The 262,471-nt window shown below is 42.9% G+C and overlaps 2 protein-coding genes and 1 long non-coding RNA gene across 8 annotated transcripts; 2 read left to right on the top strand and 1 right to left on the bottom strand.

The window, feature by feature from the left end:
• Positions 1-60,709: 60,709 nt before the first annotated feature.
• FYN (FYN proto-oncogene, Src family tyrosine kinase) lies at positions 60,710-203,815 on the top strand. 4 transcript variants are annotated; one of them, XM_057413259.1, is made up of 14 exons: positions 60,710-60,904; positions 122,310-122,379; positions 147,483-147,617; positions 162,614-162,871; positions 163,461-163,557; positions 167,569-167,667; positions 168,762-168,865; positions 173,452-173,601; positions 177,482-177,637; positions 181,236-181,415; positions 183,218-183,294; positions 183,398-183,551; positions 191,852-191,983; positions 202,194-203,815. In XM_057413259.1, exons 4-14 carry the CDS (start codon positions 162,625-162,627, stop codon positions 202,400-202,402), a joined length of 1,605 nt encoding a protein of 534 aa, XP_057269242.1. In that variant the 5' UTR covers positions 60,710-60,904; positions 122,310-122,379; positions 147,483-147,617; positions 162,614-162,624; the 3' UTR covers positions 202,403-203,815. The 4 variants fall into 4 exon arrangements, with proteins under 4 accessions (XP_057269242.1, XP_057269239.1, XP_057269241.1 ...); XM_057413256.1 differs by lacking the exon at positions 177,482-177,637 and adding an exon at positions 176,847-177,011; XM_057413258.1 differs by lacking the exons at positions 147,483-147,617; positions 177,482-177,637 and adding an exon at positions 176,847-177,011.
• LOC130601297 (uncharacterized) lies at positions 203,727-224,250 on the bottom strand. Its single transcript, XR_008972635.1, has 4 exons — positions 224,111-224,250; positions 223,960-224,011; positions 208,333-208,394; positions 203,727-204,001 (listed from the first exon to the last, which is right to left on the bottom strand). It is a non-coding gene; the product is annotated as an uncharacterized LOC130601297 (long non-coding RNA).
• TRAF3IP2 (TRAF3 interacting protein 2) lies at positions 211,891-238,960 on the top strand. Of its 3 annotated transcripts, none has more exons than XM_057413253.1 (10): positions 211,891-212,126; positions 219,809-219,895; positions 220,159-220,911; positions 224,094-224,283; positions 226,525-226,700; positions 228,090-228,178; positions 229,926-229,994; positions 232,286-232,402; positions 233,579-233,653; positions 238,359-238,960. In XM_057413253.1, the coding sequence occupies exons 2-10, from the start codon at positions 219,880-219,882 to the stop codon at positions 238,503-238,505; spliced, it is 1,632 nt and encodes a 543-aa protein (XP_057269236.1). In that variant the 5' UTR covers positions 211,891-212,126; positions 219,809-219,879; the 3' UTR covers positions 238,506-238,960. The 3 variants fall into 3 exon arrangements, with proteins under 3 accessions (XP_057269236.1, XP_057269237.1, XP_057269238.1); XM_057413254.1 differs by lacking the exon at positions 211,891-212,126 and adding an exon at positions 218,268-218,837; XM_057413255.1 differs by lacking the exons at positions 211,891-212,126; positions 219,809-219,895; positions 220,159-220,911 and adding an exon at positions 222,229-223,808.
• The last annotated feature ends 23,511 nt before the right edge of the window (positions 238,961-262,471 follow it).

Genomic DNA, 262,471 nt, shown 5'->3' with positions numbered 1-262,471 from the left:
AGTTTCTGGATTGTTTCTGTGAACATTCGGCCTCAGAGATGTCACCTCACTATTTTTTTTTTTTTTGCCATGTTAGAATTCTGGCTCCCCACACAGTGGGAGCCATGGTGCTCACTGCTGGTGGGACGATGCAGCGGCAGAAAGCAAAACCAGGGAAATTTCAATGGGGAAAGGGAGACAAACAAAACATTTAGTGCTGATGGAGCCAGACCATTCACGGGACTAGCTTTAGAACTGGTGTCCTCTCATCACTGCTCTGGTCTCCTGCCCCAGTGTCCTGGGTTTGGCTATAACAGTCATTTTTCCCCTTCTTAGTAGCTGGTGCACTGCTGTGGTTTTGACTTTCAGCCTGGGAACAGCACTGATAACACCAATGTTTTTAGTTGCTGCTCAGTAATGTTTACTCTGACCAAGGACTTTGTGAGTCTCATGCTCTGCCAGGGAGGAGGGGAAGCTGGGAGGAAGCAGAGACAGGACACCTGACCCAAATTAGCCAAAGAGGTATTCCATACCACAGCACGTCATGCCCAGTGTATAAACTGGGGTCAGTTACCCCTAAGGGCAGATCGTTGCTTTGGTCAGGCCAGGTATTGGTCTGTGCATGGTGAGCAATTGTATTGTGCACATTTGTGTTTATTGTTTTCTTTTCCCCTTTTAGTTTTATATTCTCTCCCCTTGTTATTTCCCTTGTCATTATTATTATTGGTGGCAGCAGCAGTGATTTGTGTTACACCTTAGCTACTGGGCTGTTATTATGTCAACTCGCGGGAGTTACATTCTTTTGATTCTCCTCCCCATCCTTCCTGGAGGCAGGGAGGAAGAGGAGAGTGAGCGGGTGGCTGCATGGTCCTGAGTTACCTGTTGGGCTTATACCACAACACCCAGCTAGGGCTGAGGGGCACATTCACTGCACCTGGCATCTTGTCTTGCATCTGCTGCTGACCACTTGTCAGAGCAAGAATACCTCTGAGGTACCTGGGCAGATACCCAGGAGGCCTCTGGATAAATGAGTCATGGTCCCACACTGCAAAGCTAAGAAGAAATTAGGAAAAGAGAAGAAAACTTTTTCAATATCATTAAAAGCAAGAAAGATATTAGGGGGTCTTTTACATAACCTCAATAATGCAGAGACCCTTCAATCCTTGTACTTTAAACTCTCATGCAGACCACCTTAAATTCACCAAAGTGCACAGTCTTGCTTTAAGTATGGCCCTGCCATCTGTTGGATCGTTTTTAAATTTAATGCTTGTTTAATATCAGAAGAAGAAAACAAACCTGACAGCAGTTGCTTGGGTTTTTCTTTCAGTCAAATATGTGTTTGCTTTCCTAAAGGAGCTCAGAAACCAGCAGTGACCCTCCTATCTGGGGAGTCCAGTTAATCTGAGGCCCCATCCAGACAGCCTGGGCCCACGGTTGCTCTCCTGCTTCAGATCCTGTCTCACCAAATGTCTAAACCAGGTTCAGTGATGGCAAACCACTTCTAGATGGAAGGATCCCACCTTCCCATATGAAAAGGTTTTTTAAGGGAGAAAGATGGTTTTTGGTTTTTTTTTGTCTAAGGCTAACAGATCATCTGTCACATATGTTTGTCCAGGCTCCAGAGAGATCTTTCAGTAGAAGACCAGAGTACTAGAAAACCAGCAGTGGAAGACCCTTTAACCTAACAAAGACAGAGATAAGAAGACACAGCAATGGGCATCTCAAGCCATAAAAATTCTTATTAGACACAAATATTTAACAGAGGATGAACTGTAACACAATATATGGAGGGAAGTGGCAAGTCTGCCTTTTTGGTGTGAGATTCCGCTACATGTCCTCCAACTGGGACAGCTACATGTCAGCCAGGAACCCCTTCTGTCTCTGGAGAGCAACAGATGCTTCTATGGTGCAGTTTATTTCTTCAGATGGATACTTCATTCTCAGGAGGAGATGAATCATATCCTTGGAGTACCTCTGTACCTTTTTCTCTCTGGTGACCAGTGAGAGAGTTTGTGATGACATCTGGTCAGAGAAGTATGCCTTTTGTGTATAGGCATCTCTCTGGCAGAACCAGAAAGAATGAAACATAAACAGTGATGTCCGAAGCTCAGGTGACCAGATGCAGTGTAAAACTTCATGCTTACACATCCTCAGTTGATTTCACAGTCCCTTCTGGCCTTTGTTTCTGGGGCTGGTGCCACAGCAGAGCCATAGGCATGGTGCAGACTGTCATGGGGTTGGCATAGGCAGTCGCGTGAGCCCATGATCTGGGTGACATTGAGAAGTCCTTTTGGATCCTTGCTCCACGTCAGGGGCAATGGGAGCAGATGCCCCTTTGGCAGTGCTCAGTGTCGATTCACAGGAGAAACCAGCCACAGCTCCCCAACAAGCACTCACTCCACAGCTGTGCCCAGCACACCAGCCACCACCATCTCCTTCCTTTTAATATGAAGAAGGCTTCAGTAAAGAAATGAAGGGGCTTACCAGAGAGCCTCTGAGCATGGAGGGTATTCATTGCCATCATTCTGATTCAAGCCTCTGGTGATTTTGTATATGCTCATGACTCATTCACTCTGAATAAAAAACCAAGCACTCTGGCTTCTGTTTTTGTATACTTAAGCTACGTTTAACAAGGAAGCCCCAAGTGGTTTTGTTGAGGGACCCAGGTAAGTTTAGTTAAACTGAATCTTTTTTCTTATGAAAATATGAAAGGCAGCATCTAGAAACAGCTTATTCAAGATGCTGTTTTGACAGCAGACAATGGCTGAAGATGCTCCCTGAAGTATGCTGTTGGAAGTAGAATTTTTATAACAGTGCGTTTACAGAGGAGAGATCGCAGTGTTCTTCCAAGAGTTTTGTCCAGTTTCACGCTGCAGCTCCTATTGCTGTATGAAAACACTGGCAAATTTCCTCTCTGAAAGCCAGCAAGCAGCTAAAGGAAATCACTGTAAATAATGTTATGGGTTTTCTACACTATAAGAGAAACAACAGGAAAAAGCTCATATCCTAGTCTACACTTCAGAGGTTTTCACACCCCCCAGAAGTTTATCCCCACAACAGACTCATTCAAAACCTCTCAGAGAACTTGATCCTGTTCCAGCTGCAGATGGAGCCTGACAAAAATAATGGGTAACCCAGGCAAAAAATGTTTCCCTGAGTCATGTATCTGATTCAGGGCAAGGTCGCAATGTGCCAGGAGACAGCCTGAGGCAAACGTGTGAATAAGCAATGTTGCCTGATGTCCAGCCTGAGTTATAACAGTAGTGAGAAGGTGACATTGAGTGAACCACAGACCATGCACTCCAGACCATCGCCATGAGCAAATACACTCTCATAGATGTAGCTCAGCGGAGGTAAACACACTAGTATGGAGGGGTTAAAGCTCAACTGTCAATTAAAATCTCAGCAAAGTCTCAATTAGCATCCACATTGCTCATACTCATGTATGGGCAGCATGAACTTTGCTGAGCCATAGAGGAGGCTGGAGGGGAGGATAAAAAGACACACCAGTTCAGGCAGGGTGGCCACACCATCTGAGTTACACAGGTCATGTATGGATCATAAACACCTCAACTCTGTGCACAACCCACATAGTCTCCAGGCATCTTCAAAGCATTGGGCCAATCTGGACCCTTCCTCAGTGATCTGCATCTCAAGCCACTCATGCTCTCCCAGAGAGAGTTTGGGGTCAGTGAGGATCTGGCACCCTTCACAGTAGTGAGGATGGAGTCACTATTCCAGTTTTGGGGGTAAATGAATTTAGTTGTACAGATATGAGCTGTGCTGTACCTGCTGGCCTCAGGGCCAGATAATGGTCTCTGGTCTGTTATATTATAGTGGAGAGGCAGCCTCCAGGTCTAAAATGTACCTGATCATTTTCCATGTACCTTCTCTAAGAGGATCTAGAGTAGAGTCTCCTACTATGCAATAAATTGTTAAAATGCTATCATTAAAAATCTCTTTATTCTATGTTTTACAATCTTCAGGCAGTTACCAGCTTTTGTCTCCTAGTGCACACTGAAAGTGAAAAGTTTGCCTACATGACTGTCGGCTCTTTTTAGGTCTCATGGAAATCCCAAGTACACCTTTAAAACGTTTACCTGGGGTCGTGCAGAGTTGCCATGGCAGCACTGAAATTTGGCCCAGCAGGACATTCTTGCTTGTCTTTCCAAAGGTGACAAACCATTCAGAGCATCTAATGGATACTTCTTCAAAACATCTGGGCTCGAAAACCTGGCTTTTCACTCTCTCTTAAAGAATCAGCCTGAGCCTGTGGCATGAGAGGCCTCTTGGGATCAGAGACCTGTGTAAGCCTGATATGAAATCAGAGCAAGCCCCAGAAATAAGGACGCGGTTGTGCTGCTGCCAGTGGCTGGAGCAGTTCTCGGCACAGCAGTGCTGCAGTTCTCACCTTGCCTTCCATGGATGGCTTTTGAACTAGTAATCACTGCTATTGAAACTACCTGCCTTTATGCTCCTTCATTATGTTCCTTCTGACAGAAGGAATTACTGCACTTTGGAAGTAAACAGCTTTTGTTGCAGTTCTCCTGAATATCAGCGCTGCTATAAAAAGTTTAGAAAAAAAACACACAATGCAGGCAAAAAGCCAATACTGAACACAAGTTGCTAGTATTTTCATCATGCCATAGGAGTGACTAATGTTTGACTGGAATTACAAAGACAGCTGAGAGCGTCTTCCCTCCAGGGCCTTTGACCTCAGTTCTTCAAAGACTTCAGGACATCCTTTCATCTGCCCAGCGCAGTTGTGAAGAGATGCTGTTTGACGTCCATAAAGGATTGTGCCTAAGTATTTGCAGGGCTGGAGCCTGACCTGGTGAGCACAGAAAATTAGAGAAAGATAGTAAGAGTAGCAGAGGAGTTCAATCTTGATTAGACAATATCAAAGCTGAGGCACTCAGCAGCATTGAAAGCCATTTATGACCAGTAACTTCTGTCACTATGGGAAAGGAATGCAGGAGCTCTTCTTAAATGCTCGGACCAAGTCCCATCAAGACCTGATGATCCAGAGGGATGCAAACACCCTTGGCTCCATCAAGTTGCTCACGCTATATGTATCCAGCTGTACAATGATGAAAACAGGGAAGGATCAAGGGAATTCCTCTCAATTTATTACCTGATGCTTGACTCATAACTTAAAATCTCTGAAACTCCTACATCCTTATGCTCAACCTCACCTAGAGTTTTATTTTGAGCAAGATAGATACAGAGCTGAGTGCAGAAGCCTCCTGTTGACCTACAGCATTTCTACCTGCAGTGTCCAGTCTGGATTTGAGGCTACAGAACTGATGGACAGGGGTGGAGCAGTTGATGTCATCTACCTGGACCTGTGCAAAGCGTTCGACACTGTCCCACACGACATCCTTGTCTCTAAATTGGAGAGATATCAATTTGATAGGTGGACCACTCGGTGGATAAAGAACTGGCTGGATGGCAGCACAGAAAGAGTTGTGGTCAATGGCTCAATGTCCGGCTGGAGACCAGTAACGAGTGGTGTCCCTCAGGGATCGGTGTTGGGACCGGTCTTGTTCAACATCTTTGTCGGTGACATGGACAGTGGGATTGAGTGCGCCCTCAGCAAGTTTGCCGATGACACCAAGCTGTGTGGTTCGGTTGATACCCTGGAGGGAAGGAATGCCATCCAGAGGGACCTTGACACACTTGTGAGGTGGGCTGATGCCAGCCTCATGAAGTTTAACCATGCCAAGTGCAAGGTCCTACACCTGGGTCGGAGCAATCCAAGGTACAGCTACAGGTTGGGCAGAGAAGAGATTCAGAGCAGCCCTGTGGAGAAGGACTTGGGGGTGTTGGTTGATGAGAAAATGAACATGAGCCGGCTTCAGTGTGCCCTTGCAGCCCAGAAAGCAAACCATATCCTGGGCTGCACCAAAGGGAGCATGACCAGCAGGTCAAAGGAGGTGATCCTGCCCCTCTACTCTGCTCTCAGGAGACCTCACCTGGAGTATTGTGTGCAGTTCTGGTGTCCTCAACATAAAAAGGACATGGAACTGTTGGAACAAGTCCAGAGGAGGGCCACGAGGATGATCAGGGGACTGGAGCACCTCCCGTATGAAGACAGGCTGAGGAAGTTGGAGCTGTTCAGCCTGGAGAAGAGAAGGCTGCGTGGAGACCTCATAGCAGCCTTCCAGTATCTGAAGGGGGGCTATAGGGATGCTGGAGAGGGACTCTTCGTTAGAGACTGTAGTAACAGGACAAAGGGTAACGGGTTAAAACTTAAAAAAGGGAAGTTTAGGTTGGATATAAGAAGGAAATTCTTTCCTGTTAGGGCGGTTAGGCACTGGAATAGGTTGCCCAGGGAGGTTGTGAATGCTCACGAGGACGAGGCCTTGGGTGATATGATTTAGCGTAGGGTGTCCCTGCCCATGGCAGGGGGTTGGATCTAGATGATCTTAAGGTCCTTTCCAACCCTAACAATTCTATGATTCTATAATCCTTTTCCCCTGTGTAAACAAGTCTAACATATATCCCCTGCCTGCCTGAATATGAAGTTCAACCACTTGACTATCTTGCATCCTGGGGGATGGCCCATCTGCCTCCGAACCCATCATCACCCCAGTGAGCCCTGACATGGGCTGGCCAAGGCCAGAGACAGCACTTGCAAAGGAGCTGGTCACTGCTTCCTAGATCAGGATTTTTCAGAATGACAGTTTTTAAGGTAAACCAGAGGGCATGTTTCACTGTCCCCTTTGTGTCCTGCCAGGATCTTTCGCATTGCAGAAATTGTTACTTCTGCAGAAAGTGGGCTAGCTGGCAGGAGACAGGAGAGAGTCATTACCCCACACTCAGCAGCAAGCCCAGCAGCTCCAACATTTCTCACTGCTTGGATTATCAATGCCATTTTGGAAGTGCCAAAGAGGGCACATTGGAGGAGATTAAATTCTGATGATCAGGAAAAACCCACAGGAAACATGAAAGTGGCTTTGTTGTGATCTTCTTGGATGGCTACAGCTCAGAGAAGCAACCACTGAAGATTCTTTTTTATAGTGTCACCTAATGGAGGCTGAGAATTTGGGTCATGACAAGGGGAAGCTTTTGAAAAGAGACTTTTCTGCAAAGAGACTTTGACTCTGCTCTGCATGGTGCTGCACAATGACCATCAGCAGGCAGGAGACTAAAAAGCAGCACTGGTGCACCTGGGTAAACACTGCCCTTCCCACCGTAACACATCATGGCTTGGTTTTCAGAACTCCCAGAGGGACATGTTTCCCATTGCCCCGTAAGGCTGGGTTGTGCATCACATGGGCAGTATTAATCCATTTTCCATGGCTTGGCCAGGAAAGTTTGCAGTAGGATTTGCAGGCAGACTGCTACTTGCCTTGCCTCACGAAGGACAGGACAGCTGACATGGACAGTGCACTCCTGCATTCCCTGCAGTGGAAGAAACCTTTTTTTGAATACTTTGTTCCTAAGCTGTTTAGCTGCTGCCTAAGCAACTGTCAGTTCATACTGTCAAGCATGAAGGGTGAAAATGTGCTTTTTTGAAGAGTAATTGGTGGGAGTGTAACAGCACAGAGACTTTTACCACTGTATGATGGGTTGTCCTTTCTGTGCCTGTCTCCAGCCAGCCTACAGCTGTGTCTCACACTGGGAAAAGGCAGAGCTGCAGTGACAGAGGAGAGCAGAGTCTGGGACAGGCAGGACGTGGTGGGGTGGCCATGCAGAGGATGCCTGTGACACAAGTCAGGGCCTCAGGCAGCCAGTGGGAAGCAAGCAACTGGGCAATTTATAGAAGAGAAGTGCATGCTGCCCTTGATTTATCAGCCTACTTTGTACTGTCAGAGGGAAGCAGGGAATTATTATGATATTTGCCCCAGAGATATTTCAGAAGCTGAGCAAGTAAAGAAGAAGGTATAAGCTCCAAATTTGTTGGGAGATAAAAAATATTAGTAACGAATGGATGCTTTTCAGAGTGGAAAGAGGTTAGTAAAACAGGCTGTTCATCTGACCACAGCAGTCTGGGAAAAGGTATAGACAACAATGTGTTAATCTGGCTAAGAACAGAAATGCATATAATCTAAATGCAGCTGTAAAGTGCCACTGAAGCTACAGAGTTGTCTATACTGTGACTATCACCGGTTTCAAAAAAAAAAAACACACCAGTTTTAAGTCTTAGGAGATATTTCTGGTATACATACAATACCTAGCCATGCTTTCTGCCTTTTCTCCCTCTGCCTTTACTCTTATATCAGATCCTATAAATACTGAAAAGCCCCAGTAATACAACTTCTTTTATCTAGTATATGTTCAAACTTGGTGGTGCAGGTAAAGACCATGCTCTGGCTTTATCAGACCTCTACTGCCAGCAGTGTTACCCTCTCCCGTGCCAGGCAGAGCGAACAGGGCTCTCCTCCATGCCTGATGACAGGGCAGTGTGCCGTGGTTTAAACCCTAGCCGGACAGCTTGTCCGCTCACTCCCAGTGAGTGGTGCCGGGCTGACAGCAATCAAGGCCCCCCCCCCCTTCCCTGCTCCCGGGGGAACGGGAAGGAGGATTGAAAGAGTGCAACTCCCACGGGTTGAGACAAGAACAGTCCAGCAACCAATGTACAACACAAATCACCACCGCTACCACCAACGACAACAATGATAAGGGAAAATAACAAGGGAAGAGAATACGATACCACTGGCCAAGAAACAAGACCCACCCCGAAGCCTGTGTCCTTCCAGGTAACTCCCAGTTACCCCCCACCCCGGGCATGACGTGCTGTGGTATGGAATACCTCTTTGGCTAGCCTGGGTCAGGCGCCCCATCTCTGCTTCCTCACAGCTTCCCCTCCTCCCTGGCAGAGCATGAGCCTCACAAAGTCCTTGGTCAGGGTAAACATCACTTAGCAACAACCGAAAACATCGGTATCACCAGCACTGTTCCCAGGCTGGAAGTCAAAACACAGCACCGCACCAGCTACCACGGAGGAGAAATATGACTGCTACTGCTGAATCCAGGACACAGTGTCTGGTGAAGTCCCAGGAAAACCCAAACCCCCAGATTTCTCTTGGACCTGAAAGCAGCTCCAGCACTGGTTCCTGGTTATCTCTGCAGGTGTTTTAGGGAGGGCTCTCTGTCAGTCTTATCCCCAAGGGCCAGACAGCAAGGGTGTCTGCATGTCAGAAATTACACCAAACAGCAAAATGTTGCAGGAAAATACACAGAAAAAATATATAAATTTACATTTGAAAAACTGGCCAAAATTCAGTCCATGACAACACTGGGCCAAGAGATGACCCGTGTTCAAAATGAAGGGGCAGCCGGGTTAGATGCCCCAACCCAGCTTTTCATCTGGGGTAGCAGCACACTAGCTCTCTACCACTAAAGGACAATAAAATTCCACAACCTGCCTGGAAAACCTACAGGTTTAGGCCACAAGGCCACGATTCTTTGGAGTATCACCTCCGTAATTCGTCCCCAGCAGAAGGAGCAGTCCCACATTGGCAGGCAGTGAAGGAAATGCAGCATCCTCCTAAACATGGATCAATACTGCCAAATTAACATCCTCAGCAATCATGCCAGAAACCTCAAAACTCATAAAGTTGTCTAGAAAAGCACATGATTTAAAAAAAAATGAGCATGTTTTATTATTTTTCTGTTTACTCAGTCTCTAGACTTCTGGTCCCTGAGGTCGGCTCTGCAGCCAAAGGGCTACAGACTTTTTCCAAAAATGAAAGCCAAGCTTGTCAAGGAATTATTTAGTCATACAAACCCAGACATTAAGAAAAAACCACCAAGGATCACAAGACTCCTGATAATTTTCTGGACTTGGCATCACACATGATTTTTCATACAAGCCTGTGGAGAAACATGGTTTCAAAATCCTTGGAAATGCTCTCTGGTTTTATGAAAACTCCTGAAGAACCAAGTGCTGGATTCCTTTCCTCCTCTGTTCCTCTCCTCTTCTCCTCTCCTTCCCATTAGTGTGGTGTCTGAAGTACTTTACGTATTTATATACTTAGCATTTCAGAATTTGACTATATCAGGGAACACTCACAATGAGGCAATTTTCTGTCTATCCAGCTGGAGTCAACTGGGAAACTTTCACTCCTGTCTTTATAAAAGTAGAGTAAATACTAAGTTGCCTTGTTTTATTGTGCAACTGGACAGAAGACAGAAAATGGAAATAAATGCATGGTACAGGAAAAATGAGTTTGTAAAATAGGTAAAAACTTTCATGAAATTGCCTTTACATGCCCTGACATCTCCAACTGCCACTAGTGCCATTGCCCTGTACCTTCAGTAAAGCCATGCTCACACCAGGTCCCTCCCTTTCTGTTCTCCCCCAGTTTAGTCAGTAAACTTCTTGCATTTGATAAGCTACAGACAAATATGCTTTTCAGAAACATGACCATGAAAGCTGCAATTCCTCTTCCATTCACCAGGACATGTGTAAGGACACTCGATTAATGTGCCTAGTCTTAGCAATAAAATGAAATTCTGATTTTATCATAATATTCTAGCTTGCCAATCTCTTTCATTAAAAGAAATGAAAAGCTCCACAATACCTGTCCTCCCCACAGCCCATGCCACTTCCTCAAGGTTAAATAGCTCACACTTCACTGCTGTCTCTGCTACTTGCATGTAATTATATTTTCTGTGTAAGTCTGCGTGTTCCGCATCTTACAGCAATTCATAGGGACATACTCTGGTGGCATACTCTTGTGCCAGCCTTTTGAAATTGTCTGTTTTCTGTGAGATTAAGTTCTTCCCTTCTAATTAAAAGAATTGCTCAAATTTGGCAAAATTAATTGAATATACTATTAGCTAATTTATTTTTAGTTAGACCTAAGGGAAAATCCAATTTTAGACAATGAAGTTCTACAGCACATCTCCATCTTCTCCCTTCCCCTCAAGAATCTATTTCTGATGAGCCGAATCCTCCCAACATTCCCTACCTCCAGTACACCACTAACACTGCAGGCTGACTGGAAAGCTGCATGTGACCAGTCTACAAACCACGTTGAGCCCAAGGACCTGAAGTCTGCGAGGTGCAGGCTCTGAGTGACCACAGCTCCCTTTGCTAGCTTCTATTTTGTAGAAACCAAGGCAGAACCCCCTTACCATAGCTGCAGTGTCTGCCCCTATTGGTGCTCATATGTGAATTTCAAAGAATTCCCTGATGGCTAAATTGAATATTTGCTTAGGAAAAACGTCTTTGAAGGTAAACATTTCCTTGGAGACTGGAGGATATTGCATTTCTCCAGCATAATGCTTGATAGCTACCCACCTTAATGGATTTTAGATGCCCTGGTATTTCTCTGCTGAAGTTCTCCTGATGGTGCAGTGAGAGTTTCCCCAGTCACAGCTTTTGTCTTTGTAAAAAATGAGCAATATTGGAGTACTATCTGCAAGGCTCTGCTGGGAGAGTTGTAAGGAACACTGTGCACAGTCTGCATGCACACATACTGAAATTGCCCCAGAAATGAACCCTGCTAAAAGGTTAAAGACTACAACAGCTCCATTTTACAGCCAGCAGCTGACAAACAAGGACATTATTCTTCCCTCATAAAGAAGATTAAGGTAAAATAAATAAGGAGTGCTGCAGTAGCACTCACCTGAGAGGCATCTATCACTCAGGGCCACTGAGTATGTGGACATTGGCTTTAGTATCACCCTAGCAGCAGCACATTCCTTCCCAAGCACAGGACATTTTATACAGCAGCAGCCAAAAGGGCAATGCTTCCCTCCTGAACGTGACTGATATCAGACATTTCAGCATTATGGAAACCTGAGTCACAGGGATGTGGAGATAAGAAATGCGCTTCAACTTGAGGCTCCTTCCCCTGCCTGAATTTACCTTGGATTGCCAGCAATGCAGATGCTCCTGCTGTTGAGCCTCTTGTCAGATTCAGTGTATGTAGAGGGAAAGAAAGAGGTTTGAGTGTCACTGCTTTCATGCACAGCTAAAAACTAGCTGTTAACGGTAAAAGATGCATTTCAAAAGAAAGGTAACTGTACCAGAAAGAGAAGATTTCCATGTGTATACATATACACAGCACAACTATGGATGTGTTGCACAGTAGATCTAACCTGTTAGTACCTATTGTTCAGGTGAACAAAGAAAAGAAAGAAGAAAAAAACAAACAAACAAAAAAAAAAAACAAAAACACCAAACCCCAAAATGAAAAGAAGAGAATGCTATCACAAATGTACACAATAATTGCATAGTTGGTTGCTGGGGTCTCCTTCTACAGCCCCAAGGCCAAACTCAGTGCCTGTCCAGAGGCAGAAAGTGATAATGGCTATCAGGAAGGTTGCATTTTTGCTACATGAAGTTTTCCTGTTCAAACTAAAATTCTTGATGCAATAGCCTCTGTGAAAACTGAATGATGCTGCTCTTATCTGGCCATCCTCAGCACCCAGCTTTCAGACCACTTTTGCATTTCTCTCACTGCAGGGCAAACCAGACCCTCCAGTCATCCTCAGCATAAAAAGCAAATGATCTCAGGGCTGTCCAAATCCCACCTGTCCAGGGCTGGTGAGAGCAACCCAGGTCCCCTGAGGATGGCACCAGCAGCCACCACCACCACCTGCAACCGGTCCCTCTGTGCACTGAGGCTGTGGAAGAGGAAGCCAGAGCCTAGCCCCAGGGACATCACCATCTGTCCTTCACAATGCTATGAGGAGACCGCTTAAAGAAGCTCTTGAAAATGTCCCTTCAAGAGGCTAGGCTCCTCTCACAGAGGCATCAGCACTGCCAGGAACCCTGGGTTTCAGGTACCTGTGGTGCCAGCAGCCAGGTCTCTCATGCCAGGCAGAAAGAGGGCTCAATGGCTGTGCTTCATTGGAAATGGCCCTCCAAAGCATGGCAGGGTGAGGTCTGGTGCATTTCAGAGGATCACCTGTTGATTGGGAGCAGCATGGGCTGCTGCAGGCACAGCTTTTGTCAAGCAGCTCCCCACAGCCAGCTCACCAGCACACAGCTGAGTGCAGCCAGCCACTGCCCAGAGGCCTGAGAGCAAAGCTCCTCAAAGACTTAGTGATGCTCTCAGCAATGATGCCAAGCTGCTAAGTGTCTGGTAATGGGGAGAAATGGTTTGTAGCTAAATGCTCTGCTGATGTCTGTGTGGCAGCAGTGACCCACAGCAGCAGCTGCTGAACGCTTCCCTCTGTCCCTGCTGTGGGGTTTTATCAGCATGTACTGCAGTGACCACCAGCTGCTGCCTGCTATGGCTTTACTTCACCAGGAAGGCTCGGGGATGTAATTTACTGGATCAGAAGCAGCTGTTTGCAGGTTTTTATTTGCAAACGAGGCAGATGTCTGCTCCAAAAACACATCTAGGATATCTACCCTCTTTGTACTCAGGGGAAAATAAGTACCTTTTGGGTAGCAGTCTAAGCAAGCCAGATGATTCACATACAAGAAGTGTCTACTGCCCTTCAGCTGGAAGAGGAACATGAGGTGCCTAGGGCAGCAGTAGGCACCAGCATTGTGGGGTCCAATGCAAACAGCACAGGTGCTCCCCAATCCCCCTCTTAGTGATCTCACCTTGGAGCTGCACAGAGATCTGCTTTTTAGCATGGTGCAGATCTCCCTCTTGTGAGCATCCTCACCAAGGCCAGGTCAGAATAACCATTTGAAATGTCATGGGTTTAAGTGTGCAAATCCTATGCTGTCTGCCTTTTCTTTCTTTTTTTTCTTTTTTTCCCAAATGCTGAAATATTTGGGCTGTGGTCCTAGTGAGGTGCTAGAAGTTAGACACATGAAACCAGTCACACCTCATCCAAAGACAAAGCCTAACCACATGATAATTTATTTCCTTGGGTTTACATCTCCTTAGTCATAAATTTGCTTTTTGCTGCTGTTTCTCAACCTGTTGCAGTATCTTAGTCTACCCACTGACCACCAAGATCTTAGATTGCTTATTAACAAACTATGTTAATAAGTAAATTAGTCAACAGGCCACTTGTGACTTCATGTAACTTGTTGATAACCCTTTGTTACAGAAAATTACAGATTTCTTTAAAGGACTGAGATCATATTCTGGGAGGGTAACACCCAAAGCTGCATTAGAGACCAGAAAATCTTGTCTATCAAATTGTCATTGATTTCTGGTAAGTGAAAATGTCTGTCAAACTGTCCACCAAATACATCTACCTCAGAGACAACCACCTATTTTAACATGTCTTACTGACAGATGGCTGATTAGATAGATTAGCATCAAGATTTTTTTCAACCCATACAGAAAGTTATCTCATTTCAGTCACCTCTATGAGCACCTTAACTTACACTCTTCAAGAAAGACTATAGACAGAAAGCAGAGGCTCTGCACAGATACTCCTACTTATGCAATTTAAATTTCATCAAATAGAAAGTGGTAAAATACACTTGTTTACATTACTTATCCAAAGGTCAGTAGCAGGAGCAGGGAAATACGTAGCTAAACATGATGAGTACTTGGTATAAATATGAGCCTACCAGTCTGACGTCCTCAGCTTATTGTAGGACAGGCTCTCTCCCCATTGAGGAGGTTGAGCTAGTGATGTACTTCAAAAGTTTAGCTTGCTAGTGGTGAAGCAGAGGGCCAGTAGGCATAGTGGTATCATTGTTCTCTGTGTTTATGTTTTCATTCAACTCCTGCCCAACTCGTCTCCCAAGCTCAAAATGCTCAACAGTAAGCAGACTTTCTATTTTCAGAGTGAACAATTCAATCTAAAAAACAAGCACAGAGAATCCTGATTGTAGAACCAAAAATGAATATTTTTGTGATAAACTCAGTGTATATAGTAACTACATGCATCGCCTCTTTATGCATATCTCTCTCCCGGCAGTTCTTCATCAAATACAATGTCTGCCTGGGTGAGATGCTGTCTCTTCTGTACTGCATCTCTCACCATCTGAGTTCTCCTTTTCCCTGCATGCCCAAAAGATCTTGCATGACATGGAGAATAGCCAGACATCTGTGCTATGTGCAGAGTAGCAAGTGTCCTCTGTTTTCTCCCATAACAACAATAAGGCTTTCTCTGTGCGTACTCAGAAAGAACAAACCTCTTGCTCTGCTATCAGATGTTCTCCCTTATGGAAAATGCAAGCCCCAGGAAGTAGTTAAGGCTCTAAGTCATTTCAGAGAGGGCCTGGCCAGAGCCAGGTTTTCAGATCCCTGTTAAAAACAGGTTTTCACTTCCAATTTCATTTTCTAACCAGTTTTCTTTCAGTAATGGACCACACCCACATTGCTTCTTAAACTGAAATGCTTCCCACCACTGCTTCCTTTCAACACCCCTTGCAAGGCTTGTCATTTATTGTACATCTGCATTCTGCAAGCCACAGCCAGCAACCAAAAGGTCTGAGCTTTTCATGTTTTGCTTAGCACTGGAGGGGAAGAAAGTGGCATTTTAAAAGGAGACCCCAGCAGCTGACAAGCCACCCCAAAATGGGTGTGAGGCTGAAGGAGGGGTGTGGGAATACTCTAGTGACTGTAATACTTCAGCACAGAAGACTGGGGCAGTCTGACACATGAAGACTATGTAGGGCTAAGAGCCCTTCTTGAGGTAAACATTCCACTGCAATCATCAGAGAGGACAACTTTTGAAGTCAAGACAGTATTGCAATGAGTGGAGATGATGAGATGGGCCTAGATGGATCTTATAAAAGCCTCAAGTTCATCTCTACTCAATCCTTCATACAATCTGAAAGTAGCATATGAAAATGTATACGGTGGAGTCTCTTGGTGATAGAAAATTGAGTAGTGATTTGGAGGAATTAAAATAAAGCATGGACTGGAAAATTTCAGAAATAGAGTGCATCCTAACTAAGATTTAGAAAGACAAATGTGAAATGCTTCCTGTCTAAGGGAAGCATCAGATGCCTTCACACAGAAAGTAGAGATGTTGCTTTTGCACAGCACAGCCTAAAAGGAAAATGTATCTTGGGATGTACAGGATGGATTGGCACAAAGGCAAGTGCATTCCAAGCAAGAACATTGCTGAAGTGAAACCAAGTTGGAGCTTTTCCTGAGCTAGACTGGCAATGGTAGGTCTTGGTGTGAACACAGCATTCATCTAGGGGCATCCTTCTGTCAGAACTGACAAGAAAAATGGTGGAGGAAATTGAAAAAGGAAATTAAAAGGTTTTTTAAGTCTGAAATTGAAAAAGTTGAAACTAAGAATATTAAAGAGGGGTAGGAAGATGTCCAAAGAGGTCAGCGAGAGTATTTCTACAATAGCACAAACCACTGCCCTATCCATTTATTGAGGACAAAAGAACAAGCAGGGGGAAAGAAGAGAAATCACAGATACTCTCTATGTATTTTTAAGAAAATGTGAAGAATTGCCATAATTGGTGGAAATAGATGGGGACACACTGCGTAGTCGAAGCAGGTTGGTGCTAGTGGTTGAATCTAGCATGGGCAAATATCCATGCTGGTTACATACAGTAGTGCAGCCCTGCCAGCTCCTGCAGCCACAGGGAGCCTGTCACCAGCTGGTGTTAGCCAGGCACTCCAAGCTCCCATCCCCTTGTACCTGCTGGAGCCTAGCCCCATTGCCCCTCTGATAACACTTCCCACATAATGTTCAGTGTAATTATTTTAACCAGGGTTTTTAACTCAGCTGTCTTCAGTGAGATTTACTTATTTCTGATAGCCATTTTAAAATGTTATTCATCTTGATTACAGAAGCTTTAATTTTATCTTTGGTTTATATCACAAATATTATACTGAAAATAATGTGAATTTCTTTTGAGTGGAGATCCAAAGCAGTTCATCAGTCAGCACAAAGAGGTGCAGAGGGACTTTCTGATAATGTGACACCCCCAGTGGGCCCCTCTGCCTGCTGTTGGAGCTAGAACCCATTTCTTGCAGAAACAGTGGGTTGCTGTTTCAAAATGCTGAGGAGAAATTTTTAATCCTTTTCCTAACTTCAAGGCTTATTTATTCCCCAAAAAAAATGTTGTAATGTGAATTTTATGTAAATTTCTTTAAAATTATTCAGAGGGAAGGTTATGCTATTCAGTAGCCTCCTCCCACAGCTCCCTTTTGCAAAGGCTGGGGAGCAGGAAGCCCCTTGGAAACCCCCAATGCTCTGCAGCTCCCTGAAGCTGCTGGGCTTGCATGACAAAAGCAGATGGGTTCATTCATCGCAAAGCAAAAGGTCTGCAGGGAAACATCTTACAGGCTCAGTGAGCAAGGACACAGGAGGATTAGATTGTATATGGCTTTGGCTGTCAAATTCTATATCTGCTTCTCTATAGTGAAGGTCATGCTGCTCTTGTCTTTCATCTTTCTGTTTAGATTTCATATTTAGACAGTACCTTGCATATTAGAAACCAGACGTGCACATATGTACATGTTTAGGTTATCTCACTTGAAGACAGAGGATACTGTGGCAAGGCATGACAAACGCCCATCAGATTTTAAATGTCTGGCTGTACCAATGCATAAAAGACCCTTCATCTGTACAGTGATAATGAGAGGACTGCATGTACATTGTGGCAGCAGGAGATGTCTCAGAACCCAAATGGATTCTCTTCAACATCTGCACAATAACAGATTTTTCTTTTCCTTTTTAAAAATTTTTCTTCATTTTGAAAAAAAGAAAACAAAGCCACAGGGCACAGTAAACTGCACAGAAGGGCAATGATCTGAAGTTGAAGAAATCATCACAGTGCAGTGTTAGGATGCTGGGAATTCAAAATGTTCGACAATAAAAGACAGCTTGCACTTAAAGGTGACATTCAATGCAATTCAAAAGGCATAATAAAGCAGCATGTAATTAGGTACACAGTTCGTATCGAAGGTCCCCTTATTACAGAGTTGCTGGGTGTGTTATGCAAAAGGATTTAAAATAGACATTTCTGGTTAAACAAGGTCTCATTTCTAACGTATCATTCCTCTTAGACTTGCTCCTGCAGCCAGGGAAGTCATATCAGAAGGCTAAATTTATGACGACATAACTGTTTCCATGGTAGCAAACTATTGTCATAAACACTGAGCTTCATGATTTCACAGCTGGATTAAGAAAAAAAAGAGAATCAGGCTGGAGAGAGAGGAAGTTTTTTATTCCAATGAGAGTTAGGGGAATACAGAAGATGGCAGGCAAAGAAAATTGCTTTTTGCGTAAATGTTCTTTTTTAAGTTTACCCCAGTGTGGAAGTCCCTTTTAAGGGATATAATTTGGGTAACGATCCCTCTCCTATTTAAATGCTCATAAGGCTAATGAGCAAGCTTGTCTATTTTTGGAACACTTCAGCTGTAAGGCTGGATGTTTTGCAGCAGGAAGCCAACTGTCTTGAAATGTGTTTACTTCACTTTCCTTTGCTCCATGAATTTCTGTAACTTCACCTACTAGAAAGCCACTTACAAGCGAGGTTAGCTTATTTATAACAGTGCATAGACCCAACCAGCCACCATTCACCTCCTCAGATGGATTATGGTTTCTTTTTACCAATTATGTTGAAACATGTGTGACTATTGAATGGAAATACCTGTTAACACGGGCAGACTGTACTACAGTAATTATTTTTTATTTATTTTTCTTGATATGGTCATTTATGTTGTTAAGCTAAATTAGTAGTGATAATTATCAGCAGCCCTTGAATATGAAATGCAATCAGGGAAATTTAGCTGTAGGAGGCCAGAGGTGTCCTGCTGTATCACCAGAAGCTGTGATATACCATCACACCTTGATGATGGGACCCCACTTTCAGGGGCAAATCCTTGGCTGGCTTTGTGGGCATGAAAGCCACATGGCTACACACCTACTCCCATGGCCAAAGCCCTGTATTCCATCCCTGCTATGGCTAAGAGAGAGGCCTGGAGAGATCTCTGAGGCCTATCACTTGCCATTGGCAAGCTCCTCTCCAAGCACCATCCAGTTCTGCCAGCAGGGGAGATTACAATACGATGGCTACAGGTCTTCTGGGTGATCTAGGTAGAGGGGGTAAAGATCCTGCTCTCTGGGAGCCCTCAGTGGTCCATGGAAGGAGACCTCAGAGCCAAATCTCTGAACTGCCCCTCTGCACTGGCAGGTAACTAGCCTCCCTTCAGGCAGCTACTGTGTGTGACACCTCCCTTCAGGCAGCTACTGTAGGATAGGACAACCTCCATCCTCACTGACTTGGAAAGTAGTATCAAGAAGCATCACATGATGAAACCACAATATTCCTACAGGAATACAAATGGTGAAATGTCCTGTATTGGCCTCTATCAAAGAGAGCTCAGAGCTACAGAAGGATAGTTACTGTGTCTCCTAGTAATTCCCCTGGAATTTCTACAGCAGAAACAAATTAAACATAGCTCATCTTACAAGTAATTAGCACATTTCATTTGAAGAAATCCCAGTTGACTTTACCTACTAGGCACTAGATTAGTATGTCCTGCACTAAAATGTGCCTGACATTTAGCTTTCTAACAAAGATTTATTCATTTGAAAATAATAAACCTTGTCAAAATATAAAATGACAGTGCAGGCAGTGCTGCAGGCTGCAAAATTCCTCCGTGTGCCCCACCAAAATGAGAATGCTTTAGAGCAGCACAAAGGCTGTTGGCCACAGGTCCAACACATTGCTGCTGCTCTCCTATTGACTATCAAAGTCTTAAGAGAGCATTTTAATTCTCTTTGAAAGGAATCCAAGATAAACATAAAGGTCATTTTGTAAGGCTACTTCCTTCCCATAAGATGGAACATGGCCTTGCTCTGTAAACTGGAAATGCCAGGTCTGGATATTGAGAGCTGTACACTAGAGGTCACTGCTATAATAAAGGAAAGAGCTCGCTAGCAGGTAAGGCAGGGTTTGTTCGCCGCCTTATTATAAGGTGACTCATGATGAAAAACACAGCTAACTGAATTATACTGTACTTCATCAAGGGTAAAGAATCACTGAATAAAGACTGTTCAGCTATAGATGAAAATTGAGAGATCTTCAGATGTTTGGAGAGGCAGAGGTGAGGGACCCTTTATTTTGAAACGCCAGTTCACTTTCATTAGTTTCAGTTAGCTTAATCGCAACTGGAAAATTATGTCAGCCTGTGGCATTCCTGACACACTGGTCCTCTTGCCAACCACACATCCTACTCTCCTTTTTTTTCCCTTTTGTTTTTTTTTCTGCAGGAGGTACTACTGAGTTGGCTCATCTTGACCAAGAGCCCATGCTGCCTTTATCTCCCACATCCAAGTTCTGCTAAACAGTGCCAGTAATAAATGGACACAGGTCACTCCAATACAAATCAGAGATGCAAACCGGTGTGTAATTAGTTGAGGATTACAGGTGCGATGCCGATGAAATAGCTGCCTGTAGAGAATTCGTCACTGCTCACCGTATGCCAAGCAACTTATCCTGAGGCTTCCTAAGTCTCCAAGCATGCTCACATTTTGTATCTGTTTCTGTATACTCTTAATTAGTGTCTGGGACTCTTTATTTAATGAGGCATCCCACGCTCTGGCTGTGCTAACTTCTCTCTCTCGCATGTTACTGCTGAGCAGACGTGATAAGCCTGAATTTTCAGCCTGTCTTCTCTAAGCTTGTGTCACAATGTGATGATGCTATTTAAATATCTTCTTCCCAACCCCGGTAAATTATTAATTTCATTCAGGATCAAGCCATGTAATCTGTCCAGGGCCTGCTTGCTGATGATTCGTGACATGTTTCCTGTTTTCTTTCCTTTATCAGAATCATGATTCCTGATGATTTTGCACATCTGCATGTGGCATATCCTGTCCAGGGAATTTTTTTGTCACAGCGGTCAACAATATATTTTGTCAGCTGTTTCTCCTTATTCAGCCTTATTTCCAGTATTTCATGCCCTTCTGGCATTATTTTATCCCATTTACTTCATTTTCACAATTTCTTTCATTTTCTTGTGTCAAATGCACACCAAGCGGGGACATGATAGGGGAAGGTATTTTTGTGGTGCGCAGGTATGACATCAGCTCACCCCATGTCACAATCCTGGCCCATCTCCATGCTAACTTCTTATATGTTCTCCCATGTTTCATCTTGGTCAGATATCACACAGTAAGAGACCAGTCCATCACCACTACCGAAGCCACTTAATGTCTAATCAGTTTCCACAAAGATCACCTCATCCCAGTACAGATTTCTGTCAAAACATTCTCCATGACACCCAGCTTCATATATTTCTTTTGTAGCTTCTATCTTTCTTACCCCTAAGTAGTCGTCTTCCTTTTTTTTTTTTTTTTTTTTTGCCTATTTCCCCCAGCTAAGAGAATTTCTTTACATCTCCAGTGGCAACACTGTTCAAAACGATTTTTTCCTTCTGATATTCAGTTGGCTTTTAGACCTTTTAGGCTTTACATTTGTAACTGAAACTTATGGTCAGCTTTTCAAAGCTACTTCACATTACAGTTTCGGGTTCCGTTCAACCTTTGCCTGAGTGTTATTTCTCCCACAGCTTTTTCAGCATTTCATTTCCTGGGTTTCCTACCTCTACTTGAGTATCCATTTCCAATTTTTATACACCAGAAACTGTAAGTCAAGACTGTTTCCAACATTAATCTTGTTGCTATGAGTCTCTCTCTGCCCAAGAAAAATTAATTTGAAAATATTATATTTTCTTTCAGTCTAATAATTTTTATTTAAAACATCATTTGTTATATAAAGTCTGCAGTGTGCTAGGGCAAATTTGGGGAAGAAGCAATCTGGAACTATGAGTTCTGGGAGTGTTTTCTGTGTAGTAGTAAGATTGATTACTACCAAAATGTCTCTGGTCATATCCATCACCTTCCTGACACTTTTTTGTAATTGAAAACAACCTTGTTGTGATGCCATTAAAACACAGAGAGGTGCAAAAGAAAAGTCGACCAACCTTTTTCCAGGCCTTGCACAAAGTAAGCAGACTGTAATATGTTGCTCATTCAGAGGAATACCTGTCATAGCGTAGTTCCCCCAGTGTTGCACAATAATTGCAAAGATTTTCTAGCAAATACGTAAGTGCTTCCTGCCCTGCTGTACATCTTCTGTGAAAGGAAGTCTTCACAACAGTCCCATCAGTAAGCCAGCATTGCCCTCTCTGATGTTCCCACAAACACCCCCCTGCAGCACTGTCTACCCAAGCCTCGTGATTGTGAGCCAGCTGGCCGCTGCAGCCAGTGTGCCACATCCCTCCCACTTTGTCATCGACTGCCAGGCACCCTGCTGGTACCTAATCCTCCAGCATCCCTCCAGGCCTCCCCATGATACAAATAAATAATAAGCAAAGGGGTTGCCTCAGAGCTGCTGGCCAGACGGTATTTCTAGGTCAGTGGTTCCCTCTCTTTGGGAGGGAACGGGCTTGGAAGCACTCATGCCAGCGGCACCGCCACTTGAGGCCACGAGAAAACAAGGTCACAAGGAGAAGTTTCAAAATCAGTGTTTCAGACTGTAAATTATTCTCAAAAGGGGCTTTCTTTCAAGTGCTTTTATAAATTATGGCTTACACTGACCTTTCTAATGTGACATCATAAGAAGTAGTGAAGGCAAGATTAAGGTTGGGTATTGATGCTGTTACATGCAATAAATCCAGAAACTGACTCAATTTCTAAGCTGGGCTGCTATACATGCTCCAAATCTACACACGCTACTCATTCTTCCTTCTGCGGTCTAAACTTGTGTGCATACACGTATTCAGCATATGCCCCTATTCCCGTTCTTTATTGGAAGGTACCCGGGACCCTGAGATCTGTAGCAGATTTTGCATACTGTTCTCTGGAAAGCTTTTTGGCAACATGCACGTGACACCTGGGGAGGGCAGAGCATTTGTCAGAAGACCACAATAGGAATGTTTAAGTTTAATCATAAAACAAAGGCAGGCTAAGTAGTTGGTACCTTCATTCATTTTTCTAATTCATAAAAATTCACCCTGCACAGGAATGGTTTGGAATCCCCAAAGCCAGATACATTGTATTTCAACTCTGCATTTTATATTATACTGTTGTTGGGCACCTATCTGCCATTTGCATTTACAGAAATTTTAAGCTTATGTATGAAAGAATAAATGAGTCATAACGTGTTGCTTCATCTTGAATTTACCAGTATTGCATGAAGATACGTGGGTGTGAATGTAAGCAATAATTTTAATGTCAGATTTAAACCAGAATGGAGGAAGTACAAACCTCCTAGTTAGCTTTAAGATAGAGCTGGGTTGAAACTTGTGGCATGGCTTCCTGCAAGCATACAGGCCTGACCTTAACAACCCCTGAGGTCCTTTTCAGGCCAGGATTTCTGCTTTATCCAAGTTCTCCAGTTAAGTCTGATCATGCTGCACTTCTCCCCAGGAGAGGTCATGCTCTCACATGGTATTTGTATGGATGAAGGTTTTTGTTGCTTTCAAGTGATGTCAAGGAGTAGGATCAGAACTGTACACATGAAATTTCATCATGTCACTTGGCTGAATGCTCCTTGGGGCTGGGATGGAGGAGTATGATGAATTTTTGGATGCTAAACAGATCACTATAAACATTTAGCATGATGTATTGGTGATTGTGGAGATTTGAGTGCAGAACTCCATTTTTGAATGGTTTGAGCTTTTTTTTTTTTCCCCAGGAAGACTTTTGAGAAAGTTAAAGCCTCCTTATAACCCTTTCCTAGTTGTTTTCCAAGGGTAATTTTGGAAAGTTCTTGGAGACTAATACCAGACTGCACAGACAGATCCAGAAACCACAGATCTAATTCTCAGTCATTTGGAACATTCTTATGTTTTTGGGACAGGAAGCTCTAACCCACTTTTGATTCCACCATGATATAGGGCTGTTCAGGGGACTGATCTGTCTCCATGGTATAAAAATAGCCAAGAGGTTCATGTGGTCCCAATGTGCTGCCCCTTTAAGCAGTATGTGCTGACCACCATTCTAATGAGAGATCTTCACAGGATATGGAAAAGATGGCTAGTACAAAGCCCTTGGAAAGATCCGAGATGACTAAAGAGGTCCTTTGAGCATAAAGTTTTCTCAGAGGGACGTATATAAACCATTTTCAAATCTCTTCATATTCAATGACTGGTAGTTATCACACACTGAGGCTGTGGAAGCTCCCAAGCCTCTGAGACTCCAAAGGGAAGGTTTCCCAACTATTTGTGAAGAATTGGAGGTATGGAGATGACCCACATTACATAGGAAACATCACTCATCCTCCTAAAGCTTTTAATCTGGTTCTCACCTGCTATTCCTCCTTTCTCGTCCTATTTGTCCCTGACTAAATGAAAGTGTATTGATTGTAAGCATATTGCTGTATTTCGCATATGGAAAACATGTCAAAACAACCACAAGCTATCTGCAAAGGGTGATATTAATGAAGTCTCTCTGCCTCAGAGGATAGCAGAGAAGTTTGTTAATTTATTTGCAAGATGTTCTGACTGGAGTAACGATCTTGTAATTAGCTTCTACTTTGGCATTCTCAATGCCTTTATGTGCTCATAGTAGAAAACAAAGGAAAACATAAATATGCAAAGGTGATGCAGGATTTATGGGGGCAGCACCCGCTGTGCCATACCACGCTGGCAGGACATTGTCTCACCCTCTGTCCACAGCCAGACATTCATGCCACAGAGGAGCTTCATTATGCCCCATCTCACTCTGGTAGACCCTTAGCCCTCTGGCACACATGTGCCTCCCCCCTCCTGTGCTGCCCACTTTTGTGGGCTCTGTCACAGCACTGTGACACTGCTGGCACCAATAACTGGAGTTACTCTTTATTGTATTATAAAAAGTGCTTAAGATTGTAAATGTGTTTGAAAAAGTCTAGCTGGCACTAAAGCCTGGTGTCACACTCAGATATAAAAAGTCACCTCTTGAAAGAAAAGAAGGGCTCTCATCATAGTTAGAATATCACCAAGAAATTCGCAGAGGCTTGGGTAGGGTGAGCATACCCCCCATTTCAAGGCTGACAATAAGTATGACACAAGGAAGGGAAATGATATTACATGTTTGGAATGAGCCCTCTGCCCTGCCAGGCAATATGGACAGAGAAGGGAAGCCTGACAGCAGTGTCCCAGGACTACCTCCCCCTCCTGCCGCTGGCTGCATGCACTGGCAGGGGATGTGTTCTTTGCCCACGAGTATATTGCAAGTATTAGGGGCAACAAGGGAGTACTAAGTACCAAGTACAGAGGATAAAGAAAAACAAAATGTAATGGGTCACCCAAGTTTCCCAATAGGATGGTGGGAGTTAACCCAATAGCTCCAAAGCTTGTATCTAATCTAACAGTATCACCATTCTCTGTGTATGTGACTTAAGGACAACTGGTTGATCAAGCCATTTAAGAGATACGCAGGGTAGAAGGTATGATATTTTGGTCACTACTCTGAAGTGCTTCTATTTTAGCTGAGCTGTTGAAGGCAAGGTCTTGAGAAGTTTGTTAATGAAAAGCATTACCCAGTACCACTGACCCCTGTGTGAATCTGCATTTCCGTGAAGTCTGAATCAAGACAACTTTTCATATCAGAGAAAGAAATTTATTTGCTTCTGCTTTCACACAGAACAGTGCAAGAAATGTTACGTACTGACTTTAAATGGGAATCTCTAGAGAAATGAGCGCAATGGAAGGAGCTAATGGGGCTGATCTTTATAGCACCTAAAGGAAATAAACAGTCTGCAATCTAAAATTAAACTAATCTAAATCTAAACTCTTTTTCTGAAATGCTTTGGGTAAAAAGGTGAAGAAACCCCCCACAAAGTACAGATCTGTCATGACAAGTCCAGAGAAGCACAGAGCTTGAACTACTTTGATTCATTTGTTTCTCCGGAAAACACTTCTGCAGAAAAACTCTTCCTCAGCAGCTGCATACTGAATATTACTGTACCCACCACTGCTATTCAGACTGGCCAAGGAGTTGACAGACAACTGTTTTCCGGTTTGGTTTGAAAGATGTCATCTCTAAAGAATATTCTTTGTCCTAACAGCTGTGCAAGGAAAATGTATATGCCAAAATAGAGGAACAGAGGGGAGTGACATCATCAGCCCTGGTAAGTTTAAGAAAGAAAGGGCTTTAGAAAGAAGTACAAGGCAAACTATTAGTGCTACTCACAGGCAATAGGAAGTGTAACATAAAACCAGGGCACAACAAACTGCGCAAGTACATATGCAGCATAGGGACATTTGTGGGACACAGAGGCACCAGACACAATCCAGATAAAACAAAGTACTTTAAAGCATCATTTCCCTCTCAACAAATTATTAAAAAAACATAATAAGGTGGATCACCTATAAAGATTTTAACACGATAATCAGAAATAACAGCGGCTCAGAAGAGCAGAGAAGGGAATGAGGACTGACTCTGCGGTGGACGCCAGGGTAAGAGCTTGCAATGCATAAGGGACACCATCACTTTCAAAGATGAACTGTAATATTGCCATGTCACCGTATTCCCAGAAGAGGTTGCTCAAGTGGCAATTGGAGCACCAGTATTACTGGAGAGCACTCTGTTTGAATAAGGACCTAAAGAGACAAAACTGTGCTCAAACGGGACAAAAAGAAAGATTTGCCATAGCTGCAGGCTATAAAAGTGTTTGGCAGAAGCACACTGCACACCTAGCAAGAATATTGTTTATCTCTAATCTGTGTGCAACCAAGACCAAAATGAAGATTTTCAAGATGCCAGTGCAGGATCTTAAAGATCAATTTGAAAATTCAGCATATGCCCAGACAAAAAATTTGTCTACCAAATATTATTTTGAGGTGGACAAAGTGCAAGAGGAATATAACTTGAAGAACTTGATGCAGTTGATAGTAACATGTCCACCAGCAGCTACAGTATTTGCTCATAAAGTGCTTGTATTTCTTTTTTCTTTCTTCATTAAGTTTTAGGCCACAAGAAGTAGCCTTTAGGTAACCAGCAGCACCTGTTCTGAAACCACAAGTAATGTAACCATTTACTACCAGTCAAGGAACATGACCCTTAGGAAATAAATACAGCAATAAGAGAAGCAAATTAATCATTTTTTGAAGATGCAATAAAGTACCATGCCTTTGATAACAGAATCTTTAACTAAAAAATATTTAGATTCCAAAGACTAGTAATAATATTATAAAATATTATTGGAGAAGGCTGAGGTTCTTAATGACTTCTTTGCCCCAGTCTTCACTGGCAAAGGCTCTGACCACACCACCCAAGTCTTGGAAGGCAGATGCAGGGACTGTGAGAACAAAGACCTTGTGCCCACTGTAGGAGAGGATCTGGTTCGAGACCATTTTAAGAACCTGAACGTGCACAAGTCCATGGGACCTGATGAAATCCATCCGCGGGTCCTGAAGGAGCTGGCGAATGAAGTTGCTAAGCCACTGTCCACCATATTTGAAAAATCATGGTAGTCAGGTGAAGTTCCCGATGACTGGAAAAAGGGAAATATAACCCCCATTTTCAGGAAGGGGAAAATGGATGACGCGGGGAATTACAGACCAGTCAGTCTCACCTCTGTGCCTGGCAAAATCTTGGAGCAGATTCTCCTGGAAGGCATCCTAAGGCACATGAAAAACAACAAAAGTGCTTGGTGACAGCCAGCATGGCTTCACTAAGGGGAAATCCTGCCTGACCAATTTGGTGGCCTTCTATGATGGACAGGGCTAGAGCAGTTGACGTCATCTACCTGGACTTGTGCAAAGTGTTCAACACTGTCCCACACGACACCCTTGTCTCTAAATTGGAGAGACATCAATTTGATGGATGGACCACTCGGTGGATAAAGAACTGGCTGGATGGCCGCACACAGAGAGTTGTGGTCAATGGCTCAATGTCCTGCTGGAGACCAGTAACGAGTGGTGTCCCTCAGGGATCGGTGTTGGGACCGGTCTTGTTCAACATCTTTGTCCTGACATGGACAGTGGGATTGAGTGCGCCTTCAGCAAGTTTGCCGATGACACCAAGCTGTGTGGTTCGGTTGATACCCTGGAGGGAAGGAATGCCATCCAGAGGGACCTTGACACACTTGTGAGGTGGGCTGATGCCAGCCTCACAAAGTTTAACCATGCCAAGTGCAAGGTCCTACACCTGGGTCGGAGCAATCCCAGGCACAGCTGCAGGTTGGGCAGAGAAGAGATTCAGAGCAGCCCTGCGGAGAAGGACTTGGGGGTGCTGGTCAATGAGAAAATGAACATGAGCCAGCTTCAGTGTGCGCTCGCAGCCCAGAAAGCAAACCATATCCTGGGCTGCATCAAAGGGAGCATGACCAGCAGGTCTAAGGACGTGATCCTGCCCCTCTACTCTGCTCTTGTGAGACCTCACCTGGAGTACTGTGTACAGTTTTGGTGTCCTCAACATAAAAAGGACATGGAACTGTTGAAGCAAGTCCAGAGGAGGGTCATGAGGATGATCAGGGGACTGGAGCACGTCCTGTATGAAGAGAGGCTGGGAAAGTTGGGGCTGTTCAGTCTGGAGAAGAGAAGGATGTGTGAAAACCTCATAGCAGCTTTCCAGTATCTGAAGGGGGCCTACATGGATGCTGGAGAGGGACTCTTCATTAGGGACTGTAGTGATAGAACAAGGGGTAATGGGTTAAAACTTAAACAGGGGAAGTTTAGATTGGATATAAGGAGGAAGTTTTTTACTGTAAGGGTGGTGAGGCACTGGAATGGGTTGCCTAAAGAAGTTGTGAATACTCCATCCCTGGTGGTGTTCAAGGCCAGGTTGGACAGAGCCTTGGGTGGCATGGTTTAGTGTAAGATGTCCCTGCCCATGGCAGGGGGGTTGGAACTGGATGATCTTAAGGTCCTTTCCAACCCTAACTATTCTTTGATTCTATGATTCTAAAAGAGAAATGAGTGCTCAAAAAAAATAAGCCCAGAGATTTCCAATGAAGACTTGCGAAACACAGACAAGTGTACTTCCATGCCTAAACTCCCTTGTCTCCAAGTACAAAAGGAGGAAATAGCAGTAGTATTTGTGTGCAGACTTGCTATGAATTGAAGATGATTCATGATATCCCATAAAGGGTTTAACAGCAATAGGCAAGGGATCTGCTTGAAGAGAGGAAGTCAGCTACCTTCTGACACAGAGTATCCACTAAGGCAGTGCCAGTGAGTATCAGGGGACTTATCATCCCAAGATCACACTTACAATGAACTTCTGGACAATAAGCTACAACATAAGTCTGAGAAATTTTGAAGGTTAGAGGGCAGCATTCCATTTTAGTTTTTCATTTAGTTTTGGTTCAAAAGGAAACGCAACAGAAGGGCTCAGAGGGATACCCCCAGAGCAGTGCAGGTTGGGTGCCCATGAGGAACACCAGCCTACAAGCAAGGGCCTAAAGATTGCTCTTACTAGTGTAGAGTAACACTGAAGGCACCTTCTGAGATGCTGCCATTGAGGTAAGAGACCACCAGATGTTCTTCTGATGGGCCTCACGACCATGGAGAAAACCAAACACAAAGCTACAGCCAAGAAGCACAGTCAGCAGATGCTACTTGCAAGGGCGACGGTAGTACTTTGACCAAACACAGAAAAAGATTCAAGCTCAGAGGCCTAAAACATCATCTGGCCTAGTGGTCTTGCCTGACAAGAATGTCAGTCATTGTATCCTAAACCTTCTGCTTTGTCTGCTTTAAAAAAAAAGGATTTGATCATTCGTTCTCCCTTCTCAACTGCACAAATTTACAACCTCATGGCTGCTCTGCATGTGTGTATATGCTGGGCCATGGAGAGGAACATGAGTTTGGAAGCCAAATGAATGAAATATTATTAAATTTACCATACCCAGTGTGGAAGAGGGACTCAGCTGGTTCTTTATTTCTTATGCAACCTTTCCCACTGAACACTACCTCACAGGTCAGATATCTCCTTTCCAAACATAATATTGCCTCATAATAAAACTTACAAAAACATACTGAAAGGTCGAAATAACTGTAAGAAGTTATAAAGTCTTTTACTTATTCAAGGTCTCTATTTCCCATAATCTTTCTTTAATCTTTCAGTATTTGCATAAACTTTTGCAGACTTTATTAGGCTAGCATTTTGAGTTTGGGTGGACAGTGTTAAAGTGTTAATCCCTGCATGCATTTAAACACCCCAACCAGACTGTGTAACTCTAAAATATTTAATGTCTCTAGGGCTCTGTCTCTCCTTTCTTATGAGCAGTTTTCCTGTGCTAGTTGAGGGGATTGGATAGTGTTGGGCAGGGCTCTGTATTTTATCTTTATCACAGCGAGGCTAAGCTGGAGTTGATCTAGATGATGGAGAACTGAGTGGAGCAAACACTCTCTCCCTTCCAACCTGAAGGATTCCTTCTGATAAAAAACAGATCATGGGGAACAAAAAGGGAATTACCAGTGTCCAGACGTTGCTCTGATTAGGTTAGGAAGCTCTCCCAAGTCTCACCGTCAAACACAAGTTAAAATACCTTCTCACAGACCAGCTTCTAGGAGTTAATTCACAGATACTCATAGAAGCTGTAAAAAAAGGAAGTTTGCAATGCATTTTTCTGAAAAATGTGCTTTTACGAATTCTTCCAAAAGCATACAAGAGGCAGAGGTAAAGCTAGAACTGAGAGTTCTGTCTTCTAAAGGCAGGCATATAAACCACCAGATTTCAGCTTTTCAGCATCACTCACTCACTTTTCTGGGACTCAGGGCATGGGCACATGGTTGAGCATGAATCCAGAAGTAGTGACTTTAGGAGCTGCTGCAGATCTGCTGGGATGCTGCACCTGCTGTGTGCAATATTCACAAAGCACATGTGCTTATCAAAATGTTTATCATCTGTTTCCACACTGTTTATCATCACCTCTCTGATGCTGGCTACCACCTGTCATTGCAACACAAGCAAAGTAGGACATACATAGGCATACATCTTTCAGTGCCCAGCTCCCATGTTAGTTCACACCATCTGCAGCAGTTCAGGCTTCATCGCTTGGCCATGGCATTGACAGAGGTCAGGTCTGCCCCAGAGGTCATTGGCCTACTTGTGGAGCTAATTGCTCCTAACAAAGGGTAGATAGCACATGGCTTGGGTGAGACGGTTGGAGGGAAATGGCAATAAAAACTTACGTTTCCATATGGTTTTGCTAGACAAATATTTGAGGTGTGGGGGCAGATTAAGCTCTCAGACTTGTTCAAAGTCAGGGTAAACCTGCCTTGGGTTAATCCACCCTCACTGAAGCTTAGTACAGCAATGTTACATTGTGCTGGGGAGCACTGTGAATATTGGTATCTTGGCTGACAAGCAGGTACAAAATTAATTTGCCCTAACATGATTATGTGCTGTCTGTTCCTTCACACCTGAACAATGAGCTACTTATTTCTTATGGTATCATGTGAAATAATGGTGTTTTAATTGAAACCTAAAAGCTGAGTCCTTGATAGATCCTGATGCTTCTATGACAACAAAATCAAGTAATGAGTCAGATATGAATGAAATCACCAGTCAAATATTAGAGCTTCTACTACAGTTTCTCAGCTCTTATCTGGCTCTCTCACACCAGTTAAAACTCTGAGAGGGATGCAAAACCTCATGGCATTTTTGTTGCAGTCTCCAAATTCATGTGGCTATTGTAAAGCAAAAGTGCTTGTTGGTAAGAACTGTCCATTTGCCTAGCACTCAATCAGCTGATGTGTGGGGATATACCTGAGCTAAAGTGGAGTTACACAAATTCTCTGGATGTGGCTCCTGCATCTTCAATAAAACAAGTAATACTTTCAATTATGCACATTTCGGAAGCAAATCAGGTAACTTGAGAATACTTCTTTTGAATACAAGCTTAACCACAGCCACGTTACTAGAGGAAACTTTCACACCTTTGCAAATGGGGTGTTACTTTCATTTACACAAATAAAGCAAGTTATAGTTTCCCTTGGACGCCCACTACACTTTATCTGTTCTGCATAGCACTTTAATACAAAAACCACAGTACGTTATTTTCATCAGAGAGGCAGCAAGTCTGGGTTTAGGCATTACTGCAGGTGCTCGTGCTGCACCACAGCACTGGGAGAAAATGGCAGGCCGAGACGAGAGGAGGAGGAGGATGCTGATGGCTTCCAGGGGCACTGGGGAGGCCGCAGGCAGCAGAGGGAGCTCACACAGCACGGCAGGCCGGCTCGCCAGCACCAGGAGCACCTGTAGGTACCCGCAACCGCCTGGCTTTCCCAAACTTTATCCCTCGTGTCGTATTAGCACGTACAGGATCCTGTCGTGCGTGTTAGGAAGAAGGAAGACAAGTCGGGAGGAGATGGAGCCTGTCAGACAGCTCTCCAGAGACATGGCGGGGCCTGCAACCTTTGCTTCACCTCAGCCACTGCTGGAGCAGCATGAGCTGCATGTTTCAGGCTTGATGAATGGAGAGACCAGTGCTCTGGCGGCTGGATGAATCATATGTTCCATGCCCACTTGTAATCTGTGTAATTTCTTTATCACAGGGCAAAATGCATTAAAGCCCAAGCTGCTGCAAGGTAGCAGCACTCTGTGGGCTGCGTTCTGGTTTTCTTCACCATCACGAAAAAATACCAGCCAGGCTGCCCCCTCCTTGTGCACCTCATGCATCCTCGAGGCACTCACCTCTTGGCAGCTACCTTCTTTCTTTCCCTTCGGTGCTGCAGGGCTCAAGGGTGCTGAGAGATGATAACTCCTGCTCGGCTGCTCACCCTTATGCCCTGTAAACATGGACCAGCCTGGAAAAGACCACAGGGAGCATGTGGAAAGCACTTCGTTCATATACAGCCCCAGAGGGTGTTTGGCTCCTCCTTGTCTTGCCAAATCTCTGGGGGATTTGGTTCTTCCTCCTGAACATTGCTCCAGGCAGAAGGAGAAGGACCATGCAGATGGGGCTGCTCTGTGTGATGTTCCCAGCTCGGCTGCTCCTACCTGTTTTAGCTGTGGAGGCAAGAAGTGCTCCTGAGCATATTGCCAGGAAATGGTGGGTCTGGCTGTTAGCCTCAGCAGGCCCAGAATAGCTGTGTTCTGTGTGTGCCCCAGATCTCACTGCCCATGTGGGTTTTCCTTTATAACTCTGTCACAGCCCTCTCTCAGAACGCTGCCCAACTTAGAGCAAATTTCTTAGTCATTTCCTTATCAACCAGACATAATGTCACACCAGTCGCTGTGCCTTTCCGTGTAACGCGGTCCTGTTTTCTGCGCCCTGGCTACACCTCCACCAGTAAACTAAGCAATGCTGTGTCATGGCTCCTCTCCCGGGGTTTTTCCACACTCTCAAACCATCAATGGGGTAGCACAATCCAGACCCACACCCCACAGAGCTGTCCTGGCCAGTGCCCACAGCCAGTCTAGCCGACTGAATAGGCTAGCCCTGGGCAGGGGCCATCTCTAATAGAGTGGGTGTATCTGGAGGGTGAAATGTGTAACTATCCAAACACCACCCATGCTGCACCTCAGGGATGATAAACACATGCTACCCCTTTTTATGGATGGGGAGAACAACTAGAGAGCCAAACTTCCTCTTTCTCTGTAGTTCTGGCCTTCTGACCTTCACTGGATGTATATCTCGGGGAGGGCTTCACCTCACCAGCCTTTGGCTCTTTAAATTTAAAGTGCAATCATTCATTAGTCTTCCTCCTTAATAATGGGACAGAAACAGGAATCTCTAATGGGCAACCTAAAATAGATGAAGTGAGTCACCAAGAGGAGACATCTGTTACTATCTACTAATTAAAGATGGAGCCTAGAGGACTAACTCAGACAACTATCTTCACCCAGCTAAACTTGGGTGATATGAATCTTGCTTTGCATGTTTTTGTCTCTGAGTTTACTGGGTCCTAGGACAAGACATCTCAATATGCATGCTGTCAGACAAACTAGTACACCACTGGTACAAACATTCCAGTGCAGAGTTTCCTGTGCCTTTTTGAACTGATCATTCCTGATTTCCAAATGATTATTTGTGCAGAAGTAGCATTCTGAACATTTGCTTTCCAGAGGAATATATGTCATGCCATACGATCTGTGATGTGCAAGATTTTAGATTCACATCATAAATGGACTTCAGATATATTTTTTTAACCAACATGCATGTTCCTTGAGTTATACCACATGGCTGAAGGAGAATATACACTTCTGCCCAGTTCATGAGATCTCACAGCTCAAGCAGAAATGGATCAGTAGTAGTGACTCTATTCAGCACATATAAGAATGTGTTAGCAGCAACATTATTTTATACTCACTGATGGTGGCATTTGTGACAGCATGGAATAGATGAGAAGCTGGAAAGATGCTCTGCCAGACTCCTGTTCCTTTCCACTGTTTGAAGGCTTCCATTGTCACAGTAGGGATGAGGAAGGAGGGTCAGATGAATGCACGTTTGCTTCTCCACAGGCCATAAAATACTGATATGACAATTGTCTTTGAAATAGCCAATAAAACCTCATTTTCTTCTTGCCTCCATGTGCTCATGAGTGTGAATAAATATAAGCTGACACTGGGTTTGTATGTGTGCAGTGGTGTGAGGTACCATTTTACTTTGCACCGCCAAGCTTTTGGCATAACTGCATGTCTCATGAGGAAAGGAACAGTTCACAAACCATGCAAGTCTTAAAACACACATCATAAAATCTGTGGTGTGCTCCAAGCCACTGTGCATGCTGTTAGTTCCACTTATTCCCTTCCAGTGTTAGTCTGTGCCTGTCATATTCCTCTGATTTCCCCCATCTCATTGAAGCACATCAGTTACTATGGAAACAGATCTATGGGTACCAAACTTGGTGATATCCACACTGAAGGGATGCTTCCCAGGAACCTCAGTATTGAATGGATGGTTCATCAACACTGCATATGGCTTGGATTTTATAAAAACCTGCAGGAAGCTGCTGAGGGAGAAGAGGTGTCAGCTGAGGTTATGAAGAAGGAAACCCCAAATCCAACCACTGGTATGTTCTGCAGTCCCATGACCTTCCCAGTGACACAGCCCTGTGACTCAGAGAGAGAGAAACCAGAGATGGGCTGGGCTGAGCCACGGGACTGTGGATCCCTCTCAGGAGCAGCTCTATCGAGAGAATCACACAAGGTTACTACAGCTTTCCTGGTGAGCTTTAATGACGCTTTCCAGAGAACTGTTAGCATAAGTTAAAACTAATTAAAGCAAAAAAACACCACACACAGAGCACACCAAAAATGACTGTGAATTAGTTATTTCACAGAGGCCATCTCTTGTAAGATAGAAGGTCATCCATTGCAGAAAATCCTTTGTGAAGATGCACTTGGCTGGGTGGTACTTTGTTGTGTCACTAGGAGGAGAAAAAATCTTTTAGGGATCAAATCCACCTGAAAACAATCACAAAAAAAAGGTAACCCTTTTTTGTGCTCTTGAGGAGGAAGCCCGCAGCAGAGGAGTAAGACTAGGTAGCAGCAGGAACCAGCCCTTTCGCTGGTGTCAGCCCACATCACGGCTCCCTGCGGCCCCTGGAAGTCACCAGCCACACCTGGCCATGTGGGGATGCCTCTTGGTCTCATTGCTCATTATATGTTGTTTTCTGTTCTCATTAAATAAACTTACTAGATACCAGCTCACTTGGCACTGTCAGGAGCCTAGGCAAAGGGGTGTGAGACAGACAACCCCCCTCCACCCCAGGCAGAGGGGAACGGTGGGGCAGGTGGGAGTGGGGTGGCACCTCAGGCAACAGGGCAGAAAGCAGGGGCAAGGGGACCAGACGCAGCATGGTCTCAGCCTAGATTTATGGATTCCCAGCACTTTTTTTGATAAAAGTATGAGTTGCTTTCCAGAAGAGAAGCACACATGCTGAGTTGGTGCAACATGTTTTGGAGCAGCAGTTGTTCATATAGGGCTTTTTCCAGACGTTTTTACAATGGAAGAGAAAACATCTCAGAGCATCACAGAAGAGAGCTTTGCATCATTTAACAGACCTCACAAAAAGAGGCAAGGAGTCACCAAGGGAGAAAGGCAGGCAGACAGGCAGGGCCAGAGCTGCCCATTCTGTTCCCTGCCCAGTACCACATTGTTAAAGGGTCTCTCCCAGTGTGTACCAGTACAAGTCACCACCAGGGCAACTGCTGCCAAGTAAGTTTCCCATTATAGAGAGCTAAGACTAGAGGAGCTTTTGATTTAGATTGGGTTGGGGTTTTCCTTGATACGAAAAAGCCTGTGGTATTTTGGTTCACCCACAAACCAGGCCAGTTGGCTGCCTTAAAGTCATGACAACCCTGTTTCTTTACGTGGATGCATAAGGAGCAGATGAGGGGGGCAGTCTCCCTCCTCACACTTTGCTGCTCACCCCACAGCCCTGAGTGGGGAATGCTCAGTCTGCCCTTCCTCCCATTGAGTAGCCCAAGTGGAAAAAGGATGTAGTACATTTAGAGATCAGTGGCTGAGAATGAAATCTGATCCAATTTCAAGCTCCTCTTGAAAGATTAAAAGAGAAAAGTTCAGTACTTTTTGGTGGCTGGGACGGTTACACCAGTAGCAGACCTAGTATGGGCAGTAATGTGAAGAGGTATAGGCTGCATTTTTTAAATGGGACTATCCTCAATGACAACTGAGTAATTTAACACCTTGCACTGTGTTGTCACATTTTCATTTAGCAACTACGTGAAAAGTCATCATATCCCATTTTTAGATGGCCACCTCCCTGTTCACACTGATCTTTATAACAAGCATGCAAATGCCCTTCTATATTTAAAGTGGGCTCTTCACAGAACCCTAGAAATTTCCACAAGACAGACAGTTGAGGCCGAATATGGACAAGCACATGAAGTCCCAGTTTCTGTAAAGTTTGCCTAAACTTTCAGGACCCACTCTTTGTCCCCAGGCTTCCCCCACTCTGCTGGCACTGTCCCCATCCTCCCCTTCCCTGCTCTCTACCCCAGCAAGACGGGGGTGGCTCGAGCACACTCACCCTTTCATTTCCCAGTGCATCAATTGTAGGGATTTTCCAGAGGTCTTTTTTTAGATACACCTGTTGTTTGTTCAGCCAGCCCCACAAAAACATATAAACCTGTTTTACTTGAAAGGGGAAAGTAGGCTAACCTCTCTGTCCAATTAAATTGAGCTGCCTGTCTGCTTTCAGCCAAGAAAAAGATGCCAGCCAGATTGAAGGAATCATTTATCTGACTGAGATCTGAAGAGAAACAGAGTGAATCCCCTAAATGAAACTTTCTCTGCAGCCACAGGGCAAAAGATCTATCCTGTTCCCATGGTTTTGGCTGTTCCACTCTTGAGTCTGTGTGAGGAATGGTGGCTCTGATCTGTTCTTAACTTTAAATAAATTGGCTGGTGCATCCCTAACCAAAATCAGTGTTTAAAATGTGACAGAGAAGCAGCTGTCCAAAAATTAACAATGAGCTGATGACCCAGATGTGGAAAGTAACTGCCAAAATCTCAGGCTATAAAATACATGTATTCAAAATTAACATTACATAAATATTGCTAGATACCAATAAAGAAGCTACAGAAATAGGCTGGGAAATTGTACTGATTATTTTACAGATTTTATATGTGCTAAATACTCTTTAAACAAATAAGAAAAAAAAAAGAAATGAAGCAATAGCAAAAATTGCACTTGATGGGAAATCAACTGGCTGGAATCCATGCTGGTCAGAAAGAGAATGATTGCATGTTATAATGAGTTGTGCTGAGCAATAATTGAGTGGAGGAATGGAAGGAAAATTGAACAGCAACATCTTTCTGTCTTTCCTAACAAGACAATGTCTCAAAATTTAGCAACACTTTTGAGATGGTAAAAAGTAGCTTCAAAGCAATCAGCAGGAGAGGTGACACCCCAGAGCTGCAGAGTCCAGACAGAGTGGAAAAAATTCCTGAATTTGGTTACTAACATATTCTGTCCCTATACAATGGATGCCACAGAAAAAGAAAGTCGTAAGTCCAGAGTCAAGACTTGCAATAAGGTCAAAAATGAAATCCAAGACAGAAAATAGATGAGCAGAAGGGCAACACCATCCTCTGATCACCTGTGTCAGCCAGCAAGACCTCTCCCATGTTTGCATTTGGTTTTGCATATTGATATGAGCTCTAGACTTGGAGCCGAGGGACTGAATTTTTTATTAGACACAGTCTGTCAAAGTGTAGATGACAGTAGAGTAGCAAGGTTTGTACAGCCTCTGTCTAGCTCAGCAGGATTGTGACTGCTCTCTATAAATACACACTGGGTGGGGGTAACTGTCAGAGAGTGGGGAGAGCTATTTCAGCTAAAAGAGATTTCACAAGAAGAACAAATGGCTGTGAAGCAGCCAGGGATGAATGCAGGCAAAGCCTCAGCCTGCAGAGGGGATAGGCTGTGCTGTCCCTGGTTTGGCAACAGTGGCTGCCTCACCAGGCACAGTCTGGCTTTGCCCTGGTCCAGCGGGAACAGTGGGTGGGCTTGAATGTGCCATGATGCAAAGGATGGGTGTGAGAAGTGATTCAAAGCCTGCAGGCTTTGCCAAGGTGTGTTTGGGCACCTCTGCGCTCCCAGGAGGATGAGGGCTGAGGGCAGCATCCATCTGCATGCTGGGGACACCAAAGTTCCCAGCACAGAGCCAGTGGTACACACTGTCACCCTGGTCCCATGTGCCTCTCTAGCAGCATCAGCGTCTCGGGTCCATGCAGAACAGCTGCACATTGAGTAAAGCTTTCCCAAATACCTTGATTGGAGAGCCCAGATAGCAAACCAGGGGATGGGGCATCCCCACGAGGAAGCTGCCAGCAGCAGTGACATTGAAATAAATACTAAAAATTAAATAAATATTAAAAATTCTCAGGGAAGTACTATAGTGTACTTATTCACTTCTGGTGTACAGAAACTCTCAGTACACAGCTGGACAAAGTTTTTCCACTTGAACACTGAATTATCTGGCTTGAATATGCTCCACATTGCTCTCCTCAGAACAGAGCAGAAAAGTGGAAGAGGGAAGAGGGAAAGCTCCACCATGAAGGATGGCAAAGAAGGTCGTAAATGTGGCATATGACAGGGGAGGAGATCCTAATGTACCAGCAGCCCAGGGCTCTGCCACCAGTCTGAGGGAAGCCAATGTACTGCCCTGATGGGGGACTACACACCCCTTCTGCTCCATCAGCATGTCCCCAGTGTGCAGGGGGTGCTGGGCACAGGCACAGCCGGTCCATCATGCTCCCAGCCCTGCTGCCAATTCACAGCAGGAGGGCAAAGCTCATGCACCCACAGCCCTCATGTGGGTTAGTCCCTAAGTGTCTGCCTGCAGTACAAGTTTTCCTCTCACCAGTAAAGTACTTTTAGCAATTAGCTGGACCGTTACCATTACATTTAAAAAGCTACTGTCAGCTTTTTTTCTTTTCTTTTTCTTTTTTTTTTTAACCAGAACTTGAAATAAATAAGAATGTTTTGAAAGGTTTGTTGGAGAGGGGGGGGTCTGTTCCAGTAAAAGCAGCTGGGTTTAGGTGAATAAATATTACGTTACCATGCAATAGCCACAGCACAAACAAGGCAGCACTAGGAACCTAAATCAGAACCACCCAAACTAAAAAACTGCATTTCAGTCCCCAGCTGAGAAACAAACACAGAATGTAAAGGGAGATTTTTTTTTAACTCATCTCAAGTCTAATAATTTCAGGTATAGCTGGTAGTGCTAGTAAAGAAGCATTTAAAATAAATAGAAATTTTCAGTACTGAAAGCAAGAACATAGACTTCAAGGTATAAAAGTTTCCGAAAGTAAACCTCTTCATTTCCAAAACCAAAAGATAGCAGAAGAAATCTGAGAAACATTGGACTCTTGGGTTTACACAGGCTTAGTCTGAAGTACGTGTGCAGACCAGGAAAGCAATTCATCCTTAAGAAACAGTGATCTCTAAATTGAATCCTTTTGTTGGTGTCCATCTAAATTCATTTCATTCTAAGTTAGCAAGATCACACCAGAAAGCAGACCTTTGGTTTACAGTCATGGCTTAGCAGCATCACAGCACAATGTAAAATAAAGCTGTCACCAGACCTATACCATCTTCCACTGCAATTTCAGAGGTTCACCTTAATGGTTTAAACTTATTCTGACTGAACAATTCTAGCACTGTTGGATTTTGGAGCCCCCTCAGAGTGGTGATCTGGAGACTTCCAGTGCTGGATTTACTCAAACAAGCAAATAAACAGTTCTTGTTGTGGATTTGTTTACATCTAGTATCTGCCTGCCTTTTTGGCAAGACATTATGGCATAATTTGTAAAATGAGTAGTTTTATTACACCTGTTTGAAAATCTCACCTAAACAGACTATTTCAACTGATTAGTTTTCACCATAGTAGTACACAGTACGTAGTAACCAGTAAAATACTTTTCTTCAGACATGTAATCTACAGAAAACCAAGAGTTTATCAGCCTCCCCATCTGACTTCCTACATTTTGTATCAAAGCCCTTCACTTCTCTGGTGATGCTTTCAAATAAACATAAGTGGCTTTTCCTAAATGTGAGATTTATATATAAATGATCTCATTCATAAGAGAAATTATGCTGTGAGAAGGATGGCAAAGAGAGAATAGCTGAACAGTGTGCCAGCTGGGGTATGTGATGATACAATTTAAGAGGATGGTGCTGCACTGAAGGAAGGCTTGATACGTACCAGCCCAGATCACCCAGGACAACCCATCTGCTTGAGCTAGGCACCCCATACAACTGGCTGGGAATATGGGAGTTCTGCTGCAACTCACAACAGAAATCATCTATTCCCTACAAATTTCAGTTATCTCACAAATTCCTTCTTGACACACTATCTTTTGAAGCTCCGCCTACCAGAGTTCTGTGGAAAAGCCTTCTTATCTGGAGCAGGCTCCTCACTGCACTTCAAGCAGAATCAGCTTTGGCCAGGATTATCTGAAAAGCTAACCTAAACTGCTGGCTTTCCATGCTTCCTAGCCACTTATCTCCTCTCTTACCCCTCAGAACAGTGATGTTTATTATCACAGCCTATTGATGGCAGTGCTGGGATTTGTTTTCTTTCCTTTCAGCTGGCGGGGTCCTGCTGAGAGCAGCAAACATCCTCATCCATTCACAGGGATCAAAATCCACCCTGAAGTGATATTTTGGGAGTGGAAACAATCAGCTTCAAAGGAAAACTGACCATAAAAACTGTTTCTGAGCAGCACTGCTGATTCCAAAGCTGTAGAGAGCAATTTAGCCTAATAAGACACCCAAGGGGAAGAGAAGCCCCACATCCCTCACATGTGCCTCAGTGTTCAGAGCCTGGCATTGATGTGCCACCTGTGTCCATGTCTTAAAACCAGTCCAGGCTTATCTGCTCTCAGGAGGGAACTTTTAGGTGCCAAACAGCACTTTTAGCTCAATTCTGCCTTTTAATAACTTCTTCAAAACTTGCAACAAGAGGTATGGCGTTACAGCAGTAAATAACTTTAGAAGTATATTATTGTATGCTAATACAATGCATTCTCTCATAGGAGAATGGCAGCCCCTTAATTGAATAGGAGGGAAATATTCCCATCCCTGTACATAGAGTATTGGGTCTCTCCCAGTGACAGTTCATACCACGTGGCCTAAAATTCCTGTTTTCCTCTCTCCAAGCTTGCAGCAAATGGAAGCACTTGTTTAGGTGGGAGCCTGTCTAGAAAGATGCTATTCTGAATAGCAGTCCCATAGAGAAGGAGGAAGAAAACATGGCTTAGGTAGGAGAGATGGAAAACTGAAAGGTTGAGTCCGATCTTTTGCAAGAAGGTATGAATATGAAAAGAAGTAGATAGCCCTGGAAAAAGCTAAGCAGCTCCTTTCAGCTCCATTATGGGAGGCCCCCTTCTAGCTCACTTCTTGCCCTTCTACCCATGGCCACCAGCAATCCAAGTGTAAATCCCAGGTACGGCTACATGAGGCGTATGCTGCCAATTTTTTGCCACCCCCAAGTGTGCATTGGTTGTATGCAAGCCTAGAGAAAGAGTAAGAGGCAGGGGAAATCACACCTGTCTGTGTGATGGAGTGGAACAGCAAGATGAGCAGCACAAGGAAGAGACATGACTCCACTGGGGTCACCAGGGCTCCTGATTGCTGCTGTTGGCTCCAGCTTCAGACCTGGAAGCACCGTGGAGGATCTGGGCACACAAAAATAGTGTGTGGAAGAGACTATATCTTATCAGCTGCTTTCCTGTTTTACATTTGCTGCTGGGTTGCTTTAAACCACATCCCAGGGTCTGAGTAAGGTTAATGCAGAGCTGTTGTGCCAATTCCTGCTTCCATGGAAAGGAAATCCCTCCCTCATCTTTCATAGCACCCAAACACTGCCAAGGGATCATCACGGGGCTTAGCACAGAGCTCCTGTTAATGCTGTCTGTTGATTGTCCTTTGTTGTTATTCATGCACTTTTCTGCCTAAGCAACAACTGCAGTAACTTTCCACCTCCAGGTTAAATCACCACCAAATCCAAACCAGGATTTCCATGAGGTCGCACACACCTGTTTCTGGTAGTATTTTGCTTTGTTTGTCTCAGTTAAGAGATGCGAAAATCTGGCCAGTGAGTAAATCTGCCCTAAACTTTGACTATCGGCTGGCAGATGGACAGACAGAAACCAGGCATGGAAGGAACGTGCCCAGATGTGTCACTGCCAAACTGCCTGGTGCTGGAGAAATATCCCTTGTCATATCAGGCTTTTTTTACTTCTCTCCACAGACCAAAAGCCCTGTAGACAAACCAATGTTGTTTGGCTCAGAACCATTTCTGTCAGAGGAAAGAAGAGAGTACCTGCTTGGGGACATCTGCTCTACATAGCCACTTCAGGCAGAAAAAAGGGAGCAGAGAACAGAGGAGCCTGCATCCTGACAGGGGCAACCAGAGTAACAAGCCACAACTTTCCCAAGCAATTTTTGCCTTTCTCTCCTTGGTCAGGAGGGCTCTTTGGTCACAGCTGTCTATACAACCATTCAGAAAGGGGAGAAGGAAGCTGGTATTTTACACCATTTGGTCCTAGCCCTGAAAGAAGTCCCCAGCTACTGCTACTTCCCTCTCTCATCATCAACTAAAGAGCCTCATCAGATTTACAGTTTTTTAGGGACTCTCACTGCCAGTACAGCAACTACAATAATCTTTTTTGTTTAGGGGTGCCATGGGATTTACACAAAACTGCTAAAGCCTGGCTGCCCACAGAGGTAGTGGGGAAAAGTAACTAAAGCCCACCAAAAGCCACCCTGAAAAGGCCCTGGGCAACATGAAAGACAAAATGGTGGAAAGCAGCAGGACAGGGAATGGTAGCATTGACCAGTTCTGCTTTCTTTTTTGGGCGTGATCCAGCTGCAGCATGAGCCTGGGTGATCCTCCCAAGGAAGGAGGGATCTCCCCGAGGATGAGTTTCTAAAAGAAGCTCAGTTTCTGCAGCCAGTTACTACACAAAACTTGGCAACTTGCAGCACTAAGCCTTTTGAAGGTGTTTTCTTCCCTCCTCTGTCTGCCCCTACCACTGAATGCACACCATGCCTGGGACCCCAGAGAGGAATCAGGGCAGGAAAACAGTTTGACTAGGAAATCTTTCCAATGTCAACATCCTCCATCCTGGAGCCTTGCTTTCCGGGAAAAGATGGACTTTGTATACACATGTTTGAGTGGACTGGGCTTAAAGGCAAAGACCCTTCTTGTGGGTTGAAAAAAAAAGATGAAAGGTATTCTACAGACTAAACAGGTAGGGCTCCCTGAGTAATCCAGTGATGTGTTTAGCAGCATTTAGCAATATATTTATTTAGACTGAGCAAAGCCTTGCGCATTTCAATGCGAAGGGAAGCCCTGGAGCCACAGGATCTCGCAGCTTCATCAACACTGTGAGCTGCTGATCCAGTCCTCAGAGAAAGCTATGGCGAGTGATTAGGGATACACAGGCTATTCAAACTCTCAGGACCTGGGCTAGGGCGCCCATGGCTGTGCAGATTCCTAAGGCTTTTGTGTCCCCACCCTAAATTCCTACCGGAGCAGCAGAAAGCTGGCTTGATAAACTGCTCTAACTTCTCCATGTAGCCAGTCCAGCTAGGGCAGAGACAAGAAAGTGAACCAGTACCTTAAGCCTGAAAGTCAGACTGGTAGTGGCTGGTCCTGAAGAACGACCAAGCAGGATCTGCTGAACTGCACCGGTTAGTTGAACCAGTGGTTAGGAATTGCCACAGCATCATTGTCTCTCTACTATGCCCCATCACTCCTCAATCTTAAGGCTGATGAAAGGAAATTCTTGAAGCAAAGTTACCCAAACTAAGCTTCCCTTAGGGACAGATATCTCTGCCCCAAAAAGAATTTATGAAACAGGGACATTCATGACTGCCATGCTGAAATACTGCCATTTCAACAGACATGCTGTTAATTCTGCAAGGCAGGAAGGCATGAGCATTTCAAGGGTACACAACACCAATAAGCAGGTTACGTCACAAGAGTGAGATGCGTATTATTTTGAAGGAAGTTCTGTCCATAACTAAAAATAGATGTTGTTTCCCTGTTTGAACTTCCTGTGGATCTTTAGAAAATACAGAGACACAACCAAGTCATTCTGTTTGAAGGAAACATTCAAGATCATTAGCAACTTGCCTGCTGGGAGGTTCTCAGATCCAGATGTCTTTGTGGTATATTTGCACAGAGCATTTGATATCCTATTTATCACCTCATTTACAAACCATCTGCAACTTGTAAAGTCAGCACAGCACTAAGAGAGGCATGACTGGTGGTAGCTCTGCTTAAATAGACAAGCATTGGATTAAAATGAGGTTTCATTGTTAACTGAAAAGTTAACTTCCAGACACAGTTCCTAATTTAAAACATCTGAAAAATTAATATTCTCATTTGGGCATTTTTCCAGACCAGATGGTAATGCCTGGATGCTCTCTGGACAAACTATCTCATCTACAGTAAGTGGCTAAATGTTTGGCTCACATTACACACGTACTGCTGTAACGTACGTAAGTGAAGAATGATGTTGTGTTTATTAATCAACCCAGAATTAGTTCAGCATCCTGCATCATAGGTTTTCATTCCACTGTTGCTCCTGGCTTGCTAAAACCAGAGCACTTGTGTCACACTTTCTGACACTCCCCACATACTTTGGCAGTTTCAGACTTGGATGACTCTTAATTGCTTTCGTTTTGGAGAACTTCTTGAATCCCTTCAGTAAATTGTCGAATTTACATCTTAAATATGCTATTAGTCTGACGTCCTTTTTTTTCCTAGAATGAGTGAAGATCTCCTAACTTATTTGTATTCCATGAACATAAACAGACTGAAAACACAGAGAGATGGCATGCACAGTGCTTCCTGCTCCTGGGACCTTCCTTCCAGTGGGTCTTCGCTCCTTTGGTTTGGTTTTCAGGCTTTCCTTATGACACCTTCAAATAGTGCCTCTGTTCATAGTCATTGAGAGCTTGAGCAGTCCATGGAAGGAAGTCACTTGCACCTCATCTTGACAGAAACTTGTGCTTATGAGGCTGATGGGCTGATGGGCTCCAATGGACTCCAGGAAGCCATGCAGAATTTTTATTAACATATATTAAATGATCGTACTGTCCTATATGATGCTGACAATGTCTCTGCTGGAGAATATCAGCCTGTTTGGGGCACAGAGCTTCAAAAAGGTGTAATCAGACAGAAACAAAAATGTGAGAGTGTAAGAAACATGACCTGCTAGGAAAGGTTGAAGCTTTATCAGTCTAGCAAAAAAACCTCCAAAACACTAAGGAGAGATATTAAGAGCCTTTAAGGCCAAAAGAGATGCAAAAAGTGAGAAAATAAATTAGTCGTATGTTCTTTGGAGATAGGACAAGAGTAATTAATTTTGATTGCAGCAAGAGAGACTGAGGGTTAGTGCTAGAGACTGGTTCTTCTAGCAATAAGGACAGTAAACACTGGAAATGGTTGCCTAGGGGGGTTGTGGAATATCCATTACTCTTGGTTTCTATGAGTGATTTGACAGATGCAAGCTGGGAATCATTCTGGTATAGGTGGACCTGCCTTTGGGCAAGGAGTGAGGACAAGTTTATTCCTCAAGGCACCATCCAGAGCTATTTATTTAACACTTGGTGATAATATGCCTGGTAGACTGAGAGGATTAAATACTACAAACAAAAATATCTGAAGAGTGGGGAAAATAGCCTTGGACATTGCCAAGTGTTGGGGAGGTAAATGTGTGCTTTAGTCTTCAAAGAGTCATCTCTTCTGCTTTTGGTTTGTATAAAGTTGCTATAAATGACAACTTTGGAGGCAGCATTAAGAATCTTGTTGACTTCAGAAAGGTCACTTAAGGGGAATAAGCTAGGTGGGTGCTGCAGTAATTTCAGATACCTTACGGAGTTTCTTATATCTGTCCCAGTGGTGGGCCTCGTGAGAGGAAGTGCATCTATTGCCTGGCAGAGCAAAGGGTTGTGCTGTAAAATGTTCAGAATATTTTTTAAAACATTGAAAGCTTGAAGTAAAAGATTCTGGGGTTTTGTTTGTTTGCTTGATTTAACAAAAAAAAATCCCAAAACAAAATACACACAAAAACCAAAAGCAAACCGAACAAAAATACAACCAAAAAACAACAAAGAATAAAATAGGCACACAAAAATCCCAGCTCCAGGAAGCAGAACTGAAATTTAAGGACCATGTACAGAAATGAAGAGAGACTTAAGCTATCCATAAATGTCTATGCTAAAAATATTAGAGATGTGATCACAGTTCAGGTCATGGAGTTTCAATTTATCATGTCTCATACCACACAGAAGGATTTCAGAGTATTCAGTAGGTGGGGAGATAGATGGGTTATCCCACCGCACACAGGGGAAGAGTGTCTGTCATGCAAGGCTGAAGGACCATCTTTCAGAATTCCACCTGAATGGAATTCAGAACTTTTTTTCTATGTCTTAATTTTTCCAGTACTTTTTGCATAAGCCTCCTAAATCTTCTTCACTGTTACTTCAGTAAAATCCAGTACCACATCCATCATCTTAAGGTGCCTTCCCCAATAGCAGCTCATTAACAGATTTTCCAAATTCTGACTTCACTGGTGTACAGGATTTAATGAACTGTTGAGATTCAAAGCAGAATTCAGATGATGGGAAAATTGAGGTCTAAACCAGCAAAGACATAAGATGACATATTTCTAAGGGCTTCACAGCCTTTATTTCTGTGAATATTCTCATCTGCACTAGTACAAACTGGGAGCAACTCCACTAAATATAGCAAGTGCACATCAGTGTAGTCCCACTGTGACATTGTGATCGGTCCTGAAAGTGCTCTCATCAATTATCATTTAGATGCTACCTTTTTGAAAGCCTCTATCAATAACTGGTAACTTAAAGAAAGGCACTTCACAGTTCTTCTCACTACAGAATGACACTTTTTAAAAAGAGATTACCTATATTTTTTCATTTATGAAGCTGGCATGCTTTGCAAATGCCTAGAGCAAAGTCAAAGTCCTTAATAAAGCATTTACAAGATCAATATTGCTAGCATGGGCATATTGTATGAAAAGTGTCTAAGCAGATGAAAAAAATGGAATTTGAGACCTTTTGGGTAGTCTGGAGATAAAGAAGCAAAGGACTGCTTAAAATGACACACAGGCTGTTTTAACAGTCAGGATTTTCAAACCATGGGAAGTGGACTTCTAATAGCAATTAATGCTTCCCTTTTCTTTCCAATATGCTCAACCTGTTATAAATAGCAATGTTTATTCAGAAGCAAACAAAACCTTAGAGAAATCCCCCTGTATTTTGGTACTAGTGTAAGCCTTAAACTCAGGTCTGACCAATGGAATGGTATCTTATTTTAAGATAACTTTAAATTGAGAAACTTTTCTATCAAGCTTTATATATGCGTGTGTATATATATGTATATATAGATATATAAAAGTGTCTCATAAACCACATGCAACTTAGTAATTTGTTTTTCCAAATGGAAAGTTTAACAGGCCTGAGTGCAGTTTTAAGTTTTTAGGGTTTTTAGGTTTTTTTCTTGAAACAGAAAAGTAGGGGTTTAGTCCATTCAGTATAAAGTGAAAGCATAAATAGCAAACAGATCTAAATCACAGCCTAAGTCTCCCAAGTTAGTGTAACAAAAAATTGGAGGGGAAGGGGAAAAAAATAAAGGGAATGGCTTTGTGTCTAAATGACAGCAGTAGGGGAAGATGAATAAAGAAAAGTGAATGCTGTATGTTTGTATTATGTAGAATAATTTACAGAGTTTTAAAGTCATTGAACACTCTTACCATTGATATATGAATACTTCTGATAGAGGAAAAGACCCTTGGTGAAGAGTAAAGAAATTACTAGATACCAGTACTCAAAAAGTGTGTATGAAAAACCCATGTTGCATAAAAATAAAGATCACAGATCATTATAAATGAGTACAATTAGTCATAGTTATATAAATGTAAGTATATATTCAATTTGTGTGTACATATTAAAGGGAAATACATTAAGAGAGAAAACTGTTTTTCAGAGTAAGATGTAGCACACTGAGAGAAATTACAGCACAAATAGGATACGTCTTTCACAGGAGAAAGCCTGAATACCTGAATTGCAATAGAGGACCTGGGAGCTGCCAGCATGAACTGTATTGGACTGAGGACTCACCACAGTGCATGTTTCTCCTTCTTGGTCATCAGTGAGGGTCCCATACTCTTAGTGGCAGTTTCACTTCCGTAGAAGTGCAGATGGCTGATTCTGTGTACAGTAACTATTGGAGTCAGAGTCAAACACAGTAATTTACCTTTTTTTCTTTTTCCCCTGCTTCATTTGGTCCAGTGAAGCACTTCCAACATCCTGCTGCACAGTTCAGGCACCCAGGCCATCTTGCTCATATGTTTTTAACACTAAACTGGGGCTGTTCAGGTGAGTGTGAAGAGGTATCTATATGGCAAGGGTCTTCTTGGTCCCCTACTTTTTTTATTAGCTCTGTCAGGTATCCTGAAGTCCCCTGAATTTGTGCCTGAGCCTTGAGTCATGGGTTGGTTAAGCTCTTCACAGCTACGTTCACCACTCCCTTTATTCTTATGTGAATGCTTAAATATGAAACATGAATGTTGTTGTTACTATATATGAGATACATCCTCAGTGGTATTTATTGGATGTTTTGAGCATCTCACCCAGCTTTTGACTGACCAAGCAGACCAGCAAAATAGTTCTCAAGAGCTGTTTCTTGTATTTAATTTGTACCTTCATACAGCTACTAATTAAAAAAAAAACAACAAACAAACTTACTACAACATGCTTTCTTCCTTCCTTGCAACTTTGAAACTCTTCCATAATTGTCCTAGCACAGATTGTATCACTGTCAATAACTAATCCCTAGACTGGATGATGACAATTGTAGACAGGCAACGTAATACCAGCTACCGCATTTCCTGACTGTAGTTCCAAGATAACTTTGCTCTTTGGTGTCAAGTTGGTGCAACCACTGGGAAAGCTGGCTGGGTTTGTAATTCTGCAAAGGCCCCTCTACACTTGCAGTGTAAGTATATCTCACGTAAGCCCAGTGAGCATGCCAGAGTCAGGGCTACCATAGAAACAGCAACCAGCTCTGGAAGCGTGAGAGAACAGTGGAAGAATGGTGGGTACCTCCTGTGCTCCTTCCCCACACAGGAAGAGAGGGCTCAGATCTGAGCCCTCTGTGCAATGGTGACAAGGACCAAAAGCTTTTCAGAGGGCTCTTTTTTCAACAGCCAGGCTCACTGCAAATTGGGATGTGTATTATGAATAAGCAAGGCACTATTCAAACACTGTTTTTCTAGGTCTGTCCAGGCATAGCACCTCCTACAGACATCCTTTCATCTCAGGCCATAAGCTCATAATGCTCTCCAGTCAGTAAAAGAAAGAGGGACCTTTCATGCTTTCTGTAAGGATGCTGAAGAAGGAGCAGCTCTGCCTCTCCTCATTGCCCAGGGTGTGAGCAACAGCTGGATCAGATGTGCTTCTTATTCCCAGACTTTTACACAAACAGCATAGCAGACCTCCACAAAGAACTCCAGCTAGCAAAGAATATACTTGTCACCACAGCCGCTGACTTCCAAACTAATATTAAGGAGAACAGGAATTAAATTCTGTTAATGGTATGGACAAAATAATGATTATGGGCAAGTTTCAGCTTCTGCGTAGGCAAGCCCTTCATTCTTAGTGTCTGCCATTCTTTTCCAAGAGAAACTTACATTTAGCAGCTCTAGTTGCTTTTACAGTTAGATCTACTCCAAAGAGCATAGCATTAAGATGCCTGAACCCACCAGATGCCAAAAGTCTTGATCTGAATTGCTGGTTCATGGCATGAGGCATACGAAGCACCCAGCAGAAAGCTTTGTCTGGGTCCCTGAAGCAGCATAGCTTCACCCAAGTAGCGGGTTTGTTCAAAAAAAGCAGCAGGATGATACAGCTTTCCCATTGCAGAAGAGTTAATGGGATCCTCACTGGTGAAGCTCTGCAGTGTGCTGCACTGCAGTGTTAAGTGGCAATATCCTCAGCTTCCTAGTGCCATCAATACTGATGAGATCTTGTGTCTCTGCACTTAGAAGAGATGTGGGACACAGCACAAGTACTGTGCCAGCAACAGCTCAAAAGTATAGCCCAGATCAAAACAAGGGGAAGAAGACATAGATTGCCAGTTTTCTGGACATTGGGGATTGTTTATGGAGGGTTTCCCAGCTCTAGTATTTCAGTGATAGTATTTGGGAATGCGTGTTTTGCAGAGAAAACCATCCACAGAGATTCAGAAGACTGTAAGTAAAGGGCACGCCACACATGGTGTGATAATATACTAGTTTTACCTAACTGATCCTATTCCTCTGCATCTGTGAGATGTTCATAGTCAAATTCCTTTTTTTCTCTTTGTGCTGAACCTAGGAATTCCCTTTTCCCTACAGAAACTGACTCAGTGGGCAATTAACATGGCTTTTTGCTCTTTTTGTAGGACTGAGAATCTGGTCCATTTTACTCCCAGCATCTGTGAGGTGCTGAAATACAAGCCTCTGAAAATTAGATTGCTTTCTTAAAAAATCAGCTTTCACTTAAAATATTCCAAAACCAAGGATGTCCAAGTAACTTTTGCATGCCTCAAAGCACAACAATATAACAGGCCTCACAGAGAAAAGGGAGACTCTTGGCTTGAGATTTAAATTTTCCTTTCTTTAAATTTAAATAATAAAAATATTTCTCAAAGTATAAATCTCTTGGGCACCATCAGGTTATGTCAGCAAATAATTCATTAAAGAACGTTAGCTCTACTGCTGCTGTTTGAAGTGTCAGAGGTTTCTGTGACTGAAATGGCCTGTTATTCCCAAGGATAGAGAAAAGAAGAGTACGATGCTGTTTCAGAGCACAGTGGATTAAAACCAAACCAAATCAAACAGTCCTTAATAAGGAGATAACAGTGAGGGAACTCATTCTAACAGATTCTAGAGCACTGTAATAGCATATCACCATCCATAGAAGGTTAAGGCTCTGCTCCCTTCCTATGCACAAATGGCTTGATTGCACTTACTGCCACAGTTTGTTTCCTAATATTCAGCATGACATTTCCTGTTTCTAGCCTTGGGCTTAAGTGAGTTTGATACAGCCTGTCCTGAAATTAATGGAAAGACTACATTCATTTCAGTGTCCCCTTTTTCCTCTTGCTGCAGCCTGTTGGCTGCTCCAGTGATTTCTCTCACTTTCATTTTGGCTGGCCTTCAAGTCCTTCCAAAACATCATGCCTCTTGTTCTGTACACAAGCACAGGCAGAAAGAGGGAGAGACAAGATAATAAACTGTTCAGCTCAATCCCTTTGCCGTGTGAACTGGCCAAGGGGCACAGAGTGGTTCATGTGGCAGCAATGGAGGGAATGAACTAGGCCCCCCTTTCCAGGCAGCCCTCAGCAGTCACCCCAGCCTCCTTCACTACTCCCACTCTGCTGCAGTTGCTAGTACCAGCATAGTGCTACACTGCAGCTCTCAGCATTTAGTGTAGTCAAACACTACACAATGTGTAGTCAAACACTACACGTTGAGTTTTTGAGGTCCCTAAGTGCGATTCCACATCCAGTCCTGATACAATGCCCCCTAGTTTGGTGATTTTCGCTGAAACATTTGATTTTGTCCCCCCAAAATGAGATAAGAGTGTGAATACTGTTCCTTGTTTACATTATAGTATTTCCCTACTACCTACAGAGATAATAGCACTTTTGGTGACCTGTTTGCTTGGCTGCAACCTCCCTGGGTTTTTGAGGTATTGTAAAAAGTCAGGTGTACACTTTCCAAGTATGCTATACTGAAATATGTATCAGGTTTTTCTCCCATTGACAGTCAATGGCCTTGAACTTCTGGTACTGTGGTATTTAGTTATTATGGGCTGATACATTTTGCCTGGCTTTATCAATTTAACATACATTCTCAGAGGACTATAGCTTGTCCACAGTGCAGGCTTTAGCCCATAGGTGCTTCCCTTTTGTTGTATTTCTTGCTATCACTATTGCTGCTGTTTTCTGGAGCTGAGTACCAAAACTATATATTCATCTTGACAGCAAGCATTTTTACCAGACTGCTGTTAACACTTTCTGCAGGGAATGTTTCTCCATTCAGAAATGGCTTGACATATGTTTTCTTTTTAGCAGCTTTCCTTAATGGGGCTACAGCAATTTTAGGCAGTGATTGAGCTTTGTCATTGTAACATGATGGTGACAAAGAAGTCCTCTTCTAAGGTAAATCATCTGAACAGAGTGGCCTGAGTCAGGGCCATTATCTGAAGGCAGTGAGGGTACTAGGCCTGATGAAATGATTCCTGCTGTGGTCAGTACAGTGTCTGACAGTTGATTGCTCCCCAGCAGCCCAAAAGGCAGGCCAATGTGTGCACAGACAGGGAGGGACGAGCAGCCAAGGCAGTTTCAGGGCCTCAGTTAGGTCAGCTTTGTCAGGCAGTAGTGGAAAGCATCTGCAGTGTGGATGGGTGGGAATGAGCAGAAGCTGAATTTTGTCTGAGGCACTTTACACAGGGATTGACTCCTGGTCCCAATTTCCAAGTGGAACAAACTAGATCATGTTCATTCCTCTGTGGGGTAGGCACCTACCCAGAAGATTGTTCTGAAGAAAGCTACATTTGAGTCATCCAAGAGAAGCCGGGAGTGACAATTGAACAGTGTGGACAGTGTGCTCAAGTTCATTCCCACTCTATCCCGTATTTAGAGCACAGACAACCTAAATGCTATGTCCATTTCATCAGCTTTGGGTTGGTTTTCATATTCCCATGTGATACAAAACTGTTTACCAGGTCTTTGATATCCCTGGTCATGTCTGCCAAACAGGGACATCTCCAGGTTTTTGGGGACACACTTCAGTTTCAGAAGGCACTCTGAGGAAGTTTCTGTAATCCAAGCACTGGGAGCCAACTGTCTTTAACTATGATGCTATCTTGTATGTTCAGACTGCCTTGATAATTCAAGTATTCTATGCATGTGGGTGGGAGTTCCCCTTTGGCATGTGCCCAGCTCTACAAAATGATAGATATGAGCACTTGTTTCATATGGTTTGGTCTCAGATTCCTTTCAGATGCTTCTCTGACAATGGTAAATAATTGGCTTGATTGCTTTCTGTGCCTTTCTGTTACACGTTTTTTCTAGCAATTTGAGGATCACATATTTTGGTTCATTTGCTGTACTTTCATGACCAGGAAATGAAATGAGCTATGCATATCTAAGTCCCTCTTTTCATTGTGTACTTCAAAAATGTAGCATTGCAGTTTCAGCATCACAGACAGACACTAGCAATAACACCTTTAAAATGCTCTCTAGCAATTCAATGTCGTTTTCTACTTCGATTGCTTTACATCCCCAAACTTCATGATGAAACAACTCATGGTGAACACAGTAGCTAGACCTTTTTTTTCAGTATGGGTGCCTCTTGGTTCTGTGGTGATAATGAACTCAGTCCAAAAGCTGCCAGCTGTCTCTGCTGTAAGAATTGGTGCTCCAAAATACAACTCACTAGCATCACATCATGTGGTTGCCTTTTCTTTTACACTGCTGTGTTTGGGGACAGGATAAATGATCACCTGTCCTTGGTAATATGTAATAGCTGTATGTGTTAACCACATTTCTGTCATCTTCTTTAACTTCAGAGGTCAGCAGCTGTCTGGTGGTGGGGAAACAGCAGAAATAAAGTCTGCTAGTTTAAAAGCTTAATATTAAATCCCTTCAGAAAGAATATTTAGATGCAGCTCTGTTGCTTTTACCTCTTTGGCACATAATCCTTGGGAGGTCAGCAAATGCCTGTGAAGGACAGGACAGAAAAGTGCATTCTACTGTGTCTTCAGCAAAATTTTAATCCATTTCCTGAACTCTTTCAAAACAGGTTGTGGCCATAATCAGCTCCAGTTGCTGCCATGTGATTTCCTTGCTGGTGCAGCAGAAGGTTGTGTCTACTCCCACAGACACAGTTAGTTGTAGATCCAACTAATCCCACTCCTATTGTTGATGTGCATTACTGCTTCTGCAGGTGGAATCCTAAATGCCATTCTCAGCTTTATCAAGATGAGGCTCATAATCTTGCAGGGGAGCCATGTGACTTACCTGAGTGCTCTTGCCATTACCACTGTTTGCCACGAAGCACTGGGAATTGTTCTGCTTCTTCAAAGTAGATAAGCCTCCTCCAGGAAGGTATAGTCATGAACTCCAGTTGTCTGTAAATGTGCAGCTTATCTGGCTATGGTGTTTGCCCAGTTTTTCCTCACAGAGTTATAGCATGGGGAAAGTGGCAGCACACTCAGGGAAGTGCTCATGGACCCCTGAAAAGGCACTTTTGGGCACAGTTTGTTTGATTACCAGCCAGTTCTCATAAGCTCTCAAATGAAAGAAGCACTGAAGAGAAGCAGAGCATAGGCATCTGAAAAGAAAGAGCATCCTGTTGGGTAGGAAAAGTGCACAAGAGAAGGGTGCAGCAAAACACTCATGCACAGAGAGTTATCATGATCTGTGTAACAAAAGAGGCCCGAGTTGATACACAGTCATTCACATGGTGACACCCACAACAGCCCTGTTAACCTCACCCTCAAGGGACTCAATTATGATGGCAGCTTGAATTTTATACCATCCTAGCACCATTAAGGTACTCTAGCTGGCTCTGGTTGACTGAGTTGTCTCTCAAACAGGGCTGAGGAAGTCTTTATCACTTCACATATTTACTATTGCCCTGCTATTTGTTTTGCATTTGGTTTCCTGAGGGTTTTTTTGTTTGTGTCACAGGGTTTAATTTGTGACAGGGCTTTTTTATGCCGTTTTGTATTTGTGTCTTGAAGTTGCCTGAGGTTTCCAGCAGTATTTCTTTTTCCACACCTTTGCAGTGCGTTAATATTATGTACCTGCAAAATTTCACTCTTGGTCTCACTTCCTGCCTCCTTGACAATGTTGTTTTATATTTTTTTCTTTTCTCAGTACATTTGAGCTCAATGACCTCACTTTCCATGATTATTTTATTCAAAGCCTTTATGCAGGGCACCCTTTATTAACCATCAGATTATTCACATTTCCCTTTTAATTTCATTTGTCTATTTTTTTACCTTTACGCATTTGGTTTTTGCATTCATATGGGTACATGTTATCTCTCTTCTACTTAGTGGATTAACAGTTCTAGGTCTGGCCCATGTTGGATTTTGCAACTGTGTGCAACTGTGTGTTACCCTTACATACAGCTCCAGCTTTTGGAGGTTTGTTGAGGAATCTTCTTTCAAGTCTTTAAAAAATCTTATACTCTTATACTTCAGATTTGATAGTCACATGAATCTTGAACTGTCAGCAAGATGATTATCTGTTCCACCCTTTTGGTTGCATGTGCAGAGCAGATACTCTTTCTTGGTGGAAACAGTCTCAGAAAGTGTTTAGACCTTCACTTAGGTACTCATCAGCTTAGTGCTGATGCATCTGTTCAACATGTGGCTGCATGTCTATCTCAGAAAGCAGTGTAGTTGCATTTATTTTGTTTCTCCTTCTGCCTGGCTTCACTACATCCTATATCTGTTTTCCACTGCAAGTTAAGGTATGTCCAAATGATGAGCCTGGTCTATTCATACAGGCAGCTATGGCACAGTGCAATGATTATTGTTTTTCTTCAGCTGAAGGATCTAGAATTCATCCTTAACGATGGACACAATTACAATTCCCAAGCTGAAAAGGCTCCCAATTAGAAATTAAGCCGATGAGGGTGCACTTTGGCATTGTCAACTAAATAGTCAATTTAAATACAAGAGGTGAGAATGAGGCAAAATGAGGGCGGTGGCATTCAAACCTGCAGCTCCACAACAGCAGCCCCTGGTGCTGCCAATGCGATGACAGCCAAGGGGATGGCTGCTTCGTGGGAGATTCACACTGAATCACATCCGTTTGCAGGTGCCAGCAGACACATTGTGGGCAAAGAGCACTGCTGGCTTGGATGTATTTTCCTTGGAGATAACAGCAGTGGAAAAGGCTCTGATTAATATGCCGAAAACAAATATGAATCATATTAATCTTTACTTGGAATTCTGTCCAGAAGTCATTACATCATTAGAAATAGGGTTAGTATCAATAAAGCAGTACTTCAAGGCCCTAGGTATGTGACAGTGATGAATGGATGAGGCAATAGAGTGAAGACAGCCTCTATGAGCATGAGCAGAAATGGGCAGTTTTGGGAAAGAAGGCAAGACAATCTATGTGAAGTTGGGGTCCTGCCCCAAACTGTGGGACCACCCACCAGCACTCCATTGTCAGCAGGTAGCTGGAAACCTGCCTGTAAGATATACACTTTGTACCTTCCTAGTTGTTGTCCCAGACTGATGGTCATAGCTACTGCTTCTGGGTGGTAACTCAGCAGCCTCCAGGAGGAGGAGTGCAGGCGGCCAAACAACTCTCCCAACTCTCTAATAAGCTCATTAGCATATGTCTTTGCTAATGATACATATGGAACCAGGCTACTCCCATATGACAGATCTCTGGGTTATTTTACCATTAAAAAACCTCAAACTGGGAAATGACATCCAAAAATAGATCAAAAGAATATGAGAAGTGAAAGGTCAAGAGTTCAACAGTTGAGTAGTGCCAGAACTGGGGGAGGTTTACATAACCTTGCCATATCCTCCCCGAGTGGATGCAGTAGTTAGTCACAGGATCATGGGTCTTTTTTTTTCCAGAGAATCCTGACTCATTTGGTGATGTAATAGCCAAAAGGATTAAAGGAAAAAAATAGAAATATTGCTTTTTTTTTCACATTCAGGAGGTGGCACTGTGCAGAAATCCAGCCCCACAGTGGAAACAGAATTATTAGTTTTCTTTATGGGCTTCTGCCTGCCCAGAATATCTTTAATTAATATGTAAAAAAAGTAATAATCTTCATGTTGCACAAGTAAGAAGACATTGTTATCTTCATTTTATATGTTGGGGACAGAAGCATTAAAGTCAAAGTTTTCTCTTGGGTAATATGAGGTATCTTTATGGGGTAAGTTATTTCTTAGCACCTACTTACATTTTAGACATGAAGACTGCTATTGCTGGTTCTGTTACACAGTGGGGCTTGGAGACAAACAGTGGCAGGCAAGAAAGAGTTTACTTCTATTATTTTGGTATTTGGGGATAATTCTTTGGAAGGGGAACAAAAAGCCTTATGTGGACCTATTTTTTTGAAAACAGAGTGTATGTCTGCAGTTTACCAATGCATCTGCTATATGGTTGGTCTCTATAAGTAAACGAAGAAAGTGATATTTAAGAATAAACTCAGGCTTTTTGCTCCAGGTTTATTTTACCGCAGGGAGCCATTCTTCCCAGCATATCCCTGATGTTTAGCAGAGGGCTCCTGCTGACAGCAGGAGGAGGACGATGACGTATCTTTAAGTGTATTAACTGTTCTTATTTTCTACAAAATTATGTAATGTAATATATACACTGCCTCCTGTATCTCTGAAAAGATACTGTCCCAAAAGAAGTATTAATATATTCCTTGGCTGGATTATAGATGCACTGCTGTGCCCAGTGTCCTTCTCCTGCAGGCTCCTTACTGTCATTTAAAAAATATTTTAACTGAAAGTCAGCATTTTTTACCAACTTTCACAGAGAGTTTAAAATGTTTATTTGGGTAAGTAAAAATGATATTTTTTTTTTCCCTAACTTTAGTAGGGTGTGAATGTTAATAACTCTGGAAGTTATGGAAAGATTGGTTTAATATTTTCATGTTACTCCTGGATTTCTGCAGGTAGCCCCATATGTGTTGTTTTTTCCCCATGACAGTGTGTAGCTACTGAGAATGCAAACACCTCCAGAGCTTATAAACAGACGCTTAACTTTCAGCAAATGCATGATCCCATTTGAAGATGTTACTCTTATAGCTTATCATGTGCTTTGCTGGTTTGGGAAAACCTCTGTGCAGTGTCTAAGGGAACACTTCTTCCAATTTGTGCTTTAGGGATATTCTAGGTCAATATGAAAAACAGGCAGGTATGAACATTGAGAGTAGGCCCTCTACAGCAATAAGGAAGACCTCTTCTCTTTATTCTTTAAAGACATAATTGCAATGAAGTTTCTTCTGTCTACCTGCTTCCACAAACGGTCTATTACACAAAATGCAATGTGCTCTTTTCCAAGCCCTGCCAATACCCTTCCTCCAGCTTTCTCATACCAGCATGATTAGCGTTGACAAGCAGGATGAAGAGCTCAGCTCAAACTCTTCCCTTCCACTTCCAGGCTGCTGTTCCCACCTCGAAGAGGGTGTCCCCAGGGAGGCAGACCTGCCACCTCAGCATCCCCTTGCACTAATTACCTGTGAGTCAGCCGGACCCATTTAGCACACCCCAGCCAAAACACCTCCTGAAAACACAGTGGGATGTTTCAGGCAAATACTGTCAGCCTCTTAAAATACTGTAGGCAAGTTCAGATCCTTTTTTTCCTCACTACTCTGTAATTATTATTACAATATGCTGTACATGACAGGCTATAGCTGGTAAAATACACACAGCCAAAACAAATGGAAGCATCGCTGAGTGAGCAATGTAGACAGGGAGGAAGTGTAAGAGAGGATATAAAATGGTGAAGCCGATTAGTGACCTATTAGCCTGTAATTAGCGTACTGGTTTGAGTGAAGTATTTGAACATGACATTTGATTATCCTTCTGAAATGCAGTCTGTATGGTAAAATAAACTCTTTTTAAATAGAAGATCTTCTCAGCATAAAGGCTAGGAGGGAAACTAAAAATGAGATGTCTAGGAGCCTGAAAATTTTGTTTGTTTAAACACCTATAATCAGGTTTTAAATGAAAGTTACATGAATGACATTCTCTTTTGAAATTCCCAACCTCTTGAAATTCTTTATATGCATTAGTGGGACAAACTCTGTAGGGTCCTGAAATGTAATGATCAGGAATCACCTACATACGACCTACATGGTCACCTAGACAGACAAGTGAAGCACTTTTTTTTTGTTGTAAACACACAGCTGTAGACATCCTGGTAGGAAACAAGGTTACAGCAGAACCGGTAAAACTGTAATTTCATCAGGAAATCAAATCATCAAGATAAAATAATTCGCTGGTTAAATACTGGCAGACAAAAATTAAATCCAGGCAGGAGAGAGAAATGTAAACCTTATTTACTGAAAACTTTCATTAGCTCTCTTTGCTATTTCAATATGTTTTATTTAGTTTCTATGCATCTGTATTTTACATGTTCCCCTTGTTCTTGTTGGAGCCTAAACTGTGATTTCTTCAGTGCTAAGGCAGAAAAGCTTTCCAGGAGATGAGTGATGCTGAGATGTGCCAATCTGTCAACACGGGAGCATCCGAGGTCATGGGCAGGGTAGTACTGGAGATGGGACTTAAAGCCGGAGGGTGCGGTGCTGTCAGCGGGCGTTGGAGGTGGACGCAAGCACCTTGAGAAATGCTGGGAGGAGTTAAGGCAGTGCTGAGGATCTGAAGGCAACAGAGTGTACAGAAACCTTTCCAGTAACCTGCTTGTGGAGCAAAGTGGAGGACAGCAAAGACTGCACGTCGTTGAGTACACTGCCAGACTGGAGCCCCAGCAGAGGTGGCCAGTCTTGATGTGGGGTCAGCAGGTACACCTCTGGAAGATGGCCATGGCAGGGCTGCACTCCTCCCGATATGGCCAGCTGAAACAGCCTGTGATTAAACGGAAAACTGGAATAAAACCATAACTCTAGAAAAGACCTGTGTATTTCATTGCCATCATTGCCTTATAACCCACTATTGCCAATTTCCCAAGAATTCCCAAGAATTAGGGATAAAAAAAAAATCATAATAGTAAAACAAGACGCAGTCTTTCACAAAGAGGCATAATCTGATTAAGGTTGTTCTCCCATTCATCGGGCTGTCGAGACGCTCAGCTCCCGCTCCCTCCTCCCAGCGGCACGCCGACGGGGGACACGCAGCGGGGCTCCGAGCAACGGCAACGCTCTGGCGACAGCAGCGGCTGGCCGCGACCCCACCATGAGCTGGCCACCCCTCCTCTTCGTCCTCCTCCTTCCACCTCGCTTCTCTTCACGGACAGCCAGGGGCAGCTCCGACACGGCCCCGCCGGGCTCCACGGACCGCCCGAAGCGGCTGCCACTGACTGGAGGCAACGGCCGAACACTGCCCTGTCCGCCACCCCGGCCAGCAGGCTCTGAGGGGCAGCCTCGCCCGCCCCGCCTCCCCCTCCGTCCGCCAATCAGAGAGGCGACGTCTGCCGGCCGTGGCTCGCCATAGGCCAGCGGAGACGCCAGTCTGGGGCCAGCCCCGCGGAGGGGCGCGGCGGGCAGGGGGAGGTGGCTGCCGGCTCCGTGCGGGAGAGCGGGGCCGGGCGGCGGCGGTGGCGCTGCGGTTGCGCCATCTGTCAGGAGCCCCGGTGGGAGGGAGCGCCAGAGCCGCGCTCACCCGGGCGGAGCGGAGAGGAAGCGAGGCGGCGGCGGCGGCAGCACCGCGGAGAGTCCGTGCGAGCTCATCCCTACCCAGGCTGCGGCTCTGCCCCCGCACGAAACCGGAGCCTCCGCCCCCGGCCGGGGCTCGGCGCAGCGAGTCTGCCCGCGGGGAGAGGCAGTAGCGCCCCTCGCTGCGGGCGGGCGGGCGGAGGCAGCCGGCGGAGGAGCGAGAGAAGGAGGATGTGAGTGCGGCGGCGCCGCCCCGGCCCCGCGTTGCGCTGAGCAGAGCTGCCTCAGGTAACGGAGGGGCCGGAGCCCGGCGCGCCGCCGCCCTGGGGGGAGCAGAAGCGGGAGGATGGATGGATGACGGATGGATGGATGGATGGATGGATGGGTACATAGATGGAGGGGTGGATGGATGCTGCAGCACGTTCGTTTCCTTTGTGCACCCGGGCAGTGATGGGGTGCGGAGGCTCCTGGGGAGGGGAGGCGGCCGCACTGCTGCGGGTATCCCCCACTCACACACTCCCGAAGCTCTGCCGGGAGCCGCCGGCCGCGGCCTGCAGCGCGAGGAGGACCGGGGGCAGCGGCGGGGACCGCGGTGCGGGGCTGGGGCAGGCGGGCGCTGAGCCCCTGCGTGCCCGATGATCGCCCGTGTCCGTGTCCCCCACCCCGCCGGCCGTGGAGAGGGGAGGGGACACAGCACAGGGCTGTAGTTGTTGTCGCCGAACTGCGAAAAAGGGGAGGGGGGCGATAAATAAAAAGACCTTCTCTCCTTCTGAAATAAATCGTATAGGATTTGATCGTCTGTGACAAAGGCCTCTTTCAGGGAAGAAAGAAGGGACGCACAAAATGCCCAAGGGTGGTAGGATGTGAAAAGAGTCTTGTTTCTTGTCTTTCCCCTAGAGCCTCTCTGTTCCTCCCCAGATGAAGCCGCTGAGCTGGTGCCAGTTCCTTTCCAGCCACATTTTAGATTAGCGAGAGATACCAAATACCACACCATGGGTGCCAGCATTTTGCTGTGTCTGCAGACCTATAGTGTACTCGTAGCCCGACCTCCTTAATAACGCTCAGTTTGGTCTCTCCTTCCTCGGCAACTAGCCTTATTTCTGCCCTGTGTGGATTTTGCATGTGTGTGAGCGCTAGGAGATGGCCGGGGATCACTTTGTGAAAACAAAACCATGATATCTTGGTCTGTTCAGCGATGGTGGGGAGGGCAAGGCTGAGTTGGTGCTGGAGGAGAAGGTTTAGGCTGAGTGGAAAGCAATCCTCTGCAGTTGTGCATCAATCACTCTGATATGCTCTGATTCCTGAAATGCTAAATAACAAGTGGGAAAGGACCAGGTTTTCGAAATGCATACAACAGGACTGGGAACGCCTTTGAGACCTTGTCATTTTCCTCCTTGTATACAACCTCCTTAACTCCCACATCCTTCCCTCCACCATCCCTGCAGCTGTAACACTTTCCAGCATCTCCCCTCACCCTCCTCCGACCCATTTTTTTTTCTTTTTTCTCCCCTTTTTTCTTTTTTTTTCCTCGATATCTTTTTAACTAGCGCTTTGTGGCCAAAGCTTAGAACAATTGCAGGTGAAGATCTGTTTGTTTATGTGCTGGTGGAGGAAGTGTTTTCATTAGGCTTGACTTGTCTGATCTCCCATGAGGAGGAACAGTAAGCTAAAGGGACACTGTCAACTTGAAATCCGGAGAATGTGCATGATGAATGGAGCACTGTGTCCAATATTACACCCACCGTTGAGCTCCCTGCTGGAGCTCTGTGGTTTTTATAAGCCTGTCTTCTGACTGTGTGGGTTTGTCATGCAGTGAAGGAGTAAAAACACACTTCAAACAAAGTTCTGTTAAGTGAACAAAGGAGGCCAGAAGACAAATACCAGGGAGGGAAGGCAGCATCTCCAACTTCTCAGTTATATTTATTACAACCACTGCTTGGCCCAGTTGGAAACTGGAAGGGGGAGGAGCTCATTTTCACACTTGGACATTTAGTTAGTATCAGTAAAGTCGAAAGGTTATTAACTTTCCCCCAGTGATACAACAGTTTCCAGCACCCTGATGTATGTGCTTGGAAAACTGGTAATGCTTGATGAGTATGAGTAGTTTGGTGCCTTTCCACAATTTTTTAAGAACAATTTTAAGATGGGAGACTCTTTGAAAAAAAGAATAGGGTCCTTCTTGAGCCTCTTTTCACGCCGCAAAGCTATGATTTTGATGAAAAAAGAGACAGGAAGATTGCGTAATTCTGTATTTTGTTGGTGGTAGTACGCTTCAGATTTCTCTTATTTTGTCAAAATGTTCACATGCTTCCTAGAGGGTGCCTGTAAGCCCGCCGCTTCTCCACCTCTAACAAATTACTGTCTTATCTACATGGCTCATCTTTGGCAAAAATAAGAATTTCCAATATGAGGTTGTCTAATGGTAGGCCACTGGCTGTGATGTTTTGCAGTTTATGCTTCGGGCATGTTGTTTCAGAAATTCTGTGTTGCCCGCTGGTGTAAGATGTAGTGGCATGAAATAGCAGTTAAGTATACAGCCCTGAACAGACTTCCCTGGAAATCTTTTTGATGTTGAATAAATGCGTGTCTTCAGTGAGGGATAAACAACTTTGGTGTATGGGCATGGCAGTCAGTGTAAGGCAAGAGTGAAGAAGCTGGTACTGTAAAGTTGCTTATTAATCATTTGCATTTTAAGTATCTTTAAAGTTAGGACCCGTTCACTAATTTCAATTTCATTTGAGTAAGATAAAACATTGCTGAGGAGCTAGTTATTTTTGAGATACTATACTAGATTTCACAACCTGTTTATGTGAAATCCCTGAATAGCATCATTCAAAATGCGTAAGTGGAGTCTGATACTGGCCTCTGTGGCCACTGGCCCCATGGCTTAGTTTAATTAAGCTGAATATAATAATCTGCACATGTCACGGTCTGCGCTGGATTTACAGTGTAATAAAATTGGGGCTAGAAAAGTGGAAATCGTCCGGTGCCTTTGTGATGATTTAACATTGTAATATGGTACATCTACAACATCATATATTTAGTTGTGTTTAAGGAAGGCTTTAAAGCTCTTGGCCACTTTACACCTGATTGCTTTTATTTAACCAGCATCTTCACTTTACTGTCTTGCTTCATTGTAGTGCTTTTACTTCAGGGAGAGAAAGAGTTGTACACATGTGTTTTTCCCTTCCTCCTTCTCTCTGGGGCATGCATTAATATTTGATTCAAACTTGTTCTGTAAAGTTCTGCTTAATTCAGTTTGGGCACTACTTTGAATGTATAATAATGGCGTTTGTTTGTGTCATGGACAGCACTTTGTAATTTGCTTTATGGGCAGGTCTGCTGCTGGCAGTGTGTATTGTCAAAGTGACCTTTCTTTGAGAGGGAGGAAACCAATAACTCCTGTCCCTTCCCCACCCTGCAGCTCCCACAGAATTGTCTCACAAGTAATTTTGACCCATTACTCCAAAATCAGGACTTGAACCAACAAATCTAATTCACCCTAGCTGTCTCATGGAAATCCATCATTTAAGGCCTCCTTTGGTGTCAAAAAACTTACAAATCTGTGTCATGCAAGTCTGTGGTTTACTTGGGGTGAAGCCCACAAAACGATATGCATGTTTTTAGCGTGGAGCATTCTGAGGCCTTGCTACCAGGGTGGTTATGACCCCTGTAGATTTCACACGCCTCAGTAAGGGACAGGACGTAGCTGCTGCCTGTGCTGTGCTGAACACCTCAGCTGTGCACCTCAGAGCCACACTCCCAGTGGTCCCATGTGCCAAGGAAAATGCTGCCAGGACCACCCAATGCAAGGGGCCTCAGATGGAGGTGAACCGCCAGTGCTGCATCTGCTTGTGTCCTGAGTGTTTCACTTGGTACCCCAGTGGCTTGCTTTTAGAGACTAAAAGCCCTAACCTGCTTTTGATAGGATCATAATAATAATAAACAAATAAAGAAAAAAAATTAATGAGAAAGAAAAAAGAAAAACTTTGTATTTCAATAAGTGACAAGTGGTTTCATGCTGGTAAGCTGCCTCTCAGTTTGAGAGTGGTCAAGTAAAACCTGTCTGCAGGAAATGTCCTTGAACCCTGAAACTAGAAACAGGCCTGGCCTAATGGGAGCTTGCAGCCAAGGAGAAGTGTCCCATGGTTCTCTTTTTCACTGGCCACAGGAAAACAATGACATTTTGAAAAGGATTTTTGGAACTTGCCTTCGCTTGGAATGGGAAACAAAACTGAAACATATCAGCACTTATACTGGGGTAACTGAAAAATAAAATTACTTCAACTCAATCAAAACATGCCACCTCATGTTGCTTGTGACTGTTTTGAGCGGTAACTTGTGATGACAGCAAGGATTTCAACTCAAAATATGAGCTCCTGTTTGGAACAAAATAGAACCTTTGACACCTTGACTTTTTATTGAAGTATAAAATCAGCAACAGTTTTACAGAGCTTTTAGATATGGATAGAAATTTCTTGCAGAAGATGACTGTCAGATTTTTCCTGACCAGCTCTATTCCTTGTATACCATGAATTTGAATAAACGTTTTTCATCTGAGAAAGCCATCAAAAGCTAGCCTGGCAATATCAGCTGGTTAGATGGCCTTAGTGAAATGGTTTTTCCAACAGCAGAGGGGACAGCAAATGAATTTTTAATTTGCTGTCCTTCCCAAAATGCAGTTCTATTCCTTCTATCAAAGGCACCTCAATTTGAATGGATCTACTCATGTTGTTCGTGACAGGGTGATATGAGGTTACCCTACCTTTTCCAGCTCAGCTTCTCCTGATTCAGGGAATTCTTGCATCTCTGAAAGTTGCTTGTTCAACACTATAATTTTCTAGAGTATCTGTGAGTAATAAGTCCTACTTGATTAAACCAGTAACCTAAATTTTTAGGGAAGTTAGTTGATGTTCTTCACGTTAAGTCATGGTTTAATATGCTGAGCTATACAAGGCAGTTGTGATGTGTTTTGATGGGAGCAGGGAAAGTCACCCCCTCTATGCTTTATTATTTGATATTGCTGGGGGTTTTAGGAGGCAGCAATGACTGGATGACTTTTCTAGCCCAGGGAAATTCTTTGTCCCATCTTGCTTTAGATACCCTGTGGCTACAACCAGAAAGGATTGACGTTGAAAAGTGGCTGTTGAAGTGATGTGCTGAGTGCTTTTAAGTATGAAGCAGCCCAGCCAGAGCTCCTCAAAGGAGCCAGAGCTACTTTTAATAGTATCAGATCCTGTGCTGTGAAAGCTGTTACTGGGCTTTCCCCAAAACCCATGGTCCTGTGGTGAGGGGCACTACCAGCAGCCAGCCCTGAACAAGGGCTCTGCCTTGCATAGTATGCTTTGCTTCACGGCTCTTGTGGTGACCTGGGAAGGAGCTTCCTCAGTTCTCGATGCTGCCTTGCAGCAGAGCATGAGAGCTCTAAAAGACATAAACATCTAAAGCCTTAAGGGTTGTAACAATTTATTTGAACCTGAAATTGAGACCTTATGTTTCAGGCAAAGTGTACCATCAGTACTGAAACTTACAGAAGCACTTGAAAAAATGTTGTTTTATTCACTAAAACTATGTCATTTGCAGTGGTGAGTTTGTAAAGTGTTCTGAAGCTGAAAGTGATGGTAGTGGCACCAGCACAACATACGAAGCAGAGAAGTAGCTGGGGTGGAAGGACTTTGAATAGACCAAGGGAAGAACTAGCTGAAGCAGGCAGAGGAAGCTGCTTGTGTGTGTGAGTGAGGACATTTGCTTTAATAGTGGTGTTTGGCACCACTTAAACTTGCATATAACTCTTAGCAATTTTTGGAGGAGGAAACCTCAAAAGATTGGCTTGACTTGGATGAAGTATCTTCTGTTTGAAATTGTCCTTTTCCTCTTGACTCCAGCTTTCCCATGTTAAGAGATTTTACCAAAATACTTCTCAAACCTTTTTGTTATGGTCCAAGATGAAAACATTATTGCCAGATAACTTTTATCTTGTCAGGCCTCAGTTTGCTGTGCGAATCCATATAGAAGTTAAACAGGGTATGAGAATAAAGAGTAATATTAAATGCCCATTCAGTTTTCTTTAAGAAAATCTTTTTTGTTCCATTGAAGTTCTCTAATGACTGTATGTGGTGGTTCCTAGCACCCCTTTGGTTTAAATTTCTATTATTTTATCTGTGTGGTTTTGTGTGTGTGTGTGGGGGGGGGTGTGTTTTGTTTTGTTATTATTATTTTAAGCAAATAAAATTTAGAATTCATTTGAAGGCTTTTTGTTGTCTTAATAAAGACCTGCCAACCTCCCTTGTTTTTAGAACAACCTGTGTGTGAAAGAGCATTTTGCATAACGTTGATCTTTGACTTGCAGCTGTACCACTTACAAAAGAGGCAGCTCTGAAGGTTTTCCTGGCATGATTTAGGAATATCATGCAGTTCCTATCTTGGCTTCTGATATTATTATACAGATAATTGTTGATTTTTTTTTTTAATCCCTTCCCTCCCTCCCCCTCCTCCCAAATATGTTGTTTTCTTCCCTTTGTGCCTGACCTTTAAACTGCAGAATTGCTCTGGGGATTGTAATTGAAGTTGATGCTATTGCCCAAAAATAATTGGGAAGACTTGTTGCTGCTTAGTTCAGAAGTTCTCCAAGCCAGAAGCCGCAACAGCATGCTGTGTTGCAGCATCATGCTGGGAGATGAAAGCGTTGGGCACCTAGCTGAAGCTCAGATTAGTGATGACGTTGGTGAATGACCTTGTTTCGGCTCTGGGCCGTCAGTGAGGTGCACAGTAATAACGCTCATGGACTTTTTCTTTCTCTTTTTAGCCCTTATGAACTTCACAATTATGTTAACAAGGGCTGTAGCTATCTCTGTATCGGCCAAAATCCTGCAACTCTGGGGGCTGTGTTAACTTTCAAGAAATAATGAAAAGTATCACTTCTCCACAGAAGTCCTTTTCCTTCTTCTGTGACAGCTTAATCCCATTCCTGGTCATTTTTTAGGATTTAGCATAAGACCAGCTGATAACCCTGTTTCGGAGATGTCGATGATTGTGTCCTACACCCAGCTGCTTTCACCCCTGAGGGAGAAGAGAGCAGGTGTAAGAGAAAGAAGCTCTCAAATCATTAAAAGAAAGAATATTTGTTCCTGGGACTGGTTTTTTCTTTGTGAATGCCTCTAACTAGGAAGCAATGATAATTTTTTTTCCAGGAGAAAAAAAAAGGCAAGCATCTCTAAGACTTGTAATGAAAACCCTTATTGTTTGAGTGGGCAACTAGACTGTTTCTTGTCTTAAACTATATGTAAGTGCTCAGTGTTGATTTTTAATGGTGGAGGATTTTTTTTATAGTGAGGTTAACGACCTCTTACACTTTCAGACCTTTCTGTGAACAGCTCCTCTTGCATGCTGTCACTGTATGCTAATGATATTTGAAAAGAGGTGACAACTGAATAATAAGATTAAAGAGGGGAAGCCCACATCCAGTCAGATTTTTGTCTGCAGACCAGCAAAAACGCCAGTTCTGTTGCACCTCTGCCTTCCTGGAAAGTAACTGAAAATTCCTAAGTTTCCTTCTGTGGTTTGGCTGTGAGTTAGCCAATAGATTATGAAATTTCTGGTCATTATCACTCTGGGCAGCATTTGAATTGGTGATTTCAGCAAGAGACATTCCAGGTCCATTTCAAAATTCATGGATAATGTGCTGTTTCCACCCTTCAAGAATGAATAAAATGATGTAAAGCTAATTCTTTGAAAAGCACAGTATCTGAGGTCATTTTAGTTTTCATTAAAAACCTTTAGCTGAATGTGCATGCCTTTTGTTTCAGATATTAAGTTATTCAGGTGTCTGAATGGTGAGCGATCTTATATTCGTAACACCTCAAGCTTTGGACTGGTGAGGAGGAGTAGCAACTGGATTCTTATTTTTATTATTTAATTCCCTTTTTTATTTTATTCAGAAAGACTGAGGCAAACTGCCATTAAAAGAAAAAAAAAAAACGTGTTTAATTAAACCCATTTTATTAGCTGCAATCACTGCTGAGAAAATTTGTAAGCCCATCAACATAAAGTTGGCATAAGGTCAGCATACAGCAGCTAGCAAACTGAAGAGCCAGATTTAACTCTTGGTGTTAATAGGCTGTATGCTCTCAAGAAACTACACATCACATTGGTTTCAATTTCTTTTGACCACCTCTCTAGGAGTTTCCCTCTTGTAGGAAATGTAGCGAACCCAAAAATTCGTCTGAGAAAAAAGCTGCTAAATATTGTGACCTTGTGGAAACATCCCTTACATCTGAAGGTCAAAAATGAGCTTTTTTGCACTGGGGGAGGTAGAAGACAAGCATTGACTGTTTTTCTTGCTTAGGGCAGCATTACCGGACATGCTTTAAAACTGCAGAACTCCTTGTCCTAATGTTCAAGTGGGCCTGCCAAAAAGGAACAAATAGGGTTGTGGACAAAGTGCTCAGGGAAGACCGTGTCCCTTTTCTTCCCTCTCCTCAGTCACTGCAGGCAGGATGGAGAGAGAATTGGTATGCATTACTTCATGACTTGTCATTCAGAATGATTTGCTGCCATTCCTGTAAAAGGTTAAAAACCTTTTGTTTACATGCTTTTATTGAAAACTGAGGGCTTCCTCTGGCATCAGTGTGATTCAGTGACTTCTTTAAGGATAGGGTGACCTTGTCTCTGCTCTTGCTATGTTTTCAGCAGGTCTTAATTTGAACTGTTGTAAAGTTACATTGTTTGGGTTTCTGTTTCCTCCCCATGCATAGAATCATAGAATAGAATCATAGAATAGTTAGGGTTTGAAAGGACCTTAAGATCATCCAGTTCCAACCCCCCTGCCATGGGCAGGGACACCTCACACTAAACCATGTCACCCAAGGCTCTGTCCAACCTGGCCTTGAACACCACCAGGGATGGAGCATTCACAGCTCCCTGGGCAACCCATTCCAGTGCCTCACCACCCTCACAGTAAAGAACTTCTTCCTTATAACCAACCTAAACTTCCCCTGTTTAAGTTTTAACCCGTTACCCCTTGTCCTGTCACTACAGTCCCTAATGAAGAGTCCCTCCCCAGCATCCCTATAGGCCCCCTTCAGATACTGGAAGGCTGCCATGAGGTCTCCACATAGCCTTCTCTTCTCCAAGCTGAACAGCCCCAACTTTCTCATCCTATCTTCATACAGGAGGTGCTCCAGTCCCCTGATCATCCTCATGGCCCTCCTTTGGACTTGTTCCAACAGCTCCATGTCCTTCTTATGTTGAAAACACCAGAACTGCGCACAATACTCCGAAAGAGTTAGTTTTGTTTTATGAAGCTGTCTGTATAGGTGTAGGTATTAAATAAGTCAGCCAGATTTTGCTTTTGTAGTGAACTCCTCCACAATTTGCCATGTAAGTTTGTGTGTTACAAAAGACAGTTTTCATCCTTTTAGGGCTAATGTGGCACAGTGAGACTGTGCCAAGAATAATCTGTACCTGAATGTGATGGTGGGTCAAAAAAGCACTGCTTTGTGTTTACCTCCTTGAGTAGAACAGGCCTCAGACTGGAGATGTGTCCACATGGCACTATGTGGAGGTGGACGGAAGAGCTTGCGTGTGAGAGTCAAGATAGCCCCAGCAGCCCAGGAGGAATGTCCTGCTAATGTGCCTGCACTGCTTCCAGGACCACCATGATGTGTTCACAGCTGGTGTGAGTGTATCTGTGCAGCAATATGTGGTGCTGTAGAGGCTGTACTTTACCTTTTGACAGAAAAAAAAGAAGAGACATGCAAGCAATGACCTGAAAGAGTGGATTAACTAGATGAATGTTTTGTTATTTTCTTTGTTCGTTCTTTACATTACCTGCCCCACTGAAGAAAGGTGATTATGTTGTTCAGGAGCTCTGATAACAGCTACCAACAAGCTTTAAAATGATAGGGTGCTGTAATTGTATGCAGCGTTTATTTTCAGTCTTTCTTAAAGGAGGATGTGATCACCATTCAAATTGTATCACCATGTGAATGAGGGAGTACTTCTTGATGAGCCAGTTGTTTCCAAAGTAAACTGATTTAGAGCTTGCTGTCTCAAATTTCATTCAAATGGTTAATATGTTTCTGTAGATTTTTTTAGTGCCACTGGACCATTGTTAACACTCTCTTCCAAAAGTGAAATAACACTGATCTTAAGTGAGCAACTCTGCAAGGGAAGTAAGATCTGTGTTTGCCAATAATGTAGTCACCCCAAATTGCGATAGTAAGCATGTCTTCTGCAGTCAGCAATACATTGCCACTGTGGTGCATAATTTCTGAGAAAATACCTAGAAGATGGTAGTCAAACCACATGATGTAGGTTTACTTTATGATTGTTGGTATGGGAACTTGCTGAACCTGTGTATATGGTGAAAAGTACATAGCTTTGTGCTCTTTCACATCACAGTTTAAATCTGGAGTGGGGGGAACCAGTAGTTTTCTTTGAAGGAATAATCACCTGCAGTTTTTTGCCTTTTTTTTATTCCCCCAATCATACTGTTGGGTTTTTTTTCTATATCTTTCTCTTAAGCTTTCCCTAAAGCTAACAGACTTCTCTTCTAAAAGTACTTTTTAATGAAGTACTTTCTTCTGTTAAACTACTTTTTATTAGTCCTTCTAACTTTGCTAAGGAGTTCTTCTTTTAAAATTTAAACAGGAGAATCTAGGTTTGAAGGGACCTCTGGAAATCATCTGCTTGCACAGAACAGGGCTAATCTCAAAGCCGGGTCTAACTTCAAAGTCAGGGCCTCATCCAGTTGGCTTTTGAGTATCTCCCAGGATGGATTGAAAAAACCCATCTCTCTTGATCTTTCCTTCATAAATCAAGTGCTGCAGCATCTTGGTGGCCATCCACTGGACTCACTCCAGTATGTCAATCTTTCTTTTCCCAGGACTCCCAAAACCAGACCAAGTACTCCAGATGTGGTCTCACAAATGCTGCATAGAGAGGAATAATTACTTCTCTCCACCTGCTGGCTAATTAAATTGCTTATTTGGTGCCAGATCTTCAGTTGCTGTCAATTGTCTTCACTTCTCTCAAGCTGGAGGGATGGAAATTCTCCCTTTCAGGGGAATACTTGTAAGCTTCTCTGTTACCTCAAAAGAGCCGGAACAGAGATGGCCCTTTGCTTTAATTGTCTGAAGTAGATGACCAAACCAGGATTTACATACACAAAACTGCAAAGGTTTCCATTTCGCTGTAGTGATTTTTTGCACCAGACTTTCATGCTGCATACAGCAATATAACCTGAAGTAGTAAGATTGTATCACAGTGATTATTTTGGTAAAACAGTGAAGCAAATGCATAGGAAACAACATGTGAAAGAGATGCATTGTGTGTATTCTGTTTGTTTTCCTAGCAGTACTTTAGCTATTAGCTAAGTTACCCACTTTAAATTTAGTGTTTGGTAGCAAATAATGAGGATTTAAATAACAGGCATGCCACCCAGATGAACCTCAGGAGCTGTGAGACAGTAACGTGTGCTTAATATTTTAAACGCAGGCATTTCTTCACCATTAGATTTCTGAGACTGTCACTGGAAGTTGTGCTATTGTAGGTGACTGAAATACATGTGACTAGCTACAGTCTGTGCTTTTTAAGGCTTTAATCTTTTTACACAATTTTATTTTTATTTTTTTAATATTTTTTCAAGGACACACCAAAGTTTTATGTTAATGGATCAAGTACGTAAATTAATATTTGCCTGAAAAAAAAAAACAGAAAAATTGGAACACAGGAGAAGCCCACAACCATCACCAAACCTGTGCATGTGGGACTTGTCCTGCAGTTGCTGCTGCTTTGAGAAGCAAGAGTCTCATCTCACATCCCCTAGCTTAGATATTGTCACGCCTCAGAAGGCATAGGTCTTCTACATGCGTACACCTGCTTTAATATCTAAGATACTACTATTTAGCTTAGGGAGTTCTAGCTCCTCAAAAGCTGTGGTGAGCTAAGCACCTGGCATGTTGAGTGGACAGTGTCTGCTGCTCAGTCAAATGATGGCAAAGGGAGATGGCTGGGCTGAGTGGTTGCTGTGTCTCAGGGACCTCCTGGGTATCATGGTAAAAACAAAGAAAGAAGCCTTAAAACCCCAGAGGGTGTAAAAGGAAGCATTGGTAGAGAGGCTTGAGCTGAGAAGTTGGACAAGGGAGGGGAATTGTCAGGCTTCCCTCACCCTCTTCAGTATCTGATCTTACCAGGGAACTTCTTAAAAATCTCTCTTCCTACACTGGCAGTTGCCACCACTGTTTTCCTCCTGTGATTTTCCTTTGGGTATTTGTTCTAGCTCTGTGGCACTGACTGTGGCCACCAGAGGCTCTTTTAGAGGTCTTTCTTTCACCTGGTGTGTTACCATAACCCTGCTTACAGCAATCCTCTCTTCATGCTGCTTACCTCAGACTTCTCTGTTGCTCACCTTCCTTGCCTTGCCTTGCCCACAGATCCTCTCATAAACAAATGAGCTGTTTATCCTTGAGCTAATGGGTGTTCACAATGCTCCAATCATAATGCTGCAGAAGTGCTTATATTCACGGTGATTAAAAAATAAAAAAGTGGATTATTTTTTGCCCTGCCCCGAGAATTAGTTGTGCATTTTCACTCCATGTAGTTATCACCGTAGGTTGAGTTGATCTGGGCTCTGAGGTAAGAAGCTTCTCCTGGTACAGAAGTGAACCTTGAGCTATACAGCTCATTCAGGCTACCCAGGCATCATTGCATAGCAGAAGGACAGTATGCAATAGCTATGCCAAAGTGGAGGCTTACTACTAAACTGGTCTCTGTATTATGTAGATAAATGTGGAGTTTTGCATGTTGACAGTAATAAATGCACCCCCTTCCAGATCCGTCAGGGACCTTCCCCGGTCCTATTGGTCTATTGGCTACTATTGGCAGTGCTGGAGAACAGCTCACACCATGGCTGCTCAGGTGAGGTTGAACATTTCGGGAGCGTGCATACTTTTATTTATTTGCTATTATTTTAGTCAGAAGCTGGGGTCTCTTGGTGCTGTATGTAAGCTTTCATAGGGGAGATGGTGAGAGTTGAAAGCATTTTAAATTTTTGTTCCAGTTTTGATTTATGTCGTGCAAAAAGCTCACCAGCTTTCTGATGTTTGGTGGCAGCTTGAGTAAAATAGTTTCAGTGGGAAGATGAGGGGGATGCATATCAACTCGTACTAAATATTTGTTTAAACAGGTTATGCAAGATAACTTCAGTTATAGTTAGCAAACTAGAAAAGTTACAAAAGGTGTCCTTCTTCAAAGAGTGTAAAGTATATTGTTTTGGTAGAAACTCTAGGAGATGAGGTAACAGCACTGAGCACAGGAAATCAGTACCTCCTCCAAGACAATGTCAGCACCTTCTGTCTGCTGCGTCCTGTCCCTGACTGCTCTTCTGAGTAAAATTTGGATGGTGGCAGGACTGGAAGCAAATGTTATCAACCCCAGATATTTAAATGCTGCAGTGATTTTGGAGGAGAAGAGGGGGCTAGAATTTGCTGAAGGTGTTACATGGATTCATTGGACCACCAAAGTCCAACAAAGGCTAGTGGAAGCTGATGCTGAAGATCTGAAAGGTTGCTGTCTTTTTCTCATGGAATAAATGTGTGTGTGCTTGTTAACTTTCTAATTAAATCTAAGATATTAAAATCACACTGGAGATCAGTTCCACCAGTGTGATGCAGGTGTTTTTGACATATGTAGTTTGATTGCCCTGCCTGGAAGACGTTAGAGTAGATATGTGGCTAATGTAGCTGTTTTGAAATTGCTGGTACATAGATGGGTGTAATCAGGAGGCTGATCCTAAAAATGTTCTCAGTTCTGTTCTTCTGTTAATGTTGGTAGATGTTTCTAAGCAATGCACTGACTTCTTTGTATATTATTTTTAATGTCTCTGATGAAAAAAAAAAGAAATAAAGAAGCAAAGGCCTCTATAAAAGGAGTGGTAAGAACTGGGGCATTGCTCAGTAGGAGGCACTTGAGGCCATCCCGGTTTGCTGTTTGGGAAGAATAAGTAATTTAAAACCACTTTCTCTCCTCTGTTTTGCAATAGTGCAAGCATTAGCTGTGCTGCCCAGACAAACAAGCCCACCCACTCCCCTCCACCAGCCAAATATCATACCCTTCTGAAGATGCGGGTGCCTTGCAGGGTAGCTGACCTTGAGCTGTTCAAGCACACCCACTGCCTGTGTGCAATACATGTATGAACCAAAAATGTCAGAAATGGGCCTTTTATGTTGTAGATGTGAGTCCGATTATTTTTATTCTTTTTTTGTCATTGTCTCATGACTTTATTCTCTGACAAGCTTGTGATAGCTTACTGCTTGGAAAGCAGCTCCTTAGCTTTTGACCTTTAGCACATCAGGTATTGCTTGCTGTTTTAAGGTGATGCCTTATTCTCTGTTGTAGGAATTTCCAAGTGCTAATCTTGTCAAGAATTACTTTTTAGCAGCTAAAAACCAATTATCACATTTGCTAGAGGCAAAACAAGAGATACAATGTATTAAAAAAAGGAGGATGGTTGGGGGGGGATCTCAAATAACTTACCCTGTAAATCTTAATTTTGCAAGTTACCTTTGCTAATGCACTTAAATCTGAGTATGTGCCACATGCTAAGACTAGAGGTTTAGTATATGCCATTGCCTGTATATGTAGATACTGGTTTTAAACAGTTTTTCCTTTGGGTTTTGGGGGTAGTGGGAGAATGTGTTAAAGAAAGAATCTGACCCCTTTTAGAATCAAGGGGAGAAAGACCTGGATAATAATTTTTACTAGTTAGTAGTGGCTGAGTCCTGAAAAAAAACCCCAGCATAAACCTTCTTGGCAGTAGTTCTTGATGTTTATTTCCTTTTTTTTCCTTTACCTGATGTTCTCAAGAAACTGCTAACCTAATTTTGACATTCTTATGAGACCTCATTTCTGATGAGTTTCCAGAATTCCCAAAATAAATTTTGAGTTCCTGGTTGGCACCTGTGGGTTGGGTTTCTTTGCTTCAGTTTTTTAATACCATTTAATTTTTTCCCTTCTTTACAAACTTGCTTTCTTTAGGAAGAATATTTATCAAATAAATGAAGCTTAATACTATGAAGTAGAATAAATTCTTCAGGTCTACATAACGAATACTTGAAGATTTAGGCCACTTTTATGGCTTTCTGAAACTGTACCTGCAGTCTACTCTCTCTCTTGCTGTAGTGTGAAAGACCACACAATACGGTTGGCTGTATATTGCAAAATTTGAAAAGTATGAAAGGGTATAGTGTGTGTGATGGTTAATATAGAAAGGAAATAAATGGTAAAGGCATGGATTACTTTATATTCTGGATTTCCTGCAGGAATAAGCCTTACACAGTTTTTTCACTTGTCCCTTAAATTTGAAGCCTTTTGATCTCTCAGTGTAAATTTGAAGACTGCTGTGAGTGATCTTCATGACCTATTTCTTTTCAGGAGAGGCAGGTATGCGGAGGAGACACTATGCTTTTAACCCTCCTGAAGGGACAGTCAAACTCGGTGCTTATGGATGTCAGACAATTAGAGTGCTGCAAAACTGAGTGAGCACGTCTGTTTTGCTCAACTAGCCACAGCTCTTCTCTCATCTCTTTAGGATGTCAGGAGATACAAAAGAAACGGATAGGTGAAAGGGAAGGCTCCCTTGGGTCCAAGCAACTAGAAAGTGAAGGGGCAGAAGAGGTGGATTCATTGGTAAGAAACGAAGCTTCATTGGCCCAATGACTACTCCTTGGTATTTACATTCAGTGACCCTTACTCCTAGGAAGTTCAAAACTGTGGCCACTTGATACCTGACACAACTTTTTTTTTTTCCCTTAAATGCAGAATCTTTGTCAGTAGACTTATTTATCAGGCTTTTATAGAGCAAAAGTAACCCAAGCCACTTGAACTCACAATGCTCAATAGAGGATTTTAAAATCTGATGGCCAGTTTGCCTTCTAGGCATACCCAGCAATCTCCCAGACTTTCTCTACCAGCCAGTCACAGCATTTTAGTGACATGACTTGACTGCATCTGTGTCTGAGTAATGTTCCTCCTGAAGTCTGTCAGAAAAATATTTGCCTAGTGTGTAACCAGAAATAATGCCTTACTATATTTAAATTCATGTGGGTAATACCCATAATATGCAAATCTCTTCTTCTTAGAACAGGGATTTTTAACATCCTAAGAATGAAATTTCATTTGTATCTCTTTCATTCTGCAGTCCCGTAACTGTCTGCCTGGTCCGTTTAAGGTCCTGCCAGTCTGATTATCAGTGACAATTATGGGAACTACTTGGTATAAGAGAAATTTGGGGCTAAAAGGAGGAGAAAGGGGAGAACACAAAACTTTTCATTCTCTTTCTAGGCTGAGGTTTCTATCTTTGTGTTTTAACGTAGCCTTTTCCTCTGAGAGTATCAGGCTCTGACTGTTCATATTTGTTTTGTGTTCTATGAACAGCAAAGGTACCAATCAACATGCTGCTTTTTTCTGTGCTGCTTCTGCTTTTATTGGACTCCTTCAAGATGAATGCATCCTCTAGAGAAAAAGAAGGAAGGAGGAGTGGGGGGAGAGGAAGAAACCTATTGCTAAATCTATTTTTGGGAGGTGAGAAACTTAGTGTTTCTTGGGAGTTCCTGTTAAACACTGGATGAGTTGTCAGGGTTGTTTTTTGTTTTTGTTTTTGTTTTTTTTTGTGGTAAGCATCCTACATCGGTTTTCATTGTGTGGGACTGGACAAATTGTGCCACTTTGGCTTAATTTGATATTTTCTTTTATTAAACTCATACAGTGAAAGGGATTTATCTGCCCATGTGAGGGCTGTACTGGATATATTCAACATTTGACAATGCTTTTTTTTTTTTTTTAATGTGATACTGCTCTGGGGCTTGTCCTTCTGCTGAAGGCTTCCGCTTTCAAAGACGTGATGAAGTAGTGCTTTTCTGCACAGAGCTCTGAGTTGGAGCCTTGTAGTTACATTGAGGCATGCTTTGTGTTGATTTTACTCTTCCTGTTAACTACCCGAGTCTGTGAGAGAGCAGAAAGGATGTCTCTGCCCATTGCAGGCTGCTCAAGCCTGGGCAGTTTGCTTAGACTGGGGTGTTGGCCCTGCTCATGGTGAAAAGGGCAAAGCAGGGTGTGAGTGTCTGTCTGTCCATACTGCTGTTGCTGGAGTATCTGTGCTGACATTTCAGTGTAAAGGCATCCTGACAGCTGTAGGCTAGCAAAGCTGCACTTACAACTTACAGCTTATTTAGGTGCTTACATTGTGGACATCGTCCCTCGCCGCAGAGATGATGTGCACCCTAAGCTCCAGTAGGTCCAGCTGCGGCTACTCACAGCTCGTTTATGTATTTGTGTTGGCGGCTAATACATGTTCAGCCCAGAGAAGCTGCGGGTGCTCCATGCCTGGAAATGTTCAAGGCCAGGTTGGACGCGGTTTGGAGCAACCTGGTCTAGTGGAAGGTGTCCCTGCCCATGGCAGGGGGGGTGGAACTGGGTGATCTTTAAGGTCCCTACCACCCTAACACATTCTATGATTCTATGTCCAGAGCAGACGAATTCTCAGCTACTTCAGAGAGTTAGGATCTTGCAGTTGAAATAGCTCTGCTGCTTTTTGAGGCTTGCTATATTCCTCATAAAAGAGAGTGAAGTGGTTGGAGATATGTTACTCCTAAAGTATTGCCAGTGCTTATATACTAATAACCTGCTGCTTCTGTAAGGGAAATTGTTTCTCCTAAGCACTGGTATAATAAAGAATAGTCTTTTATTGCCAGCTCAGTTGCAAACATGTGCCCAGAGCTTTCTGTCTGCTGTTAGAGCATGTACATCAATAGTATTCAGTAATAGGTGCTAAATGGGAGGAGTGTCTGCCTATAATCTCTACCAAGTATCTCACTTGGTTTTTTTTCAGTGTCTGTATCCAGTACTGCCATAACATGTATGTATTTAAATTAGCATTGACTCAGGATAGGTCTTAAACCACAAAGCACACAGACATGATGAAATAAGGGCGGGTGGGTATGAGGTGAGATTTTATGCATCTGGTTTTTCTGAGAACAGCTTCAGAGAGTGGTACGAGGTTGTGCATCGTAGAAATTTTGGATGAGGAGGGATCTTAAATCACTCCTGCCCTAACAGTACAAGTTAGAACATAGTTAACGCAGGTCATTACTGAATCCCAGATAGTTCAAAGAAAGAGCATCTCCAAAATGTGCAACTGCTCTCTTCTACACTTCAGTTATTGGAGAACTTCTAATATCCAGCTGACATTGGTATTCGTACAGAGCATCTCTATTATCTTCAGTGTATATGGAGAAACAGAAGACTAGAAGGCCACAGGTCCTGAAAACCTGTTATTCCTGACTACATTACTTATGTGAATAAAATATGCTGTCATTTTGTGCAAAACATTGCCTCTTTGTAAAAGTCTTTTCCATCTTTCAGGGCTGCTCTTGTACTGTTTTCCAGTTCTCTCTAACTTTTAATCAACTTGACCAATTCCTCTAGCCTCTCAGCATAGGCCATGGCAGAGAAAAGACTTTCAAGGTGGTTGACAAAGAAGTCAGCTGATTACAGAGTCTGATTTGTCTGATCTGAAGGTAATTGGACTGACGATTTGAGGACTTAGGCTCTTCCCTTCTGCTGGTAGCAACAACCCAAGAAATCTGTTGATAAATAAAGTGCTGTGTACGCCCCTGCCCTCCCTCTCAATTCTGGTTAGCACAGAGGTAAAAGCAGCATGAAGTTTCCAGCTTCTCTCTGAGCTTCAAAAGAAGAGGCTGTGCATCAGCCTGCTGATTAATCACAGTACTTGTGTGAGCAAAATTTCTCAGGGGATGAGGAAGGTTTGCTTTTAGCAATCTCAAAATAGCCTCATTTCAAAGAACATTTCCATGATTTTTTTGTTATTTTTTTTTCCCCTAAGTCAAGGTTGCAGTAAGTGCTTGCAACATTAGTGTGTGTGCACTACAGTTTGGGTTTTAGTTGCATGATGTGATCCTGGGCTTTTCAGCTGAGAAGATCCTTTCTTCCTTCAGTGCATCCAGGAGCAGACCGAGACAATAATGGGAGAGCTTGGCTCCTGCCAAATCACAGCTTCATCAGTCAGAGGAGCTGGGGGGTGCCACATCAAAGAGGTGGGGAAGTTTGTGGGAAGGAAAAGGCAAGGATCTGCCAAGCATACACCGTTATGAAAAGTGGCTTATTTTGCTGTGCAGCCGTGCTAATAGACTGAGGAGTTACTGGGGAAGCGTTGAGTACGTGGATCTGCAAGAGGTCAATAGACTCATTGCTGTGAGTGCAGTGAATAGTCAGGCCTTGGTTGTCTCAAACTGGGCACCTAAATAAAGAGCACTTTTGAATTTATTTTCTCTTTGTCATAAAGTGCCAATAAAACTCCTGGTGTTATTAAAAAATGCACCCTTTGTGAGGGAAAATTCAGGCGCTGCGCAGTGCAGGGACCCATGAGTGAACTGGTTGTGTTTTTAGAGCAGGCTGGGAAGAGTATTCAGTGAAATGATAGTGAATGTCAAAAAGAAAAAAAAACCCACAGTATTAAATGACCACATTGAATAAGCACCAGACATTTTAGGTACTGAAGGAGACTGTGCTCTTATAGAAAACTTGGTGTGATCATGTAATTAAGAACTGCATCACAGTGAAGTCATGGGCAGATTGGGGGAGAGCAGACAAATGAAAACAGCAAAACCAGTAACAGCTCTGGAATGTCTATTGTTTGTGTGTGTAATTTCATAACCTTAACATTTTTGTCAGACAAATGTGTGTAACGAACCTTTGAATATGGGTCTGCAGCGAGATGGGGAAAGAAGAAAGCAAAAGAAAGGAGTGAATCTCTATATTGTTCAGATATGAAGCAGCACACTCAATAACTGGAGCAGTCTCACTACTAAGTGGTGTTACAAGTCGGCACATGTGAACCACACAAATTTGCTGTTGCCTGCAGTGCGTGTGGCAAAGATGACAAATCAGCCTTTGTGTGAGCGAGAAACCAGAAAGACACAATGCAGAATGGAAATTTGGTGCTGCTGGAACCTTAGGCATTGCAGGTTCTTCATCTCTTCGTTCCTGTGAGTGGGACGGTGTTGTATGCACTGGGGGGAAATGGCCTGAGCCCCAGGTCGGCTTTCTGAGGCACCCGAGTGGGGTAGAGGCAGTATATTTTACCCTGGGAGGAAGTCTGGCACTCTGGAGGATCTTGCAACTCAGGCTTCTATTTTTGTGAGTATCTGGCTCATACCTTATGGTTTGGGGTGACCAAAGTGTCTTTTTTTCTCTTTTTTGTGAAAACTAATAATTAGGAATCTGGTCTGTACCTTTCCAAGAGCTCAGTTACAGAATGTGAAGCAGCTCTCCAATGCACATATATTAAACCTTGCTGTCTTTTACAGGTAACACAGAGCAGAGTCAGAGCATAAACAAGTGATCCCGTGTCTGTCAACACTGTTACTCTGTTTTATTTTAAACCTAATTATGCTTGAAAGGTGTAGGGGAAATGGAGAACTTGATTTTGTCACTTATCAGCACAATCTTAATTAACCATCGCCACCCCTTTTCATGCATTTCTGTGAAGAGCTGCAGTCCTATGATCTCACTTCCCCCATCTCATTTGACAGTTAATACTCTCAGGTTAATTTCTCTTGACCTTATAATCTAGTCTATCTTCTGTTTAAAAATAAGTTGCAAAACACTTCACCAAACTGTTTGGAGGGCCCACCCCTGCATGTCAAAACACAAACTCATCAAGTCGTCATTGTCCTTTTCTGACTGTCAACAGGAGACTTCAGGGAAATACATAAATCTCTGGAGTGCTTGCAATGGGGGTGATACTATGAAATGCACTTGTGCCGCTAAAAGAGATTATAGGATGCGCAGAAGACATGAAGGAAGAAACTATATATGACTTGCTAAATGAGGTGTTTATAAATGAACCCTTTGTTAAATGTGAGCAGACATTTTCTCACCATTTGTATGGACAGTGCAAGGAAATATAAAGCAGTCAATGAACAGCTGGTAATGTGGCAGTCAGAAATCTTATAAATATGAATAAACCAGAAATATTCTTTTTGGTTTCCTGAAAACTTCTGGTTTTCAGTGTTATGATGAGTTTTTAAATTGAACATGACAGGCTTGAAAAATTTCAGATAGAGTTCTGAAAAGTTGTTTTATTAATTTTTTCCCCTTTTGTTTTATTTTGTTGCTACCTTCTTGTTTTTTAGAAGGAAAGGGGAAAGGATTGCTGAAGAAGGTTAAGAGAGAGGAGATCTTGTTTGGTGATTGACTTATTTGAGGTAAAAATAAATTTAAAGCCACAAAATAGCATTTGATTCGTATAATCCCTGGCGTGCTTGTATAAGCTGCTTATGAATTATAATTAAAACAAAAAGCAAAAAAAATCCCCAAAAGCCCTTATTCAGAAGTATTTTGACACTTGATGAAACACTTTAAGGAATCTAAAAAGAAAAAAAACCCAACCATTTGCTGTTCCCATTAACATCATTGTATTAATAAAAGCTGGTTCGGTGCCCATACTGCATGTCCCCAACACAATGCTGATGACATTTTGAGAGAGGTGGGTAAACATTTATACTGTGCTCTGAGAAAAGGTTACATGAAAGCCTTTTGATGCAACTTGAATTCACAATTTTGTTTTTGCTTCTTTAAACAGAAAAAAAAAAAAAACAAAACCAAACAGGTCAGGTGTGTCTGTGACAGGTTTTCTTCTTTGGGCTTAATGGAACAAAGTAAACCAGGTCACAAGTGTTTTATGTATATCAAACGGGTTTTGTATCATTGCTTCCAGACTTAAATATATGTCTGTTTATTTAGGAATATACTCATATCCTTTAACATACAAATAGTATGAGGCTCTACAAAATGTGATTCTGCTTGTGGTGTAACTTTAAGAAAAATGCATTTGTAATCCAGGCGTACATTTAACTTACTGCATTGGAAGGGGCACATCCTGTGACTGGTTTCCTGCAGTCTCCAGCGGACAGTAGTCTTTTCCATTGTCATTTTTTCTGTTCATGTAAAATAGAGATTATCTTCCGTCTGCCATTTCCTCTTCTCCTTCCCTCTTTGTCTCTTTCTGGGGGAAGGGGAAAATAAATTCTCCCTCTGGCTTGTGCAGATGTTAGCACTGCAGGGAGCTTCTCTCACGTCAGCTGCTGGAAGCATTTCCCAAATGGACCATACTATCCCTTGGTCTTATTCTGTCTTTTTGCTTGGTTTACTTAAGATTGTGCTGGTTTTGCACTGACAAATTTACTTCATGGCAATAATGTGTGTTTGAGGAGAAGTAATCATTTTGTGATTAATTTTTGAGCATGCATCAGTTAAAACAGCATGCAAAGGAAAAATTATTCAATTAAAAAAATGTATGAAATACAGTTCTAGTCCACTTCCCTCAGAGTCCACTCCCCAAAATCACTGCAACCCAGACTAGTTGGAGTGTCTGAACACTGTTCTGTTGGAGAGGTCAGGGAGCAAACTGGAGTGAAAACCATGATGACTTACTTTGTGTTCAGGGAAAAAGTGATGATAGTGTAATGGTCTTGGGAGATGTAGCTTGTGCTGTTAAATCTCAAGAAAAAGTAGTATTTATCCACAAATCGAGGGATTTAGTGCCAGCCACAAGTCCTAAAATAGCCAGTACCTGCAGGTTTTTGTTCCACTTTATTCTTCCTGTGCTTACTTGCAAGTAAGTTGCATTTTAGTAATATATCTCCTGATCTTTAGAGCTCATGGAAAGCTGACATAGTAAGTAGAAGGCTTCATACTTGCTAATGAAGTGGACAGTAAAGGGACTGTGAGCCTGCTGAAGTCAGCAGTGAGGAAGAACGTGCTGTTTCTTGCAAACAAAATGATGTTTAAGTGGATGTGCATTGTAGGCTTTGAAAGGAGAGAAGAAATTCAGATTTACTGATAAAGGCATACTAGAAATTGTATGTTTGCAATATTTCCTTTTCTGTGCTGGTTTCCTCTCCTCCTTTCTGGATGTTGTTTATTTGTTTGGAAATAAAATGTGTTTCTCTACTTGGGATGAGCTGATCTTGTCTGGGAGAGCAGAGCTGCAGCCAGCCCTTTCTTTTTTGAAGAAAGGTATAATTCTGGTGGAGTGCTGCTCCTCTAAGGTAAAGGAGAAAGGGTATGGGGGGAGCAGAGGTGCCCGGAACTGCTCTCAAGCACAGTGTGCAGGCAGCAGATCACAAGAAAACCTGGGAGTTTAAGCAGGTGTCTGTTGGAACGTGGGTGAGGAAGAGAATACGGGGGGGGGGGGGGGGGGGGGGCATTGTTGTGGGGTTTTTGCCGGGAGGGAGGTGCTGGAGACAGAAAACTCAGCCAGGACAAGAAAGAGTCTACGGAAGACAGAAATGGTGAAGCTAAAGCAAAAAACCTAGCCCTGAAATGAGCAAAACTGCACAGTACTGTAAAATACAGATGAGTGTAGATGGAAGCCAAGAAACCAAAAGAAGTTTTTAAAAAAACACTAGAGATGCTGTAAGTTCATTGACCAGAAAGCTGTTCAGTTGTGTTATTATAAAACACAGTACTATGCATTTTCATATTTCAGAATCTGTCTGCTCAGGATGTGACAGGACGGAGCTTTTTTTTCTTAACCTGGGTTGCCCTTAGGGAGTGGGATAATGGTTTTGCATTGTCCCAGTCTGGTGAGAGAGTGGTGAAGATGCTGAAATATGGAAATGTTGAACCAAGCTGACACAACAGCTCAGAACAACAAGCATGGAAGTGGCTGTAGACAGAAGCAGGATACAAACCTTTGAAGAGGGATTGAGCTGGGGAGAGGGTAAGCTGGAGGGAGGTTAATGACTTGTTCACGTTGTAAGTCTGTTTGGCAACATATTCCTACACATACCATTGTTTTATGAAGCACATATGTTTGCAGTGTGAATACTTGCACGTGCGTTGACAAATACGCTTGATTAAGAAGGCTAGGAGAGTTGGCAGCAGAAGTCTCAACTGGTGGGAGAAAAGATGAGAGGTTTTGGTTGGGAGCTGCAGATGGTATGTGGCACAGGGAGCAGAAGCTGCTGTAAAAGGGATTTTTTTCTGGGGTCTGCCTGTGAAAGTAAAATTAAGATAAATAAAAAAAAAAAAAGGAGGGAAAGGTACTTTGGTGAGGTGTGAAGAAATATCTGAGTTCAGGCCCAGAAGTCAGATGAGACTTGCTCAAGCTGTTGTAGTGGTTTTTCAAGACAAGTTACTGGAAATAATGACAAGCAGGTGGAGTGGGATGGAGATTCTCTGTGTGGGGAGCAGGAGACAGCCTCTTTTCTTGAGTTGTCTGGAAGACAGCAGCTTTCCAGGGAATGGGAAAGGTCCTGGACTTACTTACTGGGGCTGTGGTTTACAGGGACAAGGAATTTGATTAAGCTAATAGGAGACATACTTTAAGTCTCAGTTTCACAAACCAACGCATAAGCAATTTCTGAGGAATCAGACCCCACTGAAGAAGGCCAGAGTCATCTCTCATGTCCAACTGAAGTAATGAGGACACTTTGGATTCCAAGGTGGTTTTGCCAACCACAGTGATGGTGGAGCTGTTGTGTGAGTCTCCCTCTGTGAGAAGGACAAAGTTACCTCAAGGTGAAAAGCACGTTATGCTTGGCTGAACCAGAACTGCAGGCTTGATGCCGTGATGATTTACACAGGAGTTACTCAGGATAAGAAAATATGGTAACCTCTCTGTCTGTTGGTCCATACATACACATGGTAAAATGTCAAAACACTTCTGCATATTTTTAACTAGCTTGGTGTGAGGGATGTACTGGCTTAAGATTCTCATGTTTGTTCTCAATTGCTTCATGGTTTTTTTAGTTTCTTGGATTAACTTCTGGAGGGATGAGTTTTTGCATTTTTGGGGGCTTTTTGAAAGGCTGTGGTCTGCAGCAGAGTGGAGCGGGCAGCGAACAGTGGCAGGGGATGGGAGACAACTGTAGATGGACTTAGCCATACAAGCAAGCATCTGCACATCTCCATTAGGAAAGCAAGCGTAATGGCAGTAAACCACTTCCCTTTAATCCATTTCTCTATGCCTTTATCTGAAGATAAAATTTTAAATCCAAAGTACTGAATAAAAGAGTTGCATAAAGGGCAGCTATTGCCATCCCCTGGAGCATAATGTTCAACTCAATAGGAAGTACTTTGGCAAACCTGTAAATCACAGTGAAGAAATAGAACAAATGTTCAAAAATGCTCTTAATTAACTTGCATTATCAGTAACTGCACTGAGTTGGTTTCTCATTTAAATTTTCAATCTAGAGCTCCTTCTGACTGGAGTATTTCATTACTGCTGTGATTTAGCCTTTGCAATTGGGACACTTCAAAAGTGATGGGCTTTCCTATCTAAGAAAAAGCTGCACCAAGTTCTGGCTTTAAAGCTTAAAATTCATTCTGATATAAATGAGAAAAGTGTAGCTTTGCTGTGAATCTTACTTTTTTGAGAAAGATGGGAGGTTTTCATATTTATTTAGACAGTGATGTTTTAAAATTTGCATACAGTTATTTGAAAGTCCACCTTTTGTTGCTGCAAATGTCATTTTTAGTTCTAAATGAAAAATGATAAATACTTTTCCAGGATTCTGGAGCTCAAGGATTAGTGCGGTTGAACTAGTTAAATGTTAAATCTATTCAAAGTAAAACTGCATAGAGACTCAAATGTTCTTGCATGCAAGTAAATCCTTTTTATATTGAGTCTGGTTTTCGGAAGACGTAACTGCTCTGCCAGCTTGTTCTGTACAGATAAGTTATGTTATAGGCACTCTATTTTAGGGTGCTATATTTGCTTTTCGCATTAATCCTAAACTGAGATTGCAGTTTGATTCTGCTTTGTATTAAAATGAGAGTCAGCCTTTTAGAATGGAAGGGAAGATGCTGTAGAATGCAGTGTATTTTATACATAGACTTTGTATTCTTGATGGGTACTAACAGAAGTTTCTCAAGAAAATTGCATGGACCGTGATAGAAGTTTAAATACTTCTCTCATCTCCTTCAAGTAAATATCACTTAGGACTTCATCTGAAAGAGTCTTCAGTAGGCCTTAGTTGACTTTGGTTACATCTGAGAGTTGAAAGTATTGCACATCCAAACACCATCTTTTTGTACCACTAAGTGCTGTTGAAGCGTGTGCTTATCAAATGACTGAGAAGTCTTAATCCTGTCCCTTGATTTAGCAGACTGGCCATCTATTCCATCATATCTAATTTAAAATGGGAAGGTTTTGCAAAATGGTGGTCAGGATGATGTTTTTATTTCACCTGACTTATAAAAACCCATGGATAAAACACTGCGGAAGAGCTGCCTTGGGATTCCAAATTCAAGTACTCACAGACTGGAGAGTGAAAAGCATTTATGCTGGGACAAGTTTCAATGCCCTGTATTTTGTGAATAAAAGGTTCCTTTTTTTACCCAGCTATGTTCTTGGAAGTGACTGAGTTGTTTTGGCTGCAGCTCCTCAGAAAACTCAGCTTGAACTCAGTGTATACAACTTCATCACAAAAGGTCTAAAGAGTCGCAGAAGTATCCTAAGCAATGAAGAGCAACATGTTGGGAAGCTACAGGTACCCCCAAACACAAATTGCTGGTCTTTTTCTTTAAGATTTGTGATTTAAAATTTGCATGTCAGAGTTCAGTTTAGACCGTTTCCTTCTTTTCTGCTGGTACCATTACACAGCCTTTTTTTTTTCCTCCTCCATGTTAAACAAAATCCAGAGTTGCTACACCTGGGTCATACCTCTGGCACAACAAATCCAGTACCTAGTCTCTGACTTAACCGGATCATGGAGCTTTGGGAAAGGTTTTTAATACCACAGGAGACAGGTAGGAGACAATGAAACTTCTCTCACCTCCTTTGTAATTAGACTGTAATAAAACCTTACGCATGATGTTTAATAATCCTTCTGACACCATAAAGCAAAGCTAGGTGCTTTTTTGTGTATAACAGAGTATGGAGAAATGGACCTACATTCCTGGCACACTGATTTCTCATGACGGTGGCTTCAGCAGGCTACTAGCTTATAGAAAAACTTACTCCTTCTACCATTGCTTAATTTCCATAATGCCACCTCCTCTTGAGTTTGAGCCCCTTAAGGGGCTGCAATACCCAGAGATCATAGAATCATAGAATGGTTAGGGTTGGATAGGACCTTAAGATCATCTAGTTCCAACCCCTCTGTCATGGGCAGGAGCACCTCATGCTAGACCATGTTCATACTAGACCAGGCTCTGTCCAACCTGGCCTTGAACACTGTCAGGGATGGAACATTTACCACTTCTTTGGGCAACCTGTTCCAGTGCCTCACCACCCTCACAGTAAAGAACTTCTTAAACCCGTTACCCCTTGTCCTGTCACTACAGTCCCTAATGAATAGTCCCTCCCCAGCCTCCTTATAGGCCCCCCTTCAGATACTGGAAGGCTGCTATGAGGTCTCCACGCAGCCTTCTCTTCTCCAGGCTGAACAGCCCCAACTTTCTCAGCCTGTCTTCGTACGGGAGGTGCTCAAGCTCCCTGATCATCCTCGTGGCCCTATTCTGGACTTGCTCCAACAGCTCCATGTCCTTCTTATGTTCTTCCCTCCTTAGATGAGACAGGGCATGTCATACATTCACTTCACCAGCAATTGAACTGCCTGGATGGTTCTGCAGCTGCCAGATGTTGTCAAGTACCATGTCTTCATAAGGGCTTTTCTGAACGAGATGCTAATCTGGGCCTCAGTGTTTCTTCAGGATTGATGTGGTCCTGAAATAATTTTTCCAAGCAAAAACAGGGAATATATGCAGTTAATGAAGCCTCTGATTGCAAAGATGTAAATGTGGTGTCCTTTCTGAGTAGGGACTTGAGGGTGATCTAAAGGCTTAAGATAAGAGGATATATATATATATATATATATATATATATGCACACACACATATATATATGAAATCAGGAAAAGAGAATTCATATAATTGCTTCTGCCATGTGATAATGAAGAGAATGACTTCTCCCACTCCTGGTAGCAATATCACTAAACTGCAGCCCCGTCATCTATAAATGGAAACTTCATAATATTCTTTGTTTTCCTGACTAGTTCTGAGTACTATGAAAGCTGTACAATTACTGTGATTGAATGAAACAGAAACTCATCCAAGAAGCAAGCAGGGTGTTTCCAAAAATTATCTTGGTCGGGGTATAATAAGTTTTAAATCTGTGCTGCTATATATAAAATCTGTGGCCAAAAACTTGGTAAAAACTTCAAAAATGTTTCTGCTTCAAAGAGAAGATTTATTTAGCTTCCAAGTAATCACAAGGCAAACATGGCTGTGGTCTGTAATTTTTATGGACGTAGTTAAAAGTATTTTTGGAGGTTTGAGAACTGTTGATAAAATGACAAAGTGCTTGTGCTTCATGAGCATTTCCAAAGCTCTAGACGGTAGCAGTGATAAGTTATGCATTTCATCCATAAATAATACATGTTTATGTTAATATATTTAATCATTAGTATGGTATCTGTGGAGGAGTTATTCCATCTTCAGCCTCACACTACCCTTGTTACTTTCTGTTTGTCATTACTGAAGTGCGTAAGAAGTAACTTTCTGCTCTGAGGGAGAAGGCTGTGGGGTGCTGGCCATCATCTGTCACACTTCTGTCAGCTCCTTTATGGAACATACAGACATAGAACCTGTAAGAAGTGGTTTTGTCTTGTAAGTGTGCCACTAGGGGAAGGGGGCTGTTTGTGGTTTCTCTTTCAGTGTTGCGTTGTCTGAAGTGCAGCTTCCCAGGACCCGGGTACCAAGGAGTGTGCAGAGATCCTGGCGCTTAACTCTTTGAGGAGTGTTGGTGTATTGGAAGCAACCTTGGCTTTATCAGGTGCATATGTTATTTACAGAGATCAGAAAGATGCTGCAAAAGAGCTACAACAGGCTGTGTGATACTTGATTTCCATGCCTAAATGTTCCTGTGACTATGTCCCCCCACCCGTCTGGGTGTCGCAGCTGAAGGCACTTCCTAACCACTTGCTGTGGTGGCTGGGTGGGTCAAAGCAGTTGTGTGCAGGGAGTGCGAGACCTCTCCGTCAGAGCCTTCTTTGGCCCCTGAACACAGACTACAGGTGGTTTTAGCCTTCCAGGAAGTTGGGGCAGCTCCTCCTATGCTGAAGCAATGTGCTTTCCTTTCCTTTTTTATTTCATTGGGTTTGCTGCTCAGGTTTTTTTTTTGTTTGGTAGCATTTTCCTTAATATAACTGGAGAAGCTTCTGAACTGCTACTAGTAATGAACAGCTATTAATAATGAACAGTGGTTGTAAACTTAAATCCTGTCAAATATAAATCTACTTTCAGCAAAACCACAGAAATTGTTGTAATTTTAATCAGATGTTATCCCTGCCATATTTTTCTAAAAAGCATATGAAGACTTTAAATTCTGGGAGGGTGTTGAAGTGTAGCAAATTTGTAACAAAATACATAAACTTTGGCCATGTTGCTTTCTTGGAATAAAATTGCTCGGGGATTATTCCATCAAATTAGCCTTGTGGGTAAAATAAACATAGAACATGGAGAAAGGTACATCTTTTAACAAACTTGAATGTGCAGGTGTTTGTTTGCCAGAGATTCATGGTGCTTCTGTCATATTTTTCCTTCTTCCGCACTTCCTTTGTTATATTTTGCCTTTGATTGTTTTTGAAATCCCAAGAAGCAGCTGTATCTGTACTGTAACTCATAGGGTAGAGACACAGTTATGTTTTGGAGGTCTCTGAAGTGCTGCAAAATAAGCTCTAAGAAGTAGAAATGAGAGAGTAGAGGCTTCAGTTAAGAGTCCTTTCATCAGGATATTCAGTGTTGCAGCCATCAGGTAAATGGCAAAATCAGGTCAAAATTGCCAGGCTTCCACATTCTGAAAGAAAATTTTCTGTAAACCTACCCCTTCAAACTTTTGAAACACAAGGCTTTATAAACAATTATCATTATGGTTTATAATACAGAAAACAGTATTACAATAACTATGTTGCCTCAGACAGCTTGCTTCCGAATCTTTCTTCACTTGGTTTTGTAGTATGTGTGGTACTTGAATAAAGTGTATTCTGACAGCTTCTAATTGTTAGCAAGATTGTAGCAATGCACTTGCTAATACCCTCCTTGGTGCTGTCAGGCTCTTGCCTTGGGCAAGCTCTTTGATTTTTACTGTTAAAATGAGGCGAAAGGTTATGTCATGGCACAGCTAGTGCTGAGGCCTGTGGCCAGAACCACAAAAGAGGCTCCTTCTCTTCTTGTTCCACAGAGGGTGTGACGAGCTGGAAGGAGGAGAAAGCATGTGGTCCTCTGATGTGACAGTCCTGGGTAAAGCTGAGGCAGCCACATTAAAACAGATGGGTGAATAAGCCTCTGCTGCCTCTCTTCTGTCAGTAGTCTTGTATCTCATAACTCTTGGGAAGCCACCAGGATAGAGGAGACAAAATCTGTGGTTAAATAGTGTAGTGAGCTTGGACTGGTATCTCAGTGTGGAGGGAAAGCTCACTCCACCTTGTATGAAGTGCAAACTGCCGCTGTAGCTTGCATCAGCAGAAGGATGGATTCAGAGATAAAATTCTGCAGTTGTGAAGGAAATGCACCTGCAACACTGATGTCTAGTTCGTAAAATGGGACAAGAGATGTGGCTGTCTATTGTGGTGCCTGATGTTGGAGAAAGTGCTCCCCCTCCCCAATTTTCTTGTAAGGCTTAATTTGTTATCCTGGTCTCATCGGTTTGTATTTCTTGAGATTCCTCAGGACTCTAAAGTCCTGGGAATGAAGAGCTTAATTCCATCAATGTATGTCTTTTCAACAGAATTGGCTTATTTTATCTAGTAGTTCACATTAGGACATCGGGCAGCAAGATGGGAAGCTCAGCTTCCAGTCCTCCCCAACAGCATTTCTGTGTCAGCATCACATCCCTTCTCCTTTGGGTTTGGTGTGTTTTTTTTTTCAGACCAAATTTGTGTGGCTTTGATAGAAGGGAAACAATGTTTTCTACCAAACTCAAGTATTTGCTGAAGGTCTCCCACTACATATGTCACTGGCAGTCGTAAGAAAGCTGGAATCATCGTGGCTACTGAAGCAATTAGGTAATTTATTGTGTGTATTTCAGTAGCACTAATCAGAACCAGATTCGGCCAAATTAAATTTAAATTCTATTAACTCCTTCACCAGTCAGTGGAAGCATAGGAATGTCTTCTAGGGGCTTGATGAGATTTCATTGCACAAGCCAGGAGGACTTCTCTTAATTGAGTCTGATCTTTAGTAGTCTGATGTTTGGGGTTGCTTTCTGAATCTTCTCTCTATGCCTGAGAAAGCAACCTTGATCTTCTGCAACCTAAGCTGAATCTCACAGGCAGCAGGCATGTGAAATGCCACAACTTCAGAGACACTTCCTTTGCCAAAATGACTGCTAGATTGCTCCGTTTCTGTGTGGCATAAGCATTTGGAAGTTTTTCAAGTATAGAAACTGTTGCGTATAGCAGTTTCTTAGTGGATGGATTTGATTTGTTTCTTTTGGGGGGAGAACTGCACTGGAGATTGCCTTTATGTCATTGATGTGTAATTTTAGATTTACCAATGTGTTTATTAAGGCTTCTAGCTGGTTTTCTCTTCTGTTCTAGAAATTAACATTTCAGGTGTCTTGATTAAAACCTTTAGGATTTTTTTTTTCTTTTTGGTTTCTCTTTTTAGTTTCAAAATCTTTTGTATGAGTCTAAAACCTTATTTTTGACCTTTAAAGTACTTTTAAATGGCTGATTTGTGAATCTGAGTTTTAATGAGTCAATATAATTTTATTCTTAAATTTGACCAGCGAGATGAAGAGCAATTCAGTTTTCTGATAAGTATGCATGAAGCTTTTGATTATTGCTTTCTTTCAGCGTATTCTAATGAGTACAGTTTCATCCTTTTAGCTTCTTCCAACTGGGAAATTAACTTCTAAGATATTTACCATCAGTGCATGTGTGCAAGAAAAAAATTGCTTACAAAAGTTTTGTAAAGGTGATTTCAGCACGATCTTTATTTAGTATTTCTCTCATTAAATGAGTGTGGGGAGCACTATCTACTTAAGAGAAACAAAGCATTAACAGGAAACAAGTCATTATAGGGTATGCTTTTGCAGCTCATGGGTTTTTTGAGCAGCAAGTGCTGTACAAATGCTCAGCCCTTTGCCTTGACTAACTCCATGCTCTCCTGCCGCTGTTAAAACAGAGTAAATGTATGCTTATGGATAGGTAGGGCACAATGTGCTAGCTTTCAGTAAAAGTTCAGAAGCTACCACAAGTTATTATGTAGCATTTGGGACTATAAAGTGATACTTCTGGCCCCAGGTTCTTGAAATTTGAGCACGGATTATGTTGCCATCTATCAAGAAGTCTGTGTTAAAGGTTTTCCTTGTGGTTGTGTTACTACAATCTACATTTTAAGACAGAGGGTTGGTTTGAAGGAGGCCATATTCTTCGCTCAGAGTAAACAATGTTTCCTCATTAATCTGGGTAAGGGCTGTAGTTGTCTTTGCATAGATGTTCAGTTCAACTACAGATGGCCATGACATTTGAAACTTCTAGATAAACTTGTGCCTATCATCATTTATAATATGTGGATTCAGGTTCTAATGACTCACTTCTCTTGAGCTGCCATTGTTCATTAGTCTCTGGCCATGCAGGATGTGTAACTTTGAGACTGAGTCCACTCCAAAGCACCTATATACTTGGTTTTGTTTAGTTTTTGCTGTTTCACAGTGGCAGTAATCTAAAATCAAACCCCATTTTGGAGTTTTTTGTTAGCAATTATTTTTTTTTTTATTGCCCTTCTGAATATAAATAGCACAAGTTTCATTCCTTGGTAATGTGTCAAGCTGACATTTATCTTGGTGAAAACAGAGGAGTCTCAGCTTTGTTGTGGTAAGGAAGCCAAAAACTTAACACTACTTAGCTCTGGAGTGATGAGAGGAAGGATGGAAATGAGAATGAGAATTAAACTTTTTCCTTTTTTTCTTTCCTCCCAATATTATGATACACTGTGAAGTGACTTTTAGTGAAAAATAATTTTGGTAGCATATTTTAAAATTATTTTGCAGTTTAGTAGTTCAGCCGAAATGTATGCTTGTTGGGTAACAGGACTTACTTGACGCATGCACATATGATGAACTTATGCATGTATGAATATATTTCCACAGGAGCTGGAAATCAAAGCAGCGACCTTAACAACTGCATCCTATGCAGTTCAGAACCAGTGATACTCCATTCCCATGTGGAGCTGCCTTCACATAACTGAGGGCTATAAACCCTCCTGTGACTATGTAAGATTTGATGCAGGTGGATACATGTTGCAGGGTGACAAACTGCTCAGCCTCATCTATAAGCTGAGCCTAGATTCTTTGTCACCCTATTTTAATAACAAAAATTTGGAGATTGATGGGGAATTTGCTGAAGTTAATGAAAATACTTTAATTTTACATCAGTGGGACTCAAACCAGGCATTGACAGTGCAATTTCTTTGGCAAAAAGGCTCTTCTGTGGTATTCTTTCAGGGTACTTCTGTAAAAGCAGTGTGCCTATGGCTGTGTGTAATCATTTTTCATCCCTTTTCATGCGCTAGTTTCTCTTTATCATGAATAGCTAACAGCCCTTTGTGTTTGCTGTGTGCATGGCTATATGTGCAGTGCTATTGCTGGCTGCTGAAGAACGGATTTCGAACGAAGCTTTTGGGTGTGTACCGAGAGCTCAGCTGCAGATGGGAAGTGCCTTTCCTGTGGAATTTAGATTAAAATTGCCACACATAATGCACAATTCTGCAATTCAAAAAAATCTAGGTTAGGTTGTAATTGATAAAACAGATATTGAAATTTTATATGTATAATCTGGCTGGATTATTTCATTCTTCCCAAGCTTTGTGATGTCTGTTTATATTAAAGCAATTTCATTAAATTTTTACAGGAAAAACTTAAGCAGTGTTTTCACCATTAGGTGAGAGTGGAAGGTTGAAATATTACTGCATATTATTTCCTGTAAGTTCTCTGTTCATGTATGGGTGTGTAATGCTTTTTTTTAAGTGTGGGTGTATCTCTGAATATCTCATCAATTATGCTTACAAAGAATATGCTTTTAAAACATACGTATCATATCATGTGGTTTTGTGTTTAATTAAACATGTATCTAATCCTACAGTTGTTAATTTGTCAAACTCACTAAAATTTATAGCCATCTGATCAAGTAAAAGAGGGCTGGATAAAATCTCATGTAAGGTCTTAAGGAAGTGCATGTCTAGGAGAAATCTTTATTTCTAATTTTAAATAGTATTCTAATACCATGTAAGCTTTTGGTTATTTAGCAGTTAAAGTATTTCCTCCCGTTTTGATGGTGAATTGCTGTATCTGTTTAATTTTCATTGGATCATTTCCTGTCCACAAAAGACTCTATCTTAATTCTCAGCCTTTCTAGTAAACACTCAATAGATAGGAAGTTATAGCTTCATAATAGATCACATCCATGTGAAAATCTGTAAACATCCTTTTACATCCCTTTTTTTTTGAGATTTATTCATTAGTCATTCCTACTACACTGCTTGCTTTGTGTGACAGCTCAGCTAAGCAGTGCTTGTGAAATAGGAACCTTTTCAGTCTGTCAACACACCAAACTAAAGCTATACAGAGAAGGTGTATCAGTGTGAATGTTAATGTACTGCATGTAGCCTAAAAAACAAACAGAATAACCTGATAGGCATTTTTGATGGGCAAAGGAAGAGCTGTGCACAAACACAAAAATTACCTACTGCCTGGAAATATTTAATTTCTTTTTCCCCTCGTTATCACTCTGGAAAAGGTTATATCAGGAATGGGCTATGCTGGTGACCACAGATCAAATGTGTCCAGTGGACAGCCTGAAACGCATTAAATTTTTTGCTGAGTTGGTAGTCCTGTCCATAAGGTGATCAGAATATTTCCCTGGTTTATAGCTTGTTCTTTGCATTTTGAAGAATATCGGTCTTGACCAATTAGGTCTCTGACTCATGAAGTTTCATGCATGAGGTTCTTGCCACAGTGGAAACCCTGTTCTGGTCCTCATCATGAGCTCCAGGAACCTCAACACAGTGGTGAGTACCTCTGGGTCTGGGACACCATCACTGATTGGCCTGCCTGCTCAATGAACCTGGCACGCCTGGTCCTGGTCCAGAGTGAAAACGGAGCCCTCTGAGGTAGCTGGGGGCCTAGTGCTTCCATTCAGCCACAGCTTCTCTTTGGTTTTGCCCCATTATACACCCCAGTGAGGAATACGGGAAATAAAATTACATCAAGAACATCAGCTCAGTTGAACATATCTCTTCATTGCTTATGGATCAAGACAAATAGCAATTACCTCAGTCCAGATGAACTTTTTCTGTACCTTTTAGCATAATTTCTTATCCATGTTTGGTTCAAAAGTTGAGATTTATTTCCAAGGTATTCATGTGTGTGTGTATACATAATGTATTAATGATTTCATCATCTGCTTTCTCATAGTCACTGACTTCATTATAATGGCTCCTAGGAGAGATGTGCAAAGGTTTCTGCCTGAAGTTGTTTGAATTAAAACCAAGGCCTGAGAACAGGGCAGGTCTTGATTTCTAATTCCAGATACCTCACTGTTGATGTTCTCATGTTTAATTCCTTTTCTAATTTGGCAAAGTGAAGCTGAGGCTATTTTTCCTAAGAAACCTGCAAATCCTGTCAGTATTGGGGGTGAAAAGTATCAATTTCCTTTCTGCCTGTGACTTCTAATCTCACTTAAGAGTCCATAAATAAGTGGCAACCTCATCAGCCTCAGAGGTGGCTGATGTAACTTCTCTGGAGTCCAACAGCATCACTTTTGAGGCAGTCACGTCTCCTTAGCTCAGGGAATGCAAACATTGATTTTGCATCTCTCCTTTCTCATTCTAGCCAAAGAGTGAAGGAGTGTGCTGCCTTCATCCCAACTGAATTGAGATTGTGAATTCAGCATGTCCAAGGCCTGAGGGGAACGACTTCTCTTCATCTGCTGAATTAGCCTGGGGGTTTGGGGGGGTTTGGTTTGGTTTTTTTTAACTATTATTTTTTTATATCTACAAAACTGACATGGATATCATCTCAGGTCAGGCCTTGATGCGCTGCAGTGATGCAAACAAAAGCAGATAACTTCTTCAGCCTATATACTGTAAAACCCAGCTTTCTTTGGAGAGTGTTCTTGAATTTCAGATCTGTCTGCTTTTCTGTTCTTCCCTTCCTGTTTCACTTTCATGCTTCTATCCTGTACAAAATAGCCTGCATTTCTGCTCTGTACTATTGAATGTTTAGGGGAAAAACAAGTATCACTTTCCCAAAACCTATTGGACAGCCGGTATAAGAAAGGAAATGGCCCGATTCGTGCATTTGAATTATTGACACATCATCCAAATACTTCAGATTGCCAAGTCAGGAAAGTTTTTGCAATTAAAACTTTTTCAATGAAAACAATACTTCAGAGAGCTAGTTCTTTCAAATAGATAAACCGTGCAGAATCACAACTATGTACTCTTTTCTGACAGATCTAACATTATTGATGAATTAGGAGCTCTAGTGGGTTAACCTTAGAGCTGGACACCAAGTGGCCACCAAAGCCACTCTGTCACCCCCCTTCTCAGCTGGACAGGTGAGTCAGAATATAATGAAAGACTCATGGGTCAATATAACAACAGGGAGAGATCACTCTCCAGTTACTATCATGGGCAAAAAAGACTTTAACTGAGGAAATTATTTTATTACCAACCAAATCAGAGTAGGATAATGAAAAATAAAAACTAAATCTTAAAAACACCTCCCTTCTTCCAAAGCTTAATTTCACTCCTGTATTCTCTACCTTCGTCCCTGCAGGGGGATGGGGAATGGTGGTTGTGGTCAGTTCTTCACGTCTCTTTTGCTCCTTCCTTCTCAGCCATGGACTCCTCACATTCTTCCCCTGTTCCAGCATGGGGTCTGTCCCATGGCAAACAGTCTTCCATGACCTGCTCCACTGTGAGTCCTTCCCATGGGCTGCAGTTTTTCATTAACTGCTCCAGCATGGGGCCCTTCCATGGGGTGCAGCCTTTCAGGAACAGACTGCTCCAGCGTGGGTCCCCATGGGGTCACAAGCCCTGCAGCAAACCTGCTCCAGTGTGGGCTCCTCTCCCCACAGGGCCACAGGTACTGCCAGGAACCTGCCTCAGCGCAGGCTTCCCATGGGGTCACAGCCTCCTTCAGGCATCTCCCTGTTCCAGTGTCAGGTCCTCCATGGGCTGCAGGTGGAGATCTGCTCCATCATGGACCTCCATGGGCTGCAGGGCATAGCTGCCTCACCATGGTCTGCACCATGGGATGCAGGAGAATCTCTACTCCAGCACCTGGAGCACCTCCTGCCCTTCTTCTGCACTGACATTGGTCAGTGGCTGTTGCTCTCACATATTCTTCTCTCTGGCTGCAATTGCTCCTGCACCAGTAACTTTTACCTTTCTTAAGTACATTTTCCCAGAGGCGCTATCACTGTCATTGATAGGCTTGGCCTTGGCCAGTGACGGGTCCATCTTGGAGCAGGCTGGCATTGGCTCCATCGGACACACAGGAAGCTTCTGGCAGCTTCTTACAGAAGTCCCCCAATACTAAAACCTTGCCGGGCTAACCTAATACATTGGCTTAGATTTTAAAAAGTGAGTTCTGACTCTGCTTCCCCTGAAGTTCACTGTAATGCAGTGTCATGTTGTTTATGTTTATGACGAATTAGCATTTTTCTCATGTTTTGTGCTTTCCATGATCCAAAAGAAGTACAGCTGGTTGGGGTTGTTTTTCCCCCATAGTGTTCCTTTTTTATTCCTGCATGAATTATCAGCCAAAGAAGATTCTGCAAGTCTACTATTCCCTAGCCTCTTTTGGAGGAATGAAATGGAAAAATAAGCAAATCTAAAGGTAGCCCAACTTTGCCGCCATTCTTTGCTCTGATATTGACAGTCTTACACATCCTGATGTGTTCTTTCCTTAAAACACCCAATCATAAGTGCCCTTTTATTTGAATGCTTTTCAATATAATAAAAATTGCATAAAGACTCAAAGAGATCAGTATCCCATAATCAGAATAAATTTAAGGAAAAAATCCCAAACACATAACAGGACAAAAGCACTAAAAACTATATATGAGAAGATTCCTTGTGTATTTTTCATCTTAAAAATAAATGATTCTGCAGCTTATGTTACATGAGTCTATTAATAATCTAGCCAACTTCTGATGAACATGTAGTTGATTAGTATCCTGTGGTACTTCTTAGCAAAAGCTGAACACAGAGCTGTTACAATTATGAAGGTTTTGCTCCTAACTGAAAATAATACTGTGTCATCACATGGTTTAGTAGTAGTAGTAGTGAAGGTAGTTTTTGTGTGCCTATATTAACTGTTAAGTTGAAGTTGCCATCAGGATGTTCAGTCCTGTGAAGTCCATCTGATGTGTTGTGACATGTGACTCTGTGATACTGTGGGTAATACCTACTCGTACTTAAAGATGCTTCCTGTGTGGCAATGTTCACTGAACCTCTTCTGTGCTCAAGTGGGAGACTTTGGTCTATGAGATGTCACTCTCTCACCCCTACAGAACACTAAACTGCCTCCTTCCCACACAGTACCACTTGTGCAGAATCACCTCTCGGCTATCTGTTGGCTTAACTGTATAGCAATATTTCAGATGTAAGCATGTGACTTTCCAGTTGTGGATGACTTATTTTCTACAAAAAAATCCTAAAGCTGACTTGTGTTGCACAGTCCACTGTGCAAACCATGAACAAATGTTCCAAAGAAACCACTTGTATTCCCTTCCTGCGGAAAATGAGGAGAACATCAAAGGTATTTCTGTAGAGTTTCCATCCTACACATAGCTCTACTACTGGCTGTTGAGCAAGCCATGGTAACTACATGTAATGGTGGACTTGGAGGGGGGTAGAGGTGAAGAAGTGTAGGAGTGAAAGCTCTGATCTCATGGCACACGGTCAAATATCTGAATTAATCATATATCTGGATCTTACTTCTAGAGTGACTGCAGATTAAGACATGGTGGAGCTGAGAGCAGTAACTCCTAACTAGAAAAATATTTGATTGCTGAAGACAATGAGGCGACTGTTTATAAGCAAAGCTGTGTGAAGACAAATCTGCAGATAGGAATTAATACTGCATACCAATTTTTAAAATGTAAAAGGAAACTAGTGGATAAATGATAATGTAAAACAGAGTATCTGTTTCTGTGAAATAGTTCTTGCTGGTAAGCTTGAAGGGATTTAGCTGTTATTAACTTCCCATATAGAAGCTTATAACTGATGGTGTAATAACAGTAGCTATCTTGAGAATTGTGTGGCCTTGAGGAAAAAGAGGTAGTTGCTTCATATCTTTGGCTTTCCTTCTGTGCAGTGGTGCCTTTTGCAGTGCTGCTCAAGAATCTGCCGCTGAGGTGCAAAGGAAGACACCCATTTGCTGTGTAGTGCCTTAGCAGCACAGATCTGTCCCATTCTTTCTTTGCAAGGAAAGACAACGTGGACATTAGTAGGGACCCTTTCAATGTCTGACTAATCCCAGAGTAAAATAGGTTCTTACATTGACTGTACAAATGTGTGTCTTGCAGGATGTTCAGATGGGCTTTTAAGACATTATTCTTCTCCAACTACCTGTCCCTGTACCAGGCACCATAAGAAATAAGGATGCTGATGATTTTAATCTCTGACTGTTTATGAGGCACCCAAAGGTGGTGCCGTCACAAAGTGACCTGTACTTCTGGGGGCTATTTGAGAAAACTGCCTGGAAAAATCTGGCCTCATCAAAATGCGAAGTTGTATGGGTGGGATAAATAAGCACTTAAAAAAAGAAAAATAAAACCAAAACATGAATTTAGAAGTCTACTTCTTTTGGTGGTTTAGAGCTGTTTCATATAATATTGAACTCCTTATCTGCATAGACCTCAAAGTGCTTCGTAGGCTGGGTGTACTTTGCTAGCTTGGGATTGAGTCATTTCATACCAAGTTTAAGTTGGATTTTATTAAGAGTAAGAGATATTTGTAACTTTTCCATTTCAGGCTCCGAGGAAGCACTAGACCAGCAATTTTGATTTTGCAAGTGCTGTTTCCCCAGGATATATACAGTGAATAGTTTTGGGTTTGGGGTTTTGTTGTTCTAGTTCTCCATGTAGCCTTATAGGCACACTGAAGCCATGAGTTTTTATCTCATATAGCTGAGAAAAAGCATATATGTGAAATCCCAAATGATTTGCCTTTTTCCATATTGGTCTTGAGAGCTGGGCAAACACTAGACTAATAGATTTTTTAGATACTTAACGGAGTATTTTCCTTTTGGGGCCACCATTTTCTATTAGGAACAATATGATGTTCTGTGCTTTCAGTGGGATCTGGGTGGCAAGAGAAATCTCCCATGAAACAGCACTCCAATGACGCTTTTGAAACTGGAAGCTCTTTTCTTTCCTGAGATATCTGGTTCAACTTACCAAATTACATGTAAGAGAGCATTGTGTTGCTGAAGTTGTTAGTGTCCTTGGTGAGCTCTGAATTACTCTCCTTCTTCCTCTGCTGTCCTACAAACAGCTGGGGGAATCGGCAGTGGGCGTATCAGATACCACATAGCATCTTGGAGGGGAATGGATTGTTCCAATCCTTTGCCTTTTTCTCCTAAACAGAAGTTTGTCAAGGTATCTACACTTGCAAGGAAGGAAACTTCATCTTTTTTTTTTTCTTTCTCTGTGAAAGGTAACTGAAAACTGCTGTTTCTCTGTTCCTGGCACCATGCTCAGGTTAGCATTAGGACCTAAACTGCCCACCTCAAAACAGGGGGGCTTGTTTAGTGAGTTGCCATCCTCACTGGTTGCAGAAACCTATGCAAGTACTACCCGACCTAGTTTTGTATGCTTTGCCAAACATGGGAATGCCCAAAAGGATGTCATTTTGGGGTGCATTGAGGAATCTTTAGAGTGACCACAACAACAAATAGCACATTCACCCACTGTTCTGGCTGTTACCAAGTAAGCTTCCTCTCTGAAGCACAAATGACTAATTACAGCTACAGAGAGCTGCAAGGAGGTAAGCTCAAAGGAAAAGCAGACCACCGCAGGTGTTTTGCAAGTTGAGAGCTGCATGGTCACCCAAGTCAATCAGGTTACAAATAATGAAAGCTGCTGTGTTTTACATGCATGCATAAATCTAATAACTGCTTGCAGATGTGTTTAGCTGTCTGGATGGGTGTCTCTAATGCAGATTATATTCAGAAATACAAATACCAAATGTTTTAAATCCTTCTTTTTCAGTCACTTGTGCATACCACAGACTTTCTTATTTTCTATTTAAATGAGAAGCATGATCTAGTTATTTTGCCACATTCTCTTTCATGTAAACTTGAAAGAACACATGAGTACTCAAAATGCTGTTGGCTTCCCTGTTAAAGTTGTAAGGCTAAAGCCAAGGAAGTGCTTAAGGATTTAAACTTACATCAAATAGGATTTAAAAGCCAAATTCCTAAATACCTTTTTTGGATTTGTCCCTAAATCTTTTAACAGCAGTCACTGTGTTCATCTTCACAGTCTGCCACACCTGAGAAAGCTACAAACTGTCTCTCTGTGTGAAAGCATAGAGAGGAGAACGAAAGAGTGCGCAAGTTAGAGGGAAGCCATGAAATTACTGGACTGCTTTATACTACCCTGAGGTAAGTTCCCCCTACTTGTTGCCCAGAAGCCTTGAGGATGGAAGAGGAGGTTAAGTCAGTTTGTGTCCTCAGCAGCATGAGCTTCCTCTGAAGGCGTTGTGCAGTCACCTGCCTCTGCAGAGCAGTAAGGCGAAAGCCATTGCTAGCACTGGTCACTAGTGTTTGCAGAGAGAACTTGCAGCTGATATAGCCAGCATCAGCATTCACACCTCCAGAAGGGATGTGCCAGCTTCTCCCTCCTCAGAAATCACTTACTCCTCTGAGGAAACAAGCAGCAGCTTCATAACTGGAATGAGTACATACCTGGGAGAAAATGGTGGCATGAAGCAGAGGATGCTGTAAGTTCATCTTTGAGAAACTGCTTGTCAGAGCACTCATACCAAGCTATGGGGCCTTTGCCTTCCTGTATTGCCTGACCAGAGACAGGGTATTTCTTGCCAGGTGAGGTTTTGCCTTGTGACCATTCAGGGCACGTGCACACATATCCTAAGGTGCAGCTGTTGGAGTCTTAGTTATGAGATGTGCAGTGCTGGAGGGACTCTGTAAAAAGTCCCACCACATCTCCCAGAGAAGACACTGGCTTTGGTATTTCCAGAACCCACATACATTTTTTGATCTGATGTTTCTTACTCCTGCTGCCAGCCTTGCATCCCTGATGTGGTTCCTGCCAGGGACCCGTTGTGCAGATCTCTGCTAACCGACCTGTAGATCAGATACTACCAGTGGAAAGCTGTTTGTGTCAGTGTGCAGGGGAGGAGCATTAGCTGGTATTTCTTCTTCTTCTGGATGTGGAGGTACTTCCCCTCTACATCCACCTTCTTCAGCATCCTGCAAGTTCCCTCCTGCAACTGGGCAGCACCACCTAACATTCAATTACACTGAAATTGCATTCCCTTCACTTTCTATTAAGGCCTTTCTTCTGCCGCTGGTAAGTTTTAACCCCCTACTCTTTTCTCCACTGTGTAAGATTTTTTCTGAGGTACACAGAAATGAACATCTGGTGCGCTATCAACCTGCCTTCCAGCATGTGTGTCCTCTTTAGTTCCTGCCCCACTGCTTGGGTTTTTGTAACTAATATTTCTACTGAAGTGTTGGAAGAGAATAGTGATGACCAAAAATATCCTCTCAAATGTGGTTTTTTTTAGAAATTGCGTTCCCTTCAGTATCTACAATGGTCTCACTTTGGACCATTTAATTTCATAATAATACCGGTATCTATGAAAAAAAAATCAATCAATAAATGAAAGTCCAGTCAAACCCTCCAGCAAACTGAAGGCCACAGGAAGAGCTTTCAGGTGGGCACAAAAGGTGAAGGCTGGGCTACCTTCTGCAGTCCCTGCTAAGAGCCCTTGGGTTTGCCTTGAGGATGTGCATGGGACCACAGGTCCTGCAGTCCCCTCATGTATCAGCTAAGCTCTGAGCAATGGTATTCTCCAGCTGGGCATGGACCCTCTCTGGGTGTTCTCTGGCTGCAGAGCTGCAGAGCAGCATGTCTGGCAGAGAGGCAATTGAGTTGGTAATCTGGAGAAGCACCCAGGTTTACTTTTCCAGTATATGCTGAGACTTGCTTTTGTTCAGGGTTTGGGGCTTATTTTCTTTCTTTTTCAAGATTTTGCTTTGCCTTGCTACTAAGGTAGCTTAAAGGTGAAATGAAAGGTTGCATTTCATGTCTGAGATTTCCAAACAAAAGGCTAAATGGTTTATTTGTCCCTTTTACCTTTTCAAATGCCTGCAATATATTTTCACCAAGGTGTTGTATTTTATGTTAGGAGAGAATACATGTGGTTTTCTGAATGCAGCTTTTATGGTGGATTCTGCTACCCTCTGAGAAGGAACCTCTTCCATTTTCCTGACAGTCAGAAGCAGCTGTACATGCTTTGTGTTTTTTCCCTGTCTGTGGGAGCCTGCTCCTACCAAAATGAGTGGGCATTTTCCCATCGATATTGTCAGGAAGGATGATCAGACAAAGCAATGTTTCTATACTAGGAGTCCTTAGTGATTTTGGTCCTTTTGATGTAAAGCAACTGCCTTTGCCCCATTGAAGATCCTACTCCATAAAATCCCTGGCAACAAGAATGGTGAGTTCTGGTTGCAAAGTGGTGACAAAGAGTATGTTTCTCCTCTGTGGCAGAAACTTTGAAATTGTTGGCACAGAGAGATTGTAAGTTGAACACTCTAAAAGATTAGAGTTAGAAACTCTAGAAGACAGAGGGTGTAAATACCTGTAAGAGTCAAAAAACACACATAGCTGATGACTGTTTGCATCATGTGAACACTTAACAGCATGAAGTGGACTTAGCAGAGGCAAAAAAGCACCAGGAACACTGAAGGTCTGGCTGAAAGTGGGTATAACACTCTGATGTTCCAGAGATTTAGGATTTAGTACCTGTGATTTAACTTGCTCAGCACACCCAAGTCTAAAGTATAGTTGCGTCTTTTTAATGAAATGTAAAAGAAGAGGGTTTGTTGTTTTTTTAAGTATGGAAGCTATTGTTTTTTTCTTGCTAGTATTCATATAATGACAGTTTATATTGTGCCCATGGATGTGTTTAATGAAAATTCTGCATCTGATAGGGAAAAAAAAAAAATAGAACTTGTCAAAGTTCATCTCTGAAAGCACTTTATTGTGGCTTACTGAATGTAAAGAGCTAGTAGATAAATTCAGTCATTCGGAGTCTAAAGAGGTTGATATTTCACTTTGCCCAGAAATCTTGCTTTTTAAGTCCAAAGCTTCAAGAAATGTTATTTGCTGTGTTTTGTATGTATGAGTTAAGTATAGGAGACCTGATAGGACTCTCTGTGCAAGATGTGTCAGCTGGAGCATTGCTGTATTCGTCTTCAGTGCCAAGCAACTCCAATTACTCTTTGGTCAAACAAACTTTTTATTCATTGAGGTGCAGTTGTTTGCCAGAGCTATTTGCAGTCATGTGGCAGAGGGGACACAATTAACACATCGTAAAAATGAATATTTTTTTTTAACAGTGTATGTTATGGAGATGTAATGGAGCCCCACTGGCAGTGATCTGAGAGCCAGGGTGAGGATTTGCCAGATCAGAGCAGAGCACTTGAAATTCTCCAACTAGAAGGAAGCAAAAAGTGTGCACGAGAGAGCGTTTTGGTTAAGCAGCATCCGTTGACACTGTCAAACTGCCTGTCTCAAACTGTTAAGACTGATAAACTGCCAGTAATTATAATTTAGAAAATCAGCAGCTGCCAAGACCATCATGCATGTCACGAGTTGTTGGACTGGTTACTGTTCTTTAATTAAAAAAAAAAAAAAAAAAAACAAAAAAACAAAAAAAAAAAAAAAAAAAAAAAAAAAAAAGGAAAAAAATTCCTGAGCCTGCATCTGCTCCAAGAATAGCACTGAGTTTTAACACATGACAGTTGGTGCTGGCAGTAGTTATTTTTGTTGTTTGGAGTAGGCTTGTGGGATGCTTTCTTGGAGTGCGTCACTACTGCTGTTTACCTTTTGGGTAACAGAGCTATTGAGATCTCTGAATATTTGCAGCAAATCTAAATAAATAACTGAAGTTGGTGGGATTTCCCTTTCCTTCCATGCCTGTGACACTGGACAAAGAGGGAATTAAAAATACCAGTTGCCAGAAGAAAAAATTTCATATTTTGCAGTTGATTTCCAGCCACTGTAAAGAAACAGGTTGAGGGTGCAAGAGCTGAGCAGGTTAGGGCAAGAGCTTAGAAGTAGCTTTGGTGGCAGACTGCCTTTGCTTCTTCTCTTCCCAGCCCTCCCAGACAGCCCATACATAGAAACTGTACCTTAAGGCAGAGCAAATATCATCCGTTTTCTCCTGAAGGAATCTGAATGTAGCCATGCCCAAGAGCTAGGGATGATACGGATACAGCTATCACACAGCCATGTAGAAGCTTGACTGATGTTTTTCGTAGAGTTTTGTGATTTGGTCAGTCACCAGTGAGTAAGTTGGTGCAAAGTCTCTGAGTCAATGAGTCTGAGTGTGAAGGACTCCAAGTTTGAATTGCCAGATGGCACAAGAAAATATTAATTACATTTTAGCTCACATTTTAGTGTGTGTACCTTTCTGCTTACATTGAGTGCAGGGGTGTTCTCTGATTTTTCCCTCCAGGCTGTGGTTCAAGACAGGTCTTGCTCCATCCCTGGCAGTGTTCAAGGCCAGACCGGATGGGACTTTGAGCAACCTGGTCTAGTGGAAGGTGCCCCTGCCCATGGCAGGGGGGTTGGAACAAGATGAGCTTTTAAGGTCTCCCCCAGGCCAAACCATTCTATGATTCCAGGGTGACATAGCCAACCCCCAGAGTTCTTGCTCACACTCACTCTCCTGTGTAGCTCATCAACCACTGTTTTAGAATTTAAAGCAGTTTGAAGTGATTGATTTTAAACCCCAATGTCCCCACTGCAATGTAACCAGCAGGCAAATCAGTTGAACTAGGATAGTGAAGAATTGCAGCAGACAGCCTCTTCATCTAATGGGTAGGAAAAGCTCAGGGTTTTTCTTCATCAGCACTCATAATTTGCACATCGGATCTACACATTTACAGCTAGTGATGTCATATGTCGTCTTAAGCTAACCCTTTGTGGAATACGGAAGGAGAAATTCCTCATTTCAAGCAGTATTTCAAGTACTGTGAAGCAAGATGCTTGCTTATGACTTGAAGAGTACCAGATACTGTTGTGAAAATATACTGCATTTCATTATTTCATCTATGTGAAGACTTTACTGTGTCTAATTCTGTTAATCTAAAATTATAAACAAATTATAAACAAACTTAACCTGATATAATCTAATTTCATAATAGACATAAAATGCTATTATATTGGGCAGTAAATTAGCTTAAGATAATTCTGTCTTTAGAAAATTAGATTGTAATCAACAGATTTATAGTTTAATAAAGTCTCATGATATATACATACCCCATGGATTTTAGAGCTTTGTTTTCAGTTCAGGGCTCCCATTAGTCTAATTTAGGTTTATTGGTACAATTATTAGATCTAAGATATGCCTTTTTTCAAAACCAACTGAGACTGTCAGTATGAGGTAGTAGAAAGATGAAGTATAAGGGAACTATCTATGAGGGATTTCTGTGCAAAGCTGTTAATGGATGAGATTTAGGGGCAAGGGTGTATAGTGAGAGCCTTAGCTTTGTCTAGACTTTGGAAAAGGCAGGGGACAGGGTTGATATCTAGGGTCCGAACCAGGCACAGTGAGGTTATTTTAGTCTGAAATAAAGCTTTTGCTTCTCCCCTAGTCAGGTCTAAACTGTAATCTCCAGACAGTGTGGTACAGTTCATTAGCTAAGTAGCTCTGGTTTCAACATTTAAAAGCCCAGCAGCACAACTTTCCCAGATATGGATGTAAAGACTTGATTGCAACTTGTTTGTGGAAATATTTAAACAAAAGATATTTTAGGTTGGTTGGTTTGCATGTGCATGTTTTAGTTTCTGAATTGTTTGTCTACATTTTTGTACTTTGAAACAGCAAATCTGCTACTTTGTTGTTTTGTTTGTTGGGGTTTTTTAATTTATTGAGAAAAATCATGTGCCTGCAGTTTGCTCAGCTTCTTGTCTGAGCAAACTTGTGGAAATAATTAATTAAGCTTGGGTAGTAAGCAGACCGTGGATCTGGGTCATTCGTAATAAGTAGGTGAGATTCTGTGTGATGATTTTGCAAAAGTAATGAGGTGTGTGTACAGGACTGAGGGGTTTTAGCTGGCTGGTGGTGTATGATCAGGATTAAAGTGCAATACTTTTATTTCAGAGAGTGTATGAAATGTGAGGATATGTGAACATGGTCTCATTTGCAATCTTCTGAAGGGCTGGCTGGGGAAAGACTGGGATCCCTTACCTCCTGGTTTGTTCATGTGCTGTTTCAAGGAACTGTAGTCTTCCACAGGTATACTCGGATTAATGCTGGCTAAGAGTCTGTAATTAAATGTGTGCGGCTTGAGAAGCCTGGGAAGAGCAGCCCATCTCAGTTATGTGTCTGTCGGCTGGATGGGCACAGCTCAGAGGTGGGAGCGATGGGCTGGGCACTGGCATCTCTTTCACAAGGGCTGTCCAGCCAAGGGGGCTGGGGAAGAGTGGTGTCACTGTGCCAGTGCTCAAACCATGAGTGACCTTTTATGCTGACAGCACAGGGAGACTTTATCTCTAGTATAACTGGAGGTGGCAGGGTGTATGTAAGGGAGCAGCTTCCCTTTCCCCATGCCCCCCTTCACCCATGCTTTTAGAGTAAAGAGAGTGTATCTGGTTAAAAAGCCACATTTCACAAGGACAGGAATCAAGAGACAGTTCATTTCTATGGAGAGTTGCTATAAATAGCTTGCTCTGTTAACATAAATTCTTTCACTAAGTGAATCCTACAAACAGGGTTTTGTTCCAAGCCTACAAAATGCTTTCTATGCCCTTGTCATTTTGTACATGCTTGTTTCGATGCCAGCACTTTTCCCCTCAAAATGAGAGGTAAGCTTGACACTTGCAGGGTGACACTGCTCCATTGATGGAGTGAGGGAGTCAGCGTTCGTAAAAAGACCCGCTAACAGCTTTAATTTTTTACATCACTGATAGAAAAAAGACCACTGCACATTTTTAAGGCAAGTAGGGTAGAACTTGCTGAAGTTCATGCTCACCAGTGTTTAAACCTTCAACTAGACTAATGTTTTCTACTGCCCTGCTCTCTGTTAATGCTTGAAGTCAGTCTGGCTTAGGAGCTGTAGCTCCTGCCAGCCTTGAAAGCTTTGCAGGGCTTTTAGGAAGCTTGTAACTGCTCCACTGTGAATCCTAGAGTGAGAAAGAGCTTGCCCAGGAGGAAAAAGTCTTCTGTTACTGCTAGTGCAGTGGAAACTCTGTGGACATAAACAGTCCCAACTGTACGATATGCATCTGTCACTCTGCAGAACTGCAGCTTTTTATTTTCTTCCTCTTAAATAGTCCCGCTACTGGAAGCCCTGTCCTTGGGAGAACATTTTCTGTTTAAATATGTTTCTGCATTGACTATCTGATGCTCAGTCCACATCCCTTCCCCCTCTCCATAAAAGAGCAACCAGTGAGCTGTTGAAATTTTAACAGAGCTGAGAGATGTGACCCAGAGGTGTCCGTCTGGAAGAGGGAAGTGATTTCGAGGTCAGGCAGTTGATAAAACACATATGTTTATGAGGAAGCATGCTCTCACCTACTTTCTGTCCTTTTTTTAAATGCTTCTCTCTGCTTGCAGAGACTGTACTGGTTTTGCTCCCCATACACATGTATGACAAGGTCAAATACAATTCCCTTTCTTGATAACCTTTTATGAATGAGGTGCTTCAAAGTAGTTGCTACAGCTGTATGTCTACATACGTGGGTTAGAAGTGGAGTTAGCAGTGGATGGGCATTTAAGTAACATGGGGAGAGGAAGCAGACCAAATAAACTGGTTGTCATCCAAGTGTTCACTACTGCAATGCGTGGCGAGAAGGGCACGTTGATGTGGCAGGTAGCAGTTCTGCAAGGGCTGTACAGCTGCAATGCCAGTGGCTCTGTGGGGCTGTTGTAGTCCCAGATTCTGTTGACATTACGCAAGAGTATAGGCAAGAGAAATGAACTTTAAGAGTTTTGGCATGTGCAGTTTAGTTTTAAAATATGACTATTCATTAGCTGTTGCTGATGATGTTTACCGTTAAAGTCTTCACAATTGGCCCTTGCAGCAGCTCGCAGATTGTGCAAATGGTTTTTGGAGGGAAAATTAATTAGCTAATTTGCATACTCAAAACGAAAAAAAAAAAAGTCTTGCCTTTTTGAGGCTCTCAGACACACATCTCTTTTTTCCCATAGGATTGTTATGGATACGTACTTTCAGGGATTGTACTGCCAGCCTGTGCCATTCATATATTTGCAGAGTTCGTAATCGAATGCATTCGCGGCTGAAAGTGGCACACGTGCTGCTCTGAATGCTCCTTCTCAGATGTCTCCTGCTTCTGGTAACCCACATTCTGCAGCTGGAGGCTGAACTCCGGGTGCCGCATGAATGGTGTGTCTTGTGTTTCAGCGAGGCAAAGTGAACTTGATTCGAGGTCACAATCAAATGTGACATTTCCTAAATTCGTGAGTCCAAACTAGTTACAGCACTAAACAGCAGAGCCTGTGAGTGCTTTCTGTGTGCTATTTCTTGGTGATTTACTGGGCATGGGGGGAAGGTTGAATGTGCTTTTATAATCCTGATTACACCTGCAAAACTGAGAGTACTGAAAGTACAGGGAAAACAAATCAGTGCGACTTCATCACTTAGGGGTGCAAAAGACTTACCCTTACAGTACCAAAAATCCACTTTTCTTTCCAGGGTGAGGGTATCCAGATTACAGCCAGTGGCCTAGATTAGACCTGCCAGCGCAGCTCCTCAAACCTGCAGCCTGCTCCTCCCTGCTCTGCTTTTCTTCCCTGAGGTCCTCGCAGGCACAGCGAGAGCAGGCAGTGACCCAGATGCACTGCTCCGAAAGTGCCATTTGTTTCCAGCACTCAACGTGCTGGAGGATTTGACACATGGCTACACACATATTCGTCACTAGACCAAAATACACATCTTTGATATTGTAAGCGGTGTTGTATCAGCTAAGTGACTGCTGACAGGCCCAGTAGCTGCTCACACATCCTATGAGGTATATGGCAGTGTGGATGCGTGGGACTGCAGCCCTGCTAACATGGAAGGGTACGTCAAGCTGTACAACGTAGAGCTGGCTACAACAATAGTTTTTAAATTACTATTTGACAGCTTAAACTCTCCAGGTAAGCATTTTGCTGTGACACTTTTTGTTCCCAGTCATGCTATGAAAAAAAACAAGGGGAAAAGCCTTTTTCCATTTTCTGGTTTTGGCAGGGAGTGCAGGACTGTGTTCTTTCCTGATTCTTCTCACTACAACTCTATTTCAGATGACTTTGCCAACAGACAGAGCTATTACATGTATATATGTAAATATGTATTTATATACAAATATATAATGTAAAAATTATCATAAAGCCACAGATATGTAGAGACACATATATCTGATTCTTAAGACTGGAATGTAAAACTAGTCCTCTCTCTCCTTGTCCAAGCTATAACCTCAGTCATTTTCACTTTGTGGATACCAAGCCATCGGGTCTCATTCAGCATAGCTAAACAGATATCCATTGATACATCCCTTCCTCCCTCCACCTGCAGCTCTCCCCATTACCTCCCCCCTCTGTTGCCATGGACAACACTGGTGTGCCTCATTCAGGCCAAAATCTGTCCATCTCCCAGTTTCCCCTGTCTTTACTCAGATCAGCAGGATCTTCCTGCATACTGTCTCTTAAGAAACACCCTGTGCTATCCAGACTACACAGTTGCAATTCACATCTAAGCACTGCTTTGATTTTGAACTACTGCAAAATCCTTTTCTCTGCCCTCTTCAAATGATAATTCCATCTGTCTAGAATGTCTTTGTAAAAAGGAATTTTCCCCCCTTCCTCATTTTTTAACAGTGTAACCTCCCCTATGCATTCCTCTGCTGGTTCCTTTGTTATTCAGCACAAGGTGCCCATCTTCACTAACAAAGCCTCTTGCTCCTTCCCTACTTCCCATCTGTCAGCCAAGAGGGCATCTTTCTCCTCCAGGCACCCTGTGATGCCTGTCTCTCCATCACGCAGAATTTGCTTTCTAACAAGTGGACCTAACTCACCCTGTTAATGTTGGCAGGAATTTCTTCTTGTCCTTCAGGTCTGTCCTTTAAAAATACTCTGGGCTTTTTGTGTTTTTTTTTTCCTGAGATGCAAGCAATACAGAGTCCCTGCCTGAAGTAGCTCACCACCCATCTTTCTCTTTCAGACTGCAGCACTTCAATAAACAGTAAGCACTCATTGGAGGAACTTTAGACCTTACCAAGTCGAAGGCCTTAGCCAGCATCTCCTGTCATTGCAGGCTTTTAAATATAGGCTCAACATGCCTGTGTTGTAACCATGGCAATGCAAGGAAGGCAGGGTTTGCAGGCAGGGATCTCTTATCAGACCAACTGGCATGGCTGAGGGCTGGACCAGGGCAACACAGGGGTGAGGTTTCGGGCTTAGGAAGGGAGTCAGAGCCCCAAAGCATATCTGTTTTCCCTCAGCTAGGTCAGGTGGCCTAATAAAAGGAATAACCTAAGTGTGGTTGATCCTGCCTTGGGCAGGAAAGCAGCCTAGATGGTCATTCAAGGTCCCTTTTAATCCTGTGGCTCTGTTTTAATAGGGAGAGCTGACTTCTTCTCTGCATGCTGTGCATTCAGGCATATGCTGATCTGCTGCTGATACCAACAGAAGGTCTCTGAATATCCAGAAACCAGAATATCCTCATTAAGGATCAGTTTGGAGGATGTGAGAGTAATGTATTGCTCTTTGAGAGGAGGCTGACTTTGTGCAGCAATAAAAAACGAATATTAAACAGGAAGCCAATGACACTTCTGAAACATGCCTGAGACAGTAATCCAGATGCTGTTGGGGGGATATAGTGCAGCCCTTAAGCCTTAGTCTATGTTACTCTTTTCTTTCTTTTTTTTTTAATACATCTGCAGAGTTGGGGGGGGGGGGGGGGGGGGGGGGGTGCAGCAAGAGAAAAAACAGATTTTTTAGCCTAGTTTCCTGAGGAAGTGGGGGTTAGGCTGTTAACCCAGTGTGTCTGTGCACCAGTCCTCCTCTTCAGAACTTTGCAGGCTGCCTCTAACCAGGGAGGGGGCTTCAGGGGCAGCATCGGGCTTCCTGGTCCTTTTTCCAATGCATCAGCTGCTGCAACCAGATGGGCTAGATGCAGGCCACAAGGGCAGGGTGCCACGGGCACCTCCAGAGCAGCTGGCCAGTGACTGTAGCAAGGCTTGCCCAGCAAATGGGGCCAGATACTGGCCACCAAGGGTGTGGGGAAGCCAGGAGGATCAGGATGCAGCCCAGGAGGGACCCACGTTGTAAATTTAGCATCACAAGCCCAAACGAACTGGAAATTCAGATTCATTAGTTCCACCGTTCAGGCATTCACTGAATAGTAGTGACATTTTAAATCCATAGAATATTTCAGCAAAATAAATACTTTAGTATGGCTTGTGTATGGCAATGAGATTTCTATTAATGTAGTACAATCCTGGAATTACATGAACCCTCTGTTTATTTTGGTTCACGCTGGGACACTCATTTTCTAAGGGGAGCCCTGATGTATTTAAGGGCAGCATGAAAGAATAAAGACTTGATTCCACACTTGAGGCTGAAGCATTACGTCATTGCAAAATCTTTTCATTTGTACTTCTAGTGTGTGTTGTCCTGAGAATTTAATTTCCTGGTTTTCATTATGGGAGAGTCTTTTCTGGAAGGCACTAGAGAGCAGGGCTTTTTCTAGAAAGTAAACTGTCAAAATATAGTGACATTTTGGGATTGTTCTTTTTCTTTCTTTCCTGGATATAGAACTTAACCAACATGAAATCTCATCATTCAAATCATAAAAATAAGTACCCATGAAGTAGCATGAGAGATGGCCCTCTTTTATTCACTTTTCTCCACCCTCAGCCCTTCTGTGATTCTTCTTAGGTTGTGCAATGATGCTTCCCATATCTAAAACTCTTATTCCCTTCCACTTTGTGTTGTATGACAACCAAGGACCTTATTTATTTGCTTTACTTGTCTCACTATTAAAAGAATAAACCAGCATGTTACCTTTTCTGTTCTTCCATTTCGGTATTCTTCTTTAATTTGAAACTCCCCAAAAGATATAAAAGCAACTTAAGAAAAATGCTCTCTAGAGTAATCCTTTAAAGAGCAACAAACAAACATTGCAGATTGGTCCTAAAGGCTGTGCTTCCTTTCTGGGGAGGGAGGGAGGTGGGGAGAGAGGATGTTTGCTTCTTAGCTTTGCTCTAATCATCTGATCTGGGATTTGATAAGCTCCACAAGTCTGAAACTGCTGCCTCCTTATGTCTTCCCCCTTCCTGCCTCTCAGAAGATTAAAGTGAACACGGCAAAAAGGAAACAGTTTATTTTCAGTTCCTTGTAGTTAATAATTGCAGTGAAGCTTTTTCATTATTTGTGTTTTAATCGTGTTGCTATGTTGTTTTCTTACACTGTTTACTTTTTGCTTCATGGGCTCTCTTTGGTACAGAAATAGGTTTACAAACAGCTCACTCTTGCAGAATTTCAGCCCCTTTTCAACATTTTAATATTTCACATCAGGAAACGTGACCACATGTAGGTGGCGTAGTTCTGCAATGACAGCTTTTGCCTTCCTCCCCAGCCCAGCCCCTCCCCAACCCCAACTTCGTGGGGCACGATTGCAGACCCTGCCATGCTTTCGTTTCACTCACAGACAATTTTGGAATTACAGTAGTTAGGAAAACAAAATGCACAAAATATGGAGTGATTAATCCATTAAATTATTGCATGTAAATAAAATACTGCATGTAAATAGATAAAAATAGTATTTTACATACTCAAAATTAGCTAAACCTGTGATTTGACTGAACTACAAGACGTTCTTAGTAATACACAGGTCCCTTTTTACCCCCAGTTTGTCCTAAGAGTACAGGATATATGCTGAATTCTTTAAACCTTTAAAGCCCAGAAGTAAATTGGCCAGGTCTTGAGACCATTTCTTCCTATGTGTGTGTCTTTTATGATTTCTTGCACAGTGGGATTGGCTGACATCATGGTACTGTTGTATTGCAATATTAGCATATACTGTATATGTTCATTGTACATCATGGATATAGCATCCTTAATTAAAACCTTGCATACTGATTAAGCGCAAAAATGTTGCATAGCTAGAATTCTCTCTTAAGGGGGAGGGTAAAATCGCTTATAAAACCAATTTTTTTGTATATAAACCTCTATATTTACATTGCAATGTAATTGCTGTTCTAAATAGCCTTTAACTGCTTCTGTGGAGTGTTTGTACTTACGCTGTTTAGCCAGTTTCTGCTAAAGGTACTTTAGGCTCAACCCTGTATCTTCAGAGAAAAACATTTTCTTCGTTGAGACAAACTGCAAAATCAATTATTAAAACAAAAGCTTCTAAAATCTTATGCTTGCCTTTTTTTCTCCTTGCTTTTTCATCTTTAACAATGACGTGAGTGCTTATTTCTGGCCACAGAAGCACTCTACTGGTGCCACTGGGATATTAGGCAGGTAAGGGTGTGCAGGCTGAAGGGTGCAGGAGAGGGATGCAGCACTGGCTCCAGCCACCACATCTCTCCCTCAGTTCCAGGGGTGCTCAGCATCCTAGGATCCAGCTCAGAGGGTTGGAGAGTGCAGTGTGGTCTTAGGACTATTTTTAGACTCCTTTCATTTATTTTTAAAAAAAAAAAAAGAAGTTTAGGGCATAGTACTTCTCATTTTTCTGCAACTCAAAATGCAAGCACTCTTCCCGCAATTAATGAAGTAATTTTTCTACTCTTTTGAGAACTAAAGTTGCTGCAATCACATGCTCCTCATACATGAGTAACGTTCTCAGTCTAAGCGCATGCTTGGCATTGATCTTGCTAATAGGTTCCCCCATTGATTGCTTAGGCCTCGTGACTGACTATGACGCCCTGACATGGGGGCAGGCAGTTCCAGCAGGGCAGACGATGTATGCAGGACACAGGCTGACTTTCAACTTGCAAAGAGATACACACTTGCTTCTCTTCCAGGCAGTGGGATCTTCTCAGAATAATTTCAAAAGGCAAGATTTAGCAAAGGGTCATGCGTGCCATTATGTTTGTCTTTCTATACCTTGTACCCTCACAGTGTTGTGTTCCACTTACTCACCATAACCACTGGCTGTCCCACGAAGTGTTACTTAATGCTTTTGGTATATTCTATCTCTTCGCATTTGCCTCTGTTAAGTGTACACATCAGCACATTCTGCCTGTATTGGTACTTTCCAACCAATACAAGCTTGGTTACAAGTTGCCTTGATGTTTTCAGGTCCCAGCTCCTTTATGGTTTCAGCTCTCTGCTGTGTTACAAAGCAAGTTGATGTCTGGAAAAGGCAAGCTTTAGCAGTGAAGATTTAGTTTTGAATATAAGGAAGATTTAGTCTAGTTTGTCTTGCTTGAAAGTTGAGAGAGGAAAAAGGTACTAATATCACCGATACTGAGCTGGCAATATCAAGGAGCTAAACCTGCCTGCGGGAGTGAAGCATCTCAGGGAGAAGGAGAACAAGCAATATGCTTTGGCAGGGCTGGATGCGGCAGGAAACACAGGACATGGGGACCAGCTGGCAGCAGCATGTGTGCTAAAGATAAGTCAATAGATCCTGTCTGTGAGGAGATTAAAGTGTTCAGTTTATGATCTTTAACACAATTTGTGGTTTGGTTTCTTCTGTCTTTATGAAAAGTTCAAGCAAAGAAGGATTTTCCTCATGTTTTTGTGCTGTGCTTCCTGTTTCTTAGGACTTGTCACTGCAACAGTGACTTTTCATCTGAGTTCCTCCTGCTCCAAATGGAAAGGGCAGGAGTTTGAAAGGTATGTTTTTAGACAGCCACAAGTTTGATAGTGAAGACAAAACATTCTTGGTTTGAAACCATTAATCTACTTTGTGACTCCTTTCAGGGAGGGACCTAGTTATCCTTATTTACATCCTGCAACTGCATGAAGCTTTCAAGTAACTTTTTTAGAAATCCAGTGACTTTCACATTAAAAAATGCAGGATGCCTGCCCTGTAGCCACTGTCATCTTTGCAAGTTTTGGCGCTGTTGCATGGGAGGATGAACCACCAGAACAGTAGCATTTAGTGTTAGTTGAGTCTTCTAAAGGTGTTGCTGGGTTTTTATCTCAGCTGTTGTCCAGGGTTGTGTCTGCACTCATTGCAAGATCTGCTTCCTGTGGGAGCTCCTTCTTTCTGCTGCTCAGCTCTCTCCCACCCCATTGATTACTGGGCTTTTTCATATCATGTGCCTCCTATCTGGGGCCCTCACTTCACAGTTTCAGACTAACAGGGAGTCTTCTGTCTCTGTCTAAGAGCAAGCCTAAAAGTTTCCCTTAAACTAAATGTTTTATTGTTGGAAAACTTTCAGATGTTCACAGGATAAGGGCTCTTTATATGTAATCTGGCATTGCACAGTAAAAGATTGCTTTATGTAAGTGAAGATGTGCAGTTCCTTTATAAACTGGCCATATAAAGTGAGCACGCAGGAGGCTGGGGTTTTTTTTGTGTGTGCAATGTTGCTTTTAGAAGGTTTTGGGGGTTTTGTTGTTTTGAGTTTTTTTGTTGGTGGTGGTTGTTTGAGGTTTTGGGGGGTGTTCTTTTTTTTTAGTAGAATTAGAAATCTTATGGTGGTGTGAATAGGCGGAAAACGCTGCACCCTAGGCAAAACTGATCATGCACACCTCTGTGTATTTGTTCTAGCACTAGTGTCAGCAGCCTCCTGCGTAATAGTCTTTACCCTGTCTAAAAAAAGTAACTCAAAACCCTGTTACTGTAGGGCCATAGTAAGCTACTACTGAAAAATACTTTCTGGACTGAATCATGACCCAAAACGTACGTAATATGATGTGTTGTAAAATAAGGCAGATGGCATTAGAGCATATGAACAAGGAAGTCTCCTGCTCTGCTGACTAACCAATACTTTCATTACAAAGTGTATCCAGCTCCTTTGCAAGTTACACATCCTGATCCAGATACTTTTATTTGTAAACTGTTCTCCAGCCTGAAAACCTTAATCTTCTCTGTTTTTTCAAGTAAAAAAAAATCTTTTTTTTTCAAGTAAAATAGCAGCCCAAGCAACAGGATGCCTGCTTCTACTTGAGGTTTGAAAAAACAGCAGCAGAGGCATGCTAGTAATAGAAAACTGACAGATGCTTATCATTATCTAGATTTTCTTCTGTGTCTGAGTGTCATAAACTCAATTGCATCTACTACCAGTTGAAAAGTATTTAAGACCACTTATGACTTCAGTCAGCCACTTCTTCCAGCTGGGTAAACCTCTCATGAACTGCAACAACTGCAACATGTACCAGACCAGAATCCTCTGTGTAGCTGTTCTTACGCCTTGAATCATGTTATCATCTGTTTTAAATGGTGGGTAAATTGTCACTGAACAATTTTTGCTTTAATGAATAATCAAGGGGTTTGTGGGTTCACATCTAGGATTGTTCATGGCAGACTTGATCCAAAGATCCTGGAAGTTGGTGGGTGTTAACGGATTCGGGAGTGCAAGCTTGAGAAAAACAGTAGTAACTATATCTGTTGTCAGTGATTTCTCTTTTGCCAGTAGTAATAAACTTAATTCTGATCTCAATATGAACTAACAGAAATCTGGAAGCTGATGAGAAAAAACAGGGATTGTCTTATGAAGCATGTGATGTCATGAAACCAAACACACAAATGATGCGTGGTTGTGCTACTCACCACATTCTGTTTCACAAAATACTTATTTCTTTACAAAAAGAAAGTAATTTTTACACAAGGCTACATAAAAATGCTGGTATACATGCTGGTATACATCTAACACTGGGGAGAATGTGTGTTGTTTTGGTAAAAACCTCCAATTTGTTGAAGCTTGTGCTGCTTACAGGAAAAGTTAATAGAATCATAGAATAGTTAGGGTTGGAAAGGATACTGCTTATCTCCCAAGACTGTTTTGTTTTTCTTTAAAGTTTCAAATTAAGTCTCTCTGAGATTCAGAGCAACTTTGCATGTCTGTTGGTGAGCTAAGTATTTTACCATGTCTTACCATGTAGGAGGAGATGCTTGGACAGCTTTTGTTTGGACACCACTTCTGTATTGGCAGTGACGTGTGTGTCACAGTTTGGGGTGATGGGATCAATAGTTGCAGCTACTTATGGGAAGCTGATGCTCTTAAATCTAATACTGTTCAATTGATTATACTTTAAAACAGCCTTATTCTGATGGTAAGCAGAGGGGGAGTTCAGTATGGGGTTTTTTTTTGGAAAAGGTTCTTATTCTCAACACTTTTCCTTTGCCTGAAAACTCTGCTCTCCCTTTACCACTCTTCCCCTGGCTGGAGTAGCAAATAAACCTAAATGCTTACTCTATGTCATTCAGATGGTGCCAGCAGCCTGTTGGATATTGGGTTATACCCTTGGACACTTATAGCCCACTCTTCCTAACTAAAGCAAATCTAAACCTTTTATGATAAATTCCTTCTGTTAAAAGAACTACTTGTGCAAACAGACTTATCCAAAAGAAGGGCACCTTTCACTGAGTAGTCAGGTGGCTACTTCTGGGCTTTCATTTTTCCCAAACACAGGAGCTTGGGAAAGCAAGCCCTCTTCAGTAGTAATTTTGGTCAGACAAACTTTTTGTCACCTCTTCTATTTATTATACTGATTACAAAGAAGCCAAAATTGGTGTGACTCAAAGCTTGTATTCATTGATTTTGCACCTCCTATGCTGTAATCTGCAAAGTTAGCGAAACTTTTCTGAAAAGTGTTGGTCAGAATTTAGACACAAGTAACATTATCCAAAGCTTTCAAGAAAAGTGAATATTCCTCCTACATGCTTAGGCAGAATGAAAATCATTAAGGATAAAACCGAGTTCTGCACAGACCCCTGGCAGAATACAAAGAAAGAGGGAATAATCTTTGGTTTCCTCTGCAAGGCAGGTCCAGCCCTCACCCCCAATTATTCAGCAAAAAAATGTTCCCTTCCCACCTCCCTCCCTGCCCTGCTCTACCTCAAAATACCTCATCTCCTTTGTAGCCAGAGAGACAGAGCACGTTTTGCATCATCTTCTAAAATCAAACAAAATGCTTTTCGTCTGCCACTCTCAAAGTTCAAAAGTTCTTGCAAGGCTGGAGATGTAGTAAATTGTCTCTCTGTCTCAAATTTAACTAGCCAATTCTTTACTTAGCCTTCTTGCTTGTTTTTGTCATACATGGTCTCAGTGGGCAGCTTGGACTAGACTCCTTTAGCATGTCTAAAGACAGCTGTTTAGACTCCAGTACCATAACAGTACAGTTTTTCTGTTGGTTGAAACTAGCACTGCAGCCAGATAAACACTAATCAGACCTGCCATTCCCAAATCCTACATTTGCCTTTCCATCCTTTTCTCCTTCTTTCCCTAGTTTGTTTTTTGAGGGGGGGTTTGTGGGTTTTTTGTTGTTTTGTTTTTATAAAAAACCCAAACCAACAGTTTGTTTTTGTCCCAGTTCCTGCACAAGCATTTGTACTGGGGTGAAGGAGGGAGGGAGTGCTGCTGGGGCTGCATCCAGAAGCTCCACATCAGTGCCAGGGGGAGCTCAGCCCTTTTTGGCAGCGGTGCCCACCCCTGTCTTTCAAGTATTCATGAGACCAGCAGTATGGAGTACAGAGTTTCACTTATTTATCACTTCTCTGGGGAAATTATTAAATCAGTCTCTTGGTGTAGAAGAAAATGAGCTAATCCCGAGTCGAGGTGCTATTGGATTGTTTCGGATCTGGTTTGTCTCTTAAGCTGCTAACTTTTCCGCATGCAGATGTTATCCAATTAGTTCAGAGGCAGAAGCAGAGTTTCTTGAGTCGATTTTTTTCTTTCTAGGCCAAATGCCTGGCAGCTAGGGAGGGAAATGGATGGCACTGGAATAATAACCACCTTCCCTGAGTTTGAGCAAAGCAGTTAAGACCAATCTTTTTTTCAGTGTTTTCAGAAACTCTGCCAAGCTGTATGAAAGGTGTTGGGGGAGGAAGGGGTGTTGGGGTTTTCTTTCTTTATTCCTTGATATGGCCAGTTTTTTTCTCAACCACTAAACAAAGCAAGCAAAGATGCTTTGGCAACAGCCTCATCTGATTTGTAATGATGCTTTTTCTTTTCCTTCTCTTCCCACCCTGAACCCTCCACCCAAAATGAAGCCTAAGCCTTATGAGATCAGACATCTGGTAGCTAATCAGGATTTAGAACAGAGTGATACAGTTCCTGTGTTTTATAGAAGATTTATTTGGTTATTCCTTAATAGAAATTTTATTTTCTTAGCTACTTTTCATGTAACGATGACCAGTAAAAGCAATTTGACCTAAGAAGCCATTCCCCCTTCCTTTCCTGTGGATGCCTACAGCAACCTTCAGGAGAAGTGCTAGTGCAAAGGTCTGTGGCTTCTGCAGCTGAGGCAGGTTTCCACAATTAAAAGTACAGGGTTTCAAGTAGTCTGCGTATAGCTGTAAATTTATTCATCCATCAATAATTCACAGACACCTCTCTCATGAGGTATGGGGAAGCTATGGGGAGAATGGGAGTTTAAAGCAGTTTCACTGGAGTGGACACTTGGGCGCTGAAACGTGTGTGCAGTTAATGCTCCCGAACCTGAACACTAGCAGAATCACAGCTCCTGTCTTCTAGGTGTTTACAAACCAAACACTTTAACATCATTGTTAGTCTGTGCTCCATGAGTTGTTCTCTCAAAGATTTTGCCTCAAGGAAGAATAAGGAGTAGCTGTCATGTGAAATTTACTCAAGGTTGGCAAAATGGTGGCATTTGTCACTTCTGCTCTCCGTCTTCTACAAAGTGGCACTAGTGTGTGTCAAACTGGATTTTGTGTTGACTTCTCCTCTCTCTTTGTTCTTCTTGAGAGCGCCAAGTAATTAATATAGTCTAAAAATGTAGTGTGCCACAACCCTTTATGTATTTCTTTGTGCAGTTTGCATACAAGGGGGCTGTGAGAGCCTTAGATGCATCATATTTCAAAAACACTTTGCTAAAGCAAAATCACTAAGAGATATTGGGTTGAGCAATTTCTTTAGGGCCAGATCTAATATAATTGGCACACTTGCTGTATGCTTTTGTGCATTTCATGTTGTTGGCTTCGCCTCGCTGAAGTCCGAATAGCTATCGTGTCAGTGACAGCGATGTGTCTGAGCAGTCTGAGGGAGAACTGCAATTATTTTAACATTCTGTATAATACTGGTGGAATTCAGTAATCAGTTGTGAAGGTTCATATCCAGTTACCTCCTTTCCTAAAACAGAAGGAATTGTGAAAGTTTGGTGGTAAATGCTAGCAGAATGAGAAAGAAATGTAACATAATTTGTGGTGTTCCAGTCACTAATTTTTTCTTTCCCTTTCTCTCTTGTCTTACAGGGCACATTTTCGAGCCATTTTTGAGGAAATGTGGTGAATGTAAGCTTGCTGTCTTTGGGGGGAAATTCTGGTAAGTGGTGCTGTCTTGATCAATTTCGGTTTTCAATTAGAATTTCAGAAACATTGGTTTAGATTTTTTCAGTTTAAATTTTTTTAGCTGACGGGAAGTACAGAGACATAGTTGATTGTATGTGGTTTTCTCCCTCTGCTGTGGAGACTCGCAGCATGAGAAGCATTGACAGAAAACAGCATGCTAGGCCTCAGGGCTAGGAATGTAGTTTCATTTGCTCCTGTGGCATCTGCTTATTGTGTTTGTAGCAATTATAATCTGCTCAAGAGTGTGCTAAAACCTGGAGAAGAAACACAAAGGCCTGATTTAAAAACAAGGGGAAGAAAAAAGCATGCCAGTGGTATAATAAATCAGGAGCAAAAATAATGTAGAAGGAGCACATACCACGCAAAGTGGTGAGGGTGTCCAATCATTCTGAAATCTTTCCATCCAATCCCAGAATGTCAGAGTGGCACACTTGCCACATGGGGCTATGATGATTTGCTTATGCCTGATAGTAGTAGTTAATGCAGTTAAATGCTACTGTGTGTTGTACCAGTTTTCCTGTTCCATCCCACAAAGACAAGCTTTGCTGCTTCTCTGGCTGTTCTGTATACAACACTTCCAGAGGCACGAGTTTCCTACAGACTTCGGGTCCTGCAGTCCTATGGGCATGTGGCACGTTGTCTGTGATGCGTCTGTGCTGCTGAGCTGCACTACTCTGAGGAAAAGGAGGCAGAGAAGAAAGTGAGCTAATTAGTGACATGCCCCAACTAGAGCACAGTAACCCAGAGAAAACTCTTCCAACGTGCAAAAAAGCAGTAAACCTGGAGCAGTTTGTAAGCTCATCTTGCTTTTCCCCCTAGGAAACTGTCAATACATACAGTTCCGGCTAATGCCAATCCATCATTGTCACCCTTGGGAAAACAAAGCCAGCAGAAGTTTGTTTCACTTCTTTCCCTTGGTCAGGAAGGATATTGGACTGGTATTATTTCTTCAGGCAGCGTGGGCAGATTGCCGATGGAAACTGGCTTATTCTCCACTGGCAGAAGACCTCAGAGCTGGATAGCCTGCAGGGTAGAAAACTGAAAATCAAAGATCAGCTCTGTGGGAGCACTTGTTCTTTTCTGCCATTCAAAAAACCAGATGTTGTTACATTGTACACAAAAATCTGGATTAGCTAGCAGATGTTTACATGTAGATCACTTAGCCTTCTGCAGAATGCATACTCTTAGAGATAAGATAGCCAAGATGAGAATTTTATACAGAGGTGGACCAAATGCGCTAAAAGTCCTGGGCAATGGTACAATGGTGGACCCAGCTGCAGCTCATTCCTTTAAGCAGTTTTCTCCCTTCAGCTTGGCTTTCCTCACAGTTGTGCATTTTGTAAGCCTGCACCTATATCCATATACTGGGAAATATGAACAGCAATTATTTAACTAGAATTTAGTTGCAGGGCCAAAAATAAGCCACGGACAAGAGCACGAGCTCATTAGTCCATAAGGTTTTGTACTAATTTCTGTTAATGCAAAAGAGGATAGGATCTGTATCTAGTTTTCTTTTTGGTGGTAGTAACAATACTTTGCTCCTAAAAGTTGTCCTTACAGATTGGCTGATCTTTGTGTGAGGTGTGACAAAATTATCGTGCTCACAGGTTAAGGAGTAGAGTCATAATTCAGAAGTAGTGATGCCATGTAGCATGTAGCACCAAGAGCCTTGATTTTCAAAATTCAACTGGCTAGAAGTTCTATGGCTTCTCTGGGCACCTGTTCCCATGTCTGACCATCCTCAGAATGAAAAAATTCTTCCTTGTCCCTTGTTATTGCTTATTATCAGTCAGTGCAGACTTTGCATCTTCCCTGCCTGTGAGAGGAGCCTTAGAGAAGACCCCAAAATTGGAGAAGCAGCTTCTTGTGACTCCAAGGAAATGTGGTGTCACACAGATGAAGTAGACTTGTTAGTGGGGAGGGGAAGTGGGGGGGAAACCAAGCAAAACCCCAGTCTGGTTCACAGAGGTTCTTCTTGGGTGATGTTGATCTTAAGGTCCTTTCCAACCCTAACTATTTTATGAGTCTATGTTTCTTAACCCGTGTTCAGACTTGAAGAACATGGCTGCTTCTCTTAGTTGAATCTCAAAACTTGAGAAAAGGTTGGCTGACAAACTGATGTTTGTGAAAATGACCTGTTTTTCTGACTTGCCTAGATATATAAGCCAAAGAAGAGACACTTCTCACTGCTGAATTGTAAACATCCTGGAAATTCCTCAAGCCAGTCTGGAACTGTATTTGTACCACTCCATGCTCCAGGATTTTGCCCCAGAATTTAATATTGTTTTCCTGGAGGCATTATAATATGTAAACAGACTGCAAATTTTGCTTGTTTTCACAGCTGTTCCTTCCCCTCTTCCCACTTCAGACTGTTTGAGACAGAATAATCAAGAACCTTGAGTTTCTCTTCTGTAGTATCTCTGACCCTGCTGTAGATTTGCTTATGGCATTCCACATTCCCAGGCAGTTTAAAAATAAATACAAAAAATATAAGACAAGGAACCCGTTTTGCCCAGTCTCTGTCCCTAACCCACTGCTTCCAAGAAGGACTGGACATCAAGAGAACGTTTTGAATTTGTCTTGACATGGCAGCTGAGCTCTGAGGCTCAGCAGTTATTTATTCATCTTGTATCAGAGTCTTGGAAAAGGTCATGCAGCCTCCAGATCAAAAATTCATAATGGATTTAGGAGCTGATTAGGGAAGTATACTTGAATGCTGGGAGGGAAACCTTGGCTGAATTTAAAACTCGCTCGGCTAAGCTGATATCTTTCTAAGCAATGTGAGAAGAGACATCTTTTGAATGAGATTCTTGTAAAGCAGCTTTGCTGATGTCAGAGCAGATATTTGCGTGCCACTACAGGTTTGACCTGTCTTCAGTTGAGCATAGCGTTTGGCAAGCTGTCATGAAACGGACATCCTCTCACATCAAATACTTACACGACCTCAAGAGGTCCCAAGAAGCATGGCTGATGTAGGAGAGAAGACCTTAGTGTGATGTGTTTTATTTTTTTCCCCTAGTCAGACTGCTCTTTGCAAGTCCAGAATACCCTTAAAGCTCTTGCCTTTCATAAGAGTTTTTTCTATTCCCAAGCATGGCTTTTGATGAGCAATATGGTGTTCTTTCCCTGTCCATCTAGACCCTGTAGGTGGTCACAGCCATCAAGATCAGTGGCAGATCAAACTGTGAAGTGAATAGAGAGTCTGCTGTATTGTAAACCTGGCCTGCATCTTTCTGCGCCAGGTGTGCCACTGTGTGCTTGTCCTCTTCCCACAGGTTTCTCTTCCCAGGAAAGCTGTGAATGGTTCAAACACAAGTCTTGAAGCTGAATGTATATCTTGGGGCCTGGAAGTCCACTGCTCTTTTCAATCTAAATTTAGGCAGGGATGATTCCCCGAATGGAGCCTTTCGATGTTTCAGCTGAAATCTGAGATGCTGTGCTTCTATCTGCAGAGTCCTCTGTAGTTCAGAAGCAACTGCACATCTTAAACAGTGGTTTCAGCGATTTCTGGTTGCTCGAATATATCACGGAAGATTTGGATTTCAGCTCCTAAAACATGAATCTGGTATTTTATTTCAGGGGTTTGTGTTGGGTTGTTTGGTTTTTTTTCATTAAGGACGGTCAGATTTTTTTTTCTCTCTTCATTTTAAACAAACAAACAAAAACCAGGCAAATGCCTGCTTTGATTTTAAGAAAGTATATAAAATTTATTTTCAGTCTATGCACATTAAATATGTTTGCATTTAGAAAGATTGTGATGCCTTGTCCATTCCTAGGTGTCTGATTTTTATCATACAATTATTTACATCCTTGATGTCTACCAAAAATGTTACTGAATTTTTCTTGGTGATCCTTCACACTTGTCAAGTTCCTGACATAAAATATTACAGAGCAACTATATATTATCTGCAGAGAGCTTACAATGTGGGCTTTCACTGCAAAATTAACCTGCTGTTACTTTTGCTTTGTTACCTGTATTCTGCCATGTAAGATGCAGAAAAGGTTTTGCCAGAATCATTAGCTGTTCTCTGCAGTTAGGGCTGACCTGGTGCTTTTTGGTCCTGTTTCTTGTGGCTTTTCATTTTCCAAATCATTAACTTGGGTGCTGATGTGCCTCATAATGTTCTGCTGCATATCTCTGTTATCTCTTCCTATGGGCTGAAGATTATCGTGCACCCTTAGGAAGGAAAGTGTGTGGAAATATTTGAGCATTTTTAAATAATTATGGGATTTACCAAGATTTGCTATGCTATGCTTGTAATTCCTTCAGTTTTAGTCTGTTTCTTTTCTTCTGGTCTAGTCTGTGCAAAAGATGTGCATGTTGGTGCCACTGGGTGTAGTAAATGTTAAATCTGGTCCATAAGATTGCTAAGGAATGCAGCCTGTTCCTTGCCCAGAACTGTGTGTCTCCACTCCCAACTAGGTTGGATTGGGTCTGCTCTCTTAAGAGATGCGAAGCATTGTTATACTTGTGTTCAGTTAATTAAATCAGATAACCCTACACAAGGAGGCTATGTTCCAGTCTCCTGCAGAACAGATCTTCGTGTCTCCATAGAATCACAGAATGGTTAGGGTTGGAAAGGACTGTAAGATCATCTAGATCCAGCCCCCTTGCCATCTCTGTCATTTTCCCAAGTGTTTTCCTACATTTCACTATTAATCCATTTAATACAGCTCTTGGTTTTATTTTTTATTTTTTTCATGGGGTTAAGGTGATCCAATTGTTTGAATTGCTCAGCAAAAGAGAGCTGGTCTGTGGGCCATCCATCAGATGTCCCTCTTGCTATAGCCATGGGAGAAGAAATAGGGAAGGACAGTTAAGACAGCAGATGGAGCAGAGCACTATGTGTAGCTGTACCTCCCAGCTTTCTTAGCTGGCTTAGTGGCAGAGACGTTTGCAGTAGATCCTGATGATACAGCAGCTTGGAGATCCATGGTAGGATTTTGCAAGTGGTGAATTGGTTGAGTTTGTTGGTTTGTTTTAGATCTAGATAAGAAGCCCTCCAAGTGTGCTTTTGAAAGGAAAGCATTAAATTTGAATATTCAGATGTTGGTTTGGGGAATGTTACATCAGCTTTGCTCTTTTCTGCCTGTGTGTTGGTGTAGTCGACACAAAAACTCCAGTTCCATCACACTGACACGTTCTCATACCTTCTGTTCCTCTTTCTCCCCTGTAGAGAACTGAATAAAAACATGATTCTATGTATGTGATACACTGCAGGGCCATCTAACCCATAAGTAGTTCAGATTTAGTGCGGAACAGCCTTGCATCTGGTTTCACGTCCAGCTCTGATCATTCAATACTAAAATGTAAATGCAGCTTGGAGCAGGTAGGTTCCACCCAGCTGGTAGTAGGATCCTGAGGTGTCGCAAGTGGGATGTCCTGGGAACTTAGTTGCTAGAAAGCATCACTTCCTTAGCAAGCTCATGCAAATAAATAGAGATTTATTTTTTCTGAGGTTAGTAATTTAGTCATGTTTGGGAGTTTTCTGCAGAGATCAAAACACAAAGATTTTGCCTTGACACCGTGCAACTTTATGGTCCAAATTGCAATCACAGCACAAAACTTCTTGTGCTGTTCAAGGAGTGGCCAGAAGCTTTTAACATGAGCACATCGCTCCACTTTCCCATAACTTGTTTCAGAATTAACTTGGAAAATTTTGGCTGACATCATGCCAAAAATCCAAAATGGCAACAAAGCAAGGACAAAAAACACCTCCCAGCAAACATCCAGCATAGAGAGTGTTGCCAAACTTGTGTTTGTTTGTGCCAAGTTTATAATCAGGCAGCAACAGGGTCTTAGTGGGTAATGTTCTCAACCTGCAGCTAATGAGCTCTGCAGCACAAGGAGTGAGGAGCACTGCAGAGAGAGACAGGGCTCTTATGTGGTGCCTGGTTTGCATGATGCATGTGTAAGAGAAGGATCATACCTGAGATTGCAAAGAATAGAGAGCATGACTTCTGGGCATCAGATAAGGCCATTTCTGTGGACAAGACTTACTAAATGAATATGTGTTGTAGTGATAAATACATCTATGTGTAGAGTTTAAGGTGTGTGGACTGACCTGAGTGTGTTGTATTTTTGTAGTACAACCACACTGATGCTTTACTTCTAGTATTTCTTTTATGAAATGCAGGGGGAGGGAGGTGGTTAATGTAATTATCTTTACATTAATTCTGCCTCATCAATACTTCATGGATTTAATAGATTTTAGAGCTACAATCGTTTGGGAGACTATTTTATCAGCCAAGTACAGCAGAGATTGCTGAAACTAAATGGAGGACAGAATGCATGTGTGTGATATAGGATGCTGTGGTATCAAAAAGACTTAATTATTATGGGATTTGTTTAGGAGATTTCTCTCTGCCTTTTGTGAAACGTCATGTTGGGTACTAAATCCTCTGCGTGCAGGCAAGTTATCTCTTCAGTAAGTACAGATCTCTAGGCACAAGTGTCTGTTTCACCTCATAGCATAAACACACTGCTCTGGTCCTTCACCTCCTGCTGTGTCTCCCTCTTGCTTAAATGCTCATCTGGCATGAACATAATGAAACTGCATATAAAGGAGCATGAAGAAGAGGAGAGATTTCACTGCAGATTACCAAAGCTGAATATTTTTGGACACTGAGTTATTTATATGAATCAGTTTGCTAAGCTCAAAAATAAAAGGAAGCCTGGGACACAATCCAAAAAAAACAAGAACTGAAACTAGTGTGAAGATCATGCATTAGTGCATGTTTTGAGAATGCCTGCCGTGCTGTAGCACAGTTCCCATTTCAAAATTAAACGTAAGATGGGTGGATCTTGAAGGCCATTGCTCAGTGGTGAGGGAGAGTCCTGCTTGACCTGTTACTCTCCATCAGCCGAGGTGGAAAGCTTTGATAGGGAGCACTCTTCAATGTCCTGCAGGAGCCCTGCTAGCAGTGGTGAACAGCATTTATGGGTTCTGAGGGATCCCACACAGCCTCCACTGGTCTGGAAGAGTCAGCTCTTCCCAAGGCATGTTATCAGGGAAATCATCGATGGCAATATTTAGTGAGCTTAAATTCATGAGAAGTTTGTGTTCATACTGAAGGTATCACCCTGAAAATCTCAGCGCTAACAGAGGTTTATACAGCCTTCTAATAAATAATGTTTTGTCCTTGTGACCTTTATACTTGTTCTCCACCCACCCAGAGAAATATATGTAAGATAGCAAGTCATATTGCTCCTATTGTTTTTACGGAAGAGAAAATAATAAAAGATTCAACTCTGTAAATGTCATTTCTGGCCAGCCCATTTAGTATTATGAGACCGGGAGAAGTCTGCTTTGAAACTTTCCCTCCGGCAGAAGCTTGAAAAGCCTTGAGGCTGGTGTGCATCCTCAATCGTGTCATGCAACAGCAGTAGTGAGAAATATAAAATCTACTAGCTCAGTCTGCTAGGATTTTGAATGCTGTGCTGAGTGCTGAGGATCTTGCCTTTCTAGTCTTACAATGCAGTATCTGGTCCTGTAACAGCTTTTGAGATTGTACTGATTTACTGACATAAGTTTTGCCTTTTTTTCTATCGAACTGCATTTTTTAGTGTAGATTTTGTGTTGTGCTAAAAATAGAAATAGCATGAGACCTTTTGGATTCCTTAGAAAATTATTAGTTAGCTATGTGCATGGATCCTAAATGTGATCTGAAATGTTAACTACTTTATTCCCTGGTTAACAAACCTTCTCATTCATGCAGTTAAGATGCTGGCTAGAATGATGACTGTGTGGCAAGAAACTGCAACTGCACACTTTGGAAACAGGATTTCAGGTCATTTCTTGTCCTCTTTAGCTACTTATAAAAAGTGAAAAGCTTGCCTTTTCTTCAGGGGGACCTAACACCTAGTTATGGTACAGTATGATTAAAGCTAGTAGTTGCATCAATGCACCAGTGCCTATTGGGTGCTGGGTGTAGTTAGCAGTAACTAGAGTGAATCATCAGTTTAGGAAAGTCCTCATCTTGCTATGGTATTTGTTGATTGTGCATGACACTTAGGAGGTTTTGTCCATTCTTTCCCTTTCTGTTAATTCTGCAATATTAGGGTATTAGTCTCTCTTGGCATGCTGTTCCATATACATCCTTTAATGAGAAGTACTTAGGCCACTACATGTCTTTATTCTTTCAAGACAGGCTGATGGAGATCCATTACATGAAATTCTGCTCTATCCATTGAGCAGGGTATCTCCCAGTACATCTCTAGACATACAGAAAACATAGAGATTGACAGCTGATGAATGATGTAGACTTCTCATTGTTTTCTTCTATGGTGATTAAGCCAAATGTGTCAAAACACAGAGAAACAAATTTGTGAGTGAAATGGAGTATTTTTTGGCTGGGAAGACAATGCAACATCCACAGTTCCTGATTTTGAGATATCTTTTATGATAGTCTTGGTATCTGGCAAATGCCTTTGCAGGATCCCAAGATCATTCCACTTGCTTTTTCAAATGTTTTGCTCTTGAGTTTTGCCCTCTAACTGACTAATTATACAAGGAGGCTTAGTTTGAGTCTAACCACTAGCTTTCCTGTATGTCATTAAACATTACTGGGGGATTAGCATGCACAGTTGTAAATGACAGTATATATCTTCATTTTCTTTTGGCGATTAAGCCGTTTATAAGCCAAATGTTTCAGATGAGAGAGAGAGAGAGCATTATTCAAAGCTGACAAAGCAGAAGGAACATTTGTGTTGAATTAAGGGGCTGCTTGCAGCAACCTTTTGCTCACCTCGAGGAAGTAAAGAGCATGCTGAAGGTGCAAGCTGCATTGCCAGTGTAAAACAGAATTCTTGCATGTTGATACTAAAGTATTCATCATTTCTGGGATAGCGTGGCATGTGCCTTCCACGTGTGTGTCATCCTGTGCGTGTGGTGTAGACGTTACCCAGAAACAGTTATTTGGAGAAATTTGTCTGGTCATGCATGTGGAATATGCCATTGACTAATACTAACAATAACAAATCTTGCATGTAAGTAACTGTGGCTCCTGTCTTGCCCTGAGTGGCTTCACGTGGTTTATGCTCAGTAAAAGATGTAGCATCCTCCATCTAATATCTCTTGCAGCAGAGTGCAAAAGGATTGTGTTTTGCATAGTATGCAGAAAGCAGCCCATCTTGAAAGTGTTTCAGAAGGTGGGTGTTGGGCAGAGCTCTGAGAAAAGAGTTGTTTCCAAGCAGAGAGACTAAAGCGCTCAAGCTGCTCACTGCGAACAGTCAGGAGGCTTTGGGTAGAGCTCATACTCAGATGATTTTGTTACTTTACTTTTCCCATCCACTTTAGGTCCCCAAACTTACGTCTGCTTTTACCCACGCTTTTATTCATGTGTGATTTGAGTGAAAGTACATGAGACCTGAGTTTTAAATTTTGTGGGAAACACAGACCTGTTACTCTGGTGTTGCAAAACACCTTTTACAGCACCCTTAAGTTTCCAGAAATCAAAATAAAAATGTTTTCCTTTTGAGGCATATATTTAAGACATCATTGAAAGTCATGCTTATTGCAGAGGACTTTTAACTGCTGTAGTGTGTGTTTCTGTTGCTTAACATCAAAAGTTTCTACTGCTCTATTAGATATTTTTGTAGTTGTATTTCTGATATAACAAATAAAAAATTCCTAAGCCATGACTTTTAAGCACCTCTTCTTCTCTAAGAAAACTCTTCCTCAATAGTATGAGAGCCCAGTACCAGTCTAGGCCACCATCCTGCTTCAGCAGGCACTGTCACAGTGCTGCTGTGCAGAGAAATTTTGTCTCAAATTTCCACTGTAACCAACAGTTCTCGTGGTATTTTTTTACCCAGAATATTTATTCTCTCTTTGAAGCTACCCATGAATATAGTCAATGCCTTGCTAGCTACTTTTTTTTTTCAGACCTCTTAAGTCAAGGATAAATACCAGGAGCCTTATGGTCTGTCATTAGGCCCCTCTGGGTTGGAGATGCTTCTACTTGTCACCCAGATATGAATTTGCCTTATTATTTAAAAAAAAAAAAAAATTAAAAAAAAAAAAAAAAGGAAGGGAACCAAACCCTCTTCAGTTCCATGGTAGAGGAGGAAGACACCCGAGGCACAGCTAGCAGTTGGTTGTATAGCTTCTTCAGGTTGATAACATGCTCTGGTAGAAATCTGTTCTTCGATGGACAGTTCTCTAATGATATTGAACAGGGACAGCAGCACATTTAATATGCTTTGCAAGTTAGGCATTATTGAAGCACTGGAGAACTGTGAAAGTTGAAGAGAAATCCCCTTGGAGCTTGCTTTGTTTGCTCACAACTTGCCCTTTCTTGTGTTTAGCCAGTTTGAGTCTAGATCAACTGCCCTGGGCTCATCTATGTCAGTGGAGTGGGGGAATGTGAAGGGAGCTTTTTTTTTTTCCCTTGCCTTTTTTTTGGGGGGGTGTGGTGGTTTTTTTCTGGTTTTTTTTTTTATTTTTTACACCCAGAACACATGAACAAAACAGCACGCAGTTCACCAATGAAATAATAACAGTTCACACAAAGGCTGTTGGTTAAGGTGCCATGAGATGTCTTGGTCAGTTTGATGTAAACTAGCACGAGACTCACCAAAGGTCATTCTCTGGTTATGCGGCAGGTGACACCATATTTTCTGTGTTAGCAAACTTGACTGTAGTTTAACACAACCAGCAATCTCTGATTAAACTTCGCGTAATTGACAGAAGTAATTCCTTCTCACGTTGCATGCTGTTTTTCCGCAAGAGTCTGAAAACATCCAAGCCATCCCAATCCATTTGTTAAATTTTATAGATGTTGCTCATCTTCTGACTAAATAAAAGCTGGAAAAATAGGATTCTTCAGTGCAGCCCAGTTAAATCTTTTGCAAAGACTCCTTAAAGTGTCAGATACAGCTTTCAAATAGCAGAGACTTACACTGAAGATTATTTAAATCTGTATGACATCATCATTGAATAATTTAAAAGACCATTTATTATGAAAAAGCATTCAGTAACCATTGGAAGACTTATGTGTGTGAGAAATCATACTTTCTTGCACTGCAAGTCATCTCATCTGTGTTACGTTTGTTCTGGGTAGAAAACAGTATCTGTGACCGGGAGCCTCTTCAGGGAGTTAATCCTCAAATCGCCACCGCTGTGATTTACAAGAACAGCTTTGTAAAGCTTCTTGAACTTTTTGAGGCATTCTGCTTCTTTGTTGATCTTTCCAGGTCTAATGTAATTTTAGCTACTTCTTAGCAATTAGATTAGGCACAGACAATTTCCTTGTAAAATTGCCTGACCAGGTCCTTTGGTAAACTGTAATAACCTTGTTGTGGCTCACAGGCATTTGGCAGAGTAATTAAACTGGACTTCAGTGCCACAAGCAGGTACTCAGTTAAACGCCACAGATATGCTCTGGTGCTTAGTTAAGTTTCTATATACATAATTTCCGACATGGCCATATGTGCCTTCTATTTATTGTTTCTGTTGCAATCTATGCATTGTTTGCTCTGGAAAATGAGAGTTCTGGAATATAAGTACATTGAACGATAAAGCACTAGTATACCTTATCCCATAAATGTGCCAACATTAGAAGGATTCATGTTGATTTGTGCCATGTCTTTCTTAGGTATTTGCTTTAAAATAATACCCATTAATGTGTATTTTAAAATAATATTGGTTTAAATTAGGACCCCTGAATGTTCAGGGATTTTAAGATAGAGAAAAGTTAATAATTTCACAGAAATCAGAACAGAGGATTTTTCCGAATAAGCCTGAGAAATGTACAAAACTGACAATTACTTTGTCATGCCGGGTCTGTATTGATTTTGTGCTGTATGACACATCCTGCTAGGTCTTTGTGCAGCAGAAACCACACTAACCTCCTGCCCCATCCCTTGACAACCTCACTGCTTTCCTACTGCCTGTGTCTGGTGCCCCTGCAGCTATGCCCTTTCAATGTTATTTCTTGAGCTTGATCCTCTTCATTTCAGAGAGCACAGAGAAAGCAGAGTGTTCGTGTCCACACAAAGACATACCCTTACATTTCCAGCCAATAGTCTGATTGCTAAAAAGTACTCATGGGTAATTAGTACTGTGTATAGAATCATAGAATCATAGAATCATAGAATGGTTAGGGTTGGAAAGGACCTTTAGATCACCTAGTTCTAACCCCCCCTGCCATGGGCAGGGACACCTCACACTAAACCATATCACCCAAGGCCTCGTCCAGCCTAGTCTTGAACACTGCCAGGGATGGAGCATTCACAACCTCCCTGGGCAACCCATTCCAGTGCCTCACCACCCTGACAGGAAAGAATTTCCTTCTCATATCCAATCTGAACTTCCCCTGTTTAAGTTTTAACCCATTACCCATACTACAGTCCCTAATGAAGAGTCCCTCCCCAGCATTCTTATAGGCCCCCTTCAGATACTGGAAGGCTGCTATGAGGTCTCCACATAGCCTTCTCTTCTCCAGGCTGAACAGCCCCGACTTCCTCAGCCTGTCTTCATATGGGAGGTGCTCCAGTCCCCTGATCATCCTCATGGCCCTTCTCTGGACTTGTTCCAACAGTTCCATGTCCTTTTTATGTTGAGGACACCAGAACTGCACACAATACTCCAAGTGAGGTCTCGCAAGAGCAGAGTAGAGGGGCAGGATCACCTCCTTCAACCTGCTGGTCGCTCTCCTTTTGATGCAGCCCAAGATACGGTTGGCTTTCTGGGCTGCGAGCGCACAATGAAGCCGGCTCATGTTCATTTTCTCCTCGACCAACACCCCCAAGTCCTTCTCCACAGGGCTGCTCTGAATCTCTTCTCTGCCCAACCTGTAGCTGTGCCTGGGATTGCTCCTACCCAGGTGTAGGACCTTGCACTTGTCATGATTAAACTTCATGAGGTTGGCATCAGCCCACCTCACAAGTGTGTCAAGGTCCCTCTGGATGGCATTCCTTCCCTCCAGGGTATCAACTGAACCACACAGCTTGGTGTCATCAGCAAACTTGCTGAGGGCGCACTCAATCCCACTGTCCATGTCAGTGACAAAGATGTTGAACAAGACCAGTCCCAACACCGATCCCTGAGGGACACCACTCGTTACTGGTCTCCAGCCGGACGTTGAGCCATTGACCACAACTCTTTGTGTGAGGCCATCCAGCCAGTTCTTTATCCACCGAGTGGTCCATCCATCAAATTGATGTCTCTCCAATTTAGAGACAAGGATGTCGTGTGGGACAGTGTCGAACGCTTTACACAAGTCCAGGTAGATGACATCAACTGCTCTACCCCTGTCCATCGGTTCTGTATCCCCATCATAGAAGGCCACCAAATTGGTCAGGCAGGATTTCCCCTTAGTGAAGCCATGCTGGCTGTCACCAAGCACCTTGTTGATTTTCATGTGCCTTAGTATGCCTTCCAGGAGAATCTGCTCCAAGATTTTGCCAGGCACAGAGGTGAGACTGACTGGTCTGTAATTCCCCGCGTCATCCGTGCATTTACCGATTTAAAATGAAATGCCACTGGTGCTAGCAAAAAAGGTCATACTAGGTTCTGTTATGGCTTTGAAAAAAAACCTTTTTAGTGAAAGCTGTCTGTGAGAAGGGTATTGTCTTTGTCTGCTGCCAGTGACTAAAGAGAAATCAGAGGTGCAGTTTTCACAAAGGGTGCTGTAAATTTTATTGTATTTTCACCTAGATCTTGAGGTTTCCATGTTGATTTTAGGAAACCAGCATTTCAGTGTAAGGAGGCAGGTGTATCCTCCTATGCACAACAAAAGGAGCTGGTGTACCAGCGGTCTTGTGGGTGAGATAGGAACTTCATCTACAGCTCCCTAGTCTATCACCCTTATTATTAGACAATTCTGCCTTCTAGGCAGACAGATTACTTCATATTTTCATTCATTAATGATGTATCAGACAGTTCCTCCCCTAAAAGCTCCTCTCTTCTCTTATATTCACAGACCACATGCAACCAGCAGCATGTAGCTGCCAGCTGGCACTCTGGCATTGAGTGCAAGCTGCTAGCCCTTTCTGCATCTCCTGCTGTCCCCTCTTCCCCTCCCTTCCCAGCTGCTTGGCTCACCTGCCTGCTTCTCTGTGTCTTGGATTGCATCAATCTATCAAGTCTCCACGTGTCCTGTTCTCCTATCCCATCTCTCCAAGATGAGGTGACCCCACTTGTAATCATAGAATAACAGAATGGTGAGAGTTGGAAGGGACCTTAAAGCTCATCCAGTTCCAACCCCTTGCCATGGGCAGGGACACCTTCCACTACACCAGGCTGCTCAAAGCCCCATCCAACCTGGCCTTGAACACTGTCAGGGATGGGGCAGCCACAGCTTCTCTGGGCAACCTGTGCCAGCGCCTCAGCACCCTCACAGGGAATCATTTTTTCCTAATGCAGCAGTGCTTGTGGTTTTGTTATGGAAATAGTAACCTCTCAAATTACAGTACTTCTTGTTGTGAGGGTATGCTCAGGGGTGACTTACATTTTAGTTCCAGGTAGAATAAGTAGAGAAGAGGAAGTACTGGGGAGAAAATGAGCGAGCTGCGCCTATGAGCAGGAAGGTGTGGGATGGCTTCAGTTTCAGGTTTTGTTATCAGGTGCTTGGCACAACGGCTTTTTTGAAATCCTTCTCCAGTTTTCTGTGCAAGAGAGTGATTATTATCACATTGCTAAAGATTAACTCTATTCTTGGTCTCCAGGCATGCTCTGCGGTCTGGGAAAGGGAGTCCAAATTAAATCTCATGATAGAAGGGGAAAATCCACATTACCAGTCTCCAGCTTGGCCATTGCAGGCGGGTTGTGACTGAGAACAGGGAAACAAGAGATGAAGGACAGGATGAAAAAAACATAGCCAGGAGAAAAGGAATAAAGGAAACTCTCTTGAGTCATTGTTGTGGTTTAAACCCAGTCAGACAACTTGTTCACTCACTCCCCCCTTTCTTGCTCTCCCCCTACTCCCGGAGGGACGGAGAGGAGAATCGAAAAGAATGCAACTCCCACGGGTTGAGATAAGAACAGTTTAGTATCTAAGGTATAACACAAATCACTACTGCTACCACCAATGATAATGATAAAGGAAGTAACAAGGGAAGAGAATACATCACCTCACCACCAGCTGACCGATAACTCGCTCGCCCCAGCCTAACCAAGCACTGACTGATACCTTCTCCAACCCTGCAGTCCTAGACCTTCCAGGTAACTCCCAGTTACATCCTGGGCATGACGTGCTGTGGTATGGAATACCTCTTTGGTCAGTTTGGGTCAGGTGTCCTGTCTCTGCTTCCTCCTGGCTTCCCCTGCTCCCTGGCAGAGCATGAGACTCACAAAGTCCTTGGCCAAACCAAAACATCATTGTTATCAGCTCTGTTCCCAAGCCGAAAGTCAAAACACTGCACTGCACCAGCTACCAAGAAGGAGAAACATGACTGCTACTGCCGAACCCAGGACAGTCATTTATACATAAATATATAACTCTTGAGCACTTAATCTACTCTTGGCAAGTGGTGTCTGATAACTAAATTTCTCTCTTCCCTGTTCCACACCCTCCCAGCATCTTCAGAAAGGCCATGTGACAGGAATAATAAATCATATCATTTTAACAAGATACAATGGAAATTATAGATTAAAAGTGTTATAGATGCCTCAGTAGAAAGAAACTGGATGTCCCTAGGATGACTGAAATATATTGTTACTCCTACTGTTTTCAAGAACTTCTGGAATTATTCAGGCCCCTCCACATACCACTTTAGCACAGCAATTTTAAGTAAACCAGTGTTAAATTCATCTAGGTCTTGATGCTCCTACCACTTGAGAACAGCCAGGGCCTGACAGTGGGAAAGCTGAAGCTTTGGGGGAAGTCTGGATCTCATTTTTACTCTAGGTCTCTGAGCTGGAGCTACATGCTGCTGTTTTAAGGAGAGAGCTAGGAGCTCAGGCCAACACATGCAATGGTGTCCTGTTCCGTTGCATGCAAGACTAATCAATTTGGATGCCTTTGGCTTTGGAGGGGAGAGATGTGGGTGAAAACCGTAGGTGCTTGTATGCTTTGGGCAGCCAGGTGTCGGGAAAGCCAGTGTCAGCTAAAGGTGTAGAAACTCTTGCCCCTCTGTGACCTCCCTGCTGCAGCCACAGGCAGGTTTCAGGGCTCTCTTGGGGATGAGTGGGAGGCCATGGCAGGGCTGTGCTCATGCAGGCTGAGAAGAGAGGTCATTGTACAATGACTCAGGTCAGAACAGGAGGAAAACCAAGAAAAACATAAGTAACTTATTTCAAGGGGTAGTTTGTGAGCAGAACAGTGACTTGGGACATGGTTCTTGTAGGTGCTCAAACCAAGCACACAGCCCATTAGCTGCTGCAGGACTGGTGCATCCCAGAACTGTAGATGAGGACAGCAACCAAGCTGGATAAAGCACTTCTTTTCACTAGAAAGTGTGTGGAAACTTCTTTTAGGTCTCTCAGTAAACCCTGTCAAACCCGGCACATGACTGTCAACAGAACTAAGAGCTTGTTTGCCCTGGAAGGTTGCCATCAGTAAATCTGAGTGTAAATTTACAGCACCTGACTACTTCATAACAGTTCCTTGAATATGGAATATGTTAATTTGTGTATAGTATGCATTGAGTATGCAAAATGTTGCTGTTGAGTAGAGAGTGTGCTCTGAATTTCCTCCTAATGCTAACTGTCCATGGTAAGCTACGATTTACCAAGCAGTTGTTTGGCGTTTCTTGCATCCTGTCTCTCAGCTTTACCACTTGGATTAGAGCACAAGTTTTAAAAAAGCAGGAAATTGAACCATGCAATTTCCCTGCAAAATGTATACCATGCTTGTGTTACCTCAGTGAATTGTTGCACTAGTTTCTAATAGGAGTGAGAGGAGGCTTTAGATAAGTGCAGCAGGTCTGCATATGACCTGGCAAACTCCCAGATCACTGGGGTTAGAAAGGGCCTCTGGAGATCATCTACCCCAACCCTCAACTTAAAGTTGGTATCTAATGTCCAGCTGGGGATTTGAGTATCTCCAGCAATGGAGACTGACCTGCACATCTCCTGATCCTTGTTTGTAAGTATAAGGTCCAGCACAGAGTTTTCCATTGTCAGCCCAGTCACCGGTGTTAGGAATGAGTCTCCTGGATTACTTGATTCCTGCTGATTTGGGTTGGTATTTTTTGCCTTTTCTCATATTTAATGTACCTGTGGCTGCTCATTCTTTGTGCAAGCTGTTTGGTCATTTTCCATGATTAAATCTTCACACCCCCTCCTGAAACTGTGTGCTGTAGAAAGCAGTTCACAAAAGAAAGCTAAGTGAAGCTTGTACAAAAATGAAACATGTAACCCACCTAATGTGTTGGGGTTTATTTCCTCCCATTTTCTCACGCTTAAATGTAAAATAAGCATTTTACTGTAGGAACCAGGCAAAGGCTAATTTGCCTCATTTGAATGTGAAAAGGAGCCCACATCCTTCCTGTGCCCTACAAAGAATGCAGAAAGACTTTGCAGAGAAAACAGATGTACTAACACGTATCATTTGTTGGGGGAAGGGAGAATCCAGTGTGCTACCTTTATAGCAGTGCTGAACTTGCAAGAAAACGAAAGCACCAGCATACAAAATATAGTACCAGGAAGCTGACAAAGTTAGGACTGCTTGCTCTGCTTACGTTTATGCTCCTGGCATCCAAAAAACTGCTCTGAAAAAATATATACAAAAGAAAACATGTAACCACATTTTTCACGCTCAAGAAAATCTTCACTGAAGATGGTTAAGTGCCCAAATGCAAACAAAAAGCAGAAGCTCCAGCCCAGCCTTAGGGAAATCTGCATTTCAGAGGCAGTGTTGCCTTGCCAGAAGAGCGCACTACTGACATCATAAACAAACAAACATAACTCTTAGAAGTATCCCTTGATTTTAGTTCTATTTTTAATTCCCCTACCTCTCTAACACATAAATATGAAGAGTTAGTCCTGTCATCTCACCAAAAATGCAGAATACAGTGGGTTTTTAATGGTTTTAATGTTTTGTAGTGGTTGTCTATCTTCCATTCTACAGCAGCACTGAAGATGATAAAGAACAAATGAACTTTTAATGTTATTTCTACAGCTATGGGATCCAGTTCAGAATACGGTTCTTTCCTGACCCATCTGTTTATCCCTTCCGAAGAACTTCAGCAATGAGCGCTTGGAATTTACCAGTCAGCTTGTGAATCCACTGGTGCTCAAAACTCCCCAAATTCAGCAACCTGTGTGATGCAGATTTGGCCCTTGCAGAATAGTCTCTGCCAGTTTTTAGCTTGCAGACAGAAGGTAGTTGCATATGGCCATTTATAATTTATTATATACATGTATTGTCAGTAACAGTAATAAATAGGGTAAGTGTAAGAGAATGCTTTAAAGTCTCCTCTTAAAAGGCTACCTTAGACTTCCTAAATTAAAAACTGGTTTTGCAAAAGCAGATAAGTGAAGCATAGCAGTCAGGGTTTTTGTTCAGAAGTGGTAGCTGGGTAACATCCCTGGATGTGTGCAGTGCTTTGTGAAGGTTGTGCTGTTTCCCTAAATGCAGCACAATGGCCATTTTCTGACAGTCTGCAATACTGAGGTTCAGGACTACAGCAAAGACTCTTCAAAATTGACGCTTCCTGTTTGATATACCGCTTGCATCTTTGGAAAGTGTTTTAAAACTATGGCATTGACACACAAATATCCAGTCATGGACCAGACAGGCCCAATAACCTTGAAAAGAGAAATTTAAAGCCCACTTACTTACCTAAATCACTTATGTGAATGTGAATGCAATAGAACAGCTTGAGGTGTTTGAATCACAGTTTAGCTGCAGGCTTGTTTTGTAGGATCAGAGTAAATAAAATCCTGCCCTTGAACTAATGTCGTGTATTGGAACAAACATCTTAATGCAGTACACTGCAGAAGGAAGGAAGTGGAATAGAAATTAGATCACTTTACTTTCATGTATTATTTCTTGTAAGTGTAGTCTTCTTACGTATGGAATACACATTTCCTGTTATAAAAATATTGTAACAGCCTGCAGTAGCCAGACAACAGATAACCTACTGTTGCTGAAAACTAGAGTCCAGATGGAAGTGTTCAAAGCCTGCAAAAGATTGGATCTCTCATGGTCTGAAAAGATAGTGAGTGTGAACTACATAACTGCTGTGATTGTCATAACAACTGTAGCTTTCAATGTGGAAGAAATAATAAACTTTGACTATTCATACAAATGGCAGTGTAAAGATATGAGTACATTTGGTTCTTGCTTTTTCTTTTAAATCATCTATGCATTTAGACAGAATCATGTGGGGATCTTACCCTCAGTTATTCATGTGCTTTAATCTTAGACTGCAGGTCTGTCTACAGTAATACAGTTTTGCAACCCTATCCTGCAAGTTGTCTCATAGCACCTGTAAGTCCCAGCTGCATTAACTGCATTATCTCTGTGCTGTGATAACAGCCACAGAGGTAGGAATTGAATTTAATAGCAGAATCATCAATCATAGAACAGTTTGGATTGGAAGAGTCTTTAAAGATAGTGTAGTCCGACACTCCTACCCTTGGCAGCGACACCCCCTACTAGACCAGGTTGCTCAAAGCCCCATCCAGCCTGGCCTTGAACACTGCCAGGGATGGGTTAGCCACAGCTTCTCTGGGCAACCTGTGCCAGTGCCTCACCACCCTCATCATAAAAAATTGCTTCCTATGTCCAATCTGAATCCACTCTCTTCCAATTTAAAACTGTTGCCCCATGTCTGTCACTGAAGGCCCTACTAAAAAGTCTCTCTCCATCTTTCTTTTAAGCCCTCTGTAAGTATTGAAATAAGGTCTCCCTGGAGCCTTCTCTTCTCCAGGGTGAACAACTCCAACTCTGTCACCCTTTCTTCATAGGAGAGGTGTTCCAGCCCTCTGATCATTTCGTGGCCTTTCTCTGGACCCATTCCACAGGTCCAAGATCTTGAACTGGGGACTCCAGAACTGGATGCAGTATACCAGGTGGGGTCTCAGAAGAATGAAGTAGATGAGGAGAATCACCTCCTTTGACCTGCTAGCCACATTTCTTTTCATGAAGCTCAAGATACAGTTGTCTTTCTGGTCTGCAAGTGCACATTGCCGGGTCATATCTAATTTTTCATCCACCAGTACCCCCAAGTCCTTCTCCACAGAGCTGCTCAATTCCTTCAGCTCCCAGTCTGTACACGTACTGATGATTGCCCCAACCTGAGTTTAGGATCTTGCACTTGGCCTTGTTGAACTTCGTGAGGTTCACAGAGGCCCACTTCTCAAGTCTGTCAAAGTTGCTCTGGATAGCATCTCTTCCCTCAAGTGTATCAGCTGCACCAATCAGCTTAATGTCATCTGCAGACTTGCAGAGGACGCACTCCTACTGCCTATGCCATTAATAAAGACACTGAATAATAAAGATAGTACCAGTACCAGTACAGACCCCTGGGGGACACCACTTGTTACTGATCTCCATTTGGACATAGAGCCACTGACTGCAACTCTTTGGATAGGGCCATCCAGCTAATTCCTTGTCCATCCATCCACCAAATTTGTATCTCTCCAATTTAGAGACAATGATGTTGTATAGGGCTGTGTCAAAGACCTTACAGGAACCAAGATATATAGTAAATTTTTGTTTTCATTAAAACCGCCTTCTTCTTCCTAGTATTAGAAAAATGTTTCAACCATACTATTGCATCATGTTAAATGCTTTAAAAAATAAAACATGACAGCATAAAAATTCAAAGAATTTCTTAGGACAGAATTATTTTTGATCAGCCTTCGTCCTCTGACTTTCTAGAGTAGCAATTCCAAAGTTATCTTTCTGGATGGTTACACAAAGGAATAAGACACCACATGCTCCAGGGACTACGTTGCTCTTAAAGCCCTTATTCCTTGAACATTACAACATTTACACAGGTCCCAACATAGCTGAAAAAGTTCTGCAGCAACTGGTGGTCAGCCAAACTGTTGACCACAGGTTGTGGCCACTGTTTGGGAGCAGGTCACATGAAGGGTGATAGATGAAAAAGGACTAGAATCTGCTTTTTAATTTATGGAGGAGCAGTTTGATGCTCTAGATGAAGTATTTTGAGTGGCTGTAACCCATGATCACTCTTCTTTCAGAGACCATGCTTTTTATGGACATTCAAAATGGTAATTTTTATCTCTTCATTGTGGTCAGAGAGCAGATGCAGACTTTTATTGTGGTACAGTGACCCACACAACTAGCTGCAGAAAAGGGAAGCAAGAATCCATATCTTCATAAGACTTTCTCTTCTTGGAAGCATTCCAGGCACACAGAAAGAGGAAGCCTTAAGGATCTCATCTGGGTTTTGCATGATACCATTACAGACAATCTGTCTGCATGAACTGATGGGGAGCTGGAGGAATGGGAGAAAAGGAAAATTGTGAGTAGCAGAGGTGGAAGCCTGTCTTAGGAGAGGAGATAAAAGAGGGTGGAGGGCATGAGCTTGGAATTAGTTTCTTTGTTATGTCTTCACTACATAAAGTTGAGGGACAAAGCACATTCAACCCTTGTATTTTCCCTTATGAGTTCTGAAAAACTGTACCATTAATGTGTGGGGTTTTTTCTCTTCTCCCTTTATACAGAAGTTATTTCAGAAGCAACAGTGATCAGGCAGAGAAGAAAATCTTTAGTTTACTCTTTTATTCTCACGATAGTCAGAATGGCTTCCTTGATCTGGTTTCTTACCATAATTCATCTTCCCATGGAAAAACTATCCCCAGCATCTGTTCTTGCTATCCCTGTGCAGAAAAATCAGTGTTGCTTTCGGTTCTCCCCCATCAGACTATACAGCTTCAAAGCTGCTAGAGACTGGGCATTTAAGTGAGTGGCAAGGCGGGAAGGTTTATCCTGACAATCATATTGAAATCGGGTCCATGAAGTCCCCTGAATTTTAGAAGAAAGGGAGAAAGGAAAGAAGAGCAGTTTCCTTTAAGGTGAGTGAACTATGTTAGGAACAATTTTGAATGTACTATGGCCATAAAAGACTGAATTACACTGTTCATTAGACATAGAACAGATGTTCTGTGCATGTTCTCTGCAAAAAGCCAGTTATATATACAAGTCATGTAAATTTAAGCATCCAAATGATACTTTAAAAATGCTTGTCTTGGTTCTCTCATTCTTGGACAGCACATGTTAGTTTTGCTGCTGAGAGGTGGGCATGTGTTTGGCTAGGTTTTTTTGTTGTGCTTTGTTTTCTCTTACTGCTTTCTTCAGTGAGGAGATTGGGTAAATCTCTTTTCTGGTCTCTCCTGAGATCAGCACATTCGATCTGCCTGCGTCCAAAAGAATTATGTCAAAGCAATTGCTTGTATTTGTTTCTTAGCGTGTTCTCCGGCAGCACTGTCGCTTGAGGGTCAAACTGGAATACATTAAGCTGCAATTGGGGCAGAAACGCAGCCAGCCTCAGGTCAATGATGCCTCTTGAGATTTGCAAAAGTGACACTTCTGGGGTTCATTGCATTAACTTCCATAGCATTTCTGCATCTGCTCTGGGTGACTGACAAAGGTAGATGGGATGGTTAGTCTCACATTCTCCCATTTAATTCTTGCTCTGTGCATCTGAAGTAAAAGGACAATCCTTGCATCTGCCTTATTTCTTATTATTTCAAAAAGATTTTTTAAATCCATGTATTAAATCTGTTTGCTTTTATGTAGTTTCCATCATTTTCCAACCCTAACGATTCTATGATTCTATGATTTTCATTTAGGAAGATTACCACAGTTACTTCATCTGTAAAAAGACATTTGTCAAGTCTAGCCTATGTGATCCCTGTAATGATACATCTTTTGACATAAGCAAGCCTTTACAAGGCTTAAACACACAGTTGCACATGTGCTTAACAGAGCATCCTAATGATGTAGGATGTAGCTGGGGTTGTGCCAGAGGAAGAGGAGAAAAATGCACTCAGGAGAACAAAAAGTATTAAGATGCAAAATTGCACAATTCAAAGTGTACTTTAGCAGGCTCCAATTCATCTTTTATCAATAGGTCTGAAACCTTGCTCTTGATCAACTTTCCCAAACTTTTGGTCTCTTAGTGACTAAAGAGTTGCCAATCACAGTTGTGATTCTTGAGATCTGTTGGTAGTAATACCAAGCACAGCAGAGACCACGTGTTGGTGTGTCTATGAATGAATGTGCACTCGTATATATACACCACACTTGGACAGGCCTTTTCCCCCTCAAGAGTTTTCACAAGCTTTCCTGCTTTAGTTCAGTCTGCAGAAGTTTTGCACTACAATAGCTTATTTAAGATGAGATGTTTCTGTTATGTTTGTAACATTTCACTGAGATTTTTCTAATCTACGTATGTGTGTTTGTGTGGGCATCACTGAAAGTGATTCCCACATGTTTTTTTCCCACTTGTTGAACAGAAGAATATCTGTATGATCATAATTAAATATAATGAAATGTTTGTGTGAAATAATGCCTTCTAAATCTCTGGAATGGCATATGTGAACCAATGCTGAGCTGAAGTAATGGAGATTATTTTATCTGTTTTATTTGCGGAATTTACACTGCAGCATTCAGTCATAAGTGGGTTCATTCTAGAAGCTTAAAATAAGCTGATGCCAGAAACTGGCACAAATCAAACGCTTCCCAACCTTCCCTGCTTTTGCACATTAATACTTTCTGGCCAAAGGCCCAGGTTAAGATAGACAGCACAGACAAAAGCTTGCACTGCGTCCTTAAAAACCACCAAACAAATACTGGCAGGCTGTGGGATAAAGCAAATTCAGTAGCCAAGGCCCCCCACTGATTGCATGGTCCTTAGAAGCCCACCTGCCAGACCCCCTTCCTGGGGATGCAGAGGCAAAAGCTTTCTTGGCACCACCCAGTTCCCTTGGCAGGGTGAAGGGGAAGGCGAAGACAAATGGATATCCCAAGGGAGCTGGGAGGTGCCTGTGGGAGCAGTGTTCATGTCCGCTTACTTGTAGCACTTACTTGTGACACTAGCTAGTTTTCCTGAAGAAGGTAGCTAGTCCATCAGTCCATGCCAAAAGTGTGAAGTTGGGAGAGGAAGTGTCTGTCAGGTATGGAGGACTCCTTCCCTTAGTCTCTGATTCTCTGAGGTCACCTTCTGTGGCTGGGGGATCTTGGAATGGGTTCCCAGGCAGGTCCTTAGGACAAGATCCCAGTAGCAGGCAGCAGATGAGAAGTGAATTGCTGAAGCAAGGAGTCGCAGGTGCTCACTCAATGGCAGGGCTGTAATAACCCCCGCTGGTTTCCCGAAAGTTGTTTCCTTGCCGTCTCAGAGTGAGGAGATTTGCAGTGAGGTTTTGTGTGGAGGTATTTCAGAGGTGGCTGCTTGCAGATCCTGCAGAAGATGGACAGTTGAGTGTCAGCCATACTTAGATGGCACCCCAGCCCCAAAAGGTTGGGATTTCCCCTGGAGATATTTGTAGGCCATGAGCAGGAAGGCTGCTGGGATTACTCCCCTGAGAGGGGAGGGTTTCTTAATGGAAACACAAAGCACTGTCTGATGCAGTGACTACTCACCTGACCTCCAGCTTTATGCAGACAGTAGATCTCACCTGCAAGAGCTCCTGCTTTATGCCTAAAACCTCAAGATGCATGGGTGTGCATCATTTTTAAATCAAACACAGTTTTTTTCTCAACTTTGCAGAGATCGACAGTACATCACAGCCTGTGTTGTAAAGGGTTAATTACTGGTTAATTGCCCATAGCAGATTATTGCTGGAAAAGCAAAACAAAATTGCTTGTTCGCAGTCTGAATTGGATTAGTTTCCAGTCTCAGTGCTTTTTCCACCTTTGTTAGATTAGAGCCCGCTGTTATAAAATTTATTCCCTGTATGAATACTCTTATACTGTGAACAAAATAACAAAATTCCCTTTAGGCTCTTTGCTTATAACAAGGCCTTCTGCTACCCAGCGTCTTCAGTGCTTTAATCTCTCTCCCCTGAACACTCTTCCATTTTTTCCAACACTTTATTTGAAAAATGAAGCAGACAAACCTGATATGTTATTCGTGGAGCACGGGATCCGGAGCCAAATACAGCATCACTGTAACCTACCTACTCATCTTTTCATTTTCATTTGTTTGTACAGCTGAGGCTCGCATTAGCCCTTTTGGCCACAACCTTGCGTGGGGAATTCATGTCAAGCTGATTGACACCCAGGACCCCAGGTCTCATATTCAGTCTCTGCTTTGGAGGATAGAGTCCTCTCTCTCCCTCTCATCCTGTAAGTACAGCCTGTATTCTATATTCTATAAAGGCGATTCTGCACTTGGCCATTTCAACACCTAATGTGGTTTCTCCCACTTTCTACAGACCCCAGTTGCTTTGTGTCAGGCTTTTCCTTTCGTTGTTTGTGTTTTCGCTGTCCCCAGTCTCGTATCTAACCATAATGATTTAACTTTAATCCAGGTCACTGATAAGTCTATTAAATCATAGAATCATAAAATCATAGGATAGTCAAGGACCTTAAGATCCTTAAGTGCCACAAGTTCCAACCCCCCTGCCATGGGCAGGGAGCCCTCCCACTAAACCATGTCACCCAAGGCTCTGTCCAACCTGGTCTTGAGCACTGCCAGGGATGGAGCATTCACAGCTTCCTTGGGCAACCCATTCCAGTGCCTCACCACCCTCATAGTAAAGCACTTCCTCCTTATATCCAATCTAAACTTCCCCTGTTTAAGTTTGAACCCGTTACCCCTTGTCCTACCACTACAGGCCCTAAAACAGTAAAGGGATACCTGTAGGAACCCAATAGGAACACATCTGTTTGCTAATAAATAGTTTCCCACTTACAGTTACACTTTGGTTTCCTTCATTTATCAACTTTTTAATACATTTATTATGGTTGTAGACTCAGAAGTATCTTCAGTATAAAGTATGTCTGAGATTTGTGCCTGACCTCATACAGTGCTGTCCGCTTACAGAGTCCTGCTTTCCATGCACAGATGGAGACACTCCATACAAGCTTCAAAGCATTCAGTTTCTTCATAACGATGTTCTACAAAACAAGTCAAATGACTTAGACTTCTAATACTGTCAACGAGGCTGCCTTTGTCAAGTGAGCTTGCAAATTTTGCAAGAAATTACTTCAGCATAGTTTAGCAGGATCTCTTTTCCTTAAAGCCAAACGTATTGACTTTAGACATAGAGCTTTTTATATAGATATATTACTATGTATATTTATATCATGAACTGGGTCCTGTGTTGGTCCTGTGCAAAATACTGGAAACTGCCAACTGGCTTGTAATTGCTTTTACCCTTCTTAAATTGTGGCCCAAAATGACTCTTCCTCCTGCCCCTGGTCCTTCCCCAGGGGCCCAGAACTGCTTTACATGCAGCAGTAGCAGCTCTAAAGCTAGATATCTGAAACCTTCTTCAGAAACAAATCTGAAACACCTAGAATCATGTATTGGCTGCTCAACATCCCCTCTCCAGGGGCTGTTGTGGTGGAAAGTTGTTTCATCATCTTTGTAAACAGATCATACGACCTTTTACCTGTGTGCTGAACAGAAATATTTATTTAGTAACTTCTGCTGCTGTCCTATTGTTGTGAATGATTCTACCACTTTTATTATTCAGGATATGTCTTTCATAATCGTCTTAGAAAAATAAAAAATTATATATCTGATTCTATCTGCCTTAATTTTTTCTAGTATCTTCTTACTTCTTCTATATAATCTTTATTTTAGCTTTTTTACTTGTTACTATCTTTTCCCTTTCCCCCTTCATGTGTTGGTTTTGTATATAACATTTTGTATGTGTTTTCACTTCCCTGGTAAACCCAGCTGCTGAGTTTTTTCATTGTGTTATTTTTATCTAGCTCAGTCTTCTTTTTGTGGTTCTAACATTGTAGGCATTTAGGAAATATCTTGAACTGTTCCCAGATACCAGAAACTTTCTGTACGTTCTGCCTTCAGCCTGATTTGACTCCCGTTCACTGTTGTTTTGTGACATTGCCTCTCAGAAAGTATGCACTGTGATTTTAATTTATGCCAATATGAAGAGTGTATGTTCATATATTGCATAAAATGTTACTAATCTGGATTTGATTGCAGACAGTGTTAGTTATTTGCACAGAAAGTGTCGGTCCTTTTCACTCTAAACAACCGGTAACTTTCTGGTTTATGACCATTTCCTTCCTACTGGGACCAAGTGTACAGCAGTGATTGTCTGGCTTCTCTGCTAAATCGTGTATGGCTCGCAGGCATTTCAGGTGTAGCTACATCATACAACCAACAGTAAGTTTTGCTTCTGCCAGCACTGCAGCTCCTGCCTGTTGCTATTTCTGGCTGACTCAAGGAGCATGTCAACAGGTCCTGCTGCACTTGGCCTGGTGGGGTGACCACTGTGGGGCTCAGCTGTGTGCAGTGGGGTTTAGCTACATCCCACAAGCTCTTCACATTGTGGTCATTGTCGTTTGAAGTGCTCTTGAATTCTGCATTCCTTTTGCTGCTGCAAGGCCTACCTTGTATATGACTCATGTAGTTAATTGGAAAGAGCTTTAGTTCACAGGGTTAGGAAAGACGATCTTTCCTTTAAATTGGGAGCTAAGAGCTTGTCATTTGTAGCCTTTTGGAAAGTACATAAGGTCTCCAGCATAAATAACACAAAGGTTTTTTTTACACTTGTTGTATGTAGGTATTGAAGAAGCCCATCATCCTGTGGGCTGCAGCAATTCCAGTGGTCTGTAACAGATACCAACTAATACCCCACCATAGGTGTATTCATAAAAATGCAAGATTACTGACTTCCAACTTGTCAGTCACTCAGACAGATGTCATTTGTGACATACAGGGCCTGTCAACTCCCCTCTTCCATTTGGACTTCTTAAATCGGCTGCAACATTTTTTTAAATATTCTAATGATCTAAATGTCGCTATTATTTTTCAGAGTATTATTTTGCATTGCTACTCTTCAGGCAGAGGGTTTATCTGGTTTTTAGATGCTTGTAATTAGCATATAGGCAACTGAAAAGAGTCATCTTCTTACAGCCTCTGCTTTGGTGGATGTTGATGTCACTTGATATCACGGTTTTCTGCTGAATGTACTTTTGGTTGTTTATTTAACCTGACTCACCCAGCCAGCCTGGCTTACAGAGTGTGCATTCATTCCCTATCAAGAAGTCACTTTTCCTTTACAACACAAGACTGATGCCTGTCCCCTGTGCTGTTCACTAGCTGTTAACTTCATCAGACTTCAGTTCTTTGTCCTTTTGTGCTAGAAAATGGAGAGGAAGTGCAGATGGAATCTCCAGATCTCCTGAATTGTTGACAGTTGTGTAGTCTGCAAGCTGTATCAGAAAACAGTCACCTCCAGTGAAACCCTGCCTGTCTGCTCCAGATTACCGTTCAGTCCTGTACTTGTTTTTGTGTCTTAAATACAAAGAAACAGAAACCTCTGTTGATTTCCTCTCCTTCACACACTGCTCTTTTTATTCTGCTGATGAGGATGGTTGGAGCCATCCTGAGGGGCACTTTGGGTCAGTGCTTTACAACTGCTCTTGCTCAGACAACCAAACTGGGAAGGGCATGCAAGCAGGGTGAGGGGGAGCTCAAACACCGTCAAAATGTTGTCACAGCATCCAGCAGATGTGTATTTGCTTGGTCATACATGTACTATGGCTTGTGGACCACCTGATGATTTATGAGCCCCAGTGCTCTCTGGATCACCAGTCAAGGAACACCACTGTAGATTATCCTTTGTGCTAGGTTGAGCAACTATTCACTTGGGCAAACTTCCACACTCTGTCCTGTGTGACTAACGGAATAATCAGGTGGAGCTTTAGAGCTTTGCAAATGTACCTGCATTCACAGGTCAGTTTTAAAGCACAGTTTATTCACCTAAGCATATGAACTCGGAGAAAGAATGGAAAAGGTAGTAAGAGAAAAAAAGAAATCACACTTCCTTTGGCTCGTGGGGAGGGGCTATTAAAAAATGTTCGCAGATGCTGTTTTGGTCATTCAGTGAAAAATAGAAAGCCAGACTAAATCCACTCTCCTGACCAGATGCGATGCCATGCTTGACAGATACTTGTCTAGCTTTCACATTGTCTTAGGCAATGAATTCCAGGTTGTTTTGCTGTCTGCAGTAGAAAGGATTTTCTTCCCTAACACCTTGCCTAAATATCTGGTTTCCTTTTAGTCCATTATTTCAATGTGACTTCCTGCTTAGGCTATGAAGGATTAAAGCAGAACTTCCTATAGCTGCACTGAGGAGATTGTTCCAGCTTTAAGCTAAAGGACCAGGCTGTGGACCTATAACTTAAGAGTCACTACACATGGCCATCTTTTGCAGATCATTCCCTGAGCAGTATGTGCAATGACCTCAGTTTGTAATGAAATCAAATTATCTCTTCTACTTGCCCCCAAACATGGCATAAAGCTTAAAATGTGCCATATGCTTAGTGATACTTAGGTATTTTGATCAGTGGCCCTCTAGGTGATTGCTAGCTTCTTTAGGAAAATGCTCACTAACCCAACAGAAAGTATTTTTCATGGCTGACATCTGATCCCTTTTTAAGCCCTATCTTCTCTGGCTAACAGAAGGGATCTCCCCTCATGGTTTTCCCTACCATCACCCCTTTTTTAAACTCCAAGTCCCAAGTCTTGAAGTACCATTTGTGTTCTTCCATGTTGGCTCATTTTCGTTCAGAATGTGACTTTCCAATTGAAGCAGTGCAGCCACTTAGGAGTCAGGGCAGGCTGTGGAATTAATCACAAAAAACAAAAACTCATCAGTCCTACAGCCGTGTACACTGATGCAAAGACAAAGAGGATAATGTATTGAGAAGAGAAGGCATCTGACAGTGTTGCTGCTGCTGGTATCTTGAATGCTGATATCTTTTCAAGAGACAGAGGGAGACAGGAAGAAAGAGAAACAGAAGAGCAGTCCTGCTGATTGCCCCATCCCAGTTTGTGTAGGTCATTTATTTCTAGGAGCATTTCTCAGCTTTTTGGCACTAGGGACTGTGTGTGTTTAAAAGAAGAGACTGAACATAGACTTCCTAGAACACACCCCTGGTGGCATAGATGCATCCTGTGGCAGCACAGAATTGGATGATATGGGGACCTGCAGTTTGTAGGGTAGTTGGCAAAACAGAGTTGAGAATCACTGGTCTTGGTGGCCTCCTGGTTAGACTGTATGCTTCAACACTGTCACACTTCTGTAAGAGGGAATGCAAGTTAGGACCTGTCTCCTTCCATGTCCAGTGTCCAGGTTGTTTTTCACTAACATCTCAGCCTCCCACTCTTGTTTTCCAGATTTCAAAATCTCCGCTAAAAATGGACTAGACGGTAATGTGTCATCTTTATAATCCTGAAAAATTCATCTCCAGGCAGTATCCAATTCTTGCCTGCCCGGTTAACATGGTTCAGCTGTGTGCCTCTAAAGGTATTTTCTGGACCAAGAGCATCACTTACATATTACTCACTCTGATGGGTTGTCCTTGGCCAATAGATAAAGCCCCACCCAGACACTGGCTCACAGCCCCCTGGCAGGATGGAGAAGAGAACTGGAAGGGCAAGAGAACTCATGGGTTGAGACAAAAGCAGTTTAATAAGTGAAGGAAGTAAAATGAAAACAAGTGATGCAAAGGCAGTCACTCACCACCTCCCACCATCAGGCCCATGCTCAGTCAGTCTTTGAGCAATGGCTATTTTCAAAGAATTTAGCTTTTACTGCCGAGCACAACATCATACATTATGAAATACCCCTTTGGTTGGTTAGGGTCCGCTGACCCAGCTGTGTCCCCTCCCAACCTCTTGCGAGCCCAAGAATCTACTCACTGCAGGGACAGAGTGAGAAACAAAGAAGGTCTTGATGCTGTGCAAGCTCTCCTCAGCAATAGTTAAAACATGGGCGTGTTACCAACACTGGTTTGGTCACGAATGCAGCAGTGTTCAAGCTGCTGAAGAAACTTAACCCCATCCAGACCCAACACGTTTACCTAAGTTGTCGTACAGAAGCAGGCTGCCATACACTGAAACCACAGTGGCAACAGCTGGGTTTAAGAAAACAGGTCTCATTAGTGGCACCTTTATGTATGTGTGTAAGTGTAGGCAGAGTTTTCATGTCTTCCTGTTACTCATACAGTCAGTACCTTCAGCACTCTGGTTGCCCACTGGTTTTTGTCACCATGTGGTTGCCAGCTTGTCTTGGGTCTGTACCTGTAAGCAAGCACCTTTGCCACTGCAGCTGAGACTGCAGTGATGGTGAGAAGACTGGGGATTTCTTCGTGAGCTGGCCACAGCCACATTTTCACTCTTATTTAGGAAGGAGAGTATTTTTTCCCAAATGTAACTGAACAAATAAGAAATTTAAAAAACACTTCTAAGATATTAGTAGTAGCAAGCTAGGTGAAGTGAGAACCCCTTTGAGAGGGAATGGTTTCTGGAATGGTCTCAAAGTAAATAATCTGATTTGAGACTCAGCTTGCTCCCATTTCCTTGCTGCAACATCCTCTGGGTTCTTCAGTCACAAAACACAAATCAGACAAATCAGACAAGGCAGAGAAGAGGTTAGTTTCATTTGTGCATGAGCAAAGAGGGGTGGGAAGAGAGCAATGGAGTTTTATGAGAGAAAATCTCTCTGTATGCCTCTTACATATTCCACAGAGCCAAACAGTCAAAACTTCAATACCGCTCCCTTTGCCCTCTTTCTTCCCTGCCCATACCAATTCACATTTTGCATTCTGTTCCATGCCGCTCCCATACTGAGGATCAGACGAACACGCATTAATCCTGGATAGATTCTAAAAATAAGGATTGAAAGAAAAAAAAATCAGAGCAGTGTGAATCGACCTGCAATCATCTTTCTGTTTTCTTAATGGGGAAAAAGAAAGAGGAAATCAGAGGAGACACTGTTTCACGTCTTCTCTTTCCAAGATAAAATTATTCTGGCATTTGCAGCAGTTGTTCTCTTGAATGAGGATTTTTAATTTATATACTTACAAGGCACTTTAAAATTTAGGCGCATTAGCTCAAAATGCTTATGCAGACCATCCACCCACTCCACTCTGTGCATGAATAGAGCTACCACAAGCAGCCTGATGAAGGAAGAATGTAGCTTGAAATCACGCTATTGAATTTACATATTGTTTTCGTGTGTTACTCAGAACCAAGGATAGACCCGTCCTTTTGAGGGAATTTAATGGTAGAGTAAGCAGTGTATTTACTCTGTGTAGCTGCTGCCTTTAGCTGTTAATTTCAAAGCTTCCTTTAACTCATTTTAAGCACAAAAGAAAAAAACAAAAGGAAGAAATAAAGAAATTCTAAGTGCAGTTTCGAGTCTGACTTTCTTTTTGGTTTATGAACGTAAAACCTGCAGGCTTTCCTTCTCAAGTCAGCTTCTTTTCTCTAAATTACAAGTGAAGTTTAGATGGTGGTGGTAAAAGAAAACCTCTCAGAACTGATCTTCCTGCGCTGCATTTTTCTAGGGCATCTTTTTTTTAAAGTAATAAAAGCCCTCAGACAGTACAAGCCGTAACTCAGCTGCTGTTACTGTAAGAGAACAGAGGGTGAGATTCTGTTTTAATCACTTCTCATGTTTTGTTCTGGTTTGGTTTTGCTGAAAGGGGTATATCACAGAGAGTGAAAAACAATTCACTGCTTTATTGAAAAAGATGAGGCCATGACATTCACAGACTTGGCTGGCAAAGAATCTGTAGAAAACTGTGAAGGTGGCGACATGTGCTTTTGTGGGCAGTTTGGAGGGTTTGTCTCCTCTTCTTGCATCAGGTTGCACTGGGGAGCTTTTGATTATGGCTGCTCGAACAGCCACGTTGTGCTAATGCATCTTCTTGTGGCCTTGCCAGTGACCAGTCAGCTACCAGCCACTCCCACCACCACAACTGTACCTCAGATAAGCACCACACACATGGTCGCAGTTATTGTCCCTCCTGCCTGGCTGGAACACTGGTTTACTTTTTCCTCTCTCGCTTGTAATAAATAGGTTGTATAGATAGATATATAGATAATAAATGTATTGTCTAGATTTTGATAAATCTCTTGCCAGAGAGGGACCATATCCAACCAGCAGGACGATAGATCTACTTTGAAGACATTCAGTGCTCTTTCTTCCTGGCATTCAGTGGCCACCTGCCCTGCCCCATGGACAGCTGTGCTCACAACCTGTGGCAGAAGCTAAGGATCTGGTTGCAGTTCAATGAAAATCTTCAGCATGCACCTCCCCTGCACTGGTCCTGGCCTCCAAGGCTGGCTGAAGCTAAATGGGCAAGAAGCAGCTCAAATCTTCATCTTTCATAACTGACTTTTAGTTCAGGTTCCAGAGGGGCCAAGGAGGGAAGGCAACCATAATGCTATACTTTGCAGACATGTGTTACAACTTAAACATCGTCTGTAGTGTCAGGAAGCTGTCGTTTCCAGGGCTGCATTCTCAGTTACTCAGTAAGTGGGGAGGAACAGCAGGGCAGAATATGGCACTTCAAAGCGCCTTGCAGGGTCTGCTCTTCTCATGGCAACTGCTTCTTTTCTCAAATCCCTTTTACCACCATTGTAGAAGACTTCCGAAGTAACTTTATGCAGACAAAAAACAATAGTAAGAAAGAACACTCATTGCTGTAAAAGGCATTTGCTTTGAGCCAGAGCTGTACTGCAGCAGGAGCTCTTCTAAGACTGTTCTTCCTACTTCTCCAGCCGTGGATGTCCATTGACACTAGGCGGTGGCCTGACTTCTGACTGCTGCGGACAAACAGGCAATTAAACTGCTGAGATTTTTTTCTGCTCAGCCCACTGAAGCAGAGTCCAGGAGTGAGGTGTTAACTGACTCTCTTTAAAAAATCAAACAAATGAAGCTCAGACATTTCTCAGTTCTGTTTTCCTCATGAAAATGCTGTTTCAATGTAGTCATTGATCCAGATGCATACTTGACTTGAAGTTTTGCCTGGTGTTTCTGGCTTTTTGTTCAGGAATACCACATTGTGTATGTGAGAGTTCCTGCATATCTTTAATAGTCAGAGGACATCAAGCGGTAGTACTGTATCTTCTCTGATGCAGTATGACAGTTGTGGTGCACATGTAGATTTGCAGGCATTCTACATAAATCTCCAGTCTTCAGCCTCTTTCAGCGCTGAAGCAGATCTATCACACTGCAGTAAAATTCTATTCTTTCAAGATTGGGCTGTTAGTATCAAAGTTATATGTATCTATATAGTAACCCACAGCCCACATACCTGAGAAATAATGAATAACACCCTAGAGTTAAAATTATTTTTAAGTATTTGTTGCATCTCTCTGACCTGTTTTATGATTCCTAAAAATTGTGGAATCGCTGGTCAAGCTGGAGTGAAGGCAGTCCTCTAAAAGGTCCCAGAGTTAATAGGTAATAATAGTGCAACAATTGTTGCTATTTTATTCCATCTGTTTAATTTGAGTTGGCTTGAAACTGACACAGAATTAATTCTGGAAATCCGAAATGCTCCCATCAGCATATTTCTATGTCAAAGAGAGGTCAGCAAGCAGACAGCATGAGAATTACTGACCTATATAGGACTAATTTTAAGTGCCCACCTTCGAATGCCTTCCTAATGATATGTAACAGTCAAAGTGGGTGAGCAAGACTTTTCTGAAAATAAGGGGTTTTAACGTGTCTCAGGCTTGTGTTTCAAAATACGTGCTCCACCAGTTTCTCTAGAGAGCTACTAATGGTGTCATGGAAAGTAAGACATCCCAACTTCAGGGTAAATTTCAGTATTGATCGTTCCCCCTATCCAGTCTGCAGGAGGCATTCCACAAAAAAAAAAATAAAGTCTCTTTTTAAAATTCTTGCACTTCTTCCTCTTGGAAAGCCTGTTCTGTCCTTGTTGCATCTTCACAGTAACTCAGAATGTGGCACTTTGAATATTAAATCCTACTGTAGCTCATGAAATTTGGCTTATTTGATGTCACAGACTGATATTTCTGTGGTGCTTTCAGCAAAACATAAAACACGAAGAAGATATCCCTTAGATAATATAATTTTCACAGCCATGCTGGATGCAACCCTTGTTTTGATTTACAAGCAAGTTCACCACAGAGACTGGATAAAAGCCAAGGATTTTGTTGTTCTGACTCCCTTTTAACATAACCGTGTCTTAACTCAGTTTTCCTGCTGGTGCTTTCCAGACAAAATTTGTGAGATTTGGTCAGAAGAAGACAGTTGACAGTCACCAGTCATCCAGCCTTTCTCTTTTATGTCTTTCACTGAGAGAATTTCTCCTAAAATTATGCCAACAAGTTGAATTCCAGAGAAAACCAACAGAAAGAAGAATGCACCCTGCTGGGTCTGACCCGCTCCACGTCTCTTCAGTAGGTTGGAGCCCTCTCCCATGGTTGTCTCCTTTCCCATGCAGGGGATTGGAGGATAGAGGCCATGGCATGGATAGGAGGGTGCAGAACAGACAGGTGCTTCCCTGCATCTCCCTGTAACCCTCTCTCAAACATCTTAAGAACCCACTTTCTCCTACAACACTCAAAAACACAGGTTCTGAAGAGGTACCGTACTTCAGAGTTTCAGCAGCAAGTTGTGAACTCTTATGGAAAAAAATGGTGCTCTGAAGGAGTGAATTTATACCAGTCTTCCTCCCATCCGTCTTCTCCTGATAGCTTACAACTACAGAAGGTAGACGAAGCAAAGGCTTGTCAATACTTTCTGCTTTTCAAATACCACGTGTTGGAGCATTCCATTTTAAAATAGAAGTATGAAAAAATGACTTTTCCTGGTACTACTGGGCTTTTCTAGGCTTTGATTAGATTACAGAGAGCTGCTTTCGTTTCTGTTAATGGAGTGGATGTCTGGCTTTGGCAAGTGTTTCAGTCTTGGCTTCCATTTTGCATCAAGAACCAACAGAAAAACTGAAGGAGGGCAATTTACAATAATAATAATAGTGTTAATAACATCTGCTTAGCCTTCATGTTTCCTAACTGAAAGTAATTAAGGTGTTATAACTATATAAATAAGAATGATACAATTAATTGTATATCTTTTTTGAATAATGTTTCCACCATGAGGGAGGAAACTGCTATCCTGGTTAGGCAGATGTTGGATTGCTTGCAATGTAAATTTTGGAGTCCAAGAAATACAAGAAGGACAAGAAATGAGACAAATAACTTAATGGTTATTTTCATTTGTCTCTAAGGAAGTTTCAAAAACCATGTAAATGTTGTGTGTTTTCATGAAAACACGTTTTATATTGCCCATAAAAATAAAACTTTAAAATAAACTTGCTTGCATTAGAAATGTTCACTTTTGTTAGGCTTGTTACATACCTTTTAACAATACCAGTGTCAAATTATGACAATGCTGCGTGACCCATAGCTCACACATCTGAGAAAATCTGCCTTTCCTAATGGAAATGGAATTAAAATCATATTCCTTTACTGTAAGTTGCGCAGCATGTTGGATGAACAGCATTGTGTGCTCATCTCTGGAGAGTTTAGTGTAAAACAGCTCCAGATTTTGCTTGGTGATCTCAGAGGCTGTATAACTCCAGCCTTCCACAGCTCCGAATGCTGACATGCAGGGAGATGGGACTTTTGGATATTAAAAGCCTGCTCTGTGATACTGAAGGAGATTAGGTTTTGGAATCTATTCACTGACACAAAGGCCAGTGCTGAATGGAGGTTGTTTATTTGTCTATGAAACCCCTGAGATAGCTGAAATCACTTTCAGCATGTACATGCATACATGTATTCTCTCACATTTAGCCAGCTCCCTGTGATGCTTTGAGCCAGGAACAGACAACTTTCAGGGACTTGGCTTGAAAAGATGCATGCATGTGACACCCTCTGCCACATTTTACAAGAGGCTACAATCAAGTAGTCTTTATACTCAGATTGTCTAGACACTGAGACAAAGGGGGAGAGGACAAGTGAAAGAAAAAGCCGTTTTTGTCAGTCATTCATTTTGCATGAAATTTTCCTTCCCTGTGTGCTGCTGTTGCCAGCAAAAAGATAAAGGGAGCAAAAACCAAACAAAAATCAAGAAACTGATAATTTATTGGTTTTCTATTCATATCAAAACCCCAAACCATTATTTTTCCTCAGCTACATCTGTATTCTGTTACCTCATTTATTCTTTTTTTTCAGAATTAATACTTTGAACAATTTTATTTTTGCAGCTGATTTGTTGTTTTAACTTTTTCCTCATCAATGTGCAAATGAAGTGTGTAGAGCTGTCTTGTCAGCACTTGTAAATTGGTATGTGAAATATTCCCAGATTTCTGTGGAGATTTTTTCCCCTGCTCAGCTGAACATTTGTGAATGAGCAACAAGAAAACCTCTTTCCTCCCACTGCTTTCCCAGATTTCATGTTTCCCATCCTTTTTTTCTTTCGTTCTTTCATTTTCTTTTCTACTCTTTCCCATGAAAACACATGGGGAAAAATAAGAGGAGACAGATAGGTGGGAGGGGAAAAGGAAGAGGCAATAGAATTTCACAGGGAGCTAAGTTTGAAAGCCAGCAAACAGGCTGCTGAGATTCTTCTTTAAATAGTAAAGCCTGCATATCACTTAACATTTGCATCTTTTAAGCAGTCTGCTTTAATGGCTTACTCTTCCCTGTCTGGATAGTCAGAGCCTCTCTCCACCCTTTCGAGCTGTGATTTCTCTTGTGGCATCTCCCATGTAGCATTTGCTCACTGCCCGTGTTTGCTCTCCACACAGCAGAGGCACATTTTCACAGAGGCATGGTAGGGTCCAAGCGGTGAGTCCCATACTCATGCCTCACACCTGAAGTGTCCCCGACCTCTGCCTGTCCTGACGGCAGTGAGATGAGCCATCGAACCCTGGGGCCCTCCCTGTGGTCCTGCTTCACTCCCTGGCATTGCCTGTGGGGGTCTTTGGTTCTGAGAGGAGCCAGGAAAACCTGACCTCTGACTGACATCTCCAAACAGAGGGTCTTCAGAGCCAGTCCATCCTGCTGTTGGAATGGGTAAAAGCAGCAGAGAATATCGCTGCAAGCAATTTTTCACAGCTGGCATGAAGCTGGCTAGGGCACTTTTGCACCCCTTGCTGTCCCTTGTGGGCTCATCTGGATTCACTGCTGGTTCCATGCTGTCCCTTGTGGGCTCATCTGGATTCACTGCTGGTTCCAGGAATGGACAACCCCAAGCTCCAGCACAGTGCCCCACACCGATCCAGCTACCAGGGCGAGCAGAGACCAGCTGCAAACCCCTTTTCTTCTACCTGCTGTCACTTCATTTTTTTTTGAGGGATCCCAGATCATGCAGCCCATAGCAGCAAGTGCAGAGGCACGAGTCCTTGTTTCAGTTCATGTGAAGAAACTTAAACGTTTTTCTGAGTCCATGTGGTGTCTTGAAGGAAATAAAGAAATACAAAAAGAACACTTTGGAGTTAAGCTAAGAGCAAGAGACGGTAGGTCGGTGCTAGTACAGCTAATACAGCTCAGGGAAATACATGAAAATGGCGCTTGTTTTTCTGACCGGGCTTGTAGAATAACTGGAGGTATCTTCAGACTGTAGAAAATACCCTTCAGCAGAAGGGTTTTTTTGATTTGGGCAGGTTACATTTAGGAAGCAGGTATCCAGACTGTGGAGTGCCACAGAGAAGCAGGGAGCTGCTGAATAATTTTTCAGGCATTAGTAGTGGAAGAATATGCTTTTTCTGAATCCCATGAGTTTGTCAAAACCAATTTCCTGTGTTGATGCTGGGGTAAGGCATAGAAAATAGCCAGCCTGGCAGCTACAGAAATACAAGGATATTTGAAAAAGGATAGGCTTTTTATTTACCCTAAGTGACGGATATTGGCTGAAATGTGAAAAGAAATATGGGGGGAAAGACGTGCTTCATTATAATTTTCTTTTTTTCCATTTTCTGCATTTTCTTCCTGTCTTTTTATATATTCCGGACAAAGTATGTCAGTAAGTCTAATTGTTTAATTTTTTTTCTATTGTCGCTGCTCTTTTTGCAGCCCCAGTGTTTAGAGTCTGTTGTTTGTGTGCCTGGTTACACACAAGAGCTACCACACTGGTTCAGATCAAGGGTGCATCCAGACAAGTATCTGATTCCCTAGATTCATCATGCCCAGCTTCAGAAACTGAGGTTTTGTGTCTCGATTCAGCTCAAGTCAATACAAAAGACTTCAGTAACACCAGCGCATTGATTATAAGATGTTAGAGCTCACAGATGAAAAGCAATACCAGGTAACAAGGCTAACCTTGTGGGGTTGCTTCTAAGATGCAGCTAATCACCTTCTATCTCCATCCACCTAGAGAGAGGTAGGTGTCTAAAATTAAGGGAGATTAACGCAGGCCCTGGTAATGCTCCATGAGGATGCTGTACAAGAGGCTCAAGAACTACAGCAGCCTTTTCCAAGCCACACCCTCTCAATTTCCTCCTGTCCAGGATCCAGACTTTGAGATGCTCTGGGGTTGACATGTTAACTTTTCTGGGACTTCCTCTAGTTTCTTAACTGATGTATACCTTTGGCAGCTCCACCTCCTGCTACCAGCAAGTTTTATCCTTCCATTTGGTATCGCTTCCTTTTGTTTTAGTTGTGCCATCTGACAGCTCCCTCCTACTCTCCTGTGCTGTAATAACTATCAGCTCATTGTGTCTGCTTTTCTGGCTGTCACACAGAGCTCCAGCAATGGAAAAAGGTTGTATTGCCTTGTGTAGTCACTGAAGTCAGCTCTTGTGCAGTTGGCAATGTCAAACATGAACCACAAGCTAAGTGCCTCATTCTGTGTTTTGGGGGGCAGACTTGAGCACCTCCAGCTGCGCTTTTTGGGTTAGCCCTTTGTTTACTTGTCGTGCTGTCCTGGTGAAGGGTGAGCAAGATGTGTTTCATCCTGTCACTACCTCCATGCAAGCCATTGCCTGGCAGGGGTGGACAGAGAGCTGCCATTACCGTAAGAGCAGGCAGCACCTCCTTCCCCAGACCTCAACAGGAAACCACTGGGAGGAAGGTTTTGTGTGAGCTTTTTCCAAAGTGGTGTTCAAGGCCAGGTCAGACAGAGCCTTGGGTGGCATGGTTTAGTGTGAGGTGTCCCTGCCCATGGCAGGGGGGTTGGAACTAGATGATCTTAAGGTCCTTTCCAACCCTAACTATTCTATGATTCTATGATTCTATGTTCAAACGACTGTGGGGTGTTTTCAAAGTACTTCTGAGCACTGCCCTTAATTTGATCCTTGTCCTATGTGGGTTTGGGGAGATCTGGTGAGCAGCAATGTGTGAACACCTGTCCTTTCCTTCCCTCCCTCCCTAGGATTTTAGATAATGGGCTGTGTGCAATGTAAGGATAAAGAAGCAACAAAACTGACTGACGAGAGGGATGGCAGTTTAACTCAAAGCTCAGGCTACCGCTATGGGACAGATCCCACTCCGCAGCACTATCCTAGCTTTGGTGTGACTTCAATACCAAACTACAACAACTTCCATGCTACAGGAGGCCAAGGACTGACTGTGTTTGGTGGAGTCAATTCCTCCTCTCATACAGGGACACTGCGTACAAGAGGAGGAACAGGTCAGTTTCAAAGCTGTCTTTCAGTGCTCTTAGTAACTATCAAACACGTAATTACAGCAGAGTCACAACTGTCTCAGCATGCTACTTTTGGGAAGAGTTGTTTCATAAAATAGCGCAAAGAGCTGACGTAGGGCTGGAGCTGGGTTTTCAGCCCTACCTGTGCTAACTTGCCAGTGCTAGCTCACCTAGGGGGTGAGAAATTATTTATACATGCCCAATTTAGCCGGGTGGCTGCCTCATCCCTCTACCAGGGAACAAAAAGTGTGGTCTGAGCCACCTCAAGTAATTAACAGGAAATGCTTTGCCTGGCAATGTCTAACTTCTCTCTTCAAAAACTCCTGTTGTCCACTTGGGATGCTACACTGTGCATGGGTACCAAACCAAGAGCACTGTTGACTGTACAGAGTGAAGGAGGTGGTGTGCCGCTGGCTGCCTAAAAGCAGAAGGTTGTCCAAAAAGTAGGAGTTTCAATTTATTTTGCTCCTCAGCAACCAAGTATCTTATATGTTGCTTAGCCACCTTTTCCCTTGATGCTCCTTCCCCTCCAGTTTTTTGTGATGGAGTGTAACTCACCTATTTTCTTCTTTAGGTGTAACTCTCTTTGTGGCGCTTTATGACTATGAAGCAAGAACAGAAGATGACTTGAGTTTTCACAAAGGAGAAAAATTTCAAATACTTAACAGCTCGTAAGTTTAGACTTGGGAATATGCTTTTTAAAATTCTTAAACTTATACTGTTGGCAGTTATATTTGTCTGCTTCTTTTATTAGTAAAATCTAATGCTGGGTATTCAAGATATGTAGGGGGTTTACTCTGCACTTACTGGTCTTTGCATTTAGTGCACTTTTGCAAAGTGCTTTATTATTGAAAAACCAAACCTTAAACCACATGCAGCTTTACTTCAAAAATAAGCATTAGATTGTGCGATTCACTGCTTAGAGTTCACAGTGAACTCGCATTTAGGACTGAGAGTACTAGCTCTGTACTTTACCAGTAGGCAGAAGCTCTGCAAGGTGTGTACTAACCCTTTTTGCAATCTGTTTGCAAGTATCTCTACACACAAATGAGCTTATATTTTTTTTAAAGAACCTTTTAAAGGAAGGGTGCAGTCAGAACACGCTGGGAGGTTCTGTTAAGTGAGAACGCATCATTGTATAGTTGTATTTGACATTAAAACTGCACTTCCATCCTGAAAATCATCAATTTAAAATTAATTTTATGAACTGCCCATGTAAAAAAGACCCTTAGCAATTTAAAAATAACATCTGAAACTTGCTGTGCTACTGACCTATATCTGATCATCTTGTAGTTCTTGGCTAAGAACATAAAGTTGAAGGCTCTGTGCCATGTTCAATATTGCTGTCATGGAGAGGTAAAAATGGGTTAACAACCATGTATGTCACTTTCTAGAGGCTTTGTGACTTTGCTCTCCTCTTTTCTTTTTGACACTATGTGACAGTGAGGCAAATTCCTCCCTGGTGCAATTCCTGTTAATTTAAATAGAACAACTGCAGGGTTGGAGTTGGCTCAGTGTGCATAAAAGTTAAACAAAAAATAAAAATCAGGTAATTCTGCGGAATATTTCATGAAGCTATGAAGCTGAAGAGCTTTGATGTAGATGAAAGCACAGAAACTTCAGTTACGGCTTGTAGAGGGAGCAGCAGTTTAAAAACCTCTACTTCTATCAGTGCTTGGGAAAAAAAACCTTTTTAACCTACCATCCATTTTTGTTCACATTGTCTGCTGCTTTCCCAGCCTTGCACAAACTGTGCCATAACTTGAAACAAGAATTTCCTTGCATTATAAATTCTTTGCACACGCCACCTGATGAAAGCAGGGGGTGCTCACCAGGGCTTGTGGAGCAGTCGTAGTTGGGGTCAGTGGGACAGAGAGATTCCCCTACATGTGAGTGGTTGCAGTACATGCATTTTGATGAGGGTTATGAAAAAAAATAACAAACCAAAACAAAAAAAGAAAAAAAAAGAAAAAATACACAAGCATCCACAGATTTTCCAGTAGGATTATGGAAGCTCAGTTCCCATCATAAACATGGACCTAACCACACTCCTGGAGTAGTGAAAGCCAGGCTGGGAATCTCCAGAAAGCAGCTTTCCTGGGAGAATGATTCTCCTCTTCACTTATATCAGAAATTATATGAAAGAAGCTCATTTTTTTAAGTCTGTCAATGCTGCTTGAATCAGAAAGCACATACATGCACAAAAGTAGTTTCTCTGGAATTTTTGGACTGGCTTGGATAAGGTGTTTTTTTTTTTTACCTGTGAGCAAACAAAATTTGTTCTGTGCTATAGACTGGAAGTTCAGGACAGCAACACCTGAAGTGGCATACAAAGTTTATCCCTGTGATTTGTGGTCAGAACCAATACCAAGAGCAGTCTGGGGGAAAGAGGTACCTGTAGGGCTGGTTCAGAGCAGAGCCTGCCTTCGAGGCTCAGAAACACCAGCCATCTCCAATATCCCCACTGACACTGCTGTGCACCCTGGCTCACCCCAATGACTACCCTCTTCCTACCACCTGGGTGTCTAAAATTGAGAACTGTGAAAAAAGTCTGCATTCCTCCTGCTTTCTGGCACTGCTTTGAGAGATTTAAGCTTCTCTGTCAATGCAGAAGGGGTTGTTCCTGAGGTGATCATCTACGGGACTGCTTTTTTCCTCCCTAGATGCAGTAAAATACCTCCATCTAGTGGACTCTCCATACAGTAAGGAGAAGAAACATTGGTACAATTTAGCAGCCGCAGTATGGCATAATCTCTCAGAAATATTCTACAGCAACATATAGGGGAAGGGTTAACACTTCAGCTGGTAAAATTAGGGTCACAAACAGAAAGGGCCATTTGCCTGACACACTAAGGCGCACAGGTGTGTTAAAATAGAGTCAGCTGCCAGCCTCCAGAAAAGCTACTTGTTTTTCACTGTTTTGAACTATAGAATTGGAAATGTCTCCTTTTTGACTAATCACAGATATTTTCTAGTTGTTTTCCATAGAGTTCATACTCCTTCAGACTGTTAAAGAAAGTGAAGTTGAAATTTTAAAGGAAGAGCTCACCTTTAACACAACCTTTCCTGTCAGTAATAGTTTAGACGATGTGTTTTCTGTAACTGCTAGTTTACAGAAGAGGCTGAATTCTCCAGCCATATTTGATAATCTTGTTTAAGTAGTGAACAAAACTCTGTTTCACAGAGGGGGAATTGAGGAAGAGTTTCTAAGCAGTCCAGAAATAGAAAATAAAATGCTTACTAGTATCAGTAGGAGTTAAACATCAGTGAATCTAGTGCTGAGAATTAAATACAAATTACCGTATCCCAAATCATTGCATCCTGTAAAAAGCTGAGAAATAAACTTCTCCTAAAGCTGCACATTCTACAGCAACACACATTGTCTAAAGGGCAATGCCATGTCCCACTGTGTGCACTAGTGTATGATAAAAATTGATGCTAAGCCTGTAAAACACTGCCATAAGATGGTCCTGCATGAACCTCTTCATATTTAAATGTTGTAGGAGAATGTTTTTAATAAGTATTTGGAAATGCAGCTAAGTCCTTTGCTACTTTAGATACCTCCTCTTGGTGGCCAGAAGAGGGAATCTAGACAATGAAATGTGATCCTTAAGGGCCATCTAAAACTCCATGTTGATTGATGGCATTTTGATGCCTTTGGGTTGCAGGTTCATTATCCCCATAGTTTAAAATTAGCAGTGAATGTGACAGTGTGTCATGGTTTAACCCCAGTCAGCAACTCAGCCCCTCAGAGCTGCTCACTTGCTCCCCACCCAAGTAGGATAGGTTAGAGAATCGGAAGAATAAAAATGAGACAGTTTTTGGGTTGAGATAAAGACACCTTAATAGGTAAAGCAAAAGCTGCACACAAGCAAAGTGAAACAAGGAATTAATTCACCACTTCCCATGGTCAGGCAGGTGTTCCAGGAAAGCTGGACTCCATCATTCATCACAGTTACTTGGGAAGACAAGTGCTATCACTCTGAACATTGTCCCTTTTCTTCTTCTTCCGCCAGCTTTATATGCTGAACATGACACCATATAGTATGGAATACCCCTTTGGTCAGCTGGGGTCAGCTGTCCCAGCCATGTCCCCTCTCAACTCCTTGTGCACCCCCAGCCTACTCACTGGTGAGGTGGTGTGAGTAGCAGAAAAGGCCTTGGCTCTGTGTAAGCACTGCTCAGCAGCAGCTAAAACATCCCTGTGTTACCAGCACTGTTTCCAGAATAAATCCAAAACATAGCCTCATATGAGCTACTATGAAGAAAATTAACTCTATCCCAGCCAAAACAAGCACAGTGTTCAGTCTGGTAGCTTTTCTATAAGCTCTCTCAAGGGTCTGTATTAGAATAATTGCTATGGAAACAGTTTTCAATATTCTAGTTTAAATCCAGCCCTCACCAAACCCAATTTTGTTGTTTGTTATGCCTGCTTATGCCATTATGCTATGTTGGGAAGGCTACATTACTAATCACCACAGAAATAATAATAGGTATAAAGAAATAAGTATATTATTTGGGTTTAAAGGGAAACAGCTCTGTCAGAAGCACATCACTGATGAAGTGAGGAGTGGCTGTGGCTTCTTACGCTACACAGCTGCGGGTGCTTTTAGCAAAGTCAGATCATTGTCTTTACAGCTGTGTCTCATTCTCACTTCTCCTCTTCACCTCTGTTTCTGCAGGGAAGGAGACTGGTGGGAGGCCCGGTCCCTGACAACAGGCGAAACTGGTTACATTCCCAGCAATTATGTGGCTCCAGTTGATTCCATCCAAGCAGAGGAGTATGTTTTCTTTTTGTTGTAAAGAGCCATTAGTGCTGTATTTAAAGGAAGTTTGAGGAGTTGGTTTTGATTGATTACAGCGATTTTTCAAATGACTTGCATTATTTTTATTTCAGTACTTAACTGCACTGATAAATAATTAGGTAATTAGTAACAAAAGCAGCACAATCTCAGTGCTTTTTCAATGTCAAAACAAAGGAAGACAACCTAAAGGAATATAGGTCTGTTTCCTTTCTTTAAGTGTCGGCTAATTTCAAGCTTTAAGCAAAAGGTGCCTTTGCTTTTCCTGAACCAACTTGTAAAAATATTTGGAGTCAATTAATGTTCGAACTGTCTATTAACGAAGTGATGCTGTTTCACCAAATATCTACCAATAGGCAGGATGCCTACAATGCCTACAGCATAATGAAGTATGTGAAAAATGGGGCACTGTGTGCATCCGTATTCTTTCCGGTATAAAAGATACAGTGGAGGAGCTTAAGTAGCTGAGCAGGTACTACTGTAGTCTGTACTTCAGGTTGCACTTGGTTGGTTGTGAAACCAACCAACCAACCAACCAAGTTGCTGCAGGAAGAAAAAAGGTACCAAAACTCTGAAACCTTATATAACCACACTAAAGTGGTTGCATCTGGTCCTTCTACTGAGGTTTTATAGCTGTGCTGCAACAAAGAAATTGAATACTAATGCATCAATATGTAAGTCAAATACGTAGTTTATAGCAACATCTGTAAAAATACTGCTTTTTGGCAGCAACCCATTTTTCTGCCCTTTTCCTTGTCCATCCTTTCCCACCAAGTCTTGTTCTCTGTCTATTGAAGACTGGCCTTTGTCGTAAGACACCAGACAAGCACTCTCAGCCTCTACTGGTTATAGGCTTAATGCATAGTGCTACTGCTCAATGTATACAGCATCTAATACATAGTTTGTCACATTAGCTTCCCACCACAAAAAAAAAAGAGACACAGTATGACAAAATGGTTGAATATACTTGAGTAAATATAGTTCCTGGAAGTAATCCTCCGTATCTGAGCTCTGTAACACTACCTAGTAATCCTGCGTAGCATTTGTCTTACTATTTCTGATGTTTCCCTAAGGTGGTACTTTGGTAAACTTGGCCGAAAAGATGCCGAGAGGCAGCTGTTGTCATTTGGAAACCCCAGAGGTACCTTCCTGATCCGGGAAAGTGAAACTACCAAAGGTAGGCTGGCCAAAGCTATTCTGACTACAAATGAGAATATACATGAGAAAAAAATGTGCTAAGATTGTGAAATACTGTTTTCAGTGGCATGAAGGTAGAGAGAAGTGCCATCTTGTATATGTGTGTGCTAGGGAATTAGATGTCTGGACACCCTAGGTCTTAAAAGAGTGAGTGTTTAAAGCAGAGAACCCAAGTGCAACCAGTGTCATGCTCAAGTCATGCACAGGCAAGATGTTCTTCTCTGTTGACACACTCTGAATGAATGTTGCACTGTCTCTCAATATGTTTGTTGAGGATACTGCTATTGTAATGGAGTTGAGTGGAGACTGGCCCCCCAGGACACCAGCTATGTGGCTTCAGGAGGCAGGGTGTCCATTCTTGGATCCAGGCACAGCCAGGTGGCTTACTGTGAACAGATGCTGGGAATCTCCAGTCTAATTTGGTGAAAATTACTTCTGAATATGCAGAATATTCGAGTCTTCTTGCCTGGAAGATGTAAGATAAGAGTCGGGGGGGGGAGGGAGGTACTGGTTTACTGGTTATTATTTTAGGAAGATTAGGGGACTTTTGGGCCTTTCCTCTTTGAAATGCTGGATCTCGGGGGGGGGGGGGGGGAGAGAAAAAAGTAGTTATTTTTTAATTTATAGATTAACAGGGAAAAGACTTGAAAATATTTCTAATTAATATGTTCATAAAGCATTCAACTGTATCCATTCTGTTGAAGTCAAGTGTAAGGGTGCCATCTCCTCCTTCCCTCTAAAAATTGTTGGAGGAGTTCCAGTTTTCCTGGGGGGGGGGGGTGTTATCTTTGCTTTTACTTCTGTTCATGAAACCTGTCAACATCTTCTTCAAAGTATGAAAAGATCTCTCTAATTCATATAACTATTGAGGAGAAAACCACAACTAAGTAAAAACAAACCTGGCCATTTCTCAATTAACCAGCAATCCAAAACTAGCTGTGGGAAGCATAAGTCACTAGAATTAGTGCCATGTAAGTTCTGAAGTCTAATGATGGTTCATGTAATTAAAGCACTGACTTGTCCGTGCTTTGATCAGAGCACATGCTGTCAGCTAGAGTTAGTGTGCAAAGTGGTTGGAGTCATGGCTGGTAAAGGGGTTTAAAGAAGAGAAACACTACTTCCCATTCCTCTCTACCTGACCTATCTTCAATGCTGCATTCTGTCACCTAAAATTGTAAGTTTTACATTTTTGAATCCTGCGGTCACTGGATTCTTCCTTCACTGCCCTTAACTCTGAAGACTGTTTCTGATGCAAAATCTGGATAGACATGCTGTTGTTTCAGACAGATAATTTCCCATCTTGTCACCCCACAGCTTATCCGTGTCTTACATAGCAGTGAGGCATTCTCACCAGGAGCAAGACAGGCCCTAACTTGTTTTTTTTTCTGCAAATAGCCTCCACCTGTTTGTTTTCACCAACAGTTGTTGTGATGTGTGCAAGGAACAAGATTTCATTCCACTCTGTGCCGACAAGTTTAAAAACTCACTCGTATCCATGGATCCTAATACCAAACACAACAGTTTCTCTAAACCAAATTATCAATTTAGTCTGTTTTCCCCGTTTTTTATACACTGATAGGGGATACATTTTGCAGGGCTGTTTACTTAGCTAAGTCAGGGCTTCCTTTTCTACAGCTTGTGAGACACAAAAAGCGTTGGGGAAATGGAATAATCCATCATGGATGGACTTATTGCAGCAAGCTTAATTCCTCTGCATTTCATCTTAAGGCTTTATGCATCCTCAGGCTAAGTTTGCATCAAAGCCATTGGGAAAAAAACAAGCATGCATGGGTTTTGTCAAAAATGCCTATTTCCCTTCTGATCCTTGTGGTGTTTCAAGATGTTGTTAGAAGAAAACAGAGGGAGCTTGTTGTTCATAAGAAAGAAAAGTCAGTTGGGAGGGCTCAGATGGTGCATTCTCCCATAAGTCTTCTCAAAAATGCCTTACCCCAGCTAGTCATCTTGGGCTTGAGGCAGGAATTGTTTTGTGACATAGAATTGTCCATTATGTTTTAAATAATAAGAATAATAAAATTAATCAGGATCATGTTAAAATATCATTGTGGATGACTTCAGCATGAATTTAACCTCCCTTGATCATGGTTGCCTTCACTTCTTGCTTCCAAAATAAATCATACAGGCCTAGCTTTTCATTTTTTCAATGCCTGACTACCCAGGTACTTCATCAGCTCTTGTCTGTATAATCTTCCACCTGGTTTCAATCTCCACCCTCCAAGGCTGTCTGGTTTTAGTTTTGTTAGGTTTCTTAAAATTCATTAGTATAATATATTGTAATGTCTTCTTTCTATCCAAATTTTTATTAGGTATATCTCTTATATTTGAATTTATCATCGGATAATAATGAATTGTATAAATAACCAACAGCCTAAAGAAACAAATAATGAAATCCGTCTCGGTTCTTGTTTTTTGTCCAGATTTGAACTAAAGCTCCAGTCCTGCAACTTGATCTGAGGTCAGCGGGGGTCCACAGAGGGCCACCCACACAGCTCTGATTGCAGACCTGGAGCCACAGATTGTTTACATTTTCCTAAAGAATCTAAAATAGTGACCAGATAGGCAGGGAGCGTGACTAAAGAAAATACAGCTGCTGCCAGTGCAGGAACTCGCAAAAGCGGAGGTGGAGAACACTGCCTGGAAAGCTTTGCAAGTAGGCTGACAGTGTACGACCCAGGGCGGTGGTAAAAACCATGTGCAAGATGTGCTTGCAAACCCCCCAGAAGCTTTGAATCCCTAGCTGAGGGAGATGTACGTACCCAGTGGGAGATCCTCGTCAGAAAAATATCCCAAACAAACAGTGCTTTTCTACGCTTAGAAATAAAAACCTTGTCACTCCTCTCAGGGTGTCTCCCACTCTCATAAACCAGAATCATCTGTGTAAGTGCTGGCTCTTTTCCTTCTATTTAGAGGACAAACAACAGGGAATTTGAGAAGTCTTTGGAGTCAGGGTGGAGGCATTTTGTCCACTGGAACTCCCTCGGTGGCGAGCCCCCCACCTGTGTGACCTGTTGCATGTTAATGTGGTCAGGGAAACTTCTCCTGGGGAGACATCCAGGAAAGACCTCTTACACCAGGAATCTCAACTACCTAACTGGGGGGGGGGGAGGGGGGTGTCTTTAAGCCATTTCACTTAGCTGGAGGTGGTTCTGGAGGATGTGAACATGCCAGGTCTGTTGAGAAGGATCCTGACTTGGGGTAAGCAGCAGTTGGTGCTGTTTCCTATCAGACCTGTAGGAAATCACTCCACCTTTCAGTTTGTACAAAACTGTCTGCCAGTGGTTTTCCTTTCCAGCCCTTAGCTGACCGGTTACCAGCGAAAGCAGCCCAGGCTGCAGAAGGACCTTCCTGACATCTCTGCAGTTCAGCATAGATCAGCTGACAATTATCTCCAGGGTTTTTTTTCCTTTTAGTGCCTGAATTGACTTTGAGTAAACACAATATTTTTGCCGGGAGTGAACACTTTTCTTCTCTGCTGCCTTTGAAATGGCCATGCTTTTACACAGAAACTGCATTACGCTGTAAAATGAGGCTTTGCTTTTGACACTGTAGAGAACCAATGTGTGGGTGTCACTGTATGTAGAACACGACTATGCTTCAAATTAAGACATCTGAATGTTCAGGTCCCCATGTAGGTGGCCAGCCTCCCTTTACAGTCAGTGGGAAGCTGGGATTCAGTTCAGCTGCCCACAACTGCAGACACCTAGTGCTAAACTTGTATTACACCACTGATACCTACAGTGCCATAACACGCACAGAAACTAGGCTGTGATTCAGCTGCCCTAATAGCACAAGAAGCTTATGTGTGGGCATCTAAATCAAGCACTCAGCCTACCTGCAGACAGCTGCCGCTACACCTAAAAGTAAATCCAGCCCACAAGTGAGGTTCCCTTACCTGGCCATGAGCATCCAGAGCTATTTGAAATGCCTACAGGGCATCTATGTGGTTTGGACAAATGTGACAGTCTGTGAGAAAACTGCTACACAGGATGTCCTGGGACATCTCACATGGCACTCAAAGCCTGTGTTTGGGCATCTGAATCCCACCAGTAACCTCTAAAGTACCATCATGGATTTGGAAAGTGAAACACGTTGTTCTTGCAGATCTCCTGGTGCACACAGTCTGCAGAAGGTACCACCTTCCAAAGACCGTGACATACAAAGTATGCCAATTTGTTTTTTTAATGTTTATAAAGAAGTTTCAGGTCCATCTGCCTAACAACACTACACATATATAAAGCCATTATCTCCAGTGTGTCCGATGAAAATCTTGGTATTTACCACTCACTGGCATTTACCCAAAGTATAGTATTTGCAGGGTAACCTGACACTTAGAACAGGAAAAGTCAATTTAACAATCTAAAGCAGTAAATGTTAAAATGTGACTTTTCATTTACACAGAAGTCCTGAGTTCTTTCTGGAAAAGTGTGAAAGGGACATGGTGTGAACATCATAAGATTTCTGTGATGCTTAGTTTCTGTGATACCAGCAAACAAACCTTTGTGTCTAAAAGCTACTTAGAATTTTTTATTTCTCTTTTGCTTGGAACAGGTGCCTATTCCCTGTCTATTCGAGACTGGGATGATATGAAAGGAGATCATGTCAAACATTATAAGATTCGTAAACTTGACAATGGTGGATATTATATCACAACTCGGGCACAATTTGAAACTCTTCAGCAGCTGGTTCAGCATTATTCAGGTAATTTTTCAGACATTACATGGCACTCTGAAGTGTTTTAAAACAAAAGTGTTTGCTGCTAAGCTGAAATATGTGTAAGACACCCTAAAGAGCCATTTGAGCTATGACTCTTGCTTGTTGCAATGCATCTTCCATTATCCTTTTCCCATTACAGTTATAAATGGCATTGAGTGCCATTCGCAGTGTACAGGGGCAGAGCTTTTAAAAGCTAGCACTCTATGTGGTAAAGGTTTTGCCTGCTCTCCCTTTTTTAAGCAAACAGAATTACTGAATATGACTTGCACATCTAAAAGCATGAATTCCATGTGCATAAGTGAGTGCACACTATTCCTGTATTTTCCTGTTCCTGTATATTTTCCTAATAAAGCACATAGGGAGCTGCATTGTGGAATTCAGTCACCTAAAGCAGTGACCAAATGGTTTGCATGTATTATCGGACTCAAATTTTCCCACTGGATTTGTGTTCAATGTGCAAAGTATTAATATTTAAATGACAATCGGTCTAATTTAAGAAAGCCATGGCAAGGTGGGTGTTTCTTTATACACAGCGTTTGTGCCCACCCTCCAAGCTCTTGTCTTTTAAATTCCTGTGATTAGAATGTGACATGCACTACACAATCCAAAAGTGCGTCCTGCTGTCACTGGCGATTGGTGTACAACAGATACAAATTTGAAGCCCTCCAAACCGGTTACATAGGATAGCTGGTTCTGAAGTAGAAGGCTGCCATGCTGCCCAGTACAGTCATTTATATTTTTAAGCAGGAATTTATATTTTGAATTATTTTGCTTTTATTTTTTTCTTATTTTATGTTTTTGTAAATTAACAGATGAGCCCAAATGCTCATTGATCAAAGAATTTTTGTCATTTTTCCTTGGGATATCAGCTTCTCTGTGGGGTGTTTTTTCTGTATTCTTTGTATTCTGTCTGCTGTATTCTTATGCTATTCATACTAGACATCTGGCTGTCTTCTCTGACCAATTTCTGATGGGTGTATGCTGCCTGGGAGAACTTCTAGTTGTTTCTGGTGACTCTACATTAAGCTAAATAACGTATAAAACCTCACATCTAAGGAAGATAATTTCAACCCCATTATAGCAGCTGCTATATGTCCACTTTCAGTTTTCTGTGGTCACATTATTCGGATGATGTATTTTCCATGCACAGATGCAGAAACAAATAGATCTGGAAACAGCCATTTCTGTGCAACACAGAGGCATAATCAGTAGGATCCAGATAGAGTAGTTCAGGAGGTCATGGTACAGACCCACTCCAGAGGTTTCACCTGCTGTCTCCCAGACCCAGGTGAACACAGGAGCCCTCATTCTATGCCAGCCTCAGCTGACACTAGACATAAAGGGTGCCTCTAACAGCCTGCTCCCCATCCGGAATTGTAGGAGGCAGATTACCACAACACCTTCTGAGTGCCTAGATTTACTTCTAGGGTCAATTCAAGGATGCCCAAACGACTCTGTAAAGATCAGCATGGTTCCTGAAGAGCCACTGCTGAGACCATAGGTCAGTGCCTTCACAGCAGGACAGCTATACTCTGCGGCCCACACTTCAGCCTTCGTCTCTTAGCTGGAGCACCCCTCCTGTCCAGGCAGCTGGAAACTAGGTTACCCAGGTAGACACTGTGCAGTTTGGTCTCATGTAAGCAGTCCTGGGTCAGGAGCTGGAAGTACAAAGTGTACCTTTGGGCAGATACAGCACAGGCATCCCTGCACTATGCTCCCACTTTACTGCTGAGTACCCTTATTACTGAGTTGCCTCTTATCCCAGCCCCTTCTTACCTGGATAATGAAGTTAACTGCAGGGTCTGGACTTTCACAGATGAGATTTGCAAAAGAAAAATGTTGAGATCCCCAAGGTGTCCTGACATCGGACTGAAGTCTGGGAATGACAAGTCTGAAGTCGAAGCATCATTCACCCAATCCCTAACAGCCAGCATGTCAAACACAAGCTGTTGTGCATGCAGTCCAGGCTCAGCTGGAGCACCAGCATGCCAAACTTTGGGTTTGGTTTTTTTTTTTCAATTGAAGAAAAGAAGGAGATCTTAAAAACCTCCAGTTTCTTTCTACAGTTGTCCAAACTCATAAGGAAGCTTTCCAGATACAATGCATATTTTGAGTATTCCCTATCCTAGTATTGGAATTATCTTGGAATGAGACATCCCAAATGGTCAGCTAATTTTCCCTGGTTTATGGGTCTTTGCTGTCCTGCTACTGGAGATGCAACAAGGTCCATGTCACGGTGTCTGTAGGGACTTGCCCAGCACCCCACAACATTCGTACTGGGGAGGTAGAGCTTGGTGTTGCAAGGAGCTTCAGTGCTTGCCCACCTTTTGATGCTGAAACAAACTCTTCACCGGCCCAGAAAGAAATCTTGCACAGGAGAATAAAGATTATGTTTGAGTCTGAAATAGAGTTTCAGTTCCCCACCTTGTTCTGCTGTGCTGCACCTGTTTTAAGACACAAGTTGCTGTGCAAGCTTTAGATTGTAGTCTGCTTTCTGCAGCATAGCATACTACACAGTATGTGTGTGTATATATATATTTTTATGTATCATTGTTTTCACTCCTGCTAAAATATCTTGTGACTTTTGTCACAGTTCATGTGAAACTTTGCAAGAGATAAGTATAATGAATCTGCCTCAAACGATGTAGGACAGGCTGCATATGCTAGTAAAGGTTTACTCTAGAAAGAACAGCCGGAAGTCTTTTACAGGAAACCTACAAAACCACCTTTTCATGGAGTAGAACACAGAAAATACCTTTTTCCAGGATACCTAGAAAAAATCAGCAAAAAAGTCCACCAAATTTTCATTACTGTGATTTTCAGAAAAAGTGACTCTTCTCTGTGTTTCTCTTACTCAGTACAGAAACAACCCAGTTTGGGACTTAGAGATGGTTTTTAAAACGTTATGCTGTACTATAGTATGCCAGTTACTCATGAAGTTATCTATCTTAATGCAGCATTGTGGTAAAAGGGAAATCCTGAATCCACAAGAAAAACCACTGGCAGTCACCTTCCATTTCAGGCTGTGGAAGCAGAGACTGAAATACTTCCTGTTCTGTCTCAAATGAATATGTTTCAGTGTTCAATTTCTAATCTTCCAGGATGCTTTGTGGTATGCAACTAACAACTGTTGTGAGTAGCATTGTTTTTATGCTTACTGTTTATGTTTCATGTCACACTTTTTTTTCTTTCCTCTTCCTTGCTGTTGGCTTCACTTCTGGCTCCATCAGAGAGAGCTGCAGGTCTTTGCTGCCGCTTAGTAGTCCCCTGTCATAAAGGAATGCCAAGGCTTACTGATCTGTCTGTCAAAACCAAAGATGTCTGGGAAATTCCACGAGAATCCCTACAGTTGATCAAGAGACTGGGAAATGGGCAGTTTGGGGAAGTATGGATGGGTATGGAGAAAAATAATTATTCTAAAATAGCTCTCTGTGTGGGAATTACAAGATGGAAGGTGAAAATGTAGGACAGTGTGACCCACAAGAATAAAAAGAGCAAAGCTCAAGCTGTTAGGAAAAATGTCTTTGGAATCACATCTTTGACTTTGAAATTCTTTAATCTTCAACTTTCAATGTAATTGATGGCAAAAGAAAACTGAAATTCTGTGTTTCCTTGCAAGGTTTTGATTTTGACAAATTACACCTGTCTTAATGATAAATCAAGGCTACATAGTAATCTATTAATTATACCAAGGAGCCTTTTCCTGCAAGCTAACAAGAAAGTCCTTACCTTCAGTATCCAAAAATCAGTGTTTGCAAATGAACTTTAATGCAGTACTGAGAGACAAGTCACCTTCCATCTTTCTCAATGCATGCATAATTTTTGATTATAAGTGTGTTTTTTTTATTAATTTCCTCTCCCATAGAGAAAGCTGATGGTTTGTGTTTTAACTTAACTGTGATTGCTACGAATAATACCCCACAAACTGTTGGATTGGCTAAAGATGCATGGGAAGTTGCACGTGATACATTATTTCTGGAACAGAAGCTTGGTCAGGGGTGTTTCGCTGAAGTGTGGCGTGGTAAGGCAGAGAATATATTTTGCTTTGGATGGATCTTTTAAGGCCCTCTTGGCAGAAATAAACATTTCAAGTAGAGATCTTAAAGCTAAAATATCAGAATAGTAGGAAATGTTAGCTTATATTGCCTAAACCAGTCAGAGCTAAATACAGTAATTCTGGGGGAAACTTCTTTTCACTTGCACACACCAATATGAGAGGTTAGGGCATTCAGATCCATTAATTGCATTGGGTTTATCTGGGTGACTACACAATTGCTAGGTATTAAAATAGGAATGATGCTAAACTTGTAAGGCAGCATGGCTAACCAGAAATTAATCTGGTAAGTAGACATTTTTCTTTCCGCATGTGTTTTAGCACTGATGGGATCAGACCTTGAAAATGCTTCCATCTATTCTCCCAGTTTAAACATAATAGCAAGTACCAGCAAGCTGATATTGTCAAGCTAGCTTTCCCATGCATCCTCTTCTTTAAGTCTGTTCTAAAATTTGTACATTCAGCAGAACCCTATAACTTGATGCAGAGACCAGGGACAATAGAGGCAAGACTTGCCTAGCCCAGCTGAACCCTACTTTGAAGTCCAGAAATACTGACATTTTCCAAATCCACTGACATTGTTTTCTGTGCACTCGCCAGCTTTACTTACTGCCTCCCTCTATGGGCCTCATTCTTTGAATAACTGTAAAACAATAGCAATTTAAAATATACATAAATCTTAGTATGGCCATAGCATTGAAACACAATATGGTGGCCATTTAATGAGAGGTGAGCTCAAGTTTTGTGCCAAGTAGAATTCTGTGTAGCCTCTTTAAAACGACCAATTCAAATAAAGAATCACTGTACGTTGTTTCTCCAGAAAAATTTGGTGGAGCAGCTTGGCCTTTCTTTTTGTTGCAATGACACAAAAGCATGTACAACGAAAATAACCAACAGGCTCTCCTGGCTTCTTGAAGCTGTTTTCCATTGTGAGACTACAGCAGGGAGCATGGCAGCAAGTCTGTGAAATTTATAGAATTTATAGCCTAGAAATATACAAATTTATTGAATTTCACAGAATTATGTTTCAAAAAAAGCTACCTGTGTTTACTACTAGCGTCCCCAGGTAACTGCAGTTTCACCTTCTTGTCCTCCATCTTGAATGCATGGAAGAGTTTCTAGTTGAGGTCAGCTTTGTGTGCTGTAGATCCTAAACTGATACGATAAGCTAAAGGAGCTAATGCAATTAAAACCGAAAAAGATCAGCTATGAGAAATAAAGTGCCAAGTACCAAATATATGCCAGAAATGTGGAAATTATGATTACAATTATGACATTATGTTTCTTGATGTCTATTATAAATATGTTAACAGCTCTGAAACATTACCAAATTGGAATAGATTAACACAGTAAAAATTAATAAAAAATGCATGAAGTAGTAACTAGCTACAAATGGGAGGAACTCAGAGGGAAGCCTGTGCTACTTTTCTATTAGAGAGAAACACACCAAACCCCAACAAGAAAACCTAACAATTTAAACTGAAATCTGGGCTGAGAGGATAAGTTAACCTTTTTGTTTGATTTTGGTCTTTTTTAACTGGAGAAATTAATAAAAATGTTTAAAAATAGAACTGCTGAAAACACTTCATGGTAACAGAACAAATCCTGAGATTCTTATTAAGGCAATGCAAACAGATACTGCAGAGTTAATCTTTAGTTAACACACCAGGTAAAATCCTAGTCTATTAATGCCCTGGTGCCTGTGAAACTAGGGTTTCATTCCTGGTTCATATAATTTGTGATGGTTTTGCAAAGTGGCTGTGACTCTGACAGCACCCTGTGGTTTGGAGCCTCAGTGGCTCCAGATAAAACATGGTCACTTTCACCCATCTGAAAAGACTTTGGCCACCCTGGTTGAAATTAGGAGGCAAAACTGCATTCTTCCCAGTTTACACAGGAGGGCCATTAAAGCAGCTTCAGCTCTCATTTGAAAGACTGAGTGAAGCTAAAACCTGAAGAGTTCCCAAAGAGCACTGGGGTAGCCATGGTAGTAACTTCAAGACATTATTTCAACACTGGTAGAGGAGACAGCACCTGGCATTGAGATGGCAGAAGAAAACCAGGGCATCAGTTTTCACTGCACACTTTCGGCTAATATGTGCCTCAAGCCCCCACTGACAGCACCATGTGCTGCTGCAGGGATTGCCCTCTAAGTGAGGAATGTGCCAGGCAGTGGCTCCCCACCTCTCCTCCCCTTTCTTCAGCCAGGCAAGGCAGCAGCTGGGACCTCACCACTTGTAAAACACCCAATCCAGCTAAATTTTATGGTCTGGCATACCAGCTGATCCACTTGCAAAATACCCAGTCCAGCTCCATTTTATGGTCCAGCATACTAGCTGATCCCTGGTAATTGTTAATGTGCTTTTAACAAAGACAAACCAGGCTTATTTTACACATTGCCCTTTTGGTGACACATTGATTTACAGAAACTGTATCTGAGTCTTCATGCACTTTGTAGGCCTTCTGCTATCTTCGTACTTTAGTGCAGAGAAGCAATTTTTACCCAATGTGATTCATTCATAGTGTTGTTCAGCCTTATCACACAGCAGCTCCCTACCAACAGATTGCAGGTCCCATTCAAAGCCATTTCAGCCCTGGCTCTGAAGCAGGGTTCTAGCAAGTCTGGGCAAGGGACAACCAGAAGGCACTAGGAAAGGGATATTTCTGCCCATTTTAATTTTCTTTCCTTTCTCTTCCCTAGCCTCCCATCCCTCAAGAAAATGTTAAGACAGGTGGGTGGTCTGGGTTTTTTTTTAATTCCCAGTCCTCCTTCTTCCCTTTTCAAGTACTCGAGTGAAGCCCCACTTCTTGCACGACACCCTGAGTCAGCCTTCGCTAGCTGTCTTCAGGTCATTGTACAGCTGTTGCACAGAAGCTGTTACAGAAGGCTTGGCAGATGATGGCTAAAAATTGATTCAACTTGTCCATCTCAATGCTGACTGCAAGTAAAGAGCAAAGTAAAGTAGACAGGAACCACCTCATTTTCAATCAGCAGCTGATGGGCTTCTGAGGATGAGGAAGGGAAGTAAAAAGACGCCTTCTGGTTTGGAAACACACCTATGTTTCTAAAATGAAATTGATTCAGAATTTGTTTCTTGGGAGTTTTTCTTAGAGTATTTTTTCCCTCCAACTCAGAAGAAAACCAAAATGTTAAAATGGCTTGCAAATGGAAAGGTCTGGGTTTAACCAGTTTTGTTATCCAAATCTGTGGCTGGAGCTGTGGTGTTGTCTGTAGCGACTACTTGTTAGCAAGGGAATATATGAAGATGGGTTTCAGCAGTCCTGTGCTTCTTAGTCACAGAAGGTTTCTGTGGACATTAGTGGAAACATTGTCTGGGTAGGATAAAAGTGATTGTGCTCCAGTGCCAATGGGAATATTATTCGTCAGTATAATAAAGAGACTAAACTATGAGGGAGGCGTGGGAGGAGTACGACAAGGCAACATGGGAAAGCACACTTAAATAATTATATTGTGTCCTTGCTAGTTTACTCCTTGGTTACAGTAGGCATCAGGCAAAAAAAAGGCACAGAAGATGTTTAATCTAACTAATACCTATGCTTGCAGGTACGTGGAATGGAAATACTAAAGTGGCTATCAAGACCCTGAAGCCTGGCACTATGTCTCCAGAATCCTTCTTAGAGGAAGCCCAGATCATGAAGAAGCTAAAACATGACAAATTGGTCCAACTTTATGCTGTGGTTTCTGAAGAACCTATCTATATTGTCACAGAGTACATGAGCAAAGGTGAAGCCAGAGCTGCTGCCCTCGATAACAGTATTTTTTCTTTACTGATGTTTCTCAGGGATACAGAGAGAAGTGCAGTGTGATGCATGAACAGTGTATGAGGAGGGAAAGAGGAAACAGAAAGCTAAATTCACCTCTGGCTTCAGAAGAATAATGGATTCAACTCTGAACTGTGCCCAAAACATGAAATCCACTAAATGTACACAGAAAATTTGCACTAGGTGGGAGAGAAGCTGGTGCAGCCTAAGTAGTTCCAAATATATTAGCATATAAACTTCCCTGACAAGTGGAGATTTGATTCTTCTAGATTTGAATGATATTACATACTGCTTCCCACGATGCTAGCTTTTCCTGGCACCAGAGTTGATATGACATCTTCTTTCAGTGTTTGCTTGTCAGCCTAAGATTTCTGTGCCTTTTTTTGGCAATCCTGAGTTCTGAACATGCACCTCACCCTCAGATCACAGCTTTATTTTCAGTTCAGCCCATTTTCATTTTAATACATAATTTGCACATATGATTCTTTCCCTCCTCCTTCCGCTTCCCTTTCCCCTTCTCCCGTCTCTTTTTCTTTAGCTATTTAACCAGTAACAATGTAGTAAAATGAGAAGAAGAAAACTTTTTGCTCCATCGGATCTCCAGCAGGGGTGCTGAGAGCAGAGCAGCAAATCTGCTTGTTTTGGAAAAGCAAATGAACCAAATAGGAAACATAAGTTCTCACAGGGAAGTTTCACTGTACATTGGAGGATACGCTCAGAAATTTCAAGTGCATTTTTTTTAGTCTATTTGGAGTGGATTTTGATTTTCCTGGCAGGTGCCTGCCCACCTCCCTCCTCAGAGGCATCCAAGCCCTGACTAACTCACACTTTAATCATATGTCTCAGTGACAAGCATGTGCTTTTTCCCCTTTAAAAAAACCCTTCTGAAGTATGTGGTTTATTTTGGCTTACTTTACTAGTTTTTACTGTAACATTTAACATCTTTGGATCTGAGTTTGAAGCTGATGATTTATCAAGGGAGAAACGCCTAATCATCTGTCTTTTCCCCTTATTTATTAAACCAATTCACTGGCCTTACTTAAAGGAGACTGCCACACTTCTCTGCATCCAAGATTGGGAAGGGTGCTATAGATTCCTAGGGTTTTTTAAAAGCTGCAGGGGACCTCCTTGCTTCCCCTTGCAGCTAAAACTGCTTTTGCTAAAATTGCTTTCATTCAACCTCTGCTTTGTCTTCTCTAGTTTTGCTTAGGGGTCTTCAAAAATTAGAGGTTTGTGCTACATTTAGTTATGGGTTACCTTGAGAAGAAGCACTACTAATTTCTAAGGAAAATCAACCTTTGTTAATGCTAGCCTCTTTGGGCTTGCCAGGCTCCAGGCTGACCTTTTTTTGGAGCAGGTTGAGCCAATATCTGACTTTTTCCATAGCTTGTATGGCTTGGAACCAACCTGATGCTTTGCAGCTAGCTGAGGCTTTTAGAGAGCAGCATGTACATAGTTTCAAAGAGCACTGGAAAAGTGAAGAAAGATCATTCTTCTCAGTAACATTCAGGAAAATTAAAGCAATGTTGTTTCTTTTCCCTGCCACATTCCTTGGACTAGTGATGTATTCTTCTGCAAATCAGCCTTAAACAGAAGTGAAACTAGTATAATAGGAGAATTCTAAGATATTGTGGGGTTTTTTTTAATTTGTCTACTTGAACCTGAAACATTGCTGTCTTTAATATTACACAAATTGCTGCACCTCCATCCTGATGAATAGCCATTGTTTCCCTAATGTCTATTATGTCAACTTTGCATTCGCAGGGAGTTTGCTAGATTTCTTAAAAGATGGAGAAGGAAGAGCTTTGAAGCTACCGAATTTGGTGGACATGGCAGCCCAGGTCTGTCTTCGGCGTACTGAGCACTTACATGTGTAGGTTTTATAGTCTCTGTATGTCTGAGTTCATTTTAAAATGCACTGATTTTGTGTCATGTTTCTCGCAGGTGGCAGCAGGAATGGCGTACATCGAGAGAATGAATTACATACACAGAGATCTGCGCTCTGCAAACATTCTGGTGGGGAATGGTCTAATATGCAAGATTGCTGACTTTGGATTGGCAAGGCTGATTGAAGACAATGAATATACAGCCAGACAAGGTAGTTACAGTGGAAAGCATAGCACTGAGTGTCGGTCTTGTGCAGGGGAAGAGTGGAACATGGCTTTAAAGAGCACTTTCTCCCATGGTTTTGGGTTGCTTTCAATAAATCCTGAACTCATATTAACTCCTAGCTCAGAACTTCACTGCTGAATGAATGTCCTAAAGAGAACATCTTATTTAGTTGCCTTCCATTTAAAAAATTTTCAAAGTGAAACAGAGATAATGAGTGAGAGCACCCGTGGGTGAAGTGACAGTAAAGATCCTCATGGTGGACAGCAAAGAGGATACGTTACTTACCAGCCTTGAAAAAAAAAAGCCTGTGTAAGCTACTTCTTTCATAGTGTGCCTTCTAGTATTTACTGACTGCTATCAACATCGCTGTGCTGTTCTTATTTTCTTTATTCAAATGGGTCAGAGAATTGTGTGTCTGTACAATGAAGCTCTCTCTCTCAGCACTGTTTTCTCTGGGAAATTAACAAGTTACTTTAATAGGAAAGCCATTTTCCAGTGCCACACAGAGTGCTGGGCACAGCCGACCACTGGTACGCTATTAAAAAGTATCAAAGAGTATTGTAGCTTTTTTAAAGAAGCATGTGTGTGTTCAGACTGAGCCATGACTCAAGCTCTTTGTAGTTAGTAATTCTTTACAAGTCATGCTTAGTTGTCAGATGTTGGTCCAAGTTTGCAGAGCTAGTTTTGTTCTCTTTCTGTTGGCTGTACATTGATAGTGCTTGCTCAATATGTGTTGGTAAATACCACCCATTTCAGCGCTAAGGCCAAAAAGTGTCCCATTAAACCCCGCTGTCTGTCATCAGAAAGCACAGATTGGATATATACTTCATAGCGTGCATTTACCCCTTCCTGTTGTGAGTTTTTTCTCTTGACAAGAAGTCCCTGTTTCAGCATGGATTTTACCATTAACTCTTAGGAAAGAGCTAACCCCTTTCTGTAACTTTCAAGTGTTGACAGAAGGAGCCAGAGAGTTTCCAGCATGCTTTGTCTTGGCCTGGGAGCAGCAGCTCTCATGCCATTTGAATTGTTGTCAGCAGTACCTAGTCACACCAGTGTAGACCATGTGCTGCATCGCATTCGGCTGGCAAGACCTGATTATTTGGGGGGGGGGGGGGGGGGGGGGGGGGGGGAATGACACGACATGAACTAGAAGAACCTCTGGTTGGTACTAATGCAGAGTATTAACCACTATTGATTTCAGCCTGAGGGTGGGAATTGCTCCTTGGTAGAAGAAATAGTCTCATGTCATTCTTTCCAGAGTAAAAAGAGTGTTTGCTGGCTTTGGTAGACAGAAAGCTGCCTGCTTGCCCTTCCCCTGTGTAAAACAAGAAGAATTTCCTTGAAGAAAGCAGCCAGCTGCAAAATGGCTTTGAAACAGTGTCCTGTATCATCTCCATTTCTCTCTGGTTTACTGCCATGTCTGTCTCTGGAAGCCACCCAACTTATATTTTGACATGACTAATTATTTGGTTTAACAGACAAGTATGTGACCTGCTTCTGTCCAGACCTCTTCAGGGTCCTGATCCCTACGAAATCCTCTGATAACCTGTTTGCTTCCTGGTTTAAATTTCTCAGAATAATTTTGCCCTCTTCACATGTTAGAAAGTCATGGAAACCTGCCTGACTCATGTTGAGGAGAAGCTTAGATTTTTTAAGACAATAAAAATTATTGGATTTTGGGTGGAAAATCTTTCAGATGAGAAAAGCATAACACCAGAACTGGCAGGGAGAGGGAGTGTAGTCATGGGTATCTCCTGCCCTTCTTCCATGGCAGGAATCACTTGTGTTGTGGAAAAGATGGCTGGGAAGGGAGAAGTAGTTTGGCTTTTAACCTGCATTGCTGATGATCCAGAGATCTGGATTGTGTTTGCCTGGCTTTATCTCATGGTATGAGTATGAAGAAGTCACCCATCCTTCCCATGCTTCAGAGCAATGGACAGTACTTTCTTCCCCTGACCTCAGGGTCAGGCTTAAGTCCTTCAGAGCTACAGGATTCCTTAAAAGAGAGAACCAAGAGCTGTAATCACAGGCACCTTGTAGAAAGCTTTTTGTATTTTTGTTAATGTTCTTTCGACCCTTCATTCAGGGGTAGCTTGCTTTAGGGATGGGGTGCATTTTTGACCAAGCAGCACATTCTCAATTTACATTTCATTACAACTAACCTGGCTTTCATGCCAGTTGGGCAGCCAGGGTGAGCTTAGGACCTTCAGCTTTCTGAAGAAGAAACATGGCTTCTAACATGCCACTGGAATTTTTCTTCAAGTGGGATTCAGTCCTGGTTTGTTTAGTTAAACTTCAGTTTGAGCAGTGCTTGGTGGAGACCACAGTATCAGGAGGAAAGGGTTGCCTCTGCTTGTTTCCCATGACCTATTACTTCAGCCTCCGAGGGGATGCATCTGGGGACTGCTCTGTTTATCTAGCTGACTACTGCTTCAGTGGGAATTTTGACATGGGAGGAGAGCCTAGCCAGCAGAGGGGAGGGGGACGGGGAGCGCTCCAGACTGGCAGCTCCTGTGGGAGAAAGGAAATGTTTTGCCTTACAAAGTCTGAAGATTAAAGCCTCTGGTCACTCTCTCCTCAGCAGTCCTCCTTCTCTCAGCTTATGTGTGTTAGTACAGAGCTCATTGTCAGCATGGGGAAGAGGTGGTTTTCTGCAGCCTTGCTTGATCTCCTACTCCCTTCCCCCACTGTCACTTTTGTCTCTGATTAAATATTTTGAAAGGAAACAAATGGGGATGCTTTGAGCCCCAGCGGGCTAGAGCGAAGGGTTCCTGAACCTGTATGGGTATTACTCAGCCTGGTGGTAACGTTTTACTGAGTGGTTTACTTTCTTTTTAGTCTGAACAAAGGAGGCCTGACTGCTCCTGATTTATGAGAGGTAAATAAAAAGCAGTTCGTTGTCTGCACTGCCATGTCTCAGCAATCATCAGGAAGGAAAGAGATGGTCATGTCATTAATGATTTAAAGCGTGTGACTAGCAGCTATACACTCCCATTAAATAATACCAAAAAAAAAAAAAGTTCTTGGCTTGTAATGAGCATTTGGCTCCTCTTGCTTTTAGAGGAAGTGAGTAATCAAAGAGGAAAAACATGCCTGTTAAAGTGACACCCATTTTAAAGGCTATGCTGGTAGACTGTATTGCAGCCTGCACCACTGGGGCTTGCTTCTTTTTGCTGTTGCTGTTACAACATCTACATCTTCCTCCTCCCCCTACCCAAGTGTCAGGCACTCAGGCTTATTTCCTTGTATTGATGATGATGCTTATGTCAGCCCTGTAACGCAAACTTAAAACTCCTGCTATCCTACAGGACAGAGAAAAACTTCCCATCACGTCCAACACAGGATTTCCCATGCAGTTCTGCTACTCTTCACACTGATGTGGTTCACAGCTATGCGCAGTTTTGGCCAAGCACATGGCATTTTTGTGGAGAGTGCCGAGCGCTCCACAGAGTTGCAGGGGAAGAGTTGTTACTATTCTAAGTAGTAGCAGCTGATACAAATTTAAAATTGCCTTAATAAAAAACCAAAAAGAGCAGAGTTATTTTCCAGGCCATGTTTCTACTGCATACACTGGCAGCACTTGCAGCAGTGCTGCTCCAAGCATACATGAAACAATAAGGATCTTTCTGATGCCTTCCAGACAAGTCAGACCTATTTTGGGAGCACTAGTATGTGTTTGTAAACTCTCAGATCATTTTTGCCTCTGTAACACTTAGAAATTTCTCCTTCCTGCCCTGCCTAAAAACGAGCGATGCTTCCTACTTTGATTTCCTAGAAATGAGCAGGGATATTTTTTCCCCCCTTCCAGGCTCTCCCCAGTTCTTTTGTAGAGACGTGGCTCCCTGCTCACCAGCTAATCAGATGTCTCTTGTTCGTGACTGACTATACTGCAGGCTCTAACATCCAGGGGTTTGTTCTTGCTTTTTACCTGCCATTCCTGGGGCCAGCCATGGAGCCAATGGAAGATCTCTTGCTTCTCAACAGGCAGCCCCCGGGGTCCCAGAGGGGGATCACTGATACGCTCCTACAGAGATGCCATCTGCTCGGTGAGAAGGAGCATGGCCAGCTCAAGAGGAAGGGGGTTGTGCAGGCAGAGGGCGAGAGAGGTGTTTAGACCCGCAGTTCCATGACTTGTCCCACTGCATCCTGGGGAGGGATCAGCCTGCAGAGTCTGCTCCTGATCCCTCGTGTTTTGCCAGGCTTGTAATTTCATGTTCGTTGTCACAGCACAAAAAATGTAATTGCACAGTCCCTCCCACACGGCACTCATCATCGCCTGCCAACGCTGACTCGTTTCCTGTTACATGCTTGCTTCAGCACTTTGGTTTTACCTTTTGCAGCTTTCCCTTTCCAGCCCCAGGAGCAATTAAGTTCTGTACTATGGTCTCTGGTCACTAACCCAAGGGTTCCCCTGGTTTTGGGGTATTGGAGCTTGAGGTGCTGCCTTGGGTTTTGTTTTAAGGTACGAGAGGTAGCAGCTTTGTAGTGCTTCTGGAAACAGGATCATTATCAAGCTGACAGTGGCTCTGGGGCATGAATTTCAGAGGTTTCTGCTTCGTTGAGATTTAGATCTGAAAAACAACAAAGCTGTAAAGGATTTTCGCTTGCCTCAGAAGAAACCATGCTGAGAGTTGTATGGCAAGGTCACTCAATTATCCCAGCCCCCTCCACTCCTCACCATGTGACCTGCTTATAGCCAACGACGAATTAAAGCAGGGCCACTGATTGATTTTTCCCAAGGAAATCCTCCTGGGAGATAACTTGTGTGAATGCTTAGGCAGAGGTCCCAAGAACAGGGCTGAGCCTCACAAAAATCCTCAGAGGTAGGAGGCAATGCCGGCTGCCCTAACAGTAATATCATACCAAGCAGCCTTGGCTTGACGTGGCTGCGAGCAGTGCAGAAACCCAAAAAAGGCTTTCCTCAGGCTGAAGTGTTTCAAAAAAGGGACAGAGATAAAAGCTGCAGATTAGTAGCTCACTGTGGGACAAAGACAGACTATCCTGACCTAATGAGTGCACTGTGTGATTGCTTTGTACACATGGAGTTACCGATCTGCTAGTTTGTAATAAAATAGATTCCAGCAAAAAAAAGAAGATAAATCCCCCCACACCCTGATATAAAATCTGCCTTCAAAGTAGGCTGCCTTGTCAGCTGCGGTAATTTGGCTTAACAGATTTATTAACATGCTTGTCGGTAATACGCATTTTATCTGATGATCCAATGCTGTAATTTGTTTGCAGCACAAAGTCAGCTTGTTTAATAAGCTGCTGAGGCCTGAGCAGAGGGAGAAGGTAGGGTTTTAATTGGTGTGTTGGGAGAGAGTAAGCACGGAGATTGTGTCAGGAGCCACATGTCTGGCCTACGCGAATGCTTCCTATAGCAGTAGCAATTGGGATGCTTCCTGGTGGTGCTCAACACATTTGGGATTTTTGTGTTTTCACAGAAGTGCACTGCTTATGACTCCAGTGCCAGACATTAGATGGGAGGCAACGCCTTGGGGGTATCCCTTTTAGACACACACATGTACCCCCATTCACACAAGCTGTGTGTGGTTTCATGTGTTACGAAGTGCATGCATTGTACCTTCAGCTGTGCAAGTGGCCAGGCTGGTACATCCTCAGTAGTCTCTGCTCTCCCACTACTGATGGCTCTGCCATACTGGGTTGCAGGCTCTCTTGGACCATTATCCTCCAGCATGCATTGCAGTGCCAGAAAGCCATGAATCTGGCTATGCTAGCAACCTCTCTGCCAATCTTGCCTTTCCCTCCTCCCCATCTATCACTTCAAACCAAAGTTCAGGAAATACTGCACAAAATGGAGAGCATGTGATTTTTGTATTAGTTACTTTAGCCAGAGAATCACCTACAGCAGGGGCAACATGGAAATGGAATGAGTAGCTATCCTGTCATCACAAAATCCCCAGCAGAGACCATTTGTCTTCTCCAGCAGTGTTCATCACAGCCCAATGGCTTTTGTACTGCTCTAACTCTCAGGAAAAGGGATGTGCTGGAATTGTACTCCCTTCTCACCTACTACTTGCATCTTCCCATGGTCCGGTGACACACCATATACCTCCCAGTGCCACACTAGCAGTAGATGAGGAAGGCAAAAGTACTGAGGGAGTTGGCCACAAACGAGTCTGAAGAGATTCTTTTCCTCCAGAGATGAGTTGTAAGTTGTTGCTACCTTTGGTATGAAGCACAAGGGAATTAGCCCAGGTTTGGCTCAGCTTCTCAGAAAAACACAGCTGATTAAAGAAAAAATACATAAATAAATTATAGAATGAAATGTGTGCAACACATGAACAAGCAAACCCTTGTGTTTGGCTATCTCACACACCACCAGCCAGGGTCCAGGCCTTCAGGCTGCTGGCCAGCCTGGAGCAATTCATTCAGCTGGCATGGTGTGTGTGTACTGTCTCAGCTGCACGTATGAGAGAGCAGCAGGACATCAGCCCTCATATTCATGGCATGCCTGCATAAGCCCATCTAAAGCCAGTCACTGTTGGCCTAGGGAACCTGACCACCAGATGAACTTAGCCTGCAGTTTTTCCAGGGATCAGCACAGGGTATATAGCCCTAGGATCTGCCTGTGGCCTGGGGAGCTGGTTGCCAACCCCATGGGGCTGCTGGTACTGCTGGAGCAGAGCCAGTTTCCAGAACAGAGGCTCAAGTGATGGCAGGCTGCTCCGCAGAGATCTCAGACATCACAGCCAGGGCGGTTTTTAAGAGAAGGTGAAGTTCTGTAAATTTTCTGTGTTTTAAACTAAGATTGGCTCCATGAAGAAGTGTAAGTTAGGGGGATTGAAACCAAAGCCAAGCACCCAAATTTTAGCTCCTGCCTGCGTATGAACTAATGAAAATACAGAAGAGGCAGACTTTTTTGAAAGTGAATAGACATCCAAAAATCCTCTGGCACCTTTGCAAATCTAACCACTGATGCGTTGATGCTTAATTAGACTCAAGTTCCTGACTTCAGGCATTGGAGATGTAAAACTTCGTATTGTGTCTGTTAATTTAGCAGGATTTACTTGAGCAACTGCAGTTTTCCCTAGAAAATGTATTTGTTTCTAAGTAATATTCTCTCTCAGGATCACTCACATGTAGAGTTTCAGCACTTGATGTTTTACTAAGTAAGGAGATGAGAATTATTAACATGTTTACTTTGTACTCTGAGTCAAATCAAGTTGTGACGTATAGCAGAAGACATGGGGCACCGAGCACTGGATGTGATAACAGAACAGCACCAGCAGGGAACTGTAAACAGTGTCATAACTTCACTCCCTGAAAGTGATTTGTCCACATTGTTACACTTTCCACACTCCTCCTAGAAGCTGAGGGAACTTTTATGAGAGGGTGGTGAGAAATCAAAGTCAGTCTGTTTCCAAATTCAAGAGTGTTTGTCACTAGGGATCAGGAATACGCAACACAACTCTTTTGCACCAGGGAACAGTCTGCATTTTTTTTTGTACATACTACAAGTTAATTATTACCACAAGACTTTTCTTTAAAGTCATCCTGAAATTATTTTCCCTAAGAAAACAGCAAACAATTGGAAAAGCAAATAAATCAGTGTGTAAAGACTTGCTATCTTACCATCCTTACCACAACCGGCTTCTGCAAGCTCTAATGATGGATGAGCACATTAGAACTGCACGTATTTAAGGCACTGCAGGCTTTTCAGTGCCAGGAGTTTAAAGTACACTGTCAGGTTATAAATCACAGGCCAGAGCTGTGCCTTGACATCATTGCACTCCAAGCAACTGAAATGGCAGTATTATTTTTTAAGTCCTTGCATGTTTCTAATGAAATATTAGGTTTGGTTTGAATTTACGTTTTTACCATGTTTGTTTGTTTTGCATTTTGCTCAGCTTGAGCACTGAAACTGGGAGGTACATTCCCAATAATTCAATTCATACATGCTAACTGTGTTTGACTTACAAATATCACAGGGACACGTTAATTTAAAACATTTTGAGAGAAAGAATTTCTATTATATTTGGCTTTTTTTTTTCCCCTTTTATAAAACTTCTAACCTGAACTAAAATGTTTTAGCCATCTCTTGGGGTGTGGGACCAACCCACCCCTTCCCGGCTAAGTCTTTCCTTCTGCCCTACGTGTTCCACCCACCTGTCTTCTCTGCCCATACTCCATGGAGCCTTTGGTAACACTCACTCTCCTGCAGCTCTGTCCACCTGCATATGCTGTAGAAGACAGCAGTAACCTGCAAACTGGTACTTTGACTCTGTTTCTATTCTGATTAAGACTCATTTATTCTTTCATTAGGTGCAAAGTTTCCCATTAAATGGACTGCACCAGAAGCAGCATTGTATGGAAGGTTCACAATAAAGTCAGATGTGTGGTCATTTGGAATCCTACTGACAGAACTGGTAACAAAAGGAAGAGTGCCATACCCAGGTAAGAAAACAGTCTGAGCCCTGCTTCACCTGGGGAAAGTAGTGGGAACAAGCCATATGCTCAAATTAGAATGTGTACTTATTTTCACTGGGCTGAAAGGAGGATGGTTATTTTGCCTAAGTTTTGTGTATGCCTGAAAATGGTCCTGACTCCGAGAGCTGGTGTGTGATCGTCATGATAAAATGACTACAGAATAGAAAATCCAACATAATCATTTCTACTTTTTTGTAATTGTTCACATTTAAATTAATATACTTTCCAGGCAAATAATAAAAGCAACATAAAAATTACTGTGCTGTGGAGTAAATAATTCTCTATAGTATTTCATTCACTTTAAGGTATCAACAGTTAAACTCCCAGAGCAGCATTACTTCATTTATTCTGTCAGTCTGTTTCTCTGTAAGGTTTGATGACTGTCTGAATGTCTGGTAATCTCTTTTTTATAAACTCTTAAATTTCAGTCATTGCTTCTGAGATGGATGGAAAGGATAGAAAGTAATTCTGTAATATGCAGGCCAGAGCTCACGGCAGGGTCACAGAGGGGCCAGATTCTCTGCATGGGGGAACTGGAGGCCCCATGGTTCTTTGTTGAAACCCCGCCAAGTATCCAATGGATTAAGATTTGTAGGAGAGGTGATTGGATCTGCCTATGCAGAAGGAGCTTTTCATTCTGTTGCCCCCCTGAAGACTGTAGGCATTCAGGTGAAGAGGAAAGTGTTGAGGTGAAAGTGCGTTACATGGAAAACAATTTAATCCCTTCATTTTCTTATCAGCACAGATACTAACAACAGTGCATCCAGCTGCATCTTGATTCTTTTTATTAAAAAAAAAAAAACACACAAAAACAAACAAACAAAAAAAAACAAAAAACAAAAACAAAAAAAAAAAAAAAAACAAAAAAACCTCTCTAAATATCACTGGATTTTCCTAATTACCACTGTATGGCTGTGTGCTGCAGCTGATTTAGTGGAAATTGCCCTTCCAATCAGCAGTTTCAATTTGCCAATCTGCACTGTGACCAAGCAGTCATATCTATACATCAAATTGCACAGGAGAAGCATCAAGGTGTAGAGCTCAGTTCATCATACCACTTCAGAAGGCTGAACTCAGCAAAACTAAACTCCCAGAGTTTTACTGGGAATTTCAACTTTGCTTGCATCTAGCAGTCAGCAGCTGATATTTGCAAAGATAATATGGGGACTGGGAGGCTTCTTTTCATCAGCAATAAATTTTGGCATGAATATCAGGGAGCTGCTTAGCAAAGCTGTGACTGTGACAACAGAATGAGGTAGCAGAAAACAAGGTGACGTGTTTTTGTGGGATGGATGAGACCCTCTGCCCAGCACTTCCCCATGCAGTTAAAGAAAAGCGGGTGTTGCCACCAACGCAGTGGTTGTGTCACAGTAGCTGGCACAAAGGTCTTTTTGTCACGAGGATTATTGGCTAATGGTGTAGGAAAGCCATGATTTCCATGGGTTTATTGAGGGTTAAATGCAGACATGGCACAGTGTGCAAAGGTTGAAGACAAACAGGATGTGTGAGACTTAGCTGATATGGTGTTGCTCCCAGAGGAGGGCAACACTCCTCCCTGGGCTGCAGGAAGAGGAAATTCCTAGTCACTACCAGCAGAGTGGGTGCACAGGGGCTCTCACCAACCGGGGCAGAGTTAAGGTGTTGGGCTTTTTTTTCCCCTGAGCTCCACATTGGTGAGTTTCATGGTTTAAACCCAGCTGGTAACTCAGCTGTAACTCACACAGCCATTCGCTCACCCTCCCATTCATCCCTCTGGATGAGACTGGGAGGAGAATTGAAAGAATGTAAAACCCATGGGTTGAGATAAAAACTGTTTAACAAGTATAATATAATACTACTACTGATAATAATAATAATGAGAAGGGAAATAACAATGGGAGAGAATATAAAACTAAAAGGGAAAAGGGAAAGAAAACAATAAACACAAGTGATGCACAATACAATTGCTCATCTCCCACCAACTGATACACAGCCTGACCCAAGGAGCAATCTCGGCCTTCTGGGTAACTTCCCCCAGTTTATACACTGGGCATGACGTGCCGTGGTATGGAATATCCCTTTGGCTAGTTTGGGTCAGGTGTCCTGTAGCTACTTCCTCCCATCTTTCTGTGCCCCTCCTCACTGGCAGAGCATGAGACTGAAAAGTCCTCGGCCAGAGTAAACTACGTACCAACAGCTAAAACATGAGCATTGTTCTCAGACTAAAGCTAAAACTCAGCACTGCACCAGCTACTATGAAGATAAAAATAACTGTTGCAGCTGAAACCAGGACAGTGGGGTAGAGGTGCTAGAAGACTAGCCTTCTCTCTTATCACATGCAGGAGCAAAGACACACACACACAGGAAAAATACTTCCAGGCAAAAGTGGCCCCAAGTTAACTGTGGACACACTGTTGGCCATGGCAGCAGAGGATGTCTGCACTTCCTCAGGAGAAAGAGGCCACTGGCTGTGAGTTTAAGTGCTTGCAATATATAACTTCTTGTAGGACCCATGACAGAAATCTCAGGCATGGTCTGTGTCCTGAAAATGTGGACAGTTTTATTACGTGGCAGCTTGAGCACATCAAAGACAACTAGCGGCATCTCTGCTCTTTCAGCACCATCCTCCCTCTTCATTCCTCACTACATAAAGCCCTCACACACTGAAAGTCCTTTCGGCTCACTCTCCCCTACCCACGCTAGGAAGACATCAAGTAGCTGAAAGCAAATTTTTGCATGTTACGTATCACAGAATCAGCAGTTTTCTAGATGGTCACGTGCTGTCTTCGTTATGCACTGCCTGAGCATTACACCAGGGCCCTTACTCTCTACCAGGGCTCCCACCCTGCTCAGGCTGGAGGCCTTTACCAGTCTCATGGTCACCATCACTCCCCTTCCTGTCAGTTTTACCTAAGGACAACCTCTATTTTATATTTGAATTTCCTCATTCTGTCAAGATTCTCATTCAAGTTCATTCTCATTCCCTTAACTGGGAAAGCTTTTATAGGCTGAGACAATGGTGAAGGGGAACTGGGGCCTTCTCAGGAGGGTCTGTCTTTGCAGGTAGGTTAAAAAGAGGGCTTGGACTTCCCAAGGTGACAAAGACCTCCTGAGCTCCTCAGAAAAGACTCCTTTTTCCCCTGACATAGAAAGGATGATCCATCTCCTGCTTCATGCTGGGAAAATGAAGGACCTCCTGAAAGGATAAAGCTTCATGAATTCAGGTCTCTGTCTGAGGCAGGGAGTAGGGCTCAGCTGCACCCACAGGGCTTTCCCTGCTGTCACGGCATGGCTTGTGAGAGAAGGAAAAGGTGGGAATTCAACCACCCTGAGAGGCAAGACTCAGCCCGCCTCACCCAAGTATATATGCAACCTATATGTAAGAGAATGCCGTTTGTAGGCACTGCCAACTACTTTGGCACCCAAGGCATGTGGATTTGCAAGCTCTGGAAAGGTCAGCCTTGAAACAAAGAAGGTCATGGAGCTGTCACTCTGCTGTAATACCCGTTTCTGAAATAGTTGTGGTCATGTTGTCCTGACATTCCTGCTTACAGCTTGTAGCAGGCCAGGGGGGAGTGCAGAGAGGCCCTCAGACAAAGGCATTGCTTTCTTGCTTGACAAGATCTTAGTGCCTGGAGAGGTTATTTATAGCACACACCCTAGTCCTGTGGTAGTAGCCGTGCCCGCAGGGCACCTAAGTCATGTACATGGAGAACCAGGCATTGCTTTAAGGTTGCACAGAAGGAAGGAGAAACACAACAAAGAGGACAGAAGGCGGCAGGGAACGTTTGGGAGGGGAGCAGGTTGTGTGGAACAGGACTTGGCATTCCTTGTCCCCCAGATTTCAACCAGTTCCTGATGCCCCATTTTGGAAGAGAGGCTGAAGCAGTGGTGGGATATATGAGCAGTAAAGATTTTGATGGCAGAGATGAAGATCAGGCTAGAGTTGATAATCAAGCTTTGCCCCAGACCCTATACTCCCACAAGCAAGACTGACCTTTTGACAGATGTCCTCATCTTCCTTCTTCAACCAAGCCTGTTTCTCTGCCAATGGATGTAATGGACCACTATCATAGCTAATTTATTTGTGCTTTTCCTAGCCTTCCCTAATGCTTTCCCATTCATTTCACAAGGCAGCAGGTTAAAATAAGCAACTTTCACAGCCTTTCTGGGCATTGAGGTTCTATTTCCAGTATGGCAGTGAGGAAATAAAAATTAGACATGGGCAGAAGAGGAGACAAGTTTAAAAAAAAATAGTCTGCTTAGTGGACCTTTTTCAGTTTCTGTTTCTTTCCCCTTACACAAATTCCCTTTGGATCTTAATTTAGATATTGGGGGGGGGGGGGGGCAGGGGAGGTTAATGGAATTTAACAGGAGGCTGCTTTTCTCCAGCAGTAGTCAGAGAATTTAGCTTGTCTTCAGATAGGCAAAAATCTCAGCTGCACTGAACAAGCATCTCTGATCCTGCTCTTCTGCTTTCTGCTGCACTCAGCACAACAAGAGCATTTACGTTTTATGCCTAGTGTGACAGCCACCATGATGCTTCCTCTGGCCAGGCAGGTCCTTGAGGTTGGACTCCAAGCAGCTCTGCAATCCCTCAGAGTCCTCCTTATCCCTGAGCGAAGCTGGGCCACAAATGCTAGGAGAGTGCAAGGTGTGCTGCCCAAGCCTGAGGCCAAATACACACCAGTGAGCCAGCATATGTATACCATCATCATGGATGGTAGCTAAAGAGTTGAGAGAGGTGCGTACTCAGCACGTAGAACAGACAAACTTAGGTGGGTTTCTTCCTAGGCAGAAAAGCTCCACTCACAAATGCTGTAGCTCAGAGTCGCATCTCTTATATCAAGCAAACAATAGCTTACTTAAAACAAAACAGAACAAACAAACAAGCCCCACAACAGATATTGACAGCCTAGCTTTGTGGTGTTTTGAGGATGAGAAGTTATTGGGGGTTTTCAGGCCTTAATTTCTAAATGAAGTGGCATGGCTTCCAGATTTTTAAAACTTGCTGCTACTTTTGCACAGAAATAATTAGGTCGTACTGTACTCTGTAAGAGCAGTATTATGCTTCAAGGGTTGTCTTTCTTTAGGAGCAGCTTTCCTGTTCCCTTCAGTGCACTGCTGTGCCTGCATCCCTGGTCCCTGCCTAAGTCCCATATCCCATCCCTGTGCCCTTGCCTCTGGCTTTAATTTGGGATTATCCACGGAAGTTAGGAATTCAGCTTCTAGATCAAACTGAACAAAGCCCAAAATTTGACTTGTCTCCATTGTACTTCTCTCTTTTGAGAGCATGCTCTGAGTGCCAATGTGATCTAGCCCTATGGAGGACTACACATTTTTACCTTCTCAACTGCATCAGAAAAGGGCCAATATGTCTGAGGAACCTTTGACCATGAGCAGAGGCACAACTCAGAGTCCTTGGAGAGCCCTGCATTCAGGGAATGGACAGCAGCTGATCTGTTAAGAGTCCTGCTTTAAGCATCTGTGTTTGTATTAGTTTGATCATTGGTCTCAAAGTATGCAGTGGGTCTTGAAGGAGCATAATTCTCAGTCCAGCCTCAGAGAGCAAGAATAAACTGGCTTAAAACCATCACTGTCCTCACTGGACTTCACGTTGCCCAAAGTAATTTATATAGCTTATTAGCTTTTGACGTGGGGGTGCTGCCTAGTTACAGCAATGTTTCCTGTCTTCTGGAAAATCATCATTGACCAGATCTGTGCTATTTGCACATCTGCTGTGCTCCATCTAATCAAGCTCCTCAGAGCACACCAGAGCACTTTACAGTGTTTTCTTTAGCCACAACCAGAAACTTTACATCCTCTTTTGTGTCTTATTACTGCAGTTTTTCCAGTAAAAGTCAAGCAGCATTGCATTCCTGTCCCCATCCGTATGGGCAGTAGATTTTTATTATACTGAGCATTAAAATGGCCATATCCTGTGGCATCCTAAGATTATGGAAGGCTTCACTAACAAAGCTGGATGGTGGGAGGTCATTTCATTTTTGGTCTTCTCAGGAAATAGAAAGCTAATGGAAAAGCCGTCTTTTGGAAACTGGATGTTGCCTTCTTGGTCCAAATGGTAATTCTTGAAACATCATGAGCACAAACTGATTTTTCAAGCAGGTGAAATAGCTGTAGTCTACTGAAGAATATTGCTAAGTATTTTACTCCACAGATTTAAGGTTTTTAGGATAAACTTTTAAGGGGCCTAGAAGCATACTGCAAGCAGAATTTCATTTATTATTTACTAAAAGAGTTGCAGCTCTTGGGTATTCATTAGGAGAGAGGAGTTGTACAGGCTGCTCAAATATTCTCTCTGTGTTGTTAGAAGTACAGACACAACAGGCTCTTGCTATCAAAAGAGAAACACTAAAATTTGTAGAATAAGATACACAAATCAAGACAATGGGTTTGTAAACATAAACAGGCCTTCTAAGAGGTAAAACGTATACTTGGATGACTGCTACTTTTATAAGGCTGAATAATAATCCAAGCAATTTTGGAACAAATGTATTTGAAATTCCTTTTTTAAATTAGCAGCACATGTCAAAACCGACAGAATTTCTCTGGCAAATCATAGCTGCTGCAGCCCTTGCTGGATGTATGAATTCCAGTAAGGAACACGAAGATTACTTGGGTTAGTTTCATGTCTAGGTTCTACTGGGAGGAAGGGGAAAGGAGAAAGGAAAGGAAGGGCATTTTCCTGGATTATACCGTGATGAGAAAACCTGTCTTAACTGAATTTCCAGGGACAAAAAAAATGACTGATTTTAGGCAACAATGCCTCTTTTATGTTGTTTTTTCTATCTTTCTTTCTGTTAAGAGGAAGTGAAGAACTGTTTATGTTTTTCCTCCCCCCTTTCTCTCCTTGGGGTTTTTCCTCCAGCATACAGTTTGTTATCAAGTTTCGGAATGTGCTTTGCAGCACTGAGTAATACACTGAATAAAAATACCAAACATTTGATATCTTAGTTCAGTTGGAAAGGAGCTTTTTTGCTGCTGTTGCTTCTACTCATGTTGTACTTAAAGGGGTACTGCCAAAACAAAACCAAAGAATGCAGTTTGATTGTGGTTTAGGTATATACAGAGTTACTGCTGATACTATTTTCATACTCTTTAATACATAAGGGAGCACAGCAGAAGTTCTTACCCCAAAACATGAGGTCATTCAGCTGATTCAAAGACTGTGAATCTAGGATATGAAAAAAGGGTGCAGGTTTTTGTTCTAAACACAAATTTAAAACACTAATATTGAGAACACAACATGAACAAGATGCCAAGACAGCAGGGCCAGGAGGTTTGTGTTGATGTTGCCTTTGGGTTGGTGATGACTAACAGACCACTAGTGTTGCTTTGTAATTTATCAAAAAAGTAAAATATGTTTGAAAATTTTCTTGTTGGATAATGAGGAACACCCTGTCCTGGGTTCAGCAGTAGCAGTCATGTTTTTTTCCTTTGTGTTAACTGGTGCAGTGCTGTGTTTTGACTTCTAGCTTGAGAACAGTGTTGGTGAAGCCGATGTTGTCGGTTGTTGCTAAGTGATGTTTACCCTGACCAAGGACTCTGTGGGGCTCATGCTCTGCCAGGGAGGAGGGGAAGCTGTGAAGAAGCAGAGACGGGGCGCCTGACCCGGGCTAGCCGGGGAGGTATTCCATACCACAGCACGTCATGCCCGGGGTGGGGGGTAACTGGGAGTTACCCGGAAGGACAGGGGCTTCCGGGTGGAACTCGTTTTCTTGGCCGGTGGTATCGTATTCTCTTCCCTTGTTATTTTCCCTTATCATTGTTTTAGCTGATAGTAGCGGTGGTGATTTGTTGCTGGACTGTTCTTGTCTCAACCCGTAGGAGTTGCACTCTCTCGATCCTCCTCCCCGTTCCTCCGGGAGCGGGGAAGGGGAGAGCCCCGGTGCAGGGCGGGGGGAGACGGACACGGACCTTGATTGTTGTCAGCTCGGCACCACTCACTGGGAGTGAGTGAACAAGTTACCTGACTGGGTTTAAACCACGACACACCCAAACGTGTTCAATGCGTGGCAAGCTTTTCTGTTTTGTTGTGAGCCTGTGTGACCTAACATCAGTTTGGAGTCAATAATACAGGAGGACCTTAACTCTATGCCTAATCTGATGTCTGCAGAGGACCATTATTACTCTATTTTCATCATTCTGTGGAGTCCTAACCACAGACCATACGAAGTGTTTGCTCCTACTCATAAACATCTAAGCATCTAACACCAAAAATACAGTGGGTGATGCAGGTGATAAATCAAACACAAGAAACCACTCTTAAAGTGTTGGTCTGCAGGTAGGAAAATATTGTAAATCAGTAATCTAACCTTTATTTTTGCAATTATCACTGCTAAAGGATAAGGACAGGGTTGGGGGGGGGATGACGCAGTCTTCTGGGAAGGTTCCTCCATGCGTAACAGTCAGCATAAGAAACAGCACATTAGTGCTTGTTTGAAAATCGAAGGTGCTGCAGTAAGTTAACCAGAACAGTGAATTGACCAGGACATGGCCAACTGAGAGCCTGAATGCTAGTGGGGCAGCCTGAGAGAGGCTTTGAAAGTGAAGGCAAGAAGCTGGTATTTTGTAAGCAACAAGGAGCAAGTGCAAGACCATGTAAGAGGTGATTACAGTTGCAGGCTAGAAAAATGATCCTTGGAAAAACACTGCAAATGGATATCAGCAGGAGGAAATTACCCTGTCAAGATAAGAGGAAAAAGTGTTTTGTAATAATAACATGAGATGAAAATCTAGATGTGGATGGTCAGGAAAGGCTGTATTTTGCAGATGATTCTTTCAAAACATCTTTAAGAATTAAACACAGACAGTATGTGAGGACACAGAGTGAAGACCAAATCCAAGGATACAGCTAAGTCACCAGCCTGAATGCTATGCAGTGTAAGGATATTATTCCCGCTAGTTAGGGTGCAGACAAATGAGTCTGTTTTGAAGGTGGTTGAATTGTTTCTTACAAATAAGTTTATCAAATATATAAGGTAGAGATGATCCCCTGGGTCCTGAAGGTGGGACAAGAAAATTCTTCAAGAGGACATCCTGAAAGAACAGAGTGGAGGAGAACTGGGGAAGAATGGTGTAATGGAAACCAGGAGAAGGATAAGCCAAAGGAATGAGCAAATCAAGGTGCTGATTTCTAGATTTGGTCACAGAGGAACTTGATTGTCCCTACTAGTTCTCCTGCAGAGCTGATTGGCAGGACCCACTGTATTTTTCATCAGAGGACTGATACAGGGCTTGCCAACTGGCAAGCCACAAAGCTCACAGTCAGTGTGCACACCTTCTCTGAAATACTTCTGCATGCCTGTGGTGCCAAAGGAATTCCTGGAAGAGGTATTTAATCTAAAGTTGAAGTTGACTGCAATTAATGTATGGTGAAAAGCACTTCAGCAGAGGAATCAGGGGTTGAAGGTGTTGCACAGAAAAGTCAAGGTAGCAAAGTGCATGGCTTGCCTCCTAGAAGCAAGCATGATGGTAGTAGAACGTTTTACCTTTTTTGAGAGATCGCTATGGTTCTGCAGTGGGCTGTTTTGTTTTGCTTGGTATTTGACTTGTCTTCTGAGCAATTTTGTTCTGTTCTGGGTTGGAACCGTGGAATATACTTGAGCAAAGACAGATCAAGGGAGTGGAGATCAGCAACAGTAAGTTGTTGAACTGACCTTGAAGGTAATGCTGCTGGTAGCACGCTGGTACATCCTTGATAGCCTAAGTAGCAGGATTTGTCTTGAAGCCTCTGCAGAATGACCCCACAGAGCAGTTCAAGAAATGCACATACTCAGTGTGAGGGTTTCAAATATTTATCTTAATTTCTAGAATTTTGAATAGTATTTGTTGTAATGCATTTATTTTCCTTCACCACTTAACATAATATTTCGTGGTTACTATTGTTGGAGGGAAAGTGCCAAATCCTGCCCATTGGGAGTAAGCCAAGAGGGTAACCATGGTAGCAGTGTTTTACTCATCACTGGATCTTACAGACCTTGGCTGGGAAAGAAAGTAATCCAGATTACCTTGCAGTAGATGAAGAAATAAACCAAGACACTGGGGTGGTTTCATTTTGCTTATCTGAACCAAAAGAAATTTGTATGATCAAGAAAGCTGTATGTATTGTAGATTGAAATATACCAGGGTTAATTTGCCTGTAATTTAACAGTGTTGATTCATCTGCATTTTACAGGCATGAATAACCGTGAAGTCTTGGAGCAAGTAGAACGTGGTTATCGGATGCCATGTCCTCAGGACTGTCCTATCTCCTTGCACGAGCTTATGATCCACTGCTGGAAAAAGGACCCAGAGGAGCGTCCAACCTTTGAATATTTGCAGGGTTTCCTTGAAGACTACTTCACCGCAACAGAACCCCAGTACCAGCCCGGTGACAACCTGTAAATCCCCGGTCTTCAGACACTGTCACCAGTTACCAGGTGTTTTTCAGCCCTGCCCCGCCTGCCCTTCAGCTTCCAACTCTGTGATCGACTTCTCCAGTGTGCAGCATCTTCCAGCACCGCCGTGCACAGTAGGGGCTGAAGCTGGGAACTTCCGCAGCCTTTGCCTATGACCACTTGTCCTAATAATCTGAATGTCCTGAATGAAAAGGAGAAAAACACTTGTTTTTTTTTTTTAATCAAAGACTCCAAAACTGCATTGTATTGATGTTATGTAAACTGCAAAACCTCTGTTCATTGTAAATAGTAACTCAGTGCCAATAACTGATCCTAGTGCTTTCCTTTTTTTAAAATGCAAATCCTATGTGATTTTAACTAGTCTTCTCCTGATTCAATTAAAAGTATTATTTTCCAGAAGTGGCCTCTTTGTCTAAAACATTTTTTTTCATGTTTTAACAAATAAAAAAAATACAATCAGGACAGGTGTTTGGTTTTTTGCTTTTTTATATATAAAATATATATAATATATATACATACCTGTACATACAGTATATGGGTGCTATTGCAGAGGAAATTCATTTGTGATCGAATGAATCCTGCTGCAGCAGTACCCAGAAAGCGATAATTTTACTGCAGACATGAAAACACTGGTGGGATTCTGAAAGCCAGTGATCTAATTTTTGGCTTTTGCCAAGCATGATTTTTTTAAATTGGATTGCACTTTTTGTTTATTATTATGTACCTGTAGATGGTTGTAACTTTGCTCTTTCAGGAATCATGTGCTGTATTTACAGTAATGTTTCCAATGTTTGACAAGTGTGTGATGATTTGTTCTTGAAATTAAAACGAACATATTTAAAGCAAGAAAACTACACCATCACCATTTGAACTGGAAAATCAAAACTGCAAGGACTTCTTGTATCAAAACATGTATACTGAAATGTTTCAAAATGATTTATTAAACAGTGTAACCACATTCAGATGGTCTTAAAATCATAGCATTTTAGCCATGTCCACCTGCTAAACCATTGGTCATGCAACTGGGACTTTTCTGTTTTATGTGTAACATTTTTCCATTGTAAAATAAGTGTGTTAAATGTCCTGTACTGCTAATGAAATTACTTTCTCTATGTCTGCAAGTTCTCCAGTGGAATTACTATGCACTTCTTTACATTTCATGGAGGATGCACAGAACAAAGTATTACCTTTTCAGTTGTCTGTACCAGCCTTGAATTACTTACGTTTAACCAAAAAAAAAAGAAAAAAAAAAAAATCCTTTCTATTTCTATTGAGTTTTTAATACTGAGTTTCAAATTTTAAAGTCTTAATTACATTTTGTTATGGTTTATTTGCAAGTTTACATTTTAAAACTGTTTAACTTTCTTAATTTAGTAATTAAAAAAAAAAGAGCATTTTACATTGGGATAGTTGTTCTTTTGTTTAAACTGTGGAGATAATGGTGGAGAGGAGATAAAAGCTTTTCAAGAAGGGGTGTCATGCCATTTGGAGCACTATTTTTCATAGGAGTATGCAGACCAGTTACCTATGGGACATCATTTTCCAAATTATGAAGTCAGTATGTTTTTAAACAGCTGGAGTTCAACTGTAAGGAAGATGGTTGAATGCATCGCTAGTCTCTCATTTCTCTGTTCCACAATCAGTTTATTCTTTAGTAGTTCTGTTGCATTTAACATGAATATCTTTACATTTACAAGTGCTGCAGGAAAAGATTTTCTATGCCTTGTATTCCTTTACTGCTTTAAAATATTGTGGCTAAGTAAGACTTCCTGACAGCTGGCAATTTTTTTTAAATCATTTAATACCTAGATTGTGAATTCATATTCTGAATACTCACACATTTGCTAAGAAGAACCTTTCTTCCGTTCCTGAGAACTAACCCAATAATGAACTGAGATTCAGAGAAAAAATTGTCATCGTTTCAATATTTTATATAGAAAACACTGACTGAGAATCCTCTTGCAAAGGAGGCTTCCACACTTAGCCTTTCTTGAAGTGTGAATTTATATGGCAATGTTCTTGTTACCAGATTTCCATGATAAATTGGTTAACATTTTACATGTAGAGTCTATAAGTAATGTTATGTACATGATATATTCGATGTTTGCTGTACCTGTGGCTGTGGAGTACTGAAGAGGCCATAATTCTTGTTGGACTTTCAGCTTCCTCTTAGTACTTACAAAGCAAGTCATGGTCCTCTTTTTCCCACAGCTACCCCCCTGCCTTAAAACATCATCCACTGAACTGAGGACTCCATAGTAACACAGTGAGCTGGCAAAACCGAAATGTCACATGCTCAGCCTATTGCTCAGTAGCAAAGCCTGGCCATTCCACCAAGTTCCTTAGCAGCCACAAACTTAAGTTCAGTTTCCATCTGCAATGCAGGATGAGCCTAAAACATTAGTTTTGCCTATGTTTCTCATTGGAACTAAGGCTCAGATGGGGCATTGTCGGGGTTCTATGGCCTTTATTTCTGATTCTTGGGATTGCTGTTTCCTGTATCGCATTTGGTCTATGAGTACCATGTTGATCTCTGCCACATCTCTGCCTGCAACTGGCTTGTGTGCAGACTGATGCCACTGTTGAGTGGTAAATCCAGACTATTTCTCACCGGTAGCTCTTCCGCTTATTTTTCTTAATGTTGGGAGTTTTGTTGTTTGGGTTTTTTAATCTCTCAAATAAAAACATTAGCAAAAATTTAAACAAGGTTGTTAGCATTTTTGCTATAAATTAATAAAATCTTTTTCTTAACCACTGTGTATGTGCCACAAATAGCTGTGGTGACTATAAAAGTAGAATTACATGATTAAGAATCTCCTGTTTCTTCCTTTTATTTTTTTTTTAATGTAAGGCTAAATAAATCACATCCAGACAAAAACCACTGTCCAAACGCTCCCCCCACCAGCTGACCTGACTCCCAACTGACCCTTGGTGTGGTGTAGTTCCAGAAAAGGTGACTTTCCAGCAGCCGAAAGGATGCCATGGGGTGACCCAGGCATCTCTAGGCCAAGCTTAATCCTGTACCAGTCCCAGGAAAAACAACAAGCAGAAATGCAACACTGCTGCGAAAGGGACAGTTTGTAGAATTAATACTTGTTATCACAGTTCTGTGGGAAGGAAATGATTGACTTGGTGGGTCTTCGAAAAGGACCAAAGCATGTCAAAGACACTAATATGATATTCTTTGGCTTCTGCAAACAGTGCTTGACTTTGTTCTATGTGATGCTCTGGTTTTGATTTAATTACCACTGTAGAAAAGCAAAGCAAATGCAAAACAGAAAAGTTATTAACTTATGAAATTGCACAAATAATCACAAATGGAAAATCTGTCTCCAGTGCAAGTGTCTCTCCTGAAGCCTCTAGACTGGAAAGGACTATCTGCAGACTGAGAACACAGATTGCTAAATGTTTTTGACCCAGCCACATAACTTCAAGGTGAGTGGGAAGTCGCTCAAAATTATTTTTATATGCCCCATCCTTTTCTCAAATGCTGCAATGAAAAATGCAGTACACTAATGACTGCTACCACATTATACTAAAGGGGCTTAAGGGCCTCACATGAAGCTGAGCCCAAGCATGCAAGAGCTATTAGGAGATACACAGTAGCTCCTCTTCTAATGTGTAGACAGTATTCATTCATCAAAGAAGAATTTTCCTGTCTAATGGGAAATTACCACCAGCAGTGCAGACAAAAGGATATTTATTTTCTCCAATCGTGTCAGCTTGAGGGTCTGTCTGTCTTTCAAGAATAACTGAAGTCTGTTTGTAGCTCAGATATCTCATTGTGTTCTACAGTCTCTGTAAGAAGTGATTATAATTTCCTGTGACTCATACACAGAGAAATTTTATCACTGAAAGGGCTCCCATCAATTGGGGCATCATTCCCTGCCATCTTAACTGAATGAGCCACTTCAATTTTGGATTTTCCAGCACAGACCAAACTAGAACCTGTGCTCTTTCAACAGAAAAGGGAAGGAGGTATCTTGCCAGGACAGCACTGGTGTAGAGTGTTAGTCTCTCCCTCTCAGTGCTTCTGAATTTGCCAGGAGAACTTTTGACACCTAAACCAGATAATGGGGGCTCATTTTGAATGTTAGAGGAGAAATGCTAACTGATCTTAAGTCTGTGAGCTATTTTCTGTCTACTTTTAATACAGCCATTGTTCTCATGTGGATATATCTGTATCTCAAAATGCAATTCGCACACAAAGACATTTGTGCCTATACAAGCATCAATCCATTCTTTCTCTGCAGCTGAATGCTTAACAAAAATGTAAGACTGAGACATGAATAGATTAGAGGACAGAATGGTGTTAAGAACAAAAGAGCTTCTCTTTGTTGTGTTGGGGTTTGGGGGTTGTTATTTTTCTGTTGTTCCCTGTCTCCCATTGCATGTTCCCTGTCTCCCACTATTTCCAGGCCGGAAGAGGGAGGGTAGCGGCAAGTACTACTGCCGCAGCCTGGTGATGACTTGGGTCCCTGGCTACTGCAAAGAGCAACCTGAAGCTGCTTTGAAAGTCAGGGAGAGAAGATATGTCTCCCAAGGGCATGGCTGCAGTTTTGGCCCTGTGGTGTGGGCTTGCAGGAAGGCAGAAAGGAATGCCTCCCAAGAAAAACAGGTCATTAGCTGGTAGGCTCTGCATCATGCCGTGCACAGAGAGATCCAAAGGTTGCAACACCAGCTGTGCTCACAGTGCCCCTGTTTCACTGTGCCCAAGGATTTAGGTGATCAGATTAAAGCAGGCTGGTAAGCAGGAACTACGGTTTATGTTACCAAGTGTAAATATCTTCTCTGTTACAGGGTAGAGGTAAATAGTGTATGTTCAAGATGGGGAAAAAAAGAAATCACGGGACTAGTCTCCTTGTGACTTGAGAAGCAAGTGTTGCATCTGCCTGACCAGGCCAGATGGAAGTTCAATTGTTCAGCTCATTGTTGGGAATAACTCAGCATTAAGCTCTGTAAATAGCTAAAAGGGCAAAGAGCAAAGAAATGAGATTATCCTCCTTCCTCTACAGCCAGACTACAGCTTGCCAAGGGCTCTGGTTTGCTTTTCTGTGCATCAGCATTTGTTGCTGAGTCCCCGCACCAAGAGTCTTGTGAAGTTTCCCAAGCTCCTTATTGTCACAGCTTCACACAAAATCCCTGAGCCCTGTAATGGATGGATTTTCATTGGAAAACGAAAAAAGAGAAAAGGATGCAGGGAAGCTTTCTAATCATGTTGTAGCCTTACTCACTGGTCCTGGGGCTCACCTTCATTCCAGAGGCCTATCCAAAAGCCCTGCCACCCCCTATACTTTATTCACTGCCACAGTTCAGGCTGTGGGCTGCCTTCCAGCCCTGCTACACTGCTGGATTTCTCCATCTAGGAGACACACAGGAAGGGTTCCTGGTGTTGGAAAAGTTGTGTGGTGGTCCCAGCTAGCCCCCCCTGGCTCCCAGGGGGGAAACAAGGATGCAGAAGGGGCCTGCAGTTTCCCTGGAGGCTTCTTTGGCTCCCACAGACACTGTGATCCTGGCCACTGGCAGCAGCTTGGGCATGACTAGCTGCAGCTGGATATTGGGGTGACTTGGCAGGGGCTGTGTTGATACAGCCCACAGTCCCCCTGACAATGGAGAAGCAGATGCTAACTCCTCCTCCTAAAAAAGCAGAGGCAAAGAGCCAAATGAGGAACCACTTTGCATCTTGAAGACAGAGGACTAGGTACATTTGATCATATGAGAGCTCAAGTGTTCCCTCAAATTCCCATGTCTCCCAAAAGCAGCACGGCCGCCAGCTGAGCTTTGTACATGACCTCATATACATCCAGCGTATAAAACACATACTGCATACTGAACATTTGCATATGTTACACGTCTTTTGTTCCACTTGGGTGGCCTTCTCCTCCCCTTCCCCCTACCTCTCGCCCCATTACTCACCCACACAGCTCCCCTCACGTTATTCTAGACGTGTCATTTCTGAAGGACTACACATCCCAGTCCTGCGGAGAGTGGGGGCTCTGTTAATTGTCAAATGTTGGGTGGGTAATGATCAATGGATGACTAATTGGAAGCAAGAGGGAATGAAATAGGTATTACTTAGCTTCTGCTCTTAATTAAGAGCATGCATAATGCTGTGGGGAAAATCTTAGCAAATGGCAGGAGGGTTTTTGTCATTATGAAAGGTTTAATTAGAAACATTGCACAAGCTAACATCCAGGTACTGTTTTCTTTCCTTTCGGGTGTCTCTCCAAGGCGTGACTGAAAAATGCCAAAGCAAGAGCCTTAAAAAAAAAGAAGGAAAAAGTGCAAATTATTTTTTTAGGCATGTGCCTAGCACTCTAAACAGCAAGACATGAAAGAAAGCCCCAGTTTCTCTGCAAAAAGCAGAGAGAAGCAGCAAGGAGCAAGCCAAATCTAGAGGACTGAAGCAAAGTGTCATGTGTGTTAAGCTAAAATGGGATAAATGTTCATTGCAATGTCTCCAGGTTAATTCACAGCACCAATGTTAAAAGTGGAGCAACATGACAGTGCTTTATTTGAACAGTTAATCATTTGGAAGCGAAAACATTTATGATTTAGTTCTCTGAATCTGTAGATGTGGTAGGAAATACAGAAAGCAGCACTTGAAGTTGACATTATCTAGCTAATCAAAAAAGAAATATTACAACTCCTGAAGAACTAGCAACCACTTTTTATAAGAAGTCTCCATGTTAGTTGCCTTGCCAATGAAAACACTCATCCTGCACTTGAATATTAATCTGTACTTTCTATGATGGGCCCAATGTGATGCATCACATTCTGCTTGTAAATAATGTACAGATGAGATACTAACTTTAAAGAGTTCAGAGCTTGATCCAGATTTCAGTGAAGTCAACATGAAGACCTCAGAAATATAAAACAGGCCTTCATAAAGCAATTAGGATGGCCTCAGTTTTGGGGATGGGAGAGGCTTTTGAAATGCTGAAATAAACTTGGATATATGTTCTCCGAGTTTCCTGATCCAAAAAACCAAGTTAATTGATAGCAGTTTCTACAATTTTGTGGAGAGTACTTAGGACTGGACTGGACCCTGTCTGCAAACAGTGCTGCTCACACAGCCAGCAGAGAGTGTCTTTCAAGGTCTTTTTTTTTTCCGTTTCTCAGGCTGCTAAGAAAGTATATAAAGCTCAAGTGAGAGGAGCAGACTCAAGCACCTGCTGGTTTCTGGGGTCTGGCAAGTTAAAGAGAGGGGAGAGGCTGGCCCATAGGTGTGATTTCTGGACCTGGAAATGCTCACAAGGCCAGATTTCACAGTGTATTCCCTAGGCATCGTGTCCTTAGGAGGAAGGCTGCTCTGCACTCCTTTCTTTGGGCCACAAATACCCTTCAAATGAAGTTAGGCACGAGTGGTCAGGATGGAAGTAAGCCCACAGGCCTGAATGCTGAGTGAGCTAGCAGGGGCATTTCTGTCACAGCCACAACCTCCCTCCTCTGGCCAACAGGCAACCATCTACAGGGAAGGCAGGTGGCCACTGCTGTATGCTGGGTGTTACAGCCCCATGTTCAGGGTATGACCAATGGATAACAGAAGACTGAGTGTAACTGCTGTTGGCATGGAAGGTCACTCCACTGCGTGAAGGGAGAGGTGTTTGCTGGCTACACAGCTCAGCCCTTTACTAACAAACCCCACAAATATGGGTATAGATGCAACATCCCCATGGGATACTCTGTGCACTGAGCTCCCATGCCCAGCTGCAACTGCCCGCACTCCCTGGGGAGCTGATCGACACACTGCAAACACTACATCAGTCCTTCATGTAAGCCCAAGGAAGGTCAGGCACTCCGCAGAGCAGCTCTCTCTCCCTGCTCCCATCCTCTCTACGTTCACCAAGGTCCTGATTTTGGCTCCTGCATGTCCTTGGTCTGCCATTCCCCACTGTGGCACACAGGCTGCAGTGGGGCCATTGTTGTTTCCAGGCAGGAGGCTGTCAGGGAGGCTGGGGAGCAGGGCAGCAGGCAGAAACGGGTGTTCTGCAGCTCATGGCTCAGGCAGCTCTGTGGAAAACGGGTGTTCATGGTGCAAAACAGGCATGCAGCGGAGCTGCCATGCTTGACTGCAAACCAGAGGGATTAAACCCTCAGCTGACTCAAACAACTGTGGTTGTAATGCAGCCACTCTTGCCGCAAGCATCAACTGCCCGTCACGGCCGGGTCAGGCTGGGACCTGCTGACAGAGCAGGGACTGTGGGGGCAGTCTGTGGACAGGGAAGGACAACTTTGGGATGCACCAAAAGGGAGCCTTGGTGTCCTGATGGCCTGTGCCTCAGTGGGGGAGGAAGGAGGGAGGGAAGGAAGGGGTCAGGATAGCCAGTCGGTGGGTCAGGCTGACATGGGATTTCTCCTGGAGGAAGACAGGCTCAGGCTGCATGGCATCACTGCACTGCTGCCAATACAATCGTATCTAGTGTTTGGCTTAGGGCATGTGCTGTTCCAGCCGCTTGAATTTTCCCACCAGAAATGTGGGCAGTCGTTCTTTGGCAAGAGGAAGTGCGTGCCTGGGTCACGGCTTTGCCATGGGGCTGACAGAATGGCAGGTTCCCAGAGAAGGCTGGTCCCAGGGAGGAATGCCAGGCAGGTGACTCCCTCCTCAGAACCTAGTGCCAGGATGCAGGGTCTAGAAGGGTGCAGGAAGGAGAAGTGGTGGCACTGCCCGAGCTCAGAGCTCAGCTATGGCTTGGACATCCTTGTGTGGCCAGGCTGGCCTGTCAGGCATTAAGGCAGTGTGTGACGGCAGCCCATGGAGGATGAAGAGCCATGCACAAGTTGCAGACAAGTCAGACTCCTCGCAGGGTTAAGTGAAGAAAATGTAGGCTAAAGATCAGGAAGAGCTTCTTGGCAGGGAGATGTGCTGAGTGGGGGGTCAGGAGAGCAGTGTAGGCTGGGACACACAGCTGTGTCCAGCGGGCACACGAGGGACTGCTGCTGTGGAGTCTGGCACTGCACCAACAAAGCAGCCACGGCTTTGAACCCCACCACACTGTGCCATCAGCACCAGTGCTACTCAGCCTTCAAGAGCTGTGCACATACGTAAGGGTGTCAGCTTGTAAGAAAAGCGAGTTTCTACTCCTTGGGGGGTGTAGAGAGAAACTTGGAAGTGCCTAGGAGTCTAACCTAAAGAAAAAAAAAGTCGGGAAAAATCCTTTTTTTTTGTTTTGTTGTTTTTTTCCATATAGTTCTTATCCCCATCATGTGATTGTCTTCAGTAGTCTGAATCACAGTTGGTTTAACATTTGGCATTGACAGCAAGCGACTGAGGACGAAAGCAAAGGATGACTTTCCCGGCAAGGCGCACTGTTTAGGAATCACACCGGGTTTTCCCTACAGCTATTTATCTGGGGGGGCTCACTCAGAGGCAGCCTGGCTTTCTCAGAGAGAGGGAGCGAGCCACACGCAGGCACGTCGAGAGGGTTTTAAGCTTCAAAGTGTCACTCCCCCCCTGAGGCTCCCTCTCCACCGCCGCCACGTTGTGCCGCGCCGTGCCGTGCATGCCTCTTCCACTTCCTGCTGCAGAGCCAGTTCTGCCGCTTACCTGGGAGAGGCAGGGAGGGTGTCGTAAAAGGAAGAGAAAAAAACACCCGGCCGGCTGAGGAAGGAGCCCCCGGCACGCCGAGAGCGCGGCGGCGTGCGCAGGAGGCACTCCAGCCCTCTCGCTTTCCTTGGTCAGCTCAACGTGAGCAGCCCTCGCCCACAAGGTAAGGAGTGTTAGAGATGCTTCCTTTCTCAGCCCCTGTTTGTAATTAGCTGTTGTCCCACTTCTGGCTCTCAGTGGGCATTTTTCCCCCTCAAATTGCTGTCTCACTCGCTTTCTCCCCCTTCTCTCGTGCGATGATAGCCTGAGTTCCAGATGTTTACAACATGTTTCAGCCATTTCATTGAAGTTTTTGTTTGGTTTGGTTTGTTTTGTTTTTAAATCAGGAGGGTTTGGGGGTAAACACTGGGAACGGACACGCCTGGTGTCGAAATGTTGTCCTGCCTATTTACATAGCAGGCTGGCAATGCCTGGCAGCCAGGCCTGATCCCGCTCCCGCCCTGCACGGCTGTGCAAGCTCAAGGTGGTTTATTGGCTGACAGCTCTCTTCTTCTGTCCTCTCACTCTCACTCTTTTCCCTCTTGCTCTTCTTCTCCCTCTTGCACTTCTTTCCTTTTATTTCCCTTTTCTTCCCCCTCTCCACCTCTCATTCCTCTCCTTTCCCTTTTGTCTCCCCTCCAGCTGCTCCAGGACCATATAGGACAGACCTAGTGAGGGAGAGGTGGCTGTGAAGTGTGAAGAAACAGGATTGTAGACCCCTTTGGCACAGTTCTGCGTGACATTGGTATGGAAATAGTGGGTAATTAATTAGGATAAAATCAGCCATGTAAAACCTGCTCCCATTTCACACAGTAGCTGATTGTTTCAGAATGCGACTTTTCTAGGGCTAGCTTTGGCTGAGCAGCTGGGCAGTGAGAACAACAGTGGGCTTACTGGTCTTCGACTGCAACCGGTAACCACCAGACCAGAAATTTCCATTTCCTGGAAGCCCCAGGCCATTCAAGGCCTGGCCTAGCCACATCCATGCCATCTCAAGCAGTCAGCAATGTCCTGCCACACAGGACAGGCCTGTGAGTCCCACAGTGGATGATGCTGAAGACAGGGGTGCAAGGGGCACAGGCAGGAGGAATGGTGCCCTTGTGATCGCTCATCACTGCCACTGGCTGTTGGGAACATCTGCCAGTTGTGCTGCAGCATGCAGTGCCATCAGTCTCTGAGGCTGGGCTTGCTCTTGCTGAGCACCAACAATGTCTTGAATGCTGTTCTTTATTTATTCTTTCTTTTTTTTAATGGGGTTGGGTTTTCTTTTGTCTTTGTAAGGCAGGAAACACGGCATGTGCAATTATGGCATTCATGTCTGTCAGTGCCCTACACCCCCCACAGCAGCTTTTGAAGTTTGGCAGAGGGTACACGTGTGAAACATATATACATTTCTGCACAGTACATGAAAGCAGGCGAGAGAGGCTGTTCTCACGCTGCCAGAGAGATACATCAGGTCCCCCAGGCTTCCCCACACCCTCCCACCACCCACATGCCCTGAGAGCAGGGAGGGACGAGGGATGCATCAGCCCCACAAAATACCAGAAGTTCTCATTTATTAGGAATTGGAGGTTCCAATGTAAGGCACAAAGCTATAGGAAAGCAAGCTGGGGAGATTTACGCCCCTCAGTGTGGTCCCCCCTGTCCAGCCCCCTTTATCTAGCTGCAATTTTGTGCCAGGATATTTAAATGTCCCGGAGCCATGCAATATCCCAGTTTGGGGGTTATTCAATGTCTACAGGAGTTTTATAATAATCAGAAATGAGTGGGATGTAATCTCTGGCAAACAAATACATTTTTAAGAATACCTAAAAACATTGCAGACATTTTTGTTTTTCACAAAGATTAGAAAACTGGCAGGAAATGCTGCTTATATATGAGATCCCTGTTTGGGTCCTGCTTAAGGGTGTTGCACTTTTAGTTTCTTACTGCTTATTGCCTAGCATTCCTACTACATGTACATGTCATGGGCAGAGAGAATGAATGGAGCAGCCCTGAGGAGAAGAACTTGGGGACATTGATTGACAAGAAGCAGTGTGCACTCGCAGCCCAGAAAGCCAACCATATCCTGGGTTGCATCAAAAGCAGTGTGACCAGCAGGTCGAGAGAGGTGATTCTTCCCCTGTACTCCGTTCTCATGAGACCCTACCTGTGGTACTGCATTCAACTTTGAGCTGCCAACACAGGTGGGATGTGGAACTGCTTGAGGGAGTGCAAAGTAGGCCATGAAGATGCTCTGAGGGCTGCAGCACCTCTCCTATGAAGACAGGCTGAGAGAGCTGGGCTTATTCAGCCTGAAGGAAAGAAGGCTCCAGGGAGACCTTAGAGCAGCTTCCAGTACCTGAAGGGGGCCTGCAAGAAAACTGGAGAGGGACTTTTAGCAACAGCATGTAGTGACAAGACAAGGGATTGTGGCTTTAAACTGAAAAGAGGGTAGAATGAAATTAGACATTACAAATAAATTCTTTACAGTGAGAGTGGTGAGGCACTGTCAAAGGTTGCCCAGAGAATCTGTGGCTGCCCCATTCCCATCAGTGTTCAAGGCAAGGTTGGACGGGGCTTTGAGCAACCTGGTCTAGTGGAAGGTGCCCCTGCCCATGGCAGGGGGGTTGGAACTAAATGATCTTGAAGGTTTCTTCCCACTCTAACCATTCTGTGATTCTATGAAATCAAAGTCTACACTAAAAAGGCAGAAAAATATCAGGTCTACTCTAGCCTTTGCACCATGGATTGCCCAGTGAGCAACATGAAAGCTGCAAAAGGGAATGTGATGTTTGCCATGCAGGGAGGGTTGTAAGGATGTTCTCCTGTTTTCCTGGCATATGTAGACCTTCATGCCATGAATGTAGAAACTATGTAAGAGCAACCATATTACCACTGTTGAAATGTTGTTTTCATGTTCTTTTTCTACTTTTACCAGAAGTCATAAAAATAAACATTACCTGCCCTAGAGGGCTTAAAATCTGGGCCAGGAATGTGACACATTGCCTTAGTCTTCATGAAGAGGGTACCCAAAGGAGAGGATATGCCTCTGTGATGACAGCAGCCAAAATTCTTCGTGGTGAAGTGTGAAACTCTGGCGCTTGGATTTCCTTGTCTGTTTATTTAGGTTATAGAATCATAGAATCGTTAGGGTTGGAAAGGACCTTAAGATCATCTAGTTCCCAAAGCAGTTCCGATATATGTACTTGCTCTTCCTAAAAGGATTTATCTCTGAGTTTTTTTGAAGAAAGCTATGTCCAGTGTTTCTGTAGAAAAAGTTGCACTTAAAGTAAGAGTACTTACACACACTTATCTGACCCCATGGCACCAGCATTTGTTGCAATCTCAATGTATGCATCCTCATGGCAGCTTTAAAATTCTGCATCTATGTACTCCTATCCTGCAGGCAGATATCAGCAGCATCAGGGAGCTTAAAGGACTCATCCAAATTACACAGGAATATTTGGAAATCAAGAAATCCCTGTTCAGCCCCACCTTTTGTGATCCCAGCTTTGCCTTGATCTATACCTGTGCCATTTCAGAAATGCTTTGAGTGATGAATAAAAAGCCCTTCCCTTGCACCACAGAAGGTGAGATTTCTTTTTCATCCTAGTATTTTCTTTTTTAACAATGTAGACAAACATAACCTTGATCAAAAGAGAAAAGATACTGTCTCCCTCTCCAGAAGAGACAGGAAGCACAGCTATGCTAGTGTTGCAGAGACTCTTCTGTTTCCTCATGACAGAAGTTTTCTAATCAAAAGCAGATAGATGGTTAGTTGTGTGCTTTGGGACAGTGCATCCTGACAAGTCTTTGTGCTGGGAAACAGATGAAATACCCGACAGATTTTGCAATCAGCCATGAGAAAACTGGACAAATGAGCCTGAGCCTAACACCCTTCCTCTCCCTGTTCAGCCTCTTGCCTCCATCACATGTTTTTAGGAGATTTGGCCCTTGCTTCAAACCTTCAAACTTGGGTGCTCAGGCTTATCTCTACCAACCTGCAGAGAAATTTGTTCTCCTTTTATGTTCTCCCAGGAGTGGTGAGCCTCCCACCCAGCAGGAGTAGTGGATGAACCTCTCCAGCTGTAGGAATGCTCACAAGGGACCTGGGATGAGGTTTCTTCCCAGGAGCTTGAGTCACTGAGCACCCACCCAGAAAGGTTATTTTGCTACGTTAATGCACATTGCAGAACTGGATGCATGAGCACAGGAAGGAAGAGGTGAAGAAAGGGTGGTTTACGGAGTTCCCTCAACATTTTTGAGAGCAGTCCAGGCCTGGCTACTCTGTCCTTTTAAGAAGGGCCTCCACTTTATTACAAGCAGGAATATATTCAACAGCTCCAGCTGGTTATCACCAATCTCCTACATAGTCATAGGTGCAGGGGGGATATTAAATTCTCAAAGCTTTCTGGAAATATCATGATCTGACTTGAAGCTGCAGTATCTTTGGAAATGAGATTGGGCACATTCTACATTCTCCAGCAGTCTCTGTGCCAGAAAAGGGATCAGGCTACAGGTTTCTAAGGGTATTTCAATATGCTGAAGCATTCCTTTACCCTAATTCTTCAACACGGGTGATCTAAGTGAATGATTTTTCTGTCCTGTGAATAACTATATTTGCAAGATAAGCTAACTAGAAAAGTCAAAGGAAACCTAATGAAACTGTAGCATGAGGCAATGTAAAATAACAGTATAATGGGCTCAGCACTGCATCTTTTTCCAAAAGCCTGTTTCGGCAGAGCAGAAACAACATCCTGAAGCACTGCTTTTGGAGGAGATGTTTCTGAATCATCTGTAAAATTTCCAAAGCAGTGTGGGGATTTCTGTCGGGAATTCCCATCCACATACCATTCCCGGCATTGCTCAAAAAGTGTTCAGCATGTCCTGGGGTTAATTTATCCTCAGGGCCATATCTACCTACAGAGCTCTGCTGTTTTAACAACTTCTCTCTCCAACCAGAGCTACTGAGGGAGGAGGAGGATGAAGTCACTTTTCCTCCTTTTTAATGATGTGTCTGTTTTAACACCAAAGCCCTCAGCCCCTCAGTGCCTCCTACCTCAGCCCCACAGGAGCAAGGGCTGTGCATGAGTATCAAAACTCAGCTTTCATGCTCAGCTATCCTGCAAATTCATATTAAAAAGCCCTAGAAGCTTTTGCAGGTAAAAGCACAAGTGCTGGAGTCAGATCTCTCTTCTGTCTGACTAAATTATTTTTACTCAGATCTTTGGATTCTTTTGGAATTTTCAGAATGTTTAGCTCATGTTACACAGGAAAGAAATAAGGCTGTCATTTAAATATTGATTTCAGTATTAAAGAAGCATTCATCCGTTCAGAGGACTAAACTAGTAGGAAAGACATGTTAAACTATTCTGAAGAGTTTAGTAGCTGATAATTTGAAATACAGTTTAATAAGGTCTTAATATCCCTCCTCCAAAAGGCAGAGTAAATACAATGAATGACAAACTTGAAGAAAACAAGTCTGAGTTTTTTCTGCCCAGGTTGTGCCTCTCATTAGGTTCACAGTCTGTGCATGATCCGTTTCACAGACAGACAGATGTCAGCAATGGAACTGAAAAAAAAAAGACAAAAAACTTTGGAGGTTGTAGCCTCCAAAGGAATTTATTAACTTCCAAATCCCATCTGACACCCATTCTAAAAACTACTGAAGTCATTAGGGAGATTTCCATTTACTTCACTGAGCTCTGGACTGAGTTCTCAATTTCTCCACAGAAATCTGTTCTTGTCATGTGCTGAACTAAAGGCTGTTGAATATAGAAGATCTGAATTCAAAGTGTTATTTAGCATTTTGATCACTACTTCAGAGACCACCAAAGAAGCATGCTAGTGTATGAGGCATTGTAAATTCATTTCTGAAAAGCCATGTTTGGATATTTGCTGAGGATTATATCTAATGAGAGGGATGCTCAGACAACAAGTGTGGCTAAAGAGGTAGAGCTGTGCGCTTCTACCCCACAGCTGAGCTTGTGCTTTGTGAATGCCAGGGTGAATTTTGCTCAAGGAGCCAGTTCACTGGAGGTGCTCAGCAAGGAGAATAAGAGTTTGCAATGTGATTTGAGCTGCTCCAGTGTGAGTCATTCAGTTTATGAGCTAATGGACAAGCTAATCCACAAGTTGAAGCACATCTGAGCTGGCACTTTGAGTCCAGATGAACCAAGGGTCAGGTTTACAAAGCTATTGAGATGAGACAGAGGCAGATGCCTTGCAGGGAGTTTGACACCTAACCTTGCAGATGCTCCTCTTAAGTCTGGCTGGGGACCACTCAGCAACTTTGCACTGATTTGTGTAAATCTGATTTTGCACTGTGTTGTGTTGCACTGGTGAGTGACCACCACAAGGCAGCCACCATTTAATTTAAACTGCCATCTGACCAAAGGTCCCAGGTAAGGAATGGTTTGCCAGTGCTGCACACAACAGCACAGCACAAGTTCCTGTCACAGTCCTGTGCTCATTATGAGAGCTCAAGGTTTTCCCTTTCCCAGCACAGCACTTATGACTGTTAGTGAACTGTGACTCAGCTAGCAGGCCGACTTTAGTGACATGGCATAGAGGAAAAAGGATGAAAACTGCAGGGAGAGGTGTGTGATGGTGGTGAGCTGGATGTCAGGATTTCAATCATGGGTGCTTGTATCGGAAGGAGCTGATTGGGCACCAGACCCAGTGCTCTGATGCAGGGGGCTGCAGCTGTCAGAGGAGCAGCATGGTCACTGTGTTGATGCAACTAATAGCAGCTCTGAGGACTTGCCTACATGGGAAAATTTACTAGCATAATTATCCCACTGTAATTATCGCGGGATAAGTCTCCCTGCGAACGTGCTTATTATAACATGGGGTATGTATGAATATGTGGTAAATCTTCTGCATAGATGAGTTTTAAATTACACAGAGGAGGAATATTTACATTGCAGCCCAGCAGCAAAGAAGTTTTTATCCTGCTTCCCAGCAGATGCTACACACAGAATTTTCTATGCCAGAGATAGTTTCAGGAGTAAAGCCTCACTCTTGCCCTATAGCACAGGGCACATCATTTGCTTTTACGGACTTGCTGTGAGAGCCAGGGTGAAGGTTGAGACACTGCCTTATACCTTTCTGTGATCTTGTTCAACTGCTTTTAATACTGTGGTCATTTGAATGTGTTCTTCATTTAACTTTTCTGTTCAAGCTACTGTGACTGAAGTTGGGAGAAATCCTTGGGTTACCTAAAGTTCCTCAAATGTGTTGTCATTTTGTTTTTTTTTATCAGGCTTTCAAGCCAGATTCTGTTGCCAATGGTCATTCCCATTGCTTGAGTGCTTATTCCATTCTTTGCTAATAACTCTCCTGATGGTGATTTTAGCTTCTCCAGTGTGATAGAAGAAAAATGGCTCAAGCATGAAGTGGTTTGATAAAATAAGCAGCAACTCTTGGGAACAAGCTTTGGAGTGAAATGACTCAGCTGGGTATGTGGTAAAGTTTAGAGCTGAAGCATCAATGTGAAGCTATTATTAGGTCTGGAGTAGAAGAGTTGCAAATGATTACGTTTCCTGGAATATGCCGGAGCCAAACCTCCAGAACTAAATAGCCTGCTCTTTTGTCAGGTGCAGAAATTACCTCTGAGAGACAGTTCATGTGCTTTTCCCCCTCCAGTCTCAACAGGAACACTTAAGTTCCAGAAATCCCATAAAAGCATCTATTTTGCGCAATGTGATTTCTAGAACTTTTGAGTGGTATTTCTTTTCCAGTCTTTGAGATGGAGTTATTTTAGGATTATTGCCTATGTGAAACTGTACCATGTTCACAATAGTTGTTTCTCTTGTTTTCCAGTTTGCTGGAAAATCCTGGCATTGCAGTAAGGCAGCTGACTCTCATTTCTGGTGTGACTACAAAACTTGGAAATGGCCTCTGTGGCAGGTTAGTCCAAAATGTAACTCTGTGCTAGCCACACTCCATCTAACCCTCTATTCTCTTGCTTTGCCAAAATTCAAACAGACCTTTTTTGTTGCTTTCTTCCTGTCTTTTTAAAAACCACAAAAATACAAAGAATACATATTGGAAGGAATATAAGGAATACGTACTGGTCTATGGTATTCCATCTTAAAGTCACTGAGTGAGGACTAATGACAGGCATTTGTCTGTATGGCTGTACATCTACAGTGTTTCTTCTACTTTTTCAGGCACTTCTGTGGGTCAGAGCATACCGGTTGAAATAGATGAATCCATGCCATGGTCCCCATTTCCCAAACATATCTTGGAAAAGGCTTTGCAGTCTTCTGGAGAGGATACGAAGGATGAGGAATCCCAGAGACTGTGTGTCGCTCAAACACCTGAGCCTGCGGCAAATGCATCATGCCTCTGCAGAGCACCAGCAGATCATCAGTCAGTGCCATCCACAGAGCCAGACAGCATCCTGTGGTCCAGATACAGTGATCCTGATGTAGATGGGCACTTCAGCAGAAGTGAATCAATAGCTGGAGTCGTTGCCTCCAAGATGCATCTTGTACCTATGGACAAATCAGGCGTGCAGCCAAGATCACAGCTTTCAGCTGACACTGGACACAACTCCAGTAAATCAGAGCAAAGCTTGTCTGATGCTCCTGAGGACTCACTGGAGGAGAGTAGCCAATGGAGTTCACGGTCACAGCAACACTCAGGAAACAGACCCCCAGCAGAGTTGGGGACTGTGGACACAGGGTACAACTCCCAGTCACAAGATGTCATGGGCATCAGGCACCTGGATCCCCCTTTACCACTGGTGTCCATGCTGAACCCCCAGGACCTTCCAGGACCACTGATCTCCAGAGTGTTTTTTGGACCTGAGCATCAGCAGTGCCCTATGTGCCAGCACTTGCCCCATCCCAGTGCCTCCTCACAAGCTCATGGAGGCTTTGAGCACCGCTGCCTGGCAAAGCAGCACCCCCAGGGCCCATGTGAGTAGCACCACTCATCCCACCAGAGGTTTTCAGTTGTATCACAGCTATCATTCACCAAGCTGGTGTTTTCCTGCTGTACTTAATGGCAATGCATGGCATGTAATTATTAACCTTTTTAAACATCTATTTGCAGTCCATTTTGTATTTCCAGATTTTCAGGTTATTCAGATGGACTCTCTGAGGCAGAACCTCTGAGCTAGATAAAAAGTTAAAGAGGTCACAGTTGCTCATCAAATGAAGGTTAATGATTTTGCCTAGAAACTGGCCTTTGTCGGTCACACTGAGCATAACCAGTCTTCTCCCTGCTGTTATTTCATATTCTAGTCATTTCCTTCCTCCTTGCATCAGTCATTCAGCAGCCTCTTACACCAACCTAATTCCTGTTGTTTTCATAGATGTCCTTGCTCCTACTTGGATCCCCAAAGTTGAGAATTTCCTGCCAGGATCAGGATGGGAGGTTACCCTTGATCTCTGTAAATAGTGTCGCCTAGCATTATGACCATATTCTCCCATGTGTTTTATCTCTATGTGAAAAGAACGTGACATCCATCATCCTCTTTTTTTTTTTCTGTTGTCAGCTGAAATGAAAGCTCATTACTTAAAATGGAGCCCTCTCAGCTGCTGGTGATTGTATTACTGAATGCTGATGTGACTGTCAATATGGGTGTTTTGGCTCTTGGAGATTACAACACAGTTTACAGCCTGCTATTAATTAGTATTCCTTTTCAGTCTCGGAGATTTTTATCTATTATGAAGTGAGCTTTGAACATTTAACAGCAATATCATTGTTTTAATATAATTTATATTACATTATACTCGTGAGACCCCATCCCATTTTGGGCTGGCTTTGTAATGAAAAACTGTAGGCCTGTTCTGATAACCTTTTTTTTAATAACCTTTTTTTTTTTTTAAACCTCCTGTTGACTCCACAGCATTTATATTACATCTTCTTAAGGAGTTTTGTTATTCCAGCAATGTGCTATAAGTAGGTATATGAAAGACAGAGGGTATCAGAGCCTCAGTTTTCACCACTGATCTTGGGACTTCATAAAGGGGCTACAGATGGACTTTTCATCAATGTCTACGGCTGAACATTCGCAAAATGTCCTCTGCTTTTCTTTTTGTACCTTCTTTCAGTTCAGCTTTAAGCAGACAAAAAGCTGGTTGCACAACACCCCGCAGTATTTACCTCCATTTACCTCCTCCACAAGCGGACATCATGAGAAGTAGGACATTTACTGAATGAGGCCATTTTGTTTTTAAGCAGGAACTCTGAAAGGCTTTCTTTAGAAAAAAAAATCACTACCGTTTCAAACATATCCAGAGGGCAAAAGAAGAAAATAAACTCAGATGGCTGGAGCAGATTTGGTCAGGACCAAGAAGCTGGCAACTGTACTCCTGTTTCTCTCATGCCTGGTACAGCGTAAATCACCTCCTGACAGCTCCTTGCATTTCAGATAATTGTTGGGCAGTGGCAACCCACAACAAAGCTCTGCAGTTTGTATGTTGCAACATGCCTCTCCCGGGGAATAGCAATTGTGCCCGTAGGCCCTAAGCTGGCTCCGGACACCTGTTATTTGAGATACAACAGCAAAAATGCTTCTAAAAGTCAAAGAAATCCTTGCAGCAATGCTATATGCCCAGAGACCATTATTTCAGATATTTATATATGAAAGCTGTTGGTGTGATCGAGCATGCACCCTTGGCCTTGCTGTGCTTCTGCACAGCAGTGGTTGCATCCATTAAAATACTGTATTATCAGATAGATTCAAAGGAAGCTGAGGAAACACTGGCCTAAAAACCTGTAAACCAAACTGAATTCCCAGAGCCACACCACATTTCCTAGAGCTGCTTATGAGAAACCCATGAGGAGACCATATTTACTTTCAATTTTGTTCTCCCATCTTCTTTCATAGAATCCTAGAATAGTTAGGGATGGAAACGACCTTAAGATCATCTAGTTCCAACCCACCCTGTCCTGTTGCATATAGTTAAGAGGGGAAGCAGGAAAATCTCTTAAAACAATGTCAACAAATGTGAGTCTCAAATGTTACTACAGACTCACAATTTCATGAGGAATCTCTTTGCAGTTGTGGGGTTGGGTTATTTTAAAGTATTTGCTCCTGGAATTGGACTGTTTCATCAAAGCTTTGTTTTCTTTCCTTTTTTTTTTCCTCCCCTTTTAAAAAACAATCTAGTCCTCATGGCTGCTAGGGAAATGAAAGCATGACCACAAAATAACTAAAAGGATTTAAAAAAACAGGCAGGGACTGGGGAGGGAAAAGCGTTTGAGTACTGCAGCTTTCAGAGCCAGCTCATAACACCATCATCATGCAGTGCTAATAAGCCTTGCCAGGCTGGACTTTGATCTGTGCACAGCAGCTTGAGAGTGCACAGAGCTGCTGCCTAATGAAAACTGCACACAGAAAGACGGGGGGGTGGTGGGGAGAGAGAGAAAAAGTAGTTTTCCCCTTTTGGGGAAACAAACAGCTTACATCGCTTTCAGTTTATGCCAACAGTTCCACTGTATGTTAGTTATTAAAGAGCATTACGTGTGTGTGGCCAACAACAGTAAGGTTTTTCAGAATTACTTGAGCAAAATTATTACTTTGGGTTTTCCCTGCAGCTTTCTGGATGGCAACAGGAGCAGCAGCAAGGCTTTAAAAGGTCACTTAGGCAGAAAATTCATACAGGGTGAAGTAACAAACCAAGAGATTATTTTTTTGCTTTTCATTTACAATAATCACAGCCTGTTTAGCTTTAGTGTTGCAAACTGATTTGTTCCAGGATTTTGCATCTGCTTTCATGAGAATGTTGGGATGATTCATTTCCACAAGTTATTGCCAAAAAGAAATTAAAAAAAAATAAAAATAACCAAAGAACACTGAGGCATGGTAAGTGCAGGAACAAAGCAGCCCTGAGTGTTTAACTGTCAGTTGTCCCAGCAGCCTAGCTAAGGGTGGGGATCTGAACCTTGCGAAATGGGAAGTGGAAACTTCAGACTGTAAAATGTTCCTTAATCTGGCTTCTTTCAGGCCAAGATACCTGCAAATGCCTCCAAACTGCTTGGTTTCCCAAGACATGGAGGAGGACGTGCCTGGAGAGGAATAAACACAAACTGAGGGAAAAATGTATTGGCTGAAATGATATTTGCTCCCTTTATTTTCTCACTCTCCCAGATGGCAGAGCGCCTTACCAACATTTTGAACACGCATCGCAACCGCTTCCTCCTGTTCCTGGACCTTGCATGAGAGTTATCCGCCCGGCCCAGCAAGTCATCCCAAATTACTCAGACCTTCATGCTGCCCAAGGCACCAGAGGCCGACCACCCCAGAGGATATGCCCCTCCCCTGGTCCTCCTCCATTCCTGTAAGTATGCCCTCAGCAGGGGGGAGGTGAGGAGAGAGGGTTGTGCACAGTGGAAGCTCCTCTGACCTGACTGTTGGTTTTCAACCAATAATTCTGAAGCCTTGTAATGTTAGCGTGCTTGGGCTGCAGGGGTACATGCAAGACGCTGGGTAGTTTTCTTTATTGCTGTTTTACACCCAACAGGGTCCTGACCTTACCCTAGAGAACTTCAAAGCCGGATACCTGATATGTTATTACAGCGCACCCTGAAATGCGTGCGTTAAGGAAGATAAATGCTGAAAGGTTAAAGGGATGAGGGGTTGAAAAATATCTCAGTTGAAACCTTAGAGCTAGCCTGCTTGAGAGCAAAGGTCAATTCAGTGACTCACTGCAGTCTTCAGCTTTACGCTGTACCAGCCTGGGACACCTCAGTTATTGGCATCCAGTGATTTTGTTCTTATCTCCTCTGCAGTGCAGAGAAAAAGGGAGAAAATCTCATCTGTTGCTGATATATCTCTGCATTGATGTTTGCAGCTTTTTCTATGATTTTTCATGTAGTAGTAAACCATCACAAGTCTAGCACTTTGTATCCAGGGCTTTTTACTCATTCTCAAATATTAATTTACCAGGCCTTATATCTCCCTCCTTGTAAGTATGTCATTAACAGATGGAAAATACTATCCAAGCAGAGTTTACTCTAGACTCAGCTATCTAAAGACAAATTGAAGCGTCAGGTATTGAGGACATCTGGAATCAGACTGTTTTTATTTAAGTGCCACATTACCTTCAGAGGTGCTAAACTTACAGGCACCTGTGTTTGAAAATGTGCACTTAACATGACACAGGCAGAAAACTGGGAGAATTGGTGGGATGGTTGGTGACTGAAATATCACACTGTTCTGACTGTGAAAAGTTAGTGGCTATGACAGAAAAGTGACAGCAAGATAATGCAGTACCTGCAGGCACTCAAGCTTGTATGAAATGTAAAAATATTAAGGAATAGTGGGTACCCCTTTCAGTAGTAAAATTTAAAAACAGGCTCCTAATTTTTGGCGCATTTGTTGGATAAAGTGAAGTTTTGGGAAGATCTGTAAATTAGGCACATGATAGTTTTTTGTGGCCATTGATGAGGTACGTGTTGCTTTTCTTGGTACTTTCTTCTGCTAAAAAAAATCCAGAATGTGCAGGGTCTGTCCTCCGGCTGCCTGCGTAGTGTTTGCATTATGATTCCAAGAATGGCAGTTATATGTTGGTAGTATTTGCCTATAGAGTATTTTGTAACAGAAAACATCTGTACCAAAATGAATAAACCAAATCTTAATGTGACAACAGAAAACATGCTGTGACCAGCTTGTCATCATTCATTTAAGGAAGGCAAAGAATAAAAAGAGAGTGGGCTTGATTGACTAAACATCACTGCTCTGTGGGGAAAAGATGTCAGAGAAACCTAGCACTTGTCCAACAGATTCAACCCAGCAGAATCAAAGCACACCTCACATAAAAATCTCAATAGATTCCCCTTCCTACTGGCTTAAACTGTGAAGCCAAAGTGTAGTAGGGCAAGAACTGCTAATGTTCCCTAAGTCATCCCTTTCTCTCTGCTTGCTACAATGGCGAAGATGTTAGGCAATGTTATTGCAAGTCTGGAGCGCAGATCCCTGCCATGAGAAACCCTTGTTGTGTCTGCTGTTGCTGTTCAGGAAATTAACTTTGTTCCCTTTAGCAGACTTGGAGTTTTGTCTAAAACTAGAGACCCTCCAACCTATGCCAGTGCTTAAGGTGGAGTGCCCTTGGACCTTTTTTCCCAGTTCCCACCTCGCACTGTGCCTCCTGTGCTGCACAGGGCATCCTGAGAGCCTCAGAGGTGTCATGAAGAACCCTTTAGATATGGGAAGAGGTTACACAAGTGCCCCTCTGCTCCCATGCACGCCTAACAATATCCATGATACAGCATATATTTTTTGCTCAGAAACAGCCTTTGCTCCTGCTAATTGCAAACTGAACAGCTTTCAGCTGTGAGGTGCACTTACTTCCTGTGGCAAATGTTGCTTCTGCAGTAAACTGCTTCTTGTGGTATACTGTCACCAAGGTATCCGTTCAGAAAATGCTGTAATAACTAAGTAGAAATGCTGAGCAAAGCGTTTCTACGAGAACTTTTCCTAGCTGATGTGCAGATAAAGTTTTTAGTGTGTTATTAAAAGACAAAAAATCATCTTGCCTGAAAAGAAATCCTCTTAAGTCCTCCCTTGCTTTTCTTTCTAGAAACCAGCTATACAACCAGCTACCTAATGGCCAGCTGCCCCCCAAGGCATGTGGCTCAGATGAAGCATGTTGTTGTCCTTGTGACAATTTTCCATCTCCAGCTGCCGTCCCGAGACCTCTCAGTAACCCTGCAGCCAAGGGAACTCTGAGAACCAGCAATTTGCCGGAGGAGTTGCGTAAGTGGTTAGCAAATTTGTTCTGTGCAAGATTTTACAGCGCAGCCTGACAGCTTTAGGTGGGAAAGCTCCAGGGGGGAGAAGACAGGGGGAATGACATTAAGACACAAAGACAACAGAAAGGAAAACACTGAGTGTCATCGCATCTGTAGGGTGTGAGCGTTTGGGTTTGGAGGGATGGAATTATCTCCTTGAATCCTGAAAACATAATTGTCATTAATTGCTTGTAAGTTTTTTTACAAAAAATAAATACCATTTAGATTGCTTTCATGACTTCTTGCTAAACAGGATGTCCCTTTGAGGCAGGAGGCACTGAAGCTTACAGTAAAGGGCTAATAACAAACAAAGCCTTAGGGATAAAGTGTTTCAGCCTGTCCCAAACCAGACAAAGTTGTTGAGTCTCGACCTCATTTCCTCCCTGACCTGGTGACTGGAGAGAGCTTTGGGCAAGGAGCCCAACACTGATAGCTGAGGGCAGCACAGGCACTGGCTGAGTTTCTTCCCCTGGCATCAGCCCCTGAAAAGCTTTCAGCCTTCAACTCCTATGGGAAAGTCAGGTTTCAGAAAACTGCCTTCATTCATAATGCCCTGCTGTCCAGCAGATGCCATTGCTAAGAGCCCTCTATGTCTCTCCTGAGGTTTTGATTTTTTTTTTTATCCTTCATTTTTCGCATCTTTCCAATTCAGAGAGTTGCATCTCTCTGGCCTGTAGGAGTGAGTTATGACACCAGACACCACTCTTGGATAGACCCTACTTTATCAGTGTGTCCTAGATGCAGGAATTATTGGATAAAATTGTGCCATTTGTGATACAGACACAGCTGGATTAGATTAGCCAGCTGGTCTACCCTGACTGCAAGTCTATGATTCCTTAGTTAGTAAGAAAACTCCTTCCATAATGGTAAGGTCAGCTGAAGACGTTGCTATCCTCAGCCATCCATCCTGCCTGCCCAGGGGGTACAGCATGCATAAGGGCTTCTCCAGCTCTCAGTCAGATCAATGAGGTCTGGGGGAAAGCTGCTGGTTGCAGATGGTGTGGGTGACATGAGCTCTAGATGAGGACTCAACCTCACATATGCTAACAGGCTGGGGAAGAAGCAGCTCTGGTAGCAGGGCAGGGTGAGCAACAGAGTGATGGTACCCTCTGCAGCTTCCACAAGGGTGCTTGCCAGCAGTAAGGCAGTAGGAGCTTAAATCTAGAGCAAGGTTTCTGTACAGTGGGTTGAGTTCAACACCAAGCCACTGCACTGTTCCCATCCATTTTGTAAATCTGAAGAGGCATAGGTGGGCAGAACCTGTAGCGCAGTGGAAGGGGAGGGCTCTGAAAGTCTCACCCTTCAAATGCTGTATTTTAATGCATTGCATATTCATGTGGATCCTTTCTCCTAGGCAAGGTCTTTATAACCTATTCGGTAGACGCAGCAGTGGAGGTTATGAAATTCGTGAACTTCCTGCTTGTAAATGGATTTCAAACTGCTGTAAGTATTCGTTCTGAAGAAAATGACTTTCAGCCAGCAGAGGAAAGGGACATTTTGTAAAAAGCAGAGGTGATACACTGTCCACTTAAACATGTTTTTGTTTATCATTTGGTAGGTTAAAGAAGGTGCAAATAGATGAATTAGCCTTGACTTTAAAAGTTTAAACTTAAATGATTTGCCTTTTCATTTTCTCATGTTTTAACTGAATTTTCATGCCTTTAAATGTGTTTTAATAATGACCCTAGAAAATTTTATTTAGTGACACCAGATACCAGATGGGCAATAGTATGAAGTTTTGTGAGCTATTCCATTAACATTGTCTTATTTGATCTGTAATATCAATATTAAAAAGGTCAGTTTTCACGTTTGTCCAACCCCAGCTTTTTTTCTGTGATGCTGTTACATCGCTGGTTCTTCAGATGTGAATACCTTTCTGCTAAAAATGATCTAAAATCAAGGTATTTCACAGAGCTTAATGAAACAGCCTGTCTCATGGTTTCATTTGCTTTGTTGTACTTTTAAAAGGGATTCTAAACTCACTGGCCTGAAAAGGTCTGTGTCCAACTCTCTAATTCCATAAGCCATCCAGATTTTCATTTAATTTCTCATGAGCTTGCTTCATCATAATGGCCCTCTCTAAGGGAACCATCCACAGAGGCTCTAGGATTTGACATTCATCAAAATCTTGATTCATATTTTCTTATTTCAAGTGCATATGTTATCTGACCTCTCAGCCTTCACTCTGGCTTCAATTCAGGAAAGCATTTAAGGAAGTGTCTATCATTAAACTGAATGAGACTTGGTGGGGGGCTTTGCACAAGCTTATTTATTTTCATAAATCAAAGATTTTTTTCCAGAGACTGTAACTGTACTTCTCTCCAGCAGTTCTGTACTATGACCAATTCATAAGAAAGCTCTGGACACCACAGAGGTATGGAATAGAAGGCTCATTAATAGCACCTTTGCTGGACAGGCAATTCTTGGAGCCTGCTGCGGAATAATAAATACAGCAAAATGGCCCCAAAGTAGGGAAACAAAAGGGGGAAAAGACTTGAGAGCATAACATGACTTTTTATCAAAAGCTTGGAGAAGTTAATACTTACTGCATTGGTCACAGCCGCTGATTCCCAGGTCCTGGGAAGTGAGTGGCATTGGTTGCATTCCATTCTATGAAGTCCTCTGCCTCTGCTGTTGACGAAGTCTGGGTTATCAGTATCAGTGACCTGCCTGACTTCCCACTACACACCCTGAAAGTTTAGTTCAATATGAATCTAAGATGTGACACCCAATATATACCACAGCAGCCAGAAAACAGTGGACATTTGAAGCTGTACAGATAGCGAATGTGGACAACTATCCACCTTTGTGAGGTGTTTAGAGAGGTAAAAAAACCTTTTTGCAAGCATCACATATCTAACATTCACCAGCAGTGATTGTTTCTTGTTCTGTTGAGCAAAAAATGCCTGGGAGTTGGGAGCTGGCAGGGCAAGGTGCCTGGTTGAATGGCAGGCTCACTAGGAGCCCAGCGGTATGCCTGCAGCATCCCCCCTCCACCTGCCTACAGTGCCCATCCAGCTCAACTCTGGGCTTCTGGTAAAGGGGAGTAGTTATGTTTGTACGTGTTTCTTTGCTAAGGGAATTAGGCATTCAGTTAGAAGCTAGGGAAAAGAGTAGGTGCCTTTTCAGTGCCACCAAATGAGGAGGAAAGGTGAAAAGATGCTCATCACAGACTTTCATTCTCTTGCAGATTGATATATTTGAGGACACGGTACGAGGTATTGACATCATTAAGTGGATGGAGCGGTACCTAGGTGATGTATGTAAAGGCAATTTAACCTTGTTCATGGCAGAGGTGACCTGAGGAAAATGGTTGAATTATTCTAATAGCAATAGGAGCAGAATCAAAATGCAAGACCCTACTATCATCTTCCCTGCCCCTATAGAAATGGCAGAGACCTTGCAGAGAGAGCACAGGCAAATCTCCTTCACTTATATATCTTATGGTCCCAAAGCTCGCTCTTTAAGAAATGAAGTGCTAGTTCTGGCATTCCTGCCAAATTCCAATGCTGGCTGTTACATTCAGCCTGAAGTTGCCATTGGAAAAGCTGTTTCTTCATCTCATTTTTAAGTAGTGGGGTTTATCTATGCTTGGTTAAAGTGATATCTGTATTTAATCCCAGGCTGCATAGTAGTGGCTAGTGTTCATCCTGCTTCTCACCTGTAGCTTTTACGTTGCTGTCTAAAATACTGAAGGGTTCTTCTGAATAAGCCATGCTGTATGCAAACTGAAATTGGTGTTCTGTTAGTCAAATGATAAATTTCCTCTCATCAGTTTGTATCTATCCAAGCAGTAAAATAGAGATTTATGTTGCTGCCAGTGGAGTCCCCTGCAGACGCATCTTTCTTTGAAGTTCAACTAAGCAGAGAGCGCACATCTCCTTTAGGAGCAAGCCAAGTGGTCCCGTTATTCCAGCACAGCTAGACACAAACTGGCAATTACGTCACTCGACACATGCCATCGTGGGGTGGTTTCAGTTCATTTGTGCTTTGCTGGGTAGCCACTGGGACTCTGACTCACTCTGGGCTTATTTGCATAGTTTGGGAACAGGATGACAAAGTGGTGTGGGCTCTCCCCAACCTGAGCAAGAAAGCCTCACCACCTGAGACAGCACTACACAGGTTTCCTAAAGGTGTCCAGCAAGACACTTCAGCTCAAGTGCTCTACCGTGCAGAACCAGCTTAGGGCCTCTGCTGTGGCAATGCAGTCAGGCCTTTTGAGGCTTTCATCAGGACAAATTAGGCTTGGGCTCACCATGTGTAATGGAGTCACTGAAACTAGAAGCCAGGGTGAATTTGCTTTTGCCAAGATCGTTACCATTTAGAATACAAACTGGCAGATCCCCTCTGGGACTCCTCCACAGTCAGTAGGAGGGACCAGTGCGTGCAGAGAGTGATTCCCTTCCTCCACATGAGGATACTTCTCTGGCTGCTCACCCCAGAAATGTTTGTTTTGCTCCATTGACTGTGGAGGCAGTTTCTAACTTTAAAACCCTTAAATGCATGAGGAAGGAGGGACTACTTGGACACAAGCAGGGGGATGTGTGCAGCTGGGCATGTCTCTGCAAACCCTCAACATCTGTAAGCGCTTACGTGCATATCAGGCGCAAGCAAAAGTAATTCTGGAGTATGTTAAGTTGGTGTAAGGGATAATGGCTCCTTACTGTATTTGACCCTGTGGTGAGGCAAATTCCCTTGATACTGCACAGAAGGAAAGAGTTAATTAGGTACCGAGCTGACTGTGAGCCACAGACTTGGAAGCCTTACGCAGCCTGATGTGGCGGGGATGAAAGACAGGCCCTAGGTAAACACAAGTAGGAGGCTTTCATCTGCTGAGCCTCTTCACTGGCTCACCATTAAGGAGGAAAGGCATTTCCCAGAGATGAAGGATGAACCCTCTGAGGAAACCTGAGTTCAGTGGGGGCCTGGGATGAAAAAGGATCTGGGCTGTCCCAGCACGGCAAGGAGCATTGCCTTCAGCCCACTGCAGCAAGGTGGGACAAAGCTGCTAGGTACCCCTAAATGTGCCCGCATGTCCCACTGCACTCTCCACCACAAAGATCAGCAAGAGCTGTTGCTGAGAGCCCTAGAGGTATCTTCCATAAACAACTGCCTTTAGTGGCTTTATACATAAAAAGCTGTAGATGGTTAAATAGATGCACTTTTACATAGCTAAAAAGATGCACTTTTACAGCATAAGCTGTTGGAAAACATTTAGGGCTGAATATGAAGATAAAACTTTTTTGTGTATGTACATAGACACTCTACACTGATAAAAAGTAGCTTTTTATGACAGGGATTCCAACTGTCAACTGGTAGCTGCTAATATATCTCTTGACATTTAGATTTTCTATATTATGAGATCTTGAGAAATAATGAGGAGAATGAGTGCACAAGTTCTCCTCTATTTCCTGCCGGAATGAATGAGATCCTCTCGTGTTTGCCAAGAACATAAAGATCACTTAAAACACAAACTGGCAGATTTCCGATCTGCCTCTACCAAGCACGCTGCATTTCCCAATTTCATAAAAGTGCTTTTTTCCCTAACAGAAGACGGTGATGATAATCATAGCAATCAGTCCAAAATACAAACAGGATGTGGAAGGGGCTGAATCCCAGCTGGACAAGGATGAACACGGCTTACATACTAAGTACATCCACAGGATGGTAAGCGAGGACATGCATTTGCTGTTTTACAAAGACTGTCTCTTCTTCTCAAAAGACAAATCTGTCTCCAAATGGCAGGTTCTTTGCTTTGTTTTCCCTAATCCCCATAGTTAAACGCCCCCTTTGGAATTCATTAATCCTCCCTCTCATCAGCTCCGTATGCTCATTAACATCTGCTAAGAAGTTCAAGGAAGAAAAATCCTATTAAACATGCTCATCTTATTTCTCTATATTCTTTATTGTCAATGATTTTTTCCCCTCCTTTACCTTCTTGAACTCTTGTTGCTCTGTCATATATCCCTGAACACAATCTTATCTAACAGCACCTGACCTCCCCTCCTATAAACCAGGCCCTATTGCTTTGGTCATCCTGTAACTGATGTCTGGTTTTGGGCAGCAGTAAAGCTGACTGAAAGGTGGAATTGAAAAGCAAAGGCCAGAGCTGCAAAGGAAAGCTCCTGGGTGGTGCAGATTGTCAGGGGGTCAAAGAGGCTCATCTCTGCAGTCTGTCACAGGATGGGCACTTAGCCCAGAAGAGCCCACAGAGCCATGAAACTCACCTTTCCTCCCTCAGTTTGCAGTTTCCTGTCCTTTTTACCCTGTTACCCAGTTTATATGTTACTCAGATTCCCCAGTTTGATTCTGCAGTCAGATTTCTCAGAAGCTGTCACCAGCAGATGAGCTCACAGCAGTGCTTTTGCTGTCCTTACAACTGGGATGCCTGCGTATGGGAACATGGGGAACAGGCTCAGATCATGATCAGACATGGAGGTAGGACATGGGGGACAGACTAGGTCCCAGTTTGGACATAGCCAGTATTCAGCTGAAATCTTCCACCTTGCTGGAGACTGAACAAGGGCCTTAGTCAACTCCAGCGTCATTAGTTCTGGATGGATTTCATGGGATTGCAACTGCAGCTACATCCACAATTATTTCACACTGAAGAACTATGCTCAAGCAATGTTGACAGATCTTTCCTGTATCTTTTCTGTAGTAATGAAGAATCAGATTAACTGGCCAAACAAAACGATACCGAATCCACCAGCAATAGATCAAATCACTTAACAGAAGAGCAGTTTAAGTAAGCAACAAATGTTTTTATGCATAGGATTCAGATGTATGCAAAGAAAAATTAATGTGTCATTATAATAAATCTGGCAATTTGTTCTATTCTAGATGCAGATCGAGTTTATACAACAAGGAAGCATGAACTTCAGATTCATCCCTGTGCTTTTTCCACATGCCAGAAAGGTAACACTCATGCATGCATATATACTTGTTACATAATTAAGCACATATTATTTTGATCACAATGCACCGGATGAAATCTTAAAACCCAAACCCTCAGTTTCTTGGTTCTTAATATCCCACTAGTAATATTCCAAAGCTACACTTACATGAAGAGTTTAAAGTTTTATGTACATACAAATAAAAAACATTTCATCTGCAATATAAATCAGTGCATAAATGTATTTCTGATGATAACTGTACGACTGAAACTGAAATTGTCTGTAGCATCGAAAGAATGTACATGCAGAGAGACGATCTACCCAGCAAACATGCTTTTTATATTAACCCTTTTATAATTTTGTCCAGATGTAATGCCGATGAGTGAGATGGGAGAGATTTATGACTGATGTGAAGTGAGGATCTGGGAGAGGCTGGGTTGAGAATATAAAAATAAAGAGGATAATAAATAACAAAGTACTAGACTGTTGCTTGAACTTTGATGGGCCCTTCAAAGGCAAACTATAAGTTTTTTTAGGACTTGCAATTTCATCTGCTCTCCTTGCTGGTTTTGAAGATTCATTTGAGAATAAGTAATGCAACAGATTCCTGTCTCTTCTGCCTCACTCTGAGAGAATCTCTTGGATTGTTTTCAAGTTAGACAGCTTCAGTTATAGTTGAGAAATTGCATTCTTCCCCAGACACAGAATGGCTATATTGTACTCATGTACACTTTTCATTGCTAAATGCTGTGTGCACTGTTGGTAGCTGTCATGTTACCCCTAGGTACAGGTGCATTTTGAAAAAGTATGGGAAGTTCCTTACATTTCTTTGGGTGCCCAAACTTTGGAACATGAGCCAAAATTTAAAAACTGCTATTAGTGATTGTAGGGCTGTGCCATCCCACTGCACTTGGTGGATTTTAGTGGAAAAAAGTTCTTTATTTAGGTGCAACTTAATGTACGCTCGGAAATTTCAAAACATGTCCCTAGGTTTGTAAAAAAAGTGAGGTCCCTTGGAATGAATGGTACCTCTGCTATTTCATGTCATTCAGCTCCCTACCTGCATGATCTCAATCCAGTACTTGCCTTAAGTGTGAAAAGCTGAGAGGCTGCCCTGGTGGGAACTGGGCAGGCCAAAGGCAGGGAATCAGGCAGCATTTTCAGTCATCCTTTGCAGCTTGATCCAGGGGGAGAAAGATGGGACTGCTGCTAACCTTGGGGGCCCTCGAGCACCTGCCACACAATCAGCCCATATACCTTGTAGCCATTTGGCACCATAAGGGTTGCAGAGAGAGGTGGCCCAGGAGGGTCTATAGCTGCCCCTGGGGTTTGAACAACAAACCTGCGTTAATTTTGGCTGAACTTCATATATCGCAAGACTATTTAGCATACAGGGGTGGTTCTCTCAGACAGCGATCTGTAAGAGATTTCCAGGGTTGGTTTATTGAGGTGCTCCTATCAAAACATCAGTCTCCAGGCAGCCTTCTTGCCCATCCTTTGTAAGTCCACATCACCCTTCAGTTTTTCAAGAGGTGACTTTCTTATCTAAATTATGCAGATTGTCATTTTCTATTGCCATTGAGCTTTGCTCTCTTTCCCCACACATTCCTTTGGTACATCATCTAACTTCATCTAACTAGGTAATGATAATATAACTGAGGACATGGTGGGTAGAAGGAGAGCACCAGACTCTGAGCAAGTTGCAGTAATGAAGCCTGTGGGCAGTCAAAGGAAAGTGAGGCACCTGAAAAATGCCACATATAGATACAATTGGATGATGTTGGCCCACAAACTACTTTCATTTTGTCTTTTTTACATTGTCCATTACATGTTCAAGTACTGCTGTAGCTAGTAGTGGAAAAGAGCAGGAAAGCAAGGTCTGGAAGGTTTCATCTCGGGATATGGCTATTAGATGACTTAATCTCATATGAAGCACATCATAAAGCACTGCTGGTATGTGAAAATTAGTCAACCTTCAACAAGAAGGGAACTGTGTGATCCAAAGAGTCTTCATTAGGAAACTGAATAATGAGGGGGAAAAGCACAACACACAGTTAAGGTGGAGCTGGCATTTCCAGCTTCCCATCATACACTGCTAAAGGAAACGTGGGTCTTGCTGGTTCAAGGCTTGCATCGAACCAGTCCTCAGAAATGTGTCCTCCTGATCTGGTCACCTGATGACCAAAGCATTAAGTTGTGACTTCCTCACAGTGGAGGCTCCCTTTGTCAGAGGTGAGGCAGCTGGATGGATGAGGTGAGCAGGGTTGGTGCCAGGGAAGCCAGGGGAGCTCAAAACATGCTGCGCCAACACGTCCCTGCATGCACAGCCCTGCCCTCTGCACTAAAATGCTCTGCCTTCTTCCTACCAGTTTGATCCTTAGTGTCATCAAATACTCTCTCTGTGGCATAGAGGGAATTTCCTTATGGCTTACAGATACACAGCCAAATAAAAGTAATATTAGGGTGGTAAGCATTTTCCCCTTGCTCCCACCTGCAATGACAGCCAGTGTCACGTGGCAACGACACTTTGCGCTCCTTGTGGATTAAAATAGCAGATATAGTTACCCCTTTACCCCTACACACCTCCCTCAAGTTAAAATTATTGCCAGAGATGATTAATGTGCAGGTGCTTTTTGCACTGAGTTCATTATGGAGGATATTAAATGAAATTGACCGCAGGAGGTGTTCTGGAAGAAAGACATAGAGCCTTCTCTGGATGTATAGCGCTTCTCTCATTATATCCTCACTTGCTGGTTTCTTACCTGCTATACATTTCTCACACTAATTTCCATCTTTTCAAGCTGAACTAATGATTTCCCGTGTGGATCTATATCAGATGCTTTACTGAAGTCCAGACCAACTATGTCTACTGCATTTCCTTCCTCACAAAAAATGTAGTTTCTTATCAAAGACAGAGAGAAGGCTCATTTGCTGTATTTAATTGCATTTCCTCTGTAGCTTTTAACAAGATTTAGTAAAGAAACAAATTTTACGTGGTAAGAGTGTGCACATGCATGCAAATGTGGTTATCTTTCTTTCTTCCAGAAACATTTGAATCTCTTGGCCAACTTCAAACAGTTTTGTCAAAGGAGTAAAGATCACAAAGATTAAAATCCATTCCTATGCAAAGCCAGACTTGCAGGTGGAGGCAAGAGGTCTTACTTGTGCTCCTACCAAAGGGAACGCCGCAGGATCTTACCCTTGTTGGGCAGTGAGGTGTCCACCTGAAGGAGCGATATTTTAAGCCTCTACTTTGGGGAGACCCTTGACCAAAGCTTATACTTTCTCAGCCACTGGAGAAAGAGAGGAGGTCCAGGCTTGATAGATACCTCTGCCTCGCACCAAGCTGCTGGTTCAGAAGCCTAGGTGGGATCAGAGTTATGTAGGTGCCTGGGTGACTTACCTTCTTCTTCTTTATATAAATCTTATAGATCTAACAAAGTAGTTGCATCAATGAACAGTAACCACTCCCTGGGCAGTGGAAACAACACAGCCTCATTCCTACAGCTGTACAGGGCAAGGAAAAGACAGCCAATTTGAGAAGCATGAAGCTCGGTAATGAAGTATTTGGTCTGCAGTTAGGTTGTTTGCTGGCAGGCTGGACATGTGCTGCCCATGCCAGGGCATCGCCTGGCAAGGTGCCACAGACACGGTGCATGCCAGCAGCTTTTTGCTTGGTCCTCTTGGAGCTAGCTCCACTGGCTTGACAGGGACTGTGCTGCTCCTAACAGGGGCCACCTTGGGAAAATACTGCCCTGCTGAATAAAGAGGACCAGGGAGCAAGTGCTGGGTGTCTTGGCTGCTCATTTTGCTTATATCCTGTCTCCCTTTGGCTTCTGTTCTGGTGTCTCCAACACAGTTCTCCAAAAAGAAATCTCCATAGTGGTCATGAGCTGGTTTTGGTCAAGGATCAGTCTTTGACCCTATTTTAATTAGTGGTATGATAATGGCCCTTCACCCCTACACATTCAGACTGTCTGTATGCAAGCCACCCAAGGCTGTGGAGGAGGCACGAGAACATGAGGTCAGAGCAGGGTCCTATCTACCAGCCCACTATCACTGTCCAGGGCCATGGTGGTCCCAGCTTCATTATGTTAATGAGCATTAGCCAGCCCCTGAAAGGGGGCATCTTTCCCAGGATGCAAAGTGGTGGGGGTTTGATTCTGCTCAGCTGGAGATGCATTAGACTCTCCTCAAGCTCAGCATCAGCCTCAACCTCCTGCTCAGGAGGTGGCCAGAGGACACCACACTTGGTGAAGCAAAGTGCAAGGAGAGGGGGTGAAGACTGCCAGAATAAGAAATGCTCCCCTGGGGTCCTGCTCAAGGTTGAACATGTTGTGTGGATCTTTCAGCAGCTACTAAGGTGGCAGCCTTTCCTTGGTAGGGGCACTGAGATGTCTGCCTTCTTTTCTCAATGTTTATTTTCACAAGCCTTTAGATGCTTGTCATTGAGATCAGACTCCCTTTGAAATGTAGTGAAATTAGCCAACGTGATGGCAGAAAAGAAAGAGAGACAAGCAAGCTGTGAGATCACACAAAGTTCATTCATTTAGGAACCTAGATACAACTCTGAGGCCAAATTAGAATTTCTTGTTGTTATGGGGAGTGCCTGGAACAGACAAAATGAAATCTTGCTTGGCAGGGTCTGATGGAATCTGCAAGGTTCTGGTACAGATTCAGGAGGATTTATGGGATTTCATGCCTTTATTTTTTCACTTGTTTTTCAGGAACACGTGCCTACCTGGCTGCAGAACACTCACATTTATAACTGGCCGAAGAATAAGAAGAACATCCTTTTGCGGTTACTGAGGGAGGAGGAATACATTGCTCCTCCGATAGGACCTTTACCAACACTCCAGGTTGTACCGTTATGAACATTATTGCTTAAAGTGCACGACAAGCAGTTGTTAAAGGGTTGTTCTTGGCAGGGAGCCAGTGCTCTTCCAGATGGCTCTTTTTGATGACAGAAGACACTCTTTCTGCTAAAGGGATTGGTTGTTTTGGGTAACTCAGGCTCGGCTTGGTCTCTACTATGATAAACATCTATTTCTGAAGCTGATGGGGCAGAACTCTCTTCTCTAGAGTTTTAAGAGCTGCACATGGAAAGAATGCCCAGTTTTATTTTAACATCTGTTTTTAACATATTCCTTTATTAGTCGATATAGCAAACAAATACCAGAAATAATGTTGCAATAAGTGTAAAATAAAAATTACATCCTTCTCTTTGCTCAGGGTTTCTTTAAAGATATTCCTGCCTTGTATAGCATTATTGAATAGTTAATTTGTATATACACTATTAAATATATTTGCCTTTTGTAAGGGAACCCTATATATTGTGTCAGCTTTTATTATTGCTGGGAACAACAGAGGAATGGTAACTGTTGGGTAACACAAGTTTGCCTTAGCCTGTCTTGCACAAAGATACTGTCTTCAATTAGAGGACTCTCAGATCTGAAATCTCTGGAGCTCCATTTCCTCACAGCTTGGCCCCGAACACCTTCAGTGTGTTGCAGCAATAGGCCACAAATGGAGAGCAAAATGCATGACTACATGTGTGCTGTCAGTACCATGGAACGCTGCAGTATTTTTTACAGCAGGCCTCTAGCTTCATTACTGCTCTTCAGCCCTTATTTAAAACAGAGCATGTCAAAGGACAACTGGCATTTGGAAAGCCAGCAATTGTTGAGAGAAGTAACATTGACACTTACAACTTGTATGAAGTGTGGAACAATAAAATACTCAAAAGATGTTGGAGGGCCACGGGGTATTGGCAACCGTGGAAGGCTCAGCAACACCCCATCTGCTAAAATTTGAACTTTTTATTTTACAGAGCACGTAAGTATGACTTTGGTGAGGGCTCTTCTTTAAAAAACTGCCTTAACCACACTGAGGTAACAGTGGACCCTGTTGGCTTAAAATTCTGCAGCCCTTATTCTTTAGAGTAGTTGTCCTGCTCTGACACAGAGCACTTCACGCCTGCTCAATGCAGGCTCTTTCCAAAGATCCTCCTCAGCTTTCTCTTTGTTATAGAATGACCCAAACACAGCTTTATAAAAAAGTACATGTGCTTGGTAGTCCAAAAAGTAAATCAGCCAAGAAATTAATACTCCTGCTACATTACCCGAAACATTTAATTAGCTTTCCATGAAGGTGGTGCCAGTGTGGTGTGTTGATACAGGGCGTGCTTTGTGGTGCTTATGAAAAAAAAACCTGAAGAACCACATTGCAGATATACTCACATTTTCCTTTAGCAGGGTTCTGCATAAAGAGTTGCAGCCGTTTAAGGGAACTGAGACAGGGTGTGTCCAGTGTTGTCAATTCTTTCTTACAATTTTGATTGTGATATTTGCAGATATTTCTTACAACTCCAGTTTCTAAAGGGAAGCTCAACAACTGAAATAGGTTCATACCTGACATTGCCAGCAGCTTCCTGACAAGGCACAATAAAGTTGGGTTGGGTAGTGATACTTCTTGTTACTTACATGCATGTGGGGTGAAGAGATCCATTTTCTATGTGATAAATGAAAACCTAAACTTCCAATTAAGAAAATAACTTTCTAGTCTATGGTTTAGAAGCCTGAAATCGTGACAGAAATCCTTCTTAAAAGGTCAACAAAGTGAAGACAAAAGGAATGGGACGTGGGTACCTAAACATCAACATTTAGGGTCACTTGAAATGCCCTACAGTGTTGAGCTCAGCCTCCAGGTTAAGCAAGACTCCCGAGATGCTGTGTCATACCTGCCAACTCAATACGGCTTTCTCTGGTGTTTGAAGTGTTTTAAGACTGTGAACTAGTCTACCTCAAATGGCTTCTGAGCCCCTCAGCCAATCTCTATCACATTTAATAGGGAGAAGCTCAAAGACATTAAATGCCTATGAATGAGCTTCATGGAAATAATTACCTGAGCAAAGACCTAGCCCCAAGCCCTCATGCTGTGGAAGAGGCAGTGGTGGTTGAGGCCTGTGGAGGTCTCTTCCCAGAGGTGGGCAGCTGGCCAGCTACGGCTCACAGAGTCACAGCTGGCCACTCTGCCCCTGGACAGTGCTGGCAGGGGGTCAGGGGGCTTTTGGGGTGCACAGCCTGGGAGAGGCTGTAGGAGGAAAATCTATAGGGAATGCGGCTGTGTCAGGTTTCCTCCTTGCAAAACAGCATATTTGGGAGTGCAGTTAAGCATTCAAAATGATTAGCCAGGCTGGGTAGTAAATTCCTTTCATCATTTTGGCTGTCATCCTAAAATATGTGCTCTAGATTTATCACAGATTTGCTTGGTTTGGGCCAGGGAATTTCATTAAGTAACTCCTGCATCATGTGATACACAAGGTTGCATTAAATGGTCCAGTGATCATTTGTATTCTTCTGTTTCAGTGATCCTGTTCTGAAAAAACAATGCTAGCAGAGTGAGGAAGAAAAACTAAGCATTGGTGTTTAAGAAGTACAAAAAGCCCAATCTATTTAACTGCTGGGGTATTATTTGTTTTAATTGAATAACAATTCCCAGGATTCATTGATCTTTACATTAGTTAAGAGCATCCTACAAGGACAGAAACCATGATGGGCAGAGTGTGAGTAATGAGCTAGCAGCCTAGTGAATCATTTCCCCTAAAGCTTTGTATTTGTAGAGAGACAGATGGTGGGAGCTGTGAAGAGGGAGAGGGAGGAGAAAAGCCGTTTTCTGCAAACAACAGAAGTAGAGATAGAGGACAGTGAAAAAAAGAATCAGAAGGTAAGGGAGAAGAAGAGGGAGAGAATACACCGGCTGTTTCAAAACTAACACATTAATGTTAAATTAGGGTTAAGGGAAAATACAGGAAGGAAATTACAAAAAACAAGAGCTTTGTGGCTGAGAGGGTAAAAATTTACCAAGAATGGCCCTGAAAATATATTTGTAGATCAACTCTTGAGTCAGTTATTAACTTCATGTGTAAATAATGGGGAAGTAGCTGAAAGTATGAAAGTCTTCCTCACCCAGGCTGGCAGTGCTGCCCAGCTGGAGCTGCCAAGCAGCAGGTACCCACAGAGGAAAAAGGCACTCCTTGAATGGTGACAGTAGCACCAGGTGTTTCTCTCACAGAACCTCTACATTTGCAAGGGGTGTGCAGGAGAGGAAATACACTGTCCATAATGTGGAAAATAAGAAGCAAAGCAAGAGAGTTACAATACCTAACACTGGCCTGAGTGGAGCATTAAGACAAAGATCATTGAGGAGCAGCCTGCTTTGCGGCCTTGCCAAAACTTTACATTAATGCATGTAAAGATATTTTTATGTAAGTCACCTGTTTGACAAAAATACGGCTGTAAAGCTTTTATCCCACAGTTAAGCTTTTTTAGCCTCTCCTGCAAGGGGAGTGTATGGTGGTTCTAGTACAAAGTTAATCCAATAAAGCCTTGCAAGCAAGACATGAAACACTGCCCTAAGAGCTCATTTTCTCCTGGTAGGCTCTTAACTGTCATCATTTGGTGCCTTTTAAGAAGGTAAAACAGCAGACGTCCCTGCAAGCCTCTCTGGGACCAGCAGCAAGGCAGATAACAAAGCTGGCTCATTAGAGCAGCCCCACCGAAGGGCACCTTGCTGGGAGCATGCCTTTCCCTCCTCTCCGGCCGTCTACCAGGCTGCAGGTACCAGAGACCCAAGCGTCTTAATAATCTGGGCAGCAAGCTCAAGCCACTGGTCAGTGTGGTCAGGGAGCTCCACAGTGAGATGTACTGAGGGAGGAAAAGGAACAATTGCCACCAAGATGCTGCTTCTTTATCGTGCTTTTCAGTTGTCAGATTGAAGGCACTGGCAAAAGCTCAGGGAGATACCTGCTCTTAAAAGAAAAGGGGTGAGGGAGAGAAGGGGGAACTACATGGCCCCACAGTGCAAAAGGTGCACTGTGGTCACAATGTAAAACGTGTCCAAGAGTTTCCTCACACTCAGCGTGCAGAACAAGTACACGTTATCTTCCACAGCAAACATCTCTCTTGTTACGCTTTGGTTTTAATTTAACAGATTCCCCCCATGCCCACACCTGCAAGAGTCTGCCACTGTTTAACACGCAGTTGGGAAACAGAGCCTGCCTGGAGGGTCATGGCTCTTGGCAGCCTCCCCCCTCCACCATCCTTTAGCATGACGTTGCTGCAGGAAAGCACTGCCATAATACTGGGTTCACAGTACTGTTGGGCTGGGGGCTGCTCCTTCTACCCAATCCCCAGCATGGGTCTTCTGAAGTTCAAGGCTGCCACATAGCACATCAGCATCATCAGAAATCTCCACTGTGTCATTTCTGTTTGAGCTATCCCAATAGCTGCTCACATGGGTCCCTACAGCCAGCATGAACTGGCACATGGACATCTCACAAAAGCCACCTGCAAAGCCCTCTCTGAAATGCTAGGCCTCCAGACATGCACCTTGTCTGATGCTATTATAATTACTGGAGGAAAAGCAATGTATTTGTGTGATATTTGTATTAAAAGAGTTACTGCTAACAGTGAGAGGTCTGCGGGAGGAGCATGTCTGGAGCGAGCAGAGGTGTCCATCATGTGCAGGCTCTGAGCCAAGGCCGCAGACAGGCAATGGATGCTGCTGCCCGCTCAGGCAAAGCCAAACCAGGCCTCAAGGCACCAGCCTGCAGGAGAAGGCAGCCTCTCCCAACTCCAGCTCCAAATTAAACCAGGATAAAGCTGGAAGAGCTCAGCCCCACTGCAGCCTTTGCAGGCTCAGAGCCCTGCCTCTGTCTGATCATGGAGCCATGCACAGACCACAGCTGTGTGTCCCTGTCTGTGGCCAAGATCACTTGTAAGCAAACAAAAAACCTTATAAAGCTAGGTTTCCCAGCCTGACCAGATCTGCCAGCTAGGCTACATTTCAAAGGCTCTCTTGTGTAGATGGCTCTGGGTACTGCATGCCATTGTGCAGATCCATGCAAACCGGAAGAAATGCCACCAAAACCAAAGGCAGGAGATTTTTTAACAGTTGCTCTTCACTGATAGGTATCAGGGATTTCAGGTTCCAGCACCCATTTGCCCACCTAACCCTGGGGTCAGGGGAGCTTCATAGCAACCTCTGAAGCTGCCAAACCCACGGGGCTAATAGACAGACCCAGGGAACGTCAGGCAAAACACAGATGTTCCCAGTGGGTGCAAATCCCTGCAGGACTGGCTGTTGTGCAATGGGGAAAAGGGTGGCCCAAATCCTACAGGGAGTAGATGACTTCCCAGCACCTAGTTTGCAAGTTGGACAGATGAAGTCCTTTCTGTTGTACTGTATTGTATCAGTCTTCTAAGGTGGCCGGGGGGTTAATGCATGCTGTGGGGAAGCCCCAGAGAACTACAAAAGTATGGGTTTTCCAGGGCTGCAGAAAAAGGCACTGTAGAGGCAGACACTGGACAAAAAAAACAAGCCAGTGATTAAAATAGTTAATAATTAAAATTTATTTTTAAAAATCATGACCAGCACCACCTGCAGTGAGCTCATTCTGGTTGTACTGCATTCTTTGATTTTCCACTTCTTTTCTTATGTGGGAATATTATCTTGGACGCTTTCCTCAAAGCTACCTTCCTTTACTTGGGCTGACTGTCCTTACAACATGTCTGTTCTGTTTTTCATCAGATACATCCAGTGAAAATCTGCTAAATGTGATGCTTTGTGACTGGTACATTTGCCACTGCAGTACCCTCATACGCCAGCCTCGGGATTTCCAGCAAGTATCAGGTGCTGCAGTCTGCTGCTGAAAAGCCTGCAGTCTTCAAAAGAAGCAGTTTAGGGACAAACACTTCTAAACAGAGAACACTATGGGAGGTTGAGGTGAATAGCCCAGGAGTAATGAGTCTTTTATCCCTAGGCTGTGAGAGAGCATTGATCCCAGCTTGGCACTGACCAACTGCAGTCAGGTTAGTATCTGGTAGCATCACTTCATTTCTCAGCGGGCACTGTGTGCATCTCACTCATACGTGTGAATGCACGTGGCCAGATGCACACCACGCCCATCATAGTCTTCCTCACAGATCTCCCCTCCAAGCACGTCATGCAGAGACACTGAGATCCAGCCGCAGCATCGATACAGGCACTAGTCGTTCCTGAATGCCACATTAGTAGCACGCAGCAGCCAGTTCTCTTTACAGATATCCCTACCAACGATTCCAGGTGCTTGGTAACTGGCTTCCCACATGTATAGGGCAGTGGGTATGGCACTGAAAAACCATTTGGAAAAGAAAACTTTATTCTCCACTTTACTACTGCATTGCTGCAGACTGCAGAAAGTCAGCAACTCGCTCTGCTCCAGCCTCCTTACCCAAGAAACTGAGACAACAGCAAACTGGTCATTTAAGTAAAGTTATTGGTGACTTACTGATTAAAGTACTATGTGTACACAAGCAGTATTTATTCTTATAATGGGAGGGTCCATTCTCCTCCCAGCCTTACAAGAGGCACTTTTTTCTTGAAGCACCGGCTGTGTAGAAGCTGGAACAGCAGAAAGCCAGCACTAAGACTGCCCCAAAAGAGAAATGAAGGGATGCTCTCGGAACAGGCACAAGAGAAACCAGAAAGGCAGGGAGTACAAGAAAGAAGTGAGAAAGAGAACTATACTGTAATAAAATTGAATTAAGTAGGCAAAACTAACAAGCTAGCCTAGATTCATCTGTTTTCTGGCTGCATTTTAAAAGAGGTAAAATAATTTAGCATTTACTATTTTTAAAATGAAGAGGGGAAAAGACAGCAAAACAGTATCCTCCTCCAGGCGTTTGTGTCCTGTTTTAAATTATTAGTTGGAAACCAACCTAGAAAAGCAGCACAGTTCCTCCTGAGGGGACAGCCATACCAGTGCTAATGGTATATTGGTATATCAGTTAAGAGACCAACAGCTGCATCGAGACACCCACGTACAACGCACAGGGAAAACAAGGAGTTTCCTCCAACACAACAAATGAAAACCACGTATCCCAAACCCTCACATTTATTGATGGATGCAGTCAGACTCCTTGCTAGCTCCAGGCTGCAGTTAATGACTTCCAGGACTAATTAAAAGGTAGAACTGTCATTTGACGAGGTGAGCAGCTCCGGAGAGGAGCCTCGAACCCCAGAGCAAGAGGAAACCCCCCGTCCAGGAGACTCGGCTCCGAGCGGCGAGAGACACCGAGGAAGCCCCCGCCGAGCCTTGCCCAGGAGCTGGCAGCTCCGCTGAGGCGAGCAGGGACTCACAGGGGGCGGAGCCAGGAGGGACGGGCCCGGCCTGAGCGGGGAAAGCCCGCCCCGGGGAGCGCGGGAACGGCGCGTGGTGCGGAGGTTGGCGCCGGTAGCGCTCGCCTCAGGCCCGATACCGGGTCCGGGAGCTCTGCTCTGGCTGCTGTGGCGGTGGCAGCGTCGGCACCAGACAGAGCCGGTGAGAGGGGAGGCTGCAGCGCAGAGCTCGGGGTGTAGAGAGTGCCTGCACTGGTCCCCTGAGGCGAGGGGGCACAATGGGCAGGGCTGCACTCGGTGCGCCCTGGTGGAGGTCCTCCTGCAGCAGGGGCTGAGCTTGGGATGCTGTTAATAGGCTGCAATATGTCAGGGAAGCAGAGAGGAAGCAGGAATGCTTGCTCCAGGCCCAAACTGTGCAGGGGCCACAAGCGTCCACCACAGCGCATGCAGAAAAGGAGGAGGGCAGTAATGCGGTGAGCTGGAAGCTAGTAACAAAAAAAAAAAAAAACAAACAAAAACACCACCAAAACACAGAAACCAAAACAACAGGAAAAGGAGGAAGAGGTGATTGCCCTGCTGCAATCAGCACTGGTGCACGCTCGCCTTGAGTACTGGGTGCAGTTCTAGGCCCCACCTTTTAAGAAGAACATGAAGGTCCTTGAACGCATTCAGAGGACAGCAACAAAGCTGGTGACAGGGCTGGAAGGCATGTCCTGTGAGGAGCGGCTGAGGAGGCTGGGTTTGTCTAGTTTGGAGAAAAGGAGGCTGAGGAGTGACCTCATTGCTCTCTTCAGCTCTTCCCAAGGAGGCGAAATGGAGAGGGAGGTGCTGATCTCAGTGGGATCCATTGATAGGACATGTGGGAATGGTTCAGACCCCCGCCAGGGGAGGTTTAGAGTAGACATGAGGAAACGTTGCTTTACGTAGAGGATGCCAAAATCTGGATCAGGCTTCATAGAGGTGTGACCAATGCCCTATGCCCATCAGTGTTTGAGAGGCATTTGGACAACACCCTTAATAACATGCTTTAACTTTTGGCCAGCCCTAAAATGGTTGAGCAGTTGAACTTGATGATTATTTTAGGTCTCTTCCAACTTCCAATTTTTTTCTCCCTACTTCCTTGTTTTCCTAACAGTACGTGCTGAGGAAATACTGGATGACATTTCTTCCCAGCCCTGCACTAGCGGAAGGAATTGAATGGGTATCATGTTCCATCACAGGCATCGGCTCTGTCACTTTGTGGGAAGGAGGCCTGTGCCTTCTGATGAGGGTGAAAGATGTAGATTGTCTCTGGATCATTTGAGCATCTAAACAGACTTGTGAAAGACACGTGTGAACTGGTTTTTGAAACGCTTCTGTGTTCGTTCATTTTATTTGGGTTTCCACAGGATAGCAAAAGACCACATCTCTGACATCAGTGAGGCTCAAAGATCAAGCCCTCAGCCTGAAGCAGGATGTGCTCCTGAGCTAAATGGTTGCAAATCTTGTTTATGTGGGCAATAACTTCTCATTTCCTTGTGATTTCCACCCATTCCCAATCCCACCCCTCTCCCACATACTGGTGTTTAAAAATGCTGGAGTTGTTTCTTTTGGAGAAACAAAACACAAGAGCCTGGGAACAACAGCACTCCACCAGGAGCCCATCTGGCCCAATGCTCTCTCTCCAGTGGCACCCTGTACATGGCTAAAGGAGAGTATACGAGGAATGCAGGTCTACTTCTGTCAGGGTCCAGAGGGTGTTCACAGGCCTCAATACCCAGGACCGGCCTCCCTTGGGACCTGCATATAGCCCCTCAGACCTGCGTCAAAGCTTGTAATGCAGAACTATATGCATATTATAGCTGTTCTGTTCCACTGCATTCCAATCTGTTCCATTCCCCTACCTGCACTCACAAAGAGTTGTATAATGATGAGACCATTATTTACCTGAAATGCCAAGGGGTTTTCAGCACCAAAACCACTTTCAAAGACACAAATCAGTAAGGTTACAGGTGGAAAGAGTATTTATTTATATTTATAAAAATATATATATATTTGTTTATAAATAAAGTTATTTTACTTTAGTTCATTTTAGTCTAGTTTAGTTTAGGTTGTATTTTCTTTTTCTAAATCTTTCAGAGGGGTGCTGTGGTGGTGCGAAAGCAGTGCAAGAACCCAGCCAGAAAGCGCCAGGGAAGACCTGACTAGGGGTGGTGCTCAATGCTACAGAGGACAGTAATGAGTCCCGGGGCCATGCTGGGGGCCACCCTGGGGGTGCAGAAGGCTGCCTCCCCCCCGATGTGGGGCATGAGGGCCAGCTGCGTGGAGCACAAGCCACTGCCTTTGGGCTACAATAGCCCAAAGGAGCCCCCATGAAGGGGCTGTGCTCGGCTGCGGAGGAGGCAAAAAACCCTGGGGACGCTTGCTGGTCCACCCTGGGGAGAAAAAAGCCCTCCCCCCCCCCCAGCTGCAGGACACGAGGGCCACCATCGTGGAGCATGAGCACCAGGTGATAACCCAGAGCACCAGGACCAGAGGGGCCCTGACAAGGGGTCATGCACAGTGCTCAGAGGAAGGCAAAAAACCCCTGGGGACCGGTGCCAATCTGCCCCAGGGGAAAATTCCTTCCTGACCCCAGTGCTGGCGATCGGCTACTCCCTGAGCATGTGAGCAAGACCTGCTCCTGGTCCAAGGGCTGGTTATGCCTCTGAGGGGACAAGGGGACACTGGCACTGCCTTTTCTGCCTCCACCTGGAGCCATCTCAGGGGCTTCCAACAACAGCAAAACACTGCTGGCCTGATCAACCCTAGGGACAAGAACCCTTCCTGTGCCTGTCAGTGGGAGCTCCAAAGCACGGGGAGGAGGGCACCGGGCCATAAGTGGATCCTGTTTCTTATGGCTACTCCCACTATCTCCCCAAAACATGAGAAAGGCCATCTCCCTGAAGACTGAAGCAGGATTTCCATCCATCCAATAAGCTGTGAGTGTGGCGTTTCCAGGAGCTGGAATTGCAGCAGAGAACCCCCAGCAGCTTCGGGCAGTCTTCCCTTCTCTGCCCCTCCAAGTAATTCCACTGGTGCCTCAAAGAATTCCTCTCAGGTGCCTGCAGGCTGCCAGTTCTGTTCTGGTGGCAAAGCTGGGCACTCTGGCAGTGGGGCACGGGAGGGCGCTGCCTTATACTGCCCCAGAGCATTGTGATGCTGTGTTGGCAGGTGGTGGCATTATGACACAGGGGTGATGGGGCCTCCACAGCCCTGCCCACCAAAGCCCTGCTGCTGCTGCCCCTTCACCCAGCATGCCTTGGAGAAAGGCCTTTGGGGTGCTGGCCCTGAGGCAGTGCCTGTGCCCAGGAGGCCCAGGGGATCTCCCTGCCCATGGTGGCCACACACTGGGCACCGCTGCGGGGTGTCCCTGTAAATGCATCTGTGTGTTCAGACTGCATCAATAAAGGCTTTTATACCATGTACAGTCATTTGACTGTGGTGATCGCAGCGGTGAAAGCGGTTTTGGTTCCCTCTGCATGAACTTTGCAGAAATGTGGAGAGCATACAGGATTTCCTCACCGTTCCTTACCGATACATGAAATGGCATTTGCTACTGCGTTGCTTATGGTGAGGTCTTCTTGGAAAGAATAATAATTGAAGAAATCTCTTCTGCATTTGTTACACAGGGTGTTTAGATATTTGATTGTGTTTCTCAACATTCATGTGTCTAGTTTGGGGGTTTACCTCTCGTATTACTACTTGAATGCAACACTTCACTGACTGCTGCCTAATTCCATGCTCCTGGTACCTCAATAAAGTGTTTTGATCCCAATTCAGTTTAAACTGCATGGACTGAGCAGCTCTTCCCTGCAACACTCAGGAAAAATAAGTAACTGAATCAGTTGTGTAGAACAGTTTGAAAACCTCAAGTAAGTATCACGGCAGGGTACTGTATAGAGGGCAGAGATTTAGAGATAGGCAACAAATCTCCCCAGCACATTTGTTCAAATCCTTGAAATGCAGAATGACCGCAGATCTCTCTCCCATAGGCTTATTTCTTGAGTGGTCTATCAGGGGGACTGGCCTCCTGTGGGACCCGCACTGCAGATAGCCCCTAAGACCTACATCAGAGCTTGTTATGCAGGACTATATTCTATATCCCCATCATAGAAGGCCACCAAATTGGTCAGGCAGGATTTCCCCTTAGTGAAGCCATGCTGGCTGTCACCAAGCACCTTGCTGTTTTGCATGTGCCTTAGCATGCCTTCCAGGAGAATCTGCTCCAAGATTTTGCCAGGCACAGAGGTACCGAGGTGAGAAGCTCCAGAGAGGAGCCTCCAACACTGGAGGCAAGGGGAAATCCCGCATGCAAGAACCTCAGTTCTGAGCGGTGAGAGCCACTGAGGGAGTAATAAGGGTCCATCATAGTGCATACAGGAGGAGGATGTTGATCCAGGAAACTAGAAACTAGTAATAAAAAAAAAAAAAGAGGGGCTTCCTCCAAAATCTAACGTCCCCACCCAGAACCACTTTGCAGTTCTGCGGGTGGCTAACGAGGAAACTCCCACCACACCGAATGAACAACCACTGATGCACCAGTAAAGAGGAGCAATGCTGGTGCCTCCAGGAAAAATGCAGCGGGTCATAATAGTAGGGGACTGCTCTGAAGGGCACAAAAGCACCCATCTGTCAGCCTGACTCAGTCTTGAGGGAGGTATGTTGCCTACCAGGGGATTGGATCAGGGATGTTGCTGGGAGGCTGCCAGGTCTACTAAGTCCCACTGACCCGGATGCAGGACTGTGAGAATGAAGATCTCAGGCCCACTGTAGGAGAGGACCAGGTTTCATCTTAACCACCTGAATGTGCACAAGTCCATGTGACCTGATGAAATCTATCCGCAGATCCTGAAGGAGCTGGTAAATGAAGTTGCTAAGCCACTGCCCATCGTATTTGAAAATTCATGGCAGTCAGGTAAAGTTCCTGACTACTGGAAAAAGGGAAATATAACCCCCATTTTCAAGAAGGGGAAAATGGAAGAACTAGGGAACCTCAGATCAGTCAGTCTCACCTCTGTGCCTGCCAAAATCTTGGAGCAGATTCTCCTGGAAGGCATCCTAAGGCACATGAAAAACAACAAGGTGGTTGGTGACAGCCAGCATGGCTTCACTAAGGGGAAATCCTGCCTGACCAATTTGGTGGCCTTCTATGATGGGGCTACAGAACTGATGGACAGGGGTAGAGCAGTTGACGTCATCTACCTGGACTTGTGCAAAGTGTTCAGCATTGTCCTGCATGACATCCTTGTCTCTAAATTGGAGAGACATCAATTTGATAGGTGGACCACTTGGTGGATAAAGAACTGGCTGGATGGCCGCACACAAAGAGTTGTGGTCAATGGCTCAAAGTCCAGCTGGAGACCAGTAATGAGTGGTGTCCCTCAGGGATCAGTGTTGGGACCGGTCTTGTTCAACATCTTTGTCGGTGACATGGACAGTGGGATTGAGTGCGCCCTCAGCAAGTTTGCCGATGACACCAAGCTGTGTGGTTCGGCTGAAATGCTGGAGGGAAGGAATGCCAAACAGAGGAACCTTGACACACTTGTGAGGTGGGCTGATGCCAACCTCATGAAGTTTAACCATGACAAGTGCAAGGTCCTACACCTGGGTCGGAGCAATCTCAGGCACAGCTACAGGTTGGGCAGAGAAGAGATTCAGAGCAGCCCTGTGGAGAAGGACTTGGGGGTGTTGGTTGATGAGAAAATGAACATGAGCTGGCTTCAGTGTGCGCTTGCAGCCCAGAAAGCCAACCGTATCCTGGGCTGCATCAAAGGGAGCGTGACCAGCAGGTCGAAGGACGTGATCCTGCCCCTCTACTCTGCTCTCGTGAGACCTCACCTGGAGTATTGTGTGCAGTTCTGGTGTCCTCAACATAAAAAGGACATGGAACTGTTGGAACAAGTCCAGAGGAGGGCCATGAGGATGATCAGGGGACTGGAGCACCTCCTGTATGAAGACAGGCTGAGAAAATTGGGGCTGTTCAGCCTGGGGAAGAGAAGGCTGCGTGGAGACCTCATAGCAGCCTTCCAATATCTGAAGGGGGCCTATAGGGATGCTGGGGAGGGACTCTTCTTTAGGGACTGTGATAGGACAAGGGGTAATGGGTTAAAACTTAAACAGGGGAAGTTTAGGTTGGATATAAGAAGGAAATTCTTTACTGTTAGGGTGGTGAGGCACTGGACTAGGTTGCTCAAGGAAGTTGTGAATGCTCCATCCCTGGCAGTTTTCAAGGCCAGGCTGCACAGAGTCTTGGGTGACATGGTCTAGTGCGAGGTGTCCCTGGCCATGGCAGGGGGTTGGAATTAGATGATCTTAAGGTCCTTTCCAACCCTAACTATTCTGTGATTCTATGAATTTTAAAGCTCTCGGCTGGATGGACTTCAGCACTGGAGAGACACATTGGTTTCACCATTCCCTCAAAATGGTGCAGGACGATGCCATGAATTTTGTGACCTGTTTCACTGGAGCTACGCTAGGAAAAAAGTATCATCCCCATCAAACCATCTTGGGTTTTTTTGTTTCTGTTGCCCATATTTCTCAGTCCTGCACATCAAAAACTTCCCTATTTTTGATGACTTACGGGTAACTTGTCTTGACTTGCCCAATGCTCCTTGTAGCAGTGGCAGTTTCCAGTACAATAAAAGTTTCAGCTGGAGACCCACATCAGGCTCAGCCTTTGAGTCCCTACATAAAATCCACATTTGGTCTAGTGTGACCCGGTGCTGCCTTCACATGAGCTTGGAAGGTGAAAGAAGAGGTGTAGTCAAGCAGCACTATCGTAAAGATAACTATTCTATGATTCTAAAGAGACAGGGTGGTGCTTAGGAAAATTATTCAGGGCATTTCCACATTAAAGTTGGTCCAAGCCTACATCTGTGGTGGTACCCAAACTGGTCTTCATCAGATAGCAAGAAGGCAAGCATTTACAAGATACTGTCTGTGAAACAGCATCAGTGAGAAAATCCAGTAAGTGCCATAAAATCTGGTGTCCCATTTTTTGTCACAGAGCTCAGTGAAATGAACGCCTTCAAGGAGGCAGAGCAGTTCTCAACCTACCTGCTCCCTACATCTAGAACATTTCCTAGGTACATCACAGGAAAACGCATTTTATCATACCAGATGCAAAATGTACAAACACAGGTTGCACACAGCACGTCTGTGAGCTCCTAGCTTGTCAGACAAGTCTCAGTATCTCAAACCCTAGCACGCACTGGGATTTAGCAGGCTTTCAAGGCATTCTGCATCAGCCCAGATAGTGGCTCTGCTGCTGTTATGCAGTATATGCGCTATTGCCCAGCTAAAAGCATAGTTTTAGTTCTGATTTTTTTTTATCACATGCTTCCATTAACTAACCTCTAATCAAAAGAAGCAAATAATTTCTCATGTATTGTCTGTATTTTACAACATTAGAGCCAGTTATGTAGATAGGTGTTCTGTGCCTAATGCTGAAATCCCAAAGGCTGTTCTTACGAAGAGCTTACAATCTGACTTTATCTGGGATTTGAGTGCCTAACTGAAATCCTTTGCAAATTATCTGTCACTTCTTTGTAAGCCCTGCTTCCTTTCTTTACATCTGAATTTGGACTGGGGATAATGAACTTCCTGTATCATCGACTAGGATACAAGGAAACCCATTGTACACTCACCAAGGAAGAGTACATGAGTAAGTAGCTTATAAGGTGGCTCTGAAGGGTCTTGTTAGAACGACTTATTCTCTGAGTTTCAGTGGTTTGATTAAGTGAATCATGTGATAAACACTTATAATGAACTTCTTCAGATGCTACCAGGGGAAACCCAGCAGATAAAATACTGAATCCCACGGCACTGCTCTCTGCATAACAAACTGATTACAAAGATGGAAAAAATCATGTAATTCACTGGCTTCTTCTCCTACTCAGGACAGCACAACAGTGTTATACAATTTTCTCTCTGCTGCCCCAAATTAAAATATCCTTCCTACTAGATCCAGCTCAAACTAGTGCAATTTTCCTCCTCCTATTCACTAAGCAGATTACAGCTAAATGTAACCACTTGCGAGCAAGTCTAGTCATGCTTCTGAGTAATTTTTTTCTTATCAAAGAAATCAAAATACTACAAATGAACAAAAAAAAAAAACAACCCAACCAGAAACTGAGCATAAACTCACAAGTGACATGTGCTAGTTTGCTTTGTTTAAAAAATGCCAATCTAAGTCAACCTGAATCACAACCGACTAAACCTTATTTCATTGGCGAGAGAGGTCAAACAGCAGGACATATTCAAGCGCATCCCCAGCAGTTTTGGCCAATACCTGTAGGACTAATGACCAGAGTAAGATATCAGCATCTGTTATGTGCTCTCCTCACCCCCAGTTAGTGGCTTGCTGTTTCTCCTCAACAGCACAGCTTCTCTTTATCCCACTCTCCCAAGTTGTCTCCACATAACAAGCTACAGTGTCTCTGCAAAAGGCATCCTGCCTCAGGCATGAAGCATGGGTTGTATGTACTTATTCCTGCCCTGTCAGTCAGCATGAATTATGGTGCTGCGTCTCCAAGGCCAGTGCTATATTGATGACACAGGTGTCAGCTTCACCACATGTGATGCATGGAGCGCCTTTAAGAGAGACGTCTTCAGGTTCTGGCACTGAGATGAGGGAAAGACCCCAATAACCTCTGCTACATGCTCCAGCTACTATTGTCAATAGCTGTCTGCACAAGGATATGTATGTTGGTCTCATCTGATACCTGATTAAAATACCTAAAAGCTCTGCTATACAGAAAAGGGCTAGGTCTGCTGGTACTTGGAGGTGTCAGTGTAGAGGAGGCAACCGTTTCAGCTGGGTATGGTACTGCTGTCAGTGAACATGTAAAGCGCACGCAAGCGCTGGGCTCTAAGTGAGGTAACTGGTAACTAGTTTTACTTGGGATGCTTAATTCAGCAAAGGGGTGGTGAGGTCATGAATGGTGCCCTTCCTTTAAGCTACTTACTGACTGGGTTTCCCCCAGTCTAGATCTCAGGCTTTAAAAAGTGGTAGTTGAGATGCTGCAAAGCCAGCCCCTGGTAATGCCTGTCCTCAGGCTATCTCACTCCATATCATCCCACTTGAATAATCAGCTTTCTAGGGTCACTGGGTCAATCACCTTAAAGGGAATTGCTCTGGGAGTTCAGGTGTCAGGACAAACAAAAGGGCAAAGGGTGGTAAATGGCACGTCACCCCAAAGTTCTGTTCTGCACATCACCCGTAGGTCTGACATCTGTCAATGACATGCAGTGGAACCAAAGGCAGTGCTAATTCCTCCACCCCATGTGAAGCCCTTGCATTTCCCTTCTGTTTGGCAGCCCGTACGCACAAGGCAAGAGTTCCCAGCCCAGCCCAGAAATGCAATTGCTTGTGCATCATCACTAGAAAGACTGCTTTTGCACAGCACTTTGGAGAACAATCTTGGTTATGGTTTCCATCTCACTGTGCTCCCTACTCCATCTGCTTCTTATGCACATAACAGCCCCACATCACCTGTCAGTCATGCTGAGCAGTGGGCTACCAACATATTGAACCACTATACATGCACAAATATGCAGACAACCTCGCAAGTGAGATCCTTTGCTTGCAGTCTGCACAGACACTAGAGCTGGCCCAGAGGCAAGCCTCAGAGCATCCTTAAAATACAATACCAACATGTTAACATGTACATAGAATGACAGACTCATCACACCTAGTGCAGCTGTTATAAAGGGAGCTAGGGATGAAATGCCTGCCAGATGAAGAACACATACATAAATATCAAACTGAGTGGTCAAATGAATCAGAGCATCAGAGAGGTGGAAGGGATGCCTTTCTCCTTGGCTTGACCCATCAGAACACTTCTCCATCAGTTCTGCTTTGAGGAACAGTCCAGCAGTTGCAGAGTCCTAGGGGATTGTAAAAACTGTGGTGTCTTTTTTAAGCAGCCAATCTGTAAATGCAACTGCAGTTTAAAATGTACATCAGGCTTTGTATATCAGCTTTCCTATTCACCATTACTAGCCATTAAGCTTCTCCAGGTCATGTTATTTTTCAATTAATGGGATTGCACAGGTGTAATCAAAGGGATAACATGATACCAATCAGCTCTCATCAGTTGTGATGGCATGTGAGATAGAGAGCCTTGTCTTGATTCATTTTACAGCCGAAGGGAATTCATGCATCCAATAGTGAGGAAAAAAAAGGTATCTTTAAAACATTATTTCTAGGTAATCATCAAGAATCAATACCAGTAACAATACTGCTATTAGACTCAGTCATCAAACAACAATGGAATTTTAATCCTGTAAACCCAGTGAAAATTTGCTCTTTAAATTATTTTGTTTCCACTTGAGAAGGTGTCTTTCTGCTATATTACAAAACAGATAAAGATGTTTGTGGTTTCAGCCATGGGTGTGAACTTACTCCTGAACTACTCTGAAATTAGAATTAGATTAATTTGGACTGCTACTCAGTAGCTGCTTTTTTACTAGTCTCATACTTGTATGTATTAAATCCACATACTCCCTGTGTCTGCCTGTCCCCAGGGACTGAGAACCTGGTGTACACAACTCATAAATAAAGTTAGTGAGACATGAGCAAGAGAAAGCATAGCATACTTCTGGGAATCACTCCAGGAAAATAAATGTGCAAGATGGCACATCACCCTACACAAAGCTGGCAAAGGTAAAATAACATTTGGGTTTGATCATTACAGAAAATAAAATAATTCTGTGTTCAGATGTACATGCTGGTCTTCCACTGAAACAAAAGGGCAAAGGTAAGACCAGAGTTTGAGTCACAAGAAAACAAACCTGCTGGTAACAGTTGTAGATTATTTAACTGCACTGGGGGATCGAGTCTGAATTTGATCCCTGGCTTTCAGAATGCCCATGAATTCTCCAGAAATGACCATCATCATTTATTTCCTATGTCTGTGGTTCACAACTCTTTCTATGGCATATGCTTTTAAGAGACTATCTGAATTCTAGGTATTCCTTTCCCTCCACAGTCACAATGCACAACTCTATACAGAAGTAGAATTAAAACATGGTGAAGAATGAAAGAGGAACAGTCGTCTTGCTTTCCTCTAATGACTTTGGATGAATATGACCTCCTGTTTCCATTTGTGCTTTACTTTTTTTTTTCCTTGAGAGTAGGGTATTACATTTACTGGCACTGACTCCTTCCTCAGGTCTTATTCTTCTGCTCCCCTTCTGCTCTGCTCTCATTTTCCTAGTCCTTTCTACTTATTCTGTACAATTTCCTGAATCCTTATTTTCCTATCATCCTTTGCACTACCTAGTCCCTGGTTTTGTTCAGTTATTACTGTTTGAAAAGTTCAAGCCACTATATGTAAGGTATGACAACAATCCAATTGCACAGAAATTATCACTAAGGGATGAATTGGAAGAAGAAGCTTCCTGCAACTAGGCAGATTGCAGACAGATGTCTACCTGCTTTTTGCTTGGCTGCAATCTGGAAATGTACAGAATTCTTTGAGAGCAAATCCGATGTGTTCCTGCCAGTTTTTAATTCAATGTAGATTGGTCCACATTTCTGCTTTTAGAGATGAAGGCTTACTATCATACTATCATAACTGCCTGCTTGTGATGTTTGCTGGTAATTTTGCTTGTGCTCTTAAATATTGTACAATAACCATAGAATTGCACACTTCCTGTGCAGATTAAAGCTTTTAAACCCAGCTATTTACTGATGTCACTTTTCACTAGAAAGTTTTAAAAATTTGAGTTTTAAGAGTAATATCTTAAAAGTGGTAATTTACACTATTCCAAATGTGTTTTGTTCAGGTACTCCAACTGTTGCTGGGGGGGGGGGGCAGGTTTTAAAATTGCTTTATATCTATGCTATCAGATACTGCCACTTTCACTGCACAAAGAACCTGCGGAAAAGCTTTTCATGCCTCTGACGGACTGAAAAGTTACTGATGATACAACACCAAGAGTTTGACGAGAGGTACATGTGCATATCTGCTGGAATTTCACGTTTGCTTCTGGAACTTTGAGGCATGATATACCTATACAGCACATCTAATTCCTGAGGCTCCTTGAGATTTTAATTCAGGCAACAGCACACTCAGTGCACCTTATGTGTATGAGAATCCAGTATGTGCAGGAGTATAACAAAAAGCGAATAAGGGCTGTGTGGGATATGCACACATCTAGCACACATCCATCAGTTACTGAAAGGTAACTCACTTTCTGTTCTCCTCCTAGCAGTTATCTGTATGCAATATGTATCTGTATTTCCACCACAGTGTAGTCAATAACAATCACTTGTTCCATGGCAGACTCAGATTCCTGGAAGGGTGCAGCTGGAACAACACATTGTATCCCATCTAGAGTTGTTTACATACTCTAAGTAACATCTGTTGAATTGGGAAGAGGAAGCTTCAGGTTGATGCTCTGTAGATGTCAAAGATGAGTAATTTCCTTGGTGAAACTGCCAGCACAGATGCTGCTCTGACACATTATGATCTAAGGGTTTACCTGGAATTGCCATAACAATCTTAAAACATACTTTTAGTCTGGAATATAAATAGGTAGGAAAAGTCAAGTGAATATTTTAAAATACTTCACTTTCCATAGTTAACAGAGTACCTGTTACATCCCAAGTGTGGAGAGATGACTCTCTCTCCAGGAATATGTGGTTTGAGGGAAGAGTACAGAAAGATGCATTTTTTAGTTCACATGGAGCTCCGTAACCATCACTGGCAGAAACTGAAGGATGCCATTAGTGCTCTGTGTCCATTTAGAGGAGGGGGAATCTGCTTGCACTTCTCCCTCAGTCTTGTCATTGAAGTGATGGTCTCCAGGAAGTCATCCTAGCTGATAAAAATCATCAAGGGCATAAAATTTCTGTGGGGGACAGGGACTCCTGTGAGCTGATGAGTCCAGACACAGGTTCCAGTCTGAAGTGGGAGAACTATCATATTTACCTTGGTTGGACACTTCAGGAACCACAGTTCAGTGAGGTGGGAGAAGCCACTGACTACAGATTGCTGCAATTTCAACTTCTTTCAGCCATTCAGGATTAGCCACTGCTCTAAAGCCAGAAGATTAAAATGTCATGTAGCAATTCCTGAAATATAATCAAGGTATTTCATGGCTGTAGGAGGCAAATCTCATTTCCTTTGCCAATTAAATTTGCCTCGAAGAGGTCTTCTTGCCATTGATCAAAACTGAGTGAAAAACAGCACTTCCTATTCTTAACAGCCACCCAGTACGTAGGCTACGAGAGGGAACAACTTTAGTACAGATACCAAACCACTCCATTGCTCAGTGGATCCAAATGCAGGGAAGTCCATAAATTCTGCAGATAAATTTTTCAGGATATCTGGAAACCAGGATTTTTTTGGCAAGTGGAGATTAAAAAGATTAATTTTGCTGAGTCTTACTTGATTTTGCCAAGTATTATGTGAGACAGAATGACTGACAGGTAAATATAAAAGGAAAAAGCTATCCCTGGAGCATGGAAATCATTTGTCTTGTTGACTTGTGCTGTGAAAATGTCCATTCAGGACAATTCTATTGAGAAGATACCTTCAAATGTTTCTGACTTCCTGTCTGTTTTGAAGAGTGTCTGCTGAAATCTTCTACCCCGTTATCCTGCAGACTAAGCACAACACAAAAAAGGTTATATGCAAGTGCTGTAATTTAATTTCTTATCACAGAGTGATGCCACATTCTCACACCATTAACATGAAGCCATGTGAGAAAATTGCTGACAATCATGATGGCTTTTCTGTTTTAGGTATCTGTCTGCTAGAAACTGGCTTAAGGGACTGACTTAACTGTAAAGAGGCCATCCAAAAACTACCAGCTGACAGTAAGTTTCTGTCATGACTTGTGTGGTATCAAGATCTAACCTATATCCTGTGAGTTACCCATTTCCTACAGGAAATTAATCTTTGTACTACCATGTATCAGAACAGCAACCACCTATTCTGCAGTGAAATATCTGTCTACTTTCTATATTTCAATCTAGCAAGCATAATTTCCTTGCTTATTTTTAGAGTAAAATGAGAGGTAAGGATTCTGTGGTTTGAAGAAGTCAAAAGGAAATTAACTGAGCAGATGTCCTTGTGACAGTGTGCAAATTGATGGATTTCTGTAGTTCGCTGTCTCCAATAAGAAAAAACAAATTGAGGGATGAATTGATTTGTATTTGTGAAATATTCAGCTAATCTTTCCGCCTGACTTGGAAGAAACAGGGATGCAGTGTTGGTTTTTTAATTTTCCATGCTTGGAAGCTCTATCTCCATGGGGAAATGAGACCACCACAGCTATGTCTACACTGTAACAGAACAAAAAGTCCTTTGGACCAGAAGTTAAGCATGATATAATCTGTACCCACTCCCCCCTGGCCCTACCCACTCCAGATACATGATGGCAGCAAGGACCACCAACAGACTGCTTGTGAGCGTTAGCATGCGGGTGCACTAACCTTCCAAACTCACTCAGGTATGCAGATGCCAACATGCTCTAAAGAAAAGGCAATACGCCCATATCTCTGGTCAGTCCTGTATGCTCCCTGTACAAAAAGTGTGATTTTCAGCAAGGTTTTGGGTCTCCTTTCATTGGAGTACAGATCAAGGTCTTAAGTGATTATGCAAATGCAGTAATTATGCAAATCTAGAAGACTTTATTGGAATTAAGACTGAGAATGTAAATGTGGGCCTTGCTATCTTGCATTTGGTGAGAGAAGTTTTATTTTTCTGAACAATATAACTCATGAAAACCTCAATTCCAACTATCAAACCAGGTTGATGGGCAGTAGGATAAAGGTTAAGCATAATTTGTTATTTACAGTTTTCAAAGTCATATATAAATCCCTATGTTGTGAGTGCTAAACTCTTATGCCCCATACATATGTTGTTTGTTTTAGCAGACTACATGTGAATGAAAACAACAGCTGTGACCTCTCCTTGTACTTTGAAAGGGCTCTGACAAAAAACAAATCCTCTTTAAGAAAAAAATCTTAATTTTAATTCATTCATTCTGTGTAAGAACCCACAGAATTATTCCACATTTTCATTACATCCAAAATTTAACAGTGAGAAGGCAGCTGAGATAGAACTGCACACCTGTTCATATTCTGTGTTTGAGCTATCTCTTAACATTTTCATTTATACTACACATGTATACCACCACTGTCTTCTAAGCTAGAACAAGATTCTTTGTAAATTGGTATGACATTCATGTAAGCCTCTGCCTGGGCTTTAAACTGTCAGCTCAAATAATTCCATTTCTTCTTTGTATAACCTTGAATAACCTGCTTTCCATGTACTGCTACCTACTTGGAACAGGTGTGCATATCCCATAGTTAAACTAATGCAAAGCCCTATATAGTCTTATAAAGATATAGCTGAAGTCAGTTAAACGAAATAATTAATCAGTATAAGTTTTAAATGTACAAAACCACAATGATACACGTATTTCACTGTTCAGCACTCACAGCAATTATCGATCACCACCCCCTCTCTATACCTGCCGGACTGCACGCACTCCTTTTCTCCCCAGAAATTACAGATCTTCAAATACAAGCACAAGTAATGAGAATACAACAGCAACAAAACAACAACAACAAAAGGCCTCTGAACTCAGCTGAAAAAGGAGGCTGCTGCCTCCCCATCAACAAGATGGTGCGGATCAGCTTGCCTTTCTGTGAGACAGCTGCTCGCAGCTTCTGCTAAGCTGTGCGCTCAGTATGGGATGTGGAAGAGAGGAGATACGGCTGCTGGGACTGGAGTCTGGGAACAGGGAATATTGCAGTTCATATTATGGTGGGGAGGGAGATAAGGAAGAAAAATGCAACTAAACAACTGATTTGTGACTCACTGACGCTGTGTGTTTTATTTGCCTTGTTCCGGGCCTGTGCAAGTTTGATTATCTCTGTCTTCTGGTCTTCTTCCATATACTCCCACTGCTGTCTAAGCTTTCCCATATGTCAGAATGACCCAGATGTTTCTCCTCCACTGCCTGCCTTCCAATTTAACTGAGCTACTCTTCTGATTAACAGGCAAGAGGTACATGAACAGTGTGCGTTTTCAGTAACAAATTCTGCAGCTCATGGAAAACTAAAAGCTGAACACAGGACATTGATACAAATATTTTTAACATTCAGGTAGTAGAAGAGTTTGGTTTGTGTCTACTTTTTTTTTTTTAAATTTTCATATGTAATGATATTTAAAGAAATTGAAATTATATGATGAATTACCAAAGTCTGTTACAGAATCTCTCATTTTTAAGACTGGAGTAACAGGAATTTGCTTATGCATGCTGTATCACTGCCTGAAGAGATACAGGAACAGGCAAAGAAAGCAAGCAGAACATAGCTGTAGCTGGCTGTGCTCATGCAATCCAAATATTTAATAGACAAATATTCCTAACAATAAATAAGCAATAATAATCTACCCTGTATCAAAGGATATATTTGAACTCCCCAGGCAAGTTTTGGCTTAAACTTATGACAGGAAATACTCAAATAAAAGATAAACATGTTCTGAATTATTTTACCAAAAAAGGGGAGGAGGCAGGAATAATCTACACCCTTCTGTACTTTGTTCCTGAAACAAGCAGAGTCATTTCCCTTGATGTACACACTCCGAACAGTGCAGCTTGCGACAAGGTACTATGCCTAGCCAGATACCCATATCAC

This window comes from Pezoporus wallicus, unplaced genomic scaffold (assembly GCF_028554395.1).
Source record: "Pezoporus wallicus isolate ANWC-B61680 ecotype Strahan unplaced genomic scaffold, APGP_CSIRO_Pwel_v1 contig_7505, whole genome shotgun sequence".
NCBI classification, from domain to species: Eukaryota; Metazoa; Chordata; class Aves; order Psittaciformes; family Psittacidae; genus Pezoporus; species Pezoporus wallicus.
This window is presented reverse-complemented; position numbering and strand designations above follow the sequence as displayed.

What these genes read in the sequence shown, in the direction of transcription:
- FYN (XM_057413258.1), top strand. Translation starts at nt 162,625, where the DNA reads ATGGGCTGTGTGCAATGTAAGGATAAAGAAGCAACAAAACTGACTGAC. An exon ending in TGAATATACAGCCAGACAAG is followed by an intron (nt 183,552 to 191,851) that starts GTAGTTACAGTG and finishes TTCTTTCATTAG; the next exon opens with GTGCAAAGTTTCCCATTAAA. An exon ending in AGGAAGAGTGCCATACCCAG is followed by an intron (nt 191,984 to 202,193) that starts GTAAGAAAACAG and finishes TGCATTTTACAG; the next exon opens with GCATGAATAACCGTGAAGTC.
- TRAF3IP2 (XM_057413253.1), top strand. An exon ending in GCAGCACCCCCAGGGCCCAT is followed by an intron (nt 220,912 to 224,093) that starts GTGAGTAGCACC and finishes TCACTCTCCCAG; the next exon opens with ATGGCAGAGCGCCTTACCAA. An exon ending in CAATTTGCCGGAGGAGTTGC is followed by an intron (nt 226,701 to 228,089) that starts GTAAGTGGTTAG and finishes CCTTTCTCCTAG; the next exon opens with GCAAGGTCTTTATAACCTAT.